We start from the raw sequence: 243,793 nt of genomic DNA on the forward strand, positions 1-243,793 counted from the left end.
AAAGAGGATCTAAAATTCCTCCTACCTAAGAAGCAGGAGGCATTCATTCATCAGCAGTGCTAAGCAAGGAACACATATATTTAGCTTTGGCTTTAGTTTTTGCAGGTATTAGTGGAATATGTTTTCATAAAAAGAAGATCTACTTCCTGAATTGCCAACATTTGTGGGAGAGTGTGCAAGAGGATATAGAAACCAAAACAGGACAGCAGGAGAATAATAGTCCAGGTGCAGTTTTTTTTCTCTTTATTTAAAATATTATTGAAAACACCAGTATTTTTACAAGTTAAACCCTGAACAAGAGAGTCAAGAATGCAGAGTTAGAAGACAGGCATAGCTATGCTCAAGTGAAGACTATGAACGAAGTATAGCCTTCAAGAGACCGGAAGTTCTTTCTAGACCAAAAAGAGGGCCCAAGAAAAGGTGCACATGGATACAGATTTGGTATGTGACAAAAGATGCACTGCAGGCCAAGGAGGGCATAGTCAGTAAATGGTGCTCAGAGGACCAGGTAACTGGAAGGAAAAAGAAATCAAATCTCAACCTCACAAAAAATATAAAAGTTTGTTTAGATAAAGTAAATGCTTAAATATAAAAGGCGAAACTTTAAAGCTTCTAGAAGAAAATATAAGAAAAAAAGCCCCTTGCTGTTTACTCCACATAAAAAAGGATATTTTTTCAAAAGAATACAAAAAAATACTACCTACTAAAATTTTAATAAATGTGCTTATGTTAAAATGAAGACTTTATATTCAATAAAAGGTATTCCCCCTCCCCACAAAAAAGAAAAGAAAATTAAGTATTTATAATACATATAACTGGCTAGTGATTCGCAAACCAAAATATATAAAGAAAATGTTCAAATAACTTAAACAAAGATAAAATAACTAACAAAAGAATGAGAAAAAGACATGAATAGGCATTTCACCAAAGAAAACCCCCAAATAATTAATAAATATATGAAAATATATTCAACTTAATAATCAGGGAAATGTAAATTAATACCAAAATGATTTATGTGTACTAAACCAGAAAAAAAAATTACTCTGACAATCCTGAACTTTGGCAAGTTTGTAGATGAACAGGAACTCATACACTGAGGTGGGAATGTAAAATGATATGACCCCTTTCGAAAACAACTTAACATTATCTTATAAAGAATATTCACGTATCGTGTATCTCATCAATTTAACTCCTTGATATACACTCTAGAGAAATTCCTGCAAATGTATCGAAAGACAAATACAAAAAAAAGGTCTTAGTATCATTACTCATCTTAGAAAAATATTGGAAGCAACACCAGCATCCATGAATAAGAGAATGGATGATAAATTGTGATATACTCACACAGCTGAATATTACACAGCAATGAAAAAGAATGAACTAGAGCCACATGCAATAATATAGATGGATCTTAGAAACATACTTTTGAATAGAAAAAGAAAGTCATAAAAACTACATATGCATTGTGATACCATTTTTACAAAGCTAAAACACAAGCAAAATTAAACAATATCTTGTTAAGAGATGCATATACGTGTGATAAAACAATTTAACAAATAGAAAGAAAGCAATAAACACAAACATCAAGATACTGCTTATCTTTTGGTTGGGGTTGGGGGAGTACAAGAGGATGGGATAGTGGAGAAGCCACTTATATGTATGTAACACGTAGTCTTTCATTTATCCAAAATTATGTAATAATATAAAATTAGACCCAACAGTCCTTATAGCCTAATCAGATACAGCAGTCTAGGGGCTCATATCAGGGGCCCTTGTTTGAAGGGATAAAGGTTCTTAGAACTTCTGAGGCATAATTTTCCTCACACAGAGCATCTCCTTTGGCAACCCATGATGGGCTTCCTAAACAATGGTCAAGGAAGGCACAAAGGCCAAGCAGCTGGTGAACCTGCATGCGTCTAGAGGCAGAATTCTCCTCTGCAGTGGTTAGTTAACTCAGCATAATCTGGGTTCTTTTCCAATTTGTGGGATGGCCTAACCTGTGTAATTTTACAGGATGATATCCTAATTTTCTCAATCGTTTTCTTATTGAATTTATGATAGTAATTTTGGTTATAAACTGGAATTTTTTAATTTAAATGTATTACATCCAAGTGTTTTACATATAACTAGCTCTATTTACAATATCAATGATTATGTTTTTCCAATTAGTTGAAGCATAATAATAAGAATTGCTATTTTTTTTCTGATTAGAAGTCACAGGCCAAATTAATTAGGAGGCCAAATAAATTCCAAATGTACCAAATTAATTAAATAGGACAAATCAGTGTTTCCTATCTTTGTTTCTCATTCATTTCTGGGAATTCATATGAACAGTTGCATAATAGCACATTTTTAGCACAGTTTATGTATATATTTTCTCTTTTTAAATTTTTTGTTATTTTTTTCTGAGCACACTCAACCAAGGACCGTTAAGAATTTTATTCTTGAAAATTTCCTTTGGGTCCTATTAAAAATCCCTGAATATGACCTCACAGTCTTCATTTTTACTTTCTCGGCCAGGCTGGTTTGCATATGCGCAACATCTCAGTCCTCAACAACGTTGTATTCTCTTCTGGCATATTGCACGTACCGTCGCTAAAAAGATTAGCTCAGGTGTCCAAGGTGCAGGAAAGTGTGTTGCATGTGGCCAAAAATTACAGTGAGTAGAGAGGCTTAACATGCCTACCCAGCTCAGGGCAAGAGAGCGGCACAGGCTCTGAACTAATGGCAAGATCATAAAATTTTCCACGTAACTGAACACTGGGCTCAGACCCTTTAGCGAGCAGACGTTCACCGGGAGACTTGAGGTCACCTCCCTGGCTGAAGGGAGAACAATGGAGAGACAGTTGGCCTGCGTCCTGCTTTGGGCCTTTGTGGGAGGATGAATAAGCAGAGCAGAAACTTGCAGAACAGGCAGTTCTATAAAGTGGTTCTAATTAGTTTGCTCAAGAAGGGGGCACAGCAACATAGGCAGTAGATGCGTTTTAGAACTCCGATCCTTTGAGATTCATCCCATTGGTCTATAAATTGATATTGATGAGGGACATCTGTCACATGCAAAATAATTTTTTAACCCTAGCCTTATAAGATTCATACTTACATTTTAACCACTGTTAACCTTGGTTATTTTAATGCAAAATTTAATGTGCTTATCATCATATTGCAATAAAGTATCCCTTTAAAGTACTCAGTATCACTGTGGAACAGAGTACTGAAATAGATTTGTAATAAAACCTAAACTCTTAGAAATACCCTAATTACACAAGGTCTTTCATTTTACAGAAGAACGATTCTCTTTTTGAAGCAGTATCATCGTATTGCAATGAAGAATCCCTTTAAACGAAAGTAATAATACCACAAAAAGAATTCTTTTTTGCTTATGTATGGCCATATGAAATTTCTGCAGTTATAGCTTAGGTTATTATTTCTGCAACTTAGCTGTTTATGTAAAACAGAGGCTTCTTGTTTAAGAGTTGGTATCTGTGTTTTTCTGCTGCTGCTTCCCTTTGGCGAATTGTCTTAGGAATGAAGTACTAGAAAGCCTAGTCCTGGTTGGCAAATGCTACACTGAAGCACAGAAAGAATGTCCAGCACTTGCCATCCTGGTAACTCCCCAGATAGCAGACATGAACCCAGATTGTAATGCGCATCATCTAGCTAATGGCTGCTGAGATACGACCAGGCACACCCTAATACACCCACACAGTCTAGAGCTGTCTTGGGTATTCCCAGTGAATGAGTTAGAACAGAGGTGGCATGATGGGGGAACAAGTGATACCTCAAAATGAGGAAAGCAACAAGGGCAGCCAAGCCAGGGTGAAAGGAGGCCTAAATCTAAGGGGAAAGTGTCGGGAAAAGCAGCCCAGGTGCCCTTTCTTCCAAACACTGTCAGCAGCTCTTGGAGATCAGAAACATGCTGGAAAGGTGGTATTTGAGCACCCTCTCTTTGATTTGATAAGCAGTGCACTTATCAAATCTCTATTTCAAATTATACTGCACCATCCCAGGAAGGCCCCATTGTTACCTCCTCTTGTATTCTCTTTTGCTAACACCTAGAATCCTAGCTTTCACCAGCACAGCACAGAAGACTCTCTGTGGCCAGATGGGGCCCTGAGTGGAGAGAACCGTCTCCTGGCTTTGGAATGGTTGTCAGCACTCATGCAATTTCCGTGGCTCTGTGATCCATCAGAGGCTGCATTCTCCTGGCCATAGGGGAAAAAATTATCTACTTTCACTTAACATTTTGAGCCATCTTTCTTAAATCGGAAAACTAAAAGTGCAATACTCTTCATGTGTGTATTATGTGTCGTGAACTACAAATGCTTAAATGTTGTTATATAATAAATTGCACGCTCTATTAATTTTCTATTGCTGCCAAAACAAATTCCCATAAACTTGTCAGTTTAAGAAAACCCACATTTGTGACCTTACAGTTCTGTAGGTCAGAAGTTCGACAGTGGTCTCATCAAGTGTTGGCAGGATTGCATTCCTATCTAGAATCTCTAGAGATACTCTGTTTCCTTGCTCATTCAGGTTGTTGGCAGAATTCAATTCTTTGTCATTGTCAGACTGACATCCTCATTTCATTGGTGGCTGTATACAGGCCACTTGAATTCCTTGACTCATGGCCCCCTTCTTCCATCTTCAAAGCAGGCAACTGTGAGCCAAGTTCCTCTCATGCTTCAAATCTCTCTGCGTCTTCTTCCCTTGTCCTATCTCTCACTGAGACTTCCATCTTCCTCTTCCACTTCAGAGTTCATGTCATCGCACTAGAATCACCCAGGTAATCCTGGATAATCTCCCCTTTTTAAGTTCAGCTAATTAGCAATCTTAATTCCACCTGCAAAATCCCTTGTTATGTTATGTGAGGTAACATATTCACAGGTCCTGGGGATTGGAGTGTAGACATCCTTGGGGAGGGGGCCATTATTTGGCCTACGACACACACAAAAATCTCTTTCAAAGCATTTGCTCACATAAAGCCTGATTTTTTATGAGTTGGCACATACAATAACCTCGATCTGTGCTAGGTACATTACGTTAAACTCTTCTCTTTGATTTCTTTTCCTGTAAAATATTGGTTACGACTCTTCGAAGCATCTAGGAAGGAGCTAAATTTCTGTAAGCCTTGTGTCAATCCCTGAAATTTCTCAGGGGATAAACAAAAAAACAAAAATAACTGTTTGACATTTGTAGCTTATTGCTTTCCTTCATTCATTTAATGAATTCATAAACCCTTCCAACAATCTTGAAAGGTTCTTCCAGAAGTCCCCTAGCTAACCATCCCTTCTGCCCCACCTCATCCACTTCTCCGCAGACATTACCTAACTCTTCTAGCAGATATGAATCTCTCTGTTTCTTTAACAGCAATGAGGCACCAAAGAGTCAGTCTATGATTTCTTGCTCATGCATATCAGACTTCGCTGTCAGGAAATCTTTCTTTGTATTTAACCTAAGGAGTCCTTGACATAATTTAAAGCTTTTTAACTTCTTCTTTTAGAAAGTAGTGGATTCTTACCTTAAAGTGCTAATAAAGTTTTATAAGTTCTTTTGATCTCTTCTCCCCAGAAAGTCTTTTTTAAAACCCAGAAGTTTCAATAACATCAAAAGAACATCCATAGGAAATCGCTGTTATTAAAATTCATTGACATTGATAATAATACCAACGTACATTTAATTGTCAATAATATCATGACAAATTATTAATGAACAGAATCTTTACGAGTAGAAATTCTTAGTTAAAATGTCAATATAAAAATGCAGTTAAGAAACATGAAACTATTTTTGTGCCTCTAGTAACAAAGAACAAATTTCGTGCAAGAAAATGTGAATTCTATTAAGTCCACCACTAAGTTAAGAAATGTGTCTCAATTAAAAAACAGATGCTAGCCTAAAATCAGGCTAGCTCTTATGAATTCTTTCTGTGTCTATGTTAATGACAAGGAAATTCTTCAATTTACAATAAGAAATACTTAGCTATGAAAATAAAGGGGTACTGGGAAGACAGGTCAAATTCCTTCTAGTCTAGAGAACCACAACATATGAAGAATCCAAACGTATGAATTCCCATAGCATTTTGTCTGAACTTCTTCGATGGAGCTTGTCGCTAACTGCATTATGTCTTGATTATTGTGAATGTGTCTTATCTTCTAAATTTTGGAATCACAGAGCCCTTGATTTAAATCCTGATTTTATCACTGCAGTTCATATCAAGCACTTATTATACAGAAGAATAAAAGAGTTCCTGCTCTCAGGTTAGTGTGGTACTCCAGTTCAGTGGGGATAAAGGCTTTGTTGGAAATATTCACAGGTGTCACATAAGCTCAGAGGCAGCTAATCCAGTCTAATAGTAAAGATTTATGGAGGAGGTAACTCTAATAGATTTCAGCAAGGCAAAGAAGGATGAGAGGGCAGGGCAGGTGTCCTTCTAATGGGAAACAACACAAGCAAAGGTAGGAAGATAGGAAAGTCCTTTTAGGGTGGTGTTGAGGAAGCTTACAATGTGAGGCAAGAGTAAAAGAAGGTAAGGATGCTGGAGACCCCAGTGTACTAGATACTACAGGGATCTTGCAATTTTTCCTAAAAACTGTGAGGCCTTGGGCAATGTTGTATGACCTCTGTTTCTGCATCTGTAAAATAGAGATAGTGCCTACTTAGATGCTCTTTAAAAAAATAAGTAACAACACATGCAAAGAGTTTAACAGATACTTGCCAGAAAGCAGGTATCCAAAAATGTTAGCTATCTCCCTGTCTTTTATTCATCTCATTTCTAAGGAGTTCAAGTACGTGGGCCTACTCTTGGAGGCCGTCTAGTCTTGGGTAAGAAGTTTCAGTGGTAATGACTCCAAGTTCATGCCTTCTTCACTGATGCCCCCACTGGTCCTCCATTCTTCTGAGTACTCTTGGTGTTCAGTTCTCACTACATAGCCATGACTTAAGAGAAGCAATTTTCCTTCAAGTGTTTCAGATCGTTATGCTAGGCTGAGCTACCATCTATGAGAAAGCATGGATAATTTACTCCTCAATAGATTCTATCACAGTTTCAGTTTTAAAGTCTTTCCTATTGGGAAATGTAGAGCAATCTTTTTTAAGTTCTGGGTTAGAATTCAAATAAGTGATATCATACTGTTCCATCCACTCCAGCAATGGGCATGTGTATTAGGATGTTTTCCCTAATTTAGTAGTTTACTAAGTTCCCAGAGCTCCACCTCTCCCCAGAAAACACATAAAGGAGGGCAACTTTGTATTCCCTCCCCACTACAGGACATTTGATATAGAACTGAAAGTCCATTTTCAGTCTCACAATTTCCTTCACCATTTCTCCCAGGGAGCCTAGGGTTGCTTGTGAAAATGGAATTTGATATGGTCTCCTTTCTTACACTAGACTTCCTTAGGTGGGTATGCCAAATATATCTACTGTTCTGTACATACTACTTGTTATGCCTCACACGTATAGTATGCATTCAGTAAATAATAACAGAAAAAGAGAGAAAAGGAGAAAGCAAGGAAGGAAGGGAAGGAGGGAGGAAGGAAAGAGAGAGGAGAGAGAAAGAAGGAAAGAAAGAAAGAGAAAAAGAAAGAAAGAAATTAGGCTTGATGTATGCCAAAGCAGTCAATAAACATGTTTAAATAAGAATAAATGATTAAATGCATACAAAGTTCATCCCATTTAAAAATGTAAATTATCTTGAGATTAAACCACTGGAAAAGGATAAGACCAGTATATAAGCATAAATTATTAAATTCCAAGTTACATGGTTGAGATGAGTAGTTCAAAAAATTAATAAAAGGGAGATAATGAAGTCCAAGAAAGTGTCCAAATAAGTTGAAACACAAGTTGAGTCTTAAAGGACAGGCAAGTAGGGATTTTTTTAATCACTCTATATATGATAGAGATAAGTGGGGGGGTGGGGAGAGGAAAGTTAGAACCTTTTTGTGAATGAAGGCCCACGAGCAAAACTATACAGAGAGCATATTCGAGGATCCCAAGACACCTGGCTCGAGTTCTCCATCTTTAACAGAAAACTCACCAATCTTGGTAGATATACTCCATTCCACTGTTCACAGCCGTGAATTCAAAGGCTTGGAAATTACATAGCTTTTTCCCCGCCACAAACCTGCCAACCGTGTTACCAATTACTTTCACCCAGGGCAATGACACAATAACTGTTCCACGGTTCACCTGAGATTGATAATATGCCTCAAAGATCTGGAGATAAAGACTTCAGACCCGTGATTTATAGATGTAAATTCGTGTGCATTTCTTCCAGTATCCCACAATAACGCGTGAGGCAGTGAGTCTTGTGCTGTGAACTGTGGGGAGATATATTGGACCATACATCAGGCTGTGCAGAGCAACAAGCCTTTGCTAAACATGAAATCATAATCCAATTTCTGCAATAAAAAGTGATTCAGTGATTCTCTAGCAGCATTGCACATTCAGAAAGCTAGATGCATGAAAGGAGATTATATATGGTAGAATTAACCAGTGAAAGATGGCTCATATGCACAGATTTATGGAGAATAATAGTGAGAACATTTTTTTGAAGTACCTTAGATTAAAACAGCAACACACGAAATCAAAAGACTAGACTGGAACAACAGGTATGAACATGAAGATACAGTTAATTAGGCCTGCAAAACCAATCATCTCTAACTCTACTGTCAGAAGAGAAAACATAGGAAAGACACACTATTTTAGAATGAACTATGTTGTCATCTATTATTTTAACTTATTGCTTTCTGATGTTGCTTTACTTCTCAAAGGTGCCAGTCTTTATAAATCCTTTATATTATTAATTGTAGTGTCAAAAATTACCTTATTGGTTCTATTTATTTTATATTCACTCTAGATCTTAGTAAAAAGAAATAAATATAAAGATTATTTGATTGTACTTCAAATCAATATAGCTATACTTTTCTACGTTTTATTGAAGAAGAATATACATACAGAAAAGTTCATATTTCATAGAGTGCTCATAGTCATACAAAGAACCTGGACAGAGATCACGAAATGGTCCAAAGTGTTCTTCAACAAATATATCTTAAGTATTCAGAAGATCAAAGGCTCCAGTCTGCTACATTATCTATGATAGTAAACACTACATGAGGCTCCCAAAGCTACTGAAATTGCATTGAGCCTTTAGAACATTTTATTTCTTAACCGCCTCCATTAAATTCATTGTTCTTTGAAGTTGCTACAACAAAACCAATGAAATCTCTCATTGTTGTTAAGTTAGAAAACTATCACAGAACTAGGTCCCCAATCGCATTAGTTATGCATTTCTGCATGACCATGTTACAATGAACTTTGCAGCTAAAAACAATACATATTTATTATTTCACAGCATCTGTAGGTCAGGAATCCAGACATGGTTTTTGGGTCCCCTGCAAAGCTGCAATCAAAGTGCCAGACAGGACTGGATTCTCATCTGGGGTCATCTGGGAAAGGATATACTTTCAAACTCCTAAAGTTATTGGCAGTGTTTAATTTCTTGCAGTCTCCCAGACTGAGGGCCTCCGTTTCTTGCTGGCTGTCAGCCGAAAGCTGTCTTTAGCTCCTTGCTGTGTGGTCCTATTCATATGGTATCTTACAACATGGCAACTTGTTTCTTCAAAGCCAGCGAAGGAGAAAGACTCTCAGCAAGATGGACATTACAATCTTATGTAACATAATCGTGCACATCCTGTCGTCTTTGGCATGCTCTGTTGATTAGAAGCAAGTCGTAGTGTTTTTAATTCAGAGAAATTTTTAAAACAGCCCACAATCTAATCCCCCAAATATGCTTTTTGACATAGTTGGGATAGACTAAGTCATGCTGTGGGAACAAACAGGTCCCAAATTATCAGCGGCTTAAGACAAAAATGTTTATTTTTCACTTATACCAAATGTAACTGAACACTACAGATCAGTTAGGAATCTAACCAGACAGTTAAAACCTGTTTGACAACCATAGAACAGAGAATACATCTGCCCAATTTTCAGAAATATAGATACGAAAAATAATCTTTCAAATAAAAATTATTTGTGAATAACGAAAAATAAATCTCATATAAATATTAAACATTATTTTTCAAATGAATCAATATACAAATGATTTTGAGTAACTTGCCTATTGCATAAAATTAGTCAAATAAACAGCAGCCTTTTAATAACTAAAACTAAGTCATAAAAATTTCCTTAGGGCCAGCCCCGTGGCTGAATGGTTAAGTTTGCGCACTTGCTTAGGTGGCCCAGAGCTTCGCTGGTTCGGATTCTGGGTGCAGACATGGCACCGCTCGTCAGGCCACGTTGAGGCAGCATCCCACATGCCACAACTAGAAGGATCCACAACTAAGATATACAAGTATGTACAGGGGGGATTTGGAGAGATAAAGCAGAAAAAAAAAACACTGGCAACAGTTGTTAGCTCAGGTGCCAATCTTTAAAAAAAAAAATTTCTTGAAGATCTTTAAGAAAGATAGACGTGGAATAAATAAATAAATTTTTAAGTGAAGAAAGATAGACAAGGTAAAGGAATGACAAATTCTTAAGAGGGTTTATATTCCTTCCTGCCTGTGTGCAATAGGGTGTGCTGGAGGGTCATACCAGGTTTCTTTTGATATGAGACATGCGATGACATAACTTCAAAATATAGTGCAATTAGAATGGGCTTCTAGTGACTGGCCTGTGGCTGAGTGGTTAAGTTTGTGCGCTCCACTTCAGCGGACCAGGGTTTCACCGGTTTGGATCCTGGGCGCTGACTTAGCACCACTCATCAGGCCATGCTGAGGTGGTGTTCCACATAGCACAACCAGAAGGACCTGCAACTAGAATATACAACTATGTACTGGGGGGCTTAGGGGAGAAAAAGAAGAAGAAGAAAAGAGAGGAGATTGGCAAAAGATGTTAGCTCAGGTGCCAATCTTAAAAAAAAAAGAATGAGCTTCTAGAAATAAATATTGCTTTCCTTACACAAAATGATGATGAGCGTTTCCATCTAACATGAAAGAATTATGCTGTCAAACAGTCATTTGTTTAAATAACTACATCTTCATTTTGTTAAGTGACTGCTCCTCTTTGGGCATACTATCAATAAAATTTCTGAGCATTGGATAAAATTACGTAATAAATAATTATGAAACTTGACAGAATGCCTAATCTAAATCTGTTCAGGCAATGACTGAAAATTGAACTTAATACAATTTATCAAGTCAGGTTAATTATATTAAAAACTTTAAACTACAAATGATGCTACAAATTTTAAACAAGGCCAAAATAATCCAAGCTATGGAACTGTAACTTAGAGGAATTACCCATGTAAAATTTAATATTTCTGAAACTATTTTAGGTTCTGAACTTATCTTTTAAAGACCTACTTTAAAACAGTATATAATCTATGATTGATGACCAAGTATTAGTGTTCCTGCTTTACTACTTATCATGGCACCATTTTTTTCTTGCCCAAAGTAATTGAGGTTTACAGCTTAATCCTCACCCCAACACCATGCGATGACTGAGGCTTAAAGAGTAGTTAGCTTTATACAAAGGGTGTAGGCTAGAGATTAAAACATGGGGAAAGCCATTGGATTGGATGAGATCTGAGGACTGAAGCGAGAGACCCAACTAGGAGGAGAAATTAGAGGTCATTTGAAGGAGGCTCATCCAGAAGAGGATGATGAGAAGTGTCCACAGTAGTGGCATAAATAAATGAGGAACTTGTAAAGATAAATAAGGTTTCTGTGACAGTGCGCGTGCTGTTTCTCAAAGCAGGAGAGAAACCTCATGTTCTTTTGATGAGGTTGCCCAGTGCTGCAGAGCCAATTCTCTGCTAAGCTACGTAAGGAGGAAACAGAGAGGGCAACCAGGACCATGAGCCCAGGCAAACCAAAGCACAAGAATTATGTCTCTACTCTGTGCCCTTGAAAGCAGCCCCTTCTAGACAAAAGTTTGGCTATGTCAGAAGAAAGTAAAAAGCTTTGGTGGCTCAAAAAGATGTGGGGTTAGGATTTTTTTTTTAAAAAATATGGGAGATCCTAGACCATGTTGGTGTGCTGAAGAGAGTAATTCAGAGGATGAATAACGGTAATGCAGAACTGAGACGGGACTCTCAAGGTAGCCAAGATGTTTGAGGAGATGAGCAGAGATTGAATCTAGAGAACATGAAGAAGGAATTGTCATCAAGGTTGAAATAGGAGAGAAGAAAAAGAAGAGTCTGGATGTTGGGTTTTGTAGACATTCATTCCTTTCTGCCAATGTGATAATCTCGTTGTCTGGACCCTGTCCTTCAAAAGATTAATGAGCTGACAATTCAAGTAGTGTTAATGGCTTATTCTGGACCATGGTGTTGCTGTGTAAGTCACCCAGTTTTCTGTCCATGGAGAGCTAAAGAAGCAGCATTGGGTCTCAGGGTGTAACCGGAATAAAACGATGCAACATCAGCTGCCACACTCTTAGGAACTGTGGCTGGAGGTTAGTGTGTTGACAGTACTCCCTCTCTGTTGTACGCATCACAATGCAAAGACCACCTCTGCACTGACCAGGGTCGGTGGTCCATCTACCAGTCCATGTGCTTGAAGGCTGCCAGAACAAAGTAAAGACTGTTTCTTTCCTCTTACACTAGTAATCTCCAATAAGAGAAAAGCGTCTTAATCCCTATTAGACCACGATCACCTTCATACAGGGCAGGGCTCATTTGTTCAGGTCAAGACGCAAGAATAAAAGCATTCTTTCTTTCGCTCAAAATTTTCTTCCTTCTCTTTCCTCCTACTTATACACAGAGGTGAATGGAAGGGAAATGACAAACTGTAATACTAAGAAAATGTGAAATTTCTTACTGAAGACTTTCATTTTTCAAGATATCCTGGAGTTACAGTATGGGCTCAGAGCTTTGTGGTGACAGAGTTGGAAATACCCAACAAGGACAGAGGATATAAAAGTATAAAATAGTACACCATAATTCCAGCTTTGTTATCCCTTTAGTGGAAAGAGGCCAAAAAATGTCGGGGTTGTATACTTGATCTTTAAAGAAAAAAAATCCATTTACTTTGCCAATGAATTGAAGCCCTCCATAACATGATGTTCAGGCAAATGATTTTGTAAGTGCTGTTTTGTAGTGCTTCATGTATGCTGTGGCCTGTTTTTATAGTGATTTATTGAATGTGATAAGTGAAAATAAGCCATAACACAGTTTGCCTTGCACAACCGTCTTACCAACAATTATAAATCATGTGTAACCACTTGGAACATAACACACTGTTTTCTGAGTAAAATACAACTGTACAGAACATTACCCTCTCTCATTACATAATATTTATAGAAAACCAACAGCACCTCGAGCATGAGATAAAGTCTGAGTCTTCCATTATTTTATATTTCAACACTCGAAAGGCAAAAACACAGATTGAAGTGCACAGTTCTTTGATATTGACGTCAGGCTCTCTAAAAGTTCAGTGACCTAAGGAATTAACAGTGAAGATTAATGGCCTTTTATAGTTCAAAATAGACTTTAGGCTCAAATAAAGAGTTAAATTTTCCACAGTGTCTGCCATGGATGGTTAGGAAGAGTATTTCTCTCATTTGACTTTGCTAATCAGAGAACCATGTTGACCGACCTACCATAAATTCACGCTGATTATTTTCGATTGGGTTCTCAAAGCTACTTGACAATCTTATTACTAATTTCTAGATGATAAATTAGTCCATTCCCTACAACCCAAATTCCAAATCTTCTTTCCTCTTCTCAAATTTTCTTGTCTAACTTTCCTACACACTCTGGATCTTCAGGTAGCCTTGCCTTCTTGTTTATAGAAGATGTTAATATTAAGACTATTAAGCTGAGGCTCTAAATTCACTTATTATCTATCTATCTATCTATCACTTTTTATCTATTTCATAGGTATTCTTTGCTTGTGTCTCAAAGGAAGAAGTGATCTGTTTTTCCAATGAATTCTTATGGCATTTTTTTCCACTGATATGGTCATTATTATGTCTTAAAGCCTTGCAATTATTGTATACATGGTCATATCTTCTTTTATATTATAGACTTCTTGTGTACAGAGGCCATACCTAATACAAATGAGTATCTCTCACATAGCCAAGCCTTTTACACAAACAATTCTCAATTAATATTTGCTAAATGAACGTATTTAGGATGATAGGACAACACCCTGGCTTCCATCACCTTGGTCTTTGTTTTAAAATAAAACCAATGTAAGGGTAGTCTATAGACTGTAATTTACTTTCAAATTTAGAAGCCAATAAAAGGAGAAAACAAAAGCTGCCTGTGTAGTAAAGGATCTCAAGAAGCAAATTTTAATACAAATGGATAAAGATTAATGGTTCTGATATCTATTAATTGGCATTTATTTTAATTACCGTAGTGTAAGTATAGCCAAATTTCCTAAGCCTGTGTGCCGAAGTACGCATTTGGAACACTGGTGTCATCATGCAGTTAAGGGGCGCTTTGTGAAAAGAGTTTTGTGATGAAGAGATTATGTTAAATAGTACGATCTCTTCTAAAAGACCCACATTGCATAGCAAGCTATCAAAGGATCTAAGGAGTCCTGCAGTAAAAAATTCTTATTTAACCCAGCATTCCTAGAGACCAAAGAATTCTACTTTGTAACACATCTACTAACATCTAACAGAACATTAGTATTTAATGAATCATAGTTTAAGGAATTCCACCTTAAAGGAACTTGGAGAGTGGTATGGCTTTATTTGGCTATCGAGTCTTCTAAAACAAACCCTCTGAGATCTGTTTCATGTCATTAATTCATTAATGTATTCAAAGACTTTATTAAGCACCATCTCTGCACCAGCCTCTCTAACAGACACTGTGAATAAATGTAAACAAAATGGGTATGGCGCCCTCACTCAGGAGTTTTAGCTTAATTAGGATACAATAATTCTTTCTAAGATCTGAAGAAATAGTGGAATTCACTAGGCAAAGAGAGCTGTGGGAGGCAGAACATTCCCCATTGAGAAAATAATGTGTCCAAAGGCCACTTGGTGGTAGGGACCATGGAAGTTCAATTCCAGTATGGTTGGAGGTAGAGAGCACGTAAGGGCATGGTGGGGACGGGGCTGGAGCAGTACGTAGGGACAAAACCATACAGGACATTATAGGCAAAGTGTAAATTTGTTCTTATCTGAAAACTAGTGGGAAGCCATTTAGTTATCACCAGCAGAATAGTGATATGTGTTTTAAAAATATTTCAGCTACAAGAAGGCACTTTGGATGGGTACAAGAGAGGATATGGACAGATCAGTTAGAAGGTTAATTTAGTAGTTCAGGCAAGAAATAATGATAGCTTGGCACTATGGACTGAATTATATTCTCCCAAAATTCATATGTTGACACCCTAACTCCACATGTGACTGTAGTGGAAACAGAGAGTTTAAGGAGGTGATTAAGGTTAAATGTGGTCATAAGAGTGGAGCCCTGATCCAACAGAACCAGTGTCCTTATGAAAGAGGAAGAGACACCAAATATCTCCCTCTTTCCACCGTGTGAAGACGCAGTGAGAAGGTGGCTGCCTGCAAGCTAGAAGAGAGCCCTAAGAAAATCAAACTCTGTCGGAACTTTGATTGAACTTTTCAGCCTCTAGAACTATGAGAACATAAGTTTCTGTTGTTTAAGCCATTTAGTCTGTGGCAGTTTGTTTTGGCAGCTCAAGCAAACTAAAACACTTGGACTATGGTGTTGGCCGTAGACATGAAAAAGAGTGTACTGATGAGAGAGATGTTTAGGAGGTAAATATCAGCACAACTGATGATATGGAAGTAAAAGAAGGAAGTGTCAAGGATGAACTTTTGGTTTCTTGCTTGTCGGTTTCCTCTTACACATTTTTTCTCCTGAAATATTCATAAATCTTGAATGCCTGCCTTTATTTCTTATTGTATTATGGCATACAATACCTGTTTGCTGTTTCTCCAAATTTCCATATTTTCTCAAACCTCTAGGCTTTTGTAACTTCTGCTTCTTTTGTTTTAAACATGTATTACTTCTCAAGTTTTATATGACTGAATAATTTTTCATCAACCATTCTTCAACACAGTGATCAAGTATCAGATCCCTTAATATATCCATCATGTATGTTCCTCTAAGTACGTATCCCTTGCCATTTCAACTGTCTGTTAATTCATCTCTTTTCTCTATGACAAAGGAAGGACATAACAATGTATTGGAGAGGATGATGATTAAGATGAATCCTAAAGGATGGATAAGTGATCATTTTTCTGAGAAAAATACCATTGGAATTTTTATAGAGATTGCATTGAATCTATAGATGGCTTTGAGTACTATGAACATTTTAACCATTTCTTCTTCTAATACATGAACATGGGATATCCTTCCACTTATTTGTGGCTTCTTCTATTTCTTTTATCAATGTCTTATAGTTTTCAGTGTATATAGATCTTTCACCTACTTAGTAAAACTTACTCCTAAGTACTTTATTCCTTTCCATGCTTTTATAAATGGAATTGTTTTATTTCTTTTTCATAGAGTTTATTGTTAGTGTATAGAAATGCAACTTATTTTTATATGTTGATTTTGTATCCTGAAACTTTACTGAATTTTTTTATTAGTTGTAACAGGTTTTTGACGTAGTTTTTAGGATTTTCTATATATAAGGTCATGTTATCTGCAGAGACACATTTACTTCTTTCTTTCTTGTTTGGATGAGTTTTATTTACTTTTCTTGCCTAATTTCTCTGTCTAGGACTTCCAGCACTATGTTGAATAAGAGTGATAAGAGTGAACACCTGTGTCTTATTCCCGATTTTAGAGGAAACGCTTTTAATCTATCACTATTGAGTATGATGTTGGCTGTGGGCTTGTCATATATGTCCTTTATTATGTTGAGGTACGTTCCTTCTATATCCAATTTGTTAAAAATTTTTATCATGAGAGGATGTTAAATCTTGTCAAATGCTTTTTCTGCATCTATTGATATGATCAGTTGATTTTTACCTTTCATTCTATTTTAATGTGGTGTATCACATTTATTGATTTGTGTATGTTGAACCGTCTTTGTATCCCAGGGATAAATTCCACTTGATCATGCTGTATGATCCTTTCAACGAATTGTTGAATTCAGTTTGCTAATATTTCTGTGGAGAATTTTTGCATCTATATTCATCATGGATATTGGTCTGTAGTTTTCTTGTCTTGTAGTGTCCTTATCTGGTTTTGGCATCAGGGTAATGCTGGCCTTGGAAAATAAGTTTGGGAGTGTTCACACTTCTTCAATTTTTTGGAAAGTTTGAGAAGGATTGGGGTTAATTCTTCTTTGAATGTTTGGTAGAATTCACCCATGAAACCATGTGCTCCTGGACTTTTCTTTGTTGGGAGGTTTTTGATTACTGATTCAATATGTTTGTTATTCATCTGTTCATATTTTCTCTTTCTTCATGTTTCAGTCTTTTTAGGTTGGTTGTTTCTAGGAATCTATCCATTTCTTCTAGATTGTCCAATTTGTTGGCATATAATTGTTCATGGTAGTTGCTTATGATCCTTTGTATTTGTGTGCTATCAGTTGTTATGCCTCCTTTTTCATTTCTAATTTTATTTATTTGAATCCTTTCTCTCTTTTTCTTGCTAAGTCTATCTAAGGGGTTGTCTATTTTGTTTATATTTTCAAAATCCCACTCTTAGACATGATCTTTCTACTGTCTTTTTAGTCTCTATTTCATTTATCTGCTCTGATCTTTGTTATTTCCTCCCATCTATTTACATTGGGCTTAGTCCTTTTTTTTTATAGTTCCTTGAGGTGTATAGTTAGGTTGTTTATTTGAGATCTTTATTTTTTCTTAATGTAGGCATTTATAACTACAAAATTCTCTCTTAGAACTGCTTTTGCCGCATCTCATAAGTTTTAGTATGTTGTATTTCCATTTTAGTTTATCTCAAGGTATTTTTTTATTTCACTTTTGTTTTCTTTTTTGACCCATTGATTATTTAGTAGCATGTTGTTTAATCTTCAAATATTTGTTAATTTTCCGGCTTTCTTCTTGTAATCAGTTTCTAGTTTCATGTCATTGTCGTTAAAAAAGATGCTTAATATGATTTCAATCTTCTTCATTTTATTGAGACTTGTTTTGTGGCCTAACAGATGATCTATCCTGGAGAATGTTTATGCATACTTGAGAAGAATGTGTATTCTGCTGCTGTTGGATGAAATGTTCTGAATATGTCTGTTAGGTCCATTTGGTGTACAGCATTGTTCAAATTCTATTTCCTTATTGATTTTTTGTCTGGATGATTTATCCATTGTTCAGAGTGGGGGATTAAAGTCCCCATCTATTATTATATTGCTTATTATTTTGACTTTTAGTTCTGTTAGTATTTACTTTATATATTTAGGTGCTCCTATGTTGGATGCAAAAATACTTATAATTGTTATGTCTTCTTGATGAATTGACCCCTTTATCAAGATATAATGATCTTATCTCTTGTGACCATTTTTAGCTAAAAGTCTATTTCGTCTGACGTTAATGTAGCTATACCTGTTTTCTTTTGGTTCCCACTTGCTTGGAATATCTTTTCCCATCCCTTCACTTTCAACCTATCTGTACACTTAGGGCTGCAGTGAGTCTCTTGTAGATAGCATATTGTTGGATCTTGTTTCTTATCCACTCAGCCTTCTATGTATGTCTTTTGATTGGAGAACTTAATCCATTTTGTTAAAGTAATTGTTGATAGATAAGGACTTACTATTGTCATTTTATTCATTGTTTTCTGATTTTTTGTAGTTTCTTTGTTCCTTTGTTCCTCTGTTGCTGTCTTCCTTTGAGTTTTGATGACTTTTTCTGGTGGTATGCTTTGATTCCTTTATCATAATCTTTAGTATCTCTACTACAGGTTTTTCTTTTGTGGTTACCACGAGACTTACATAAAATATCTTATAGTTATAACATCCTATTTAACCTAATAACAACTTAACTTTGATAGCATACAGAAACTCTATACTTGTACTTCTCCCTTCTTCACATTTTAAGTTATTGATGTTACAACTTAACAACTTTTTTTATTGTGTGTCCAATAGCAAATATAATTTTTAATATGTCTGTCTTTTAACTTTTAAACTAGAGTTGAAAGTGATTCACATATTACCACTACCATATTAGAGAATCTGATTTTGACTATGTATTTGCTTTCACAGGTGAGTTTTACATATTCGTATATTTTTATGAAGTTAATTAGCATCTTATCATTTTAGCTTGAAGAATAGCCTTTAGTATTTCTTGTAAGACTTGTCTGGTGGTGCTGAACTCTCTCTGCTTTTGCTTGTTTGGGAGTCTTTGTCTCTCCTTCATTTCTGAAGGATAGCTTTGCTGGGTATAGTATTCTTGGGTGACAGTTTTTTTCTTTCAATATTTTGAATGTATCATCCCACTCTCTCTGACTGGATAATTTCATATGATCTGTTTTTAAGTTCACTGATTCTTTCTTCTGCTTGGTCAAGTCTGCTGGTGAAGTTCCCTATGGAGTTCTTCAATTCAGCAGTATTCTTCATTTCTAGGATTTCCGTTTAGTGTCTTTTGATGGATTCTATTTCTTTGTTGAACTTCTCATTTTGTTCATGCATTATTTTCCCAATTTCATTTAGTTGTCTGTCTTTATATCTTGTAGTTCACTGAACTACTTTAAGAGGATTATTCTGAATTCTTTGTCAGAGAGTTTATAGATTTCCATTTCTTTAGCGTCAATTATTGGAGCTTATTAGTTTCCTTTGGTGGTGTCATATTTATCTGGTTCTTTACAATGCTTATATCCTTGTGCTTGTATCTGTTCATTTGAGGAAGCAGTCTCCTCTTCCAGATTTTACAAGTTTGCCTTGGCAGGGAAGACCTTCACCAGTCAGCTCCACTTGGGGTTCTAAATAGGTTAGCTGGTAGTGTCTGTGGGCAGGCAGGGCTTGCTGTTGGGGTCTCTAGTTGAGCAAGGCCATTGATAATGCCCTGAGGTGTGGTGGGGTGTGATTCTTCTGGCTGGGCTCTGCATTCATGCAAGGCAGCTGGCTGGGCTCCCTGGTCTGGTGGGGCTGCCAGATACACTTCATGGTCAGGCAGGGCTGCTAGCTGGGCTTTGCAATCACTTCCTGTTGGGTGGGGTTGCAGGCTGTGTTCCATGGTAGGCAATGCCACTAGCTGGACTCTGCAACTAGATAGGGCTGCTGGCTAGGCTCCACAATCACTCCTGGTTGGGTGAGGCCTCAAGCTGTGCTCCCTGACTGGATGGTGCTGCTGGCTAGATTCCGCATTCAGGCAGGGCCATAACCAAGGCTTTGCAATAGTTTGGAGCCACAGGCTGTGCTCTGCATTCAAACAGAACCACAGGCTGTGCAATGAAATTGGGTGGGTCCAAAGGCTGGGTATTATAATCATCAAGCAGGCCACTGGCTATACTTCACTATACTGTTGTTCAAGGTTACTGGCTAGGTTCTCTGGTCAGGGTAGGGCCTCCAGCTATACCCCACCTTTGGGTGGAGTTGGAGACTGCTCCATGGTCAGACAAGGTTCTTGTCCAGGCTTCCTGTTCAGGTTGGGGCCACAGACTATGCCCTTAAATTTAGTGGGGTCACTGGCTGGTCTTTCTGCCTGAGCAAGGCCACAGGCTTTGCTTAGAATTTGGGCAGGTCTGTAGGCTAGACTCCATGGCCAGGCAGTATGGTAGGCAGTACTCCAAGGCTTCCTGGGGTCACTGTTCAGGCTCCCTGATCAAGTGTGGCTGGAGGCTATGCTCAATAGTTGGGCAGGGCTGCTGGCTTGGCTGGATGAGTTCTGCAGCTGCCTGGGTTCTCTGGCCTGGATTCCATGTTGGGTGGGACTGGAAGCTATGCTCTGCAGTTGGGTGGGGCTTCAAACTTGCTAACACTCTTTTCAACTGGACCTTTAAATTTGCATTCAATGGTCTTTTCCTTCACTAACACCAAAATTGTTCGTTGTATGAGCCAATATTAAAACAGGAACTACAGAGAAGCAGTAATTTATTTTTAAGCAAAAATAAATCTCTTCAAACTATAAAATAAGAAACTCTTTGATAAAATCTTTAGGAGATACAGAAAATTAAAAGGTAGAAAGTGAAAATTACTTAGAATCCTACGTCCTGGAGATAATTTCACTTCCACATTAGAATACATCTCTCTACAATTTCAGCTATGTTGACATATACACGCATACTTTAGTTTTTCTACAAAAATTAGGACATGATAAACATAATGTTATATACAGATTTTTTTAATTTCACAATGTTATTAACATTTTGTCATTTCAATAAAATTAGATATTATCATGTTTAATGACTGCATGGCAGTAGCCATAATTGTTTTAGCCAATCTCCTTTTACTAGTCATTTAGGCTATTTTCAGTGTTCTTCTTTTATAAATAATGCTGCATTATAAATATTTGTAAAACATATTCCTCACACATAACAAAGACTTCAATAAATATTTGTGGAGTTTTATATTTAAATAAAAGATTTCAATATAAACTGAGAATACATTATCCTATCTCATTCTGTTTTCTTTTTGATAAAACTATCTTAAGAATCTGATTCACTTGAAGATGGAGCTCAGTGACAATTCCCTATAATGGACTGACAGTAAAAATAGACAGCTGCTTAGAGTTTGTCTGCCACCTTGTTAATGTTAAATTAACATTAACAAACAGTAGCCTCTTTAGCCATATTTACTATTTGTAGTAAAGTTCATTTAAGTGGTAAAGGACTGCTAACACTAAAAACTCTCATATTAATTAGGACACTGAGGTCTATACTGCGTAATCATACTAAGATTAACCGGAGTAATATTACTCAGTTTGCATGTGCATGAGTATAGACATTGGTACACTCTGCTGGTAGAAGTACAAATTAGAACAACTTTTGTAAAGTCAAAGTTGTCGATTTTATTGGACACTTCTACACCACTTGAAATGCCTCTTGACCCCACTTCTCACTCCTGGCGCTGGTACCTGCTTTGTTCATGTATAACCAACAGCCCTTCACCCCTGGCCTTACTGTCTTTCTTTTGCTTCGGGACGTGGGGCTTCTGTGATGTGCTGGTGAGGGTTTTCAATAGAACGTTCTCAGAACAGCCTGCAAATGAGAGGGAGTTAACACCTCAGGGGCTACCCTGACAGGTGGAGAACGGAAGCAATGGTCAGAAAGTGCTGAGAATCATTTCCTATGGCTCCTCAGAAGGTACCAGGAACCTAGCACCAGGGCCTGAAGTGTTGGTGTTTCAATGATATGGTCTTGTTTTAGGTTCCCTTCCTCCCTGCGTTCCTAGTTCCTGAGATCGTATTTCCAAATTAACCTTCTGAACCTAATCCTTTGTCTCACGCTAAATATTCAAGCGAACCTACGCTAAAAAACAGTTACATACAAAAATTTAAGAGTGTATATCTTTTACTCTTGCAATTCTACTTTTGGGATTTCTCCAATGGTGAGAGAGGAGGAATAAGGCAGACACAAAAGATCCATATTCAACTATAAAACACACTCCTTAAATTTCCAGTTTTTAGCCTCTATGCTTATATCAAGGATTGTCTTTTGGGTCAGTATAGTTCTTTCTTTTAGAAAGCCCTTAGTTTGTTGATATCATTAGCAAATCTATAACCAAGTTTTGACATTGCTATTAAACAGATGTCTAAATACCATTAAGATATTACTGGAATGCCTTTGTCTGTGATGCTTATAATAATAGCCATAAGTTTCAATAAATTTGTATTCTGTCTTGCTTTCTTTATGCACATGTATTAGTTTCACTATAAAAAATGTAGAATAAACCCTTTCAATTTATGATTAATTTGAGGTTCAGTGGAAACTTCCCAGATCCCATGAACAGAATATAGGTAAAGGTGGTAATTTTGTCATTGTTTTATAATTCCTCATAAATTAAAATAGATCAGTGTAACAAATATTTTCACAAACAAGAGTTTATACATATTAATCTTTATCTTTAGAAAATCAAATAAGATATTACTTGGAATTATTTTATTTTATACAAGAAACGACGGTAAAGGGAGTTGATACTTAATTATTCTTTAGGGTACTGTAACAAGAGTGCCAAGAATCCTTTTAAAGCTTAAAAATCTGAAATAATAACACTCATATTAGCAAAGTGTTTCTGCAGACATCTGCAATATAAAGAAACAGAATGGAGAGGTCTAGAATCAAAGATTTTTAAGGTAATTTACTTGAGATAACCAATTTTAAAAGTTTCCCTAAAGTCAGCTATCCAGAGAGTTGAGCAAATTTTTGGTAAAATGTGGATAATAAAATTTATCTATAAACTTCAGTGAAATTCAAATTTTAGTGACTCTGTTACATGTATTCTTTGTCCCTATTCATTTTCCTAATTATGAGTGAGGTTGAATATTTTAAATAATTTTTTTGGATATTGTTATCTTATTTTGCCAACTGTCTTTAATATCCACTGCATGTTTTCCCATTGCATCATTTTCTTTTTGATTTATAAGTTAATTTTATGCTAAGAAAGTTACATAGTGTCAAAATATAATTCTAAAAAGCTCAGTTTTTTCAATAGTGGGATAATTAAATCTTTGAGACATGTTCATTTTATATTTTTACATGTCATCTTCTTAACTTTTTGAAAATTACACACTTTTTTACTGTCAAATTAGTGACAAATAATTTTTCTAATTTTTCAGTTGTCTTTTGACTTTTTAAGGATTTTTTTTGCATTGTATAATTTAAAAATATGTAATTTGTCAATTATTTCTTATCTTTATGAACTTGAGATTTTATGACTTGCTTAGAAATCATTCCACTTCCTGGAAAAATTATTAAAAAATAAAACTCTAGCATTTTACAGTGCGTGTTATGGTCTTTCGTTTTAAATATTTACATCTTTATTCTATCTAAAATTATATCACATATGTAGAATTGTGTGTAATCTACGTATATTTTCCCTACTACCTTGCAAATTTTTATATTAATTTTACTGTTAAGCAAGTCACCTGTACATCTCTGGCATGAAATAGCAATTTTGTTATATTCTAAATTTTCCTGTGTCTTTAAGCTATTTCTGTTCCACTTCTCTGTCTGTTTATGACTCAGTAACACACTACTTTAGTATCTCAAGCTTTATTTTCAGCTTTATTCTCTGGTAGGGCTAACTCCATTCTACTCCTTAACTCAGCTTTTCAAAAAGTTTCCTCCCTATTCTTTCATGTGTAACCACTCCAGTTGACCATTAATATAATCAAATCAAGTTAAAAAAAAATCTCTTGTTTTTATTGGGATGACGTACTTTATAGATTAATTTAGGAAGAATTTACATCTTTACAGCAGTATAAATTATTATCCAAATATCAGGTGTGTCTTTTAATTTGTTCGAATATTTTAAGACCCTTCCCCTTATCAGGAGCAAGAGAAAACTATCTATTTTAATAGTCTTTTGAGGATTCTTATTTTAGATTTTAATTATCCTTTACACTATTTTTGTTGCTCCTGGTTTCTATTGAATTAGAAGCTTTTACTTTTGGAAAAGCACATATAGAAGTAAACTTCTCAAACATGAAGAAAAAACCTAGCAAACTTCATTCAAAATGGTTAAAGGGTAAAACCATTAAAACCAGAAAGAACTGAAGATGCTTACCATCACTGTTTTTGTTCAACATCTTTTGGATATTCTAGCAAATTTAACAGGTCAATAAAAACTATTCTTATATACATAGTGTCCAAGAATAGATAAACCTAATTCTGTTTCATAACAACATGTGAAGTTTCTGTTAGCTGTCTAACCGATGGCCATTCCCACCTTTCTTTTTTGCTAATAAAACCACAGTTTTGCTTGGTATCATCCCATTTGCTTGTTACTCATGGTTATGTCTTTATGGTATAAGTCAATCGTGGTCCCATTTGCCTGCTCAGCTACTGATTTTGATATAGGCATGTGACACAATTATCACCAATTAGATATTAGAAGAAATGTGCTGGCAATATTTGGGGAAAGCGTTTTTCTCAAGCTTAGAAAGGGATACAGACAGATAGTCTCCCCTCGTGTGGCCTCTGTATATGACTTTGATAGTAATATTACTGCGACACATGAGACTGTGCAGCCATTTCATAACAATGAGTGGAGCTAGCTGAGAGGAAGCTGACACAATGACAGAAAGGTAGAAAGAACACAAATCCTTGTCTTGCTGAACTAAACAACTTTAGACCCTCTCTGTCTATGAGATCCTTTTTGTGTGAGAAAATTAATTTTATTTCTGCCTTGAAGGCATTGAAGTGAGATTTTGTTTTTGTTACTTGCAGAATATGTTGATATTATACTTAGAAAAGTCCAATAGCTTCTAGCAAAAATAATACAACAAAAATCAAAACTACTAAACTGAATAAGAAAATGTTGGAAAATGTCTGATATAAGGAATATTTGTAGAAAACATTAGCTTTACGCTAAAGGAACAATATCCAGATGAAAGCAAAAAAGTTTTTTAAGTTCATTCACAAAAACAAAATAAAAGCTTAAGAGTACATTTAACAATTGTCATAAAGATACATATTAGGAAAATTATAAATCTTATTAAGGGATTTAAAACAAGAAAGTATATTTTATTTTATTTTATTTTTCTTGGCTGTGAAGGTAATTATTTTACTTTAAATAATACATAAATTTAAGATATATCTAATTAAAATTCCAAAAGTTTTTTTAATTGAATAAAATTACCTTAAAGTTAAAATCTTTACATGTTCCTGGTATGGGAGAAAAAAAAAACAAATATATCAATGGAAATACACACACACACACACACACGAATGTAATCTATGATAAAGTTATTATTTCAATTCAGTTAGCGAAAGATGATTTACGTAATAAATGATACTACTACTATTGGCTCTCCATCTGGAAAAAATAAAGGTCCTGTCATATACCATTTATAAAATAAATTCCAATATATTAAAATTTAAACATAAGAAGTTTTTAAAAGTAAATTAAAAAAGAAAGAAAAGAAAATTTAGGAGATAGACATATGCAACCTAGACATCAGGGAGACTTCCAACCAAGATGAGACAGAGAGAAGCTATACAGACAGACACGGGGGACAGACTTACTGACCGCACAAAATTAAAAACTTCTGCATGACAGTGGATAGAAACAACAGCAACAGACCAATGATAGACTGCAAAATATTTGGGGGATGCTTATTACAAATAAAGAGTTTAATTCTATAATAAAAAGTCTTTTATGAAATGAAAACAAAAAGAAGCCCATAGAAAAATGGGTAAAATATGCTAATAGAAAATGTCCATTAGAACTAATAAAAAGGATTAAAAATATATGCTTATCTCATAAGTAACCAGGGGAATAACAATTAAATAATAGCAATCCATAACTAATAGACTAAAATTTAAGTGATAATAAATTGGTGCAAGCACTTGGAAAATGATTTTCCGTTAGCTACTTGGTTGATTATTAGCTACATAACTTTTATAACTGTTGACACAGACATAGAGGGAGTGGACATCCTCTTGCAGGTTTCATCTACACAGGTCTCACTTGGTGAGAGCCCTCAAGAAACTTCCCTCAGGAGTAACTGGAGAAGTAGAATCTAAGAGAAAGAATCATAGGGAAATGCTGGAAAAAAAACAAAAAACAAAAACACCATACAGTAGCAGCAGAGATAAAGACCTTTAACAAGGTCATCAGCAGCCTCAAGAGCCAAGGAAAGAATCAGTCAATACGAGATAGGTCAATAGAAATTACCCAAAGTGAAACTCAAAGAGAGAAAAGAGCGCAAAAAACTGAACAAACCCCCATAAGCTGTGGGGCAATAGGAAACAGTATAATATACACATAATTGGAATCCAAGGAGAAGGTAGAGAGAATGGGGCAGAAGAAATATTTAAACGGACAAGAATTTTCCAAAATTAATGACGGACACTGAACCATAGTTCCAGGAAGTTCAGAAAACACAAAGCAGGATAAGTACCAAAAAATACTGCTGAAAAGAAATCCTTAAAACACTCGTGTTTTCTGATCCAGCTGCTGGGAATCTTTACTCTTAAAAATGAAAGACAACTCATATTGAAATATAGTTACAAGGCTGTTCGCTGTGGCACTGTAGGTACTCGGCAGTGGGTTAGGAGAAAGGGGGTGCTTGGAACAAATTGAGTGCCCAGCAATTGAAAACTGGTTGAATAAACAGTGATTGAGCCATGCCGTGAAATTATCTGCAGTCATTAAAATGCATGAGCTGATGAAAATAAGACATCCCATTTCAACCATTTGGTCTTTATTTTTGTGACCTAATATGGTCAATTTTCTGCTTTTGAAATATCCAGGTATATATAAATATACAGATGCATATATATATATTTTATTATTCATAATTATTTCCTCTTCTACATATTTATATTGTCTATTTGATCTTCGTGGGTTCATGTGACAACGTTTCATATAACTGCCGCATTTCTGTGGATTTTTTGCCCTGTATGTCATCCAGTCTATAATTAATGAAATTTGAGGCTATGTTATCACCTGGATGGATGCATATTCAACCAAAATCTTCATAATTTTCTTTATCTGTCATCATGACAAAGAGCACTTGTGAGATTTTGATCTTTGTTTTTACTTTGTGATAAATATCTTTATTGCTTATTTATTTCATTTGCGTTTGCTTAGTATATTTTTGCATATCTCGTTACTTTCGATCTTTTCTTAATTATTTTGTCAGATGTGCTTCTTTTATATGGTAATAGATATTGGTTTTGATCTAGAGAATTTTTCGTTTAAAAGGTATGTTTATCCTATTTTTAAATTTAATATAACAAATAGCTTTACCTTAATTCTGTTATCTTACTTCATATAATATAGTCTATGTTAAATGCTCTATTCTTCTTTTTCTCAGTTTTTATTTTCTTAGAGATATGCGTGTGTCCTCCACTTGATAATTCTTTTTTTTTAAGATTTTTTTTTTTCCTTTTTACCTCCAAAGCCCCCTGGTACATAGTTGTATATTCTCCATTGCGGGTCCTTCTAGTTGGCGTGTGGGACGCTGCCTCAGCGTGATTTGATGAGCAGTGCCATGTCCGCACCCAAGATTCAAACCAACGAAACACTGGGCCGCCTGCAGCGGAGTGTGAGAACTTAACCACTCGGCCATGGGGCCAGCCCCTCCACTTGATAATTCTTAATGCTTTTTATTGTAATAAAAAAACACACAACACAGAATGTATCACCTTAACCATTGTTAAATGTAAAGTAGTGTTAACTACATGCACATTGTTGTGCAACAGATCTCTAGAATTTTTTTGTCTTGCAAAACGGAAACACTACATCCACTGAACAACAATTCCACTTTTTTCCCTTCCCCTAAATCCCTGGCAACCACCATTTTACTTTCTGTTTCTAAGACTTTGACTATTTTAGATGCTTCATATAAGTGGGGGTATAAATATTCATCTAGTATTTACCTTTTTGTGATTGGCTTATTTCACTTAGCCTAATATCCTCAAAGTTTATCCATGTTACTACAAATGGCAGAATTTCCTTCCTTCTTAAGGCTGAATAGTATTCCACTGTACATACCACATTTTCTTTACCCATTCATCTGTAAATGGACATTTAAGTTGTTTCTGCATCCTGGCTATTGTGAATAAAGCCACAATGAACATGGTGGTGCTAATATTTCTTTGAGATCTTGATTTAAAATTTTTTGATCTATACCAAGAAGTAGAATTGCTGGATCATATGGTAGTTCTATTTCTAATTTTTTGAGGAACCTGCATACTGTTTTCCATTGTGGCTGTACCATTCTATATTCCCACCAGTGGTGCACAAGGGTTCCAATTTCTCCACATCCTCACCAACACTTGTTGTTGTCTGTTTTTTATTGTGGCCATCCTAATGGGTATGAGGTGATATCTAACTATGGTTTTGACTTTCATTTCCCTGATTATTGGTGATCCTGAATCTTATACAATATGATTTTCCCTAAAACTATTTTGTTTTTATGGGTGTTATTAGGTTTTTGCTACTATATTTACTCAATTTTTCCCCAGATCTATAGTCATATGTAGAATTTTTCTCTAGCTCACATTATGAAGGCTTTGGCTATACAAACATATAAAACACTCTAAACATGCAAAAGTAAATCTATTGTTAATATATTTTGCATATAGTATAGTTAATGATCAATGTTAGAATTGGCAGAAAATTCAAATTTAATACTCATTCACATACTACACAGCTGCAATTTTCCATTTATTTTTCTAAAAGTAAATCTGATGTTAAAGAAGTTTGAGTATATGACTCTAATTAAGCTTATTTGTTTATTTTCCAAAATTATGTTACATCGTCAATCAGTAGCTCTTCCGGACCAGTTAGAAACACCAAGTCTTCATTCCTAAGTAACATCACGTTGTAAGAAAATTTAGGGAGATGATTGGAGGAGGAATTAATGAAAGAAAGAAGAAGGAAGAGGAAATAAATAGGTGTTTACTAGAAGGAATTAGGATTCCTGTCCTGTGATTTTAAATAGAAATAGAGAACAATGGAACTCTTAATTGACTACGAATTACTTGGCAAAACACTGAGATAGCATGTAATAAGACTTCACATGTTAACCTAAGCAAGGTTATTCATTAAAAGAAAAGAGAATTAGGGGTAGAACCAAGGGTTTGACCTAGAAATTGTCTATTCCCTCAGATATGTTGGGTACAACTCATCTTACTTCTCTTTCATGAACTTTCTTTGTCCTTTGAACTCATAGCATGCACACATCTGTTTTTGTAAAGTCCCACCCTGCTGTGTGATATCTCACACCGTAGATCAGTACTGGACATTTGGTGTGCATTCAGAATGCTGTCACCCCTATCTTCTCAGCTTCTCTGCAGCAGGGCCTTTCTTGGTATCCTGCAACACGGCGAGTGGAATGATTTCCCTCCTGCTGTGACTATCTCTGTGCCCTCATCCCACGCAGACATTTACTAATGGACACACCAGATTGTTCAGGCCCTTGTGTGTGTTGTTCCACCTCTGATTGCTAATTAAACAAGAGCTGGCTTTTAACAAGCCTTCCCTCCTCTACCTTCCCTAATCTCTTTCTTCTCAGACATTAAAATTTTTCTTGGAAGATAAACCATTTATTCGTGTGACAGGCTTATAAAAAAAAATCTGTCATCTCTACTTTGCTTCTACACTGAGCTCCCAATTTCCAATCTTGTGATATGTAATTGCAAGGAAAAATAAGCAGACATGAAATCTATTGTCTCATTTGTCTTCTGCAGCTGCAAAGATCCCCACTGTGTATCTTCTCTGGGACCTGAGTACATTAAAAAGTCTAGAAAACATTTTTCATACTTCTTCCTTTGGTGAGTTGTTTTAGAAATGCAAATCTCTCCCCTTGTTTTACATTTTGGCTTATAGGTACTACGTATGTTTAAACTTTTAGATCCTATTTTCTTTTCTCATATATATTCTTATCCCTAACTCATATAAACACAACACTTTAGCAAATATATATTAAACAGCTGATCAGATTACTGATTAGCAAGAAGCTTTGTGAAATAGGAAGGGAAAAGGAGCTAAGAAATGTGGGGTCAGTTCAAAAAAATCCCAGCAAAAGATCTTTTAGTTTGGACTTATGTAGAGCCTACTTAAGCATTATTAGGATATTTTCATCCAGAAGACTGTGGTGGAAATTTTAACCTTTAAATTTACGCAAACTAATAATATATGTGCATGCTCACTGCCATGTGTATGCGTTGCATAAAGTGTCTATAAGTATACATAAATAAATGTGTACTGTGAAGGGGAGCAAGATTGAATCACGTAAAGCTGGCAAAGTTTACAGACCATTGCAAGTTAGGCGATTAAAGCAATGTAAAATAAAATTTTGAATCAAATTAGCACTTTTCAAAAAAATTCATATATTTACAAATATACTGTAAACTAGAAGTGAAAAACGGCTGACCTGCAGGAAAAATCCATTGCACAAATTTATTTCAGTTGTCCCAACACTGTCGGTCAGCATAGTTTCTTAAATTAAAAAAAAAAATTTGTTAACATTTAAATATATGTTCTCATAAAATCTAGATCTCTGGCCTCTTGGAAAATCAGGTTTCTGGCAACACTGGCCCTGAGTTCCCAAAGGCAGTGATCAGCTGGAGCTATGCTGCAGCTTATCCTCGTGGTTTAGGGCATTTCGGTCTTCCTGTTGCTCCTGCTGGACTGAGAGCCAGTGTTAGAGGCCTAATGTTTTCATAGATGAGAATTTTTTAAAAAATGAAAGATTTCTGGTATACATAGTCTGCCAAAAATAGGAAAATGAAAGATCAGCAGAGAGGGCTATGTGTTTCAAAATAAAGGGGAGTGAGGGAGAGGAAGAGCATACAATGGAAGCAAAGACTGTTTCTACATGTTTAATATCAAGCAATAAAAGAAGGTTTTGTAAAAAGAGTGGTCTTGTCTGCTCTACTCACTTATTCACGCCGTTTAAAATTGTAAACTTTGTTTTAAAACCATATCTGATCTGATTTCCCTATCAAATCAGAAAAAATAAACAGAGAATATCCCAGCACTGCCAAATTCAAATTCCACTTGTTGGCTATTCCTTACCCAACCCTATTTCTATTTCCCCACTTAGGTTAAAAATATCACCCAACATTTACCTCCATGGCAGAGGTTTTCAATCCTGGCTGCGTACTTGAATCACCGGGGCACTTTAAAAATACACTGCCAGGCCTCCACTCCGAGAGGTTCTTATTTACTATGTATAGAATGTGGATCTTGCATCAGTGTTGTTTAAAAACCTCCCTGCATGATTCTAACGGGCATCCATGGGTGGAACCACTGCTCTGAGGATGTTGCTGCCTGTTAGATACTGGAGAATATGTACCCTCTGCCCTCTCTCAGGGCAGATGTCATGAATGGATCTAGTCACTTAACCTGCTTAGGTCTAAGATATTTCTTCATAAAATGCTATAGGAAGTGTCAGAGGGTGAGTCATTCTGGAAACCAACTTAAGGCAAGGATTCCAGTGAAAGAATCTATAACGTGCTTCCAGGAGCAATCAGAAAGGCCATGAGGAGAGCAAGACAGAGACAGGAGACAAACCAGGCACAGGTGAGTTTTCAGAAAAATTTCCAGACAGCTTGACACCATGAGGAGCTCTGGGGTGTAAATGACGCCTCAAAGTTGATCACACATGAGGCAGAGAAGCTGGGCTTTTGTTCTCTTGCACAGAATTGACTACATGGGGGTTGGAGGGTGGGGATGTCTTAAGAACTCCCAGTACTTCCAGCAACTTCTACAGGTGAGAAGGCTCCATTGCAATCCTTAAAGGTCATAGGTAAGAGGCAGTAGCAGGAAAGGGCCCAGAAGCTGGGGAACGAGTGCATAGGGCTACAATAAGGGGTCCCAGGGCCCCTCTGTGGGACACCATGCAGCGGTGGCCACTGCAGCCCACCCACGCACTCCCACAGAAGGGAAAGTGCGGGATGGTGGGGGTTGGGGAGATGATGGCGGTGTTGAACTAGAAGATCTCCAAGAACTTTTCTAAGTTAAAAAAAAAAAAGAATATAGCTATAAAATGCTATCTGAAACAAGCCCTTTGGATCTTTATTTTCTAACTATTAAAAATATTTAAAGATTTTACTCTCTTTCTGCTTCAATAATCTTTGGGCTCCCATTTTGGTAACTGCTTGACAGTTTGACAAGGAAACTAATTAACAACTAAAACTTAATTCTTTAAAGGAGGGTTAAGGAAATACCTTAGAGCTTTAATAAATGAAAGAAAACATTCTTCACCATGGCACTTGTTCAGTCTCACTATATTTCTAGTCAAATTTGGAGTCATATAACATGACCAAAGATTTATATAGATGAGCATATATGTAGAAGAGATATTATACTTTTATACTTGCTAAGTGTGTATCTAAATCATTATATGAGAGTAGTAAAAATAATGAATGCACTAAGCAAGAGGTGTCTATTTACAATTTAGTCTCTGTCATCGGTTTTAATCAGAAATCCCATAAAGAGCTACGTAAGACTTATGTTCAGATGATTTAGGCTTACAGCTATTACATTTTCTCACTTGCAGAGAATTAAGAGAACAGAGTTTAAAAACAGCTTTTCAGGTAATTTAAATAGTTTTGCTATGGAAAACTCTAACAAATGAAGCGCAGCATTTTCACCCAAAATGAAAAATGATCACTAAGTAATTTACCCTAAAAAGTCCAACAGTAACCTTAGGGATAATATTTTCAAGCATATTAAATTTGACTAGCTGAGAGAATAATGTCTTGGAAGAGCACCAATGTTACAGAAATTCATGGTACAAGCTCAGCATTCAGCCACAGAAAGTAAAGCTAGGAATTCTGACCAAGTTTTCTGACCACAGTTTCTGCAACTTTACTTACTCCTTTTAAAAATATGTCAGAGTTGCTTTCTGCTGTTGTCAGCAAATTGCCAAAATGTCTATATTAAATAAATAGGACAGGACTAGAACATAGCCAAAATTTAAATTCCTTGACAGCCTTTTCTTTAAATTAGTAATTAAAGGAAACAAATTAACGTGTTTTAAGAAGATTGAATGTGTGTGTATGTTAGGGGAGGGATTAGTAATTTTAAGTGTCTATTTGCTTATTTTATATCATATACTTCATATTAATGACCTCATTTAATACTCACATCAGCCCTCTGAGATATATTAAGCACATTTATAGGGTAGGAAAGGCAGAATTAAACAGGTAAAATTGTTTGCCCTGGGTGACACCTGTTTAACTCTGAAGTTGAGATTGAAATCGCCGTCTGCCTTCAAAGTTTGCGCTCTCTTCCACTGCACCAAGCAAGGAAAAGAAGGCATGTGATTCAAAAATATATGAATACCACAAAACTTGCTGCCTTTTCCGAGATCAAAACCTACCTTTACAAATTCTGGTGTAGATTTAGGTGACTGAGTCAATCTCGATGGTCCTTCTTATCTTTTGACAAGTTTTACTTCTTACATTGCAAAGAGGAAAGCCATTTTTTGGATTTTCTCTGAAGAGCCTTCAGAAAATGCATGAGAAAATGGAAAAAAAAGTTGCCCACTGACCTTGTCCTCCAACCCTGTTCCGAGAGCAAGAACCGAGAGGATTCACGCCAGCTTCTGACAGCTGAATTTCTTCATGCCTCGATGATGAATGCCGAAAACAACACACACTTTCTTTGTTACTTGTATTTTCTTTCGAAAGCAAACATAAAAAGGAATAGAAAAACATTGTTTCCTTGATATTTTTCTGAAATTTGGCGGCACTGACAAAAGCATTTGTTTCCTATAAAAACAGACACTTGCAATCTCAGGTGTTCAGTGTTTGGAAATGACAACTGAAGCTAAGGGCAGAATTGCTAATCAGGATTCCAAGAGCAAAGACCATCAGTAGAGAGAGATTTTTGACATGGAAGACAGAGTTGACTTTATTTCATGTTACGTAGTTGTTCTTTCTTCCAAAGTTGACATCTCATTTATGTTTTTGATGAGGAAATTCGGTTTCTTTCATCTTGCTCTAGAAGCACATTTTCTTCATCTGATCTCACTGAGAGGTCAGCGGGGTTCTGGGTGGAGCACAGTGATATTTGTTACGAGCAACTTCCAGAATCCAGGACTCCTCCTAGTTTTGGAGACAAAAGAGTAACAAAACAGTGAGTAACCCTGCCCACAGAGAGCTTACAGCCTAAAGGAGAGACAGGTGATAAGCAAAATAAATAAGTAAAATATATGATATGTTAGATAGCAGTAAGGACTATGCAAAGAGAAAAAAACAGAAGGAATTATGAAGGGTTGGAGGCTTAAATTTTAGAAAAGGTGATCAGGGAAGGCTTCACTGAGAAAGTGACTTTTTAGTAAAGAAAGTGGGAATATGAGTATTAGGGAAAAGGAATCTCAGATCACTAAACAGCAAGCGCAAGTAGAAACTTGCAAAGCAGCCGAATAGATGGGCGATAGGTTATATTTATTAGTAGTCCCACTTGAAGGAACTGAAGTTGTACTAGTGAAAAGATAATAAGTTGTATATTTTACTAAACTCCAAATACGAATATCTTAGGCAAGTTTCTTGAGTTGAAAATAGCTTAAATTTTTAACCAAGCTTAAATTAAAAAAAAAAGAAAAAATATTTTAGAAGGCCACTTAATATACTAGAGTATGTTAAGAAACCAAGAGAAATAGGGCCATGACAAACGCCAAAATAGAAGCGAAAACAAACAAACCAAGGAGTGAATGGAATCTTCATTACAGAAGGCAAATCATCATTCAGACCAATTGTCACCTGAGCAAACTCTTTTCTATCTAATTGCTTTCACCTAAAGCGTATTGAGCAGCCTCTCCCATGGCTGTGTCTGGCTTCCTTCTCCATCTCCGCTTCTCTGAGCTGTGGCCTCCTGGCTCTTGGTGTAATGGAACAAGGATTGCATTTAGAATCAGAACACCTTCATCTGAGTCCCACGTCCCCTTCTCCCTAGTGCCTCTTGGGCAAGTCGCTTCACTATCTTAGACCTGTTTATTCAACAGCCACCATATCTCCTTTCAACTATAATATTTTATGATTTTTACTAAATGTATGGGAGCTAATTGATTGTGTTCTACTTAGAATTAACCCTTAAATATGAGACCACTCGAGAAGGAAGTTTAGAGAGAATGAAAGGAGGCCTGAAAATATTATCTTAGTGAAAACCTATGTTTAGAGGGTAGAAGAAAGACGCATCAGGAGGGTGGAGGACAACCAGAAGAGTCAAAAATAATCACAGAAGGTAATAAAAGTTTACAAAAAAGAACTGGGGATCAGCAGTGTCATCTGAATAGATAAGAAGGTCAATCACTCAGAAATAGCCATTAAAATTAGTGACAAGATTACTCGATGACCAATGAGAAAAAACAGCTTTGGAGAGAGAAAGAAGGAATGAGGCCCGGGTGCTGGAGGTGGAGGATCCCAAAGGCAACACGTTTTAAAGTGAATGGGTGATGACTGCAGAAATGAATACCCATTACTTTTTTGAAAATTTGGTTTAATTTCTTTAAATTGCAATACTGATCATAATCCGTTTGCAAACTCTTTTTCTTTCAAACATGGGTGCAATCTAGTGGCCACAGGTATATTTCATGGACAATGCCACACACAATTAATAAATCCAGACAATGACATTCCGTGTTGTTACCTAGGATCCCTAAGATTTTCTTCCATGAAATTTTGACTGTGGAAAAATTCCTAAAAGAAGCAGATACTTTTTTTGCTGAAATTTTCTGTACCTTTGAAAAGCAATCCAGAAGATTAGTTTAAATGGCGTCTTCCCCGGAATCAGTTCCAGGTGGGCACTGTTACGACTTGATGCTATAGCTTTGTGATCCATTTGTCGCAGTTTCCTCATATCTTTAGATAAGAGCCATTGTAAGCTAATAACCTCTGTTTTTACTGCTTAAAAATATAACAGTGAATGCTGTACTCATTTTGGTGGTCACTTCATTATACCATCAGGATACAGGCACTCTGTTATTACCCCCCAGAATATCATTATTTTTAAATATTAGGAATTGAAAGATAACAAGTTCTTTATTTCCCCTGAAATTCCACAGCTCCAAATAATTAGAAGCTTCAGAGCTTCAGAGTTTGCAGTTATTTATTTGAAAGAGAAAAGAAAATGACTTTTTAATAATTGGATATCTGAGCTAATGGCAAGTGGATGTAATATTCAAGGTCTGCTAATGCAAAGTCATAGATAATTTTCCCCTACTTTTTTTTCCAAACTAAAGGCACCTACTGATTCACTCAAGCAGGGAATGGTTGTAGGATTCCATTTTTTTCTCCTGAAATGGATTATAATTTATAACAACATCATTAAGTTCTCTGTTTGGATCTTATCATTTTTCCCACTTATATATAAAGATGTAGATTTGGACTTTGTAAAAAAAAGAAAAGGCTCTATAGGTTTTTATTTATTTTAAATACCAGGTTTGGAAATAAATTTTTAGCCAACTATTATCGTTTAAATAAAAAGTATGAAATCTAATCTTTTCTTTGTCATTTCCTGATCCTGTCTGCTGTCTCTATGGCATCCTTAAGCTGGATGGAGTCATAACGTTTTTAGAGCTACAAGGGAATTTAACCATCCAGTTGAGCATTCTTACAATTTTTTATTTGGCTTGAGAAATAGATATAAGTTAGGAATACTGTTCCTTAAGAAAATGCATATGTACACATAAAAATAACATTAGCATATAATTTCAGGGTTCTCTGAATCCCAGAGGAAGAACCCTTGACCTGATCCAACCTTGTAATTTTATACATAAATAAATAATGTCACTAGAAGGGTACTTTTTTCTGACAACCAATTGATGTGCAACATAGTGGAAATTCAAAGCTACGTGTGCAGATAACCTAGTCAATACTCATCCTACAATGCCACTTTGACTTTCTGTGAGCACGTTCCATACAAAAGTAATCATGACTATCCAGTACTTTGCAGCTGTACCGAGGTGCACACAGGAGACTGGGGTAGGTGCACAAGGATGTTAATGGAGAGCAGCTTCTGGAACCCAGCAGGTCTGACATCCCAACTGTGTGAACTGACTGGAGAATACCAGATACAGAGTCCTTTGCTCACGAGTACTATCTTTAAAACATACCTTATGGGGCTTTTGGAGAATTACCGACGATACTACATGAAATGAGCTTATCAGTGTGCTTGGAACACAGTATTAAATAAATAATAAGTTAGTTAGTAGAGTAGCAGCAGAAGTGTTACTATTACTAGGTTATACTGAAGCTAAATTGACAGAGCCCCTGCCTTCAAGGGTCACTGAGTTGATTAGATTAGATGTAAACTGGACAACACAAGCCGTTAACCAGCACTTTGAAGTGTGTCTCAGTTTCCTCATATATTTAGATAAGAACTGTTATAAGCTAATAACCTATGTTTTTACTATTTAAAAAAATAAAAAAGAATTAGAGTCTATCATTTTAAACAAACACAGTCTATAGCAAAATTTTATAATTTGAACACTGGCTGTTGTGGCTACCCTGCTTTAAAAGCAGGTGGCCTCCCATCCAAAATTTGTTTCATGTTGAGACTGATGACATCACACACACCAAGAGGGTGAAAAGCTTTGTTAGTTCCATAAGTGAAGCTTTTCTGGGGAGAGCAACGCAGGCTCCCAGGTCTGAAGAGGCTCCAGAGAACAAGGAAAGGAAAAGGGCTGGGACTGTCATTGCGGTTAGGGGGAGTCGCCGGGATGAAGGTTCCCGTGTGTGGGCAGGAGCTTCCCTGGTTGGAATCACTAGTGCCAAATGAGGGAGCACCTGGGCTTTCTTGTTGGCTTGTCCAGAGCTGGGGCAAAGAGGAAGAGACAAGGTGGGCTTAAAGGTGTCAGCAGTCAGACATTTAAAAATGGAGTCAGTCTGTATAACGCTGTGTATGGTGAGGCACCACCACACTGGAATTAACCACCATCAGCGCTCAGCCCTTCTCCCTAGGTTTTTCTAACTCTAGTAAGAGAAAACATGAAACTCATCTTCGGGTGCCGGAAGCCTCCTTTGGGACAGCCCCACTGTCCGGGGCCACATAAGCCTACAATTCTACCAAAATGTAGGTTTCTTACAGCACAGTCTTGCCTATTTATACCAGGCTTTGCTCTTGCCCATTCTTTAGCTACAGTTCTGCAAGAAGAAGCAACCGGCCATTCACAACATTCTTCTCATATAATCAGGGACAAAAAGAAATAGTGAAAAATGGTGGCTGTGCTTGGTGTATTTCTTCATGACTATCTTTTCCTAATCAGTACAAGACTTTGCTCACATCCCAAAGATTGAATGTATTTAACTTCTTTCCCAAATTATATAGATTCATCTAGGTTTGTTTCTCCTTTTAAAAGTACCAAATATGTTTTTCTCCTGAACATTTTTAAAATGGTATGCATAGCTGCACACTACACAGACAGCAATTGTGGATAACAGTGATAGACAATAGTTTCTTCGCACTATCAGTGTCAAATGACCATATGGTACACAGCTAAATGCTTAGGGGCTCAGAGGAGAGACAAATATGCTTGAGATGGACCGAACAGCGCAGAGCTGAGAGAAGAGGGAATTCAATGGGTAAATAAGATTTAGAGAAATTAAATGGAACAAGGAGCAGGAAATTTCAGATAGGGAATTAAGCATAATACTTAGCACACATGGGTAAGTGTTAATGTAAGAGCTTCAGTTTGAAAGCAATGTATGTATGTGTGCCTGTATTTTAAGTGTACTAGCACATGAATCCAGAATAAAATAACAGAAGAAAAGTAACTGACTTTTCCTTACATACTCAAGGAACATATATATTTCTTACGTTATAAAGAAATCCTTTTTTGAAAAAGTCACTCGGAATCAGCTGAAATTGCCATGCCTGCTCTGAAACAAGATTTATGGAATACAAAACTACAGGAGAAATAAGAATAGTTACAGAAATTTCATAAGGGCTTTTGGAACTAAAGAAAGGTGATTGAAAGTATAGTATGGGTGGAGGACAAAGGCTATCTGAGGCTCCCTCTAAACAGTAAAATCTATGAGGAACATGTCTGTTTGAACTTAACCCCATGTTGCTGGTGCTTAAGCTGGTATCTGAAACATAGTAGGTGGTCAATAAATGTTTTTTGAATCAATTAATAAATTTATTTTCTTTGGAATGAGTGCAAAATTCTTGACACTAGATACTCTTCAGCTAATAAAATCTTGCGCAGAGTATGGTTAGATTATAATTCAAATCAAATTCTTTTTACAATGGACCATATATCTGCCACCTGCCAGTCACCTTAATCAGAAGTCAAGCTACTATCATTAGAAGCCTATCTTGAGCCTGAAAATAGTAAATTAATATTATGATAAAGGCATTATTCTGAGAAAATTCACTGTGTGAACATGGGAACTATTGGGGTTGGTTTCATACCTAGAAGGGCAGATGTTCTGTGTCTATCAACATTCAGACAGGGTTGCTATCAAGCCAACTGAGGACGGAAGGTCTCTTCAACATGCTAAGGGGAACATATTATTACCAAAGGAACTGATTTCCCTTGCTTTAAAATTATTCTTCCACAGAGTTTATTATTCCCTATATAGTATATAAATTATGTATGTTCATTTAAAAAATTGTACTAAACTCCTCAAAAATATAATGAAAATGGAAACTCATAATGCCTTAAGCTATATACAGTTGCTATATGTACCATACATGAATGCATAGCAAAGATAAACATATATATATATTTCTCCACATATGTAGTGATTATCTCAGAATTAAGGGATTTTACTTATATGTATATGTGTGTATATGTGTGTGTATGCGTGTATAAAATTATCAAAGCCAAGAATGAAAGTGATTCTGCCAAGCCCATGTATGCAGTCTTTCCACCCAACCCCTCCCCAACAAAACTTACCAGCTTCGGCTGGTACAGTGTGTGATTTTCACATATTATTCTCTGGGTCCGAGGGCACTCATCAATCACATTCCTTCTTATCAAGGGAGTTAACAAATTTGGGAAATCTACATGGGAGCTGTACAGAAACTAAAATGTAGTACTAGCTTATTTTTCAAAGTACAAGTTTTTTGCTAAAACTAACTTTGAGGATACAGCTTGATCCAAAAACCAAAATGGAACTTTAATTCATGTATTCAACAAATACTTGTAAAAGCATGCAGGAACTATTCTAAGCACTGGGGACAGAGAAGTTAACTACATTCTTATGGAGCTTACATTCCAGTTGGGAAAAGACAGACAATGAAGGAGTAATAAGGTCATGGCATATCCAGGAGTGGGTATAAAGAGTGCTAGTAGGGGGATTGCCATTTTCAATAGGGCGGCCTGGAAAGGCCGCACTAACAAGGGGACATCTGAGCAATGACCTGAAGGGCTCCAGCCTATCTGAGGCAAGAGCATTCTAGGGAGAAGCAGCAGCAAATGCAAAGGCCCTAAGCCGACAGCGTGTCAGGTGTCCGGCTTCTGTCTTCCTGAACTGGATTGCTTCACCGCAGCTAGAGAACCAGAGCCTCCTCTAGGGGGCGCGGAGCCCCATCACAGTTCCTGCTCCTCCCACGCAAGCCCTCAGCCTTGCTTCATTCTAGAGACTTCTCAGAGGGACAGGAGCAGAAGAGGGGGATGTTTTACCTCTAATCTACGTAGCAGAGAAAAGCTGCTTCAGGATCTGAGGCTATGCTGGAAGAACGCCCTGTTCTCCAGTCTGATCTAGCACGGATGACATGTCTCTTCCCATGGGAAAGAGACAAAAATGGGAGAAGACATAGGAATCAGGGGCCGCCCTGTGGCCGAGTGGTTAAGTTCGCCGGCTCCGCTGCAGCAGCCCAGGGTTTCGCCAGTTCGGATCCTAGGCGCAGACATGGCATCGCTCATCAGGCCATGCTGGGGCGGTGTCACACATGCCACAGCTGGAAGGACCCACAGCTAAAAATATACAACTATATACCAGGGTGATTTGGGGAGAAAAAGCAAAAAAAAAAGAAGATTGGCAACAGTTGTTAGTTCAGGTGCCAATCTAAAAAGCAAAAAAAAACTCATTTAAAAAAGAAAAAAAAGAATCAAAACTGCCCCCCAAACTTGTGAAGTGAATGTGACTTCATTGACCTCATTCTGTGTGTGGCATATGAATTTAATGTGTCTTCCTTCTATTTTAATATTATTTTATATTATGTAACTTCAGATATCTTAAAGGAATTGACATCATTGTTCAAAATCAGCATGAGTAAAATTTTCTCTGCATTAAGAGAATTACTCCTATTATCATCTCCATGACTATTATTCAACATTTGGGTTGCTCAATCATACTGCATAAACAGCTGAATAATTTTCTAGACAGAAAATGAAATCTTGGCAAAAATCTATGAGAGAGTCCTGTTCTAATGTCAACAGTCACCCCCATCCTTTTTATGGGGAGAAATTATTTTTCACTTCCTTGAGTTCAACAGTAGAGTGAGGGAAAGGGGTGCAGAGCACTGACTCAGACTCGCTGACTGTGGAAAGAGTTGATAAGTTGGGCCCTTAAACCAAGCCTGGAAGGAGCCAGTTTTGCTGGTTGTACTTTCTTCTCCATTAAGAATCTGAGCAAGCCAAAGAGAAACAGACATAGATGGGATGAATAGACAATCACGTGTATGTCCACTTTGATAATTCTGAGGAAAGAGTAATTAGCATTCCAAAATACCAACTGTGCAATCAACACATATCTCCAAGGAAACTCACAATTTAGCATTTTGAAATGTTTGAACCATTGCGAAGTCAATTTCCTGTACTAATCACCAGTTTTCACACAGATAACTTCAGTATAATTCTGAACATCAAAGATAGTAGATAGGAAATTGAACTTCTCATTAAACTAATGTAGTTAATTGAATCTAGTTCTGGAAGAACATTTACTCTTATAAAAAGCACTTGAGGCTACATCATTTTATGTGCTGTTTCAGCTCTAGTTCTTAAGATGAAATTTTTTTCAATAAAGAAAAGAATTCAAGTAATGTTGAAACATTCTGTAGACAGCAAATTGTCAAATTAGAAATGAGCCTTGTTCATCTTCTTTTATGGAAATTGAATGATGTTATCGTCTAAAAATTATATTGAAAGTATGTTTTCAGAAGTCTTTGGAAAATGGCTGCCTACGCATAATCTATGACTCCCTTTCTCTCCCTATTCTGTTCAGAGACAACTCAACTTGTATGTTGAGTGAAACCTATTCCTGGAAAATAATAGGACTTTCAAACACATCTGAAGCTTCCATTCTAGAGAAAATAGGGCAGTCAATGCCAGCAGAAGTCAACATCAGAAGGCCTCTCCTTACTCCCCACAGGAGGACTCAGATCCAGAGGCCTGAGAGGAAGTCTTCCTTCCTGATGCATCTGAGCAAAGACTTCTGATTTCACAACTATTGGAGTATTCCAGCTTAGAATACTGAGTGGATTCCTTTGACACATATAGATGAACCACCCCAGCAGGCTTGCAATATGTGTATATGTACTCTGTTGGATTGTTTCTTGATCAGACAGGCAAGTGCTCGTGGCAATAGTAAAGCAGAGATTATGAGAAAATTAAAACATAAACTGTATTTGATGATATATTTTAAAGTATCATGTGAAAATCACAACCCAGTTGGATTTTCTTAAGCTTATTATTTTTTATTGTGGATTACATATAGTGTAGGGGAGAACAGGGAACACACCATTTTCTCATCAGTGAGTAGGGCCTCTAAAGTACTTTGTCCTACCCTAGAAAGTTAGTTGTGACAGAATTCCAATAATCAGGATATAGTGAACAACATTCTAGTAGAAATTGACTGTTAGAATCAACTACTCTGAGAGAATGCAGCTGGGAGACGGCAGTCTTTCTCCAGTTTATACTAGAAAGGAACATGGAGCAAAAGCCTAAATATCTAGCCTTAGTTGAGTCAGCAGAGTTGCTTGTCTAACAGCAAAGAAACACATTCTATATCTCTAACCATTTCAAATCAGGTTCCCTGGAGAAACTGAAACAATGACTAGAGTAGGCTTGAGGTAACTCTCATCCAAAGATGTGAGCAGACAGAGAAAGATTGTAGGTCAGAAGAGCACACTAATTTTGAGGAGTTAGACCAAGCCAAGTTCAGAGCAGTGGTTCCCACTGAGGACATACATAGTTCAAGAAATAGAAGACAATCTTAAATGAACTGTAATGTAAATTCTTAAGGTTTTACAACATAGCACAATGGAACAATCAGAGAACTACAAAATAAACAGAGTTTTAGGAAATAGAAAACATGGTTTCAAAATTTTAAATTTCAATAATGAAACTCAAAATTCCTGTAAACCAAATTGTGTCTTTGGAAGATCAAAGGAAGACATACAGTAGAAATAATAGAAGGCACAAATGAAAAGATAAGAGACAGGGAACTGCTCCAGGGCTTCCTAAAAAGAGAGAAGGATAGCTGGGCAAGAAGAAATAATCAAATAGATAATGGAAGAAAACTTTCTTGAATAATAGAAAGATTTAAATTTTCAGATAGAAAGACTTACTGAGTTTAAAACAGTAATTTAGAAAGAGATAGCTAGGCAATTATCTGAACGACAGAGACAAACAGAAAATTCTCTCTAGCCTACAGCTGGAGAACTACACACCGCTTGATACATCCTCAAATGGTGGGGAGAGTGTGAGAGGGCAGCCATCTACAAGGCAGGAAGAGAGCTTTTCACCAGAAACAGACCGTGCTGGTATTCTGATCTCAGACTTCCACCCTCCATGACTGTGAAAAAATAAATCTCTATTGTTTAAGCCACCCAGGCTATGGTATGTTGTTATAGTAGCTCAAGTTGACAAAGATAAATTTTGGTGCTGGAGGTGTTGCTGTAACAAATACATAAGAATGTGGAAGTGCCTGTGCAACTGGGGAATGGGGAATGGGTAGAGGCTGGAAGAGTTCTGAGGGGCATACTAGAAATATGGACATTAAGGGTGATCCTGATGAGGTCTCAGATGGAAATAAGGAATATGCTATTCGAAACTGGAGGAAAGGTGATCCTTGTTACAATGTGGCAAAAAACTCGGCTAAACTGTGCTCTAGTGTTTGTGGAAGGTAGAATTTGCAAGTGATGAAATTGGATATTTAGCTGAGGACATTTCTAAACAAAGTGTTGAAGGAGTGGCTTGGTTTCTTCTGCTTACAGTGAAATGTGAAAGGAGAGAGATGAAATGAAGAAGGAATTGTTACACGAAAAGAAACCAGAACTTGAAGACGTAGCAAAATCTCAGCCTATTCACACTGCAGAACACAAGAGAACTTGTTCTGAAGAGGACACCAAGGGTGCAGCTGAACAGCCATTTGGTAGTAAAGATCATCGTTTAACTCATGAACTTAATCAGCCATTTTAACAGGTCAGGAATAGAGATGGGATTATAGCAGTGGAGACATTGCCAGTTTGAACTAAATGGGACAGAGAAGGTGAGACAGAATGTAAAAAGCTGTCAGACTTCTTGGATTTCACAGGACAAGATCATAAAGCTATTCAGCTGTGAACCTGTGCTATCCTTCAAGAAAAGGGAAGAAAGACCCAAAGGTGATCCAGAGATTATCAGGCCTACCATTCTCACCACAGGCCACAGGGGCTACCTCTACCTCCGTGTCAAGGGGCAGGACCACTGCCCAGCAGAGCCTCAAGCAGATGAAGCCAGGTACCTGAGGGTTATTGTAAATATTCAATAAGAACATGATTACCCTTTGACCTTGTTCCCAACACAGACACAAATGAAAAGAAGTTAATCTTGTTAATTTGCTATTTTCTTGTTTAACCTGAGGGGTAACTCAAGGGTCACAAGAATTTCTGAGCTTGTTTTGCAGAAGAAAAAGAATGCTTTCAAGGAAGTTACAATTACCAGATAACCACAAGTCTGATTGTTCAAGGGCTTACCTGGAGTGAAAGAAACCTGGATTTCCCCTTTGTTTCTATGAAACTCCTTCTCCTAAGACCCTTAGCTCTATAAAGACCCCCTGCTTTCTTCTTTTGTTAAGGCAGATTTGAGAGAACCTGTCCTCCCGCCTTCTCATTTTGGCCAATTCAATGAGCCTTTCCTTACCTCCAAGAACCCTGTGCCTCTCAGCAATTGGCTCACTATGCACAGGCACAGGAACTTGAAATTAAGACATTCGGTACCACAGACAAAATAACAAGCAGTGATAAGTCCCCTGAGACTGTCCCCAAGTCTTCTAAGTAGCCCCTCCACCCCTTCTTGCTTTGCCTCTAGTTGGTGAGCTTCTTGGATCTGTTTTTATGCTTTAGTGTGAGCACGGGTGTTTTGTATGTTTTTTATGAAGCTTCTTATCAAGTCTCTTGGAACATGCTTAACAGTTGCTGAAATAGTAGACTCCTTCTATAAGTAGTTCACAACCCTTCTGGTACTTTGGTAGGCTGCTGGATAGAGTAAGGCAGATGGTATTCCTTGTTGGCATCGTTGTATTCATTGCCCTGAGATATCTCCTTCTTGGATTACCCACCACTGTGTTCTTATTTCCCATTTCTATTCATTTTTAACATATGTTAAAACAATCTCAAGGACTCTGCTTTCTATCTGTGTTGCAGAGACTGAATGTCCACTAGAAATTAGTTTTGTATAGCATCAAGTGTAGGCTTCATCTTAGACCCTATGTTGGGGAGGTATACTGAGTTAAAAGGAAAATATTACATAAAAGTCTTCATCCATTTGAATATTTCCACAGAATGAAGTAAAACTCAACAGAAAAGACAACAGCCTGCAATTAGGTAAGGCGCCCTCAGGTAAGAAGGAATATAAAACGAGGAGTGTGGCCATAATCATGGAGCTACCACATATTAGAGACCTGCTCAGCCTCCTGGATTGGAGTCCTGTTGGTGTTGAGGGATATTAACAACCTGATCTTCTCTGACAGTGGAGATGAATTTTGGTGTACTTACTCTACTACAGTAATTTTGTCTTGGCTGTCAATGACTGCTTTGGGGTAAGACCTAAGGTTATCGGCTACCTCTAAATTTACAGCAGTGTCCTAGGGGCCACCCATTGGCTATACAAGCACAACTCCCACCTGACCCTGTTGCACTGCAGGGTTATACCTTTGTGATGCTGCTGCTCTCTCCGTGGCACTCACCAAGTCATTTTATCCTCCACTCTCTCATCCTTCTCCACTCCATCAGCAGGGACTTCCAGTTGACTGTGGGTGAGGCCTAGGTCAGAGACACACCAATTGTTGTAGAGCAATCTGAGATGGCTGTGGTATGGATCAATCCCTCCTCTCTCAGGGGCTGTCCAGGAGTTCAGCCCTTAGGGTCTACATAGCTGGAGGCTATATTAGTTTTACTGACTATTCTTAAAAGGGCACTGAACAAACATTGTTATAATGGGGAAAAAGATTGATAAGTTGAAAAGTGATTAGAATGGATTTCAACAACATGAAGAAACAAAATCCAGGATATATGATTTCAAGGTCAAATGCTGTAATGGGAAGGGTAATGGATTGGTATTGATGGTAATAAGTTGTGCTTTGGAAAAGTTCTGTGGAGTATGTGAAAAGAGAAAATTATTTCCAGGTGAACATGCTATATTGTTGGGTGACCAGCCAAGCCTTTAGCTGTGTGTATTTATAAAGTGGGAGTTCAGCCCTCTGCTCAGGAATATCCAGCAGTCATGGTTGAGACAAACTTGGCCAAAAGAAAAGGTATTCACAATTTACTTTAAAAAGTTTTATTTTTCCATCTCGGTCAATGACGTTAAAATTTTCAAGGGGAAAAAATCAATAGCTACCAGAATATGAAAATGAGGGTGGAATAACAAATTTGATATGTGAAATAATGGAAACCTTTAAGGGTTTTCCTACTCAAGTGAAAATAAAGCTGCATATTAATAAAATGTTGATCAGCTGGGGGAACAGAAAGAATTAGTAATGAATACCAAAATTGGTAAAATGGATATTTTACTATAAGAATATGAATATAAAAAGCTGCTCCATTTTGCATATAATTAGGGAAATGCAGATACAACTACGATAAGATATTTTATAACTATAAAGTTAGTATAAAATATTTTAAAATTTTATTCAGTGTTAATGAGGGTGTGGAAAGACAAACTCATCCCTGTACACTATGGATGGGAAATTAAATTAATTCAATTCTTGGAATAAAATTTGACAATAGGTATAAAAACTTAAAATTACGTATCTTTTGACTTAGTTTCACTTTCATAAATTTAACCTAAATACAAAGTTTTAGTTTACCCAATTTTAAATATGCATTGTCTGTAGGTGTGAAAAATTGGAACAATTTAAATATCTTTGGGAAAATTTGATATTGTACTGATGTCAATTTTATCCCAACTTATTTGTAAATTCAGTGACATAATAATCAGCACTAATATTTCTTTCCATAAAACTTGACAAAATACTTTTAAACTTCATATGTAACAAAAAATATGCAAGAAAAGTTCATGGGATTTTGAAAAAAGAATAAGAAGGGACATTATGCAGTACAAAAAAAATAAAATAAATATGGAGTTAAAATTGTGTGTTGTTAGCATGATAATAGATGGAAAGATTAGTAGGAAAAAATGGAGGGTCCAGCACAACCTATATTTATGTGGAGATATCATTTTTTTTAAAAAATTTCAAACCAGTGAGAAAAGCATGAGGTATTCAATTATTGTTAGACCATTGGTTATCAATTTGTAACAAAATAAGTAAAGTTACTACATTTCATTGATTCTAAGACACTTTTTTTCATATTTTATCATTTCTGAAATTAGTCTGTATCTTACAGTTAGTGGAGGGTCAGTTATAGTTAAATTGGAAGCATTTTTTCTTTTTTAGAGGCATGTAAACTAAAATAATAACTTTATAATACATAAAGTCTTAAATTTAATAATATATGGTAGATCTCTACTTAACACAAGAACATTAATTCCAGAAAGTGTAAAGAGCTAAATGTTTACACACACTTTCAAGTAGTTTTTATTTATAATCAAGGAGTCTGGCTCCAAGCCAAAATCCTAGTGCGCTCTTTCAGGCCTCACCATAGGTAATGACAAAAGTTTTCCCGGGCCGGCCTTCGGGCTGCACTAATCCCTGGTTCGAACCCGGTGCCCAGTGATTGTGTTGCTGTCTCTGAGGGGAGTTGAGGTCAGGGACTCAAGGCCTCAGCCCCTCAGCCCCTTGACCACTCCGCCAGATCACCCGCTTGGCCGTGCTCACACACACATCTGCATTCCCAGCCCGAGTGCCTCCATTCAGAGGCCTCCTGAGTGGGGGCTGGTATGCGGGAAGGTGTCCACACTGAGACTTCCTAGTGGGGGGTTAGTGTCCTTGAGGACAACTTTCTCAGCTATGACTCAGGACTGTCCACTCCTGGCCCTTCCCCCTCTCCCTCCCGCAGGACTCGGGTCCATAAAATGGCAGGAGTCTTCAGTTCAGGGCTTCCTCTTCCTCTTCCTCTACCTGCAGGTCAGGCACAGGCACCTGGTGCCATTCCATGGGGGAAAATAGAACATGGAGCCTGTACTTTTCTCTTAGTAAGTGAAGAAAGCCTTAATTGCTACTTTCAGTTTGCCTCATTGTCTTAATTGACCACCTGGACACCTGGTGCCTCTTGACAATAATCACATTATCAAGAAAATCGTAAACAAAAACCGCCTCCCCCCTAAAAAAAAAACGCTCACAGGCTTGATTACATACCAACTAAAATTGTATGTCAAGAATCCCTAAAAAGTTAAAATACAAATGACAGACAAGGAGACACTACTCACCACAGCATGTGTAACATGCTGTAACATAGAGGGAGTAGCCAGAATATGTAAAGTGTTTCTACAAATTAATAAGGAAAAGAAATATTCACATAAAAAATAAAAACAGGGGCTGGCCTGGTAGCATAGTGGTTAAGTTTGCCCACTCTCCTTCAGCAGCACAGAGTTCGCAGGTTCAGATCCGAGGCGTAGCCAAGCACCACTCATCAAGCCATGCTGTGGTGGCATCCCACATAAAATAGAGGAAGATTGGCACAGATGTTAGCTCAGCGACAATATTCCTCAAGCAAGAAAAAGAGGAAGATTGGCAACAGATGCTAGCTCAGGGCCAATCTCTTTCACAAAAAAATAAAGAAAATAAAAACAGACAACAAAACTAATACACACACATATGCTACCTAGAAGAGAACTAGAGATATAAACAAACATATTTATACTTATCAAAATGGTAAAATATGACCTAAAATATTGAAAATATTAACTGTTGATTAGACTATGGGGAAACAACTTTCCTCATATACTGTTGGTAGAGCATATACTGGTATAAATATTTTCTAGTCCTTCTGGGTTTCCATTCTACAGAAATATTTGTACAATTGCACCAAAATACAGTGGTATTCTATCCAGTATTACCTATAATACTGACAAACTAGAAATAACCTATATATTAGGCATATTTTAACTAAATTCTGAACATCTATAATATGATATGCTATGCATCGTAAAAATTATGAGGTTTAGATTTCTGAGTTAGAATGGAGGAATGAAATCAGGTTTCTCTCTGTTAATTCTAATGAAATGTGCATAAATAGGAACAAAAGAGAAAAAACATTTATAAACATTCAAAGATAGTTTTATCCTGTATTAAACAATTGCTAAGAGAACTGAAAACAAACAAGAGCATCAGAGTGAAGAAAACAGAAAAGATGAAATAAAATGCAATGAAAAGAAAGAATTGAAATATTAATATTGGCCAAGGTAGAAATTGTAGAAGGTAACAATTGAAGCAAAAGCACTATATGAGACAAATAACTTCATTAATGATAAACGGTAAAATTCACAAAAATTGTTACATTATACATCTGATTAAATGGGTCTCAATGTATAAACCAAATACTTTAGGAAAAGCAACGTGGATTAGACAAAGGATTAATGATAACAGGAGATTTTAACTTACCTTTCTCAGCCTCTAAAGAATCTAATAGATTTTTAAAGACGAGCAAGCAGAAAATCTAAATAATATAACAAAGTGGATCAAAAAGACGTATTAATCTCCATATTCTGAAAACAAAGAACATGTCTTTCTTTCAAGGACCTTATGTAATATTTTAAAATCTGACTTTATATTACTCTACAAAGGAAATTTCGATATATTATGAAAAGATAAAATCATGAGATAAAATCATCTGATCACAAGTTAATACAAATAGGAAATCATAAAAGGAAAATATAAGGGACCGACCCCATGGCCGAGTGGTTAAGTTTGCACACTCCACTTGGGTGGCCCAGGGTTTCACTGGTTCAGATCCTTGACACAGACCTGGCACCATTTGTCAGGCCATGCTGAGGCAGCATCCCACATGCCACAACTAGAAGGACCCGCAACTGAAATATACAACTACGTACTGGGGGGATTTGGGGAAAGAAGGCAGAAAAGAAAAAAAAAAAAGAAGATTGGCAACAGTTGTTAGCTCAGGTGCCAATCTTTAAAAAAAAAAAAAAGGAACGTACCAAAAATATCTACTACTTGGACATGATTTTTTTATTTTGGTTCAAAAATAAAATAACTGAAATAGCCAACTATCTGGAAAGTAGAAAATATGAAAAAAATAATAATGTATAGAGGAGAAATCTATGGATTTAAATTCTGATTTTAGTAGAAAAGAAAGTTGCTGCATGAATTAATTATTCAACACAAAAAAATTTGAAAAATTAAAAGAAACAGAAAGAATGAATAAAAATAAAAACAGAAAACAATGAATTTGGGGAACAAAGAAAAATTAATAAATCAATTCCAGAGGTATGTCTGAAAAAACAACAAGCAAGCAGTAAAATAATTAAGCCCACATCTAATCTGAGAAAAAAAGAGCATAGATGCAAAAACACAAAAAGACATAAATACGGGGGAATTCTTGCAGATGGAGAAGAAATTGAAATCATAACATAGTTTGCTCAAATAAATGCAATTAAATTTGACAACCTGGAAAAAATAGGTGCTTTTCTAGGAAAATAATAATTTCTAAAATTGACCGCAAAAGGAATGAATGTACAAAACATTGTCTAACATTTCTGGAATGAGAAAAATTGCAGAGCTGCTCTGCAGAAATGATAGAGACCAGACAGTTCACAAGTCAGTCGATCGCAGTTTCAAGGAATAACAACCCTGATTATCTAAAATGTTCCAGAGCATGCGAGAAAGTGGAGCTTCCAAATGCTGTGAATTCAATACGTCACAGATCACAAAACTGGAAAAAACAGCAAAGAAAGAAAAAGTTAAACCAATCACATTTAATAACATTGATACAAAACACTGGCCTACAGATTTAACCAGGATATTAGAAAGATAATATGGACTTGAATTCATTCTAGAAACAAAAAGCTGTTCCAATATTACAAGCTCTCTTCAACTAGTTCACTACATCAATAGTGCGGCAGGTTTTGTAGACTGTCGCTCTCAATAGCCATGTGGGCGCCCTTGGTGTGTGCTTTCCTCGTACTTCAGAGGCTGGCAGTCCCAAACCTGCACTTGAATCCGGGAAGCTGGGTGTGATTTAGGTTCTGCCAATCAGACACACAAATAGACTGAGGGTTGAATTTGGAACAGAGTTAAGTGGGAAAGGAGACAGGGGTTGAGGACCCACTTTGTGATACGCATCAAGGTAGAGCTTGGTGGACCCGTGGGCACCAGCTTCCTGAGCCAATCTCAGTTGAATGGCAATGGCAGCTGCTTTCCAGCCAAGGGTGGCGAGTGTGATACTGAGGTCTGGGAGCTGTACTTGGAAGCCTAACCTAAAGCCAGTTATCCAGCTCTTTAAAAGATTTCGAAAGCCATGCAATATCAGGTGTGAAATCCTTTTGCTTAAACTAGCTATAAACTACTTACAGTGATATCTGTTGCCTACAACTGATAAAAATATCTCAAAGGAAAAAGAACATATGGCCGGCCCCCTTGATGTCAAAAACACGGATAAAATGCAATTATCTTGATTCCTGTTTGAGTTTCTCGATGAAATTGTGATACAGGTGGATACTTCCCCAATGAAATAAAATATATGTCTTTAAAACAGGTTGATACTACACTTACTGGATGAACACTGAAAGCATTCTCATTAAAGTACAACACAAGATTGCATCATCTTCATCAGTATATTTAAAAATATTTTTCTGGAAGTACCAGCCAATACAACTAGAGAAGTGAAACGAAAAAGAAGTGTAAAAATTGAACAGAAGAAAAAATTTTTTATTATTTTGATAACTAGAAAATCCAAGAGAATCAACTAGAAAAATAGAAAAGACAGGTTATCTAGTTATTAAATTAATATAAAGTCAAGGTTTTCTGGTTACAAATAACTGCACAGAAAAAATGAGGAGAAACTGCATTTACAAGCCACCAAAACAAAAGAAAATTGGAAATAAATTTAAGTAGGAATATGCCAATCCCATAAGAAGATAACTTTAAAACTCCAAGAGACATAGAAAACTTCAATATTTAATACATATGAACTCTCAATATTTTAAAGACATCTAAGCTGTTAATCTACTCATTTGTTTATGATTCCCATAAAAATAATGACAGAATATTCAATATCCATTTTTTGAAACTAGATTAACCAATTAAAAACTTTACAATGAAAATAAACGTTTAAGAAAAGTCACAAAAATTCTGAAACCTTTGAAATGGGGTAATTTATGACAATTATTACCAACTATTAAAACACATTTGGTAGCTACAGTCAGTAACAGAATATGCTATAGTTTCACGATTAGATGGAGAGTTTTCAGTCCTAAATAAGTGTCCTAAATAAGTGTCAATATTTAGTATATGATAATCAATCAGGGAGAAAAGGCGTTTTAAAAAATAATTTCAGATAGATTCCAAGTTTAAACAAACACAAAACTCATAAAAGTACTACAATAAAAAATGGGAGAACTTTAATCCAACCCTGCTTTAAGGAACTCCTTTTTAAAGTAAGATACAACACACAAAAGCCAACAAGAAAACCATTGATAATTTCAACTAAATAAAAATTTTGCATGGTAATTATTATAAACTAAGTACAGAGTAAAATAGCAAAATGGAAAAATATACAATTACAGCACATTAGTCAAAGTACAAATTTACATTTTTTATGAAAGTTTTATTAAGGTATAACTCACATACCTTACTTATGTGTATGTGTACACATACCACTTAAGGTGTACAATTCAATGTGTACATTCATTTCCTAACGTGTTAAATTCAATGGTTTTTAGTATATTCACATAGTTGTAGAACCATAACAACAATCAATTTTAGAATATTTTCATCACCCCGAATGAAACCGTGTATTAGCAGTCACTCCCCATGTCATCCTCATTCAGCTCCCTCAGCCCGAGGCAACCTTCCTTCTGGGTCTAGATTTGGCTATTCTGGGCATTCTATAAAATGATATATTTGGTGTTTTGTGATGGGCTTCCTGCACTTAGCATAATGTTTTCAAGGCTCAGCCATGTTGTAGCATAGTGTATATCAAAACTTCATTTCTTTTTATTGATGAACTTCTTTTCATCGAGGATAATATTTCAGTGTATCAACATACCACAGCTTGTTTATCCATTTATCGGTTGATAAACATTTGAGTTGTTTCCACTTTTTGGTTATTATGAATAATGCTGCTGAGAACATTTCTGTACAAGTTTTTGTGTTGACATATGTTTTCATTTGTCTTGGATATATATCTAAAAATGGAATTGCTGGGTCATATGGTAATTCTATTTTTAAACTTGTAAAGAACTGCCAGACAGTTTTCCAAAGTGGCTGCACAATTTTACATTCCCACCAGAGGTGTAGGAGGGTTCCAATCTCCCCACATTCTTACAAACAATTGCTGTTATCTGTGTGCTGTGTATACAGTTATGATTTGCATTTCTCTGATGGCTAATGATGTTGAGACTGTTTTCATGTGCTTATTGACCATTTGTATATCTTCTTTGGAGACATATCTATTCAGATTGTTTGCCCATTTTTGAATTGTATTGTCTTTTTGTATTGAGTTGTAAGAGTTCTTTATATATTCTGGGCACTAGCCCCTTAACAGAATATGATTTGCAAGTATTTTCTCACATTCCGTGGGTTGTCTTTTCCCTTTCTTGATAGTGTCCTTTGACGCTTGTCTTCTAGACTCCCCTTTTCCAGCGTGGAGCCTCCACTCTCTTAAACACCTGGGCTGAGGGCAATCAGACTCGCAGTATTCTCAGCCTCCCACACCCAGAGTAGGGCCTCCACTCTACGCATGAGGAGGGAATGAAGGAAAGGAGCCCCCAACCTCTTGACCACATTTTTTTTCAGAATTTTGCGTCTCCAACTTGGAGTTGGAGGGACAGAGAAATGCTGGTGGCCTGCCTCTCCATGAGATACTGTATCCCTTGATTGGGAGCTGAGGACACCTGGAGCCTCATCTTTTTGGCCATACTCACCCAGAGCAGGTAGGGAGGAAGGAGTGGGTCATAGCACAGGCGCACAGACGCTCACTCTTACCAGGATTTCGTAGATTTTTTTTACAGATAAGTGGCTTTTCTTTTGCTGTATGTGCTTAGGACAATTTCTAGAGATTTCAACTGGTTGCTTTTAATAATTTTTACTAATTATAGTTATTTCCTTGGGGACAGATCTGCAGGGTTCCTAATGTGACCATTTAGGAAGTGGGGCTATACTAATTTACTTTTAAAAAGGATTCTAGAAATTTAAAAAAATAAGGTAACCATTTGCTTTAATTTGGCCATTCTCTCTGTTGCATCTGAATCACAGAATGTTACATTTAGAAGGAACTTTTTCAATTATCTGTTACAATCTTCTCCATTTACAAGTAAGAAGTGGTGCTCTAACAGATAAAAGACTTTGCTAAGGTTCACATAGCTGCTCAGTGCCAGAGCCAGCACAGGATCTGCTGCTGCTTGATTTATGTTTTAACATCGGCTTGGGAAAGAAGTCTTTATGGTCCCAGTCCTCTAAGCCCAGGCAGGAGGGAACGGCATTCCCATAGCCTTCTTCGCATGTGTGCCATGCCTACATGTATTTTCTTTACATGGAGTGTCAAGTGCTATGAAGACGAGAGAGCACGGGAGTGTCCAGGAGGAGAATAAGAATGAGTGGGAGAGAGTTTGGGCTATTGTTGCTAGCATCTGCATCCACAGCATTTCTGACATTTTCTGAATGGTTATTTTGGACAGACAAGGTGGTAAGCCCTTCCTGCCGAGGATGTGAAGGAAATGATCTTAGACACAGACTTTAGTCATCTGAAATACCTCCGACCACTTTTTCTCCAATCCAAATGAACTTAGTGGTTTCAGCATGTTTGGTACTGAAGCTCTTTGTGATCCACAAAAGAATCTTAGGTTTGTCTGATGGTATAAGGGTGGTTATAAAAGTACAAACAGCATTGGTATGCTGGGGCTTTAAATGGACCTATAACTGAACGTTAATTGTTAAAGGTACTACTGTCACTCACAGAAGTTAAATCACTCGATGAAGATAAATATGCATTTTTAAAAATCACCAAATTTCCAACAACTTCATCAGCCCAGTCTTAATGGTCTCATATCTACCCCCTCTCCTTGCTAACCCTGGGCTAAAAGAGCACAAGCATGTGCCTGCAGATGAAAAAAGCCACAGAACCCTCCCACCCTTCAAATCGCTGCCGCCCTCAGCCAGGCAAAATGCCCAGTTGGCTGACTTTGAGGTCAGTTTGCAAGACATATTTACATCAAAATATCTCCTCGAGGCTAGCAATTTTAATACATTATTTTTCAGCTTTGAATTGCTGCTGTTTTTTTATTGTATGCTTCATGAAGCTTTTGAAAAGATATAATCAAAAAACCACTAAAACATAATATAAAAAAGAGAGAATGGGATAAGATAAAATAGAGACAGAATACTTTTAAAGGAAATGTATTATTTGAAAGAAAGAAGACACGGAAAATTGAAAATAAAAAAAGGTAAAAAGATAAGGAAGGAGAAAACAAGTTAAGAGCAAAATGGGACACAGGAGTGAAAAAAACTGGAAAGAATGGAAAAGCAAACAAAATGATGGGAAAGATTTAAACCTGTTAACCATACAGTTTTAATTGCTTCATTTCATACTTCCCTATGCTAATATTTCTATTCCTGCTAATCATCATTGTCAGTGTTATTTTTGTCTGATTCTTTTTGGCTCGAACATAAAGTCTTGCAGGATGTGAGCAACAAATTATGCCTTTTGGATAACTTTGTGTTATCATTCCAAACTTCAAAATAACATCCATTGCAGATTCACCATCAATCAAGCAAAACTTTTGTAGGTAAATAAATGATGTAATGACGGCCAGCCCCGTGACCGAGTCATTAAGTTCGCACGCTCTGCTTTGGCAGATGGGGTTCGCCGGTTCAGATCCTGGGCATGGACCTTTCACCATTCATCAGGCCATGCTGAGGTGGCATCCCACATCGCAGAGCCAGAAAGACCTACAACTAGAATATACAACTATGTACTGGGCGGCTTTTGAGAGGAAAAAAAAAGAGGAAGATTGGCCACAGATGTTAGCTCAGGGCCAATCTTCCTCACAAAGAAAATTAATTAATTAAAAAAAATAAATGATGTAATGAATTTAGTATTAGCCTAGATGTTAAACACATTGGAAACAATTTTCTTGAAAAAATATTCAGGTTAGAGTAATTGTGTCTTTCTCCCTGTACTAATTTTGAATTACATCAAGGCATGGGTTTGCTATTGAATCAAAGGAATATCTTTGGAAGGTAAAGTGCAGATATTAATGAAATCTGGAGATAGACTGAGAGACTCACCTGTAAACAAAATTCAAGAGATTTGGGGCATGATTTTTCTGAGATTTCTTTTCACATTTAAGAAAATTCTCCTGCATCATTGTAAAAGTAACGATGTCATCACTGTGTCTTCCAGATTAAGAGGTCTCTGGATACATGAAGAGCCACTGAACTATCCCCAAAGTGTCTCCTGGCGACAGGCCAGCCGAGCTTGGTTATCTGGTTTTCCTGCCTATGACAGATTAACAGACACAAATTAGAAAACAGGGAACAACAGCTCAAAACAGACACACCTGCTCAGGGATAAGTGACAGCTGACAATAATCAAGTGAGGGAAGACTCTCTCAGAACCTGAAAATGGTCTCAAAATTTCAAAATATATATAGAGAGAGAACTCTGGGAGCAGTGAAACATAGTTAATACCTTATAGATAGCTAGCTGATAGAGAACAGAGAAGTGATGAAAGAAAGAAAGAGAGAGAGAGAAAGAAGGAAGGGAGGGAGGGAGGAAGGAAGGGTGGAAGGAAGGAAGAGGGGAAAGAAAGAAGGAGAGAAAGAAGGAAGGAAAGGCGGGCCCTCCGGACATGGCTCTGCCACGGAAGCTGAGGACATTGATGTTCATAAAGTCCATCCATGGAGTGATGGGCTTATCAACTCTAACCCTTTGCTGCTTCAACTCTTAAACTATTACCTGCAGCTTCAGCACCTTCCAAATTCTAAACTGGACGGTTTGGTTTAGTTAGTGCTAAATTTCCATAATAGGGATCTGAGAAGCCGCCTAACTTTCTAGTTCCGTTCTCACCTTTTGCTGTGGGTTTAGTTTTATGCTGCACGTTAGTGGATGGCCTGGCCTGTGTTCCAGGCTCCAGGTCCTCTGAGATCCTGCCTATTCTCCAGTTTACCTGGGTGCTTGATCCCTCTCTGTGTCTGCTGCCACCGTCTCATCTACCTAGATTTCAAACTCCTGCTTCCTGTCAGGTCAGCTGGATGTGGCTTCTCTGTCATCCGCAGGCTGCTCACGGTGGCTGTTCACTGATCCGCACTGACCCCTCGCCCAAGCTTCTCCCACTGCTTGCTGACAGCAACACTCACTCCACTGCCAGGGGTCTGTCTGACCTCAGGCCTCTAGCTGTCCCATCCTGCTCCCACCCAAGCCTGGATTGTAACCCACTGAGACATTGGGAAGAGCTCAGGTTCTGTTCATTTCCTCAGTTTTCGAAGGCAAAGATTATAGAAAGCATTGTCATAAGCTGTCATTAACATATATTAAAGAAAAGCTAAGGATCTTCAGTGAATACATTTCCAGATGTGTGGAAAAAACACTCATGGAGAAAACTTAATTTTTCAACAACAGTAAGTACAAGTAAATGTACTTATTTGCTCATTATTCCATTTGGCACAAATACATTCAAGATAAGCACTTAAAGTGCCATCGTAAGATAAGTACAGGGCTAGGTGTGGGGCCACTAAAGCCGCGTCTCTCTTCAGGGGCTCCAGCCTGTGTGGAGGGGGGAGGAGGAGTTGTTTCTGCCTGTGGAAATGGAAAGACTATTACCAGAACCCACAAGTCTCAGTGTCCACATTCTCTCTTGCATCTACCCAACATCTATGTGAAAGACAGAGGTTTATCCCTCTAAATCACACTGTCTAGATCCTTTCCCACATTGAGCACTTTCTCTTTTCAGCATGGGTGGCAGGACAGCCTTCACAGGAGAAGCCTGGCGAACATTCAGGTCATCCTGCCACTCCGGGCTACACCCTTAGGCTGTGCCCAGCTTGAAAGGATTTGGCAAAACCTACCTGGGAACTGCACCCCAGTGGCTGCCCACATGGTCTGTGCCCCGCACAGCAGTCTACTTCAGCTTGCCAGCACCTTTGTATTATTAGAGCACTTTGCCTTGTCAAGAAAGCCGCAGCGGACAAAAGCCAGCGATCCTGTTCCTTTTTGCACAACTCGCCATTCTAACGTGCAAAATAGCACACTTCAGTCCTCAGTGAAGAAAAGTAATTCCAACACGTTTTATGATGAAGTCTTCTATTGAGAGGAAAATTCATTACAGAGCCGCCAGTAGGCAGAATATCAGGAAATTTCCCCCTATTTGGAAGGAGGTGCATCAAAGAAAAGTTTGTGAGTTTGTTTTGGGCTTTTTGTCTATATCAGTCATCTTTATTTTATTGCTCTATTCGCCTGATTGGAGGGTCACCAATAAATCTCTGTTTTGTTCAGAGGTAGCAATAGACTGAGAAAATTGAGGAGCGAGGTCTGTATCATATGATCAAGGCAACCCATTCATCACAAACAGCCTGACAGAGAAAATAAAGGGAACTATTTTGTGCTGGTATTCATGGCACAAACAGAGATAAAATCAGGGTCAACGCCAGCTGTTCTTATATTGTCCTCAGAGAGAAAAACCAAGTGAATTAAATAACCTAAACTGATTACATTAGATGCGGTGATACAGGCAAATATTATTGATGTCCTATAAATAAGTTTCACACTTTTGTAAACACTTCTCTTTGAGCTGCTTCTCAAGGACATTAAGTTTCTATATCTTCTTTTTTTACCCACTTTGTTATGTCCTATGACATAGTAATAAGATGCTTAACCCCCAGACAGAGGCAGAACGTGAAGCAACACCAACCTGCTGAGTCCTTCACTGATGAGACATACAGTTGTCAGTCAATTGACTGATTAATCGACGAGTTGATAGAGTCGGTGCAGACTTGATGCCAAGCACCATGACACAACAGCAATTGTGCCTCCAGCTGCACAGAATTTTGCCTCCATTAGAAGGAGAATTTCCGTGCTCACTTCTGTTTGTCTATGGTAGTGACGTGGATTTTTAATTCTGCCCAAGTTGTGTTCTGTCTTACGAAGACTTTTATTCTGTCTTCTCAAAATGAACATTTATCTCATATTTTTCAATCACTTTTGGTACCTGAAAAATGTATGAAATATATTGTTTTTTTCTCAAGTGCAGCATTAACTATACTTCACATATTTTGACATACAATGTTTTCCTTGTCATTCAGTTCTAAAAATTTAGTAATTCACCTACTGAGTTGCTCTTTAACAGATAGTTATTTCATGATTTTTTAAAAGTATATATATATATGATGCATGAATATATATACATATGTCATATATATCAATGTCTTATATATTAGGCATATATTGATTGGCCAAGCATGAGGAGTAGTATTCCAAGATACTTTTAAAATAAGAAATATATTAAATTTTAGAAACTTTAAGCAGAATTTTTCTATTGTTTGCATTGTGAATGTTCCACATTCATGTTGTCAATTTCAGTGAAATGAGTCAATGCACACAAAATTGCCTTGCCAGCTCCCAAGCTTTGTGGATTAAAAAGCCTGTGTCTTTTTAATGTTGGTTTTCATAGGAAAGAAAATAGAGAGGAATTGAGTTACACTTGGTTAGTCATTACTGATATCATTCAATTATTACAGCACATTCCAGGCAGTCAGATTTGTAGCAGCTTAATACCAATAGACATGCTAAAGGGTCTTTCTGGAAGGAGGAGAAGCCCTGTGAGTTGTGTTACATCTGAAAGGTGCGCATACTTAACCTCCAGGAGGATGTGGAGGGACGTTGGAAGCCAGGTATCCACAGCACAGCCGTCCCATCAGCACGGGATTACTTACCGCTGAGTTTTCACTCAAGACAGAAATAAACGTTGACCTAATTTGAGTCTCTGTTTATTTGAGTCCCTATATTATAGCAGCCTAGCCTTCTCTTTAATACAACTTCAAATCCACTGTCTGTATATTTATTTAAATATGTTTATTCCAAAAGAAAAAATGTTGTCCTATACATGATTTTTAAAATACTTGCAGCTTATTGTGCCACAGACATCCTTCTATTTCCATCTGTTTACGCTAAACAACACTGCAGCGAATATTGTTGCACAGTGTGTACCTTTGCAAGAGTTTTGAGTTTTTCAGTTTATACTAAAGATGCAATTGCAAGATATATACACGCATCACTTCACTAAGAAACTGCCAAATTGCTCTTCAGAATCTCTCCACGAGATTTCATTGCACCAGCAGTGAACGAAAGTCCCTCTTGCCAAAACCCTTGCTGGTGCTTGATATGATCCAACTTTATACATTTTTTGTCAATCTGGTTGATAGAAATTGATATCCACCGTTGTTTTGTATTCATCTTGTTCTTGTTTCTTTGGGTTTAGTCTGTTGCTTTTATTCTGTCTTCTCGAAATGAACATTTATCTCATATTTTTCAATCACTTTTGGTACCTGAAAAATGTATGAAATATATTGTTTTTTTCTCAAGTGCAGCATTAACTATACTTCACATATTTTGACATACAATGTTTTCCTTGTCATTCAGTTCTAAAAATTTAGTAATTCACCTACTGAGGTCCTCTTTAACAGATAGTTATTTCATGATTTTTTAAAAGTATGTTTCTAGTCACATGTGATTTTTTTGTAGCTAGCCATTTCTTAGTCATTTTTAGTCTTCCTGCATTTCTGGTTAGAGAGTCTAGTCTATATGATGTTAATCTTTTGAAAATTATTGGGGCTTTATGGCGGACTAACATATTGTCAATGTTTGTAAATATTCTATGTATTTTTTGAAGTAAACATGAATTCTGTACTTGTTGCATATAAAGATACATTTGTATGTACCTATAAGACATAAAAACACGCTTACTGATCTTGCTATTGAATTTTTCTCTACCTTTACATATACTTTATTTGCTTGAAATGTCAACTTCTGAGCAAGTCCTCTAAAAATTTTCAACTCTTATTTGTAACATATCCCCCCACCCCCAATATTGGGACAAACAACACGTTCCAGAATCTAGAAGTTAAACTTATACTCAAGGCTATGTTTTCCCTGTTCAAGTAATGTTTTCCTCAATATTCTTTTTTTTTTAAAGATTGGCACCTGGGCTAACAATTGTTGCCAATCCTTTTTTTTTTTCTTTTTTTTTTCTGCTTTATCTCCCCAAACTCCCCCTGTACACAGTTGTATATCTTAGTTGCACGTCCTTCCAGTTGTGGGATGTGGGATGCCGCCTCAACGTGGCCCGTGGAGCGGTGCCATGTCCACGCCTAGGATCCGAACCCTGGGCCGCTGCAGCAGGGCGCGAGAACTTAACCACTGGGCCATGAAGCCGGCCCCTTCCTCAATCTTCTTAAATATTGTGAATGATGTATACCTAAGACTCCATGTAACTGTCCCTTTGGGGAGATGGGAATTCAGCTGTTCTATTACTACCACTATTTCTTAATAAAAGAATTTTTAAATGCATCATTTAATTAAGAAATACTCTCTGGAAATACCCAATGACTATGAAATAACATAAAACTTTTAGATTGGAAAACATTATTTATGTGTTTTAATAAGAAAGAGTTGAAAAAGGAAAACTAATTAGATGATACGTTAAATTATGTCTTCCTATTAATTTCTTCTTTGTATTTTCTGATCAATTCCCTAAATTCTGGTTACCTCATGGTAAAAAACCTTAATTAAAATTCCAAGTGCAAAAGAAGGACAGGATTTGGCTGACATATGTAAATGCAAATAAAAAATATTCTGTCAGGAAAGTGAGACTTCACTGAAGGTGACATACTTGTGGGAAGGAAGATATGCTGAGCAAGCACCTTGGCTGAACAAGCAAAATTGGGGCATTGTCATAAGCTGCAGGCATCTTAGAAAAAATACATTGAAAATACAAGTGGGAACAATTCGGGTAATTAGACCCCAAAATGGCGTCAATCTTTAGGACTGCAAAGGCAGAGGAAAACACATTGTCAATCAATAAGAATTGGTGGTAATGCAAAAACAACCACAAATGCATGCATAAGGAGAGGCCCACCTTGCTTTAACTTTTGGGTAAATGGCATTATAAATGTCTGCTTTTAAGTTAAGTATATACTGGTGTAGATTTATACATCTTCGAGTGCTCCTTTATGTGTGTATACACAAGCGAAACAGATATGTTAACACAATATAAACGATCTTAAAAATAAAGTGGTGTTCTGCAGCATTTAGATTTTGTGAAGATATTCTTAAGGAATATCTCTTCTCTGTAATGGACTTGAGATGGAGAATCAGACAAAGAGATTGTACAGTGCAGGACATCCTCCAAAAGAAAAAATATCGTCCTCATTAGTAGTTTTTTCCCCTTAGCTAATGAAGTCTTGTTACAGCTAAAACAAAGAGAAAAATGAAATTGTTATTGTTTTGCAAAGTAACATGGAATCTACTAAAGGCAAAAAAACAATGAGTGATAGAGGGAAGACTCAACAAGAGGTGATCCTCCAGCCAGCTTCCCTAACGGGCACCTCGTTTAGAGGCTAAGCATCTCTCAGTTCCTCTCTATTTCAGAAAATGATCGAGCCACAGACATAATTACACACCCTTAACCTTGTCAAGCACAGACCACTTGAGACTATCAAGTCTTTCACTGTCCTTCCCATTGACCTTTCCTGCTTACCCTCCTTGTAGTTCCTTCCTCAGACACAGGTGGATTTGAACAGCATTTTATATAAACGGCAGATTCCCAAGGCGGGCTCACCTAGGGCCCAGCACGTGGTTTAATAATAGTCGCTGGACTAGCCCAAGAAGTAAATTACTTCTCCAAAAGCTAGAGGTGCGGTAAGATTTCCCTAATGAAATTGTCATGTCCCCACTCTCTCAAATGCAAGATTATCTAAGCCATCTATTCTATCAATTCACTTATTCAAAAAATATGTATGGAACTCTTACTGTATTTCAGGCACTATGATAAGTTCGGGGAATAGAGCAGTGAAAAAAAAAAGCAAAAATTCCAGCCTTGATGGAACTTATATTCTAGTGGTAGACAGAAATAAATGAGAAAAATAAGAAAAAATACATAGTACATTAAATAGTGATAATTGTTGAAGAAAAATATAAGCCAAAGGATGGGAATAGGGAATGAAGTGGCAGTAGAAATTTATTAAGTAGTAATACTTGGGATGTAAAATATACTTGGTGAAATAAAAAACACAAAAATTGAATAGGATAAGTAACAGAATGGATACAGCTAAAGAATGAGCTAGTGAGTTAGAAGATTGGTTTAAGAAATTTTCCCAGGGCAGGCCTGGTGGTGTAGTGATTGGGTTCACATGCTCCACTTTGGAGGCCGAGGGCTCGTGGATTCGGATCCCTGGTACAGACCTACACACTGCACACTGGGCCATGCTGCAGAGGCGACTTACATATAAAATAGAGGAAGATTGGCACACATGTTAGCTCAGGGCCAATCTTCCTCACCAAAAAAAAAAGAGAAATTTTCCCATAGAATGGTGGAAAAGGACTAAAAAATGAAAATGTGATAGTTAAGTAATAGTTGAGAGAGAGGACAGATATAGATGCCCTTATACCTGAGTAATAAAAGTCCTAGATGGAGGAAAAATTAAAAAGAAATATTTGAAAAAATAAGGGAGATAAACTTTCTTTAAACTGAAAGGGTCATAATCCAACAACTTCCCACAACTCCACTGCTACTGCCTTGATCCAGGCCATCCCCTCTGGCCTGGGTAACTAGCCCCATAATAGCCACAGGATAACCGTAGTGGCGCCATAGTAGCTTCCACTGTTGCCCTCCTATAGCCTGGTCTAGTATATACTGGCTTACAAATTGCATGACATTCAAATCTGTGGCTCCCAGTAATCTTAATTATTTATCTTTTGTTAAAACTTTGGAATATTCTGGTGGACCATTATAATATTTAGGTATCATACTAAATTAAAGTGCTTTTGATCTCATTGACTGGTTCTTATCCATCAACGAGAAAGCAAGTCACAAGAAAAACTGCAGTTTTTTCCTGATTCCGTGGACAGCATTTAATTTGCAGCATCTTGAGAAAAGTTTGATTTACATTGTGACTTGAGAAAATATTTGATTACTTTTGGAGATTTTGAGAATACCTTCATTGATTAGCGTGGTCACACTATAAGAATCCCATGGACTCTTATTGCTTACATGATTATCTCCAAAGAACAAGAAACCCAAAGTGATAAAATATTCTCTAAATTCTAGGCTAAAAATGCACCTTTGTTGCTACTCAAATCATATTGAATGTAGCATGAAACAGATTACATTCAATAATATTTAATCTGTAAAAAATTGAAGTGTTTAGAGAAATCTTTCTAGTGTCTTCTCCCTTGTATGTCAGAAATTCTTTCCAATCCTTATGTCAACCGGGGCTTTAGACTGTCAGTTGCTCAGAAGTCTTGATGGAAGGGCTGCTGTGGTAAATAAAATTTAAGAGTTTCAGGATCAGAAACAGAAAGGATAAAAAGCCAGAAGTGTTCACCTTAAGAATTTTAATGAAGAAAATCCAATATAGGCTTGTATTTTCCTGAGGAAAGTCTTTAGAGCAAATGTTTTATTTTACATCTTTTAGAATTTTTCTCTGCTTCTGATTTAATTTGTTCCCCTGATGACTTCAGGATAATCAGCACAACGATATAGTCATTTCTGGTGAATATACAACCCAGACTTAGGATAAGATCCAGGAGCTCTAATAGGTGGTCCTTACAGGAAGTCAATTACGGAAAAGTTTGTGGTCAGAGTCTAGTTTCAATGAGCACAAGGGTTTGTTTCAGGCTGAAAACAAAGATGGACTTTTATGCACAGAAAATTCTTGAGAGGAGACTGCATTTTCAGTTGGATGTTTGTAAAAAGTGACCCCTTAAGAAAGAAAAAGTAAAGACTTGTGATGCATTTTTCTCTAGCAGGATGACATTTTGGCACAACTTCAGAATGTGATGAGAGTTCCATTCACTGAAGGCATAAGCACCAAAACATCGTTTTAAATGCTGCTATGAGGGCCTAGTGCTGGGTTCTTTACACAGTGCATTAAACAATACAGGATTTGCTTTTCATTAGGAGACGTCCCATCACACCAAGTATTATAATCGGCATATTGTTTTCTTTGCGGTTGAATTCCTTAGAGGTCTGATGTATCAGAAAAGTTAGATATATCACTGGTTGTATTACATCTATAGAACACATCTTCCTATATGAAAAGCCTGACATAAGTAGATTTTGATTCTATTGTCAGTGATTAAGAAGCTCCTTGTATTTACTTCTGTTTTTATTTTCTGTTTTGTAAAACATCTCTGTCTCTCTTTTTCACTAAAAAAGAGGAGTAGAAAGTGCATTTGATCCACGTTCCCCTTACTAAAAAAAATGTATGCGTCAGGTATTCAGAATTAGTTTAATAATAAACATTGATGCATGGCACACTGTCATCACTGGGCCATGCGTGGCCACATTTAAAATTTTATTTTTAATAATATAGTTAACATTCAAGAAGCTACTACCAAACTGGAGATCTATAAGACTGATAATAACTTACATTTATTGTGATGTTCCTCCCCTTGAGTAAACTCAAGTATACTAAGGGTTTTTATCATAAATTCATGCTAAATTTTATCAAATTCCCTGGATCAAGTTTCTATTAGTTTTTCTTTCTATTGAGATAATCAATGATGACATTTATATATTAAATGCTATACATTATTATGTATTATTATTTATAAGTTAAATGTTTATATATTAAATATTAACCTTTCCTTACATTCCAGGACTAAATCCTACTAGTTATGTGTGATCTGATATATGTATATATGGTATTTGATATATATGTTTATATTTATATTAGTATATATATGACTATAGATGAAAAAATCCTAAATCAAATATACTACTTGATTTAGGGTTTTTTCATCTATGGTTCACTCATGAGAAGAACCTATAATTTTCTTTGTTAAGCGTTATGTTAAGATTTTACAGGTTTGAGATATATTCTCTCTTTTTCCATTGTTTAGAAGAGTTTCTACTAGATTGCAATGATCTGTTTTATGAAAATTTGGTAGATCCCATCTGTCAATCATTTGAGACTATTATTTTATTATGGGATGATTTTAACAATGGTTTCAAGTGTGAGTCCTCATTTTCCTATTTTTTTTGGACTCAGTTTTGGTAAATCACATTTTTCAGGAATTTGTCCAAGGTAACTAAATTTTAAAGTTAATCATTATAAATTCATTGATATCCTTTTATTAAATCTTTAATATGTTTTACTTCTAGTAATATCTCCTCCATCTTATTCAAAATATTATTCATATATGTCTTCTTTTTTTTTCCGTTATTAACCTTGTTAGAGTTTGTGTTTCGTTTATCTTTTGAGCAACCAACTTTTGGCTTTTCGAGCCTTGTTTTGTTTTCTATTTCATTGATAGCTACTCTTGTCTGTATTACTTTTTCTATCTACTCTGGTTTCACTTTTTTTCTCTTAGACTCAATATTTATGCTTAGTTTGTTAATTATTGGCATTTGTTACTTTGCAGTGTAATTATTTGAGGCGTTTAATTTTCCTTGAAATATAGTTTTTGCTGCAACCTCAAATTTTGACATGCAGTCTTATGGCTATGCAGTTTTCATGATATCTTCTTTGAAGAAAGTTACTTAGAAAATGTGCTCTTTCCATTTGCAAATATGTGGACATTTTTATTGGAATTTTTATTAACTTCTAACTTAATTGTGTTGTGGTCAAATAATGTTGTCTACGTGGTACCTATTCCACGATCCTGACATACCTATTTTTCATTTAGAGAGCTGTGTTTTAGTCTTGTACCCTGATTGGCAGATTTGACAATTTCTCCTCCTAAGTCTATTAATTTTGATTTTATAAATTCTGAAATTTTATTAGGTATAGTAAGCTTCTAGTCATTATAATTCCTTAATAAATTGGACTTTTCACTTTCATGAAGCAATCCCATGTATAATATGAATTTTTTCCTTAAAGTTGAATTTGTCTGAACATGAAATAGCTGTATCAGCTTTGCTTTATATAGTATTCGCCTGCTATCTCTTTTTGTCCTTTTACTTTTAATTTTTCTGTGTCCTTAAGTGTCACTTGATTCGCTTGTAATTCAACTATAGCTGGAGTCTTAAAAGTCATCTAATAATCTCTGTTTTGTAACTGCCGAGTTTAGTCCATTTACATTGATTGTGATTTCAGATACTTTTGTACTTGTTTCTACCTTATTTACTTTTTATTTCCATTTGTCTCTCTTCCACAAAATTTCTTTTCTTTTTTTTTCTTTGTTACTGTTGCATTTATATCTACCTCTACATCTAGGAAAACAAGAACCTTAGAATCTTCTTGCCATGCTCTTAGATCCCTTGAACTCCCCTCCACTTAAATAATGTTTATATCATCCAGAATTTTAATTCTGGGTATTTGAAATTCTTTCCATCTCTTCCTTCTTTCCTTCCTTCCTTCTTTCCTTCCTCCCTCCCTCCCTTCCTTCTTTCCTTCCTTCCTTCCTTCCTTCCTCTTCTTCATAGTTATTTTCTCTGTTTGCCTTAGATAGTAATAGATTTTCCAAGTTGTTTTTATCACTATTACTACTTTTCCCTAGGTATTGCAGCCTTTCTTGGACTTTTCTCTCTTCTTACTGGTCCACTTCCTCAGAAACTATTTCAACGTGGTTTGCAAGCAGAAAATTTTCAGGAGATTTAAATGTCTGAAAATATTGTTATTGTACCTTCACATTTGACTGACAATTTGTAGGATGCAAAATTCTGACTTCAAAGTTCTCTTAATTTAATAGCTAAAATATTTCTGCATTGTAGTCTCCCGCCCCATCTGGCTGTTGAGGGATCTGATGTTCATCTAGTTGTTGTTCTTTAGTAGTTGTCTTACTCTTTAACTCTGGAAGTTTTTAGAATCTCTTTTTTGTTTGAGATTTGTCTTAGTCTGCCCAGGCTGCTATAACAAAATACTATGGACTGGGTGGCTTATAAACAACAGAAACTTAGTCCTCACAGTGCTGAAGGCTGGGAAGTCCAAGAACTGAAGGTGCCAACATGGTCACTTTCTCGTGAAGGCCCTCTTCCTAGTTCATAGCTGGCACATTTTTGCTGTGTCCTTTCATGGTGGAAGGGGCTAGGGAGTTCTCTGGAACCTCTTTTCTAAGGCACTAATCCCATTCCTGAGGGCTTTACCCTCTTGATTTAGCACCTCCCAGAGGCCCTACCCACTAATACCATTACCTTTGGGTGTTAGGATTTCAATATATGAATTTTGAGGAGACACAAACTTTAAGACCATAGGAATGTTTTAAAATTTTCCTGAAATAGCTCCGTGTGTTTTTTTTTCTCATGCCATCTATTTGGCAATCTATTCAACAAATATATATTAAACATTTACTCTATCTAGTCATTGTTCTTGTCATTTAGAATATAGCTATAAACACAACAGCCCCACATATTTTGCACTTGTTGAGCTTATAACTTGATTGAGGGGAAAGTGGATGAAGAGCAATGATCTAAAATAAACATAATAAATAAGTATAGTATATAGTTTGTTACACAGTATGAATGTTTGAGTGGTTTGAGGTTGTTGGAAGGACCAGTTTAAAATTTAAATACAGTGATTGGGGTAGGCTTCAGTGAATAGGTTACATTTGAACAGGATTTGAAGGAGGTGAGAGAATGAGCTTTGGGAGGAGCAAGCAGTGAAAAGACATGAGGTCAGAGCATTCTGGATGGATGTAAGAACAGGACCAGTGTGGCTGGGGCTGAGTGAGGAAGGGGAAAAATGGTAGGGGATGCGGCCAGAAAATACTGGGAAGGCCAGGAAATCTAGAGGATTGTAGTCATTGTAAGAATTTTTTTTTTAATGAACTAAATCCATACTTTATTCGGGTGGCCTTGCTTTTTACCTAATGTCCCTTGTCTGTTCTGGGATCCCATCCAGGATACCACATTGCATTTGCTCATCATTTCTGCTTAGGCTGCTCTGGGCTGTGACAGTTCCTCAGACTTTCCTTATTGTTGATAACTTTGCCCATTTTGAGGAGTCCAGGTCAGGTATTTTATAAAATGTTCCTCAGCTGGAATTTTTCTGTTGTTTACCTCATGATTAGATTTGGGTATATGTTTTTGGGAGGAAGACAGCAGAGGTAAAACTCCACATTTATCACATCACATTAAGGGTACATTCTATCCACGTGACTTATCACTGATGGTGTTAATCTGGATCACCTGGCTGAAGTACTGCTTATCAGGTTTCTCTGCTGTACAATTACTCTTTTTCCCTTCCCTTTCCTACTGTACTCTTTGCTAGGAAGATATACAACAGCTGTTCATGAAAGCCTTTATTTTTCTGGGTACATTGCTGGACTATTTTATAATGTAAGTATAAAGATGATTTGAATTAGAAAAATTTTCTACTATCTTGCCTTTTTAATAAAATGCCACAATTTTCAAAGAACTAAAACACACGTTGCCTAATGTCATGTGTAAAATCACTTTGTTAAGGCAGTAGTTGAAGATTCTCAAGAGTACGTAAATTCAATGGCTGGCTTAAGGTCACGCTGCAATTCTAGGAGAGCTTCAAGAAGGTCATAGTCACAGATTGGCACCATGTTGATGGTATACACACTGCCTTGTTCTAAAGTTTTTGGAGAATAGAGAGAAAATAAAATTACAACAACTGGCATTAACAAGGCTTGCAACCATCTGTGGAGAATTTATTTAAGAAAAATGATTGAATCTTGGTGTGAGATTTGTGCCATTTTATTTTGCCCGATTTCTAGTCACTCTTCTCCGTCTCCAGTTCTGTGATAGCCTTTAAAATCAATAGCCCACAATCACAGTGAAAATCATCATCCTGGAAGGTAATTACAGGCTCCAAAGAGCAGTTGGAGCTCTTTCAAAGCCTCATTCTCTGAAAACTGTCATTATTTGACCTGTCTGGCAGTTCCCTCGAAATCTCCGCTTACAAGTCTTGTCTTTACTTGACTTCATTCAGGGCTCACCTAGTGTGAACAGCCTTTTCCCCCCCCAGGGGCGTTTGTTGAAAACAATCAGTGGCAATTGTTTAACTTCACAGCTTACTGAAGTGGCAATGAGACTTGAGGCAAACAATAAGCTAACCAAAAAACTTAAAAGGAAAACCTGGGGAGCAAGATTTCCATAGTGAGAATTTGAAATATTTTTCATATATTTCATATTTTTTCAGAATCTAAAAGTCCACATCTATGTATAGGATTCTGCACTTGCTCAGGAAAGCCCTGGGAAGTCCCTAAGCTCTCTTACCTTTGGTAGATCTTGATAACCTGTAGGAAGTTAAGGTTAAGTTAGAGGGGTAAACTGCCTAGCTGAGGTGTTGAAGGCATGTCCCATTACATGCACAGAGGCCCTTAGTGAAGACTGGGAGAGTTATTAGTTCCACACATTTAAGGAAATCTGTCTAATAAATAGCCAACCACTAACTAACCAAAGAGAGACTTTCAGCGGCCACACACATGAAGAGTACAGACTTTACAAAATTAGTTTAGGAAAGTGACTAAACAATCAACAACAAATCGTGAGAAGGGGGAAAGGAATGGATTTCTAGATTTGTCACATTATATTTAAAATGCCCAGTTTTCAACAAAAAAAAAATTACAAGACATTCAAAGAAACAAAAAAGTATGATCCATGCACAGGGGAAAAAGTTAGTCAATAGAAACTGTCCCTGAGGACAGTCTTAAGCATTTCCTCTACATTGAGTAAGCACCATATCAGATAGTGTTATTACTTGAGCTTCAAGCCTAAAATATGATTAAAGAAACACATGAGGCAAAACTGTATTTTGTTTACTTCTGTTTTTACCCATTCCATGGTTCTTTCCTTCCATTATCATTGTCTTTGTATTTGGAGAGATTCTTTTAGCCAATTCTTTCTGTGTTTCTTTCTTTTTTTTTTTTTTTTTTTTTTTTTGCAGGTGAAGATTCGCCCTAAGTTAACATCTGTTGCCAGTCTTCCTCCCTTTTTCTTCCTTTTCCTCCCTGTAAAGCCCCATTGCATAGTTGTGTATAGTTGTAAGTTCTTCTGGCTCTTCTATGTGAACCATGGCCACAGCATGGCTACTGACAGATAAGTGGTATGGTTCTGTGCCCAGAAACTGAACCTGGGCTGCTGAAGTGGAGTGCACCAAACTTTAACCACAAGGCAATCAGGGCTGGCTCTCTTTTAGCCATTCTTGAAGGCTAGGTTTGCTAGCACCAAATTACCTTAGTTTTCCTTCATTGGCGTACATCTTTATTTCCCCTTCTCACTTGAAGGACTGTTTTACCAGATATAGGATTCAAGGTTGACAGTTCTTATCTTTCAGCATTTGAAAAATCTTCTTTTTCCTTATGGCCTCCATAGTTTCAGATGAGAAGTCTGCTATTGTATAGGTAATATGTCATTTCTCTCTGGCTATTTTTAAGATTTTTTTATTTGTCTTCAGTTTTAAGAAGTTTAATTATATCATTTCTTGGTGTGGATTTCTTCTTCTTCTAATTGAAGTTTTTTCAGGTTCTTGAATCTATAGGTTTATGTCTTTCACCAAATTTGGAGGTTTTCAACCATTATTTCTTTGAATACCTTCTAGTTCCACATCCTTTCCCCTCTCCTTCTGAGATCTCAGTGATACAAATATCATAGCTTTTGTTATTATCTCAGAGATTCCTGGGGCTCTCTTCATTTTTTCATTCAGTCTTTTATCTTTATTACTCAGATTGAGTAAATTCTACTGATCTGTGTTCAAGGTTGCTGATTCTATCCTATCTCATTATCATTCCACTATTGGATCCAGCTAATAGGATTTTTATTTTGGTTACTATATTTTTAATTCTATAATGTCATTTTGGTTTTTTCTATAACATTGATTTCTTTGCTGAAATTTTCTGTTTATTCATTTGTGTCCAGAGTATATGTAATTGACAATTGAAGCATTTTTATGACGAATGCTCTTTAAAATCCTTGCCAGATAATTCTAACATCTCATTCCTCTCAGCATTATTATCAGTTGATTGTGTTTTTCTCATTCAAATGATCGTTTTCTTGGTTACAGGCCTGATGAGTGATTTTTTTTAATTATATCCTAGACATTTTGGGTATTTTGTTAGCAGACTTTTGATTCTATTTAAATCTACCCTTTTAGGCTAATGTGTAGATTCTGGTCTATTTTTGTGGACTTTAGTTACAATGGCAGTTTCGTTTTCTGAACCCTCATTATGTTATTCTGGCCTGCTTTCTTCTTCTGGTACTGTTGGGGATCCCACTTAGTCCTTACTGTTACCATTTGCAGGTGGAGAAGGCACATCCGTGGACCACCTGTTGTTTCTGGCCAACCTTCTGGAGAAGAGTACAGAAGCTTCTGAGTTTAGGTCTCCTTATGTTAGTAGATGAAAGCAAGGAGACACAGAGCTTGACTGTTGTCACCACCACTGGCACCAGATTAGAACACTCACTGATGCTCCAGTTGTAGACTAGGAGTAGAATGGCCTGGGTCTTTACTGCTCTGCTTCCAGAGGATCAAACTGTCTGCCAGACTAGTTTGTGGAGCTATGTGTGACACTGTCCCCCTAGGTCTCTATTGGCCTTCCCCTCTCTTAGTCCTTTGGCCAGGAAAAGCAGGCTTTTCTTGTTTGCTTGTTTGTTGTGTTTCTTGGTTGGTGTTTGATCTGTTCTTTTTGGTGGCTCCAGGTTGCGCCCTCTTCAGCACCCAGTCCAATGGTACATGAGCGATAACAGGAAAACTCAGAGAGGCACCACATTGTCATTCTTCAAGTCCCAAGTTCCTAAACAGTGCATGCTCTTCTTTCAAGCTTTCAGAAGCCTTTTCTCATTGTCTATTGAATGATCTCCAGGTATTTAGTTGTATTTATAGGGGAGAAACAGGGAGAAATGACTCTATGACATATGGAAGCCAATATTTTAATTATACAGAATGCACTCCTGGACAAGTTAGAATTGCCATTCAAAGTATAACCTTGCCAGAGACTGATGAAGTGACTAGTCGAAGATTACAGACCAAATCACTCGTATCCTGAATTAAGAACATCTGCTCTAGGTTCTTCTACCATATTGCTTAGCAACCACACATATCCATTTTGAAATCTTTGAATAGATTTCATTTGATTATTAAAATGCCATCACTAATTATATCTGGTAGATTGCTGGGATATCTCTCACTAACAGAAGTTCATCTCTTTTGTGGCCTCTTTTGTACTCTGTAATAGCGACAGAGGGCATCGAAGAAGTGAAAATGAATGTGAATAGGTGCAAATGTATGTGTATTTCTAATATTTGATACTTTCATCCAAAATAAAATAAAATAAAGGGAAGATGTATTAATATGGATTGAGTTGCCTCCATCTTAGAAAACATAAGCAGAACATAAGGATCTATCTTTTAAGATAAGTTTAAAGATGTATGTGTTTTACAATTTAAAAAGTGGTGGGCTCTTGCTAAATTTTTTTACATAAAACTTAGAAGAAAATGGGATTTGAAGTTATTAATGCCAGGAAAGGAGGTGTAGGACCATCGAGAATGACACAGGTCCCCGCTCAGGCAATGTTTAACCACCCACTTCAAAATTTTATTATGAGAAGTGAAATAAGCCAGATGGAGAAAGACAAACACTGCATGATTTCACTCATATGCGGAAGATAAACAAACATGTGCATAAAGAGAACAAATTAATGGTTACCAGAGGGGAAGGGCTTGGGGAGTGGGCAAAAAGGGTAAAGGAGGACACGTACGGTGATGGATAAAATTAGACTATTGGTGGTGGGCGTGATGCAATCTAGACAGGAACTGATAATTATACAATACTATAAGCCATTATGACCTCAATAAAATAATTGGAAAAAAAACTTTTTGAATCTCAATCTAGGCATCATTATGTGGAGGTACCGGCATGGAATTAAGGAATGTTTATTTTCATGCCTCAAGAATGACTTCATTTCAAATGTATACCGCTGCTTGTGAATTAAAATTAGCTAATGTTAGAAGTTAATGCAGAAAACAAAATTATCTTTAGATTTCACTAACGTTATTATTTTTAAATTATTTTTTGAAACTCTGTTTTGAAGAGACCATCTTGAACAGTGATATTACCAGATACTTTATGTGTGACTATTGCACTTATAAAGCAAAAGGGCACATAAGTAAGGGATTTAATCAAACATATATTTAAATTTTTTAAATGGCCATTCTAAGTTATTTTAGTTTTTAGTAATCATTTAGCTAGATTTCCAGAAATTAAGCCAAGACTTAAAGTAAAATGGCTTGACTAAATTATTCCTTCAGCTTTTGAAATCTACTCTGAAATAGTATTAAGTAGCTTTAAAGGTTGAGGTAATGAGGCATTAAACAACCTAAATTCACGTAAAATAAAATTGAATGTTTTGAAATGTTAGATATTTCAAACTAGAGATATAAAGAATGAAATATACTCAATGAATTTCTTTCTTTTTTCTTTTTTTAATTTAACAGTTTTCTTGATATATAATTGATGTAGAATAAACTCTATATATTTAACTTGCCCAATTTGACAAATTTGCACATGTATATACATCTGTAAGATGCCTCCCACAATCAAGATAATGAACATATTCGTCAACCCCAAAGTTTCCTCATGCATTTTGTAATTCCCCATTCCCCGTAGCTGCCCCCACCCCTACAAACTCACCTCCACAAGCAACCAGTGATCTGTTTTATGTCCTTAGAGTTTGGTGATATTCTCTAGGATTTTATGTAAATAGAATCATACGGCACTTACTCTGCCTAGATTCTTTCAACTGAACTGTTTTGGTTGCCTTCGTGTTGCAGCATGTCTCAGTAGCTTACCGCTTTCTTACTGTTGAGTAGTGTCCGATTATATGACTATAACACAGTTACATATCCAATCAGCAGCTGATGGACATATGGGTTGTTTCCAGTTTGGGATTATTATTAATAAAGCTACTAAGACATTCTATTACAGGTCTTTATAGGATCACAGACTTTCACGTCTCTTGGGTAAATATTTAGAAGCAGAACAATTAGGTCATATGGTTAGTGTATGTTTAACTTATAAGAAACTGCCGAACTGTTTTCCTAAAGTTGTACCAGTCTGAGAGGGCCCCAGTTCCTCCACATTCTCACCAACATTTAACAGAGTCAAGCTTTTCCGTTTTAGTCATTATAATAGGTGAATAGTGGTTCACCTGTTATGGTGGTTTACCTCATTGTAGTTTTATTTTGCCTTTCCCTAATAACTAAAAATTTTGGGACTCTTTTCTTATCCTTATTGGCATTTGTATATCTTCTTTGGTGAATTTTGCATTTAAATCTTTTGCTCATTTTTAAAATCGATTTTTATTTTGTTACTGAGTTTTGAGAGTTCTTTACATATTCCAAATACAATATATCTTTTATCAGATGTGTGCTTTGTAAACGTTCTCCCAGTATCTAATTTGTTTTTTCATTCTCTAACAGTTTCTTTCAAAGGGCAGAAATTTTTAAGTTTGGTAAAGTACAATTTATCCATTTGTTCTTTTATAGGTCAGAATTTAGTGTTATATCTAAAAAAAATCTATGCCTCATCCAAGGTCATAAAGGTTTCCTTTCACTTTTTCTTCCAGAAGTTTTGTAATTTTAAGACTTACATTTAGGCTTACCATCCATTTTGAGTTAAATATTGTATATGACAAGTGGAATGAATTGAACTTAATTTTTTTATATGGATATCAAAGTTCTTCCAGCATCATTTTTTGAAAAGATCATTTTCTTCTGAATTGCCTTTGCAGCTTTCATGTAGATCAGTTGCCAAATATAAGGGTTTATTTCTGTTCCTTTATCTACTTGTCTATATTGACACCACACTCTCTTGATTACTGTACTTTTTTCAATTTTGAAAATAGATAGGGTTAGTTTTCCAACTTTATTCTTATTTTTCAAAATTTTTTTGGCTATTCTAGGTCCTTTGCATTTCTCAGTGATTTTAGAATCAATTTGTCAATTTCTACCAAAAAAAAAAAGACTATTGGGATTGAGTTGAATTTAAACAAATTTAGAGAGAATTGACATTGTAATACCATTGAGTCTTACATCTGTAGATGTGGTGTGTCTCTCTACTGTTTAGATCTTTAATTTCTCTCAGGAGTGCTTTCAATCTTAAGTGTTTATGTCTTTCATATCTTTTGTCAGATTTATCTCTAAGTGTCATAATATGATGCTATTGTAAATGGTATTATTTTAATTTCAAATTGTTCATTGATTGATAGTATATAGAAATGCAACTGCTTTTTTTTATATTGATCTTGTATTCTGCAACCTTGTTAAAGCCACTTTTCGATTCCAGCAACTTTTTTATAGATTCCATCAGATTTTTCTACATAGACAAGCATGTCATTTACAAATACATTTTACTTTTTTCCTTTCCAATTTGGATGCCATTTGTTTATTTTTCTTTGCTTATTGCATTTGCAAGAATATTCTAGTTCAATATTGAACAGAAGCAGTGAGAATGAATATCCAATTTGTTTCTGATGTTAAGGAGAAAGTGTTTAGTTGCTCCCCAATAAATATGATGTTAACTTAGGTTTTTCATAGATGCCCCTTATCAGGTTAGGCAAATGCCTGTCTATTCTTAGATTGCTGAGAGTTTATATCAAAAATGTACATTGGATTAAGATAACCATGTGGTTTTTTTTCAGTTTGCTGATATGATGAGTTTTGTCCCTATTATGCAAAATTGGTTAACATTCAAAAACAATTAATGAAGTTTACCATCTTGGCAAACTGAAAAAAAAAATGATTATCTTAATCCAAAATCTATTTTCTACATTGCTGGATCCAATTTGCTAAAATTTAGTTTAGATTTTCTTTTGGTGAGGAAGATTGGCCCTGAGCTAACATCTGTTGCCAATCTTCCTCTTTTACTTGAGGAACAATGTTGCTGAGCTGACATCTGTACCAGTCTTCCTCTATTTTGTATGTGGGATGCCGCCACAGCATGGCTTGATGAGCAGTGTGTATGTTTGTGCCCAGGATCTGAACCTGCAAACCCTGGGCACCAAAGTGGAGTGCATGAACTCAACCACTACGCCACCAGGCCGGCCCCTTAGAATTTTCACATCTACATTAAGAGGGATATTCATCTGTATTCTTCTTTTATTGTAATTTCTTTTTCTTATTGTGGTTTCACAGTAATTCTGGTTTTATAGAATAAATAGGGAAACAATGCATACCTTACAATTTTCTTGAAGGATTTGAGCAGAATTGTTATTAATTCCGCCTTAAAGGTTTGCCAAAATTCAGTAAGGAAGCCATCTGGGCCTGACATTTTCTTTCTGAAGAGCTTTTAAATTACAAATTCAATTTCTTTAGCTGATACAGAGTTATCCACTCTACACATTTCTTTTTAGGAGAGCTTTGGAAGCCAGTGTCTTTCAAGGAACTTGTTCATTTCATCTGAGTTGCCAAACTTATTCATAAAAGTTGTTCAAAATCTTTCCTTACCTTTTTAAAGCTACAGAATCTGTAGTGATGATGTCACCTCTCTCATTCCTGATATTGGTAATTCGTGTTGTCTCTCTTTTATTCCTGATCTGTCTAGAAGGAATTTATCAATTTGATTGATTTTCTCAAAAAACCAAATTTTGATTTCATTGTTTTCATTCTTGTTTCTTATTTAGTGAATTTCTGCTCTGATTCTTACTATATCTTTTTTTCTACTTACTTTGGGGTTTTTTTCGGGGGGAGGGGGGAAGATTAGCCCTGAGCTAACATCTGCTGCCAATCCTCCTCTTTTTGCTGAGGAAGACTGGCCCTGAGCTAATATCCGTGCCCATCTCCCTCTACTTTATATGTGGGATGTCCACCACAGCATGGCTTGACAAGTGGTGCAGTGTCTGCACCCAGATCCCACCTGGCAAACCCAAGGCTGCCAAAGCAGAATGTGTGAACTTAACCACTGCGCCACCAGGCCAGCCTTTACTTTGGATTTAATCTGCTCTTTTTTCCAGTTTTTTAGAATGGAATCTGAGATTATTGATTTGAGACCCTTTCCTTTTCTAATATAGGTGTTTAGTGCTATTAATTTCCCCATAAGCATTGCTTTAGGACATTCTTTGCTTTGTTATGTTTGCATTTTCATACATTTTAATTTTTCTTTTGATTTCTTTTTTGATCTAAGGGTTATTTATAAGAATGTAGTTAAATTTTGAAATATTTGGGGATATTTCAGAGATGTTTAGATTATATTTGTTTCTAATTTAATTCCATTATGGTCAGAAACACTGAGGGGAAGGGGTTGAGGGAAATGAGGAGCAACCACTAACGAGCATGAGCTTCTTTTCAGACTGTCGAAAGTGCTCTAAAACTGACTGTGATGACGATTGCACAGCTAGCTCTGTGAATGCACTAAAACCCACTGAATTTGCACTGTAAACAGATCAACAGAATTAGGTCTCAATAAACCTTTTTGAAAAAATGCAGCTGTATATTACATAAGCTCAAATTAATTAATGAATGCCTAAAGCAAAAGAAATCGTTCAGCATCTTTAAACAAATATATTTTTGAAAAAATAAAATATCGTGGAAATCAGATTATTGAAATTATTATTATTGAAACAAAACTCAGCACCTGATCAACAAGGTTAAATCAGTTACAGTAAAATGAATTAGCTAATAAGATTGACTGAAAGGTCCAGGCTTTGGTCAATATTATACCGTTAATAATTTCTTCAGGTTATCTTAACCAAGTATAAATCTTAGAATTGCCTCCTTTTAAATACGTGTTGATGGAATTTAAATCTGTAGAAGTGTTGACTTGTTTATTGCCCATGTTTCCCCCCACATTAACAAGCTCCATGAGCAGAGCGATGCTGCTCCCCTGGGACTCCAGGGCGGGGAAAGGGCCTGGCGGGGAGTCGGCAGTCAGTGAAGAGCTGCTGAATGCACGTCCTGATGGCTGACTCGGAGCAGAGACCTCAGAGAAAACTGAAGAAAACTCCTTTCAAGTCACACATAAAACACAGTAGAGCCAGGATGATAACTCAGTTTCTGAGTGTACTTTCCATCACATTTCACAAAGCAAAGCATGGTTAAGTGGAAAACTCAGGATATGAAGTAAAGTTACCTAGGCTTCGGTCCCATTTCCAGCACAGTGAGCTCCATTTAAATAACCACGGGCAAATTACCTTGGAAATTAAATTTCCTCACTTGAAGCACAGGGATAATGACAGTCATTCATGGGACAGTTGTTAGAATAAAATGAAACTATGAAAATAGACTGGAGCTCTAAAGCACTATGAGAAATTATACACTGTCATTATTTCCCCCCTCCGCTTTTACTTTTTGTCTAAAAAGTAATTATTAGCCCACTGAAAAAGTCCGAATTAAGATAGAATTAAGATTACGGTGTTTGAGGGTACACTCCAGCATTTTTGACTACCTTAGAAAGCTATACCTTCCTTGAATTTAAATCCTTATTGACCTTATTATTTTGTGAATTACCTCTGCAGTCCAAAAATCTGAGATGATTATTGGCTTTTATTTTTGTCCAGATATTGAGTTCATGTTCTTCTACAAAATCAGTTTATTAGAACAAGATTTTATAAAATAATATCTATCAGAAGAAATGAAGTTTGACAGCTGCAAACATTTTTATAACTACAAAATTTAGATATACAATGAGCAAATTACTAGAAAAAAATAAATGGGTAAATATCTATTTTTCATCCATATTCTATATGGACCTGGTTGAAGTTTTTCATTTTCCTAAGATCATTTTGAATTAACATATGCAGTTCTTGGGGCCAGCCTGGTGGCGCAGCGGTTAAGTTCACACATTCCGATTTGGCAGCTTGGGGTTCACCAATTCAGATCCCAGAGGCAGACCTACTCATCGCTTGTCAAGCCATGCTATGGCGGGCATCCCACATATAAAGTAGAGGAAGATGGGCACAGATGTTAGCTCAGGGCCAGTCTTCCTCAGCAAAAAGAGGAGGATTGGCAGCAGATGTTAGCTCGGGGCTAATCTTCCTCAAAAAAATAAATTAATTAAAAAGTGAAAAGAAAAACATATGCAGTTCTTTCATTATTTAAATAGCTAATTTAGGAACAAGTACAGGAAAGTTCCAGTACTTTCTATAAATCACCAGAAGTGAAACCAGCAAAAGATTCACTTCAAAGAGTATTTCGGTGTGTCTAGTCCTATGCTGATACAATCTAATTTTCTTTCCAGATAAAAAGAGAAACATAGGGGGGCCGGCTCCATGGCCGAGTGGTTAAATTCATGCGCTTCGCTCTGGCGGCCCAGGGTTCAGATCCTGGGCGCAGACATGGCACCGCTCGTTAGGCCACGTTGAGGTGGCATCCCACATCCCACAACTAGAAGGACCTGCAACTAAGATGTACAACTTTGTACAGGGGTGGGGGGGGGGGGGTTGGGGAGATAAAGCAGAAAAAAAAAAAAAGAAGATTGGCAACGGTTGTTAGCTCAGGTGCCAATCTTTAAAAAAAAAAAAGAGAAACATAAATTTGAGTGCTTACTTTTTAAATGTCAAAGAAACTGTGTGCGTCAGTAAGTGATACATCAAATGACAAGCCTTAGCTGAATTCATTTTGAACCTACTGATAGTTACGCTGCAAAGCATTTTCAAAGCGCTTGCACTTTTCAAAGTTTATGCTTCTCCTTTGGAGGCCTATATTTCAACTTTAATTTATTCCTTACTAGAATGGACCTTGATATTAGTTACAATGTCAGTAATTCACTTGAAAATACTTCAGCACAGACAGTGTAACGTTAGGTGGGGGGTATGCGGTTAAGCTACGACTGGAGCAGCTAGCATTCTCATCAGACATGTACAGTCTACTGAGCAACAGATGGCATTCCTAATCCAGAACACACAGTCCAAAAATACACAGAGCACCAAAATAGTGATAGTAACAGATTGGAACCCAGAGAATAAAATAAGGACCGTGAATCCAGACGCACACAAGTAAATGAAGGGATGACTGGATCAATGGGGAGAAGAGAATGCTCTTTCAGTAGAAAAGATAAAAGAGTAGAAGAGCACAATTTGCCAAACATTTTGGTAACATTGTTTCATTCAAAAATTAGCAATAGATGCTGAAACTAACGACTGAAATTTTAATGAAAAACATAGTATTTATATGGCCTCAAGTTATCTTTTCACAAGACACATACTAACTACAAGAGGAAAAACGGTAAGTTTACAGTGGAGAGACCTGACATGCGCTGCCGGATGAACCTCCTGGATGATGCCCAACAAGGAAATAATGTCCCTCCTGTTACAGTAATTATACAAAAATCCCAAAGAAAGATGCAGCGCCCCAAGCCTGCCCCGTCTCCGTCCTGCTTTCCTGGAGCCTGCATGTGATGGGTCCTGATGCAGCTGGCCTCTGGACCTAGCTCAGGAACTGAACGGAGTATTTATGGTTCCTGCTTAAGTCGCAGAGACACCCAGGATTAATCTGTCCACTCTGCCTCTGTGCAGGATTTATAGAATTTGACTTTCTCCCTGTACATGAGACAAAATTTTCTTTTTAAATTTGTTTTCTACTCTTTTTCAAAAGATAATTAGTTAAATTTGAATGGAATAAAATAACTCTCTAGCCTATGAAAATTAAAATGATGTGCTTTGTAGCATTACAAACCACACGACTGAAAATGATCAAGACGCTTTGTCACAGAAAGGCCAAATGAAAGGTCTATGAATCTGAATAATTTATCTTATAAAGCAAAATATCAGTATTGCAAGAAGATAATTCAAATTCCTTTTCCTCTTTCTCAAATGTTCTTTAATTCCTAATTTTTTATTATTTACCTTCTGACACAAAGGAAGGAGACAATGCATAAAAGTTTTAAAAAAAAGGACTTGCTGTTTTCTTACTGGGTAAACTTAAGCCAATTCTTACCACCTCACTTTCTCCATCTGTAAAATAGGTGTAAAAATATAAACCTTAAAGTTGCGAAAATTAAAAGACCTGACACAGTGTACTCCATAGCTGATTATATTGAAGAGGTCTGTTTTCCCCTTCACTTAAGCTCTTCATTTCATTCTTTCTTCTTTTTGTCCAATCGTCTGCTTCCTGTTCTACCCCTTTAATTCATCCCATTTCTTGACTGATTATTTTCATCTCAGTTCATAAACATACTAAACTTCACCAGTTCTTAAAAAAAAAAAACTTCTCTCCTTTACCCTGTGTTTTCCTCCAACTGTTATCCCTTATCTCTACTTATCCCACAGCCATGCTATTCTTCTTCTTTTTTTTTGGGGGGGGGGGGAGGCTTTAATTTGCAGTAACATTGGTTTATAGCGTTATATAGATTTCAAGGGTACATCATTATAATTTGACTTCTGTATCCATTATATTGTGTTCACCACCGAAAGTCTGGTTGCCATGCATCACCATACAAATGCCCCCCTTTATCCATTTCACCTTCCCCTCTGGTAATCACCAATCTGTTCTCTGTATCAATGTGTTTGTTTGTTCTTTTGTTTTTTACTTTTTTTTACCTTCCACATGAGTGAAATCATACAGTATTTGTCTTTCTCCATCTGACGTACTTCACTTAGCACAGTACCCTCAATGTCCATCCCTGTTGCTGCAAATGGCAAGATTTTATCATTTTTTATGGCTGAGTAGTATTCCATTATATGTATCTATATATACCACATCTTCTTTATTCATTCATCTGTCGATGGGCACTTAGGTTGCCTCCATGTCTTGGCTATTGTGAATAATCCTCCAATTAATATCGGGGGGGGCGGATATATCTTTTTGGATTAGTGCTTTTGTATTCTTTGGATAAATACCAAGAAGTGGAATAGCACAATCATATGGTATTTCTATTCTTACTTTTTTGAGGAATCTCCATACTGTTTTCCATAGTGGATGCACCAATTTACATTTCACCAGCAGGGTACCAGTGTTCCCTTTTCTCTACATCCTCTCCAACACTTGTTATTTGTGTAAGACTTGAAACCATAAAACTCCTAGAAGATAACACAGGCAGTATGCTCTTTGACATCAGCCTTAGCACTATCTTTTTGAATATGTCTTCTCAGGCAAAGGAAACAAAAGGGGAAAAAAAACAACTAGAACTGCATCAAACTGAAAAGCTTCTGCATAGCAAAAGAAACCATCACCAACACAAAAAGGCAACCTACCAATTGGAAGAAGATATTTGCAAATCATACATCCCATAAGGTATTAATATCTAAAATATACACGGAACTCATACAACTCAAGAACAGAAAGACAAACAGCCTGCTTAAAAATGGGCAGAGGATCTAAACAGACATTTTTCCAAAGATGACATACAGATGGCCAACAGGCACGTGAAAAGATGCTCTACGTCACTAACCACCAGGGAAATGCAAATCAAAACTGCAATCAGATATCACCTCATGTCCATCAGAATTGTTATTCTTTTTTAAAGGAAGCTTTTATTTGTTTATTTATTTATTGGTGAGAAAGATTGGCCCTGAGCTAACATCTGTTGCCAATCTTCCTCTCTTTTTTTCTTCTTTTCTCCCCAAAGCCCCAGTACGTAGTTGTGTATCCTAGTTGTAGGTCATTCTAGTTCTTCTATGTGGGATCCCTCCACAGCGTGGCTCGATGAGTGGTGTGTAGGTCCACACCCAGAATCCGAACTGGCAAACTCTGGGCTGCCGAAGCAGAGCCCGCAAACTTAATCACTCAGCCACAGGGTCAGCCCTCAGCGTTGCTATTATTCAAAGGACAAAAACTAACAAGTGTTGGAGAAAACACGGAGAAAAAGGAACCCTCGTACATGTTATTCTTGAAGATGTCATCTAGGTTTGCAAGCTGTACATACCCACTTAACCTCAACTCACCAACACATTGACGCCAGGATTTCTTGCCCACTATCTGCTAGAATTTTTCCTTATCAAAGCTGCTTAATGATTTAATTGCCAAATCAGATAACTGGTTATCTTCTCCATGCATCCTGACCATGCTGCAACATTCAGAACTCTTTATTATCCGTTCCCTAATGCCTCGCTTTCCCTTAGAATTTTGTGACACTGTGTTCTTTTGGCTTTTTCTCATGACTTTCTGAGGGACTCTATTTTGTATTCTTTACAGGCTCATTTTTCTTTAGTTACCTCTTAAAAGTATATTTTCCCAAATTTGAGACCTCAAAATCTTATTAATTGATATACTAAATTTAATATCAACCACACTCAAGGTTTTATGAACTCTTCATGCAGAATACACCCAAGCGCATGTGTCAGCTTTGGCCCCTCTACTGTGTTCCAAGTCTATATTTCCAATTGCCTAGAATGCTAGCTCCACAGTGATACCCTGTTAGAACCTCAAGCACAGTAAATCAAAACCGGAACTCATGCCCCACTCAAAACTGTCCCTTCTTTAATGTTTCCCTTCAGAGTTCGTGGTACTGCCACATTTCCAGTCACCTTGATTTAGTGTTAAAGAAATATTTTCTTTCTTTAGCTACCACAGTCAGTCAACACATCCCACTAGTTTTAACATAAAACATTGTGAGATTTGTCCCCTTCATTCCACTCATTTTCCATTCTCTCACTTATTACACACTTATTGGTCTAAAACCAGAGTTTTTTCTAAAGCAGATTGTAACCCCTGCCCCATTCATCCTTCCTAACACCTCCATTTTTAGCACCTAAAACATAGATCTGACCTACATCACTCTCATCCTTTAAAAAGAGCTGGTTCACATTACCTAAAATAGTGTAATCTTTTTCATCGATTGATTTTGGGTGACTGACCTAAGCGCAACCTAGCTGCAAAGGTCATCATTGCCTCTGTCTCCACCCAGCACCATAATCTCTAGGTGTGCACAGCTCCGCTTTCCTGCTACTGTCTCTGCACATATGTGCATGATCTTTTCATGATCACATCCACCTGTCACATCAAAGCCGATTTTTAATACCCAGATTAAACGTCTTCCAAATCCAAATTTCAACCGAACTTTTCCTTTCTTGTTCTACAACGAGTGCTTTGTAAATGCGTTATAGAATTAGCCCAGTTTACCTTTATTGCAATTGTATAGGCATTGGTACTCCCATATAAGATTGTCACTTTCTGAGGTCATATGTTTTAGTACAAATGCTCGGGCTATCATCTACAGATTGGTTGTATCAAAATCACTTGGATTGCTTGTTGAAAATCAGATCTGAGTGCCCCCAGTTGACTGACTGTCTCTATATCTCTATGAATAGACAATTTGCTTTTTAATAAGTTGGTATCATATACATGAAAATATGAGCACTATTGATGAATTGAAACAGAATTGACATTGAAATCAGATACACTCGTGAAATTATGGCTCAACATCTTTTGGTTGTGTGACCTCTCAGGACTTGAATTTTCTTATCCATGAAATGAGTACAAAATAGTAATGCCAACTGTATGAGTCTGGTTGGAAAAAAAATACAATAAAATATGCCTCAAATATCATAGACGTTCAATAATATATAATTTTCTTTCCCTAACTCCATTACTCCGCACACTCACAAATGTCATATTGATTATGTATATATATGAGATATTATCTACCACAATACCTCACAAGTCACAAGGGATGGAAAATGTTTACTTTCAGAGAAAGCAATGAAGAGAGAAAATTTGTTTCTAGAAAGATTGCATTAGTATTTATGATATTGTAATTAAGGCAAATTTTATCAGATTATTAAAAGATTATTTGTACTTATGAAATCTATCAGTGATTACCAGAAATAATAATGAGTAACTATCAAAAGGCATGGAAGACTACTCTCACTTTAAAAAATAGAGGATTGGGCTTTTAGATTAGGGTAATGGCAAAGAAACTGTACATTGTGGCTTTAGCAAGGCATTGATCAAAAATATATCAATTACCTTTGGATGTAATTGAGAAATATAGTCCAATGATTGTTCTGCTAGGTGTATTGATAGCTGGCCTAAACAACTATGTTCTAAAGAACTATGTGTTGCATGAAGAGCCAGCCATTGGGCATTTTTAAAAAAAGAAATGTATTCTGAATCATGGCACCTGGGGGATAAGGAGATTGAAATCCAGTTCACATTCTACTCACCAAGCCATGTGCCTAGGGTGGTGCTACACCCATCTGCAGGAGGCACATCCACAGAAGGGCGTTTCTGCTCTCAGAGCTCATCTGCCCAGAGCAGGAGCCATTTTTTAATATGCTCAAAAAATTTGTAAGGGGACCTTATAGATTAGGCTCAAGTTGTTCCCTACAAGCAAAAATATGGACATGTGGGGGACAGAGTTTCACATCCCAGGAGCAGTAGGATTCTCTACATTCCAGAGTGGTACCAACCTTAGCCAGATCCATGGTTTCTTAAAGCCCAGTAGAGCATGGGAAGGGCAAGGAAGTAGCTGGAAAACTGGCAAGGTATAGTGCTTGGGACAGAGGATGACTCAGCAGCTACCTACAGAGACCAATGACTAAAGACCAGATGGGAATGAGGATGCCTCAGCAGCTGCCATCTGGATAGAGGAGACACTAACAGATGCCCTCCCCTCCTGTGACCTGGCACTCTGTAAGCTCCCTGGAACTTAATGGGAGTCCAGGCCAAGGGGTGGGTAACCCTGAGCTGACTAAGATTGAATTTCTGTCAACTGGCAAAATAGGAGAAGAAAATAAAAATTAATTTGCGTAATATAAAAAGTAAAACATTACATGGACTGAGATTCACACCTTCTATCCACATGTAGATTGAAGTTAAATGTTAGTTAACTATTTGAAGGTTAGGGTGGATTAGACCATATTTACATAATTATTGTACTTACCAGAATTAGAAGGGAAGAAAAGACAAATCAGAGGAAACATCATATAGTCGGTTGATTTAGTTTAGTATTATCAGCTGCTATTTTGGAATATGCAGACATTTCCAAAAAGTGCCCTTATCAATATTACTTCTTGTGCTTTCTCTCTTGCCTCTCCCCAGAGATTCTCTTGGTTTTTATGCACCTGTAGAATATACTGTTAAAAGCGTCCATGCAAGAGCTCAACTGTTTTATATCACTAGTTTTACTGCATATAAATGGAAAATTAAGTGAAATGTAGATGCTGCAATGTCTAAAGATAATTAGACTTGTAATTATAAACTTAACTTTCAAGATCACACTTTCTACTGTTACCAAGATTATATAACTAAATCTTCAGTGTTCAGTTAGGAATGTCATTCCCTTTAGGACCTGATGTATGCCATCAATTAAATTCTAAATCATCCAAAGAAAGATGCAGTGCCCCAAGCCTGCTTAGTCTCTGTCCTGCTTTCCAGGAGACTGCGTGTGATGGGTCCTATTGTGCTGGCCTCCAGACCTAGCTCAGGAACTGAATGGAGTATTTATGGCTTCTGCTTCAATCGCAGAGGCACCCAGAATTAATCTGTCTGCTCATCGCTTCTGTGCTAGAATTATATAATTTTACTCTGTCCTTGTACATGAGACAAAATTTTCTCTTTTTTACTTGTTTTCACTCTTTTTAAAAACATAATTATTTAAATTTGAGTGGAATAAAATAGCTCTCTAGCATATGGAAATTAAAATGACATGCTTAGTAGCATTAGAAACCACATGAATGAAAATGATCAATACTCTGTCACAGAAAGGCAAAAATGAAAGTTCTGTGAATCTGAATAATTTACTTTATAAAGCAAAATATCAATATTTCTAGAAGACACTTTATCTTTTAAAAATGGCAAATACTTTTTTTGTTGATTATAGAAATATTTGAAAATCCAGAAAATAAGATAAACTGAGAAAATTAAAATTACTGATAATCCATTTGTGAGAGATAAACCCCACTATTTTGATGAGTTGCATTCCATTCCCTTTCGGGGGAAAAAAGTCCACAAAAAATAGTATATTTTGAAAAAACAGATACATAGTTTTGGAATTCTTTTCTTAATAATGTATTCTGAACACCTTTGAATGTAATGAAAAATTTATCCACGGCACCATTTTTAAAGGCTGCCCACGATTCTGTTGTAAAACTTTAACACAAATTGATCAGCCCATCTCTTATTGTTAGACTTAGTCGTTAAAAAAGCTTTAACTCTGATAAATCAGGCTTTGATAAATAATTGATGTAATGGAATATTTATGAACATCCACAATTAAGTCTTAAGATAAACTCCTAGAGTTTAATAGCAGACCACAGAATATCTACTTTTCTTGGCTTTTTGTGGTCATGGCCAATTCATCCACAAGACAGCCTCTACCAGGAGTAGTGCCCCCTGCAATATTTCTGAGTGCTCATGTTCCCGAAACTTCACCAACACAGAGCATTTCCCTCGTTTTACTCTCACCAGTTTAAGGTATGTGTCATATCCATTTTACTTCCCATTTATTTACTCATCGGTGAGTTTTAACCCTTTTAAAGTGTTTATTAGTCACTTGCATATATTCAGTTACAATTTTTTAAAATTCTGGTCCGTTATACATTTTCAATAGGATGTTTATCTTTTTCTTCTTCATGTTGAAGAGCTCTCTTTAGCTATTAAAGAATTAATATTTTGTGTAAAATATATTGCCAATGTTAGTTTTGCCAGTTCACTATTACCCTTTTAAACTCTTTAGTCAAGTATAGTATGGGACAAAACAGTGCATAGATTGATGCGTTTTCACAAACTGAACACATTTGTGTGCTCAGCAGCCCCATATGGAAACAGAGCACCACGGCGCCAGCAGAGCTTTCTGCTTCTCTCGTCCTTATTCTCCCCACAAAGCTGATTAATATTCTATCAGCATAGATTAGTTGATTTGTTTCTTTTAGCCTCATATAATTGGAACTATACTGTATGTGCTCTTTAGTGCCTGGCTTCTTTCAGTCAACATGATATTTCGGAAACATATCCATAGTGCTGCATTCATTCCATTGAATTCCACTGTATTCCATGTGTGGCACTAATCCTGTTGGTGACAGGCATTTGGGTAGTTTTCAGTTTGGGGCTGTTAAGCATAGTGCTACATATTAAGTATATGATGGTCAAAATTAAAAATAAATAGAAGAGTTGGAATATAAAGTTAAAAGAAAGAAATAGAAAATTGAGAAGAAGAAATCATTTTAAAATTAATTTAAAAAAGCAAAATTTCCCCAGTCGAAGAAGAAACCAGCCTTCAGATTGAAAGGAACTGCCATACAGGACAAAGACCCATAATTGGACAGAGCAATAGGGAACTTAAGCACCTCAAGAATAAAATCATCCAGAAAGAGGGAAAGCACACATTTTGTTCAAAGCAATGAGAATTGCGTTGGCGTCTCACAGTCCATCTGACTTGCTACAGGTAGGACGAAATGAAGCAATGCATTTAAAAATGTAGACGAAGGGACATTCATCCGGAATTCTATATCCATCCTCATCATTATTAGATGTGCAGGTAAAATAAAGACATCATCAGACATGCAAAGCATTAGACTATTTATCTCCCACATATCTGTTCTGAGTAATTTATTTAAGGATTTTACTCTAGGAAAAAAAATGAGAGTGTAAACCTTTATAAAGAGGAAACAAAGGATCTAACCAAGGAGAGCAACGAAGGGAAATCCCAGCATTACAAGTGCTCAGCAGGTCTAAGGGGCAACGGGATATGACTCCAGGAAAGTAACAAGCAATACAAGCTAATCGGAGTCCAAATATAAAGAAACTATTCAAATTAGAAAAGGAATTCAATGACCTTCAAATAAAGGCATGCAATACATTCCAAGCAATGCATACATCAAAGCGGGAGGAGGACTCCCAGATTTTCTACCTTTAGAACCAACTTTTAGGAAAAGCTATAAAGACTTAATTATGGTTATATAAGATAGCAATTGTTATCCTCTTTGACCAAATACATGTAAAAGCACAGCTGACAGCTGTTGGGAGGTGGAAATTGAGAAAGCAAAAGACATTGGCTGAATTATAAATGGAAGATTGAATATATAATCTGTATAGCAATATGACCTCGCTACCACACAGCAGTGCAAATATAATGTAGTTGTTTGGGTTTTTTTCTAAAGTTGATCTAATCTTTCTAACAAAGCTCCTGTTAAATCCATTATTTCCAGTTTAAACCATTGCTTTTGAATAACTCAGTTTACTCTAAGTAAATACTTTGTCCTTAAGATTTCTTCCCACCCCTGTAGTTTCCTCCCCTCTAACCCCAGCTTGATGTCGACTCTCAGTAGGAGCAGGTCCATGAGCTCCTGTACTGCACTCAGTGGGGGGCCTCTGGCCTCCTCAGGGTTGTTCCGTACGTGCCTGGGTGCCCTGCTGGCTCCCTCTGCTAGCATCTGCAATGAAGAATTGCACTGTGTTCTCTTGGCTCTGCTGGACCTGATGAACCTCCCTTTTAACTTAACCCCACTTTGACTCTATCTGGCTGCCCATCGCTCCAGATCTCAGTAAGGTCCCCCTCTGGCCCTTGGCTCACTACATACCTCTCAACATCTCAAACCTCTCCCCCGCGGCGCCCATGGCAAGCCAGCTTGCTTTCATCTGAGCTACTTCCCTGTCCCCACAGGACATGAGGAACTTGTGAATGGATTCTATACCACAAAGTCATAACTTACACCCTTGGTCTGCATTACCTCACCGAGCCTGCCATGTGTACCCTGCTGTGTTCTGTAAGAATAATTTCTGCAGACCTCACTGTCTCTGGCTTTCTGTCAACCACACAGTACTCCAGCCTCCATCCGCAGCAGCGGGGAGCTAGGGGAAAGTGTGTGAACAGGTGTTTCCACTGCTTCTCTCCCTCTTCTCTTTCCTACAATCCACTGACTGCAAAGGGCTTTCATTCCCTCCCTTCTTGTCTGGCAAGGTCTCCCTCCACATGATATTCTCCTTATTCCACCTGACTGCCCCTCTTCTTTGACCTATGGTGATGGAACTGCTATGGGAGAAAAAAGAAAGAATAAACAAGATATTAGTGTAATGGTTTCAAAATAGCTGACTACCTACTTAAGTTTAACCAACTGAGATACTAAAAAGAGAGGTATATATAACTATATTTGGGAAGAAAGTAGCATGTGCTAGAAGAATTGAAACAAAAATGCTCAAAAGTATTGCTCTGGGGAAGAGAATTAGGGGTTAGGAGGGGAAGGGCATGGGACGATTGCTTTTTATTATAAATCCTTGTGTACTATTTAACATACTATTTTGCAATCCAAGTTTTGTTTCTTTACACCAATTATGCCAAGAATCCATCAGGAATAGTTTCCGGCAGCTCAGCCTCCTCGCCATTGATTCTCAAAGTGAGTTTCTTTGGGTGGAGCAGGCTGGCACTTCAGTTGAACCCAGAGACCCACTTCTTTGTCTTCTTTCTATGATCATTTTCCTTCACATATTTTGGGAATGTATCTCAATTCTTAGTGTACTTAATATGCTCAATACACGTATTAATTTTCCCGTCAAGAATCTTGCCCTACCTAGAGGGTATTATGCAAATCAAAATAAATAAGAGGGAGACAGGCAAATATGGTATGATCTCACTCATAAATAGAAGATAAAACCAACAAACAAACACATAGAGACAGAGAGTGGATTGGTGGTTACCAGAGGGGAAAGGGGGAGGGCGGAGGGCGAAAGGGGTGATTAGGCTCACGTGTGAGGTGATGGATTGTGATTAGTCTTTGGGTGGTGAATGTGATGTAATCTACACAGAAATCGAGATATAATGATGTATACCCAAAATTTGTACAATGTTATAAACCAATGTTACCGCAATTAAAAAAAAAAAAGAATCTTGCCCTTAATTTGTGTAACATATAAATCCTTCCAGTTTTACAAGGTAATATTTGTGGAGCAAATGTTGCAGAACTTTAAGAATGTTATTTAGTCTCTCTGATTTTGGTGTCTCTATCTGTAAAATGGGGATAACGTGCTGCAATGAGAGGCCTTGGAGATACAAAGACGTACCAAAGCTAAATTATTGTACCCAAATTTCTTGAGTGTTTGACTATTTCATATTCTTGAAAAAAATAAAATAAAATTTATCAGAATATGTATAAGGTATCCTTTCATCAATTTTTCCTGGTAAATAAGGAAAAAAATTAAATCACATTCAAGTATTTCTTATTTCAGAATACTTCTATTGTATTTTCACTGTTGACTTTTTCCATTTGTTTTATTTTCTCATTCAGAAATATAAGGGGTTTTTTTCTTTTCTCTTCTCTTTCTCTCTCTCTCGCTCCTTTTTTTTTTTTTTTTTTTGCTGAAGAAGATATGCCCTGAGCTAACATCTGCTGCCAATCTTCTTCTTTTTGTATGTGAGTCGCCACCACAGCATGGTCACTGACAGACGAGTGGTATAGGTCCATGCCCGAGAACAGAACCCAGGCCGCTGAAGTAGAGCATGCCAAGCTTAACCTCTAGGCCAACACGGCTGGCCCCAAAATGCAATTTTTTCTTATATTATATCACTAAATTCAGTCCTCTCTATCCATAATAATCTCTCTTATCATTTTCCTTCTATCAGATTCCATTTCTTTTTTTTTAGAGATTTTATTTTTCCTTTTTCCCCAAAGCCCCCTGGTACATAGTTGTGTATTTTTGGTTGTGGGTCCTTCTAGTTGTGCTATGTGGGATGCCGCCTCAGAGTAGCCTGATGAGTGGTGCCATGTCTGTGCCCAGGATCCAAACTGGTGAAACCCTGGGCCGCCGAAGCAGAGCGCGGGAACTTAACCACTCAGCCACGGGCTAGCCCCTCAGATTCTATTTCATTTCAGATCTATCAAGTTTATTTATTACATCTCTGCTTTAATTTTATGTGACATTTATTCTGTTCTTTAGTGTTTTGTGCAGATTTCAATTCTGCTATTAAATTTTTAGTTTCCTACTAAAAATTATAATATTTTCTCATCTCCCCTAGCTTCCTTTTCTATTTCCATCTTTTATATTAAACGAATAGTTCCTTGCTTTTTTCATAAAGTCTGATTCATTGAATATTTTTACCAGCTCAATGCAAAAAGTTTTTCAAATGTATTTCGATTTTCCTCTAGTAAATCTTTTTCAAGTATACATTTTTTCCACATCTTCTACATTGCATTTCTTTCAAAGTTGAAGAGTGTTTCCATAGACATCAGTTTGCTGGGGTATTTTTTCCTCTGTTGACTCATCCTAGAAAAGAGTGTGATTTATCCAGGCCAGATGTTGGCCATAAACAGGACAGAGGGTTCTTAGAACCGTTCACTGACCACCTGGTTGCTATTAGATCCCAGGCAAGAAGCTTCAACTAGAGGCTGGTTGATAAAATTTCACTTCCCCGGTTGAGAGAGCGTGGGGCCTTTGAAGGGCAGCAGTCTCTCCGGGCACATTTCTGTTTTCAGTGAAGCTATAGCTCTAACTCTAGTTTCCAGCTTCTTTGCTGTCCAGCCTTGTCTGTCAAGTAAGAGGTGTGCCTCCACCGGCCCCCCTTTCTGGTTATGACACCAGCGAGGACAAAGAGGGGCTGATCACCCTGCTGGGTTTTACAGTGGAACCATGACCTCCGTCACAGCTTCTTTTAAATGCAGTGGCAAAAACATATGTCTATCCTTGGTTCTATGACCTCGCCTTTTCCTTCTATTTGAGGAGATTTTTCTTCAACCACAGAGAAATAAATTACATTGCCATTAAAAAGTTTAGATAACATTATAAAATTTTAAAGAAGATGAAATTTATGATTTTTCTCCACATATTTTGTATAATCCGTATTTACCCTCTTGTTTAAATTTAAGTAATCTATGGGGAAAAACTAGATTTCCTAGAAATTTTATTACCACAATTTGAATGTTTGAGTACCAACAGAGAGTTCATGTATGAGAGACCCATGACAATTTGCCTTTGGCTCCTGAGGCACACAGTTCACTCAATAACCTTGGCCTTTCCTGGATCTGTTTGCCCCGATCCTGTCCTCGCTTGCCTCTGTAGCATGGGGAGAATGTGGCTGTAGGGATGGGCAGACCGAGTCCTGCCAGCTGCACTTCCAGGCTCCTTGTCTGCTGGCTGCCGGCTGGTTCCGACACAGATTGGTAAATGTGAGTCATTGGAAAGTGGAGGAAAGGGAGAGGCAGCCAGCGTATTCCTTCCTCTGGGCCACACGGGGCATTCCCAATACATTTTCACTCGCTCTCCAACTCCCAGCTCCAACTGATAGGTTCATTATGACCCCATCTTATCACAGGTGACCCTGTGCTCTGGGCTTTAAAAAACTGTCTCAATTCTTTGTCCCTCCAGCCTAGAGATGGTGGCTTCCTGTGGTTGTTAACTTCTGAGTTGCCTTGCCAACCTGACGACTTCTGAACTCTTTTATTTTCAATGTAACCAATTACCTACATTAAATTCCTTCTGTTTCAAATACACTGTATTTTCCAATTAATACCCTGACTGATACCCAAGATATTACATTAATACATATAGCTATCTCAAATTTATATACATTATAATTTGATCCACTTTAGTGCTATGTTCTCAGTGGGCCTTTAATTCTCTTGAAGGTGGGATTATAATATGAAAATAAATGCATATTTAACTTCCTTTCTCAGATTCTTTCTCAAAACAAAAAAAAGTTGTTTTACCTATACAGAAATTTAAATTTTAAAGAGGTATCTAACAGCAGTTACAAGGCCAAATAATGCTTTTGTAACTTTTGCTTTTTATGGAGTCGTTTTCATATAAAGTACAATTTTCTTTCTATCTCCTTGTATTCAACTGTGTATTAAAACTAAATGACTAAGGGGCTGGTCCCGTGGCCGAGTGGTTAAGTTCGCGCGCTCCGCTGCAGGCGGCCCAGTGTTTCGATGGTTTGAATCCTGGGCGCGGACGTGGCACTGCTCATCAAACCACGCTGAGGCAGCGTCCCACATGCCACAACTAAAAGGACCCACAACAAAGAATATACAACTATGTACCATGGGGCCTTAGCGAGAAAAAGGAAAAAAATAAAATCTTAAAAAAAAAAAAAAACTAAATGACTAAGCATCCATAACTGATTTAATTATAGAATCTTAGGTGCCAATTATATGCCAAGTAACTAACAGTTAGGTTCTAATATTTGAAATCATTTTTAAATATGAAATCGTATAATGATATTTATTTCCTGAGCAGCAAAATATTTGCATATGATATAATATGCAAAAATTCCATTTTTTAATAAAACTGAAATATCCCCAATTGAAAAAGTGCCAGATTTTATCTCTATGTTAAGCAAGGGTATCAATTCCTGTTTTGTAGTTGGATAATGATTAGTTATATACCTTAAGCTTTGTATTTTACAAAAATCATGTGCTCTAGTTAAACAGAAATAGCAATTCATAGTCAATAAAACCCAGTAAGAAATTTCCCTGAGAGTCACTTAAAAACTGCAGCAAAGCCAATGGGTCTCGCCTTGTAACTACAGAATGGCCCATTTACACAGCTTCTGCTAATGCAGTAAGACTTTCAATGGGCCAAAGTCTTCTGAGTTTTTGCCAACAGACTTGGAAATTTCCTGTAATTACTACATCTGGGTATTTTTCTGGAATGATGTATGTGAAAAGGATTAGAAAAGTTTATGGGTAAATTGATATGATAATTGCTACAGCTTTGTTACAATTTATCATTTTATTACAGTTTATGAGTTCAGCTGCTGACGGCTTTGGTTATTTTCTTGGTACTGGGCTGGAAATATTTCCGTGATATGCCTTCTGCTCCTACCAACACACACGCTCCTCCAGGGAAATCATCCACTCTGTACCCTCGTGTCTTTTTCTTTAGCTGGAGCTCTGTAGACGGAACAAATAGAAACCCTGACACAGGGAGAAAATAAGGTACATACTTTGCTTGATCCACGTTTTTACTTGTACAGAAGCATAGAGTTTGTGTAGATAATTAACACCAGGAGATTCCCAACAGTTTTATTTACTCACTGCCCTATTGCATTTCTTGGTACACTATTCTGTGATATCAACCTTATCCTCCTTGTAATCCACCTAAGCACTCTTCAGAAAGTAGTCAACTCCAAGTTAGCCCAATTTCACTCCCATGCTGAGCGTTAAATGTGCTTCCTTATATAGTAAAACAGGTAATTATAAAACATTTTAACAGAAAAATCGCAAAGAAGTAACTAGAAGTAACAAGCAAACCACTGTGATCACAGTTTCTACAAAGCAGGAGATGGGAGTAGCATGTGAGTACGGATGGAAACGTGAGGGTCAGTGTTAAGGACTCTAAAAGCATGAAAGAGCGAAGGCAGAAGGAGTAGTGGGTACAGGGCAGATCCCCTGGACCGATTACTAAGTTACTACCTTTCAGCTCCAAGCCCACCTTTCTCCTCTGTGTTTGGATTTTGAAGCTGAGATTGCAACCCACATTTCTGCTTTGCCAGCTGGATATATGTTAGACTCCACCAATAGGAGGCGCTAGAGGAAAGTGGGAGCCTGGAGGAGGGAGAAAGGACTTATGTCTCCCTCATTTCTTCCTGTGGACCTCCTGGCTTCCTCTTGCTTCTGTATCATCCTAGTAATTCCTTTTTATGCTAAAATGGGCAGTTCTTTCCCATAGAAAGTAGTGAATCTAAGTTTCAGTTTTTTCCAAACTTGCAGAACAAGCTTCATCACGCTCCACTTCTCAGAGGCACTAGCGCCAGCTGGCTGGTGTTCCCTCTTCCAAGGCGTGGTTCCTAGCCCCCTGGGGCCCTCCTTTAAGTTTCTAAGTTTTAGTAATTCCAATCTCTTCCGTAAGGGTGGTAGCTGTTTCTTGCAGTTGCAACCTCCGTCAGAGCTCATAGTTCTCATTTTACCCTTTCAATTATTTAGCTAATCACTTTATGCCTCATTAACAGTTCATGCGAAATTTTCTCTGTTTAAATATGTAATGTCATTTCTGTTTCCCCACTGGACCTGGCTAATCCTGCTCTCAAAGAGGCAACTGGGTTATGAATTGTTCTTTAGACATTTGTAAAACCCACCCTACCAAGATGAGAAGGTGAAAAGAAGGAGCCAGCATGCTGGCAGTGGAAAAAGCAGGGAAGATAACAGTTGCCATAGTAAAACACGAGGAATGTTTTTTTCTGAAAAATGCATTGTAATTAGGAAGCAGGTCAGTGAAGGTCAAAGAATTAAAATGAATATAAACTTGAGGGGAGTTGATAGCGCGGTAGTTCTGGCTTCTACTGCATCAGCGCTCACCTCACCTCCTATCTCACCTGTGCTCCAACCCTACTGACTATGAATTTCAGAAAGATATGCAGATACCACGAGTATAGGACTTCATGAGATATTTAGCATTAATAATGGGGCATAGTGAAACTATTAATTATGTATCTCTTTATTAGGTTTATTTCTATAACTCAGCTAATATTCTTTTTATGGAGGATGAGTAAGACTGCCTTTTCCGTTAATATGTTAATATCAACGGAAATTCTGGGAGTATAAACCACATGAAGTTAGCCTTCACCAAATTAGTCATCATGAAATATAATTAATAAGTGTGGCTGATTCAGAATCTAACGATGGAGATTTATGCATTGGTCCATTTTTTATGTCCAGTAGAACACATATAGAATAAAGAGCTTAATGAAGAAATCAAAGAACTGAAAGAAAATGTAGGTGAGCATATGTATTATTGGGAATGGAAAGGACTTTTGAGACAAAATGATTAGGTCAGAGAACAGTAAATGGAAATTTTATAGATTTAACCCCATTAAAATCTGAAACATCAGTACCTCAAAAATGACCACACATGAAAAGTAAAACACAAACTAAAAATATTAATGACACAAACCTTAGTATATTTCATAAATAAGCAATCACAAATCACTGTAAAACGATGAATGCACTAATAGAAAAAAAGGAAATGGTGGTTAATAGGTAATCTATAAAAAGAAATACAACTGGCCAGGAAATATATCTAATAAAAAATGCGTTAAATGAGATAATACTTTCCATGTATCAAACTAACAAAGAGTTTAAGGAAATGGGCACCTCACGCGCTACGGTAGAGTTGAGGGAGAGGATGTTGTTTCATCAAACAACTTGACAAGAGATGTTTTTTTAGCTTTAAAGTATTCATATCTTTTAACCTAGTAATTCTTTTCCTACAAATTAGTCCAACAGAAATGATCAGAAAATGGGCAAAAATCTATCTACTCTATAAAATATTCATCTCTGCATTGTTTACAGTTCCAAAACAACTCAAATATCTGTATCAGAGGATTAACTAATTATATTGTTATAATATTATGAAAGATTAGAATATTAAAATGTAATATTTATTGACATTGGAAAAAAGTCAATATTTTATTTGTTAAAAAAAAACGAACATAATGCCCTATGATGCTATTATTCGACTGCCTGTACTCTGTCAACATTCATATTTCTACTGAAAGAAAATATGCCAAAATGATCAAGGGTATTTCTGAGTGGTGGGAAGATTGGTGATTTTGAAAATTTGTGCTTTTCTATGTTTTCCAGGGTTCTATTTTTGGCCGATTTTTTCCATTCTCCTTGCCTTCCCAAAGCTGTCCAAACATGGTACTAAAATTATTATGTCCCTCAGTTTTCTCAGTTCCTTCCCAGATTGAGTATTTTTGCTGCTGTTAATCATTTGCTTTTTAGGTTTTCACAAAGTTAGGGAGGAGAAGTGAATAAAGGAAACTATAAATTAAAATATTTCACAAAATTAAACAGAACATCTTTCATTTTTATGTAGCATTAGGGAGTGTCTACAAATTACCTCACCCCTGATAATTTTCTATTTCCTCTCTCTGAATTAAACACTAATTCTAAACTCTAGTTCTTTTTTCTATTAAAATAATTAAGGGAATAATGTGTATTATTTGGAGAAGAATTGTCCCCTCATTACATAAAGTTATGTATGTCATATTAACAGTTTCCCAAATATACAGGTGTTTACTTTGAGAATGGAATTATTCCTTTATCATTTTCTTTAGGATAGAATTTTTAAAACATTGGAATTAAAAGTACCCAAGCATTTTTTTGAAACTGGATGAAGAAAATTCTTAAAGATATTTCTCTCTAACCTCAGCAGCCTGCTTTAAAGGAAAAAAAGTAATAAATATTTGAACGTCCTATGTGATAGCCAACTTGAAATATGGACATTGTAGTCAATAATATAAGACAAGCATTTTTAGCCACAGCATTTCCTAAGCATGTTAAACAGAGTCAGGCAGTTTCTCATAAGAATCTACAATATCAGGACGTTATTTAACCAGAATGGAAAAACACTCCTCTCATTCCACACTGTTGAAACAGAGTTACCACTGTTTAAAATGAAAAAAAAAAAAAATTATTGAAGATGAATGGAAAGCCTTATCAAGTTAGTTTCATGCTTTTTCACCATAAATTCCTTTTAGTCCTTTGGGATTTATATATAAGGCATGCTAGTAAATTATATTAGAAAATGGTTACACCATTGAACAGTTACTGAGGGCCTCATTAAACTTAATAGAGGGTAGTTGAAAGATTTGCTGGTGTAAATGCCACTTTCTAAACTATAAGGGAAGGATGATTTGGTCGGTTATGTTTGAGGTGGTTTTAATCTAACAGAAGAATTAATACAAGAAATAACTAGTAACTTTTAAAGGGTCACAATAAAAATGTATACGCAAAGCTTTCTTTTATTTGATGGTGGGATTGGAAAGAGTAATTAGAGAATGACAATATAATAACAAGAAATAAAAATATTGACAACTACTTTTCATTGCATAAAAATAGTGAAACATGCATGCTCAAAAATAAAGTGTCCTTGAAAATGGACCTTTGTAATTGCCAATTCACTTATTGTATTTTCTTTTCAGTAAAAAGTACATTTGTGGAGGGAAAAAATGGAGCTAACAATTTTTAAACAAAAGCTCATTGTATTGATAAATTCAATTTCACACTTACTCTTATAAAATCAAATATTTTATATCAAATTAAATTGCAGTTTATATCTGTACAGGCACATCTTTTCTGTCATTCTTTTGCTATCATACAGTATTGGCATACCATATTTACCCTATATGACATATGTATAGATATCATGTGGATTTTACCTGGTCTATCAAGCAAAATCAAGTTTTTCCAGAATGAAGCACGACTTTTCTTCCAATTCCCATGCTTTTCTTCATAGGGGAATAATTAACAACCTTTACAAGTGAAGAAATTTACAGTCCTTAGATGCTATTAACTTGAAATCCTCCAGGAGGGTGACTGTGTAATGGAGCCTAGAGCTTCACAGAAGCACACACGGCCATTCCTAGTACATGGTTAATGAACCATTTGCTTTAGCATTTTCTAAAATTACTCTAAAACCAGTTCTTTTTCTACAGTGTGAAAAACACTAAGCTAGGACTTAGAAACTTTGTTGTGATTTCTTTTGCTCTGAGTTTCTGGTCAAGACCTTGGAGAATATACCTTTCTAGAATATTCTCAGTGTGACAGCTCCAGTGTGGGAAGGATGGACGAACTGAGCTTTCAGAGCCTGAACACAATGACTCCACTCCCTTTAATGCTGGGCCCAACAAGCAACGAGGTTCTACACAGAGGGAGAGATTATGCTCCTCCACAAACATTACTTCCATATTTTTATCTTGAATATGAAATAACTGGTCTTGGAAACTTCTTCATTGTCTCTGTTTACGGAATGAGGCAGAAAATGGAAACCTCTTTAACAAAAAAGCCTCCTTAAGACTGTTCTTTAAAGAGTGCTATTAACTTAATTTTTCCTCACTCTTGCAGCAGAATTGCTGCCCTATTAGTCAGAGAAGACCCTGTCAGGTCATCTCCCTGCTTAAGAATAAATGCTTTCAGTGTGACTGAACCTACACTCTACATTAAGAATTATATATAATTTACTATCTCTGTTTATATATAAAGTAACTGTAAAGAATATACAAAATTCAATTCTGATATCAGGATGTCGCCTCTCCTGACTTAGGACCCAAGGCATTTTTAAGTTTTGACTGTTCTGAACTGATCTGTTTCTTTTTCTGCACGTCTGACAACACTGCTTCCCCATTCAGCTAGTGCTGAAAAACATGTTTCTTGTTCTAAATTCCTTAATCAGACAATTTAATGAGTCCGTTGTGTCTATGGTCTGACTGTGGTTGATATTTTTACACTATTTCAGCATTCAACAGCCAAAGATCTTGAGAAACGAGTGTTAAAATACTTGCTATAAAAAAGAATCCATCCCCAACAGTAATGGAAGCTGAAAATAGATGAAATATTAGATTAAAAAAATGAACACAGCTATATTTATTCCGCTACAGTAAGTAATGTTTACGGTCCCCACCCATCACCTGGAACAGCATCCAAAAGTTTTACAGAAGTGAATTACTTCATGTCCAACACCACTGGTTTACATTGTACTCTGACCTACTATAAATTTCAAGAAAGCGTCTTTGTAACTATAAAATACATTTGCTATTTCTATTTATCTCTACCCCACCTCAACCCTTCTACTTTTTTAGGAGCATGGACCATAATAATAACCAGTGGCTCTTTTATTTACTGGCTTTTCACATATTTAAAGACAATAGGTGATGGATGTGAAAGCATTGGACAAGTACAGAGAGGCAGATAAAACTCTGAATTATAATGTTAGAGTGGTCCAGAGGTCCAGAGAAGGAATTTTAGAGGATTGGTGGGAACGTGTTGAAAAAAAGAAAGAGTCAGTGACTAGTAGCTGAGAGGGACCTTAGAGAAGACTAATTTCAATATTAAATTTATTTGTGGCATTATCAAGTAATTTATATATATATTTTGAATTTTTATTTTTAAAAGAAAGAGTCAGTGACTAGTAGCTGAGAGGGACCTTAGAGAAGACTAATTTCAATATTAAATTTATTTGTGGCATTATTCAAATAATTTATATATTTATTTTGTCTACCTGACCTGAAAAAGACCCACGTTAAAAATCTCCTGCTTTATTTGCTTGTCACTTCTCCCCCTCCCTTACTTTTTTGTACTTCTGATAGTTTTTGCTTTACATATTTTGGAACTATTACTTGAAACATAAATGTTTGTAATCTCTATATTTTAACTGTAGATTGGATATTTTCAAATATATACAATGCTCTTTGACATTTTAAGTTACTTTTTGCCCTGAATTCTTATATTATCTGTTACTAGTATTGCTGTCCCTGATTTCTTTGTGCTTTCAATGACTGGGCATATTAGCAATATTCATTTTAACCTTCTTTTTAGTTCAACATTTCATTAAGTGTGTCTCCTAAACAGTTTGTTGTCGAATTATTTTGTACTTTATTTCTTTTAATAAGATCTTGAACCGAATCGTATTTATTGCAAAAATTTTGAGGGTGGTTATCTATGATTTTATTTTACGTTTCCTTGGCTTTTGTGCATGTGTGTGTAAGGAAGATTGACTCTGAGCTAACATCTGTTGCCAATCTTCCTCTATTTTATGTGGGATGCTGCCACAACATAGCTTGATGAGTGGTACTAGGTCCGCGCTCAGGATCCAAACCTGTGATCCCCAGGCTGCTGGAGCAGAGAGCACAAACTTAACCACTACGCAACTAGGCCAGCCCCTGCTTGGCACTTTTTATGTTTCTTTAATTTTTGTTTTTATCTTCATGTATTGAGCATGGTTTCTTAACTCATGCTTTTTCTCTAATGATTCAGATGTGCTATATCTTGTTTTTAACTCTATTAATTATTTTCATGTCTTTTTAAATGTGAATACGCATTTCTCTAACATTAACAATAAAGAAGCAGTGACTACCGACTCCCTCATTTTAAGATAAAAACTTTATTCTACCCCTAGTTGTATAGGGGTGCATAGGGGAGGCCTCATACTTCTTTTTGTTGTGGTTTTTGTTGGAATAATCCAGGAACTTGGTTCCAGATTCTATTATTACTTTACACTGTTTACCTTTACTTGTATGAACTATTTGGTGGCTGCATTATTTTGCAATAATATTATCAACCTTCAGACAATAACTTTGTTTTACTGGTCTCATTATCTCATTGTCGGTTTCTTTTATCACGCTACACCTTCCCCAATCTTGAGCTCTTTTTTAAAATTTATTTCTCAGTAGGCATAATTTTTCAAGGTTTTCCTTTTCTTTCTCTCGTTTCCAGAGAGACTATGAGAGTGATGTTCTTTCTCATTTCATGCATTCCTAAGAATGTCTTTCAATTGCCCGCATGCATGAATGATAGATAACCTTCAAATAATATCTTTCCCTCAAAACTTTGGAGAGATTTTTTTCCAAGGAATAGCATTCCAGACTGATACTAATTAATTCTTTCTTGTACAGGCGATCTTTTTACTGTCTGAGTGATACAAGATTTTCCTCTGCATTTTTTACTGTCTGTCTCTCCAGCCTGCCTATACACATGTCTCCCACATATCTTCTGCCCTACTGCCTCTCTTTGGCCGCCATGTTATTCCATACACCAGAAATGTATTCTCCCCATTGAATCATGACTAGTTTTCAAAACATAGTTTATTGTTTCCAATAAGCCTTCTCCTACTGCTTTAGCCTGTATTAAAGTTTACTTGAGTCTGATTCTTCTTTATGCTGATTGTTACTTGTGTGACTTTGAGCACATTGCTTAACCTCTCTGTGCTGCTGTTTCCTCATATGTAAAATGGGTATAATATATGCATTTTGGGATTGTTTGAAAGATTAGTTGAGATAATGGAAGCAAGGTGTCTTATTTACTAAAGTGAACTCTGTGATCATCTTCTTATAAGGGAAAATTATATGATAATCATTATTGCTAACACTATCCATTGTAATAATAATGTCTGGCTATTAAATGGAAATAGAATTAAGCAACTGTAACAAAGACTTGTTGATTTAATAAAATTTAACCTAGTAACATTACCAAAGTAATATTAATGTAGGAGTTTGGCTAGGTTGAAGTAATAGCTAAAATACTTAGTGCTATGTGGTATAACGGTGTTTTGTTTTGTTTTATTCCAATAAGAGTCTAACCATTGTGCCAAATAATATGCAATGACAACACTCGGGAACAAGTGTGAACACATATGAATGATGTAAACAGTATGATATTTGAGCCTAAGAAGGGAGGTCATAGCTGCAAGGATGCCTCATCTTCCTGCTCATGCATCACCAGCAGAGAGGGACGCTTCGTGTTTCCACACTAGAACACAACGTGTCTACACTGCTTCTCTCCTGGCAAAATGCCACCAGACAAATCTGTTTGCTATTTCAAAACGATATGGATATCTTCCCAGAATTGATTTCAGAGAAGAGAATTGAGCATATCCTCAGGTTTTAAAAGATCATTTTCTCCAGTTGGTCATGACCAGATTTTAAGGATACTGTTATAAAAGTCTGTGGGGGAGAAAATTTTCTCTGAGAAATCTCAGTTTAAAATTACTTCATCTAAAAGAAATCCCACTGCCATATGTTTGTTTGGCCTAGATTTCATTCAATAAGGCTTTCCTCCTTGTACATTCTTCAGAAAGAAACAAAATTAAGAGCAGTGTGGGTGCCAGCCTTTAAATGCCTATGTCCTGTGTCAATTTTTAATCAGATCTTGTCAGTAACATTTAACGGACTCTTGCTTTATTACTTTAAAACTATAGAGAGAGCAACGTGATTAGAATTTAAAAGCGCAAGGGATTCTTAGTTCTTGCTTTTCTTTCTGTAAAAATATTGCCTTCTTCCTTCCTTGCAGAAATTCAAAGTTCCTTTCATGCTCACAATCCAAGTTTGCTTATTTAAAATGCATATGGTGTCTTCTCCCTTCTTGCTTTAATGTTACCTTTGATGATGTGTTTACTTCCTATAGCCTTGGGAGGATTAAGCATTGCTGTGAAAGACAAGATATTTAATAAAGTAATATGTGTGACACCATAGTTCTTGACCCATAGTGTACATTCAACACTGAATGAATATGGAAGAGAGGGGCGGGGCTATATAATACTAAAGCGTTGGGTGAATGAATCGATGCTAAATTGACACTTCTACTTGAAACTAAATGGTGATGGACAAATTTGTGTGTGCGTGATTTAAAACAACTATTGTTTTATTATTTCTCATGGTGTCTGTGGGCTGGAATTTGGAAGGGGTTCAGCTAGGTGGTTGTGGCTCAGGGTGTCTCTTGGGGTTGCAGTAAGTTGGTGTGTAGAGCTAAACTCTGGAGCTAGAAAAATGGGAGCCCCACGCAGCTGGGGGCTGCCCATCTTCTTGCAGTCTTGTGGCATCCATGTGGTTTCTCCTTTTGGGCACATTTAGGCTTCCTCACAGCTGAGGAATAGATAAATAGTTAACAGCTGAGTTTTCAGAGATAAATTAACATTACTATAACTAATATAATTGCTTAAAACATAATTACTGTAAAATATGTTTATTAAAGAACTTTGAAAATTGGTACAGCATTGGCATTGAAAATAATGTTTATGAAATCCAATTGCTGTTACTGCTGGGCTGAAGTTTACAAATAAAGCATCGTATTTGTTTGGATGTAAGTTTTAGAATGAGAGGCTGTATGACTTATCATGGCCATAACGATTATGTAATAAAACTAAATCCTATCATTTCTCCTGAGCCAAATAGTTAGTCACTGACAGAGTCAGAACTAGAACTTGGGTCTTTTGCCTTCTGATCCGGTGCCCTCCTCCACAACCCTGGTCGAGCCTACCAGTGAGAGGTCCTCTCAGTGTCTCCAGGGCAACTAAGCTCCCTGCATGGTCCTGTGGCATGTTCTAGCCTCACTCCCCTGATGCTGAAGTTCAAGTGTGTGAGGTATCAAGTCAAAGATACCAATCAACACAGAAAGCTGTTCAACAAGAAGTGAATTGAAATTGTAGTAATGAATCATATTTTAGATCTACATATTTCAATGTGATAGGCAAAGCTGTAAATTATTAAGTATCAGACTACATGCTGGACTATTTCAAGTGTTTTGCATCAATGCACTCCTTTGCTGCTCACAACAAACCATAGAGTAGATACTCTTATGACCCCATTTTACAGATGTGAAAACTGGAACAGATGATATGATTAATTTGTCCAAGGTCACATAGCTATAAAGCAGTAGAATTAGGGTATGAATGCAAGAAAGTCTGCACAGGAGTATGTACACATTCTTAACTACTCTTGCAAATTCCCAATACTTAATCCATATTGGTGAATCAATGTGTCAAATAGATATTGGAGTTGGGGACATCATTGTGTGACATAATCCTTAATTTTTCCTTTCTCTCTGAAGCACACTTATGCTGCCTGGTCCCCGTGAAGGGCCAGGACTTTTCTTGGACTCTTCCATTCTCCTTACACAACCCCAGGCCATAAATACTGAGAACTTTCACCAAAGAATTATCAACTAGAAAGTTTTGGCTGACAATGATAATCCACCATCTTGATATAACATCCGATCAGCTGTCAAGAGTCAGGGTCCTTCTGGTTTTAAGATTCCCTTTTATTATTAATAAGATCAGAAGCAGCTTCCCTGGGATGTTCTTTTACATGCTCATAAAGGCCTGCACGCTTTTTAAATTTTCTACTTCATTTCTCATCAGGATAGTTTGCCCTTATAAAATTGAAATGTTCATAATTAGAAGCTGCCATACCTCGATACACTGAGATATCCCACAGGCATTCTGAAGTTGCATAAATGACTCTGGCACATGGTTTGTGGAGTACTGTAAGGACGTCTCCTGAATATTTCTATAAAACTCTCCTGGATTCTTTGGTGTGCAGGGGATTCAACCTAACAGAGTCGTGTTCCATGTACACTATTCAATGCCGACGTTTAAACACAGAGTGAAATAATCTGGCATTTTGTTAACTAAGAGAACCCAAAACATAATGTGTACTTTTACTCTTCAGAACCCAGGTACCAAAAGCTGGCCTTTCAACTGGGTTAATTATTATCTCTAAACCCACCGAAAAGACAAATGCAGAGGCATGATTTATTTAACGACCCATTCATATGCTATACTAATGCCAAAATACCAATGATTTTCTTCGGGATTGTCTCTTTAGTCTCTGTTCTAAACACTCTTAGTTGAAAAGCATCTTCCTGTGTTCTTTAACAAGGATTGAGCAGAAAGCCAGTTATTACCTGCTATCCTCGATGGAATTCTGTCTAATTGCATTTTGAAATTAACTACTAATGAAATGTGCAAATATACGGAGAGCCCTGGAAACAGAAGAAAAATTAAAAGTGGGAGGATTTCTCTAAAGGAATGAAGAAAATACGAAAAGTAAGTGCACGCCAGAGGATTATATAAATAAAATATCACATAGTACAATATGAAACAAGTGGTTTATGACCAAATTGAATAATATTCAATGGAATTTAGACCATTGCAAAATAGGAAATGCTTTTTTTACAGAGGATTTTTTCTTACTCTTTCACTGTTCCTTCATTTATAAAGCAATAAAAAAATCATCACAAGCACTGCTTAATGATTAAGATGACCTGGGGAGCTGCTGAGCTCCTGTGGGACAACAGACAATTGCAAAGGAAGAGCCCGGAGAGAGTCACAAGGAAGGGAACAAATCAGATGTGTGAAAGTGATTAAAACACGACGATTTGCGGCAAACCACAATACTCAAAAGTCAAGTGTTGAAAACTTAGATGATCTCTGAGGGACATTCCTGACCATTTCTCTAAAATCTTTAAGTTTAAAGAAATTATTTGAGTATTGTGGTTTGCTGCAAATCGTCGTGTTTTAATCACTTTCACACATCTGATTTCATAAGGAAGTTATCAGAATCTCCATTTGGTCTATTGAACTCTTTTATGATGTCAATTCTAAGATGCTTTTTTACATTTAAAAATTCCCCCTTCTGGGGCCAGCCCCGTGGCTGAGTGGTTAAGTTCACCCGCTCCGTTTTGGTGGCCCAGAGTTTCACCGATTCGGGTCCTGGGCACAGACATGGCACCACTCATCAGGCCACACTGAGGCGGTATCCCACATAGCACAACCAGAGACACTCACAACTAGAATATACAACTGTGTACTGGGGAGCTTTGGGGAGAATGAAAAAGAAAAAAAAAAGATTGGCAACAGTTGTTAGCTCAGGGCCAATCTTAAAAAAAAAAGAAAACTCCCCCTTCTGTTATTTAATTGATTATGCTTTCTGTTCTGTATGCTTTACAATAGAATCCTGACAAATTATCATTCTTTTCAGATTTTTAGAAAAAATTTTGAATAGTAACATTAGTGAAAAAACCCTACAACTAGTTTTAAATGATTCTTTTTTTTTTTTTTTTTAAAGATTGGCACCTAGGCTAACAACTGTTGCCAATCTTCCTTTTTTTTTTCCCCTGCTTTATTTCCCAACCCCCCCCCAGTACATAGTTGTATATCTTAGTTGCAGGTCCTTCTAGTTGTGGGATGTGGGACACCGCCTCAACGTGGCCTGACGAGTGGTGTCATGTCCGCGCCCAGGATCCAAACCCTGGGCCGCCACAGCGGAACGCACGATTAACCACTTGGCTAGGGAGCTGGTCCCCCTAAAATAATTCTTACACACAGATTTGTTTTTCATTAATATTTCTGGAAAAATAAGGTGATGCATGTCAATAAGCAAAGACTGGCTTTTGAGAACAATGAATTTTTTAAAATTTTTATAACACTTTCCCCTAAACAAAATCAATGCTATGTGGGACGCCGCCTTGACAAAACACCATGTCTAGAACATTCATTCACTCAACACTCATTAAATGTTATTGGGTACCAACTACGTGCAAGGAACTCTTCTAGGTACTGGATGAACAAGACAGAGCCCCTGCTCTAGAGGAAATTACACTCTAGTGAGGGGACGCTGAAAAAAAATACAACAAATAAATATAGAATATATTAGTGGTGATAAGTGGTAAGAGAAAACTAAAAGAGAGAAGACAAGGAGTGCTTGTGGTGTGAGAGGCAGAGGAGTCGTCTCTGAAAGGTGACATTTGAGCAGGCCCCTGAGTAAAAGGAGTAGGCTATGTGTATCTGGAAAGTAAGCTATGGAGGGAGCTATAGATACCTGGAAGCAGAACATTCCAGGGAATGGGGGTAGCACGGGATCTGAGCAGAAACGTGCTTGGTGTGTTTACAGAAGGCAAGTGTAGTTAAGCAGTGTGAAGGAGGATGCATTAGTATGCTAGGGTTGTCATAACAAAGTACCCCCGAGTGGGTGGCTCTAACAACAGAAATTTATTTTCTCACAGCTCTGCAGGCTGTAAGTCCTAGATCAGGGTGTCAGCAGGGTTGGTTTCTTCTGAGGGCCTCTCTCCTTGGCTTGTAGATGGCTACTTTCTCACTGTGTCCTCACATGGTCTTTCCTCTGTGTGTGTCTGTGTCGTGACCTCCTCTTCTTGTACAGACACCAGTCATACTGGATTAACACCCGCCCTAGTGACCTCATTTAATTTAATTACCTATACAAAGGCCCTGTCTCCAAATGTGGTCACGTTCTGAGGTCCCGGGGATGAGGACTTGGACATGCAGATTTGAGGGAGACAAAATTCAGCCCACAACGGAGGGGGAGAGAAGAGCTGCTTTTGTCTGTTTGTGGTTTTGTTGTGGGTGTGTGTGTGTGTTGGTTTTGCTTTTGTTTTGCTTTCAAGTGATTATAGTGAGTCCAAGAGGCAAAGGAAGGAGAAGTGGGAGGGCAACTTTGGACAAGTCTTTCACGGAGTCTTGCTGCAAAGTGGACCAAAAAAATGGGACAGTAACCTAAAGGCACATGGCAAGAAGGGGAGACCTTTTGTCTGCTCTGATTGAGAAAGAGAAGTGATAACTGTAGGGAAAAAAGTCTTTCGTACACAAGACAGCTGTGGGATTCACGAAGTGTTTAGACTTAAATAGGAAGATGAACAAGTGATTCCTTCTCTGTTCCTGCGTTCTTGGGCTTCTCCATCTGTTTAAATGCATCTCTATCTTCTATTGTCTCATATTTTAAAATGTTAAAAGAAGCAATAATTTAAAAAAAGTAAACCAAAAAATGCAAAGAAGAAGGGAAGACAGGAAGGGAGAGAATTTGGTTGTTTACTGATTTATGAAGTAGAACTTTTGTCTTACAGTTGCCCTAATGAGTCTTAGGAAAGGAACTGTATTTGGAAACTACCTGTTGGTGGGAGTAGAGCTGGGATTCTGAAGACCAGAACCAGCCAGAACAAAGGATTTAGAGAAAAGGAGTAACTACTGTTAGAAAACAAAGGGAGAGGGTCCTTGCAGATTAGAGAAGAGCAGAAACTGGCCACATGAAGGTGGGAGGATAAGAACCTTCAGTGGCGAGGGAGCCAGAAGGCAACTTTTGATGAACAGAGAAGACGTAATACAAGATTTAAATTGTTTTTTTCACTTCTTCTGGCCAAGATAGATTAACAGGGACCAGACTTACTCTCCTACCAAAAACAGTGAAAGAACTGGACAAAATAGAAGAAACAAAGATTTTTCAGGGAGTGCGGGACAGTGATCCATGAAAAAGAAGAAGCAAATGAAGTCAGCCCTCATGATTACCCTGGTTATTGACTGTAGAGGACTTTGAGGTGGCAGCCCAGGGAACAGGAGTCCAAGCAGTCCCCAAAGACATCGGTAGGAAGAGACAGAGTTGGAAGTCCAGAAAGGCCAGACCAGCATTTGCAAGGCAGAGCACTGGAGAGGAGAAAGCGCCAATGAACTCCCTGAAGAGCACGTGCTCATGAGCAAACCACACGCAGCCGGGGAAAGAACCACCAAAACCAACAATCACTAGAGCTCGCACAGGGCCTGGAATGGTTTCTATTCTCACTAGTCAGATGGGAAAAGCCTCCTAATTCATAGGGCAGCAGATAGAGCACCTAAATGGTACAGCAAAATTATCTCTAGACTAAAGATGGCTCTTGGTCCCACTCTATAAAACAAACGAGCAAGAAAGCAAGCCTCAAAAAGATCAAACTGTTTCCACCTAACTTCGCTCCATCCTAGATCAAAGCTCAGAACAGCCAAGGGAAAATTCTCAGTGTCTGCCATCCAATCAAAAATCACCAGCCATGCAGAAAACTGGGAAACCACAACCCTTAATGAAGAGAAAAACATTTTGTCAATAGATTCACACTCAAAAATAACAGACATGATAGATAGGTGATCATAGATTAGCACATTAACTGAGTTATTATAACTTTTGTGGATTACAAGTGAAAAAGAGTAAAGATAAAGCATGTTAACTAGAGACAACAGAGAGATTAAAAAAGATCCAAATCAAATTTGTAGAGAAGAGAAAGACATCATCTGAGAGAAAAATATGTTGCATGGGATTAGTATGGGATTAAACACAGATTAGAAACTACAGAAGAAATGATTACTCAACTTTAAGACAAAGCAGTAGAAACTATTCCAAATGAAGCACAGAGAGAAAAAAAGACTGAAACAACAAGAAAAGAGCAGTGATCTGTGGGGCCACTCTAAGTAGCCTAATGTACATGTAATTCAAGTCCCCAAAGGAAGGGGAAGGGTGGAGATGATAGGGACCAAAACACACTAAGCAGTAATGGCTGAATATTTTTGAAATTAAATGAAAGTACACACCACAGATCTTAAGAAGCCCAATAAATCTCAAGCACAAGATGTGAAGAAAACCATACCAAACTACATCAAAATCAAATTGCTTAAAAGCAGATATAAAAAGAAAGCACCCAGAAGGAATAAAAGACATATCATTTACAGAGGAACAAATAACCAAAGATTTCATCTCAGAACAAAGAAAGGGAAAAACACAGGAGAGCTCTATCTTTAAACTGTTGAAAGATAAAAAATTTCAACCAAAATTCTATACTTGGTAAAAATTATTTCCAAAAAAGGTGAAAAAAAGACTTTTCTAGATATACGGAAGCTTAATAGACCTGCACGTTATTTTATAATAAATAATATGCTATATATAATAAATATATAATGTAATAATAAATATATATAATAAATAATATACTATACAATATATTATTTTATAATTTAATAATATTTACTATTTTATATTTTGTATATATATATATACACACACACAAAATCCTTCAGGCAGAAGAAAGATGATAATAGATGAAAGTCTGGGTGCTGAGGATTGTAGAGCAGCAGAAATGGTAAAAATGTGGGAAAATATAAAGGACAAATTTATTTTTATTGACTTTTAAAAAATAATTAAAGTTTTAAAGAAAAATAATAACAATGTATTTAGGGGTTTACAACCATCTGTAGAAGTAAAATACACTTACAGTACTACAAAAAAGCCAGCTGTGACCTCTGGTCTTCTGCATAATCTGGTTTACCTTCTGAATCTTTGTTGTGCTCGTCTGTCATATTTATGCCATTCTTTTGTCAATTATATAAAAAGGAAAAAATGTGTTCATACAAGATCATTTCCATAGATATTTAACTTTATTGAAAATCTAGGAGTGAGTGAGTGGGTTTTGAGATGTGGTCCCACAGGGTAGTCACAAACAGCAAAACAGCTTTTGTTTCTTTTTCTTTTACAGTTTTATTGACTTATAGTTGACATAAAAAACTGTACATATGTAAAGTGTACAGTTTTATGAGTTTTGACATGAGTATACTCCCATGAAACCATCTCCACAATCGAGACAAGGAGCACATTCAGAGAACAGATCAGGCTGTGCAGGAGTCCGGAAGGCAGCCCTTGCAAGTGATCTGTAAATGTGCAGAAAACAGGAGAATTAGGAGTCTGTAACAAATTTTCCAAGATATTAAGGAAAATGTGGCCTCCAACTGACGAACAGATTATTTGAAATAGACTTCAGTTGTTTCCTATGTTTTTCTTTTCAATAAGAAAGAGAATTTTCTTCCAGTTGTCAAATATTGTGAAGGGTCTGAGAATTTATCCTGCTTGTAAGCTAACAAGTCAGCCTGCTGGAATTTCAAGGACATTGGCAGAAGACTTGAGCCTTTGGGGTCAGCAACAAAGACTCAATTACTCAAGACGCTGTAAGCATCACAAGCAACAGCATATTTCATAGCAGTCCCTTGAGTCCCAGTTTCCAGAGGGTGACATGAAGGCTGAATACCACCTGCACACACTGTGGGTTGCAACTCAGGAGAGAAACCCTGAGCTTAGGGAGCTCAAATCTTTTATCATGAGCAGGAAGCGAGCCTGCCCTCTGCTCCAGAGGGAGACACTATCTCTGTCTTCCAAGGCTATTACAATACAAACATCCTTATAGAGTCTACAACAACAGGTAGTTAGTGCCTCTGCTCACAAGATGTTCAGAAATGTGAAACAACCATATCATCCCCCAAGAATATCCACCCCTCACTTCTACATCCTCTTGACTTCTGGTGAAATTTTTCATGAGTACACCATTGCATCAGCCACTCCGATTAATCTGACCCAGAGATGCTGGTACCAAATCCACTAATTTGTTCCACATAATATATAATTAGAGCTTCTATCACAGGAGGAGAACAATCAAGGGCCTTAACCAAGCCCTTGGGGTCCTAAAGGCCAAAGAGCTTAGTAAATTCTTAAATTCCATAAATTCTTGGAGTCTATCTTAGAAAGTGTATGAGTCAGCTAGGGCTGCCAAAACAAAATACAACAGACCAGATGACTTACAAAACAGAAATTGATTTTCTCACAGTTCTGGAGGCTAGAAGTCCAAGATCAAGGTGTTGGCAGATTTTGTTTCTTCTGAAGTCTCTCTCCTTGGTTGGCACCTTCTCACTGTATCCTTATGGCCTTTCATCTGAGCCTGCACATCCTTGGTGTCTCTCTCTCTCTTCTTATAAGGACCACTCATATTGGATAAGGGCCTCACCTTAATGGCTTCATTTTAACTTAGTCACTTCTTTAAATATCTCATCTCCAAATACAGTCACATTCTAAGGTACTGGGGCTTAGGGGTTCAACCTACGAATGGAGTGGGACAAGGGGGGCCACAATTCAGCTCATAACAGAAAATAAGGTGGCTTTCTCTTTAACTTTCTGTATTGACCTTTCCACTTGTCCTGAGGCATTAATCCAGGTACAGCAGGATGTATTAGTGATTCTAGCCAATACAGGCCCACAAGGGTAATTCCATCATCTATAGCAATTCTGGCCAGTGAGGTGAGGCTAACCTGAACGACTTCCAAGGCTTCAGCTGAAGTCAGGCACAGATTTCTTAGCACTTTTTCTTTTCTTTTTTTCCCAGCTTAATTGAGGTATAATTCACATATAACATTGTGTAAATTTAAGGTGTACAACTTGTTGAATTGATACTTAAATATTTCAAAATGATTACCAGCATAGCCTTAGCTAACACGTCCAGCATGTCAAATAATTACTATTTCTTTCCTGTAATGAGAACTTTTAAGATTTACTCTCTTAGTAACTTTCAATACATTATTGTTAACTATGATCGCCATGCTGTACATTAGATCTCCAGAACTTATTCATCTTGTAACTGGAAGTTTGTACCTTTTGACTCTATCTCCCAGTTTCCCACCCCCTCCAGCCCCTGGAAACCACCATTCTACTCTCTGTTTCTGAAGACAAGAAATAACAAGTGTTGGCAAGGTTGTGGACGCAAAGGAACCCCTGTGCACTGTTGGTGGGAATGCAAATTGTTGCAGCCATTATGGAAAATAGTATGGAGGTTCCTCAGATAATTAAAAATAGAACTAACATATGATTCAGCAACCCTACTTCTGGATATATATCCAAAGGGAATGATTTTGAAGAGATAGCTGCACTCCCTTGTTCATTATAGTGTTATTCACAAAAGCCAAGATGTGTAACAATGTGTCTGTCAACAGATGAATGGATAAAGAAAATATGGTATATATATGGTATATCTATCTATCTATCTATCTATCTATCTATCTATCTATATATATAATGGAATATTACTCATTTATGAGAAAGAAGGAAATGCTGCCACTGGCAACAAGATGGATGGACTTTGAGGGCATAAGTCAGATGAGACAGATACTGTCTGACCTCACTTACATGTGAATCTCAGTTCTTTTTCTAACTGGATGACTCACATCACAGGGATAACTGCCAACATGATACGTGTAAAGTAATGAGTCAGTTAACCCTCCAGGAAGCTCCCCAGAGAAAGCGACAGAACTCTCTTTGGAGAGAACCCCACAGTCGTCTGAGGACTACCTGATGTACTGATGGCGTTTCCTTAAATGCTGGAAGGTCTCAGATCACAACCTCAAAGGTATAAGTAGCTGTGCTTTCAGGAGGGAGGCAAATTAATACCTGACTTCCACACAAGAAGTTCAGCCCCAGAGACACACGTGGTGCCCCTGGAAAGAAAGTGTTTACGACTCTTGGGCCCTACATCAGTTTGGGGAGCACAGGTTGACAGTGCCTCTAATGTGACCTCATAACCAGTATGCGGGCCTTAGGGTTCCCAATTTAGTTCCAACAACTGAATCCAGTCCTTTTTTTTTTTGGAGGAGTTGTGTGAAAGCACTCAGTCCAATCTGTGATTTTGCCCTTCACCACCAGCTGGGTGGAATTTGTGTGCCCCACAGAATGACTGAGCAACTGCTACAGGACTGGGGCTGGAACAGCTATCTGGAGGCCCTCGTAGGTGTTTTGCATGGAAGGTTCGGGAACTGGGACCATCCTCTGCTATTTCCGATAAGTTTCTTAGTAAGATTAAGGGGACTGGATTAAGAGGAATCAGACTGTAGTCAGAGTTGTCTGGCAGAGGACAGCTGACCCAGTGGTAAGTTAAACATTATTACAACCATTTAGGGGAAGCTCGTTAGGTCATTTCTCCTTTGTGATAAAGGCTCCGGGACTGATTCTAAAAGAGAGGAGATCATCAGTGTCCTGCCCTCTCCTGGACCATCGAGGGATGGAGGAATTCCATTTCCAGGCGCCAAGGTTATTGTCCTTCCACTGTCACAAAATCGATGCATCCCATTCCAGTAGCTATAACTTTACCTTTTTCCAGTCGTTCCCTAATCATGCCTAGACCCTTCATCTACAAGAATCAGGCCACGAGGGACAAGAGCGTGCCTATAGAACTCACAGTGACCCCATGCCCCTTCCTTTGGCCCTGATGAGCCTCTGGAGAAGAACACAGCCAGCAGAAATAATCAACCAAGTATCATTCTTTTTACGACCGAGGACCGTGTCAGTCCCACAGAAGAAGGCAGACGGGTCACCCAGCATTAAGTGTGAATACTCCAGCCCCCTTTCGGCCAAGCTATACCTGGAAATCGTACCAATCAAGTCAACCTGGGGCTGCAATTAAGGGAAAGAAAGAAGCATCACGTCCAGGAAAGGTCAGGTTGGAATCCCAAATTTTCAAAATTGTTTATAGAACCCTCCTCCGTTCATCCTGGTCATTCTCCACTCTGTTAGTTTGCTAAGGCTGCCGTATGAATGATCACAAACCTAGTGGTTTAAAACAGCAGAAATGTACTCTCTCATGGTTATGGAGGCTAAAAGTCTGAAGTTAAGATGTCAGCAGGGCCATGCTCCCTCTGAAGGATCTAGGGGAAAATCCTTCCTTGCCTCTTCCAGCTTCTGTTGGCTCCTGGCATTCCCTGGCTTGTGGCAGCATAGCTCCACTCTCTGCTGCCACCTTCGCATGGCTGTCTTCCCTGTGTGTCTCTCTGTGTCCGAATATCCCTCTCCTTTCTCTTATAAAGACACCAGTCATTGACTGTAGGGCCTACTCTAAATTCAGAATTATTTCATCTCAAGATCTGTAATTATATCTGTAAAGACTCTTTTTTCTAAGGTCACATTTTGAGGTTCCAGATAGATGTGAATTTTTAAGGGACACAATTCAACCCAATGTGCCTAGGAAGTGTGCAAGAGAAGATAACCCTTTCTAGGAATAGCCACATTCAGGACCCAAACTGCCTCACAGATACATGGACCAGGAGGAGGTAAGAGGTAAAATCAGAATACATTTTGAGCCAATTTTTGAAGAGGTCAGTTAAATTATACCACTTTAACTTAACCATTGGTGAGCCAGGCTCAGGCGTTTAGAGGAAACTGTGAATTGAGGGCCCCATTGAGCCAGTGACTTTGCTTCAAGAGTCTGAGTAGGCGTAAGCTTTCTCCTAAAGGGATAGTTGTCACTTTTTAATATAAAGCTGAGATGTCCCTGGAGCCAGGCCAGCTGCGGTCTTGGCCATTGCATTTCCACTTGACAAGAGAGGTGTATTGGTCCCTTCCCACCCTGTCAGTCAGAGGCTAGTTTATGCCTGCCAAAGTGAGACATCAGACCAGAGAGTCATGAGGCCTCCCTGGATCCGGCATTCAGTTTCTGTAAGACCACAGTAGCAAGCTAATAGCTGCTTTTTGAGAGATGGTGACCTGGTAGCCATGTCTTGGAGGTGAAAAATACAAAACCCCAAGGGATGCCTCTGGATGAAGGCTGTTTCCCATTGCTAGAGGCAAAATCAGCACAATAATCAGTCACAGACGCTAGTAGCCGAAAGGGATCACTTGGTCGTGGGGGCCCAAAGGTATTAACGTTTCTCTATGAGCAGCTCTCACTGCCTGGGGCCCTCCTCTCTGGCACCTGGGGAACAGGGATCTATGAGCACATAGCACATTAATCACTGCCATACATTCAGATAGGAATCTACAGCAACAGAACACTGACTTGGCCCCATAGAACAAGACCCACAAAGTCACGTTACCTTCCTGTCACTACTGTGGAACTTGCCCAGACCCCATCAGCTGGATTTGGATGCCCCTGCTGACGTGGGACAGGATAGGATGGAGGTTTGATTGTCTGTCTCCACAAATCTATAAAAGTTGGAGTTCCTCCTGTTTGTGAAGCTCCCCAGCAGACTCAGACAGCTGCATATTGCCTTTGAAACCCTTTAGGGACAGGGAGACCTTGGATCATCGTTCTCCCTAAGTAGCTGAGATCAGGTAAAGGAGAAGGCCAGGGGATGGGAGACGTGGAGGGAGAAAGTGGCTCCGCGCAAGCAAGCAAGGCATATTTGTATTCACTCTCACGCAGGGCAGCGGCTGCTCACAGATCCATCAAACAGGCTTCTAGTGTTTGCATTCCACTCAAAGCCCCGTATCAGGAAGCAGGGTCGTCGTTACTGGTACCAGCTATTCAGATTTGAGGACCCTTGACTAAGCAGCCACAGCCACTTTGCTTTCTGGCTGGGGCCACTGGTTTGTGCCCTGTGGCTGACTTGGGCTTGACTCAAACGGTGTCAACTCTTGTCAAGGACTCCATCCAAACCAGGGCTTTTGCTGCCACATTGTCGTGATAACATCTCTCGAGTTTTCATTCATTTTAACATAAGGGATAAGGGAAGTTTGTAGGGCTGCAGATCTGACCACAAGAATCTACCTAGATTCTTTTGGATCAGGTACTCACTTCCCAGTGGTTCACTTTCATCAGCTTTATAAGCCCAATTCAAGGAAGTAAGAGCCCAATTACTACTCGACACCTCATTTATGATTTCCCGTGGGAGTTGACCTAGCTCATAGAAATCTTACCAAGAACACTAAAACTCCCTTATAACAGCCACAACCTACTGCAAAAAAATTCTGAGAACTTATGCTACTGGCTCTGAATAGATCTAAATTTGGCAGGATACACGGTGTCACAACACAGCCCAGCTCTTGCCATTCTTCCTTGACAAGCATTGCATGCCTGCTCCTCATCTCCCAGGTGAACCAATGAAAGTTATAATGATTTGCCAGGTTTTTGACAAGAGAGGTCATGAATTTCCCTCCTGTTGCACTCAGTGTAGGTACACGTCAGCTAACTTCTCTGAAAGCGTCTGTATTTGTCAGGGTTCTCCTGAGAACTAGAACCAACAAGTGTGTGTGTGTGTGTGTGTATACACGTATATCACTTCTCTCTCTTTCAGAGAGAGACTTATTTTAAGGAATTGGCTCATGGGATTGTGGGGATAGCAAATCTGAAATCTGCAGGGCAGGTCGGCAGGCTAGAGACCCAGGGAAGAGATGATGTTGTAGTCTTGAGTTCAAAGGCATCTGTAGGCAGAATTCCTTGTTCCCTGGGGGACCTCAGTCTTTTCTCTTAAGGCCTTCAACTGATTGGATGAGGCCCACCCACATTATAGAGGGCAATCTGCTTTACTCAAAATTTACTGATTTAAATGTTAATCACATCTAAAAAATACCTTTGCAGCAACATCTGGACTGGTAGCTGATCAGACAACTGGGCACCACGGCCTAGCTAAGTTGACACATAAAATTAAGCATCACAGGGGCAGAACCTTCTGTCTACCCATGAAGAAGCTTTGAACTGGTTGTTACAGTAGGGCAGAACTGAGACTGTCCACCAGATTGATGTGGAAGTCTTCCCACTCAGAGGAGAGTTAACAAGCACAAAGACACGATTTGGTCTGCAATGAACTTCCCCAATTCCTCCTTATAATCAACCAATAAAGTAGAGGATCATACCACACCACTTGGCCAAGACATTTGCTAGAGATTCCTATGGATTTCTCTCAAATCTCATTAATCGGCCCACGTGGCCCTCATCCTTCTTCCAGAAAGCCACGTCTCTATAAGCACCCCATCTTCACCATCCAAACTGTCAAAAACTCTGAAAGCCATGAGACTTTATCTTACGTGCAAGTTGACAAGTTAGCTTGCTACAGTTTGAGGGGAGAAAAAAGGACTTTACTGCTCATGGCAGCGTCTTAGTCCATTCAGGCTGCTATATGACAAATACCACAGGCTGAGAGGCTTATAAATGACATCAATTTGTTTCTTACAGTTCTGGATTTTGGGAAGGTCAAGATCAAGGCAGATTTAGTGACTGGTGAGGACTCACTTCCTGTTTCATGGCTGTCTTCTCTCTGTATCCTCACATGGCAGGAGGATCGAGGGAGCTCTCTGGGGTCTCTTTACAAGGGCACTAATCCCATTCGTGAGGGCTCCTCTCTCATGACCTGATCACCTCCCAAAGGTCCCACCTCCAAATGTCATCACACTGATGATTAGATTTCAACACATGAATTTTAGAGGGACGCAAACATCCAGTCTGTAGCACGCAAGTAGGCAGCATAGTAACATATTTGTGCAGCTTCCTCGAGCCCCAGTTCCCACAAGGTAATGAGTGTAGGCGCAGGCGACAACTGCATATGCAGTGGCTTGCATTGTAGGAGCGAAACCTTTAGTTCAGAGAACCTGAATCTTTTATAATGAGCAGTAAACACATCTCCCTTTTTCTCAAGAGAGAGACACTATCTCTGTCTTCTAAGACTCACAAGACATGCGAAAAATGCAAGAGACCCACAGAGAATGGTCTTCAGCACCAATGAACAACCTGGACTTTATTTCTTCCCAAAGGTGGGCTATTTTTTCATGACTTTTTCTTCTTGAAGTAAATGTATTTGTAAGCCATCTTGGGAAAGAGTGCCTGTCATGGGCAAACATGATAGATTTTCTTTCAATGAGTCTACAGTGTGTTAAGGATATAGTATATCGGGTCAAATTGGAAACTGACTTTTTTACTACATGATGAGTATGAAGAACCAGTGAGTGAGCTCAAGCACAGGGGTGAAATGGAATGTGTGAGGCAGATGAACAAGCAAACAATAGACAATGAAACTTTGTGAGGGAGTGAAGATTCAGACTCAAATGTGTCAGAACGTACAGAATTTAAGCCATGACACATAAAGTGGGGAATGAACTCTACCAAACATCTGAGGAAAAATAACATGTATTTGTCATAAGTCATTTGAAAGAAAGATCAATTGTTTCTCTTTCTAAAAATGGAGCTTATTTTCTATAACTAAATGACACTTGACCTCTGAATTTGGTTGTAATAGGACAGTTTATGAAATACTTCAGCAGTTCAGTCCTGGCTTGAGTTTCATATTATTATTTTAAAATCTAATACATCTGCTGAAACAATAACTAAAAATGAGATACCAAAATATTCCCTCTTGTTCCACTAAAGTTTCTTTTTTAAACATATACATATACACTCACACTTTAATATGCACATTCTTGGTACAATTTACAACACTGAGAAAGAACATTAATTAAAATTAATTTATATTTTATTAATGTAAAATAGCAATGAAATATAAATAAATATTAATGACACATTGGAAGAGGATCTTTTTTTTTTGCCTTTGATCCTTCCTTCCACCTTCTAAAGCAGACAGAGTAAATACCATTTTTTTGAGAAAATGAAACTGAGATCCAGAGTTGCTAACCAGGTCTAATTTCTCTACCAGTTAATCCAATGTTCCAGTCACTATATTAAGATCCTGGAAAATCAATTTATAATCTCACCAGTTTCAGAGGATAAGTTACTGAACATTGATATATACATCAAATGATTATATCACTGATCATATACAGATACATGGTTATTGCATTAGCCCCGCGACAGCTGGGTCAAATGTACAAGGACCGTGAAAAACCTGTCTCACATTAGTGCTTTATGGACCATGAAAATGCAAACACAAGTATATTTTTAGGGATGAATACCTCACAGCAATTTCACCAGCCCACATAGAAAACATTTTTTGGTAAACATTTACTTTTACATTACAAAAACTAGTAAACATCTTTGCCGTAAATTATGAAGTAGAATTTTCTCAAGAACTTCAAAATGAATGTTTTCTATATATTTTTATTTTATAAAACACACAAACATTAACTCTGTCTGTGATCTGATTTTTTTTAATTCCATGCTTAAAAACATTTACTTTTACTCGTTATTTCACTACTTATGTTTCTCAAGACTATTTTGTGTCAACTCCGCTTTTTTGAGTAAAAATCTAAAGAAATAATTACAAACGTTAAGCTGAATTTACCTTTATTTTTTAGATTCAGTACCCTGTTGCCTTAGAGAGGTCATTACATCTCCTAAATTCATTACTGATGCTTATGCCACCTTCATTTCTTTAAAGCATAGTTTTGGACGTGTTACTGCCCTGCTTTTAAACTTTGAATGGTCCAAAGTCATACACACACACACACACTTTTTGTTTTTGTTTTGTTTTGTCGTTTAATTTGGTATAACGCCTTTGCTCTCTCACGTGGTTCATTAAGAATCACTTCAGCAAGGATGGATGATAATGTTTTAGGTCAAAGGATTGCTGCCCTATGTGACCGATCAGCCTTCATGGTGGGCCTCTTGCCTCAATGTAAAGGTTTGCTTAAAGCCTTTTAACCAGAAAACTCTGCTGATCCCACTCCTTGACATCAGTTTTATTCCGAGTGGGACAATACTTCACAGAATCTGGCACAGCACCTCCCCACCCATTATTAATAAAGGAGAAGGAGGAATAGAGAAAGTAGAAAGGAGACAAGGAGAATGAAAGGGATGCCTGGCACATCGTTCATAGACCTTAAAGGCATTGAACCAAGGCAATAGAAAAAGTCTTCTTAAAAGCTCAAAGCTGCTGGAAGACCCAAGGAGGGAAGTCTCCTTCAACTTTTGGTGGACGAACCTCTCCTTGTTTTGTCAGCCAGCTAACCTTATACCTCTTAACATTTTAAAATCTGTCCATGACTTCAGGAGTACGCATCACCGTCCGGAAAAAAGATCACCACTGCTGCCCATTGCCCTCCGGAGCCCACCTCCTCAAGTGGGGTGTGGAGCCATAGCTAATCCATGAGTGAAAACATAATGATCACACTACCGAAAAGAGCAATCTGATCTATAAAAAGTTCCAGGCAGGGCTGCAAAGATGCAGTTGCATTGACTTTGAAGAAGGCAGTTACTGTATTTTCCATCAAGTGCCATTAGAAGATGCTAAAATTGAGCGAGCATTTCTGCAGTACATCATGAATGTAATAGGTCCTATAAATTTAGCAGAGCATAAGCAATATCGGCTAGACGAAAGACCAAATGTTACCCCATTTAACTACATAAAAATATATATGCCATATTTAATCTGTTAACAATTACCATAAAAATTATTCCAACAAAAAAACATCTATTTTTTGTGGTACTGTAGCTTTGCTTTGTTTTGTTTCTTTTATGGTATTACCACCCAGTCAATTTTAGCTAAGTTACTCTTTTATTTCACAACATACTACATAATTGTTCAAAGGTTTTTCTTAAAATTAATAGTATATAGTAGATGTCTGGAGGGGCACTGAGTTGACCATTCATTTTAATAACAAAAGAAACTCCTTGAAATATAGTTTTAAATTATAAAATACGTGCTGTCCTTAGAATGTACAATATATTTTGAATGTTAAAGTGTTTCTATTGCTAAAGAATAAATCATTCTACTGACTTTATAATACCATGGATATTTACATACTTAAAATAATAGTTATTGCTTTCTCCAAATGCAGTTTCCACAGAAACAGTACACTTTACTTATTAGACAAAGAAGGACCAAAATTCACTCTACTACACTAAGTCCTTTTAACCTCTGATTTCACTGAATTCACATTTATGTTAAATGCATTTCAACATTTAATACATTTTGTTTCGAGATCATAAAATAATTTCATATTTTCTTGACAATATATTTAGAATATTTACAACATCTTTAACATGTATACACATTTTTCATACATATTTTCACAAATACACATAGAGGAAGTAGGTTAGATAGGGACAGACATAGGTAATAATGATATGCTTTCCAAGTCTCTTAGCTGCTTTCTAAGAATACGACACATTTAGAAATGCATTAACGTAAAAACGCAGTGGTTTTGTTTTGCATATTTGAAGAGCTGAGGTTTTAAGTAATAAAGATATTTTTAGGTGATAGGCAATCTAAAGTTAGAGTACTTGAGTGTACCAATTCTCAATGAATGACATCGAATTCATCAGTGCTAAAGTGATGAATGTGGAAATGACTGATAAATATTTGTGACCTGGAAAAAAATGAAGGTAGGGAAGACATGGAAGCAGCATACTTCATGATATTTTTTTAAATGGCGCTTTGAGTTCCTTTTTTTTTTATGCTATGACACATCAAGTGTTTACTTGATCACCTGGAAAGGGTTAAGTCAGAGTGAAATCAACCTAACTGTTAAAATCTGTAATATACATTGTTTATGAATATTCAGATGCATTTATCTCCATTCAATCATCGGTCCTTAGTCCAAGCAAAGCTCAGATTATCAATTTTTCACAGATGGAACCACCCTTCCTTTTTGGCATTCTGTACCTGAATGAATAAGCATCCTGCACTGGAAACAGAGCAGTAAAATAAACAGAAATAGTGATGTAATTTACCTTCTGTCCTAAACACCAATACTTATTAGGAAATGGTTCGGTAGCCAAAAGAAATCTTTGTTTATTTTTAATTTGGTCTTGGTATGAAGTTAAGTAAGAAAAGTGGGTGTATTTGATCAAAAGAATACAAAGCCAAGTTTTTAAGTGTGACAATGTGTAGCTTATCAGTTCCCCTAGGTTAGGAAAAATGGCAAACTATTTAAATTTACAGAAGAATTGGTTCAGGCAAGGCATTAGAATAAATGTCTTGATTATGAGAGTCGTTGAATAGCAAATTCAGGAATAAAGGAAATCATGGAAATGTTACTACCCTAAAGAGAGGAGCCAAAGGTACAAACGTGCATTAAGCGAAGTCTTTCTGTGCACCACACGTGTACTTCCTATCCTTGACCCTCATTTTTCTATCCCAACCACTTGCATTTCCCCACGGCTTCCCCATGAGACTCCACCAAGCAACATACACTGATGGAATCCACATCCCTAATCCATGGGGTGCTATTCTCCAATCAAATTTAACATCTGGTGAACCGTTCCCTAAGCTTACTCTCCAATTAGAGTGGGTTAATCAGAAAAATACACTAATGATTGCTGATTGCTTCAAACATATTTTGAACTGTTGGACTATGGAAAGAAAAAAAGACAATCTTCTTTCCTTTGGTAAGTGTTCAAGTCTCCCTTTAGAGACTTTGATTCTCATAAAAATCCTGTTGTCTGATTTGAATTATCCCTAAACTGCAAAAGACTCAGTTTTGAATGAGATGTTGCTTGTATGCTGGTTGGACTTCTAAAACAGCAAACAGTATTAATAGTAAGATGTTTTGTACCAACTCACTAAATAGCAGCCTAAATTCATCATTCTTTACGAATGTCCAGGGACTATAATAGGATCTGAGATTTGATAAAACACACATGTTTTAAAATAGGAAGAAATTAGCAAAATACTTGGCCAGATTTTGTTATTTTGCTTTATTGGGTGATGCTATAAAAAAAATTATGGTTTTCATTGTGGAATTAGAAAATGTCCAAAATGATCCAATTTTCATAAGATCCGACAATTTGAAGTCATAAGTCAGGCCAAAGAGATTATTTCCTATAAGCACTTTCATAGAAAAAAATTGAAAAATCATATTAGAAAAGACAGGGAGATTTCTATAACAGAAACATAAAACTTTACTTATTGTCTCATTTTATCTTCAAAGGAATAAAAGCAGATTGAATGAAAAGTGGATTGAATAAAAAGTAAAATAAAATATATTGAATAAAAGTAGACTGGCACGTGCATGTTAGAGCTTCAAGCAAACCCCATTTATAGGAACTCTAGTCCCTGCCCTGAAATAAAAATCTCAGCAAAGAGTCCACACAAGCACAAGTGTTGGCTTCCACATGTTTCCAAATTACTAATAAGTTATGCCACTACCTGACATCTGCTTAAATAATTCATGCACAAACAAAGAGGGAATAATCAAAGTCCAAAATTCATTTAGTCAGCATTTTTAAAAAACACATGGGAGAAAAACCAAAATTGATCTCTGATCTTGACCTTAGCATCTGCCTATCTCTTCTCTCCCCTCTCTGGATGTGTATTCCCTCCCCTTCAGAATTTGTCACTTACCTCATCAACCCTTCTCTACCTGTAAATCTACCACAAGAGCATCTGGCTCCCAGACAAACCAGAACAGTGCTCCAGTCCTGAGCGTCAGCCTGTTGGGGATGTCTAGCTCACAGAGCTGCTGGATTTCGGGATTTGGTTGGACACTGTCCACTCCAGATTGCCTCTCTTTGAGAGTTGGTGGTTCCAACGGTTAAAGTTTCCACCTCCTTTTGTGGGCTTAAGCACCCGTGCTTCTCAATCATTTCCCTAAGCTCTGTCACTTTTGATAGAGACTTTTTACCACAGCTGGAGTTTCAATCTCGTGGTGCCCTGAAAGGCTGAACAGAATAGTTCCTACCATGTGTGGCCAAGGATACCAGAGTCTGAGCAGGAAGAGAGAGGATCCAGCATCTGTGGTGACCTACTACTTTCTGGGAACAGTCCTGGGCTCTCTATCTGGCTTTCACCCAAAGCAACACGGTGAGTTATGATTCTTATTCCTTTTCAGTTTAAGAAATCAGGACTCAAAACAATAAAGTTTGCCTACTTTATGCTGTTAAACTGTCCATTGGAAAACAGAGGTTCTAGTTTTGCCTCTGCCACTGGGTGACTTTGGTCAACTCATTTAACTTCCTTAGTCCTCAACAGCCACATCTGTAAAGCACTGTCATCATATTGGGCTGATATATTGGAGACCTCATTAACTCTCAAATTTTCTGAAACTGTATAGAAAAAATTTAATTCTGTGCTCAAGATTGTGAAAGCTTGATGATGAGTAATGGGAGTTCATTATACTGTTCTCTCCTTTTTTATATAATTAAAATTGCCAAAATAAAAAGTTTTTTAAATGGAGTTGCTCTTCACTAAAACACATAAATTAACAGTAATTTGGAAATTATCTTCATCTTCATATTTATTTTTCAAATGAAATAGATATGTAAAAACAGCTACTGATGGTATTTGAGTTTTTCCATCTGTTCCACATTTTGTAAACCAAAATCCTTCCATAATAAAACCAAGCAAGAATATTCTTCTTCATTAAAAACAGCCGCAAATTTTCTTTGTCTTCAATGTTGCAGTTTGCCCTGAGGGGATGCGCAAGCCTTTAATTCCTGCAGGAGCCCGTTCTGGCGTAACTAAACTCTGTTTTATTTACAATTCTGCCAGATCTTGCCCAAATTCCTTTCTTTAAGGGGTGCACTTACTGGACAAGAGTTCTGTGTTCCAACACACACTTTCACCCCGAGTATGGGTGAGTAGAGTTTGAGTCACTGAGAGCTGGAAAATCCACTCTGCAAACCACACCATTTCTGTTAGGGTAAGCAATGTTCACCAAAAATGCTTAAGCAAGTCAACTGAATGACGAGCAACAATTTCCCACATTACCAGGCACAGGACAATGCAATGGTCTTTTTTGAAAGATCAGCATAAGAACAGTAACAATTATCCCACTTAAATATTATTCATTCAAATAAGGAATGCTGGGATGCTTAAAATATCAAGAACTAGCAAAACTCAACCAGATGTTTTATCATGGGTGATTTCATTCGTTTTTTGTAGTCCAAAGTCCCTGAACCAACAAAGGAAGAAATAAATGTTTTTAAGTTTTAAAATGTTTCCTTTAAATTTCATTTAGTTGTTACTCTTAAATTATCATATACAAATTCAGAAAAGAATGAGTCTTGCCAATCTTAGGACTATCTTTCTTCTGGAATGTCAATTCCCCTGCACTATTCAGAATTTGATGTGTGGGAAACAACATTTGATTGGTGAGGGGCTTTCTTTGAAGTGAAAAAGCAAAGAAATACTTCTTTATATGTCTTAAAATATTTTGTAATCTCAAATCAATTTATTATTTACAGCTTATTTCTGATTCAGAAATAATTGTACATTAGACTTCAGATATACGATTTTGGTATTTCAAAATCTATTAGCTCAAAACCTCACCCAGGAGCTGGCCTGGTAGCATAGTGGTGAAGTTTGGTGCACTCAACTTCGATGGCCAAGGTTTGCAGGTTTGGATCCCAGGTGCAGACCCACAGTCCTCATCAAGCCATGCTGTGGTGGCGACCCACATACAAAGAAACAGAGGAAGATGAATACAGACGTCAGCTCAGGAACACTCTTCTTCAAGCAAAAAGAGGAAGATTGGCAACAGGTGTTACCTCAGGGCCAATCATCCTCACCAAAGAAAAAAACCCACCCAGAAACACAAGATAGAACAGACAGAACAGGAATGACACTTCCATTCCACAGCCACTTGGTTGGCACCAGCTCCCTCCAACATGTAAATGTAAAACACACATCTTTGGACATAAAAACAAAAATTAGTCAGAAGTACTCTAGTGTAGAAGCAAACAAATGGTTTTAAGAACAGCTGTTGCTGCTGCAAGGAGGGTAAATATTTGATTACATGACACAGAAAACAATAACAAACAAATATAGTTTAAGAAATGGCTGGGATGGGCATAAGGTGCTTCCAAGTGGCATCCCCAAATATACTCATCCCATGAAAGGAGAGAACAGAAATAATCTCTTGTCAATACTTAAGAGAAAAGACACAGATAAGAGCAGTTTTTAATGGAGAAGAGTTTCAGTCGAATGGTGTTTACCCACACAATAAGATATTAGAAATTAGAGCATTATTTTATTTGTTTATTTTTGCATCTTTAGACCTGGATGCTGCAAAAAGAAGCTATGTTGTAGGAAGGGATTCAGCTCTAAACAAAGAGTTAGAAGGATGGAAGGGGTGGCCCCAACTACAGAAATTCAAAATGGGATAGAAACCCAACTGAGCTCCCAGTGATGTGTGAGAATAGAGGCAGTAAATTGGAGACCAAGATCCGTAGTTAAAAAAAACTTGTAAGATGCTGTGAGCTTTATAATTTTTGTTCATTTCCCTCTCTCTATTAGCAGCAATGTACTTAAATCGTGAAACGCCTGTATTCTGGCTATTTTCATTAATCAATCTCCCCACCCATCAAGCACTCCATCCTTATTTATTCTGCTTGTTCCCCAGAGGCTGATCTCTATGGCATCCCCCCATAGCTGCCACCCCCTCTAGCTCCTGGTGGGCCTGGCCCATAGGAGGCACTCCCACATTTGGGAGGATGGAGAAGCAAGAGTTCGGGGCATTTATGAATTCTCCCAAGTCCCTCACTGCTGGATGCTGGGAGTTAGTTCCGTCTCCACCGAAGGTCACAGCTTCTGTCATGTGGTACTCTCCACACAGCTACTCTCTCTGCTTTCAGCTTCCCTTCCTCTCACTCCTTCTCTCTCCACCCTCCTCAAAATACAGCAATCCAAAAGTGATACCACATGCCTGGGTGAATTGAAAATCTTAACTCCATAACAAAAGATTTTCAAAATGCGGGGGAAGTTGATTTATACCACATGTCTATTTAAATAGCCTGTTGGGTTAGTGCACAAGCTTGATAGGTCTTGGAGTGAGTGTGACCAATGACTGAGCATTATCACAAACTTAATCTGCAGTTCCAGGTGAGGAAAAATTACTCCAGTCCCCAGCAGCTAGAATAGAGCTATTGATTTAACCCATTTTTTAAAAATCTAACAAAGACGATCAGAAGCAGTTAGCTTCACAGAGACAAAAGCGTATCTTCACTACTTTGCCTCAGGCCCTCTGTCATCAAATCCCTTTATAGTCTTTATATGCCACAGAACATTAGGCTGGCTCATTCATTATACTGACAATGTTATACTAAATGCATCTGGTGATCAGGAATTAAGAACCCTAGATGCCTTAGTAAGACCCATGCATGTCAAGAGGATGGAAACTAAACCCAAGAAGTTTCAAGGTCTGCCACACTGGTGAAGTTTCTAAAAGTCCAGAGTCTAGGAAATGTCAAGATATTGCTTAGATAAAGTGAAAAGATTTTCGATACTTTCTATTATCTACCGCAAAGAAAGAGGCACAACATTTGGTGGGTCTTTTTTGGATTTGGGGGCAAATATACCAGATTTGAGTTGTCAGTTCAGAGTGGGTTCCACATCAAGAAATGGCTTGCAGCAGGTCCAGTTAACTTTCCCTCACAGGGTTGTTTCAAGAATTCAATGTAATAATCTGTGAAAATCACCTAGTATAATACAAGGCACATAGTAACTCCTCATTAAGATTGCTTGAGAGGAAGCCCCCTAAAGAACGGCATTCGGGATGGGGAGAGAGCTGAGGACAGGGAAAGAAGTCATGGTGGTTCACAAGCATAGATTTTTCATGATTCAACTTCCCCAACGCCTTCACTTTACTGTATTCTAAGTAAGCTTATCTATAAGTTGCATTTTTAAGAATTCTTTCAAATGCCAGATGTTTAGTTTTGAATTCAAAAACATGAGTTAGCACAGCCAAGAAATTAATTGCCTATCACCCCCGCATACAAAAATCGAACTCTTCTAGCACAAATATTTTCATTTAATGTACAAGCTTCCAACCAAGTCCCTTTCTCCTACAGTTTTCAACCCTGATGGTTTATTCCACTCCTCTTGTTTTTATGTATTAGTTAATGGAGTAAAGCTTAAATGAAGTACAGAATATATTTTTGTCAAATTGTTATCATCACTTATTTTATAAAAGGAACATGATTATGAGAAAAGATTAGACTATTTAAGAATTGTAGTTCACAGTATTTTTAATAGTAAAACAAGTCCCACTCTTTTTTTTATTTCTTGGTAGAGTCAACTGTCCTGTAAGCGGACAATCACATCAATATTGATGTTGTCCACCCCTGCCATCCCCTATGCAATTCTTTACAGCTTCATACCAAAGACAGTGTGTGAAGAAACACTACTTTGGGGTCTGTAAATATTGTGCTTATGCCAATACTACCATTGGGAATACCTGGGACCCCGGGCAAGTCATTCACCTTACTTCCCATCTGTAAGTGTGAGGGTGGGAGAGACTCACCCACAGTGACTCATCCCTTTCTAGAACCTGCATCATGTATAAGACCTTTCTCTCACGTGTACCACAGGAGGTGTGTACCATGCCTACATGCAGGCCACAGAACATTGACTTCATTTATGTTCACCAAAGAAGATGTGAGACAATTTCAAATCTGAGAAGAAATAGGTAAGTAACACTGCCCTTCAAAGGCACTGAATGACTTATTAAGAACATTCTTTTCATTTTAGCAACAGTGGTCACAAGCTAACAGACTCTTAAGTGAAAAGCAAACGTCTTGGTCCATTCAGACTGCTGCAACAGAAGCACTGTAGACCGGGTGGCTTATAAACAATAGAAGCTTATTTCTCACCGTTCCCGAGACTGACAGTCTGAGATCAGGGAGCCGGCCCTGTCAGGTCCCAGCGAGGGCCCTCTTCCAGGTTGCAGACTGCCAACCTTTCCTTGTATCCTCACAAGACAGAGAGCAGAAAGAGGAGGCCAGCTCTCTAGTGATTCCTATAAGGGCACTAATCCCATTCATGAGGGCTCTACCCTCAGGACCTCGTCTAATCCTAATTACCTCCCAAACGCCCCACCTCCTAAGGCCATCACATGAGGAGGGAGGGGAGGGTTTCAACATATGCGTTTTGGGGAGACACGAACAGCCCATAATAGCAAATACCACTTCCCAAGAGACCATCTTGAAAATAATTTTGGTATCACCCATTGGATGTTTGCATACAACCTGGAGCTCATCTTTTACCTCTGGCCAGAGCACAAACACACACCAGCTTACACAAGTAATGGTGATAAAGCAGGAGACCTTTGTAATGAAGTCCAGCAAAAGAAGATACAAGTATTCTCTAAAAAATGTGCTTCTAACAATGGTTGTTTTGAATTCGCTGCTATTAATGTTCCTACACAGGGTAGGTATTCACCTTTATGTAAAACTGGAAGTGTTAGAAATCCCAGAAAACTCCTCTAGCAGTATAAAAGCATCTCTGTTCCATGTATAAAATGATTTGTCCCTGGTGAGCTGAGCTAATGACACTGTCCATAGCACAGAGGTGGTAAACGGACAAAGAGACACCTCCATGGGTACAAAATCTCAAGGGGAAAAGAAGAGACAGTTTCTCACTTCAATTGCTGCTTATCTATAACCAAGAAAATGTAACTTCACCTGAGAATAGAACTTGGATTTATTGCACGTCTATGTCCATCTAAAACCCTTATTCGGGGAACGGCTCAGACATAAGTGTTATTACACAAAGTTCTACCATGACAAATAATGTTAATGAGTGACTGACAAGATGCGATGCATTCAAGGTCAAAGTACCAAAAAGAATTTGCTAGTTTTGGGATTTGCATTTATTTTTCGAGGAAAGGAGGACTAAATAGTGGCCTTTCTGCGATAGGATGAGAGTTGGTCCCTTCCTCCTGCTCTCCTCTTTTCCACGCAAGCAAAATTTGAATCCTCAAGGAGATGCTTCAGAGTTCTAAGCTCTAAGCAAAAAGTTAGCTTTCAAAAATTCTTGCTTATGTGACTGTAGGGACTTCTCTGAGGAGGAGAAAGTTCCAGGAATTACCAAGTGAGAATAAAATCAAGGTTCACAGAGCAGCATAAATGAAGGATTTCTCATTGAAGTGAAAAGGAGCTAAACTATCTTTTACCTAATTAAAAAATACTAGATAAATGGATTCTGTTTTTTTAAGACATGATCATGTACAGCTAAGCATGGTTTTCCAGTTCCTCCTAAGCATCACCCTAAAGGTGTTTTTTCAGTTTCTCTCTTGAGTGATTTATAAACACATATATTTTAAAGTGATTTTAATAAAACTAGAAACACAAATTTCTGGCTAGATATAGAGAGCTGTCTAACAATTATTGCTGACTAAAATTGAAACAGCTTCTTTAATGAGGTACCCTCATGTGATTCATATTGAGTATATTTGACCAGTGTTCAGAATGGTCCAGTGGCTGGGAGATTAGACATAAGTAACCTTTAATGTACATTCCATTCATAGCCGCACTTCACAGTAGACAAACAGTAGAAACAACCCAAGTGTTCACCAAGTGATTAATGGACAAACAAATATGGTATAGCCATACAGTGGAATATTATTCAGCCATAAAAAGGAATGAAATATTGACACCTGCTACAATGTGGATGAACCTTGAAAACATGTTAAGTGAGAGAAGCCAGACACAAAAGGTCACATATTGTAGAATTCCATCTATATAAAATATCCAGAATAGGTAAATCCACAGAGGCAGAAAGCAAACTGGTGATTCCAGGGTCTGGGGAGAACAGGAATGGGGCCTGACTGATTAATAGATGTGGGGTTTCCTTTTGGGGTGATGCCAATGTTTAGGAACTAGATAGAGGTGGTGGTTGCACAACATTGTAATTGTACTAAATGTGGCTGAATTGTATGTCCTAAAATTATTAATTTTATGTTATGTTAATTTCACCTCAATTTTTTAAATGAAAAAGTTACAATTATTAGGACAGTTTGGTATTACAGGAGCAGAAATAAACAGCCCAATGACACAGAATAGAAAACCTAAAAAAATTCATATTCATATATGAAAAAAGTGTACATGAAAAATATTTCATTTCTATGATTCTATGATACACTTGTAAATTAAATTAAAATTCTGAATTAAATTTAGAATTACTGTTGTCATGTTCTCTGTAACAGAAGAAATTAAGTAAATTATATATAAAGTTACTCTGTTGATTTGAAACAGAGCAACTCACATCCCCAAGGTTTTGTCAAAGTGCTAGTGACATAAGCGTGAGAATACAGTTCAGCATGCCTTTCAAATGAGAATTACAAATTATATAATTGCTTAAACGTATTGAGGGTCATAAGGGTGAGTTGATGGCCAGTTGTCAATTACCTATGACAGAGGAGTTATAGCAAATGACTTGATGAGTTGATAAGCTAAAAATCATTCACTTTTTGCTTTCAAAATTGTTATGACTACTTTCAAGATCTTTAACTCTGTTCTAAAATGTGTTTCCCTTGCTTTATTGTGGGATGACTCAGATGCTAGCTTGGAAGCAGGAGAAAAACAACTTAGAGAAGCAAACTTACCATGAAAGATCAAAGAGATACCTGTAATTATTTCATTTGTGCAGGCCATCCCCTTGCCATGTCACCTTCTACGCACATGCCTCTAAGCCTTGCACTGAACTTAAATGTTTAAATTGATAGACCAGTGGTACCTAAGACTCTTTTCACCTTTGTCTGCTTCAGAGTAAAGTTTAATTCTTCAATTTTATTCATACAATAAATAATTATAATTGCTAACTAGGACACAGGCATTATTCCATGTGACAGGGACATAGCAATGAAGAAAACAGATTAACATCCTTGTGCTCACGCGTTTACCTTACAGGGGGATGCACGCTGATCTCACCAGCCACCTCTGTTCATCCGAATGTGCCCACTGGGAACTCTGCCCCCTGCCGGGTGGCGGAGCTTCAGTGCCAGGGAAACTTTATGACACAACGGAATGGGCTCCTCCTTCATAGTCAGGACCTGAGTTGGAGTCCCAGCCCCATAACTATAACTTGTGGGACCTGAGGAGATTATCTATCCTGTGTGAGTCTCCATTCCTACAACAGGGATTAACAAGACTAAATTCACAAGACTACCAAAGGGATTCAATTAGATGATACAAATGAAAAGAGAGTTTACAAAATTTAAAATTATATATATAATTATATATGAATTATATATAAAATTGTATTTTTATATATATAAAACTTATAGTTTTATATACATACCTCTATTACAGAATTGTTACATTGTATTTGGGACCATTTTACATTTCCATGCCTCTCAAGGCATCAGGTAAATGGAAGGTATTCATTAAGGTTTGAATGAATGAATAAATGATTCACAAACAACATCAAAAACTATGTGAATTATATCTTCAAAATACCAGCATTACCTTTGTTCTCTACATAGTGTCACAGTTGCCTACCATTATGTTTTCAAAAAGGGGCTTTTTAGCCATCAGGAATAGTTGTATCTACTTTTAAACAAAAACAACTACACAATTAAAAAATATGTAAGGCTGCCATTTATGTAGCACCAAAAAATATCAAATACTTAAAATAAATGTACAAAATATGTACAACACTTCCACGTAGAAAATTATAAACCTTAACGGACAGAAATTTTAAAAGAACTACATAAATAAAAGAAAATACTGTGATTATGCATTGGAAGAGACAATATTATAAAGAAGTTAATTTTACCCAAATTGATTTATAATGTCAATACAATCACAATCAGAATCTCAGCAGGGTTTTTTTGGTTTTGGTTTTTGTGGAGCTAGACAAACTGATCCTAAAACTGAAATGGAAACACAAAACATCAGGAACAGCCAAAGCTCAAACAACCTGCCGAAGACCTTAACAGACACCTCGCCAAAGAAGATCTACAGATGACAAATAAGCATATGAAAAGATGCTCCACATTCCATGTCATCATGGAAATGCGAATTAAAACAGCAAGGAGATACTGCCACACACCTGTTAAAATGGCCAAACTCCAGAACACTGACAACAACAAACGCTGACAAGATGTGGAGCAACAGGAACTCTCATTCATTGCTGATGGGTATGCAAAATGGTACAGCCACTTTGGAAGACAGTTTGGAGGTTTATTTCAAAACTAAATGTATTCTTACCATACCATCCAGAGGTCGCTCTCCTTGGTATTTACCCAAAGGAGTCAAAAACTTATGTCATACAAAAACCTGCACACGAAGATTAATAGAAGCTTTATTCATAATTGCCAAAACTCGGAAGCAACCAAGATGTCCTCCAGTAGGTGAATGGATGAATAAACTGTGGTACATCCAGACAATGCAATATTACTCAGCAGAAAAGAAATGAGCGATCAAGCCATGAAAAGACCTGGAGGGAACATTAATGCATGTTACTCAGTGAAAGAAGCCAATCAGAGAAGGTTGCATACTGTATGATTCCAACTATATGACATTCTGGAAAAAGCAAAACTATGGAGACAATAAAAAGATCAGTGGTTGCCAGGGGAGGAAGGGAAGGAAGAGATAAATAGGCAGAGCACAGAGGATTGTTAATGCAATGAAAATACTCTGTATGATATTATAATGATGAATACATGTCATTGTACATTTGTTCAAACCCATACAATGTACAACACCAAGAATGAGCCCTAAGGTAAAGTAAGGACTTTGGGTGATTATGACGAATCACTGTAAGTTCATCTTTGGTAAAAAGTTGAGCACTCTGGTGAGTGGTGTTGATAATGGGGGAACCAGGCATGTGTAGGAGCAGGGGATTTATGAGAAATCTCAGTATTTTCCTCTCAATTTTGTTGTAAACCTAAAACCTCTCTAAAAAAATTGTTTTTTTAAAAAAAGAAAAGCCAAAGCACTCTTAAAGGAAAATAAGGTGGGATTTGTTTTACTGAAATCAAGACATTAAAAAGCTACAATAATTAATGCAGTGTTGTATTAGCACAAGGATAGGAAAATAGACAAATGTAACAGAGCAGAGAGACCATAAACATACCCACTTGATTTACGTCAAAGTAGCCCTGCAACACAATAGGGAAAGGATGGCTTTGCCATAAACAGTGCTGGCTTAATTGGACACCCATATGGGAAAAATTGAATCTTGACCTCTACTTCGTACCACACACACAAAAAATCCCAGATAGAGTGTAGAGTTAAATGTGAAAAGGAAAGTAATGCACCTTGATAATACAAGATCGCATATTTAAACCTTGAGTTAGGTAAAGATTTCTTAAACAAGAAGCAAAAAGTCCTAACAATAAGGGAAGAAATGATAAACCACTTTAATATGTAGAAATGTGTTCATCAAAAGATGGCATTAAGAAAGTTATATGCTACACATATAACTAAGAAGGGGCCCTTACTCAGAATAAATAAAATACACATTCAAATGTCAATAAGGAAAAAACACACAACCCAAAGGAAAAATAGGCAAGAGACTTACATCCAAATGACCGACAAATCTATGAAAAAGTGGAACAGTACTAGTCATCAGGAAAATTAAAACACAATGAGATACTACTGCATACCCATTAGAATGGGTAAAAACAAAAGGACTTTCAGTACCAAAAGATGGCAAGGACGTGGAACAACTGGAATTCTCATACTCTTTTGGTTAATGTTTAAATTGATACAAAGAATTTGGAAATCTACTTAGCAGTATCCTCTAAAACTGAACATATACATTTCCTATAAGATGTGAGTTCCATTACTTGGATACTCCCAACAGAAATGCTCGCACATGTATCTAAAGAGGCATGTAGAAGAATTTTTAGCATTATTCATAACAGCCAAAAACTGGAAACAATCCCAATTTCCATCCACAGTGAAATGGACAGATAAATTGTGATATCTCTGTCAGGTGTAACAAAAACAGCAATGACAAAGAATGAAATATTGCTACTCATAACAACATGAATAAATCTTAGAGGCATAATATTGTAAGAAAGAAGCCAGGCATAAAAATATACATATCTTATGATTCGTTTATATGAATTTTCAATCAGACCACACTATAGCAGAGAAGGGAAAGAGCAGAAATTGGGAGTGCATGAGGGGATGGTCCTTCTGTAGTGCTGGGAATTTTCTATCTCTTGATCTGGAAAGTAGATAATTGTTGATCTCCTCATTCATATTTTGTGTACTTTTTGATGAATGGATTACATCTTAAGTTAAAAATTCAAAAACATGATAATTTTTTTTATTAAAAAGTTTGACAGACATAAAATACCATAGGGACAGGTATGAGTTAAGTTCAGGTATGCATAAAAGGTAGGTTTGTTAAGCATTTAGATAAAATTCAGTCTGTGGAGGAATATATTTCTGGTTTAGCAGAGAAAAACAAAACTATGTCTGACTAATCTAAGCTATTTAAACTTCCAAAAACCACTGAAAATTTTCCACATCAAAGACTGAAAAAAAAATTCTACCAACATAACTAGGGGTTGGGGAACATTTGTCATGGGTAAGAAACTGGGTCAGAACAGGGGGTAAAATAAAGGGGAAGAACAAATTGTACTCTCTGGATGAGCTAACATAAGAACCTGTGCAATTCGGCATTTTTATAAATAATCCTAATGGGATAAACAAGAGACTCTTTGTGTTTACTTTCACTAAACTTTGTTTATCAAAGTCTGCCATCTTCCCTCATCTTTTCCTCAGAAATCTTTCTCTATTGGTCTTTTTGTTCATTTACTTCTTTGTTTATTTGTTTCCTAAATATTTATGGGGAATTATTGTATAGGATTAGGATGTACAGACACTGTGCTGGGCACTAAATTCTCAGTGGTAAACAAGTCAGCAGATGCCCACACTGATTTTGTGTCCTACTAGAAGATACAGACATATTCAAGAAAACAAATAAGTAAACAAGATAATTTCAGATGGTGAAAACTGCTATGAAGGAAATTAAAATGGTATGGGACACCATTAAAATGGTGAGAGATAGAGTGTAACTTATTCTGGGGTGGGAGCTATCACAGAAATAGGACTTAGGAAAGGCCTATCTGAAGAGGGGAAATTTCAACAAAGATCTTAAGGATAAAATGTATTCATGCATTTAATTCAGTAAATGCATATTGAACACCTACTCTGTGACAGGAACCATTCTAGGTTCTGGGAAATCAATGAATGAGAAAGACAAAGATGCAAGCTTCATGGCATTGACACTGAAGCCTATAAAAGGACTTTCATTGATTCAACAATGACTGCAAATAATTTGACCGGGAAAAACCTTGATTGGCTTATTAAACTTAAGAGGCTGGAGTGTCAATAACAAAGTGAGCTACTGGGAGAGTGGCCTGCAGTGGATTTGAAGAGGTCGGCAGGGACCAGAGTAGATGTGACTGTTTAGGTCGTGGAAAGAAGTCTGCTTTGTATTCCTAGCATAATTAGACGCCATTGTATGGGTTTTAAGCAGAGGTACGGCATGATTAGATTTCATTTAAAATCATACTTGCTGCTTTGTGGGAAATGTTTTGAAGGGAACAACAGTGGCCTAAAGAAACAAGTTAGTAAACTATACTCCAGGAAAGAAAGGATAGTGATCTGAACTGATAGGAAAGTGGAGATGGAGAGAAGTTGACAGATTTGGAGAATAAATTGGGGATACAATCAACAGAGTTCACTGAGGGGTTGGTACAGTAGGGAAAAGAAAGAAAGAACAAATTACTCTTTTCCTTCCAGGAGAAGCAACTAGATAAATTTTGATGCCATTTGCTAAGGTGGCAAAAAGGAGAGGAGTTTAAGCAGGAAAATCATGAGTTTCTGCTTTTTAATAGGTCGTGTTTGAGAGGTATATGAAACGTCCAATTGTGGTTTCAGATAAGGAGTCTGAAATACAAGTCAAGAACTCAAGGATAAACATAAACATTTGAGAGTCATCAGAATAAATATTGAATTTTTACCTATGCCAGTTGATGAGATCACCCAGCAAAAGCATGTTGAAGAAGCAGAGATCTAGAACCCAGAATTAAGGAACCTGGAAATGTGAAGGCCTGTAGAGGAGGAGTAGCCAGCAGAGGAAACGAAGAAGATATTGCCATTAAGTTAAAGAAAATCAGCAGGATCGTGAAGCAGGAGTTAAAGAAGAAATTAAGGGAAACAAAAATTGTCTACTGTCTCGCATAATGACGAGAAATTGAGCAAGATGTAGACAGTAGAATGTTAATACTGACCCAGCTAAAAAATTTTCAGAGAAATGCTGGGCACAGAGTGGTGGGCATAGAAATCCAATTACAGTGAGTTGAAGTGAAAATGGAAAGGGAAGAAATGAAACAGCACAATGATCAACTAAGAGTGAGAGACAAGAAGTTACAGGTGGTTTAGAGAAGAGACAGCATGGAAGTTTCATTGTGAAAGTGGAAACGATCCCATTAGACGAAATGGCAGGATCGATGAGTAGTATCGAGCAGAAGTTTGAGATTTTAGATCACAGAGTCATGTGATCTTTCTCTAGCAGACTTTCCCAACTGAAGTTCAGTCATAAAGGCAAGTGGCAGCATTTTGCAAGGTGATTAAAATGGAAGAACGGAGGGACAAAGGACTGAAGGATATTTGCAACAAAGTAACTATAATGATGGACAGAGAAGGTAGGCTGAACACGCACAAAAATGAACTGTGGAGTTGCCTGCTGAAAAGATGTGAGTAGGGGTTGGAGCCTTGATGTATTTGAAGTATTGTGGCAATAGAGATACTTGAATAAATGTTGCAAAAAAAATAGACAGTGGTTATGGGAGAATGGAGTATTTAAAACCAAGATTTCAGAAGTGGTATATTTTCTGGGGCTGAAAAGACAGGGAGAAAGTGGTTGACCAAGAGAAATGAAAAGAAATTTGAGGATGAAAAGACCAAAGATCCAAAAAGACATCATTTTGGATGATTTATTTATGTGGATTCTGAAGTCACAAAGAAATACAGTGGATTTAGGAATCTATATTCTTCAATAAAGGGCCTTAATAAGAAACAAAATGGTGGAAGCAGTAAAGGTATTCTGTTTGCATATGGAACGTGGGTACATGTCACAGTGTGTGACTCAACTACTACTGAGTGCTTATCAACACTTTTTCTCAATAAACTACTACCTTCATGATATTACAAGTGAGCTCATAACTGAGAAAAGAATCTGCCAGCCAAAATATGTATAAAAGTGGTAGGCCCCATGGATGAGCCTTCAAAAATGATAAACTAAAAATTTAGACTTTGTCTAAATTATCATAGTTGGATTTAAAATTATTATTGTTGATTTATTCACCAAAAAAAACTGCTACAGTTCTAATATGTATTAAGTACCTAGAAGATCTTAAAATATTTGTTTATACCGATTTGTATTTCCAATAGATTATACTCATCCAAAAATAAAAATTCAAATGTTTCTTCTGCTCTTTAACACACAAAAATTATTTTCATACTCAGGTATATAAGCAACAGTGGCTGATTTTAAAATAACAAATATGCAGAGGTAGAGAAAAAAATGAATTTAAGGGCTTGTCAAAATTTATTTTAAAAATACACAGCAAACACAATAAAAAATTATCACAATTTCAGTAGTACTAGAATATTCTATGAAAGATATCTGTTCCTTGGTTTAAATGATGTAATCTTGAGATTAAACACGTGTTTTAATAAACATTAAAAACCTAGTAGACCATGGGAAAAAAACCTAGAAGAGTCATGAAGAAACTAACAGTAATCAAAACAAGCAGGTTCCAGCGTATGCCTTATTCAATTAAAGTTCAGATAAACCAGCACGCACATGCTGCAAATTTAAGATGTCCCTAGGCATTAGTAACTTGTGTAACTAAACCTTCTGTAGCTGAGTTTTGTTAAGAACTCTAGCATTACCACAGTTTGTATTCAACATACCTTTGAATGAATCTTCTCAATTCTTGCTCTTTTCTCTCTTAGGTAAGTGAGCCAAGAAATTAGCCAAGTAACTGGCTAAAAAATAACTTAAAATGGTATTCATACTTGGTGTTTAAAGGATAAGATCAACACTGAAAGTGACCTGTACATTGGGACCTAAAGCTTTAGATATGTTTAACCTCATTGAAAGAATTTTCATTTTAATTGATTTTCTAAGGGTTAATCATTACCTAATCTGTATCTACATCCTAAATTAAAATGGATATGATAGAAAATAGATGATACATAGACAAATAACATATATTATGGGTTATCTCTAATATATAATTGATAATACACATATATATGCATGTATAATATATAGACACACATACAGAAATCTTAACCAACAGAAATTTTAGTGGCATTCTTAAAGTATCATAATACTATTGCTTATTTATTTAGTGGTTCCCCCAATTTTCAACTTAGACTAAACTTGCATTTTGAATTAGGATTCAGACTTCTTCCTGCTTGCCTAGAAAGAATAAACATATCCATACTCACGAGAATAGAGAAATTTGTATTAAGACAGGAGGAAGTAAAACTTGCTATACTTACAGAGGGAGCAAAGGGTGGCAAACCTTCCCAGTCTGGCCAGTATGAATGACGCCTTGCAAGAACACAGTAAACAAATACATATGATGGACTGGATTTTCATTTCCATCCATTCCATGCTTATAATGTCATAATACTTGAAAGAAAAGAAAAATCTGAACCACCACTGTGTATTTAAGTTTCCATAATGGTGAATAAGACTTTAATAAAATATGCAGATTTTATTTGATAATTAAGTGGATTCCATCCAGAACTAACATAACAAAGACAAACTGTGAATGACGCTGTGAGTTACTGTCAGAGAGGTTTCTCTTTGTTCTTGCAAAAATAATACCGATACAATAAATTGTCTAAGCTACAGCTGGTCTACTGGGAAGTTAAAGGCAAAGTCGGGAGAGTGCTCCCTTCAGCATCCTCTAAATTCATTCAGCAGCTCTCTCAGGAAATAGGACTAATAAGAAAAACTATAGTGAGTTCTCAACCATGTTAGTTGTTGTATTAGTGTGCCAGGGCTGCCATAACAAAATACCACAGTCTGGGTGATTTAAGCAGCAGAAATCTATTTCTCACAGTTCTGGAGGCTGGAAGTCCAAGATCAAGGTGCTGGCAGGCGTGGTTTCTTCTGAGGCCCCTCTCCTTGTTTGCAGATGGCCATCTTCTCTCAGTGTCCTCACGTGGCCTTTCCTCTCTGCTGGAGCATTCTTGAGATCTCCCCATTGTGTCCAAATTTCCCTTTTACAAGACTAGTCAGAGAGAATTAGGGCCCACCCTACTGCCCTCATTTTAACCTAATCCCTTCCTTTAAAAGCCCCATTGCCAAATACAGTCACATTCTAAGGTACCGGGGATTGGCACTTCAAAATACAAATTTTGAGGGGCACACAATTCAATCCATAACAGTTACTACCGGTCTTATTATCATGACTGCTTTATTAGTCTGTTTAAGAACACTATTTTACTTAATCTTGATAGCTATACTGAAAGGTCAGTATTTTCACCTCCATTTAACGAAGGGTTCTGAGAGCTTACTTAAGCCTTCTTAAACAAGAAAGTGGAGAAACTAGAATGCCTTCTTTGAAATTGTTTCTTCTGGACAGTAAGTACCAAGAAAAGTTCCAGTGTGGACTGACTTTCCCAGTCGTCACTCTTTCCAGTCTACAGCTGGAAAATTCGAACTCAAAGGCAAAGGGAATGCTCCCTTTAGTCAGGCAGAGCATCCACACACAAATAAACAACCAGAAATTGGTGGTCTAGCAAAATTCCACAATTCTTAGTTTCAAATTCTTTCCCCTCTGCTCAGAAGAACTCAAAGTTTCAATCCTGGGTAACTGGTGAGCATTTGTTCTTCATCACAGGACTTCTTGCATCAGGACTTGGGCTTTCATGTTTGGGAAGGAAAAGCTACCATGTTGAAAAATGGCCAAGAGTATCATTAAGTACATGAGACTGAAACACTGATACTTGCTTGGAAGTGAAGTGTGGTTTCCATGGCAACAGCTTTGGGAAGAACAGCAGCTACAGATTTTTTTAACTGTGCTTTTTTTTGTTTAACATGAACCAGATATTCAAATATATCATAAGCTATTCAATTAAGCTCAACAAATACACTTTGGGACCCTACTCTGTGGCCTCTATATTTGGGAATGTCTTTATTTTACTTAGACTAAGCTCTTTTCAGGAGTTCCAGCACTTTCTCAAGTCCATAGGGATCTCTCTGCAGGCCTCTACGTCACGTTATTCTATCAGACCACACAGATGTCTTTTTTTCTTGCTTCTCTTTACGCTCTTTATTTCATTCCCTTCTCTCTTCTCTAAGGAATTAAAGAAAAAAAAACAACTTTCTTACATTTGCTCAGGCAAAACTCTATTGAGTTATTTTATTCCTATTTAGAAGCATTTAGATGTAGCCAAAAGCTGTTAAAGAAATACATCAAAAGCCGTGACTAAAATCGTGTATTTCATCCTCTAATGTATTTGTGTTTTTTTGAAAGGAGTAAAGACATGATGTAAGAATCTATAATGATGTAAGCTGGTTAGATATGTTTGCTTGTTTTGTCACATGATGTTTTTGCAAATTCAAGAACTATTAAATGATTTTATTGTTCTCTTGCTCCTAAACGCCATATAATAGAATAAGATTTTGAATTGATCCCTCTTACTGGTATACATGGATGATATCTATGGTATATTTTCTATATTTTTCCAAATGGATGACATTTTAGCAGATAATATCATTTCCTTTTAAAACAATATAACAACAACCAAAAAAACTAATTACAGAAAAACAAATTTCATTTCAAAATGAAAATCAATTCCACTACATAAGAACAAGTTAGGACATTTATGCCCAGTTTACCCATTCTATACTTCTACCACTGTATAAACTGTATCTTGTTCTTTGAGTATAAAAAGAGGGCAATGTTGGAGCCCAAGGTGACTTTCCGAATCTGCCTTGTACCATGTCACTCGTGGTCCCCGCGGCCTCTTCACATAGCCTTCCTGTGAACTATTTTGTTTTCACACTTCCACCCAAGTGACAACTTTAAGGCAGTTCTCAGGCTCCCATGTGGCACCATGCCTTCCAACATGATTGATTTTTAAACAGCTTATTTGCCAGTTGAAAAGGATCAGTAAATGAGATTAGATCTGGCATATAAAATTTATATATATGTTGGGTTTTATTATGTCTATAAGTTTTCTTCATACTACAAAATAGTTTGCAAGGGAACCAACTAATTCATAATGAAATGTTATTAGCAACTCTGCGAAATGGTGGATGTTCTTTTTCTACTTCTATGTTGAATTCAACGCTGGCATTAAACTCAATAATGTATGCAAAGACGTAAACTTTGAGGAGGTTATTTTTAATACAAAAACCCATATGCTGACCTTTTAAATTTTTCCAGTTGGTTAGAACATAGGAAGTCAGCAGTAAATTCTTAAATATTGCACAATCAATCTATTGGTAACATGTTTTCATGATTTCTGCCAGCTGGCGCTAACATAAGAACTTTACTCACAAAAACTTTTAAGCGAAAGTTTAGTAAACTTATTTAAAAAAAAAAAGAGGTCATTACAATTTGAAGGAAGAATTAATCCATAAATCTTACTAAGTAGAAGTCACCACACATATTCTGAGGATAAAACGAGGCCTAAAAAGGAAAGCTGTGACTTCAAGAAGGTTGCAAGATACTTTAGGGGAAGGGCATAAATGTAAAATATACAAACTCAAAAAACTAATCACTAAATCCCATTATTTTGAGAAATGTGGTATTTGATGGATCAACAAACATTCTCTCATACTCTTTTGTAATGTGTCTTAAGATATGTTTTTTCTAAGAGGTTATCCTACATATGTAAAATAACATCACTCCTAGGCCAATTGTTTTTCCATAAATCTTTAAAAGCACTGAATCTTGGCCTTGCCAGATTTTCAAGACTTATAAAAAAAATTGGCTCAAAAATTTTAAAGAGAATTATAAATTGAAATTATTATTAACTGATAATAAAATGTATACAAAATAGTACATTATATCAACTATTCGACTGCATTGAAACTCAGTTTATTTAATTATATATAAATAATGTTTAATGTGGGATGTGGAAGCATCTTAATGTAGTTGACATAACAGAAACTTGACCTCTAAAAGTTCCTAGATTCCCTGAAGCTTTTAATTGGTCATGCCCCAACTAATGACAAATTAGTTGTCAAACTAATGACATTGCCAAACATTTTGAGTAAACAACATTCAAACAAGAAATCAATCTTTAATTCTATTGAGTACGTATACAATTAAATAGCATGACCTTCAAAGGAAATAGAAGGTCTCTACTGAATTAAAGTAGAAAGAATACAAAAAAAAAAATTTTAATTTATAATAATCCTAATGATCTGGACCAGGTGGTAAAATTTCAGTAAATGCAACATCCAAATCAATGTAGCAGTAATATTCTAGTTGTTCCACTTTTATTCATTACCTCCACTTCCACGCCACTAGTAACTCTATTGGTTGACCAGTTCTCTCTCTGAAATGGGACCATCATTCTTACCTCCAAGTCTCAGTTCATGTTTTCCTTACAGGGAAAGTCTTTGCCTTTCTCTCTCAGATCCAAAGCCACCCAATTTTTCGACCTTTGCATTGAGACAAGAACTCCTATGCTAACTAATAAAAATGAATGTCATATGATTGTCATGAAAGATAGATGTATTTCTTTGATTTCTTTTCAAGTTTAAGAAGAATTTCAACTGCCTTGGTATTTTCAACAATTTCTTCATATCATAGCAAGGGAAGCAAAAGGGGAGATCTGTGCCATCCCCTCAGACACGGGGGTCCAGAACTGCCTGTGCTCACCTGAGATCCATAATTATGTGCTCTGCATTGCCTGCTCTCAAACCCTAAATCTAGGAGGGCTGCTCAACAGTAACCTAGCGCTGGACCACATGCCACACTCTCTGGTGCTGGTCAGCCTTCCTGGGTTCTCATCTCTGCTGCCCAGGCTCTCTGCTTTGGATCTTGACCTAGGGTTCAGGGACTTTCTCCTTGAGTTCTGAATTGGTCCTCTCTCCAATCTCATCCTATTTGGCAACTTGGCTCTCACTCTCTCCACAGTCTGACCTCACTACGTCTTCATGCCCACCCACATCAGTGCCTCCCCCATCACTCAGAACTGCTCGTCCACTTCCTCATGCACCATTTTCCTTTTTTATTATATTATTTTCCTCAGCTTCTGAAATCTTCTCTAGTCCTACTTGGCAAAGCTTGTTTTCCTGGTTGAAGGTCTTCATCATATATTATAACATTTATTATCAATCTTAAAATAATGGTTATCCTCTGAGTCACCATTTTTTGACAGGTGTTTTACATATGATTTCCTCTACTCTTGCAGCCCTCCCAAAAGCAGGTATCATTTCCCCCTATTTAATGATGAGCAAAATGAGACTCAGCAAACTTGGACCCTGGTTTCTCTGCCTTCAGGTCTGCCCTCTGGCCATTACAATGGTAGCTCCCATACTAGAAAGCTTTGAAAAATAGGATTCTTGGGACATATCCTAGAACTTCTGATTCCAGCAGTTGCAGAGGCCACCCCAAGAGATTCCAACAATAAGACAGATTTGGGAGCCAATCTACTGCACATACTGCCATTACCCTACTGTCACCTCTATCATTAGGCATCCCACCCCTGAATTGAAACTAGGATCACTTTTGAAACTGGCAGAACTGGCAGTGTGTTCTTACAGATTCATGAGGTGTAATTTTGCTCAGGCAAATTCCATGTTCTAGTCTGCTTACATGAAGAATATGTTACACACTCTAGATTGAATGCCACCCGCATTCTCTCTTCTCTTTCGACCCAGACCTCCAATTTGAATAGCAGTTGCTTCACGTCAGGAGCCTTAGAATGGGAATTTTTCTTTGTAGGTCCCATAGCATTACACAAGAACCAAGATTATAACCATGAGGTCATAATCATGTGGACATCTTTAAGTTTCCGTTATCTGTTGGTAAGAAATAATAATAATGTGACAGCATGGTCTTCTATAGTTATTAGCACAAAAAAGAAGTATATGCAATTGTATTGCTCATATACAAAGATCAAACTTTAACCTAAGTATTCTAAAATAAATCTTTCTACTAGAAAATAACCATGAATACTTTTCATGATTTGAGGATATACTTTAATGTATTATACATTCCAACTAAAAACAAGAGGCAAAAAATCATTAACTCTTTCTTCTGAGGCCTTCTAGGCGTTTTGCAGCTTGAAGTCAAGAACTAATTTTTAAAAATGCAAATTGAGATACATAGGGTAGTTGCAATTGTTTTTGTTGTTTGTATCCTTTACACCAAATGTATAGACGAAACACTCAGAGGTTTTGGAGAAGTAGCCAGTAAATTTTCAGACTGATGGATTAATAAAAATAAGAAAAAAAAGCATCTAGAAAGCTATTTTACCAAACATAGTAGTGACCGTAATTTTTTCCACATTTTTACAAGGGATGGAAATGAGGTATGGCAATATCCAGCAACCCTCTGAATCAATTAAGGGTTTACTGGAAGATACAGGGAGAACACTTAGGATGTGTGACTAAAAATTGTTCACTGGACACAGCAGTGCCCCATGATGCTGACATTCATGTTCCTACAATGCTTTTCCATTGTCACAGAATCTTCTTAGATGTCAACACTATCAATTGTGGTCTTCCTATAAGTCAATAAAATAATTTAAAAACTGATGTTTAAAAGTCCAAAGTAAAGAAGACCAAAGGAGGTATATTGTTTCGGTCTGGTTGTTTTATCTGTGGTAGAGCAAAAAGTAAATGGGCCTGGGCCATGGTTGGTCAAGACTTCACATAAAAATTCTAAGGTGAATATAGTTGATTTTGGAGTAAGTCCAAAGAAGGAAGAGGGGTCTACTTCTGAGATGGCAACCCAAGAAGGCATTATGCCAGGAAAGAGTTTAAAAAGCCAGGAAATGAATCAGAATGGTTGTGAATGGAGGGAGTCAAACATATCACTAAATCAGGAGGACCGGGCAGACGGGAAACCAGAAAAATGTACCCAGCTTTGGAAAATGCCCATTGCAAATGAGATTGAGGCCAAATGAGCTGATGTTTTACTGGCTTATTTATCCGCCCCATTGTTCTTTTTACCCATAAAATGCTGGGCCAGGTTAATTTCTATAAAGCAAGACATACCTACTCTATGGTGTTCCTTTAATAGAAAAACCATGTTTTCAAAATTCTGACCAGTTGTCTGGTATTGTGGCTTTTGTGAACTCTACAAAAATAGGCTAAGAAGGAGATCTCAAGATTTAATACAAATGGCCTCTTAAAAAGATGGAAGGAAGGAAGGACCTAAGGATGAAAATTTGGCATGTAAGCTAGTGTTGAACTTCTGACAATTATTCATTCACGTCTCCAACTCATGTATTTTCACTCTTGGCAAAGCAGGATGGTGCTAAGAGCTGGGGACTCTGAGCATATTACCGCACAGCCGCAGCCTTGGGATTTAGTAACGTCAATTTAAAAGGAACAAGAAGTTCTCTAGTTCTCTACTCATAATCACATTGCTCAGAGCAAGCTGTTGGATGTAAATCTCGGAGATAAAAGACAGACCAATTAATCTATTTATACCTTGGAGAGCTAAGCAAAATGAGAATGTTTCTAATTTGTTTTGTTTTGATAATCTCCATGGGCTTTATGCCTTGTCAAAACACTGCCCTCTTTGTATAACAATCTGGTAGACAGTTTTATAAGTCTTACATTTATAGTTTGACGTTTGGACAAGGCATTTCTAAGAGGTATTTCAGGATTCTTATCAATTATTTCATAGATCATAAAATCAGTATTTGGTGACTTGCTTAAAGTTTCTCTGCAAATCAGTAGTTAGAGTCAAACCCTCACCTGACTTAAACAATACTGTTTTCCTACACCATAAAAATTTTCTAGTTATAAAAAGTACATTTACTTTTTATCTGTCGTGTTTTCTCTACTGCAGGCTCTAGCATTGGTGGTGCTGGGGGAATCGGGACAGACGATGTCCAAGCTCTGCTTCAGAAACCTTAGGAAAGGAGTCTGTAGGTGGAAAAACATTCCATTGAGATATTCATGAAACCCAAACTAAATTATAAGTTCCGGCGTTGGGGGGTTTATTATTGTTTCTTTTTATTTAACAGGTAGTCATCAATAAAGTAATACCTCTAAACCTTTGAAAGCCAAAAATGTGTTTATTTCTCTAACAAAAAGGTGGGGAGACCTGGAAAGTGAGTTTTTTTCTGTCTGTTTGTGTATGTTTAAGGTGTGTTTCATTTCCTAATTCTTCAGTTTTCCTTTATAGTTTAATTTCGCTGCTTATTAGAATACTGTTATATAAAGCACTGAGAATATATATATATATATATACTTTAAATCCTCACAATAACCCTATGAGATAATGAATCATTGTCCTTTTTTTATGGATTAAGAAACTAAAGCTCAAAACATGCAAATAACTTGCCATGAATATTATTGCCTTATATTTCAATAGTCACTCATATTCATTGCTCAAACAAGTAAACTATTTCTGGAAGAGTTTTCACATAATATAAAATAACAACAAGGGGAAATTTTCTCCCAATTATTGATTTTTTAAGTTAAAATATAATTCCTGATTTAACATATTCTGATTCCTTGAGGTTGAACAACAAGATGCAATGTGCATATGAGTTTAGGATCAAACCTAAGCTAAGCATTTTCATTAGAAATTGACAGATTCAAATAGAAGTCATTTTTTGAGAATTTTTCACCTTATTTTATTTGCATAGATTTTTGTATCAAGTAAAAAAGATACAGCTGTCCATCTTCTTCTTTCCTCTTTTCTCTCTAAACATTGATTTTTCCCTTTTCCAAATGTATTTTTTAAATTATATTCATTGATTTTACTTTTGTATCAAATCCAAAAAGTATTGAATTGCTACCTGTGAATACGTGTGTAACAGCAACTTCGTGTTGTTAGAGCGATCATTCTTCATGACTATTACACAACCAGATATGGTCTAGGCAAGTCTTTCACTTGTCAGTTTTAAAATAACCCAGCCCAACCGAGGATGTTAACAAGAGCACACCCATCCACCCAGGTGTGGCGGGTAGAGCGTGATCTTTTCCTGAGACAGAGTTTAGAGCCCAATCTTTCACATGCTTCTGTATTTTTTTGGCAGTCTTTTCTATTTGCTTTTTCCACAGGGAACAGCAGAATTGCAAGTGTCTCATAACTTTCAAGGTAGATCTTCTCATTGTTTGCAAAAAATATTGTGATTTTAAAAAACTACTTCCAACAGTTTTAGAATATTCCCTCAGAGCCCAGCGTGAATCATAGGGAATCATTTTGTGGCCAAAGGCTGACTCTAATAATCTAACTAGGTTAGTAGGTCATTGAAATTCTTTCCCCTTACTTTAAGCTAATCTTTCCGGGGGGTGGGGAGGATGCCATAACCAAATATCAACAGAATCAGTTTTTCTATAGTTTCTAAGGGGTAGCTAGAGCAAAGTAAGAGTGGCAAGTCTGTGAATTACCTTTTGGAGCTTAAAAAGAAGCCAATGCTTTGCCCATCTTCCTCCAGCTATGCTAGCAATGGTAGTGGACAGATGCTCTTTTTCTGCCCAGGTCCTCCTAACTTACTCTCTTCACTGGACCAATGTACAACGTAGATAAACATACAGCCTCTGTCTTTATTTTCTCATGGTAATGGTGAAGAATCCTCAATTTTCCCCCTGTTGCCCCGACGTCCTTCTGTATTTGTTAGCTCTAAGACTTGTGGGCACTTGGTTTTTCTATCCACACAATTCCATTACGAACATTTGACCCTGTTTGTTCATTTCAATTATTATTCACCTCCCATTTTAAAAATTCTCTATGAAGTTGAAATTCTTATGCTCCTTTCATTTTCAACTAAAAGATAGATAGATTTATTTTTTGAACAAGAGAGGAAAATGTAGCAAAATGTGGTAGAAATTACTCCGGACCAGAGGGTAAGGGGCCTGAGACTAAAACGAAACTCATTTATTCAGACGTTGCCCACAGTAAGTGTTTCTAGATCTCAATTTCTGTACCTGATACTGAAATAATAGGTGCACAAAATATTCATTGTCCCTATTCCCATGACAGAATCTGGTGAGGAAGGCAAGAAGTAATCGGATAGTCACACAAATCAAATGTAATTACAATATGTGATAAATGCGTCAGGATGTAAGAGAACTTGACCGCACCAAGAGGTCAAAGAGGGCTTCCTGCGGGAAGTGATATCTGACCCAGATATGAAATCCGGGGTGGGCGAGGGAGCAGGGAAGACTGGTCTAGGCAGAGGAAAGAGTTTAAGGGAAGGCCCCGAGGAAACAGAGTACTTTAAATAAGGAACTCTAGGCCTGTAAGGGAAAGAATGACTGTGCCTTATCTGTGGGGAATGAGTTAGAATGATGCAAGAACAGAATCTGGAAGAGACCAATACAGGAATCCAGAATGTAGATTATGGTTTTTCGGACAAGAGGACCAGAGAGGTGTTTAGGAGGAAGAGAGAAAAGTAAATGAATTCAAAATATACTTTATTGGAGAGTAAAATCAGTAGAATTTCATGATAGACTGGATGTAGTGGATGACAGCGTCAGCAGGGTCTGTGGCTTTGGGGCCTGCATGTTACCACCAACTGAAATGGAACATGTTTGCAAGGAAAGATCACAAGTTTGGTTTTAGACTATGTTTGGGATATCTTTGAACCACAGCTTTGACACTGAGGTTTGTAGGGCTGTCTATAAAATGAGAGAGATCATCTCTAAGATTCCGTTTCAACAGTACACTTTGATTTCATTCTGTCTCCCAACCTTACCTATAGGAGAAAGTGGGAAATTGAATGTCCTTGATCCAGTAAGTTTCCTGATGATAACCAGAAAATTTCAGAATTGGGAAAGAAGAAACTTTACCCTAATCTTGACTAAGTGTATTTTCAAAGAGTATTTTAGAGGAAAAGATCTTTGGGGTTCACACTGTCAACTATAGTTTATTGTTTTGGGGTCTAAACTGAAAACGGCATTAAATTCCCTATCCAATTTCTTCGCCAGTGGTTCTCAAAGATCTTAACAGGTCTCTTTTCCATTGGGGTGGGGAGCGGGTAGTGATAACAAAGAATTGGTAATAACACAATACCACTAAAAATAGAAAGGCAGTAAATACATAAAAATAAAAGCTCCATAAAAGTAAATTTTAAGGTCAAGTCTACAAATGTACTAAATAGTACATACATTTCAGCAAGTGTAAATCATAATTAGCTCAAGGCAGCATCACCTTTGCAGTGATAACACAGAGTCCTTCCTGAAAATGGCAGGAATCCCAACAATTGACCTGGGCATGTTGGAATTAGGGATTCAGCTACTGTGGTAGGCAGCCTCTAAGATGCCCCCAATGATCCCCACCTCCTGCCATTTCCACCATTGAATGAAAGATGGTCTTTCTGGATGGCACGCCATACCTAACTCCATATCTAACTCAAAGCCAAGAGCCCATCAGAAAAATCTTACTCATTTATACCATATGCATAGCACATCATTCACTTTTCAGTTGTTCTCCAAAAGATTCAACTATCAGTAGGAAGAAGCAGTACAAACTTCAGCTACAACCCAAAACACTTAATTTCCTACCCAATAAACATTATATACCCTAAATATACCTCCATGTCTTCTTATGAGAGCATCATTCACCGCCCCCCCCCCCACAACAGGAACTATATCTCCCCACCTGAACTTTGAAAAGTCTTGGGAGGATAGAAATAACATGTTAACACGGTAATCACAATTTGAAGCTCCTGTGATATGCCAATTGTTTCACATAATCCTCACAACAACTTTATAAAAGACATTAGCCCATTCATAAAGAACCTGGGACACTTAGACAAGTTAAGCACATTATTCAAGGTCTTATCTAGCAATTGATAGAGCAGGGCCTATATGCATGTCTGTCTATCTGATTCTGAACTGCCGCATTCCCATGGCCCATTCCCACCTCTAAGATGTATTGAAGAAGCAGCACCCAACCTCCCAAGGAGTCTATATTCAGGTCCTTTTAGATGTCACCAGCTGTCATAAATCCATGTTTCCTTACCAGACCAGTAGCAGATTTCCTTGCACCTTTCAGGGTTGGGGATGTTTCCTATTGTTTTGGAATTCTCCAAAAAGTTTGGATTGTCTTTTTAAAGGATGAACCCCTTCAAAGGATGTCTTCCCCGTGGTACAGAATGGCTTTTCTCTGTACCATCTGTCAATTTCTTCTCTCTTTCTCTTCTTCTGTTGCCAAATATGTATTCCTTTCATATTATTGAAGTCTTCACGTTCTGTTCTTTTTTGGTTTTACTTCCTCCATTAACTCCATCAACTCTTCCATCTCTGGACATGAAGAGTGTGTGGAGAAGTGCTCCTTAAGCCTTTTCCCTCTCTCAAGCATGCTGTGCGGTCTGTTTATGATGTTGGTGTTCACCTTTGGCAGGAAGAGGAACTCATCCGCCAGCTACTCAAACAGCCTTCCAGCTTCTGTCCTCTTAGTTAGGGATGGCACTCCTTATGAAAATCTTGTCTCTTGGAGCACAGCTCTTAACAACTTGCTTGGCTAACTCTGCAATAAGAGATGGATACATACATTGTCTTCTATTTAAGTTGATTTGAGCAGGGCTTAATTCTGAGTTTCCACAGGGGGATGGAGGGGTAGGGATGGCAGGGTTATTTTTCCGTTTGGGCTCCATATTCCTAAAGAGGAAAGAACCTCTGCTCAGTCAGCTAAACTTCACATTAATGCAGAAACCCAACGCTTTCTGGAAAGGTAACACAGACCTCTCAGGTGAGAAAGCCCTCAAGCAAGGAAACCGGCCTGTGAGCCAATGCGCCATTGCATTCTGCTGTCATATTGTCAGTTGTGAAAGAAGACTTGGCCAAATAGCCAAAACTCCATTACCCTCTATTTGAGTGTTTGCCAAAACATACTTGGAAATGGAAGAGTAAATTAATGAATATTAGAGTTAAGTTATCTCAGAGCACCTGTGAGAGACAGCAGCAATTTTTTCAGCCAGACATTTGATGGAATTTAGCAGCATCAAGAGCTTCTCAACCAATCTCTTATTTCCAAGGGTGGAAGGGGAGGAGATCACTGAGGCGTTTTTAGAAGCTATGAGACGGTATCAAGTATCCCAGGACTTTCATATTCACTGAAGATAATTAGACACAATGTAGGAAGGACCCTTGTTCCATGCAACATCAATTTCCAAGGCCCCCCTCCTTCAGCTAATATTTATTAGGTACTTGCTATGGAACAGGCACTGTGCTAAACCCTGGGCCTGGACTAGTGAACAAAATCTGACCTAGTCCCTACTCCAGTTGGGGGGTGACATCAATCAAATACTCACACTATCTTTATAAGCTAAAATAGACATTCTGGACCAAAGGAATATGGGGTAGATGGAGGGCAGGACTGGTACACGACCAGATCTGTATTTTTTTTTAACATAATTGCCGACAGTAGAAAATCAATTGGAGGAAAGCCAAGTAATTACTCAGTAGTAAAATATTTTGATGTCACTTTGCAAGGGAACCAACTTTTTTTTTTTAAAAGATTGGCACCTGGGCTAACAACTGTTGCCAATCTTTTTTTTTTTTTCTGCTTTATCTCCCCAAGCCCCTCCTGTACACAGTTGTATATCCTAGTCGCAGGTCCTTCTAGTTGTGGGATGTGGGACGCCGCCTCAACATGGCCTGACGGGCAGTGCCATTTCTGCGCCCAGGATCCGAACCCTGGGCCGCCGCAGTGAAGGGCACGAACTTAACCACTTGGCCACGGAGCCGGCCCTGGGAACCAACTTTTTATATTAGGTTAATAAAAATATACCTAGAAGAAACCTCATCTTATGTGCACTTGTCAGGAAATTTGAAAAAGAAGGATTACATTCTATGTGGGAAAACATGTAAGCTGGGCAATGTTTAGGCAAAGTTAGTCTATGTTCATGGTACTTTTGATGTTTTGTGTCTTCTTTTCATGCATGTTTTAACTTGTGTAAGGTCTGAGTGGGTGGCAGGCAAATATACTTGGTTAATACTTGCTCTAATCATTTGCTTTATAAAGCTTCAGAATATGGTTACTGGGGGACTAGATTCAACTAGCTGTTATTTCTGAATCAAAAGATTAGGTCAACAACATGGATCCTTAAAAGAAATCACAACACAAAATATACTTAGTCATAATAGATTCTTCTAGTCTTTTGCAGAAAATAACAACTGACAAGAAATTCAGCTAATAGACATGACACAGAAATGTTAAAATTATAATAGCATGGAAAAATGATACCTTTTTATTTTTTCTGAGAAAGATTCATCCTGAGCTAACATCTGTTGCCAATCTTCTTCTTTTTGCTTGAGGAAGATTCACCCTGAGCTAAAATCTGTGCCAATCTTCCCCTATTTTGTATATGAGTCGCTGCCACAACATGGCTGCTGACAAGTGGTGTAGGCATGTGTCCAGGAACCAAATCTGGGCCGCCAAAGTGGAGCACACAAAAGTGGCCCCCAAATGATACCTTTTTATTGAAAGTGATTTAAATAAAATACATTGCAAAATGTATACTGAGACAACTCTCCCATTTCTATTTTTCCATCTTTATGTAATATATATTTGCATATGTATTATCTCTAAAAATTCCATTATTCCTCCATTATTCCTCTACAATCTTTTCCTGATCAACTTCAGATTATTTGAAACACCACTATTTGTTTATCACTCCCTCTACAGTCTAAAATTACGAAGGTTTTTAACATTATAAAGTATTTACTTCCTTCCTTTGCATTGTGACTTTTTCTACTTCACAAGGTATGAACTAGAAATTCTCTCATTATAAATGTCATCAAAGTTTACAGCAGTTGAGAAAGAATGCTTAACCAAAATCAGAATTATTTTCTACCCATCAATTTATGAATTTAAAAAGCTCCAGTCACACTAGCTGTACACAGAGAACTACTGGTTATTTTACATTAAATTCAAATACATGTAAATTAATTGGATTGTTCCACAGAGAGATAGTATATGATTAATGTATGATACTACATGGATACGATTTTTTGCTAAAACTATTAACATATCATCATAAAGGAAGTACAGATTCCTTAAATTAATTCATACCAAAAGAAATTTATGAATGTTACAAAACTAGTTCCCATGTGGTATTAAGCTGAAAGAAAGAAAATAAAATGCATTTATTTCTAAAAGTTTTTAAGGTGGATATTTTATAAACTACAGTCAGACTTATTTCTCTGAATTCTCAGTATGCTAATAAAAACATCTGCAGAGAATCTAGTTTTTTATTAATTGTGGCAAGTGAACACAAGATAGCCACGAGGGAAAACTTGTCCTATAAAATCGTATTTTTATGAGCCAATCTTTGATATCAAAAGGAAATTATATTACAGTAATGTTTAAAGTGATGAAGTAACTTTCTCATGGGGTTATTTTAACATGAAAATCTGACAAATAACATTTTAAAAATGAAATGAAATATGAAATTTTAGATATGACAATGCATTTTAAAAAAATCTTATTAGCAAAACTAGTGTTCCCCATTCTGGACAAGAAAAATTGCAAGATATCTGCGTTTGTTTTAGTATTGCCGAAAGATGGTGTAATCGCCTCAGTTGACCCAGTGACTTCAAATCAAATGCTTCCGAAGAGGCTGGGGTTGGGGGCTAAGCAGAGAAGAGAAGGAAGGGTGCTCCTCAAGACTTCCATCATAGTATAAGAGCAATTCATTGCCAATTCCACTTATTTTCTGAAAATTAAATTCCTTCTGAATAACTGAGTGTAAGAATTGACCTCATTAATAACGTACATATTATCGAATGCTATGGTTTTCAATTTTTTCCAAATTAAAATCTTCTGGCATTTAATTTACAAACAAGAAGGAAGAAACTTTAAAAAATAGTAATCAAGAGCATGTCGTGATCAAAAAAGAAAGCATTAAAGCAGAGGCAAGAGGCCGGCATTCTCACTGCCTCTTTAGTCACTGATTCCCTATGTGACCCTGAAAAGTCCACTAACACCAAAGGGTCAGGATCAATGCAGGCTCTTCTTAAAGGAGAAGTGAGGATGGAAACACCAACAAGGACTAATTCCAGGGACCAAAGTGAGAAAATGGGGAGTTGGATGGCTTCTCGGAAAGGAGATGCAAAACTAGAGGGAAGAAGTCTCCTGGGAATATAAGTTATGAGCATAATGTATACGGTGGAAAGTTAATTCTGATCCTTTTTCATAAAATAAAAATGACTTTTTGAAACAAATCCCTTCAGTACTACGCATACAGAATTTCGGCATATTTTTGGCACATGTCAGTAAATATTTGTGGAAAAGAAGTGAATTCAATGGAGTTTTTTCATTAGGATATCTTAGGATTAATACTCTCCAATGCTATCCACTTTTAAGGAATTATTTGATGCCGGATATTTTTGAGTCACAAACATAATACCATCCTCATAATATCTTGCTTTAAGACAGCACCAATTGCCAGATAGCCTTTTTGCCCCAGAGAACATTAGTTGACCATGGAGAATGAGATGATGCCGTGAGAGTATCATGCACAGTACCTGGCAGGATGTGATATGCTCACTGTAACTAACACTCATTGAATGGCTGACTGGTGCTGGGCCCCGTCTTTGTGTTGTGCATGCATTAACATATTTAATTCTTGCATCAGCCTTATGAGTGGGTAGTATCTTTACCTCCATCTTATAGCTAAGGAAACTGAGACAGAGGGAAGTTAAGTAATTAGTTACGTAGCTAATATATTGGAACAGAAATTTGAGCCTAGTTAGTCTAGCTCCGAAGCCACCTCTCTAAAACCAACAATTTTTTGAGCACTTTCTTATTTCAGGAATCTTGCTAATTTTCCAACAGGAGTCAAGTTCTCTAATTCTCATAGTTTCTCCCTGAGGTACTACTGCAATCTGCATTTTAAAGCAGGTGTTCAAACTGTGCTAGTTTTGTGTCCCTCTTTTTTCTCTTTTTCTCCCCCCTTCCTATTTCTGCCCTCTCTGCTCCTGCTTGTGCAGTGCCTGGAAGAGGGGTTGAGCCCCGGGGCACCCAGCCTTTTTCTGCACACTCTTACGTGAGCTGCCTGGTGCCTCCTTTCTTCTGCTTCATCTAGTCTGCTGTTGAACTCCTTTAGCGCATTTTTAGGTTCAGTTATTGTATTCTTCAGCTCTTTGACTTCTGTTTGGCACTTTCTTATATTTTCTGTCTCGTTGCTGAAGTTCTCACTGTGTTCATCCATTCTTCTCCCAAGTTCAGTGAGCATCTTTTTGACCATCACTTTGAACTCTTTATCAGGTAAACTACTTATCTCTGTTTCATTAAGGTTTTTCCTGAGGCCTTGTTCTTTTGTTTGGAGCATATTCCTTTGTTTTCTCATTTTGCTTGACTCTCTGTGTTTGTTTCCATGTGTTCCACCTCTCCCACTCTTGAAGGAGTGGCCTCGTGCAGGAGATGAACCTTATCAACCCTGCCCTAACCCCTGATTGTCTCTTGAACCTTTGTGATTGTCCAAGCAAATAATGTGTGAGCAATTTACACTAACCAAAACTATGAGAAAGTGATCCAAAAATCAGAATGCCATTTTATTATTTTGAACTGGATATATCTTTTCCGTAGCCAGACAGGTTGCATTTGCTAGTGAACATGACTGCTTTCTGTTTCCTCTTGATGTGACTACTGCTAATTCAAGTTTAAGCAGTAAGAAGCAAATCAAGGCAGACAGATGTAATGATTCTCAGGAGACGTTTCATCCAGGCCTCGATAGAAGCTGAGAGTATGAAGGCTACAGTATGAAATGAAAAACCTAGGCCTGTCATGTTTTCTCTATTAAATTTGGCTGTACCCTTCTGGCAGGAGATCACCACACATAGGCGACAATTATACCACAGCCTATTTTACACTGATTACATTTTAGCCTTCCTTTACTCCCTCTAAAAGCTATGGGAGAGAACCTTCAAAATCATTAAAAGGATAACTAAACAGTGAGGAAGACCCAGCTGAGATTGAATAGCATGAAATTAAGCAGTACTTAGCAGCATAGAAGCCAAAGTAAAGAAAATAAATAGAACTATTTACCTAAAGTTGGGGAGTAGTTGCACCCACACTGCGTTAGGACCCCCATTTTACACTCTCATAGAACATCAACTTCATAGCACTCATCACAGTTGGACTAATCACCCATTATCCATTCTCCCAGAAAACCACATCTCAATGAAAGCATGGACCTTGCTTGTCTTATGCCCTGCTGAGTCTGGCCAATGACTGACCAATTGACCAATAGTGGACCCTAGGTAGGGGATAGTTGAGTGAATATCAAGGCAGAAGGAAGGAAAGAACAAAATGTAAAGACATAGCATATCTTTGAAACTAGTTGAGAGGATGTGATGTGAGTGAGGGAATAAACAATAGAGGGGCCTGCCCACGCAAGTTAACAAAGGAAATGATCATCCACAGAGAGCATGATAACAAATAAAGACATGTTTGGTAGGAATGAAAGTAGAAGAAGGGCATGAGCCAACATTTCCCATTTTAAAGAATTAGGAGGCCCCAGATGAAACTGAGCCTAAAGTGTAGGTAAATAGGAGATTGGGCAATTAAAGTGGTTGATCAATCAAAAGCCAGAGCAGTACAGTAGACCTGGGCAAGACAGGGAGCTGATCTCTGGCCCTCCTCCAGTCCTGCTCCTTCCCAAAGGGGAGGGAGACCACCCAGAGTCTACACAGCCCCTTTTAGATCATATCTGGAATATCTGGGCCCCAAAATTCCATGCAAAGATCCCTTCTGCAGGCCTGTCCTTCTGAGGGAGGAACACATAGCTATAGTATGCTCCCTGGATCAAGGGGAGAGCAAGACAGAGCTGTTTTAGAGGGGTGTGGACAGTTTGGTCTTGTGGTGTAGAGTGTCTACACACTTGTATCCAAGGGCCTTGTGGTGCAGGAATAGAGACAAAGAGAAAGGAGCGAACGTGGGCCGGGAACCAAACTACCAACAAATGACATGGAACTCTGACAAGCTCAGGAATTCTAATCTTGAATCCGGCTTCTAGATCATTGAATCATTGATCATTTGAAGGTAAATATACCTTCTGGCTCTCAAATTATATCTTTGTCTCCCATGTATGTTCCTTTGCTCTCCTTATAATAAAAGAGAATGCAGGATTTCTAGGGCAGAAACAAGTGGACACCAGTTAAATTGATGAAGTCAGAGATTTCAAATCAAAGCCAACTAGAGGAATTCATTGTAGATAGGAGGATAAGAATCTATTTTAGTTAACAATTTATTAGCTTGACTTGTTACTATTAAATATTTAAATGTATGGCAGGTAGGTTTCCATTTTTAATCTTGACACGAGCCCTGCAATGTAGGGGCGGGTCTAGCCAGGATGTTTACCTCATGCTAGAAAGCTATGATTCTGAAATGATCTTTCACTACAGGTTGATCTTGGCTGGTTGTAGACTTCTTAGTATCCATAACTCTTATTTTTATGAGGAAAGTTAACAGACTATTCCACAAATACTGGCTTAGGTTTAGAGTTCCACCCACTCTTTTCAGATGGACACTGAGTCATTCATTGCTCAGGAGTCTCCAGAGGAAAGGGGTTTTCTGAAGTCAGGGAAATGAAGAAAACCAGGGAGAGATGAAGAACCTGCAGATAAAGGGTGCCTGATGGTTTCAAAACACTTTCATGAATCTTATCTCAATGTGGTTCTTAGAACTACCCTGTACAAGTAGATAAGGAAGGTGTTATTTTCCTTCTTGACAGTTGAGAAAACTGAAACTGAGAGAGCTTGCACCATGATGGAGAGCAGAACTAGAACCTGAACCTAGTCTTCAAATATTCTTTTATTTTTCAAGCAAGGAAAGAAGCGACATATTTGTAAAATTCGAGGGTTTTTTTTTTTTAACAAGATATAGAAACCTACAGTGAATGTAATTTTACCATGACAAGATGGTGTAGTACTCTTTGAAAAGACATAAATTCCTCTAGTTGGCTTCTGTTTGAAATCTCTCTGACTTCATCAATTTAGCTGGTGTCCAACTGGCTTATGCCCTAGAAATCCTGCACTTTCTTTTATTGAGGAGAAGGAAAAGGAATGTAAAAGGGAAACAAAGGATATCATTTTAGGACTATAATTAAGCTCTTAATTTTTACTTGAGGTCACTGAGGCTCAGAAAAGTTAAGTGAATTGCCCTAAATCACAAAGAGATAGACGAAAGAGCTTGACCATGAAACCTCATCTGATTCAGAACTCTGAGGCTGCCCTTCTCTCGGTGTCCTGTGAAATTGTCTTCAGTCCCTCCAGTTCATTTTATTCTTTCTTCTTTAATTTCTTGTCACTCTATTCTTTTTAACACAATCTCTGCCCAGTTATTCAAACTTTCGTTTGAAACTGTATATAAGATATACAAATATATCTTATATATAGTTAAAATATATATATATATATATTATATATAGTTATAGTTCTGGTGTACAAAATATTTCCCATTTTTATTTTCCCTATCTCTTGTCCTCAGTTCCCTTGACACGGCAACAGGCAGCTCCAGCTGTAATCTGGAGAGTTAACCCCTCAGACTGGACAGCTACCTCTTGATTCTCCTTATGGAGCCTGACTGAGCCTGCAGGAGGCCTTCCTGAAGAGGACAGCAGACCGTCCCAGGGCTGCCTCTTTCATACCTACTCTACATCTGGTTCCCAGGAGACACTCAAGCATCCTTTGCTCTGACAAACTCAGGGAGAGCGGGCCAGGCCCTGTAAGCCCCTCTCATCCTCTGCTTCACTGGCAGCCTGTTCTGAGGCTTTCTCAAGTAGCAGCTAGACACCAGACCTCTGAATCTCAGGGGGTCAGCACCGCCTGCCTTGGGCCCTTGTAGGCAGGTTTAGATGTTCTCAGGGCACAGGAACAACTTCAGAAAAATGTCTCTTCACACACAGTCTCTGGCCTCCACACACTCTGACCATTTTATTACCTCTGTGTGGGTAAGAATGTTAAGAGTTGTCGAACTGGTTTTTAAGAATCTCCTTTGAAAACTGGCACCTTGTTCTGGCACACCTCTCTGGAAAATGACAGCTCTGAATCTTGGTACCTCAGTTAGAACTTCTGATTTCATAGTGAGTTCAAAGTATTTCATAATCAGTCATTTGCCACTGAAATTTCTATATCATTTAAAGACCAAAAGTAAAATATTTTCCCACAAATGTGATATACAGTCAATTAAATTTTCTGTTGAGCTTTCTTTAATTTGTTTTTTTTATTAAGCACTCCAATTTCAACTAGACGTGTTTTTCTTTCGGTGCGCGCTACAAGGTTTGGATTAATTATTTTTTAGTGTGATTATATAATTATCCAAATGTTATGTTCATCAGTCTTAATGCTTACTTTTTTTTGAAAAGTTTCTTTTTATATATTGTTTTTCTATAGCGTCAGATCAACTTTTGGCCTCTCTTGTTCTACTATGTGATAATGTTGGGGCCTTCATATTACTCTTCTTATAAAGATTACTGTATGCTGAGTTCTGAATTATCATCAGATTGAGGTTTTGGTTGGAATGACATTAAACTATAAATTAACTTAGAAATAATTATAATAGGAATAGCAAATTCAAACAAACATTAATAGTGCTTTTAATGGACCAAGCACTCTTTTACGTGCTTTCAAATATTAGCTCATTTAATTTTCTAAAGAACTGTGGTCAGTTTAATTATTGGCCCCATTTCTTCACCTCTTCCTCCATCAACAGCTTTCTTATGACCACATGCTGGGAAGAGTGTATTTCCCACTCCTTGACTCTGGACTTGGTGATAAGATTTGCTTTGGCCAACAGGATTTAAGCAGATAAACTGAGTCTTGATATGAGCTTGCTTGGTTGGGCTTGCTCTCTTGAACTTCAGCCACTGCCCTGAGGAGAACGTGTGTCTATCCCACTGATCCTAGGAGGAGATGGGGAACACTTGGAGCAGAGTTGGCCCAGGAGATGCTCAGATCCGTAAGAATAAAGTATTATTGCTTTAAGCCATTGAGTTCTGGGGTGACTTGTTAGACAGCATTGTTTGGCAATAGCTAAGTAATATGCCACACTATGAAGTAGGTACTATTATTATCCATATTTTACAAATGAGAAAATGAAACAAAGAGAGATTAAGAAACTTATTAGCTAGCAAGTGGGCAGCATGACTCCAGAGTGCATACTTTTAATTATTTTTACAATACTGAGTCCTTATAGGATAAGGTGTTCCTTATCTCCCCACCCTCTTCACTCTTGACTCTGCTGACCTCCCCCACTTCCTGGTGTGCTGGTTCTCTGGTCCTTGGCCATTTGATATAGCCAAATTTGATATAGCCATCATATCAAATTCTCTTATGATGGTCTTCTCTTGCTTCCCTTCCCTTTGTTCAACCACCTGGTGTAACTTAATCTTGGTTTTTTCACACATATAATGGTAATAATAGCACCTACCTGTGTAGGTTGTGAAGAGCACTGAGATAGCTCATGGAAAACCACTTAGCATAATGCCGGCACCATGCCATTATTGAGTAATATTCGATAAATGTTGCTGTGTTTGCAGTTACATTTTTCTCCCTACTTCTTACTCTCCTTGTGGGCCCCATTTAATCTTCCCTATCCTTAAATAGATCTGGCCTGGTCTCCTTTCTCACTCCTAATTCTCCACCTTTCCCAGGGAAATTTTACCCACCCTATCTAGATTCGGCTGAAATTTTCTGTCCTGTCCTGTTCCCTGAGGTCCAGACCCATGTATCCCCCTATCTCCTGTACTCCCCCTTTGGGATGCTGCACAGACCCCAAGTTCAACAACACCAAAGTAATTTTTTCATCTACTCCTCAAATCTGCTAGTCCTTTCATGGCTCCTACCATCATAAACGGCATGACCATTCAGGCAATTTCCCCAAAGCAGAAACTAGGTATAATAATTTATTCCTACTTCATCCTTATCCTCCAATCACCAACTTCTGTTAATATCTTATAAACTCTTATGAGTTTTATTCTTACAATTCATATTATTCTTATATTCTTTAATTCATATGACTCTTATAAACTCATTATTGGGAATATGCCACTTCCTGAGTGCTAGATCAGGAAACTCTTATTCACTAGCCTTGACTCTGGATTTCACATCTGTCTAGCATCAATGACACCAGATATCAGAACACTTCAATCTCAGGAGGTCAGCACCTTATACCTTTGCCCCACGCCGCAGGAAGAAACCAGGAATCTTGCCCAAAGATCTCACTATGGAGAAGCTGAATTCAGAACTTAGCTTTTCCTCCTGGTGTTTCCTTTGAGGGTACCTGTGTCCAGCAATGCCTGCACAGACTGTTGCCCCCAGCATTCACCCACTTCTGCTTTAATACCTCTGCCTTCTTTTCTCAATCCTAGTGGCTTGGCCATATCCCAACTTTAATTCTTCCTGCCATCTTACAGAAACTGGCTGCTCAGCCCTCAGTTGTTCTGACTCTAGACTTAGCCACCTATTTTTCAGCTGTGTTTCCCATATTATATTTGATAGATGGTACCAACTGCATCCATTAAGCAATCCCATTGAAACTTTTTGATGCTTTAGATCCTAAATCAGTGGTTTTCAAAACTGTATTCACACCAGAATCACCTGGAGAGCTTTTCTCTCTGGATATTTTGATTTGGGTCTTGGGTGCAGCTGGGAATTTCCTTTTTTTATAAGAAGATTCCTAAAGTAATCAATGAGCAGCCAGGTTTAGGAATTGATATCTTAAACAGAAAGTAGAATTTTACTTACAATTTAAGCAATAAGAACAGATTTCAAAACTGTGGAAATTACCAGATTTCCCCATTGTAAAAATTTTGTTTAAAAATCTACTTTCACATAAAGATATTTGTTGTTGAATGAAAGAAAGATCTCTTCTTTGACAGTTCAGGTTTTCTGAGTTTCTAATGTCAAAAGAATTGTTACTTTTGGGTGGGTACATTTATACACGGTTGAAATTTAGGGTGTCTCACGTTACTCACCTTTTCTTTATAAATATTACAGCTTGTTTTAACAGAGACTTCCCCAAAAAGGGAAGTGATCTTTACTTAGCAATTACTAAACCAGCTCCTTCAGCATCCTACTTTGTCTGATTCAGAGAGCTCTTCTTTCTTATGAACGGCCCAAAGCACCCTCTGTCCCAGAGTCTAATAAAGAGTTAATAATGGGGGCCAGCCCGGTGGCACATCGGTTAAGTGAGCACATTCCAGGGTTCGCCAGTTCGGATCCCGGGTGCCGACACAGCACCTCTTGGCACGCCATTCTGTGGTAGGCATCCCACATATAAAGTAGAGGAAGATGGGCACGGATGTTAGCTCAGGGCCAGTCTTCCTCAGCGAAAAGAGGAGGATTGGCAGCAGTTAGCTCAGGGCTAGTCTTCCCCCCCCCCCAAAAAAAAGGAGTTAATAATGTTTAATAAGGAGTTTATTAAATGGGATCCACATCAACATGACTCTATTAGGACAAATGCATGTTTTAGACTACTTGTGCATGAATTTAAACTTGGTGACATTCCTTCATCTTTAAGTACTTAATGCACTTATAAACCCAAACAAGCAGCACTTGAGTTTTCAATCTTTTTAATAGTCTGTAAATCCCTGTTGACTGTTTTCACAACTTTTTTAAATCTACATCTAAAAGTTAGCTGTATCTTTTAAACATCTCAGTACAAGTTTAGTTGAAAACAAATACCTACAGAAGAAAGGAGGACGGTGTGGCAGGCATGCTGTCTTACTAGGCAAGAAAGTGTGTTTAGGTTTATGCAGTTGTAAGCTGGGGCAATTCTGTCCACGCCTCCTGGGGAGGGCAGGAATATCTTTGTGGTGAAGATTAATATGGATGTTTCAAAGAAACACTGTGCACCTAGCCATTCTACTGCTCGCCTGTGATTTTCTTAGCTTCTCTGTTTACTGATAGGCTCCTCATATGCACTCTCTCAGCCCACCCTCCACCCCTGACTGTCCACCACCCTTGGTCTACCCCCTGAAGAGCCTCAGGCCACACTATGGCACCTTATTCTGATGTCCCTTCTCCGGTGGTGACCATCCTGTCAATTACCCTACTCCTTCCTTTCTTTTTCTACTATCCAGTCAAAGAAGGTCCTATCTTGGGTCTCTGATTCCTTTATCACTTATTTTCCTTTTAGTTGATTAATTACTTCTTTCCTAACTTTTAACAAATGCCTCTTTCCCATCACATGACATACTCATAGCGTCGTTCTTTAAGGAATATAGGTGCGGTAGAAATTTTACGCATTGTGGCAGTGGTGTGATTCTAGTCTTTACTCCCTCAAACCTCTCCCTGAAAATGTCCTGGGATATCTTTTCCTTTATTTTTCATCATGTCCTGCTCTAACCAAAAAACTTCGATAGACTCATTGCTCTCAGGGTAAAATTACAACTCTTCAAACTTTGATGAACTGAAGCAACTCATTTTGAGCCTCTATCTCTGTAAATCCATCCCGGGAATGACCTTAGTAAGATTTACTGAAGTATTTTATCATGTGATGTCCTGCTTGAAGGACCTCATGGCTGCTAATGCCCCCACAATCAAACTGATACCCTTCATCTCTTTTCGAAGCCTTTTAATATCTGGTGTCACTTGAACTTGTTAACATGATTTCCCATACTTTTCCAGTCCAAACATGTCTCAGTCAGCTGGTCTTCTCTTTTCTTCTACCTGAAATGCCCTTCCTTTACCTTCTTCTTTCCTTTCCAAACTTTCTTCATCCTTTAAGGAATAGCTTCATTCCCACCTCCTGATTAAGCCTCACCTGAGTAATCAGTCCACATTAATTTCATCTCTAAGTAATTCTACTTGTCTTGTTTTTTAAGCTGAATCAAATAGTACCTTTAATGTTTACATAATCATTCTATATCTAGAGGAGTGTGTTTGTAACGTGATCACATGCAAGCCAAAATAAACCTAAAATGTGATTCCTTAAGGAAAGCTGATGCCTAAACTCCAAAATGCTGTCTTGAGCAAGTCAGGAAAGAACTACTAATTTATAGAAGATCTTTAACTTGGGATTTCATGAGAATACGAAAACTGTTGTGTAGAGTGTATGAAACCCAATCCTATGGGAAATGAGTTTATGTACTTATAATACCAGTAAATGTACAACAAAGCATGGCATTCAGCAGCCTCTGATTTCACTCTCAAGATCTTCCTTACACATGTGGGAATAACTCTTATTACCTAATTCCCACTGTGGGTAGGGCCCTCAGCTGGTGGATTTTCCCCTCTGAGTCACAGCTCATTTGGTCTAGCATGGCATGACCATTCTTGTTTCTTGGCTCTCCTGACTAACTGTCAATAGTTCTTAGTCTTCCTTAGTGTTAGTCCTGTTTACTCCAGAAATGGCTTCTTACGGGCTGGAGTTCTGCCCTTCTCTCCTGAGTGTGGAGAGTCTTCATGCCTCATGTGGGGTTCAGAATTCTCTAACTCTGGCAGCTCTGTTCTGTGTGCTATGGGGCCGGAAAAGATCTTAAAACCCACTCGTGGGAAGAATATCTTTTGAAAAACATGAGTTTTAAAGTCAGAGGGATTTCTAAGTCTAAATTTTCTGCAAAAGGGGGATAACAAATAAAATAACATCTCCCTCATTTTAAAGGTCCCTTTCCTGTACCATCTCACCCCCTAACGACACCCAGTCTAGTCAGGATTCTTTAAGATTTCTTTGAATTTTGTTCTTTTTTTCAGAACACTTGTCTGAATACTTATTCAGAATACTACAGAATAGTAGGTGACTGCTGGAGTTTTGGGGTACTCAGCTGCTCGGAACATTTCTCCCCCGCGACAGTGTAAGTTCCACCAGAGCAGAGGCTGCACTGGTTCAGCTCACCATCACGTTCCCATCAGCATCCAGCACTGGCCCAGCTCCTCAAATATTTGTTGAAGGGACAAACGCCTCATACGGTGCTGGAGAAGGAAGGGAGATAAAGTATATAAAGCACTATAGAGATACTATATAGCATATATGTGTGCACGTGTATACGTGTGTGTATGTATCACTTTATGGAGTATAATGGTTAACACATGGTAAATATTCCGTAAATGTTGAATGATTATTATTTTTTATTCTTACTTGAAATCTCAACTGAAAATGGCCATCGTTCTTGCACAGCAAGATGGACACTTCTTGTGCTATGTCATTGGCTATCCCCAACTAAAGTCCCTGGACCCATCTGAAGGTTTGTTTGCATCTTTTCCAGTCAAGCCCCTGGTTAGGCCTACGAAGCCCGGAGCCTTACTTCACAGTGCTTTTCAATCTCCCAATACTGAGGTCACCCGTTACGTATTTGATGATTTAACTCACAGAATCACCAAGAGCACATTTCCAAACAGGTCTTCTAAAACCGACCCTCTCCCTACCGACTAACCAGAATGGCCTCGGGGAAGAGAATAAACTAGTAGGAGGCTACACTTGCTAGTGAAATTAACCACATGGAGCACATTGCAAGTTTCAAAGCAGCTAAGTTTCCATTTTACAAATGTTTTGCCTAGAAACTCAACAGGAGCTCTAACAACAGGAAGGAATTAAAATAAATGACTAAATGAAGCCTAGGTTTATGCTTAGGCAATGGGGAGAATCTGACATTTTATGCCCCAGCCCATAGTAGGTGTTCAATACGTAACTGTTCACATGGATGTAAAGATTAGATTGGTGGCTACCAGAGGGGGAAGGCGGGGGGGGGCGACAGGAGAAATAGGGCACATGTATGGTCACAGATGGTAATTAGTCTTCGGGTGGTGAACATGATGTAGTCTACACAGAAATTGAAACATAATGACGTACACCTGAAATTTATATAATACTACAAATCAATGTTACCTCAATAAAAAAATAAACTTTAAAGATATATAAATAATAAATAAATAACTGTTGAATGAATTTTGGGGGGAGAAAAAATATCTCAATGGCTCTTGGCATTGATTACTCCTCTATCGATGTTATAAATGCCTTTCCTGCCTTTGGGCAGGGCTTTAAAAGCCTATGATTCTGGTAAAAGCAGGCATATCTTCAAGATCAGGACAAGCTTTTACAATGGTTTTACTCCACATAGTTAAAAAAAAAAAAAAACGTGATGAAGTTCCTGGAATTCCCGGAATTACTGGATGGGAAACGGTGGCTTCCTTACTGCAGGAGCGCAGACTGGCCTCGCGGTTCTGGAGGGTGAACTGTCTCCCCTCTTCTTCCCCACCTTCTTGGCTGGAGACACCCTGTGGGTAAGTTTAGGGAGAGGTAATAGGAGGGAGCAATCTCAATCTCTTCTCGTAGGGAGAAGCTAATAAGGAAGTCAGGCCGGAAAGGCCAGCAATAGGGAAAGGAAATTCAACTTAAAAACTTGTGGTCGCGACTGTTTAAAAAAAAAAAAAAAGAGGCGGGGATAGAAGGAGTAGGAAAAATGGGGGAGAGGCAGGGGGAAAAGGGACTAGTAAAGGAAAACCAGAAGAGGAAGAAAGGAAGAGTGTGCTACGCAGGCTGCTGCTTCTCCTGTTCTTCCCCTCTCACTCCCTCCAAAGCCAGGAAAAGTTTGCAAGCGCAACATTCGGGACGGGAGAGCGAGCTCTTCATTCACAGACCCAGGAAGAGAAGCGCCCACCTCACCCTTCCCCATTCGCGCCGCCTTGGGTTTCCCTCTCTCCGGATGATGGAGGGCAGCCGGCGCGACCCAGGGAGGCGGTAGCCCTGGCGGATCCCCCGGATCCCCCGCAGCTCGCTCGCTCTCCCGCAAAGCCACCCCTCCCTCCTCCATCCTCCTCCCGGAAAGGAAAAAAGGAAAGGTCGAACCTCTAAACCGACCCCCCCCCCCCTTCCTGGGGGAGCTAACGCAGAAAGTACAGTTCTGTGATTCACTGGAGAGAAAAGAGGGAGGAGGCAGCAAAGAACTCCGAGTGCCAAAACTAAGTAAGTTAGCTGACAAAACGCACGCAGCTTGCAGCGCCTCCGCCGGGTGCACCAACTCTGCGGAGACCAAGCGGGCTCGGTGTGGAGCGGCCACGGGGGCAGGGACCCCGCTGCGGTCCCCACGCGCTCCAGCGGCCCGGAGAAGAAATCGCTGCCCGCAGTTCCTGCAAAGGAGGGGAGGTAGCGCCGGAGGGAGGTCAGGAAACGGCCTTCTCTCTCACTTCGCCGCCTGGTGAGTGTCGGGAAGATTGACAAACGCCTTGGAGAGGACCGGGAGAAAGAGAGAGCCCTGTGAAAGTGCAGACGGTGATCGGGCAGCCGGTCCGCTCCGGGCAGCGCCTCATCTGCCCGGGTAAGAGCGAGGCGCGGCGGCTCAACTTCCCAGTGTTTTCCAGGTGAGGGGACCGCTGGACGGGCTGATGACCCACCGCCATCCGTGCGCGCGCCCTCGGGGGAGCCCCGCTCCCCAACGTTGAGAGCGCCCTGGAAAATCCCCCGCCCAAGGGGATTCTCCATTCCTTAGTTGAATTTTTTCTCCCAAGAACTTTTGGGTGGAGGTATTAACTTTTTTTGTGGAAGCTGCTCTGGGGAGCGAGGAGGAGGAGGAGAAAGTGAAATCTGATGGAGAAGAGCGACTCCTTGCTTTCCCGACGGCCCATCCCTTAAGCCATCACTTCTAGAAGATTCAAGTTGTGGGACGTGCTGATCCTGAGAGGAGCGCAGGGCTTCTTTCCGGGTGGAGACCCTCCGCCGCCTGCTCGGTCCACCCCTCCCGCGTGCATGTGTGCGCCGGCGGCGGCGCGGGGTGCGTGGTTCTGCGTGTCGAGTGTCAGCTGGGACCCGAGTGAATGGCCCCCAGGGAATGCGCGGGGCACCCGCCTCCGCCGCCTCTGCAGGCCTGGGTCTGGCCGGGAAAGATGCTAGCCATGGGGGCGCTGGCAGGCTTCTGGGTCCTCAGCCTCCTCACCTATGGTTACCTGTCCTGGGGCCAGGGCTTGGAGGACGAGGAGGAAGCGGCCTTCCGAGCTCAAGCTGGAGAAAGGCCGGAGCCCAGCACAGCCGCCACCTCCCAGCCCCATCTCATTTTCATCCTAGCCGATGATCAGGGATTTAGAGATGTGGGTTACCACGGATCGGAGATAAAGACTCCCACTCTTGACAAACTTGCTGCTGAAGGAGTTAAACTGGAGAACTACTATGTCCAGCCTATTTGCACACCGTCCAGGAGTCAGTTTATTACTGGAAAGTAAGTGTTACTGCTTCATATATTTATTCCTTGGAGAGATCTTAAGCACTTAATTAAGATCCAGCTCCTAATTTAAGGGAGTAGCCGAAAATACGGGGAATGAATGAATGAATGAATGAAATGTGGTATTGAGTTATGGTGGGTGTTAAAATGGATGCCCTATTAATGATCTGGAAAGTCTCCTCACTAGTCTAGAGCGGCTTTGCTTCCTCTCAGAGCCTGCTGTGAAGTCCCTTCTGAGTTTTTAAATGAAATCAGTGCTTGTAAACTCATCTACCAACCAAAGATGTCCGGAAGTGGTCTCCTTTTCCAAATCGATTTTGGCTCTGGAGCATGCTCACATTTTGTTTTAGGTGTCACAATCGAATTCACAGTCACTATCACCAAAAAGAAAGGCCAAAAATTTTTTGCAACTCTTGGTTTGTTCTTAAATCTAGAAGTAAATAATCAAAGCCCTAGGTCATGGCAGAGAAGAGAGGTCAAGGAGACAGCTATAAGGCCATGTAGAATCTGACCAGGGTACACCTGACCCGGAGTCTCTGATAGGTTATTTTCTTTTACTGGATCGCTAACCAAGGCCATATGTAATTGCCAAGGCAGTCCTTCAAATACAAGGAAATTCAATGGTAAATGCTCAATAGGAGTCAAACTTCGTTTGAAGTTTTCTGCTTCTCCTCATATGTCTGAGAATTTTCTGAGTAACTCTAAGAGAAATCAGACTATTTGGATGCTATAGTGTTTTTAATATTATTGTCGCTTTGACAAACAGCTAAATCTTCTACTTAAAGTGTTGGCTCATTTTCATATTTTTCCTCTATCCTATCGGGACATAGGTTACTGTAACTGATTTGGGTGTCTGAATTCAGCCTGTGAAACGAGATACACTAGTAGATCCGGGGGTCAGGCTACCCCTGGACAGAGGTAGAAGAGAAGCCTTAACGGTGTCAGTGTGTCTTGTGATCTCGGTGTTAGGGAACCCTCGCTTCGGTGAAGTTGTCCTTGGAAGTGGATCCTATAACAGTAGCCAGTATCCATTGGAAAAATAAAGACTATTTTGTCAGAATCTCTGTCTTGCAGACACTTTTGCTTACAGCATGATTTCCACTGCTTAGCAAACTGTTAGAATTTAGCATCACTGCCAGAAAAGAAAAAAAAAAAGCCCATCCTTTCCTTTCTTGATAGAAAGGGAGAAAAGAGTCTTGTTGTAGTTCAGAGTCATTTTAAAGGTTAATTGTGGCATCAGAAAGTCAAGGGCATTTGATATTTATAAAGGAACAGATTGTTGGCTGGAAAATATCAAGTCCATCTGGTGGCCTGGAAGTCAAGTTCTTCATGTCTAATCCCAACCTCTCTTATATTTGTCTTATGAAATAAATGTCATGAAGGCTCTGAACCTCTTCCACTAATTTATAGAAGACAGATTTACTCAGATAGCCAACAGTAGTTGAAAAAATGTGTAACTGAATTATACGAATTTATCTTTCACAATAAAGCATATGTTTAAGGCTTTTCGCCAAACAAGACCATTTAGTTCCTAAACGTTAACAAAACTGATAAAATATCTGGGTTTTATCTTTTAATCTTTATGTCTACTTAATGACATGAAACAGAAACGAATACTTCCTAATTTTTCTCTGTTGTCAAAAGTTGATTCTCCTGTGCTTTCAAGGAATCAAACATCTCAGGGGATTTATTCTCCTATTGCAACTTTCTACTCAATGCAACAAGTTGTGTAACTGTTTTATGGACAAAAAGTTCAAATAGCTACTGTGATTTGATTTAATTTCTATTTGAATTAAACAGTTGAAGCCATTTTCACTTGCAGTTCTCCTTTCAGACAAATTGCTAGAACTTTCCTTTAAATGAACACAGATATAAGAAAGAAAGTGGTTATGGAAGCCTAGTTGTGGGTCTAATGGTAATAATGCAGAGCCCAGAGAATGTGGTCATTTGTCCTCTCCATGAGCACATGTCTATGCTTTCTGGATCCTCAAGTTAAAAAAAATTAAAAAGAAGCAGTAAAAACCTAAATGGAATTATTTTAAGGGGAAAAAGAGGTTATGTGAAATATGAGAGGATTCAAATGTCTGCACATTTATAAAAAAAAGAGTTTAAATAATTGAGACTGAAGCTACTTTTGATAGTATTAACAAAACAACCTTCCCTTTATATTTTGCTGGAGTCAAAATATAAAAATCTATTCCCCGTACTGCACAAATGTATAACAAATTCCGGATTTCTTTAATAATTTACATCATACCCATCTGGCAATATTGAACATCAGTCAGCCCATCAACAAACATTCATTGTGTGCAACGAGAAACAAGTAAGAAGTAAGCCCTAATCTCTGGACAGTGGTTATCAAATTTGAGAGTGCAAAAAGAATCACCCAAAAATACTGGTTAATGCAGATTTCCAGGCCCAACCAGCGTTCCCCTTCAGTAGGTCTGGGTTTGAGCCCAGAAATCAATAGTGATTTACCAAGCATGTCAGGTTATTCTAACGTTGACACTATTAATATAAATTGAGAGTATTACACTACACGCTAGCATCTATGGAGCAGTTACTATGTTCCAGGATAATGCGTTTTTATGTCATTAAATCTTGACGACAACTCTATGACATAGTTGCTATTGTCACCCCGTTTTATACAGATGTGACCACAGATTCCAAGAGAGGTAGTGATTCGGGAGTTCTGTGCGCTGGACTTTGAGAAACGGTACCGTAGGTGTCAAAGTTGGCCTGGTGGTAGAAAGGGCGAGAGAAAGTGACAGCCTGCGTTTGATTTATTTCATGATTTATTTCAAAGTCATTTTCTCACCTTTTTTTTTTTTTACAATTTTGCAGTAAAGACATGGAAAAATGACACCATCTCTTTAAAGAGGATACAGTGAAGGCTTCAGAAAGAATTATAAGTTTTGCAAAATTTACACATGCGTTTTATGTAGACTTTAGTGAAGGAAAGATTGGCAATCTGAACGGAATTTATACCTTTGGCAATAATTTTGTGTTTTTACTATTTTGTTTTTTATTTTTTCCACTTGGAATGCCATGATGATCATTTTTAACAAATGCAAAGGTAACTCAAATCATGTGCATTTGTTATAGGATATTTCATAAATTCATTTTGTTTTAAAACAGCCCCTACCTCTCACCTAGGGTAATCACTCTCCAAACTTCCAACACCTTAGATTAATTTTTGCCTGTTTCTGAACTTTATATAAATGGAATTATAGAGAAGGTACTTTTTCATGTCTGGCTTCTTTCTCTGAATATTATGTTTGTAAAATTTATCCATGTTGTCGCCTGTAGATACAATTCATTTATTCTCTTTACTGAATAGTGTTCTTTTGCATAAATACACTACAATCTTTTCAGCCATTCTACTGCTGATGGACATTGGGTTGTGTCCAGTGTTGGGTGATTACGAATAGTGCTGCTGTAAAAATACTTGGGTATGTTTTTTTGGTGAACATGTGTATACATTTCTCTGGGATATCTATCAGAAAGTGAGATCGCTGGGTTATAGCTGCGTGTGTTCCGTTTTGGTAGATGCTGCCCGGCAGTCTCCCCAGGCGGTTCTAACAGTTTCCGCCCTCAGCAGTACGCATTCTTAACGATGTATGGAGGGTTCTTTGCATCACATCTTTGCCAACATTTGGCATTGTCTTTCTCATTTTAGGAATTCTGGTTGTTAGGCACTGGTATACCATTATGGTTCAAATTTGCATCTCCCTAGGGACATAAAATTGATCCTCTTTTCATATTTTGTGGACTGTTTGGGTATCCCCTTTTAAGAAGTATCTATTCAAGTCTTTTGCCTATTTTCCCGTTAGGGGATTGCCTTTCCGTATTGATTTGTGGTAGTTATTTATATATTCTATTCCTTGGTCAAATATTTGCATTGCAAATGTCTTCTCTCACTCTGTGGCTTGCTTTTTCACTCTCTTAATAGTGTTTTTTGATGAACAGACAGTTCTAATCTTATTATAGTCTTGTTTATAATCTTTTTCTTTTTATGTCCTATTCAAAATATCTTCGACTAAATCTTATCAATGGTCTTTTTTTCCCTAAAAGTTTTATTGTTTTATTTTTATATTTAGATCTACAATTCATCTGGAATTAATTTCTAGTATGGTGTGTCAGAGTTCAAAATTTTTTTCCATGTATATTTCCATTTGACCCACACTGTTTATTAAAAAGCCCATACTTTCTCCACTTCACTGCAATGCCACATTTTTCATAAATCAGATAAATGTACATGTTTGGGTCTGTTTCTGGACTCTGTTCTGTTCCATTAGTCTCTTTGTCTGTTCTTGTGCCAATACTACATTCTCTTAACTCCTATAGCTTCATAATAAATATTACTGTTTGAAATGTGAGTCCTTATAGTTGTTCTTCAAAATTGCCTTAGCTGTTCTTTACCAGTTCATTCATTTTAATATGAAAGAAGGGAAGTATGGATCTATAGACGCAAATTGGTTGAAAGACTTGGTTTTGGGGAATACGAGATAGTTCTCTTCTGAATTATCCTATTTTCTACGTTAAATAACAAATGAGGTCATTAGCTGAAACTGAGGATCTGGAGACAGAGATAGGAAATATTCTTCTAGGAGAGTGAGAAAGTGAATTAAGTAGGAAAATGCTGTAAAAGTCCTGGGCAGCAATAAGAGCCCACTTGAGATTTGTGGTCATAAATTTAAACAGAGACCAGTCATCATTTGTTTGTTTTTCTCGCTCCACGTTCAGGTGCTTGTGTGCAGAAGAAGCGCCATTGAAGAGGTGGATTTAACTAGCTTTGGGGCTTTTCCAAATGAATAGAGCAGGATTGTGGACTCTCAACTTGGCAAGGAAAAGGGGAAGACTGTAAGGGATTTATGTTCTCCAAAAGAGTGCCAGAGTCAGTGGATCGACTGTGCGGCTGGGGTTGAAGTGAGGACACTGCAGGAAATCTGAAAAGATAGATAATGGTAATTGGAGAAGTGTATGCTTGGGATCAAAATTTTGTAAGTAGTGCAGTTTTGGGCAATTATAGAGGAGGGAATGCTAAGGGGAGATGGAGGAAAGGTCTTTGGAAGTGAGGAAGGCAGGTGTTGGATGGGCAGGGTACTGGATGGATCGCTTCGGTGGATATTGAAATCATTAAGAACAATGAGAGGAGGGGTGGTAAAGAGGACAGTGAACCAGGTGCTAGAATCGTCTGTGATTTAGGGGTGAGGGAAGGGCCTGGAATGGGGTGAAGGACTCTAACAGGAAAGATGGTGAGTCTATAGTTTGTTGCCTTTCAAAAGTTGAGCTTTTAAAAGGAGACAGGAGCAAAAATTGTCTAGAAGTGCCAGTGAGGAACTAGGAGGACACCCATCCCTCTTCAGACTCGGTGACAATTGGGGTGCGGGTAAAAGACCAGTCCAGCAACAAGCCAGCAACGAGCTAGAGCAAGAAGGTGGAGGGAGGGTCCAGGAAGGGGATGAGGTCAGAGAGGATTTTGCTAATGACAGACTTGCAGTAACAAGATTCCTTGGAAAGAGTTATGGAGTTAGGAGGGGAGAAGGATTGAATCAGAGTAGAGGATGTACAGAGATACGTAGCGATGAGAATCTGAGGGAAAGCAGAGACATTGGAAAGTTTGGAGTCATGGTGAAGGTTCAAATAAGTGGTGTTGAAAAGCATGGTGGAATTTTTTTCCAGATGATCTCTTAGGAAGTGGTAAGTGTTCGGTCTTAATTACAGCCTTTTTCTGGGGATTGATTGAGCTGGCCTCCTGACTGGCCGTCACCAACTACTGCAGCCACACTGTACAGTCAGGCGCGCAGCCAGGAGCTTGGGGGCCTGGTGTGGTCCAGGAAGATGGGATCCGTGTAGGCCTCCTCTGTGGACTGCAGGGGGCGGTAGAGACAGGGGAACGTGTCTCCCAGGAGTTTACAGAGTCTTGCATTAGATGTGAAATCACCAATCAACAATTATCCTGGTGTTGAAACCCTGAAAAAGTCATTGAATTCTTTCAGGCGCTCTCACAGGAGAAAGATTCAAGGCCGCTAAGGGGAGCAGAGTCTGATTGTTCCATTTCATAGGCACGTGGGCAGACACACACACGTTTTCTCTGGACCAAGATTGTAAATGTCAAGGGTCAGCCCTGCTCCCCCTTCCATCCACTTCTTTTACCCAAGGCCTAGTCTTAAGTAGAGTTATAGAACACTGGGTGTTCTCAACACACCAGAGAGTACTCAATAAATATCTGTTACTAAGAGTTCACTTCTACATTCATAAATATTTAGTTAATACACAAACATTTAGAAACATTTAAATGTTTATGGTTGGAAGTTTAAAAGAAATAGGAGTTTTTTTCCCAGCCTTGCTTTGGCTTTGGCAAACGAATATAAAATGTGGAGAGAGTGGCTTTCAAACCTCACGTATCCATTTCCAAAAGAATGACTCCTTCTTTTCCTACAAAATGCTGTTTGTGCACTCTGCACATTTTGCTTTTATGTGCTTGACAAGTTTGTTATTGATGTTATAAGTTGCATGCTTTTCCCCCAGGATGCTCAGGAGACAGTGTTCACTCTTCACTGAGGTCGGCGGTGAGCCAACTTCAGAGACACTTTGTTTAGTAAATTCTTAGGTCTTTTGAAGGAAAAAAAAGAAAAGAATGACTCCATAGACCAGACCACTGGACAAACAGCTGCCTCATATTTGACCAGATGGACTTTCCTGACAGTGGGATCATGGTCAAGTAAGCTATTGGCATACCCTCATGATCAAAGTCCCTAACTTTAAATGAATCTTTTTAAAAAGACACCTTTTGAAGTGAATCCCTACTCAGGTAATTCGGTCGAGTTTCCTGAATAGTTGTTCTGAGAGGTGGAAATTTATCCAGGTGCAGAGGGTTGAGAAAATTTTGTTTCATCCAAATGACCTCTCCTGGAGATCAAAGATGGGAGGACGGAAAGACTTGGAGCCCCTGCTTCTAATATGAGCTCAGTATGAAAGCATCTTTTATTTCAAAGTTTGGTTTCATTCGGATTTTTTCCTATAGAAATATTCCAGAATCGATTTCGATGTCATCTTTTTCTGCATTTAACTTTGACGTAATTAGAGTTTGTGGTAATGTTCTTTCATCATTCTAGATATGAAATATTCCCAGAAGTGTTACTTCATTGAGACCTTCCTTTCCCTGTGTGGTCTATTGCAAAAAAGACTTTTTGCCTGTAATCTTTGCTCCCTCTCTCTTCTAATTCACCCAGCACATTCGCTTTACTCCAACCTGACTCTCATTACATCACCACCCTCAGCAAACACCCCCGGGGTCCCCCGCCAACTACCCCAGAATGGGAAAATAAATGAATTTTTACCGAGGACCTTCTTGTGCCAGTTGCTTCTCAAACATCCTGTCATTTGATCCTCACATCCACCCTGAAGGTAAAATATGTTTATTATTTTGAAAAATATTTATGAAATATTTAACAAATGTCCTCATTTTATGGAAGACATATGAAAGCTTTAGAGTAACTATATCCATTGGTCAGAGTCACACAGCTTCTAAGCAGTGGGGTCTTATATTTGAACCTAAACTTGCATGGCTTCAACAAAACCCTGACTGTTTTCATCACCCACTTCTGCCCGCTACGAAAATTGTAAGCACCTTCTCCAGTCTTTAAAAAAGTTTTTAGCCTTGTCTTCCTGTCTGTCTTCAAATGCTCTGCTCCAGAGAAAAGATGCTTCGCTGTTTCTCATGCACATCTTGTGCTTGACTTTCTCCCTCCCTTTGCGCATGCTGTTCCCACTCTTTGGAATTCAAACCCTGTCCCTCTTTGCCCAAATGCCAACCTCTAATTAAGATTTAGCTAAAATACCATCTTCCCAATACAGCTTTCCATGACTCCTCAGCCAGAAATATTTATCCCAATGATGACTTACATAATTCTTTCTATTACTGTCTTGTTAGACCTCATTTTCCACCGTGTGCACAGCTGTTAGTGAACCTCTTACCTCTCCTGCTGGTCCCCCTGACAGCGAGACTGTGATTTATTATCTCCATAAATCTCACAGCACCCCATCCAGTGCTTTGTACTAATAGGCACTAAATAGATGTGTGAAGAATGAAAGAATGAATAGATGAATAAACGATTGTTTATTTCCCTCTGGAAGGCAATGTGTATAGAATTTATTGTGAAGAAATCTGAATTACAATGCTGATTCAACAAATGCCTGACTGTGACTTTGAATAAGTAGTTTAGTCTTTCTGAGACTCCATGTTTTCATCTGTAGAACAGGAATAAGGATATCATTTGTCTTACCAATCTCAAAGGTTATTCTGCTGATCGATTGAGGTAACATACGTGAAAACAGTTTGAGGGACCACCGGCCCTATGGTATAGTGGTGAAGTCCAGGGCACTCTGCTTCAGTGGCCTGGGTTTGCAGGTTTGGATCCCAGGCACAGACCTACACCACTCATCAGCCATGCTGTGGCAGCAACCCACATACTAAGTGGAGGAAGACTGGCACAGATGTTAGCTCAGGGCTAATCTTCTTCAACCTACAAAAGAGGAAGATTGGCAACAGATGTTAGCTCAGAGTGAATCTTCCTCACCAAAAAAATAAAATAAAATAAAACAATTTGAAAACTTTTGAGTATTATATAATTTTTAAGTAAAAATTCTTTTCAATTTAGAGCTACATCTTCATCATTTTAATCCTGTATGAATTTTAAAATAACTATTTGTTCTTTTTAAAAGCTTTCTGTGAGTATAGTCATATCTCTTTTCCAGTTTCAATCTTTTAGTACAAAGACTTAAAATTAAACCCCATATGTTTTAATTTTAATATATTTTTTCCACCACGATTTTTCACATGATATTTTTAGTTCTGAGATTTCCAGGAAGGTTTTTTTTTTTCAGTTTCTGCACTTGGAGATTGTGTGTGTTGTTGGTTGTCATGCTTGGCAGAATCTGATGGAAGCCTGCTAAGCCTATGACAAGCGAAAGCTAATGTATATTTAAACAGTGGCATGAAGAGTGTAACACTAAATGACGAGAACTGAAAATAGGGTAATGGGAAGCCAAGTGATTAATTACTTCAGATTCCTTCAATCCACAATAATTTTAAAACATGTTCTTGAATATCAGTCATGTATTAAGATACAGCTTTGAATGCCAGCTCAGCCCAGGGAACACCACTCCGTAGGTATGCAATCAATTATTTGGAATTGAGACATTATTTTAGGCTTCTGTGGGATTGGAGTGCTCTGTGATCACTGTTTCAGCAACCTCCTAAGTGGTTATATTCCCTGCAGCATCTGAATCCACACTCCTCCCCAGGCCCTGGGGGAAATCTCTGCAGCACAGTTGAAATCATGCCACTCCCCTGCTTCACATCTTTGAAAAGCTGCCGCCACCTGTAGACTCAAGCCCAATCCCTAAGCAATCCGTATAAGGCCTTCAAAATCTGGCCTCTGATCTATTCTGGTGGAGTCTCCCAACACTTTATACCCTCTTTAGATTATCACTGCCAGGGTACTTGTACCTTCCCACAAGAGCTAGGCCCCCTAAACTCCCTGTTTCCTTCAAAGCAGGATTCCTTTTGCTAGAATGTTCTTCATTCTCCTCTAGGAAAAAGCCAGTGCACCCTCTCAGACCCTCTCTCACCCTCATCTCCTCTCCCGTCCTCCTCTGATCATTTATACACCTTTACTCATTTTCTTGGGTACAATAAGACGTAGGGGCCAATGTAGAGTGATAGAATTCTTAGGATTTAAAGGCATGTTGCACGTCATTTTTTCCAACCCCTTCATTTTGTGAGAATGAATGGAGCTCTTCTCTCCACTGACCAAACAGAATCTATAATAGCATGTCTCCATCATATCACCGACACCAGTCTACCAGCCACCTGGGCCTGGTGGGAGGCAAGCCAGAAGATGATCACGAAGTTGTTGTCGCCTTACTGATGCATACATTGATATGCTTTTCTCAGGACTTGGCTGTTCTCAGGCTTGATGGAGAGGGTGGGGGAACCAGACCTGGATGAGAAAGAGGCCAGGGAATCTGACAGGACCCTGTGAGAGTACTGGATTGTTCCATGCACAATGTCCAAACAGTCTTGATAAGCATGGTTTGGCAACATTCATTGTCCAAGAGGATCCAACCAGCAGGTAGACACAGAAGCAGGAACCTGAGTGGCAACCAATGCTTGATTAAATTAGATTCATGACTACAAATCCAAAATTGGCACTCAAAATGCCCAGCGATCCTTTTACCTTCCTCTAGGGTGTGTCCCATTCTTCAGAGCTACTATTTCAAAATTTCTCATCTCAAACTGCCAGTATCCTCTCATCAGCTCAATACCTTACTTCAAAATTCCAGTGAGAGAAAAGAAGCATTAATGAGCTCTCTTTCGTATTAGCAACATAAAAGTTACCAATCCACGGGCATTGATCACCTTCTTCTCTGCCTTCCTTGGTCCAGGGGGCGTTGAAGCACACACACCTGTCACTGACTCATGCTCCCCAGGGCTACTTCTGCCCTCCTCAAGGACTTGATTCCTATACTTTTACCCTTTCTCTCCTTCATATTTAATTGTTCTAGCTCTATGAAATCATTTCTATCAGCATGTAAGTGAATTTAAGTTCCTTCTATCTAAAAACAAACAAAAACAAAGCAAAAACTTACTTGACTCAATTTCTCTGCTCTCCTACCTAGAAAAAATTCATGAGTCATCTATACTTGCTAACTCATTCCAATAATTAATTTATACTATATTAATCTAGACTATAATTATCTATACTATAATTTTGATAGTATAATCTTATACTACAATATTAATTATATTAATGTATGTCATAATGTATATTCTAATATCAATATATACTATAAATTATATATAATTTTAAGATGTTTAATAAATCTATAATTTATTAACAATTTATAAAAATATTGTGCCATAAGCTTGAATCTGAAGAACTCAACAATTTTTAAATTGTTTTATCAGACTTTAAAAAATGATCTTTAGAATGAGTATCATGAGGTTAAAGACTGTGTTATATCCTTTGAACATGTCAGATTCTTGCACAAGATAAGGCCATAATAAATATACATGAACTGAGTACTTCAGACTCATCAAATTAAAGTTTAGTTTAGTTTAGAAATTTTTTAACTCACTTGAAAATGTAAGCGCAAATACTTGAAATCAGTTTTTTACTTTGATCCTAGTTTGTTTGTCTTAGCAATGCTATAAAATCTAATGTAATCATACCTCTTTCTAGCTCAAGGATTTAGTTGAAGATAAAATCTTGGTAGTAGAGATGTAACATTTATTTGGCACTTAACAAGTGTTAAGGAATATATTTTATATATATATATATATGATTCTCTAATATATATTCTCTAATCTATCTATGTAGGTATATATCTTTTTCTCTCTATATATATATATATATTCTCTAAGCCCCATAACTCAGGGGTAATTATTATTATCCACATTTTACATGTGAAAGAAATCAAGCTCGCAGAAGTAAAGTATTTTGACAAAGACTTAGTAAGTAATGAGGCTAGAATTCCAATCCCAACACTATGGTTTTTCCACAACATTATTCAGATGGTTGACAAGATGGGTTATCTTTAGAGCAGAAATAAATGAATATCTTATTCAAAGTAAATAAGAGAAATATCTTCATTCAAAGTAAAGCAACAACAGGCTGAATAGATACTTATTCTAAAAGCCAGACACTCGTTTCAAACTGGCTTTCCCATACAATCTGGGGAAACTGGAATATGCTCTTGTTCCTCATTTGCTTTATATGTAAATTACAGATAACATTATTAACTTACCTTTCAGAATTTGTAAGAACACTTAAATTATTAACCCCCTGGAGAATTTGTTAAAACATTCGTTCCTCTGGGCCCGTCCCCAGGAATTCTGTTTCGGAAGGTCTAGGATGGGCCCTGAGATTCCACGTTACTAACAAACCACCTGGTGCTCATGTGATGATGAAGTCACTGGTGGTCTGGGAACCACACTGAGTAACACTGCAATACAGTTTTTCGTTTTTTTGAGGACGATTAACCCTAAGCTAAGATCTGCTGCCAATACTCCTCTTTTTGCTGAGGAAGACTGGCCCTGAGCTAACATCTGTGCCCATCTTCCTCTACTTTATATGTGGGACACCTGCCACAGCATGGCTTGACAAGCAGTGCACTGTCTGCACCCGGGATCCGAACCTGCGAATCCCGGGCCGCCGAAGCAGAATGTACGAAATTAACCGCTGTGCCACCGGGCCAGCCCTCTGCAATACAGTTTTTATTGTTTTAATGCTCCATGACTGTTTATTACCATCTTTATCTCTCTTAGTTTTCACCATTTATTCAACATCTACCATATACGTATGACTGTTTAATTTGAGTACTCTCCATGTAGTAAGCACAGTTTTTCCTCCTACTCTAGAATTGAAAGCTTGTTTCAGGTCACATAGATCTGACTCTTGAAGGAGACATCTTCTCTATTAACATGCTCTGCTCTCCTATAAAGTGAATGATAAAAAGCTTCTTATTTTGAGCAAAGCAATTGGCTCAAGAGCAAGAGCAAAATCAACTGAATTTCTGAGAACTAAATCATGAAATCGAAGATGCTAGGAAATAAAGACATTTTGGCAAATTGCTCTTTTCTTTTAGAACCTTTCTAACGCAATGCCAACTTGAAGAAAATGGATGTTTATTTCGGGGTCTTGTTTAAATCAGTAAACTATGAATTTGATTTAATTTGCATCAATTTCAGGACACGTACATGTATATGCTAATTTTCTGAAGGCTTATAGCTAGTCTGAATTAGCTGGGGAACTCACTGTCATCATTTACCTTTAAAAGAAACTTGGGTCATTTGGGTCAACAGTCTTGAGATTTGCTAAAATAATTCGATGATTTGGTTCTAACGATGGAACACTTCTGATCTCTTTTCTTTTCCTTTGTGGCTCTGAATGATCCCAGATGACAAAATAACAAAACAGAAAACACAACTAATTTAAAATAGAGTTTTATTGAGACAAATGTTAATATTATGTCATTTAATGCTCACCACAAATCTGTGAGGCAAGTGAGTGTTATTATTTCTCAGTTTTATAAAGGAAACTTCCAAGGTAAATGTACATCCTTACAAGTTCCACAGGGCAGAAAACTATGCATTAACTAGTTTGTCAGACTCATGTGTAAACCTTCATAAAGCTTCCCATTACCAGTTAATGAGATAATGACCCCGGATTTAATTTGGCTTCTTGTTTTCCTTTCCCTGAAATTCATTCATTATTCATTCATTCATTCGTTTGGTACTGAGCACCTACTCTTTGCCAGGTACTGCCCCAGGCACTGGGAAACATACTGGTGGACACAACCTACAAAAATCCCTGTTTTCATGACATTTATATTCTAATGCAAGGAGACACAAATAAGTGAAATATATAATATGCTAGAGGGCGATATGCTCTATAAAGGAAAATATAGCAGGAAAGGGGACAGGAGTCGCAGGGTTAGGAGGATGATATTATGGAGGTCAGGGAAGGCCCCAGTGAGTAAGCAGATGAAGGAGGGACCTTGTATATCACTGCTGCAGGAATGCAGGACAGTAAATGCCTAGACCCTGTGACAGGAGCATCCCTGGTGTGTTCAGGTACCATCAAGAGGCCAGTCCAGCTAGGCTGGATCAGAGAGAGGGCAGGGGAGAGTAAGAGGAGGTGGGGCCAGAGTGGTTAAGAGAGCCAGATCCTGTAGTGCAATATGGGCCGAGGCAAGACGCTGACTTTCACTCTGAGTGAACTGGGAGCCATTGGAAGGTGTGTGAAGCAGAGAGGCGACGTGACCTCACACGGGTTTTAACAGAATCACTTCTGTGGTTGTGGTAAGGGTAGATCCTAGAGGTAAGGTTTGCAGCAGGAAGACCTCACAAAGAGACCACCCCTCTAACTTGTGTGAGAGATGATGGGTATGGAGAAGGGTGATAGGAAGAGGTGGCTTCTAAGTATATTCCGCAGGTAGAGCAGACAAAAGTTTTGGATGGACTGCAAATGGGTTGGGAAGAAAAGGAGGAATCAAGGACAACTTCAAGGTCATTCACTTTGCTATTAGCAAAAAAAAAATGTGCTCACTCAAGCAGATAAGTTACTGCTGATCACAAATTACAGGAACCTCTTCAGCAATTATATTCACACTTCAAAGCCCACCAATAAATAATAGCCTTTGTTTCTCTCTCCTCCTTTGCCTAACTCCCTGAGGTTGTATAGTTTGATGGGTTGCAGTAATACTATATGTTTTTTTCATTTACAACATGGTTCAGGGAAAAGAACATGGTAGGCAGGTAGGAAGAGCTGCATTTGAGTTCAGGTTCATCCAATTACTAATGTTGCAAAAGCAAGACCAAGCGGCACAGGCGAATGTGGAGGAGGGGCCTGTGTCAGGGCGAGGACAGCCCTTGTCTGGTCCAAGGCTGTCCCAGGATGACGTTAACTGGGTGAATTCTCCATTCCCATCACTTTACCACCTTAGCTTGCAGGCAAACCCTGCACGTTATTAGCACAACCAGAGTTGCTCAGATGGTTGGTGAAAAAAGGCAACCAGCAAGAAGAGCCAATGTATGAACTCAACATTCCTCTCTCTTTCCATCACATTGAAAATGCCGCTACTCAGAGTGAATATCCACTGCACACACACAAACACACATGCGCATGCGTTTCTCCCTTCTCTTGGATGAGTATCAAGGCCAGAGAGTCTGGGCAGTCCTTGGTGGCTGGCTCTGCACCTATATTTTTAGAGTTATGCTTTTTAAGGATTTACTTCTGGTAAGATTTTTTTTTAGTTTGAGGTACACTCATTTTGTTTCTCAGTTTAAAATAGCTAAAAATAGAACATCTGCTTTCATTTTTAAAAAATGGCCATTTTAAAAAACTTTTCCACATGGGTGATCTCTTCTTTTTGTTCTCCCAATCAGTGAAGCGCTCTCTAGACGGTTTATGAACCACACCGGGTAAGTCATAGTACTGCTGGCTTCTGCTGTGGTTTCTGGGCCAAGGAGCTAACAGCTGTGCAGACGCAGAGAAAAGCTCGCTTTCAGCACGTTCATCTCCCTCCCCCCTGCTACGGAGATCAAAGGTCCCCCCTCCCTCTGATGTAACTGTGAGCCCAGAGTTTCCGTTTCTTGGATTTTGAGGACACAAAATCTCTTACTGGTGCCAAAGAAATGTTTTAATTAGTCATTTCTTAAAGATGCTGAATCTCAAGAATCTTTTACAATTTCAAATCTCTCCTCTAAATCCCTTAGTTTTGCAACTCTGTGGAACTTTGGTCAAGCCGTGTTGTCTTGTCATGTGAGTGTGACTTCACTTCCCAAGGGCTGGAGGGCTTCCCCAGCTCTCCCCCAGCAGATTTAGTTTCACCTCCCCTGGCTATCTACGCAGGAACCACAGTCGTCTCTTTCTCCGTCACTTATTTTTGACCTCGTGGAGCTGGCCACTTCACACTTTTGTCTACCATGGGGAAACTGATTTATTTCCTTGTTGGACTTGAAACTTGTTCTGTGATTTACAAACATTTTTTTTTGCTCTGGAACTTTTTATTCAAAAGAATTCTTTGATGGAAAAGCCCAGTCTATAAGACAGATGAAGGCAGGACTGGGGGCAGAGCCTCAACCTCTCCCTTCCAAGGCAGGCTGAGGGCGCTCTGCCCGATCTCCAGCGCTCCTGCATCGTTGTTTGAGATAGTCAGGCCTAGCCAATCTACTCTGAGAGTAACCGTCCAATATATCCAAGAAGATAAGCTACTGACTTAATGCTACAAATGAGTACCTTGTTGATAATGCAGTCATTCTCAAGAATATAGGATATAGATATCAAGCTACAAAATGTAAAAATAATGACACAGCAGCAGCAACAGCAAAAAGCCACCAATCTCTTAAACACATCTTTTATAAGAAAATGCTTTGATTACAACATTTTTTAATAAATTATGATGTTTATTTTGATGCTTTTAAAGAATCGATTATAGCTTTTAAAGATGAGGCAGTTCAGTAATTATCTTGAGGTGTTGTAATGCCACAGTGGAAGGGGCATGAAAGACTTCAGCATCCAAGTAAGGTGCATGGAGGTACGTGGAAAATAACGATCGAACAACAAGGTCTGCACAGTGGAGATGACTTCTCAGGTAATACTAAACTCAAGATTTTCCCTTGTCATCAAATACCATTTCAGTAGCCCGACAGAAAGAAAAGAGTACAACGAAGCTATTATTCAGTGAGGAAGTTGAAGGTAAGCGTGCTACAGCACAGTTATCCGGAACTAACACTTAAAATGTGTTCTCCTTCTGTGTGTGTCCTATAAAATGCCCACTATAACTCCACTGCCTCATTAGTATTTCTCTAACTCTGCAGCAGGGAATTAGTAGGACATGGTCCAATGAGAAATGAGAAGCTGGAGAGACATAATAACAGTAAGAATGGAAAAGAGAACAAAAATTCAAGAGACAGTCAGTCATAGAAGGGACATTACTTAATGCCCGAATGAGCATAGCTTGAAATGAAGAAAGGGGAAACTAGAAGACGTTCAGAAAAGTTCTGTTTGGGTGACTGGTAGGTCACAGCAACATTAACCAAAATGCAAGGTGGGGCATATTCTGACCTTAAACTGTGCTTTTTGGCTTCATCTTTGCATTCCATCTTTCAAAAACCAAATACCGCTTAATAATATGCAGCCATGTAAACACATTCTGGTGAAACAGTTAATCCCATGTTGACTGCAGTTGCCAAATGGCTTAAAAAAATCATGCTAAATAAAGATAAAGTGAAACAGCGAGCTTCTGTAAAACGTTTAAGTGCTACACAGGATCTTTGTACCTATATAAATAAAAAGATAGCAAACGGAGGTTCCTCTAATAAATGTTGAAATTCAGGAAAGGTAAGACATAAAAACAAATGAAGTGCCATCTGTCTCTTACCATGGCCTCTCCGAAAAGCTAGAAGTTCTGTCTCCCTTGAGACTGTGCAATTGCTCACAGCTTCCCCTCTGTCCTCACCTTCTAACAGCCAAGCGTCTCAGGGAGCTTTATTACTATAACCCGTGTTTGGCCAGAATGATTCAATATTAAGGAATTGATTCACTGGGTCAGAGCTAGTGTGTCCATTTGAAACACTCAACAGAAGGTTTGTTAAAGGAAATGTCTTGCATATTTAGAGGTAAAGCTGTTAATGGGACAGGACACTGCACTGAGGGTAAACAGAAATTGTTTCCCCCACAGTGTGCTGTTGGCGTATGAGGTTTATGTTCTGTGTGAGCCACTCAGAAACAGCAATCTGAGGCAGATTACATAACATTTGCCTGAAAAAAAATGTTCTTTTCAGACAGTTCTAGTTAGTATTAAAATTTTTATAGTGCTTTTAAGTCACTATTTTAAGAAGGAAGACATTGTTTTTATCACCCGCTTCCAAAACACAAATGGCTTGGGAAGAGGTTATTTTAAGGGCTGGTGGAGTAGAAATGGAGAGAGTGGGTATAACCTGTGTGAGAGGGTCTGGCCTTGAAGCAAAGGCAAGAGAGAAATATTGTGGTATTTAAAAAGTAGCAGGTTCAAAGAGAGGGTATTTTTAAAATAGAGAAACGCGTGCTTAAGATGTGGGTGAGGGCACAGCAGAAAATATAGTGGAAATTAGTGGAAAGTGAATGAGTTAACAAAGAGGAGAGGTAAATTTGAACCACAATCGCCCTCTTCTCAGTCTATTTGAAATCTTATTTATCCTTGAAGATCCAGATCAACGTCTCATGGTTCTCCAAATCCTCTATGCCCTAAGCTCCGTTATCTGTACATTTGTATATCTGTAACAGCTAAAGACAAAACATCAGGTTAATATCCGTAGAGAAAAATATAGCAAATCTATGATGTGAGGGCCTGATATTTATCAAAGCTAACGGTTTAGAGACCTTCTTTAATTATCTGAGTTATCTGGTTTGGAGAACGTAGTACAAACAGAAAAATAATGAATGGATTCCATAATTTCTCCACACATGGGGAAACATTAGACCATATTCTCTCTTAAGTCATAACATCGATAACACTGTTCATGCTACTGGTTATGCACATACTGTTTTACTTAACACTAATTTGGCTTCTATAACTCTCTGCCCAGTTAGACTGGATTTTCACAGCACAATGCTTTCTGCCCAGGAACATTCAAGAAGGTGGCTGCTTTTTCTTCTCCTTTTTCACCAGGCCGCCTCACTCAGTTCCAGTTGCCTCAGGAGAACTGCTGTTCAGCTCTCCTTTCCGTGGCAGTTTGGAGGGAGAGTAAAAGGAAACAGAGGCTCCAGGCAGTGGCAACAGCTGGAAGGCATCTCTAATTAGATTCCAGGCGGACTTGGGCTGCATTTATAACTTTCCATATGCTGGCTTACGGTTCCTTTTAAAAAGGCTCCCAAAACACCATGCAAATTTCAAAAGATTTGCTTACTTGTATATGTCATTCAACATGAAGTTGTTTTTCTTGTGCCCCTTAGCATGGAACATGGAACTGTAATCGCGGAGTCCTAACTTAGAGGATGTTCTCAAGAGAGGATGTCTTAGAAGGTCTGTGTGTTTGACTGATTTATCATTTATTCATAAAAGTTTTAAGACTGCCATTATGTCATAAAATTAAAAGATATATTTAAGTCTTGTAGATGAAATTCTATCTGACTTTTAAGTTTTTTCTCACATATGCGATTTGTAGTCTTTTTTTACAAGTTAATGTTACTTTTTTCTTAAGAAGCATAAAAGAAGCAAACCATTGTGTTCAATATAGAAGCTAATCAGTGGCCATGAACTGTGAAAACATATGTTGTGCATTTGTGATTATGGTTTTGTGCTCAACAGTAGAGACAGGGCTTGGAGTTGTTGCTTCTACGTTCCCTCCTGGAAAGATTGATTTCAAGTTTTCCTACTCAATGGAACTAAAAATCACATTTGTTGCAGAAGAACTTAAAAGGCCCATTGCCATTCTCAAACACAGGGTCAGTCTACTTAATTTTACAATTTGCCTTCTGATAAGATGTATTTCTTATTAGCTTTGCAGTCATAATGGATTTATTTTTGTATTCACTTTTCTCAGGAGAGCTCCCTGAAATTAACTTTTTAAAATAAGATTTTTAGAGGGCTGGCCCAGTAGCGTAGTGGTTAAGTTGTCTCGTTCTGCTTCAGTGGCCCGGAGTTCACTGGTTCAGACCCTGTGCACGGACCTACACACCACTCAACAAGCCGTGCTGTGGTGCTGACCCACATACAAAATAGGGGAAGATTGGCACAGATGTTAGCTCAGGGCCAGCCTTCCTCACCAAAAAAACAAAGATGTTTAAAGATGCTAATAAAGATATGTAAACAAAATGGTGATAATACCTCTTGGAAAGCTGAATGAAAAAGAACTGTCACCATCTCAAGGCATCAGACATCACGTTGAAGCCTTTATTGCTATTAACTTACTCTGTAATGAATCCCCCTCAAAGCTCTTCCCCACCAAACCTAGCCTTGCCTAAAAACCTTTCATAATCATGAGCTGCCAACAGTTATTAAAAACATTAATTATTCTAAAGTAAAATGCAGTCTTTAATTTATGATAAGATACATAATTATGTAGTTTCATCTTGCCCTTACAATTGCAACAGCCTGTGAAATGGTCCACTGCCACCATTCTCTTCCTTCCACCGTTTTTCTCCACTCAGCCCCTGGGATTGTCTTTCTGAATTGCGTATCGGATGGTGCTCTTCACAATGTGGAGCCCGAATCTTGGCACAAAAGACTCCTCACAAACCAGCTGCTCGCTATCTTTCCAGACCCCTTTCTCACCACTCTTCCAAGGACCCTGTCATCTGCTTCTGCTGAGCATGTCACCACTTCATGAACTTCTCTCTTTCTCTTACTTCTATGCCTTTTCACAGGATATTCGTTTTGAAATGCCTTTTATCCCTTTCTCATCCTGTGTATATGTGATTCATCCTACAAAACTCAAATCAAATTTTACTTCTTATGCTTATTCCTGCAGATGAGTTTCTCCTTTTTATTCACATATTTTATTTACACTAGTGGTGCCATGGCACTTATCACCATGTTCTCCATTGTGATCTGAGCTCTTCAGAGACACAGGCCTTGTCTCATAGACTTAACCTTGCCCTGTATCTGGCATTACATGGCATTCAATAAGCTGTCAATAAATATTCATTAAGTTAATGTGTGTCCCACTGATTTCTAGTATATTTGTAATATTTCTAAATATTTTTTATTTTAATGTCTTAGTTCCCTTTCTCCTATAATTTCTGTTAAATGATGAATAATTAATTCTTTATGTTCTAAGAGAACAGTATATTAACTATACCCATGTGAAGGGGAGGCTCCTTTATTATTATGAATAATTCGGATCCTAATTTTTTTTATTCTGAGTGTAGGTTTTCATACAGTACGTTTTACCTCACTTTCTTTCAACATCACTATCCTCCCCAATATTATCCTCATATTTTTAGAAGAAATTAAATACAATATTTTAAGTGGTTTTTTCCCAGCTTGGGCATATAGCTCAATGAATATTCAATTCCAGTGCTGCTTTGAAAAATTACTATGTTTCAGTACAAGTCTGTTTTGTTAACTTGTCCCATCTACTACTCATCCAGTCTTGTTTAAGAGATGGGGTTCAATGAACTTTTGGCTATAGTTTAAATTACATCTTATTCCAGGTAATTAGAGAGAAGCCTAAGTCAAGTCAGCTGGAAATGCAAAGACAAAGAGAAGAGAAAGGGAAAAAGAGAAATTGTCATCAGACTGTAAGCCAAGTAGCTACTGTTTGGGTATTGTTGGCAAAGAAGCATAAATATATGCTGTGCATTTTCCAGATATTTTATATCCACTTGGGTTTTATCATTAAAAAATAATAATAAATTAATATATCCTCTGGAAAAAGTAATCTTATTTCTCCACCATAAATTTCAAATCAAATCTTTTAAATTTATAAAATTGCTTTGTCCTTACTGAATAATTAATTTTTACTAATTATAAATCATAAGCTCTTTTTGCCATATTTCCTTAAATATATTAAATATATTCCTTAAATATATTTCTGATTAAAATCAGGATGCAATGGCCAGAGGCTGAGTTATGTAATTAGTCTTTTCATAATTAAGATGACGTATCATTATGCTAGAACAATTAGGGAATAGGTTTTATTCCTTCTGTAGCAGTTTGGACTTAGTCCATTTGTTTATATTAAGTTACAGTTAAATGATAGCTAGACAAACCCCAAAAGGTAATTTTCCTTAAAAAAAAATCTAGAGAAGAAAATTCCAAAGTGTTTTCTGATGTTAAAAAAGTCATAGTTATTTTCAACCACAAAAGCAGGAAAGTTCCCTTTATAACCAATTTGAAATTCTAGCTAGACTTCTTCTGTCCTTCTTATACTCAGTGGGATTAGAATACTTACCATAATCTATCATTTTCATAATTTATAAATACCTTATTTCATTCCTTAGCCTTTCTTTCCTTGAGCTTTTGTTTTTGTGGAGTGCTTGCTGTTCCATCATGATTGGATTACACATGTAAGGAGAGCTCCACGTGATGAAAATGCTAGCGAAGCACGTAGTTTTTATCAACTATAAATGGTTTATTTACATATATTTATATTATAGTTTATATATAATAAATGCATTTTTGTAATGCAAAAAAGAACATTTTGTGACAATAGCTAATCTCTTGACTTGAAAAAATAACAAGATAGGGGCCATCCCGGTGGCATAGTGGTTAAGTTCACATGCTCCGCTTCAGCAGCCTGGGGTTTGCAGGTTCGGAACCTGGGCGCTGACCTATACACCACTCATCAAGCCATGCTATGGTGGCTTCCCACGTACAAAGTAGAGGAAAATTGGCACAGATGTTAGCTCAGCAACAATCTTCCTCAAGCAAAAAGAGGAAGATTGGCAACAGATGTTAGTTCAGGGCCAATCTTCCTCACCCCCCAAAAAATAATAAAACATTAAAAAAATAAACAAGATACATAGAATAGATAAAATAGGGTAGCCTAATCCAACCAACATTGCATTCTTCCTAATAGAAGTGAATTTACATGAAATTTTTTCACATAAATAAAAAACAGATCAATGAAAATCAACAGGTTGCATGTATATCTACTAGGTGATATATCATTCAAGTTCCTAATATTTGGGCTTTTGTAACCTATAAAAATGATACTTTTGTATCCAGTACTTTAATAAAAAGATGATACAGTGTCAAGAAGTGGTAAATACTGTGAAGAAAAATAAAGCAATGTAAGGAAAAAGAGAATGAGAGGAATTGCCCTATTTCTATAGGGTCCTCAGGGAAGTGTCTGTGGAGAGGCAACATTTGTGACCTGAATGAAATGAAGAACAAGCTAAGCCACGATTGGTCCAGGCTGAGGGAGCAGCAGTTGCAGAGGGCCCGGGATTAGAGCTGGCTTGGCGTGTTTGAGAACTGGCGGGTGAGCTGGTGTAGGGCAGTTGAGCAGAACTGGTTAGCGGGCTGGTGTGGAGTGGAGGAGCAGAGCATGGTAGGAAATGGGGACAGACACAAAGTCAGGGGCCAGACTATATACGGTCTCGCACTCATGGTAAGGACTTTGAAACTTAACCCAAGGGTAATGGGACACCACTGAAAAGTTTTGAGCAGAGATGTGACATGATCTGATTTATATTTCAAAATGATTTTTCTAGCTCTCAGTACCTCAGTTGAACTGTATGAGGCAGAGGATTACAACCTCTCAGAATAAAGGATACTGTGTCTCCTGGGGTAGAGTAGAATCTGCTTTCTCTACTTATAGCCACTTGCATGTTGGGTTAGGTCAAAGGGAGCTGGTCCACAGAGGCACATGTTGACCTGCAAACAAGCTTCTATTGCAAACAATGGGCTCATGCACCTGCACAAATGTAGTCTGACTCCCTGTTTCCAAGGCAGGTTTCCCCACTCCCACCCCAAACCTAGCCCAAGTGTTCATAAGCAGGGAACATCACCACATCTCACTGCAGTGCCCAGGAGCCTCCACAGCTTATTCCTCTAACGCTGGCCAACTGGCGAGTGTGGGGCCTTGTCCCTGATCCCCAGCCCACTGGTGGAAGAGTTTAGGGGAGTTAGGGCAGCGTCTTACATAGGCAGCTCCTAGGTCACGTACAATCCCTTCCCTCAGACACTTGTCCACAACCATCAAAGGAGCAATTAGGACTGAAGAGTCCATTTATTTTGGCCTCAGGACAAGATCAAAATCTATAAAAAAGAGACTTGTTGATTGTATTCTTTGTTTCTGATAAAATTACAAAATTGTCACTTGCAATGTTCAAAAAATAGCACTATTTTAGCTATTTTGACCTTATAAACTATTCCCTATTCAATAAATATTTTCCTATTTTGCCCCAAGAAAGAGTGAACATACTTCCTTTAAAAATTTGAGCAATTATAGGGGCCGGCCTGGTGACACAGCGGTTAAGGGCACGTTCTGCTTCACCAGCCTGGGGTTCACTGGTTCGGATCCTGGGTGCAGACATGGCACCACTTGGCAAGCCATGCTGTGGTAGGTGTCCCACATATAAAGTGGAGGAAGATGGGCGTGGATGTTAGCTCAGGGCCAGGCTTCCTCAGCAATTTGAGCAATTGCCTTCCGCGTTTCTTGAATTTTTCCTGTAGGAATATTTCAGGCCCGCATATAATAAGTATGAGCTCAAACATCTTAATATGAAAACATGTTAACTATCCTAGAGATGACATTGTCTAAGGAAATACATGGTTATCTGTTTTTCCCTCATCTAAATGAATATATATCTTTTATCTTTAGTTCAGAAACAATCATAATTGGGTCAGCATTTTAATCAAAGATAATCAAAATTCTTGTGCTTTAAACTTAATTTTCTTAACACCTGTGGTTTAAATCAGTGCTCCTCATTCTGAGGGATTCCGTCATTCACGATGTGCTGGCCCATTTGGGTGGAGTGCATATCTGTAACTACGAGGATCCCTGGGTATGGTTGTAGGTATTATCTATGGCTGTCTCCCTAAACTGCAAGTTTCAATACATAGAAAAAAGTATTTCTCATCAAGTAAAATCAAGTGGAACCAAATAAAAGTGTTTAAATAGATTTCAGTAACATTTCCAAATTCTCAGTTCAAAAGGGTCAGTTTCCATACTACGAATGGCTCAGAGATATTATCTTCATAAAATATTAGACCATAGCTTCTATTGCTGGAAGATACTAAAAGGGAACATTTTCTAAAAATTACATTAAAAAGTCTAGTCACAACATTATTATTCTTACAATGTAGAATTGGTTAAAAACATTTTGAAGAGAGGCGGCACAACATTGTAGGAATAACACTAGATTTGGAATCAAAAACCTCATTTTGGAATTGAAAGTTATGGTTTAAAATGTTGTCTTTTGCAATGTGAACGTAAGTAATTCATTTTACCTCCCTGAGCCTCGGTTTCCTAACCTGCAGACGAGGATTGTAACAGTTGTGAAGGTTAAGCAAAGCCGTGTGTAGACTGGAAGCCGCTCTGCAGATGTTACTCATTAGTATTTTCACGTTATTTGTTGAGTTGTACCCGTGTGAATCTGGTGCTTGGAAATACCACCAGACCACATCCGAGTAGTTGCTGTTACAATAAAAACTCTGGCACAGGCCGTGCTGTATGGCCTAAACCTGGGCTTCTGAGCATGTCTGTTGATTTTTTTCCCCCAAATTTCCTGTTAAATTATATAATCATTTAGATTACCGTGAAGAGTAGATGGTTAATTGGTTGAGTTATTGTGTAAATAATAACCAGTCTGCGCCCTTATTTTGATAGATTTTAATGAGAATTTGGAGCAGGGGAGGTAAGAGGAGTACATTTGCCATAACTGCTCCAGGACTTTCTCAGACTAGGTGTCTGCAATGCTGTCGGGTCTGGCAGAACTCTGAGAAGTGGCTTCAGTGTGCTCCTGACAAGGAGTGTCTGTTTTTCAGCTCCTGTTCCACCCTCCCATTGTCTCCTGCCTGTGTTAAGAGTACCTTGATCTCCCTTTCCTCAGATTCCTCCAATAATTAATTTCATCCATCTGGTGTAGACTCAGAAACAGATGCTGTGTGCTCACATATGCTAAAGAAAAGAGTCGAGAAGTTGGGAGGGGGGATAAAAAAGAACATAGCTGTTTGTAGGGGGAGAGAAGGGGACCAAAATAACACAAGACTGGTAAATGCACAGAGCATAGCAAAGAGGAAGCATGGCTGCATTAGAACAAATTGGAAATCAGTTCTAAGAGGTTCCGGACATCTGGCTCCTGGGGTACAGGTGTTGAATGTCCATGGACATTTTAGAAAGAGCACAAACTTAAAAGGCATGGCTCTATTTTCAGCAAGTGGACCATTGGTGGATTGCTGCCCAGTGTGAGCTGGCTTCATCTGCCTCTCTGCTATGAGATAAATTCCCACCTATTGGTAATACCCATACATCAAAAATGCCCATAATAACCACGGAAATCTTTGTCCTTGGGACAGCATGTGCAGTGAGAGTTAAAGGAGATAGATGAGAACTTCTAAAGTACAATCTGTGTCTAACTTTAAATGAAATAAAGGAAGATATTTTAGTTTTTTGAAACACAGAGCTTCCTAGGTTTTTTGTTTGAGACAGAATTTGAAATAAACATTTCACTTATTTTCTTTTACAAATATTTAAAATCTGTATACCTCATAAGGGATGAAAATATAAGCAAATAATATGTGTCATAGATTTATATCCCATAAGCCCAAAATTTTGTTGTATTTCATACTCCTTGCAGATTATATTTTTTAAGAACAGACAGAGCTACTGTGGAAACATTATATATTAATTTCAAGGAAAAATCTGTCTTGATTGTAAGGGATATTTTTTATACGCTGGGAAGAAGGGAGACAGAGGAGGGAGATGGTTGTTAATAGATTTCCATACATTCAAATATCTAATGGATATATTCAGATACCTAATGAGATGTCAGTGACTCTAGGAAACCAGAGAATGTCCCTTCAGAAAACCTAAAATAGGTTTTGGTGGTAATACAGTATTTTAATTGCTTCTCTGCTGAGAAAGTCATTAGAAACCTAGGGCCGTAAAGCTATAAAGAACCATGCTTGTTTACTTAGTCCTATAACTTGCTCTAGAATGCTTCCAATATATTTAGAAATATTGCCTTTTCGAATTTCATATTTCTTGAAACAATTTTCTCAAACTTATGTCATGCATCTCTGACATCAGTGACCTTGCCATCACTTTTGCTACCTTTTGAATCTCTTTTTTCCCCAGAACACTTTATTTCCATCCAAGTTATTTAACATTCAGCACTTTCAAAATCCTTTTTTTATGCTACCCTTGATCATTTTTTTAGTTTTATAGATACTAAAATTGAAAATATTTGTTTACCCCTTTAAATATTTCCTCCCTTAATTAAGCAGCATGCATTTTTGCTGGGTGGATCAGGTACCAGATTTATGTGGCCAATATTCGGCGCTAAAAGGTGCAGGTCCTACTTGAAGTTCAAATTATCATTTTCATTGCACTAGATTTGTATTAAAGCCATAGATCTAAAAAAGAAAGCGATTTATCAAGTTTGCAAAGTATACATTTGCCTCAAGAGTTTAAAGAAAATAGAATGTATTAATAGAATACATTTTGTTTTCATCCTCCTTAAAAAGCAGAATGAACTTCAAACTGTGAAGGATTGATGAAATATGATTACTAGCAAATAGAAGCCCAGGATCAATGAGAAGATGTGTCAACTCTCCACAAGTTCTAAGAGAGAAGGCCAGGTCTTGGAAGCAGATGGTCACAAGCTTTGACAAGCTCTCCTCCCAGAATTGTAATTCTTGAATCAGGATCCTGTGCAGTCTTTCAATAGAGAGAGTACTTGCTTTGGAGCTCAAGAGACCCCTATCTAGACCCCAGTTCTGCCATTTAAATTTCTTAAACCCCAGTTTCCTTTTTATGAAATAAGGATGACATTACTTTCCAAGGGTTGTTCCAAGAATGGGAGATGTTGGTTTATTGCTCCCTATGTAGTAGACACTCAATAAATTGTAGTTATTATTGCTGAATCCATGCTCTTTTGATCTTTGCTTTGGATACAGACTTTAACCAGACCCCAAGACTCATGCTATCAAGACTGTTTTCTGATATTGACATCCAACTTCCTAAAAATGTCATTGCTGGGTCCGCCAACTGAGTGCTGACTGGCTGACCCATCTTGATTGTGTCCCAGTTCTATCCCAGCTCTTATGTGAACCGTATCTAAACTGGAATTTTTGGATACGCCTAAGTGGTTTGCCTCTCCTACAGCGGGGGGGCCTTCTCTGCCTGTAGGTCTCTTGGTCCTTCTAAGCAGCTGTCAGTCTGCCCATACCTATTTCTCAGCCCTCTGTTGCCCTCTAGTGACTGCCTTCAGCACTCTCACTTCCAGGGCTTTATCCTTGTACTGAAGCGCTTGGTTCCCTGGGTGAAGATTGTAAGAACAGTTAGCTGAACTGAGAATCCACAGAGGATTAAGTTGCATGCCATATTTTCAACATTAATATGTGAGTGAAAAAATTGAACAGCAGCCAATGAAGACTCCTGGAAAGCAAAAATGTCAGGACATTGAGGACGTGCAGTATGTCAGTGTCAAAAAGAGAAAAGTCTAGATTATAGAAATGGGACCAATTAATTGATTATGGTGCCCTGATAAAAAAATGCTATGTGACTAGGCAATTGATTGTTATTGAGTAAGTTCGTAAAGGATCATTAGAATCTACCTTAGGTTCATTGAGAAGAAATCACGCCCCATAATATCCTTTAACTTTCTTCTGGCATGCCAACATCAGGGGAAGTTATAGGTGTGCTATATCTCAGTTTCAACAAAGCCTATGGAGAAGACAATCCTTTTAAATTAAAAAAAAAATTAGATTGAACGGTAAGTGAAAAGTTGAACGAGCCATTCAAAGTGAACTGAGTAATAAATCAAAGTGAACCTGAGGGCAGGTCTCCAGTCGCAGTTTATAAGCCTTTGCTCTGAGTTCGTGCTGTCCCCTCTAAATATTTAACACATGATCCAGATGAAGACATATATTTACCAAAATTAACAGGGGCGGAAGAGCTAGCATATTGGATGACAAAATCAAGCATCTTCTAGGTCTTTAAATGGCAGGAAGAATGAGAGAAAATGTCAAGAAATGGAAAATGTGTAGATTCACAAATCAAAGTGTTCTCCCACAAGATGCAGGAAACCCGGCTAAAGAAAAGCATATATGAAAAACAATAACTTAGGGTTTCAGCTGCCTGCAGGCTCACCACGTGCCAACCGTGTGATGAGCTACCAGATAAGCTAATGTGAGTCCTAATAAAGTGCAGATGTCAGGTCAAGGAAGGTAATAGTCTCTCTGACTGCTCAGTCCATATCTGGTGTGTTGTTTAATTCAAAGTGCCAGATTTCTAAGAGGGACACCGACTGACTGAAGTACGTGCCAAGGAGGAGATCTGGCAACCACAGAGCGTGAGGATTGGCTGAAATCGTGGAGACAACTCGGAAATATGGTAACTCTCTTCACGTATTTGAAGAATTGTAGTGTAGAAGAGGTGCTACATTTATTAAGATTCCAGACAAGCAGAGCCTGGATTCATCCAAGGAAGAACCTGGTATTAGCAAACTCTTCAAGAAATAAAATGAGCTGTCTGATGGGAAATTGAACTTCCCACCACTGGACGCATTCTGGAACAATCTGTAAGACTAAGAAACAAGTCTGGCTCTACAGCTTTACTGTTTGGGGTTTCTAATGCCTTTCTCATAAATCTTTAGCTTTTATGACTCTGGTTCCTTTCCCTCTTTTACATTTGTTTCTTCAAACTTAGAAACTTTCATTTATTTTCTTTTACTCCCCAATCCCTCCTCCCAAACTTGCTCAAAGTTGGACCAGGAAGTGCCATAAACAGAATGACAGGATACCGTGGCCAAAACAGTGTGCCAGTGCTTCACTTGTCTGCAGATTTCTTTAAGTACAGGATGCCGTCTCAGAGCAGATTCCAGAGAAAATAATTCCCATTCCTGTGCCTAGTCATGGTATAATCAGAAAAGCACAGCCTCTTAATATGCACGCCTTGAATATCGGTGGCTATAAAAATAAAGAGAACACAGCCACTTCAGCATCAGCTGAAGGAGCTGATGTGCAAAATTTTGATATTCGTATTACAGAACCAAACAGAATTTATCTAACTCCAGAACTTGCAGGCCTTTTGAAGCAAAATGAGTTCTCTCTTTTTCTCTTGTTCCCTGCATCCCTTCCTCCCTCTTTTTCTCTCTCTCTCTTTCAAGATTTATCTCACAGCTGTTGCATAACGTTTCTCGGCAGAATGATTCAGGGGCTGGTTCCTGTGTTTCTCTGGAGCTGTTTCCTTATTACAAAGCATACCGATGCCAGGTCGGGGCTCATCTGGCTGGTGTGTCTACATCTGCTGTGCTAGGAATAGCCTTCCCTTCACCAGCTGGCAGTCAGGCAGCCCTGAGGGGGCAGGGAGGCAGGTTTGGGGGAGCATAAATGGAATGGAGAGGGGGTAGAGCAGAAAGGTCCTTTCTTCTCTGTGATGGATTTCCTTCAGGGTGGCTCCGGGCCGCTGAAATGGCTTCAGAGGGAGGGAAAGGGAGAAGCTGTTCTTTGAGGAGCTGATTTCTCCTTTCAGCCAGCCCAGGATTCCTGCTTCTGTGCAAATGCTTTTCAGTACATTTTATAGAACTTCTTATTTCCTGAGAAACCGTATAGTTTGCATCTGTGTAGCATGCGTTTCTGTGGCCCCCTCTAGTTTTGGCATTTAGTGTCTGACTCCATTCCCAATTAACGTAGGGAAACCGTAGGAAAGAAAATACCCCACACTTTTTTTTTCATCTAAAGAACCTTAAAAAATCTTAAAAATCAAGTGGAGGAGAGGCCATGAGCCATGAAAATAATGATCGACTTCTGCTTCGCAGAGGTGTTGGGGTGCGTGAGGAGCTAACACGATACATGTGGAGTAGATACTCTGCAGATTTCAAAGCGCATTACTACTGATGAGACCATCAGCTTCATCTCTTCATTGCTTCATATTTAAAACAATGCTAATATATCTAACCCATGGGGTAATTAGGAGGATTAAATAGGAAGAAGGAGTAAACCCCTTCGCACGGGGACTGGCGTGGAGCGAATCCTCAGGGACACTCGGCTCTTCACATCATTCTGTCTGATTTTAAGTTGGACGTTGAAGAGGCCATCAGGAAATGCCTGTGGAATGAAGGTGGGCCCGTTGAACATCAGTCTTAGTTCAGTGCATGCAGATCTTGACTTTGTTCAGAAATGGCAGGTTCTAGTGTGGGCTTCCTCAGCTTTAGTCCATGTGCCTTGTTTTTTCTCTTTTGATGAAAAGTCAAGCATAAAGGAAAAAGATGGTTTCTGGTGTTCACTGTGTCTTCAGTAGCCAGAAAAAAGTGCCATCAATGAGGTAGCACATTTCCTTTAGGTGGACTTTAAGAAACTCTTCAAGCATCTGTTGCAATGGAGACAGACAGAAAATTCTGAGAGCGAAGCCAAATATCATCCAAGAAGTCTGGAAAAGGATGTGGAACAGCTACATCCAACGCGTCCATGGACGTGCACATCCAACGCGTCCATGGACGTGCACAGGGCTGCACTCCTCCTTGTGCCCCTGAAGTAAGACAATTGTCATATTTCCCAGTATATACTTTGGAATTTGGTTCTAAAATATGATTGCCTAGACCCAGATAGATAAAATCAGGGAAGCACAGTAAAATTCAAGGCTATAAGGATACCATTAACAATATGCTTGGAAAAAATCCTAGAATACAGCATTCTTGCAACTATTATCAGAGCATTATAAAGTATAAGCGTTTGGTTTTAAAATAAAACTGCCAAGATATTATAAAATATGACATTTCATATTGCTTTAGGGTTCCAGAGAATGCTCAAATCTTTGTTAATTGTAAAGAAGTTTCTGAAGAAAAGAATAATAATTTTAAAGTTTTTCCTTGTTCAAATTTCTTGGTGATTATAAACCATCTGGGTTTACTGATCTATAGTTATGAAAGAACATAAATTTCAACAAGTAGTTTCCCTGCTTAGGCGCATATAGATAAGATATTGAACAAAGCCATAAATCACTCACAGCATATTGCTTCCGTAGGGGAGGAAGAATTCTCCTCTACTCTCTTTGGGTCTTTGGCCGGGCCTAGGAATTAAACTGACACAAAACAGATTAACAGGAGAAAAGAATACAAATTTTACTGAATTTTTACATGGACATGGGGGCCTTCACAAGAGAATGAAAACCAAAGAAGTAAGCAGAGCAGGAAGCTTTTAGACAAAGAAACAATATGTTTGTGAAGGATTGATGAGACAAAGGGGTTTAGGCTAGGGGTAGTAAATGGTGAAGAAGCAACAGCATTTGTTCTTACAGCCTTTTCCGCCCTGAATTCCCCTTCTCTGATGACAGAGATGTCTCCCTTCCTCCTGATCCCGGGAGGGCACCTTTCACACTGAAGCGTCATCTCCTGCTTTCAGGGAAAAAGGATGAAGTCAGAGGGCCCTTCCTGCATCTGCCAGTCTCTCAGACCCCTTCAGCTTAAGATATTTAGTACTCTAAGAGGCCATATTTTGGGGTAGCGCATCCTGAGCCCCATCGCTTCATAATATAATGAACAAAATACTATATTTTAACATATTTTCATTGATAAAAAGTTTTAAAAAATAAAGTTTAAAGACTTACTTTCCAAATGCTATAATTAAATGCTCTATATCCAGATAAATTTGGGGATATGTTTTACCATATTACACTTATCCAAAGAAAATATAAGGTTTCTCAAGTTAAGTGATCAAAAGGAAAAGGCAAAATTTATTAAGTAACTTACAAAATACAGTCCATATAACTTCTTTATTTAATTGTTAAGCCAGTTTATTCTCTGCCAAATAAAGAAAAAACTGTTTTTCACTCTTAAATCACAAAGTACCTAACATCACAATTTGAAGATTTTGAATATATATGAACATTTTGAATATATATGTCAATATTGCATAAAATATCTTATTAACAAAAAAGTCAAATGTTTTCCACCTAGTTCATGAAATTGATGAGAAGTAAATTCATCAATTTTTTTAAGTGAATCATCCGATGTTGGATACTACTCCATTTTGCTGATGCCTTACCTCTTATGCATAAAAATTTGCTTATATTAACTTTTAAATTACATAAATAACTTTAACTGTTATTACAATAGCCTTAAAACTTGTATAAATGAAAAACAGTAAATATGTTTAGCAAGAAAAAGTAGGAACCCAGAAACCACTGTATAGGAAAACAAAACAGCTGTAATTCAAATCACCAAAATAATGCTAATACTGCATTTGTTTCCACATGGCTACCCACTGAGCTCAACTGTAATAATGTGTGTGAAAATAAATTGCATAATTTATGCAAATACAAAATAGAGATGCATCATTATTGCTACTGTTAAGGTCAAGGAGAAATGTAAATTTGTGTAAATTAAAATAGAACTTGGCGAGTTTGGCATATTAAATATATAAATCATATTTGCTGACTTGTTTTTGTGCCCATGCATGTATGTGTGTACTGTGTATGTATAATACCACCTTTCTTGATTTCTTTTTAACTCTAAAATGTTCAAAGGAGACCATGTGCAAAATTTGGGATGCTGATCCACTGTAAAACATGACCTGTTTAAATAATCTTCAATATCTCAACATTCTTTTCTTTCTGGTACAATTTTTTATACTCCTAAAGATGCCACTTGATATGCAAAGGAGTCTTCTCCGTGTGAAACTTCTACATGTGTCTGCACTGTTGTATTTACACATAGTGATGTGCAAGTCATTAAAAGATGGTGGTTACATTTAGGATTTCTTTTCACTTTAATTTTGGAGAGCAAGCCCAGTCCCTATTGTTTCCAGTTCTAGGAAATTATAGAGGAGGTGTAAAGAAAGTGGTGAAAAAGACAGTAAGAGGAGTTGAAGGAGTAAATTCTGGCTCATGTTTAGTTCCTTTCTCCCAACCAGGGGAACATAGAAGTGATTTACACCTCCTTTATTTTAAGCTACTCATCCCAATAACCACAAGGCACATTATATTTATACCAACAGGCAAAAGTGACTCTTAGGGAGGAAAAATTTAAAGAGTAGAAAGAAGGTATTTTGTGAGAAATTTCTTTCCTAAATTACTCTGCCTGCAACCGTGAACAGATTGACATTTTTAAGCCCTCAGGATACTCTGCCAACAGCCAAGATAGTTGGTTCAAATTAGAAAAGAAGCTGTGTGGAAGTTACTTGGGAGAATTATTTTTCTTTTCATTAGGAAGAGAGTAAGCAGAAACCAAAGAACAAGCAAACTGCAAGTATACAGGGCACTTCTAAACAATGGTGCTTGTATCTATTTTTGTGAGTGTCAGATACATAAAAGTAAACTGCATTCAGGATTTTAATATGAAAATGGAGCAACGGGATTTATGATAACAATGAAACTAGTTTTCTCATAGTTGTTCATGATGCCTTTTTTGAGAGAATGACGAAAAAACAAATTTCCCCTAGAATCTGAGTGTCTTGGGAACATACCATATATACTCAATCACAAATAATGATATCACCGATATCTCTACTGGTCAATTGTAATCTTAACTATTCATAGTTTACTTATTTCTGTCCTCTCCTTTTTCATTGTCAGAAATGGGCATCTTAAGAGAGACCACCATAGAACTAATCACAGCAAATAAGTTTCTATTGGGACTTCAAAAATGTCCCTTGATTTTTAGTGCACTATTGTTGCACGTGTTTAAAGATCAGCTGAGGAATATTAACAATTTTAAGAGTTTATTTGAGCAAAAATGGATTCATACTGGGCAACATCCAATCTAGCAGATAGACAGGAGCTCTGAGAAGCTGCACAAAATGAAAGACTTTCACAGGCAGAAGGGAGCAGGAGCAAGGAAGTAACGATACTAGGCAAAGAGCGGGTTGATCATTGCAAGGTTACTTTTCTTTAGAGGATGGCAGGGGTCTATCAGGCAGATTACCTAACTAGTGTTGGTTAGCTGACTCCTGATTGACTGGTTAAAGATTCCATTTTTGGGAGAGCCGAAACTGTAATTAAGGTGTGTCTTGGTTTGGTGACATGGAGCTTAGCATAAAAGACACCATTTGGGGCTTGTTCTCTTGTTTTTAGCATAGGTAATTTCAAAAAATAAAAATATTACTGTCATTCAAATATGAAATAAACATGTCAAAGATTTTAGTAAACTCATTAATTAAGGAGAGAACCGTTAAGATGTAAATATTAGTTCAAATGAGAACTTGAGGAATAATATATGTGCAATCAAGAATACGGAAATGAATTTGTTAATAAGTGCAAAGCTGGTTAATATTCATAGGGCAATAAAATATAATGTTTGGTGTCCTCTTTTCTATAGGACAGAAAACAGTTGTATCTCTACAGGACAAAATTCATTTGCACTACTGTGGACAAGAATCATTAGTATTAATTTTCTACCCTATATAGTTAGTCAATAGTTAGACTCACACCCGTATAGAATTGATAATCCCCAGAGGATCTGATAGAGCACTGACCTCCCAGTGTCACCCCTGAAAGGACACTCAGAAATCTCATTTGCCCATTTCCAGGCCTTGGACAATATTTCCTTGATAACGTCTATAATTTCATTGAACATGGTGGTCTTAACTATTTTTCTTTTAGCTAATGGATCCCTTTTGGTGACTAGATGACTCTAAAATTGTGAGACTATTTTTCTTGAGGAAATCAAAGAGATTGATGTAGTAGTCTCAAACTTTTAAGACAGAGCTATTGATTTCTTTGTACATTTCTCTCCTACTTTTCCCATTGTCCACACAGTTGCTTAATCCCAAATCCTAGAAATCATCTTGGTTCCTGTTTATCCATCTGCTCCATCCCAAACACACAGACCCCCACAGATTTATACATGTACATACTCATACACACATACCCCCTGTCCAGCCCTGTCAGTCTACAAGCAAATCATTTCCTCAGTATCTCTTCTCCAAATCTCGTGGTTCCAAGCCTTAGGCCAAGTCACAAACATCACTTGCCTGGACTAGTGCAGCAAAATTCATATTGTTTCCTCTTTTGCCACCAAAATTGCATTTTCCCCAATTCAGCCAGGGAGATTTTGAAAAACTTAAATCAGATTATATCACTCCCCTGCTTAATATTTTCCAATGGCTTACCATTTCGGTCAGAATAAAATCCAAATTCCATAGCATAGCCAACACAGCCCAACGTATCCTAGTCCATACCTACCTCCCTGGCCTTGTTTCCCACCATCTTCCCTAATTCCTGTGCTCTGGCCACACTGCCTTTCTCTCCATTCCTGGACCTATCTCTCTGATTCCTAGCTCAGGGCCCTTGCATTTACTGTTCCTTTTGCTTGAATGTCTTTCCCCTGGATATGTTGACTGGCTTCATCTCATCATTCAGGTATCATCTCAAAAGCTACACCTTCAAAGAAACCTTCCCTTTTCCCCCTATTTCGTGTACCTTTCTCTAGTTACTCTACCATCCGCTTGTTTTAGTTTTTTCCATAGCAGTCATCACTGCAGAGAATTTTCTTATTTGCTAATAGGTTTACTTGTGTATTATCTGACCCCTCTGTGGGGAGTGAGTAGCCCTAGCTCATGTATACTCCAGTGCCTGGCCCAAAGTAATGCTTAATTAATATTTGTTAAACGGAAACATAGGTAACCCCAGTAAAATATGTTGGCGATATTTATAGAGGAATTTCTGCTCAGTTTAGGAATCCGGACTGCTACACGTAATGTGATGGAGCATCACGGAATGGCGCTCAGGACAATAATGGATCTAGCCCTCCAAGTCACTGTAGAGCATAAAAGTGGCAGAGATTCCTGCAGAGGGCTTCAGTGAATGCTTTAGGACTAGGAGGCACAGGTCACGTCCTCAGATGTGGGCTACGGTGTGAAGCATGGATTCAGGATCGTAGGAGATGCAGGAGAAGAACACGAGCAGGGAGAGTTGAAATTGGAGCCTGTAGCACATGCTGACTCCTCTCTGTCAACTTTTAAATAGTTTCTGAGCATCTCTGAGCTCCCAGCAATGAACTTTGGTGAAAAGGATGCTAGTGACCTCCAGATAAGCCCTGACACTGCTCAGGATTGAGGACGTGTTGGAATCCACCAAAGAGATTCAAAGTCTACCTTTGTGAATGAATAGCTTGTGATTCTTAGCAGAAAGATGTTTTGCACTCCTGGTTGTTATTGACTATCTAGGTAAATTTCTGACTCATTAGGCAAGATATTTTCTTCACATGTATCTATTAGCTGCACCAAAGGGTTAATCATTCTAGGCCATGATGGAACATATGTCTTGGGTGCTATTTAAATAAACATGTGGTAAATTGTCTTTGTATTTTTATGACTCTTCCATTTTAAGGAAAAGCTCTGGAATTCTAGCAGCACTGTCCATTGTGTATTTGCCAACTTAAAGTGAAGATCTGAAAAGATCTGTCATATCCACTGCTTGCCAAAATCTAAGAACATCGCTTAGTCATTGTTGATTGTGTTCTACTTTGTGCTTGAGGGAAACAGGAAAACTCCATGGCAGGGGTGGCATTTGAAATGGGCCTTTAAATATGGAAATGGCTGCAGAATAAGGATTCATTTTGAATAAAGTCACAGGAGTATGTTGTGTGGGGTTTATTTGGAACAGTGAGGAAACTGGCTCTTGAGGAAATGAGCTCTTTTGTTGCTTGGGTGTCTGAAAAATCGCAGCCACCATTTCAAGGGCCTCGTATTCTGAGATGTCTATACTTGTGTACTTTCTAGGTAACTGGTTTTTTGGCAGCAGGATTCTGTCACTGGGCTTTATTTATAAAATATGGACCTGGAAACTGCTTGATAAATTAATTTGAGCCCAAAGACATGGGAGGTGAGAAGAAGGAGTGAAAACATGAATTCAGAGGATATTAACCTAGTTTGACCAGGTCTTCAAGTCCTCCATGATCTGATCCTTCTTTGCCTTCGTTGCTCACTACTTATCCCTTATGTTCCAGATAAACTTGACTGTTCTTGTGCTCTTCCAATTCAAGACATTTACTTAAGATTCCTTGTAACCAGTATCCGGTCTTCTTCCTTCAGTGTCTCAAGAGTTTAATCCTATTTCAAGGAAGTCAGGTCCTTGACACTTTCTCTAACCTGCTCCCACCATTATCCCTACAACCCCACTTTCTGGAAATATGACTTATCGTTTCCTCACCTCTCTAAACCTCTAATTTCTAGTCTGTAATAATAATAGAACCCACCTCAGACTTGTGCTGAGGTGATAATGAATGAAAAGGTTTTGAGCATTCTTGTTTTGAAGTGGTGCACTCTTAACTTGACAAGATCGACTTAGCATTCTGTCTTCTTTACAGTAATTTGTATACACGATTTATTGCTTCATCTAGATTATAATTTAATTGAAAGTGGAAATGGTACATTATTTTTGTTACCAGCAGAGAGTTCAGTGTGATACTTTGCACATTAGGCATTTAATTCATGTTTTTAATTTTAATTAAGTGACATTTTATAAATTTTAATAGCACATTTGTCTTGAATTATGATTATTTGGGGACTTCTTGGCAACACACCAATACCAGATACTCTATTTTGTTGCAAGTTTTCTGCGGGCATACAGGCCATGCCTTCCCATCTTTTAAACTCTTAGTGAGTTTTCTTCCCTATGATAGCAACCAAATATTTGCTGAACTAAAACATAAACACAAAGGAAGCAACTGTGGTAGTCTTTAAAATTCTCTGAGTTGCCAGAGAGCTAACTTTGGCTTGCTTTTTATGTAATTGAGAAGGGTTTGTTTTGTTTTACTGATTTCCATGACTTAGGAACTCTGACTAGTACATCTTATTTTCAGGGTATGAAGTTTGTTCTCATGTTGCTATGTACATCATATTTACATCTAGAAAGAAGTCATTCATTCCTTCTAGAAATATCTGTGAGCCCTACAGTGTTCCTGGCCCTGTGAGGAGCACAGAAGTTGAGAGGTAGAACCAAGTGGAAAGATCTGATTGCTCTCTGTTGGTGAACCTTCGGAGGCTCCTCAGCTGCAAGGTGTCTCCTTTTCCCTGTGACCCGGCGGTGTACTTCAGGGAGAGCATTGTAGAAACTGGAAGAGAACAAGGAAATCGGTTATGTAAAGCACTCCTTAGAACCTTACTCCATGACTAATCTGCTTTAAACATAAATACCCAAATTCAAGTATGCGTGCCACCTGTCAGAATATTTGGACTTAATGTGAATTTTTTTTCTCTTATTTTTAATTTATAACCCATTTTGAATTTACTCTTTAATGTAACTCTTTCATAGAGCCAATTCTAGGCCAATTTTTAAAGTGAGTGAAGTCCATCTTTGGTAACTCCACCCTTCTCTGAGTCCTCTGTCTTTATCCACATTTTCCAGGCATTCAGGGTTTTCCTGTTGCTTTAGTCCAAGGGGATCTAATTCTCACTAAGGTTTCAGTGTCCTTTAGATGCAGTAATCTTCCTATGTTCATAGACTTCAGTGCAATATACCTAAAGGTGGGGATGTGAACATATGAACAGGCAATATTAAAGATACATTAATATGGAAAAACAAAAGACCCCTGAATAGCCAAAGGATTCCTGAGGAAAAAAAACAAAGCTGGAGGTATCACACTCCCTGATTTCAAAATATACTACAAAGCCATAGTAACCAAAACAGCATGGTACTGGTACAAAAACAGTCACACAGATCAATGGAACAGAATTGAGAGCCCATAAATAAACCCACACATTTATGGACAGCTAATATTGAACAAGGGAGCCAAGAGCATACAATGGAGAAAGGAGAGTCTCTTCAATAAATGGTGTTGGGAAAACTGAACAGCCGCACGCAAAAGAATGAAAGTAGACCATTACCTTACACCATGCACAAAAATCAACTCAAAATGGATTAAAGACTTGAATGTAAGACCCGAAACCATGAAACTTCTAGAAAAAACCATAGGCAGTACACTCTTTGACATCGGTCTGAGCAGCATATTTTCAAGTACCATGTCTGACCGGGCAAGGGAAACAAAAGAAAAAATGAACAAATGGGACTAAATCAAACTGAAAAGCTTCTGCACAGCAAAGGAAACCATCAACAAAAAGAAAAGACAACCTAACAATTGGCAGAAGATCTTTTCAAACCATGTATCAGATAAGGGGTTAATATCCAAAACATACAGAGAACTCATATATCTCAACGACAAAAAAACCAACCACCCAATTAAAAACTGGGCAAAAGATGGGGCTGGCCCCGTGGCCGAGTGGTTAAGTTCGCACACTCCTCTGCAGGCAGCCCAGTGTTTCGTTGGTTTGAATCCTGGGCGTGGACATGGCACTGCTCACCAAACCACCCTGAGGCAGCGTCCCACATGCCACAACTAGAAGGACCCACGAGGAAGAATATACAACTATGTACCGGGGGGCTTTGGGGAGAAAAAGGAAAAAAATAAAATCTTTAAAAAGAAAATGGGCAAAAGATCTGAACAGAGATTTCTCCAAAGAAGATATATGGATGGTCAACAGGCACATGAAAAGATGCTCAACATCATTAGCTATCAGGGAAATGCAAATCAAAACTACAATGAGGTATCACCTCACTCCCATCAGAATGGCTATAATTAACAAGACAAGAAACAATAAGTGTTGGAGAGGATGTGGAGAGAAGGGAACCCTCTTACACTGCTGGTGGGAGTGCAAACTGATGCAACCACTATGGAAAGCAGTATGGAGTATTCTCAGAAAATTAAGAATAGATCTACCATATGATCGAGCTATCCCACTGTTGGGGATTTATCCAAAGAACTTGAAAACACAAAGGCATAAAGATATATACACCCCTATGTTCACTGCAGCATTATTCACAATAGCCAAGACTTGGAAACAACCTAGGTGCCCAGCAAAGGACGAATGGATAAAGAAGATGTGGAATATATACACAATGGAATACTACTCAGTCATAAGAAATGATGAAATCCAGCCATTTGTGACAACATGGATGGTCCTTGAGGGTATTATGCTGAGTGAAATTAATCAGAGGGAGAAAGTCAAATACCATATGATCTCACTCATAAGTAGAAGATAAAAACAACAACAAACAGACACATAGCAACAGAGACTGCATTGGTGATTACCATTAGGGGAAGTGGGGGGAGGGCAAAAGGGGTGATTAGGCTCAAATGTGAGGGGATGGACTATGATTAGATTTTGGGTGGTGAACATGATGTAATCTACACAGAATTCAAAGTATATTACGATGTACATCTGAAAGTTGTATAATGTTATAATCCAATGTTACTGCAATTTAAAAAATAATTAATTTAAAAAAATTTTTTAAAAAGACATTAATATTTCATTTGAAATAACCAAATACTGCATTCTTAGAGGTTTTTTTTTTTAATTTTGCTTCACTATTATTCTACTTTTATGAGCTGCAAAATAAAAATGGTTTGGTATTCGAGCTATAATAAAATATCTTCATCTCTATGATTAATGGCAGTGCCCCTCTAATTACTTTTAGATTAAAGAAAGCCTACAGTGAATCTGATTCAGATTCTAAAAGAATGTGTGCTAGTGTTTTTTAAAATTTTAATAACTATTTTGTGATCAGATTATTTCAGTGCAGTATAAAAAATTGAAACCAGATTTTTTTTTTACATTTTTTTTGTTTTTCTGCTTTATCTCCCCCAAACCCCCCTGGTACATAGTTGTATATCTTAGTTGCAGGCCCTTCTAGTTGTGGGTTGTGGGACGCCACCTCAATGCGGCGTGACGAACGGTGCCATGTCCGCGCCCAGGATCCAAACCCTGGGCCGCTGCAGTGGAGCGCACGAACTTAACCACTTGGCCACGGAGCCGGCCCCGAAACCAAATTATTTTTTAAAAATTAGCCCATGGTTTCTAATTCTGGCTATTAAAAATTTGTCTTCTTTATGTGGTAACATTCTCTAATCAATTCTTTATGTTTAATGAAAATAATATTTTTCTGTGTTTATGAGTTATAGTGGGGAAGATCATATTATTGTCTTCATTTTATGAACAAGGGTTAAAAACACTATAATTTTATATCTTGTTTGTCTGATTTTCAGTGTATAAATCCCAAATAGCATCCTGCCCAGTGCCACATAAACTGTGAATATTCAACAAGTATCAGCTCTTAGTGGTGAGTCCATTTTTCAAGGCAACTTTCCTCAAATATGATAGTTAATGTTATTCCCTTCTCCACTCTACCATGCCTCTACATAAAGCGCTCATGCTCTACTATTTCAGCCCGATGCTGTGCATCAGGCACTGTGCAATGCACCAACAATACAGTGATGAAGATGTCAGAAGAGGCCCTCACCTGCGTGAAATTTACATTCTAGTTCTAGTAGGCAGCAAATGGGGGACAAGTACCAACCAGTGAGTAAGATAATTTCAGGTTATGCTAAACAGGAAATAAACAGATTAATTCACTAGAGAATACTATTTAACAGTCAACCTTCACTCATGCATGTATTATCCAACTTACTTATTTGTTAAGTAGCTATTATATACACCAGAAATTACGAACTCAAGTGCCTGTGTGAAGTGTGTAAAGCAGCTACCTAATGGAAGTTATAGATGTGTTTCTCAAATGCTCTTCAAATTTTTTTTATTGGCCAAACCAGATTCCCCTTTGGAATACATCTGGCCCGCTGCTGTCTACCTCTACCTGCAAATATCCTATTTATTATGGTAGCAGGTCCATCCTCTTTCTTTTGAATGCCAATTTGATCCCTAGACATACAAGTACACAAAATTCACTCATTTATTCATTTTCCCATTCACTCAATAACTTTTAAAGTGACATCTTTATTTCAATCTGCTTCTATGAAGGAAGCAGCAAGGCACCACTCAGACTCTACCCTCCAGTAAGTTGTAAACCATGTGACATATCTTTCTGTCTACCCAGCCAGAATGTTTCCTGCTCTTCAGAGCACCCAGAGAATTTTCTGTCTTGCATATATTTCTATATATGTCTTGTCCTCCTTACTTGGCTCTTTATTTCTTATACATCTTGGCATTCTTCATGACATCAAAAGTTGTGCCTTACCCACAGAAGTTGCTCAGTACATGTTAATTACATGAGCGAGGAAAGGTCAGACTAAGTCAGAGCTGTTGCCCATATGATCACGATGTTTTCTGTAGGTTAGGGCATCATATTTTTGCATTTATTTACATTGAGAATTATGGTGAGGATATAGTAGCACCTTCCCTAATGATCTGCTCTTATTTGACATTTAATTCCCTCAGTTTGTATCCTGAATTAATTACTTAAGCTTAGAAAGAAAATTTAAAATATGTTTTAAGTTTTCAGAGAGATTAACTTTCAGAAGGAAAGTAATATGAAATCCAGATACTATTAATTGACATTTTAGGGAAATTTGAGAATCATGGTCTACACTTAGGATAAATGGGAAAGTAGAGGAATCATTGAGCAAGTAGTCAAAATAAGGACATAGAGGATTCCTGTGTCAGATTTGCTCTGGAAAACTGGCTTTCTTTGCTCTTACTGTCTTGGACCAGTTCACATTCCAGTACAGTAGAAGATAAACACCAAGGTTCGAATACACAATTTTATATTGTTTATTGTTTTGAATAATTTACGTCTTTCAAGGAGGGAGGTAAATAAAAAGTTTGATTTGGGTCTTGTTAAGTATGAGGCACATATTAGACATTAAAGTGGAGTTGTCAGGGAAGCAATTAGATACAAGAAACTGGTTTTCAGAAGAGAGATTGTATCTGAAGATATACATGAAAGACATTAAATGCCATGAGACTGTATGGGATCCAAAGATGAACCCCAGACACTCCAGAGTTAAGAGTTCTAGTGGATGAGAGAGAGTCAAAAGGATACTAAAAAGAAGCAGCCAGTGAAGTAGGAGGAAAAGCAAGAGAGTGTTCTAGAAGCCAAGTGAAGAAAGCATGTAAAGGAGAATCAGATGATCAACTTTGTCAAAAGCTACCCAAGGATCAAGTGAGAGGAAGACCGAATATTGACCATTGGGTTTAACAACATGGAGGTCAACAGTGATCTTTGAGTGGAGTAGTGGGAAGAAAAACCTGTTAGAATATTTTCAAGAGAGAATGGGAGAAAACTAGATGAAGACAAGTATCAGTAAATATATCAAGGAGTTTCAATATAAAAGTGAAGTGAAAAAACAGGGCAGTACCTGGAAAAGGAAGTAGGATCAGAGAAAGCATTTTGTAAAATGGAATGAACAGCAGCAACAGCATATGTAAGCCAATGGCAATGGTTCAACAGAGAGGCAAAATTTGCTGATGCTGAAAACAGAGAGGCAGAATTGCTGGACATATGTTCCTGAATAAGCAAGAGAGGGTGAGATCTAGTGTGCAAGGCAAGGATTGGCCTTAGCCATGAACACAGGAAGGAAGGCAGAACATATGAGCACAGAGACAAGGAGAGGGTAGATTGGGGTGGGTACCCTGTGGAAGTTAGAATAGAACCTGAGTGATTCTGAGTGAAGTAAGAAGTAACTGTACAAGCTGAGAGACAGGAGTTGTTAGAGATCTGAAGAGAAGAGTATGGGGTATGAAATATTTATCTAGGAAAATGAGAGAGGTGATGAACAAGGAAAATAAAGTAGGATTGGTGGCCAGTGCTAAGGGCCCACTTGAAGTTAGAGAGTGTGACTTTAAAGTGAGATCAGCACACATCATTTTAGATTTTTCTCTGGGAATGGCTTAGGCAGAGAGTTGAATTTAGGCATAATTAGGTTTTTACCAAAAGAGTGTGATAAAGTTAAAGGGAAGGAAAGAGAGTTGCACACATATGCATGGAGGTAATTACAATGAAGGCACTTGGAATTTAAACTAGGCAATGGATTTAGGGATAATGCAAAGTAGTAGAATCAATGGATTACTAGTCTCAGTGGGCACAGGTTTTGTTTTTTAATTAGGATACTAGAAGGCATGAGCAGGAAAAAAAATCGGAGTCAGTGGTTAGAGAATGCAGTACTTGAGATTGTGATTAGAATGGGGTTTCCATAAACGGTGATGATAAGATCTTCTACGGCAGGATCCCAGGAGTTGGTAGCTGGGGAGACAAAATCACGCGAGGAGAGGATGTCAAGGAACCAAGAGTCCAAGGCATTGGAGAATTATTCATGTGGACATTGATGTAGAATTGAGGAGTGTTTTACAGTAAACCAAGAGCCAAAAATCTTCAAACACTGAAGCAGAAGAATGATATGACGGGGGGCTGGAAAAAGGAGGTGCAACAGATTCTACAGTCTGATCCACGGGATTCAAAGGTCCGGTTTATGGAGGGGAGAAAGAGAGAATTGTTTGGAAGTGGTAATGAAATGCAAGTAGGACATTTACCCCTCTTCCAGGCCCAGCGCTGTGAGAGGTGTGGAAGAGAGAAGAGCCATCACTTGACAGGGCTACGGGGGACCGAGTGTCTTCAGAAGACAGCCAATTCTCAGTGGCAACAAGAAGATAAAGGTCACTTTCAGAAGAGCTTGAAGATACAAGGAACTTTGCTTATGACTGCTCCAAAGGACAGTGTGTTGGGGAAAAGCCAGAAATGGGAGCAGAAAGAGGCATATACAGAGTCTTAGGGGAATTACAGACTAAGACATGAGGAGACCCGGGTTTCATCTGGTGTGACTTAAACAGGAGTAAAGGACAAATGGGATTGGGCTGAGCCAGAGAGCAGTGGGGAACTGTCAGTGTTGTAGGGGAGGGTCTTGCTGTTGGCCTGCAGAGCGGAGAATATACTATTGGAAAACAAGTGTGTCTAACAAATGAGATAGAGTCTTGATGTTTATGAGTGGAAAGGTAGAGTGTGAATAAGAGTAGGGTTTTAACTTTTGCTAGAAAAGTCTGCCTTGGGTCATTCACAAATTGATAATATTCTGTAGAAATTTAGCCTAAGATGATTCTTAGCTTATAAAAGAAAAAGCTTGTTTAGGGAATGATTTTTATGAGTTTTGTCGGATCTAGGCTGATACAGTGGTTCCAGGAATTCAGATATGCATTGTCATTGACTTCTTGGGAAAATCTGGAGTTTCACATAGTACGATTTATAGATAACTTCCTTTTCCCCATTTTTCCCTTCAGTTCCCCAAAGTCTAAGCTTCGCTAATAATATTTAGCTTTATCGTGGTAATGACAGGGACTTAGTACTCTAGGTGAACTAATTTTCTGGTCCGTGCATCAGCTTTAATTATTTAAAAATACGCTTACATTCTTAAATCCCTTGCTTAAGAATGAAGATTAGATAATTGCCAGCTAAGTAATAGCACATTAAGTCTCTGAACTACATATTTTCTTTTTCTCTCATTTCTTGCATCCCTTCCTTTTCTTCTGACTTCTGGTGAGTTCTCCTCATTGCCACTTTTGAGGCTGTGATGGTCAGTTCCCATCCTGGTTTGTTGGCTAGTTATTAATTCTCATGATTCTTTCCTGGTTGAGATTAATAATTTCATTGCCCCTATGTTTGCATTTCAGTTTGTTTTGATTCAGATATTAAATTGCTTTTTAATTTCTCCTGGATCGTATTTCCTGCTTTTCAATTCAATTCTAATTTTTATCTGTTTATTTGTGCTTGCAATTATTACTTTATCTTGCAAATATTCTGAGCTCCTTGGCATGAGTCCTTAGGTGCATGTATAACTTCCTCATAAGAGAAGCATATTTAACCTCTCACCATTCCAAAATAGTCTAAAAATTATTTTTAATCATGACTAGGGAAAAATAGTTTCTTTGATACATTTACTTTAAACAAATTTCAGTAACATAATAAAATGAGGAATGGAGCAGGGGAAAGCACATCCATTCTTGCTTTAGGATGGCTGTCCTCTCTTCTAAGCAGGTGGAAGCAATGGCCACTCCCTTCATAGCTCAGTTGGCCTCTTTCATCTCTATCCTTGTTGGCTTTGGTTATCGCATTCATTCCTTTTTCCTTTTCTTTTCACTTACTCTAGGACTGTGGTAGGTCCAAGAGGAGATTAAGTTGTTAATGAAGAGGAAAAATTCATTCTTATTATTTTTCTTCCTGCTCAAAATGTTGAATTTGGGCCAAAGCAAAAGCAGCTAAGCCATTGACAGTCTTTTATTTTTATTCCTATTTATTTATACTTCTATTGGCTATAGTTAAGAGACTCAGAAACATATGTGGACTACATTGAAAAATCACATTAAAAAGCAGTACTTAATTGTTGGTATTTAATTGAGTGGTATTTAACTTTTAAGTTTCCATGATTCAGAGTGTGGTATTTGAGTTTTCAGCCACTGCATCAAAATAGATCTTTTTCTTAGAAATAGAGTCTTAGTAGCCAGCATCATAAGATAAGGACATATACCAGGTTACTTATTTATTAACCTAAATAACAAATTGTGATATGGTGTATAATGCTGGTGTGTTGGCATAACCGCCACATTCATTCTCTGCTTAAATAGAAGCCAAATTATAAGCAGAAACTGGTTAGTGAGCCTGAACTGGTGGGCATGCTTATGAGTCTAATGTTTCATGGTTTTCAAAATTTGTTTTCTTGATTTCAAACAACTTTGAATTAAAACATTAGCAGACGTTCCCAATGTATTTACATGTATTTATTTAATCATGTGTTAAATATGCAAGTAACATTTAATATGCATTATAAAAAATAATACCCCAAAAAAGAAATTTTATAAGAACAATAAAATGTATATTGTTTGTATGTATAGTGTTTCTATCTTTTCTTTCTGCCTTATGCATGCCCTGAGATGAGCACATCCAGTTTAGAGACCACTGCCCAAAACTTACATCTTTGCCATAGAGATAAACTTGTCACAGGAGCTGGACAGATAGAAGAGTCTGATAACCGAGGCGCCCAAATGACAGAGCAGTTTCAGAGGCACAGAAATAAGGACTGCCTGTCTGACTGCTTTTTCTGGATGACTTGCAGATCATTGGTCCTCATTCTGAGTTACACCTTCCTTTTTATATAGATGCTAACATCACTGGTAATTAACAGTGGGTGTTTCCACCGAGTATCTTTTATATATACCAAAATTCTTCCCTAACCTGGTTAATGTGTAGTTTAATTCTCACAAGGTACATCTTTTTCTTCCACTGAGTTTGTGAGGATGTTGCTGTTACACACCCCTTCACAGCAGCCTACACGGTTGCATTGTGTATAGTGAAGCTAGTCCTCATTCTATGGAACTTCCTCTGATTGAGCAGACATCGTCAAAAGTGAGGTGTATGAGGTTGGCTTCTGGTGTTCCAACCTTCCATTTCAGTACTTCCCTCGCTCATCCTGGGCTCCTTTGCCCTGCTGCGCAGTCCCCTCCTGGTATACCTCATTTCCTAGTCCTGCCTTTTGTGGACAGCTTCAGGGCTCTATACCTGTCTTTCCCACATTCAATTTTGGAAACTTTATGGTTCCCCATTCCTTACTAGACGAACTGTCTCCTTGCTGTAACTTGAAAGCTAGAGCATCTTGATACTATAGAGTTCTACTGGCAAAGTCACATCAGCAGACGCTCCAGTTAGCTAGTTTTATCTGTCCTTTTATTACACAAAACCCTACCCCACATCCTGAACCCTGGTTCCCTACCGTATTGAATTACTTAAAATTCCCCCATTGTGCCTATTCACATCATTTGGCCTCTGCATGAAAAGTTCTTTCCCACCCTTCTTCAGCTTTCTATTCTACACTCAGGTCTCAGCTTAAATATTTCCCCAGGGAATAGCTTCTTGAACTGAGAACATTTGAATCCCCATATCACACTGTCATCACCCCTATTTAAGCACTTAACACACTGACTTGAAATTATCTGGACATTTACCTTAACTTTTATTATTTGACAATAAACTCCTTGAGATAAGCCGCCATGTCTTGTTCACTGTTGTTGAAGCAGCACATTGTTGGGGAAAGCAAGGAGGGAAGGAAAGAGGGAAGGAGGAAGTTAGTCACAAAATTAAAGAAAACTAAAGACCTCTGGGTCTTCCATTTTTAAACAGACAAGTAAGTATTTGCTGGAAATCTTTCATAATATGAAGGATAGGGACATAAATTTGAAGTTTTATAGTTATAACATAAAAACAAATTATCTTTGTTCCAAGATATTCCTCTCAATGTTTCTGCCTAATTTACTTCTTATGGTGCTTTTAGAATTTTGTATCACTTTGATATATAGATTTCAAACATATACATTGCTCTGGGGATATATTTCATATTTTATTGATTATAAGATGCCATTAATAGTAGAAAACCCAATATATTAAATAAAACCATATTAAATATGTAAGTTAGTTATAAAGTACATCACAATTTTGAAATTAAGTTGTAAAAAACGTGCATTTTAGAATTGGTGACTGTGGTAATATTACTAACAGTAAAATCTAATAATATATAATAATATATTTCTAAGACACTCTTAAAGGCATCTTTCTTTATTCTAAGTAATAGTTTGTCTTAGTGAGGGTTCTCCAGAGAAACAGAACCAACAAGATGTGTGTGTGTGTGTGTGTGTGTGTGTGTAGAGAGAGAGAGAAAAAGACAGAGAGAGAGAGACAGAGATTTATTTCAAAGAGTTGGCTCACATGATTGTGGAGGTTGGCAAGTCCGAAATCTGCAGGATAAGCCAGCAGGCTGGAGACCCATGAAAGAGTTGATGCTGCAGTTCAAGTCCAAAGGCAGTGTACTGGGGAATTCCCTCTTCTTCAGAGAAGGTCAGTCTTTTTCTATTATGGCCTTCAAGTGACTGCAATATGCCCACCCACATTATGGAGGGTAATCTGCTTCATTACGTCTGCTGATTTAAATGTTAATCTAATCTAAAAAATATTTTCATAGAAACATCTAGTGACCAAGTGGTTAAGCTCACACGCTCCATTTGGGCTGTCCAGGGTTTCACCAGTTTGGATGCTGGGCGCAGACCAAGCACCACTCATCAAGCCATGCTGAGGCGGTGTCCCACATAGCACAGCCAGAAGGCCCTACAACTAGAATATACAACTAGGTACTGGGGGCTTTGGGGGAGAAGAAGAAGAAAAAAAGAAACGTCTAGAATGTTTGACCAAATATCTGGGTACCATGGCCTAGCCAAGTTGACATATAAAATTAGTCATCACATAGTTCACTCAACATTTTTGTATGCAGTGAGACAAATTGCAATTTTCCATGGAGTACAGTGGAAAGGAATTTGACTAGTACTAAAGCGAATTGCTATAATATAATCAAACAAAACTGACATGTTTGATAAATCATCAGATAGAGCATTCTAAATTAACGTTACATTGTTTCAGGGTATTTTAAAACTCTTTGACAATGTCTAATTATTATCAAACACTACTTTCTTGTTTTCCATAATATGTGAGTAAAAGTATGAAGACTGCTCTAAATATTATCATTTTCCCCCTAGTGAAAATATAACAATGATTAGTGGGAGTTGAATCTACCATTAGTCCATCAAATAACTACAGAACGTATCTAGTATATTTGAAAAAAAAAAAGCATAACGATAGAGCTGATGGTATGATATTATGTTACCCATGCCATAATTAATCATAGAACAATAGCTAATCATGAAAGAATAATTCGAATATTTGTTAATAATCCTCCTGTTTACATTTCAAATACGAAAATTTCTTCATTGATTGCAAACTCTTAGCAATTGAAACTATTTAAAATTGAGTAACAATATTTGATTTGGTCTGGTTTTTAATTTCACACCAAGGATTTCAGCTTAGTACTCTCCTGACATAACATCTTTGACTAAAGCATGAGGTTTTACGTAAGCAGAGGGCAGCCCTTGGCAAGAGAAGCAAACACAGAGACCTTTCCTGCATTTTAAGTGTTCTTGCCTGCAGTAGACATTATTTTCCTTTCCTCACAAACTGTATTGTTGATTTTGCTTTCACCTTTGGATGAGGAAGATGGGTCACAATGTAAAAATCATCTGCCCTATTCATGCTGTACGAGCACGATGGTTGTTATTTGGTTTATTCTGAGAACTATTTGAGAATTCACTGATATTTGCCTACTTGTTTGGACTCATTGCCCACCTGAAGTTTTCACTAAGGCACCACATTCCTGGTTGCTGTCCGCCAGGCTCTGTTTGTGGCTATTGTGAAAGATGAAATTTTGTGTTGCATTTGGATTAGAAACTACTGGGTGCAGCCTCTATTTTAGTAGTTTGCAAAACAGTGGCGAGTTTAATTAACATAAGGCTGTGAGATTATTCCTGGAATGATGGGGTAAAATCACTAAGCTGCTGGTTTCGTTCATAGACTAGATGAGCAAGCCTGTTTAATCAGCTTTGTGGTTAACCCAGCCTCTTGGTTAAAAGTTACATTCCTGGTAGATTAAACAAATTTTGTAGTTTCAGGTGAATAACTCTGAGTATCTCCAGCTCCTTCTCCATGAGCATTAAACAGAGGAACTGCCACTCAAGATATTAAGAAAAAAGAGTGCGTCTAAACCAAAAGAATCTTACCTAAATCCTTTGCACACACCTCCCCCCTCCCAGGCTCCTAAGAAGTAGTCAGGTTCTTTGTACTCCTCCTTTTGTTACTGGAATGAGTAATCAGCCCAGTTTCTGGAAGTTGCAGAGCACTTGTGTCAACAAGATTCTTTTCTCTCAAGGCTTGCCATCAAAAATTGTGGTTTCTTTTCACTTTAACCAAAGCTGACTTAAAATTTAAAGCTTATAATTTTTCTTTCTACACTCTGGTTTCCCAGTGGTTTCAGTTATGGAAATTTAAAAATGTGTGTCTGTGTATCTGTTTCAGAAAATTTTAAAGAACATTCTGCTCTCTTTGATGAATCTAATTCAACTCCATACAATGTCTACACAGTCCAGCCGTTTCATGTACTAAGCTCAGCTTTCATGCTCCAATATGTCATTATTGGTGCCATTGCTTTTTATCTAATACCTTCTAAGCTCGTCGGTAGCCCAGATTAAATTGTTCAAGAATGTGAATGTGGTTATCTTGGACCTTAGGGCTATTTAAAAATTTTTAAACTTCATTCTTATTCTAAAGTGTGATAATGTACATTACATACCTACCAGATTGACTTTCTCATAGTCGGCATTCAAAACAGGCAATGGTCATAACTCATGAGCCCTCATGGATTTCATTCGATCTGGACTTTCACGCTAAGTAGGCGCCACTCCTCAGTCAGCCTTCAAAAAGACACATAGGTCCCTGGATTCTCTGCAATTTCTCTCTTTAAACAAAGTTTTCATTTTAGGAGAATTCAGTCCATCTTTCGGCTTTTACTTGCTAATAAAAGTTGGTGATTCATAGAACATTAGAACCGAAAGTCCCTGAAGGCTCCCTAATTCCAGACTCCTTATTTTATATAAGAAGTTTTACAGTTTTTTGGAGGGTTTCCTGATGGTGGCTACCATGTTTCTTTGGATGTGTGACCAGTAGTTAGTCTAACCTGTTTCTGCAAATGTGTAAATAGTCCACAGTGTACAAGGATGTTGCAAAGTGATCCCGGATAATTTTTATGTTTGTGCTTTGTTTTATGAATGTGTACTTTAAACCAGCTCACCTATACCTAATAGCTACTGAATGCTTTTCTGAGAATATTTTGATATTTGAACATTCATTCAAACATCAGCATTCTGTAGAAGCCTTTTCATCCACACAGAAACTGCCCAGTTATGAGAGCTCGAGAATAATGATGATCTTTGGCAGAATGGTGGTATTAATTTTTCTAAATCTCAGAAGCCAGCTGTTGGCTTTATACAAAAGAATATGAAGCTACTTTCTCTTATTAAAATTCAAAAGGGTATAGAGCACTGTATTCAAACACAGTAGGAGGTGCTTCCTTTCTAGAGAACACATTTCTACTTCCTACTTGAAATCTTTAATAAAACTTTACCTTATTTTACTTTACAGAACATGATTCTTGTTCGTAGGAAACTTTTTCAACATCCAGATTATCTCTGTGGGAGGGAGCCACAGGACTCTCTCTTGCTCCTATCTTACTTAATAATGAGAACCAAACTTGTGTAATACTTCATTCTTTGTAAAGGGCCTTGATACATGTTATCTTACTTAACTTTCACAACAACCTGAAAAGAGGCAAGTGTCATGATTACAACCATCTTAAGTAAAAGTCAGATGTCATTTGGGGCAGAGCTTTAGTCAACCATGATCCCCAGCCCACCCCCATAATCAGGGCAGCCAAGGCCATTCCCATGATTTCTTTGCCTATCTCCGACTGCACTCTTACATTTGCCCAGCTGCCAGCTTCCTCCCTTGTCACACCGAGCCATGAATCTCTACCTTCTCCTTTCTCCACGAGATTCTTCAAGATTTCATACGATTCTCCTCAAGACGCTTTTCTGAGGCACTAGTAACTTTTCTAAAACTGTGGGGTCATGTTGCCTAGCAATAGTTTTCTGCCATCTCTCTGGCTCCGCACCTCACAAACTACCCCTTCCTGAAGCCCACAAGCATCATGCATGTCCCTCCACCTCATACTGATGGTGAAGTTAGGTTTAGGAAGGGTAAGTGATGGATCCAAATGATGGAGCATGACCTGAAAGCCATGGGTTCTGACTACAGATCCAGGGCTCCACTATTACTTCAACAATATCAGCAACACCATTTGTTTAGTAATCCTCATTTACATTATCTGTGTTAATCCCTTGAGTAACCCTGTGAGGCAAGTATTATTGTTCTCTTTTGCAGAAGCAGATGTGGATTCAGAGGGAATTGACTTACCTAAGGCAACGCTTATTTGTTGTCACTCAACTTCACCCTTTCCTTTGAGATTTCTTTTACTTAGGGTAGAATTGATTTCAGCTCCTACCCCACATCCTGTGGGAAGTCTCCCAGGGATTTCTGTTCATTACTAGCGGTTCACAGCCTCATGGGCACCTCTTCCTACAGCTGAGCCCTTGATCTCAGCGGAAGCTCATCTTCTGCTCTAGGACAATATACCTCTCAGCTTCAGTGAAACCCAGATTTGAAAAATAGTCCTTTTTTATTTATTTATTTTTGACTTTTTGTAAAAACCGAAGCCAATTATTCCAGAAGTTGAAGGAAACAATATAGAAAATTTTCACCACTGATAAGAATTTTGCCAGAATTGGCATACTATTTTGACTTTAAAAAATGATTTTTTTCATCTTGCCACAGAGTTAATGATGGATTCAGTATTGGAATGTTTGCTCCTAATCTCGTGTTCTTTTTGCTACAAACTACTTTTCATAAAATTATTTCTTATTTAGGTTTAGTAATGGTTGATAGATGTATTCAGAAAATTTTAACCATAGAATAATTTAGACATCAGTGGTCCCCAAACTTTTTGGCCTCAGGACCCTTTTGCACTCTTAAAAATCACTGAGGACCCCAAAGAGCTTTATATGAGTTAAAACCAATTGAAATTAAAACTGAGGATTTTAAAAAAGTATTTATTAATTGATTTTAAAATAACAAACCAATTAGATGTTAACATAAATAATATATTTTTATGAATATAACTATATTCTTCAAACAAATTTAAAAAATAGTGAGAAGAGTAGCACCATTTTTAATTTTGCTAATCTTTCTAACCTCTGGCTTAACAGAAGACAGTTGGATTCTCATTGTCATATTTGTTGCTGTTGAAGTATGTAAAGAAAATTCAGCTTCATGGTTGGAAAAGGGACATGTGTTTGAGCCTTGTTTTCAGATACATGTGGATATTCTTTGATGCCACACCAAAATTTGGCAAGTGGTCTTTTCTTAGAGATTCTTACTTATTACTGTTAGGACAACAACCAAAGGCTGGAAAATGTGTTAAGTCTGCCAAAACTTTAATCATCCCTTTGAACTCTGTAATTTTTTCTATTCTGTTTCTACGTGCCTGATACTGTCCGGCACTTCGCATATGTCAGCTCATTTGCTCCTCAAAATGACTCAGTGAGAAAGGTGCTGTTATTGCCCTCAATTTATGGAAGTGAGGAAACTGAGGCATAGAGATGCTCAGAAATGAGCTTGCCTTTTTAGTTCTCAGCTCCATTGTTTTATGGGATAGTAAAATAAACCTAATAACAAGGACAGGTAACAGAATTGCTAAGTTATTGATAAGCATGGGTCATACTGAACACTCCAATAACATACCGATAAATTACAGACCAAGCTATCTTGTCGATTAGTAGGTCAGAATCACTGGTTATTCCCTTAATATCGCTCCAATGATATTGTCATGAAGGATCTATTTTTGTTAACTTGTTTCTAATATAATTCTTTCTGAATATGACATCTAAGAACTACATTAGTATAGCTTCTGAATGTAATTTTTAGCTAATCATTACACTTTTGCATGCACTTTCCCTTATATTACTATAAAAATATCATTAAAATAATTTTGAGAATCTGTGTTTTGGGATCCTAGTAGAAAGACAGCTAAAACAACAGTTAACATAGCTTTTCAGGATTGCATGACAATTCAGGATGTTATAACACAAATCTTTAGAGGAGTTGGCTGGCAAAGCACAGCTCACCAAGACACGTGATTCCTCTTGATGGTACAGGAGAGGGGGCAGCAGGCACTAGGAGAAGCAGTATGGAAAAGAACAAGTTTTGCTGCCGTAAGTCTTGATGGTACTTTCTGGGAGCTTTCTCAGATACGGCTGTCAGCTGAGAAACGTATGATCAGTGAGAGGTATGCTTTCCCAGGGTCATACGTGCAGTATTCATGTGATATTTTGGAAACCTATCTGTTATGGTATGAGTAAAGAATAAGAAAAAAATTGGGTGGAATATCCCCCCTCTGGGAGATGAAATAAACATTAATTAATAATACTAAAGTGCTCCAAAGACAATTTTGGGGAACAAGTTTGTCTCTCCTGCTGAACTATATCAAGATGCATGTACTAAATTAATACTGGCAAGGATGACTCAGGCAACTAATAGATTGGCTGGTTTTTGTTTATAAGTCATTACAACTCAACATGCCGTAAATATTCCTGTAGATTCAACACCCATCCTTCTTTTTACAAACTATCTCCTTTCAGAATATTTCTTTTGTAAAACTAAAGCTAAGTAATTGGTAAACAACATGGGTCTCCCTAAAAAACAATGTAAATATTTCTTTGCATCCCTCATGGACATTTAAAGGAACTGACACAGGAGTCGAGTAAAAGGGGAAATAATGCAATTGCATGGGCTGACCTTCAGTCGACAATTGGAAATTCCCATCTGACTGCCAGGAAGAAACAGAACAGGCAGGAGACTGGTTCACAAGTCCGAGCTATGGTATCGTGCATTGTCTTGGTTTGGTTTTGGTCTCATCACGTGCACATAACAGTGCAGTGGGAAGAGGAGGACATGGAGTTGAAGAATGATGGAGAAGAAGGGCGTGAGAAGAGATGAGATGTAGTAATAATTAGTTATAACCAACATTTGTGTAAAAGTTTATAATTTACAATATGTTTTATATATTTTACTTCATATAATCCTGATTCAAAAAAAATCCTGTGGCATTGTTGTGTTGCTCTTACTAATATCTCTTTTAAAAATGAAGAGACAGGTTCAGGTTAAGTGGCTTGCTCAAGGCTTCACAGCCAGTAAGGAGCAGGATTTGAATCCATGCATTTTGATTCCTAGTATGGTGGGCTTTCCTCAATACCACCACATGGGCTGGACTGTTTCCACAGTAGATGCCAGAAGACTTCCTATGATGTCAAGCCAGTGGGCAGAATGTCCAGAGATAAAGTAACCTTCTACTAACCACCCCCACCACCAACCTGATTTCTAACAGATGTAAATTACACATTTTCCCACATGCCACCAGGCACTGGGTAGTTGCCCTCCAAAGGGATGTTAGACTGTGGATCCAACACTGACCACCAGGGACAAACCTTTTGCAGAAAATACGGTAGTCTCCTTGTATCCATGGTTTCGATTTTCGCAGTTTCAGTTACCCAGGGTCAACCACAGTCCAGAAAGACTAAATGGAAAATTCCAGAAATAAATAATTGATTAGTTTTGAATTGTCGTGTTCTGAGTAGCATGATGAAATCTGCCACCATCCTGCTCCATCCCACCCAGGACGTGAATCATCCCTTTGTCCAGCAGATCCATGCTGTATCTGATACCTGCCCGTCAGTCACTGAGTAGCATCTAGGTTATCAGACCAAGCGTCGAGGAGCTGTTATTTTACTTAATAATGGCCCCAAAGCACAAAAGTAGTGATGCTGGCAATTTGGATACGCCAAAGAGAAGCTTTAAAGTGCTTCCCTTAAGTGAAAGTTCTCAATTAGAAAAGAAAAAAAATTTTACGCTGAGGTTGCTAAAGTCTAGTAACTTTTTTTTTGGTCAGGAAGATTGACTTTGAGCTAACGTCTGTTGCCAATCTTCCCCTTTTTGCTTGAGGAAGATCGTCCCTGAGCTCACAGCCATGCCAGTCTTCCTCTATTTTGTACATGGGGCACTGCCACAGCGTGGCTGACCAGCAGTGTGTAGGTCCTCACCTAGGATCTGAACCCTCAAACCCTGGGCCACCAGAGCAGAGTGCATGAACTCAACTACTACACCACAGGGCTGGCCCCTACAGTAACTTTTATTACCTATATTGTTATAATTTTTCTATTTTATGATTAGGTATTGTTGCTAATCTCTTACTGTGCCTAATTTATAAACTTTATCATAGGTAAAAATGCATAGGAGAAAACACACTATATCTAAGGTTCGGTACTATTCGTGGTTTTAGGCATCCTCTGGGATTGGAACATTTTCTCTGCAGACAAAGGGGTACTACTGTACAGAAACTTGCCAGAACGAGTGTGAAATAGACACTGTGGTCCTTCTAGTTAGTGCCCTTTCCAGGCTATAGGCAGTGAGCCCTCTCCTGAAGAAAATGATCTGCCTGTGTAATGATTGCTTTCCACTTTACTAGTAATTTTGGGATAACTTTTCTGGAAAAAAATTATCTTTATCATAGAGAGAGAGCTGACCAACTGATTTCATATTCTGTGATGACAGAAAAGAGGAAACTACTTCACCTGCAGCCAGAGGGATCAAGGCGAACCATGATGCAGATGTGCTGGGGGCGGCAGAGTGGCGCGGCTTTCCGCCCGGGGGTGCGTTTCAAGGCATTAGATTTTTATCTGTCAGGGATCTTCAGGGCATATTTATTTTTATTTCCAGTTTTAAAAATTATTATTATTACCATTGTGAAATATTTTAAACATACTAAAATTTCTTCAGAATAATGCAACAAGTACTCTGGATATTTTTCTACACAAAGGAGAAAGTTGAATGAAAAGAATTATTTCATAAAATTAAGGCATCTGTAACACACTGCTGTACATGTGGATGAAACATGATCTATAATAATTATTAGGGCATGAGATACATTTTAATTTGCTAAATTTCTTTCATTTAAAGCTGCTTATAACTTCAACACTTCAGAATATAAGATATCAATTCCACATCCTTATCTGCCAGCACTAATTGCTTATTAATACTGCCATTTTAATAATAAATCCTAAGCTATTCAAAATAGTTCAATATCTGTATTCAGGATAGACCCAATAGTCATCATTGTTAGAATTAAGGAAAGTCACCAATAGAAGGTCAAAGTCGCAAATAGATTAGAAGTCCATGAATTTATCTTTTAGGAAAAGAATTGTTTAAAACATGTCAGTTGGTGCCTGTGTCCTATATCTAATGATGCCTGCATGAAAATGCATGGCTCTAACCTTGAGCATTTGGTCATACCAATTAATGCAGTTTTTACTCAGTCATTCTCTTTATCGTATTTGAGATTGCTTTATAACGTGGATTTTAAGACTTCCTTTGAAAATAATGCTAATAAACTGAAAGTGTAGTAAACCCAACTGTCCTGAGGAATAAACAAGTACATTCTTTTCTAAACTTTCCCTAAAACATAAAAATTATTCTGTATTTTTGATACTTACTATATCATATGTCCCACAGAGTTACTTTTCATAAGTTCCCACCATCCTTTCTGTTCACCCACAGTACAGTGCCTGGAACATTGCAGGTTTTTAATAAATGCCATTTTTATTAAATGGAATTTGCGGATTTTTCTGGAGACTGCCACCATTTTCTCTGCTAAGCCATCTTGAGTTTGTTTGTTTCCGCATGGCTTGCAGCTAAGACATTGATGACTCCCACATGAGTCTGACTTGAAATACTTTTGCTATGTGTGGCTAACTTCAGGTGCAAAGATACTCAGTTATTTGAAAGATAATCTCTAATCATGGCTAAGAGGAAGTAATTCTGATCAAGAATGCAAGAGTTCGGCCCACCTTGTTGTTGGGCCAGTTCCTAGAGGAGCCATCTGGGGAGCATAAATGTCAAGCTCTTCATAATTTTTCTTTCCTCGAAGTAAGAACTACAAAGAAAATGTTGGACTTCTTAAACATGGCAGTCCTATTTCTAGAGGAATAACTAAATTATGGATTGATGCATATAGAGCAAAGTGAAAGATGACATTTCCAAATAATTGAAGGGATTTTTTCCCTAAGGAATCTATATCTTAAATTGGGAATCCTAACTAATATCTTAGGATATTGGTTAAGGATATTTTCCCTAACACATACACATCTTGTCTCTAGGGCAAAGTTGGTAACATGAAATGTGGTCCAATATTTAAGCTACTCTCTAGTCTACACCTCTAAGTACATTTTCTGTTTAGAATAGAGGAGATAACTGCACACTGTTTTAAAAAATTGATGTAATAATACTCTGTGGTAGTAGTGAGAATAGCAAGAAAAATAGAAATTTTATTTTGACAGTATGTGTACACTTTGCTTTATGGAATACATGTGTCCTTCAAACACTCTCTGTAAATTAAATAATTTCAAATGTATCTCTGGAGTTCCCTCTTAAATTTACTCTGTAAATAATTTTACAGATAAGAAATCCGTTAATCATATAAGTGAATGTTCACTTAGATGTTTGGTAGTCTTTAATTTATGTATTGAACTTTATTTTTCTTTAATAATAGAGTGTAGAAAGTATGGGTCTTCAAAAGGAATAATTCTAAAAGAGAAAGAGAACACCAAAAAGAAGAGTCAGGAGAAGATCCTCTAGTTGGGGACTAAACTTACTTTTTGATGGAAACTACCAAGAATTCACACCCACTATAGATGAGGTTAAAAAGAAAGTTTCCAGAAAGAAACCACTTAGCATGTGATTTGCAGCCGTGTGTCTAATGAGACCAGGAAAACTGTAATGAGGTAGCAAAAGCTTTGATGTCATAAATGTTAACATATTGTGCATGAGCAAGGCAATTGCAAGGACAAAGAGCAACTCTGAGGACCAGGAAAGATTATTCGAAGGCAGGCATTTAAAAATTACTTGACAAGTTATCCTTTTGCTTGTGTGGTAAAAGGGGGCATTTTCTCTGGCTTTTAGGGGGTAATTACAGAATTCATTTAGCTCATCCCATCCCCTTTCTTCTGGTCTAAAGGTAGTCTCCTGAGTAGATGTCCCTACTAGAAAGAACATTCCTTGATGAGATGAACGAGCATTTCCATTCATTTAGCATTTAGATTTCTTTTTTCATTTTAAACTAATTAATCACCTTGGTAAAACTGGTTCCATATTAGTAAATTAGTCTGAGTAGAATAAGCTAGTTATTTTGAAAAGCAATCATCTAAATTTCATTTATATGTAAATTTGTAAAATGGAAATCGAAAGCTTCCTCTTCTCCCACAATTGTTATCTCCCTGGAAATAACCATGTCTAGCAGTTTGGTGTATATTTTTACATTTTTTTCTTTCTCTTTCTCTCTCAGTGAATACATACACACTTTAGTACATTCATTCATTCAAACAACATTTATTGATGTCTTGTTACGAGCCAAGTATGGTTTTAGGTGATGCAGATCCAGCAGCGAATAGTCCCTGCCCTCATGGAACTTACACATTTTTTATTATAAAAATGGAATAATACAGTCGATACTCTGCCATGGCCAGATGTCTCGCACTCAACAATGCATCGTAAGCACTTCTCCACATCAGCACTTGGAGCTCTGCCATATTCATTTTTTTCCTTTTCCATCTCCATGTCTTGAAATAGTCTATGCTCACCATCTAGATGTTTTCACTTTCCATTTATGTCTCAACTCACTAAAATCTGGGCTTCTTCCCCCACCATTCCACTAAAATATAATTTATCAGGTCATACATGCTTATTGCCAAAGCCAGTTGGTGCTATTCAGCTCTCACCTTCTTTGGCTTCTCTGCAGTACATGATGCAGTCGACTCTGTAGAACTCCCCTCCACTACTGTAGATCCCACGGTCGCTCAGACTCTCTCACTGGTGCTCCTTGCTTCTCTTCTAGATGAGGGTATTTCCTGGGCTCCATCTTTGCCCCTCAGTCTCCATTCCATCTTTAGATAGTGTCTGTGCTCCCATGAACTCACCTCCCACCTGTATGCTAATGAGCCTCAAATCTTTATGTGATTTCATCCTGTACATCCCCAGATGGATATTGTACAGGTGCTTCCAACGAAATGCAGAGCAGGACTCATCATCTTCCCATCCATTCCTGTTCCTCTTCCTGGATTTCTTAACTTAGAGCAAAAAACTTCCTTTCACCCAGCCACCCAGACCAGACTTTTTGGACTCATTTTTAACATTCCCCTCTCCCATGCTCCCCATGTATAGTCTGTAATCCTATCAAATGTCCCTCTTTGTAATCTCTGATCTTCTCCTTTTCTTATCCACTCTGTCTACCCATCGCAGTTTGGACCATCAACTTTTATCTCTTACTTAGATTAGGGCAAATTCCCCACCTATGTCTTGTTCCACTCCAATCCAGCCTTCACATTACAACCAGAGTGATTTTTCTAATAGAAAAGTTTTATTATGTTATTCTGTTTTCCATAGTATTTCTGTGGCTTCCTATGAGCTCTACATCAAGTACAAAACCCTGAGTACAGCCGTATGCTGTAACATAGCTCGCCATAATTTGGTACCTACTTGTCTCTATCGTCTCATCTCCCATCAAGATACGTCTGAATCTCCGTTCTCATATTCTGAACTGTTGATCCACAGGGTGCCAGACTCTCTCTCTCTCCTTTTGCATTTGAACATTCCACTCCTCTTCCTGAAACACTCTCTTTGCCTTCCCTTCAACTCTCCCCATGGATGGCTTCTCCTCCCTCAAGAATCATCTCAGATTTTACTCCCTTGTGACTGTGCTTTTGTCTGTGTTGTTCCAGGTGTTAAATATCTGACTTTTCCCCACATTCAGCTAGATACTCCTACGAATGCACTCAGATCTTACATGGCCCCCTCTGAGAGCGTTTCCTGACCCGCTATGAGTGTTCATAGAATGCTGTGGTTGTCTTTGTTGAGGTTTTTATTCCTGTCACGATAATCTTCTAGTTGTTGTCTGTCTCTCATGCTACACTGTGTTCTTTGAAAGCAGGAACCATCTTACTCAACTTGTGACCCCCTAAGCTAGCAGTGTCTGGCTCATGGCAGGTGAATGGGTGTTCAATAAGTAATTCATTCTAAACCATGCCCAGTTTTTCATGGTGAAAACTGAAACATCACGAAAACATGAGATGAAAAACTAAGCATAGGCTTTTTATGACACCTTCCCCCACTTCCAGCTTCCACCAGAAGATATAATTATGCGAAAGACAAAATTAAGGCCTATAAATAGAGTTACAGTCTTTGAGACAAAAGAGTCTTTTGGAAGGAAGTGATAAAGGAACACCTTTCAGAATATGGAAAATTAGTTATGTTTTTCTAACTTATAAATATCTGAGTGACATTTGATTTGTAAACTACAGTCTCTTCTACCTGTTTCTTTCCCTTCAAAATATCAGGTCCTACTCCACTATTGGCTGGTTTGGTACTCTCTAGCCTCCTGGACTTTAGAGTCTGCATGGAATATTAGGATTCATATTTTCTCCTATAAGTATTTTGTACTTATAAGGGCACATTAAATATGTAACTGGATTAAAACAATAATATTGTATTAGACATCTTAGATGAAGGAGAACAAAAATAACTGCTACTACCCTCCCCCAGTGATATAAATTAATATTTAAAAAGATTACAAAACTCTTTATGTATTCTAACACCAAGCCAAAAGGCCCACTTAGCTTTTTTCTTTTAAGTTGGCAGGAAAGTGAGAATAATGGCTATTGATTTTAACAGATTTGGCATTGACTCTCAACTTACAATTGTTCATATGGGATTTTCTTCACGTGGTAGCCAGATGGTGGCAAAAAAATCCACTAAATTTCAAAATTAGTTTTTTGGCCAACACGATGATAGCATTCAGAATATATGATGTAAAAAACCTATTTTTAAGCTTACTTTATATTATTCAAAGAAAGAAGTTAAATATTTATTGATGCATCATGGAAACTTCTTTATCAAATACCTGTACATATTATCCACTTGGTTTTGTAAAGCTGCTTGGAGGCGGCATGGAGTTCTCTATAGAGACGTTAAGATATAGTTCTTGACCCATGGATTCTTGTAGGTAGAAGGAACCTTAGAGGCCACCCAGTACTTCTTTTCCAATTCAGGTATATCTTTTATAGAATCCTTGGCAAGGGGGCATCCAGCCTATTTTGTTGGGTTTTGTTTCTTTTCTTTTCTTTTTACGAATTTTCTTTTTTTTGCATTGAGTTGAAATTTGCTTCCATGAAATGTTATCTGTTAGTCCTAATTGTATACTTTGGAATAAAACAGAGATCAGCTGGTCCATCCACTATTCACCAAATTATGAAAGCCACAAAGCTAAAAGTCATTCTTGAGTTTTCCCTTTGCCTCCCCAGCAACCCTCCCATCATTGACTTATTTAGTCCTATCCTCTCTAAATCCAAAGCATACATTCGATCCATCTACTGACTTCCATTTTTACTGCCACCAGATGGTGGTCCAAGCCACCATCATCTTTGACCCAGACTACTCTAACAGTCCTCTAAACAATCTCTGTGTTTCAATTCTCACCTCTCTGCAATCTCCTTTCTGTACCAGTGGTCTCCAAATTGTAGTCCATACACCCTAGAGCAACACGGGATGATTCATTAGGATGCAAGAAGAAATACCAGAAATTATATTTGTATTTACTTTTATCTCATCTTTTTAAATTTCTATTTTGTGTACATTTTATAATGTTTATAAATTGGTACAATAGTTCACGTTTGTAATTTATAAGTAAATAAATGTATATATGTTGGAGGAACATGCTTAAATATTGAATGCTATATTCCAGATACATTCTGATTATCAGAGTGGTATTATTACTTCTCAGAATTTGCACACTGTGTTTATATAATGTAGGATCTTATTAGCATTTTAGCTCTCATTTTTCTCTTTTGCTTTTTATTAAATTCATAATCTGATATATCCAACTTCCCAGATCCGTTTACATAGTCTGAACTAACTAACCTATAAACAATTTATTTTTTTAACTAAAATGTAACATCTTCCATTTATCCCAATTAGGTTTTATTACACATTTTTAAAATGTTTTGAAACAATCTCATACTTATAGAAAAAATTTAAGTACAACACAAATAACATTTTTCCTGAACCATTTGAGAGTTAATTGCCAACCTGAAGCCCTTTCATCCTGTATATTTCCTACAAACAAAGATTTTCTCTTACATTAGCTACAAAACGACTATAAAAATCAGGAAATTAACATTGTTATTCCCATGTAATCCTCAGACCTCATTTAAATTTTGCCAGTTCTCCAAGTATGTCCTTTATTGTACCCATTCTAATTCAGAATTGTGTGTTTCATTTACTTGTCATGTCTCCTTAGTCTCTTTCAAATCTGAAAAGTTCCTGGTTCCTTCTTTGATTTACTTACCCTTGACACTTTTGAAGATTTTAGGCCAGTTATTTTCTAGAATGCTTCTCAGTTAGGGTTTGCCTCATGTTTACTTAGGATTAGATTCAGATTATGCATCTTCGGCTGGAATAACACAGAAACAGTGCTGCATTCTTATTGCATCCTATCTGGTGGCATATGATGTTGACTTGTCCCAATTTCTGATAATGTTAACTTTCATCATTTGATTAATATGGTGCTTATCAGGTGTTTCCACTGTATAGTTACTCTTTGTTTTGTGGGGAGATAACTTTGAGACTATCAATATCCCATTCCATACCAAACTTTTATTTACGTATTTACTTATATTAGTATGGACTCGGGGTTTCCTGTGTCATTCAGTGGGTATAATTTGTTACTTTCACTATTTATTTTGATGCTCACGTTGCCCCAGATTTGGCCAGTGAGAGCCCCTTCTTCAGGCTTCTGCATCTTTTTGACATGTTCCCTTCAATCTTTGAGCCCTTTCTTAACTTTCCATCCATAATTCATCCTCTTTGTTTCAACAACATTTCAGGTCACTTTGATTACTTTGAATCTTGATTATGGCACTATTCCCCCTAGATAGTAAGCATTTCTTCTATTTATTTATTCAAGTCATAGATAATAATCATCAATGAGCTGAGGCCAAAAAAAGGGCCCAGTTGTGCTGTTCCAGAAATTACCTTGCAGATCAGATATCCTCAAACACTTAATCAGGATTTTGTAGTATATTTTGAAGAATTATTTGATTGGTCTTGAAGTTAGTTGCTGCTGCCAAGTCGAAGTCACTATCAAACCAAAGACTCTACAAAGCTCTTGCCTAGATTCCAACCAGCTCCTTCCTGCAATAAAAGAATTTGTCAGCATTTGGTGCTGTTGTCCATGACTGACAGCACTGTCTCTATCCCCATCTGATCCCAGGGTTGACAGAAGTCATACCTTCAAGACACTCCCATTGCTGGTAGGATCTTTACTTCACACTTAGTGATACCAAGCTTTGGGGAGAGAAAGGGAAAACAAAATAAAACAAAAACTTAGTTCCCGGCACACTTTATACACTCAATAATATTGCTTAACAGAGCAAATTAATAAATACTGAAGATTAATCCAAATGAATTAATCCAAATTTTAAATGAGTCTAGCTGTTCAGTTAGCTGTCAGTGTACTATGGAAAAGTCTCCAAAGCCAAAAGTCTGGATTCCGGTGTGGAACCTCAAGACTCATGGCTGTGCAACATGAGAGAGCTATGAAATTACTCTGAGCATCAGTGTCTGTTGTTGCTGTTGCTGTTAGATGGAACTAATAAACGAACCCCCCGGCCGGCTCCACAGAGTTGTGGAAGCCAGAGAAGATCACGTAAATGAAATCTTTCTATATGGTATTAACTAGATTAAAGTGTGAGATTGTCAATCTTATCACCAGTCAATAGTGCTATTATACAGTTGATTTTCCGTTATTTTATGAGAAAAGAATCATGGGCAAATTTTGCAAATGCCCATTGGTTTTCCAAGTTATTTACCTAATACTGATCCTTTTTTAAAAAGAAAGTGAAGCTAACTTTTCAGGACTTTTCTTTTCTTTTTGACTGTACCTAATTTGTTCTTTTTGAAATGCCCACAAATCATCTACTTAAAAAACTAACCTCAAGTTTTTGCGGGATCACAATAAGCCTCACTATGTGGTTTATAAATCCTTCCTCTCTTTAATTAGGAAGTTAGAATAGATTCACTTCCCAAGACTGATGGCGTCTTTCCTCTGCTCCTTGATTTTTCGAGAAGTAGTGATATTAACTCTTACAGAGAATAGGGAGCATCAGGCTTAGGCCCTGTCGTTCAAGAACTAGTTTCCCCACCTGGTGGGGCAGGCTGGAGGAGTGGGGACATCTCTGTATCTCTATTCTCCCATCCATAAAATGGACATAAAGAATCCCGCATCTCACTGTTGTAATGAGGATTGAATGCCATAGTGCATGTGAAAGAGGGCCTACAAATTATAAAACTTTATATAAATATGTTAGTAACGCATGATTCAGAACCCTGGGATAAGGATCGTAAAGGCTATCGTTTATTGAATGGACTGTGCTGACCAGATTCTGTGCTCTCTTTTGATGCTCCAGCAACCCAATATATATCATTATCCCTATTTTACAGGTGTGGAAACTGAGGATCAGAGGGGTTAAGTACTGTCCAAAGTCACACAGCTAATAAGCAGAGGAGCAAATTCAAACCCAGGGCTGTCTGACCCTAAAACCAATACCCTTAACCCACGCCCCAAATTCTACCCCAAACTCCCTCCCATTTGGCCCCAGAAGCTTGAAATCATTTAATTAGGTGCTGCCCTGAAAATCTCTCTTCTGTAGGAGCTGCTGCCAAAACTTTCTGCTGTTGGTTCTAAATTTTCCAAAATGAAAACCATTCTACTCTCCGGAGAAGACAGAAACCGCATAGTTGATTAAAGGCTCTGAACTGTCTGATTGATCTGCCAGCCTTACACCATCTTCTGAAAGCCGCAGACCTCTTCTTTTGTACTCTTTTTTGTGTGCACATTTCCTGTATTTCACACTTTTCAAAAGCCTCAGTTCCTTTGCCTTTAGTTCTAGGTGAGAAAATGCCCAATTTAATTAGAAAGACTCGAATTGGTTAGCGGTTCCATACACTGAATCGATACTCCAGCCAAGTACATTTTCTGCGTAAGATAATTATTTAGTTAATAACACATGCCCATAAATCCTTCCCTAAATTCTTACCCATGTAGATATCTCTTTGTTAAAATTTCCTCAATGTTTGTATTGATTAGTGTTACCGATTTCTCCTGTCCTTCTACAAAATTAGTGGTTTCACAAGTAAAGGTTTTGGATCCTGAACCGGATCAAAAATTATCGAGGGCAATAACACCTTCCGAATTTGGTGCTAAATAATGCTTATGAAATGCTTATTTCTTTGGGGGCTTATTATGTTTTAAATTACCACCACTGTGATAATTGTGAAACTCTGACAGCTAAATGATCAGCAGAGTAGACAGGGCCCATCTGGATGCTGCTTGGCATTAGTGACCAGATATCTCGACAGCTACTAAAAACCATCAACACGTTACTGCGATGGATGCCTCAAAAGAGCTCACAGTTGCATTATGCTATCATTTGAACATTTAAAAATAAATTGAACTATTCACCCAAGGCACCTATAACACATTGGCCTTTCGGGTTAAATCAATTTGAAAAAAGTTTTGTATTTGACCTCGATATTACTCTTTGTAATTTGATTCCAAGAATATTTTCACATTTACCCTAACACTCTCTGCAACTTTCAGTTTCTCAGATTTCTATATTTTCTATTAAAAAGTCTTTTCGAACTTATATAATAAGTATAGAATCAAGTGCTTTTAAAATGTCATGAACTAATAGGCACATTTTGACCCAACTGAAAATTCACACTCTTGTGTGATAATAACCATTCTCTGGAAAAAAGCCCTTGGGAAAAGAACAGTGAGAGAAATTAACATTGACTCAATTTTAGTGTATAGAAAGTGTTAGGGTACCATGTTTTCTTAGACTATATTGTAAGTGAATGTCAGTTTTTTAAAAAGGAAACGCTGTGGGAAACATATGAAAGGATTCATTTCCTGCTATTCTGGGGAAAATGTAATCCTTTCTCAGCAGCAGCTAAAACATTTACTCTAAAATGGTTTTTCAACCATAATGTATTTGAGTCAGAAACATTCTCTTTCTCTTTACAGAGATCTAACAGGTTGGAGACTAATTATAAAATATTTTTGACAAACAGATTTTTGTATAATTTCTGCGTGTATTTTAGTACTTCAGAATTAGCTTGACATAAATGATCTCAGGAAATGATTTAGGAGCTAATGCGAGGTCCCTAGACTAAAAACAATAAAAATAATAATGACACTTTGAAATTTATATATCCTTTCTCTTATGTTAGTTTCCTAAGTCATATAACTAATTTTAGTTATAATTAATTTTAATCTTTTAAGATTAAAGTTTACTCAAATTAATTCCGTTACAAGAACTTTAAAAACACTTTGAGATAAATGATGAAATCTTAGTTTCAAAAGTCCTGATTTAGAGTTAAATGTATTTCGAAGGTTGGATATGAAGCTAATTAGGGAAAGACTTTTGAGTCAATAGTAGAAATGCTAAATTGGTCATATTTTATTTGGGTAAAGTTTCTCTTCATAGAAACATTATTTAAGAATCATTGTTTCATGTAGAATATCTTTGTTATCCTGCACTGACAACATTTTTACTCTTTCATCAAGGTATCAGATACACACCGGACTTCAGCATTCTATCATAAGACCCACCCAACCCAACTGCTTACCTCTGGACAATGCAACTCTACCTCAGAAGCTGAAGGAGGTTGGATATTCAACACACATGGTTGGAAAATGGCACTTGGGTTTTTACAGGAAAGAATGCATGCCCACCAAGAGAGGATTTGATACCTTTTTTGGTTCCCTCTTGGGAAGTGGTGATTACTATACACACTACAAATGTGACAGTCCCGGGATGTGTGGCTATGACTTGTATGAAAATGACAATGCTGCCTGGGACTATGACAATGGCATTTACTCCACACAGATGTACACTCAGAGAGTACAGCAAATCTTAGCTTCCCATGACCCCAGAAAGCCTATATTTTTATATATTGCCTACCAAGCTGTTCACTCACCGCTGCAAGCCCCTAGCAGGTATTTTGAACACTACAGATCCATCGTCAACATAAACAGGCGGAGGTATGCTGCCATGCTTTCCTGCTTAGATGAAGCAATCAACAATGTGACCCTGGCTCTAAAGACATATGGTTTCTACAACAACAGCATTATCATCTACTCTTCAGATAATGGCGGTCAACCCACTGCAGGAGGAAGTAACTGGCCTCTCAGAGGCAGCAAAGGAACATACTGGGAAGGGGGGATCCGGGCTGTTGGCTTCGTGCATAGCCCACTTCTGAAAAACAAGGGAACGGTGTGTAAGGAGCTTGTGCACATCACTGACTGGTACCCTACTCTGATTTCACTGGCTGAAGGACAGATTGATGAGGACATTCAACTGGATGGCTATGATATCTGGGAGACCATAAGCGAAGGCCTTCGTTCTCCCCGGGTGGATATTTTGCACAACATTGACCCCATTTATACCAAGGCGAAAAATGGCTCTTTGGCGGCAGGCTATGGGATCTGGAACACTGCGATCCAGTCAGCCATCAGGGTGCAGCACTGGAAACTGCTTACAGGAAACCCTGGGTACAGTGACTGGGTTCCCCCTCAGTCTTTCAGCAACCTGGGGCCAAATCGGTGGCACAATGAACGGATTACCTTGTCCACTGGCAAAAGTGTATGGCTTTTCAACATCACAGCTGACCCATATGAGAGAGTGGATCTATCTAACCGATATCCTGGAATCGTGAAGAAGCTCCTGCGGAGGCTCTCACAGTACAACAAAACTGCAGTGCCCGTCAGGTACCCCCCCAAAGACCCCAGAAGTAACCCTCGGCTCAATGGAGGAGTTTGGGGACCATGGTATAAAGAGGAAAACAAGAAGAAGAAACCAAGCAAAAAGAAGGCTGAGAAAAAGCAGAAGAAAAGTAAGACAAAGAAGAAAAAGCAGAAAACAGGCTTCTTTCTAAATTGCCCTTCAGGTGTTACTCGAGGATAAGTACCAATTTTTGACTGTCTGGGTAAACTTATGTCAATTCGTTCACCTGTTTTCTAGGGAAACAAGCAAATTAGGCTCCATAATATCACTGCCATAAGCATCAGACTTTTCATGCTGTGCCACTCCAGAGACTTCTGCCACGTGGTTGCCACATGGAAAACCGTTCTTGGTGCCAAAGGTGCTACTCTTGTGAGCCACACTTGTGAGGAGAATGGAGATGCTTATTTCTCTTGCTCCTTTATAGAAGGTGGTCAGGAATGAGTTCAACTGCTGTGCCTCAGTCCGTTGACCAAGCACTAGGCTTTAAATCATTACAAGGGACAATAACCTGCAATCGATGAACATGCTAATTGGATGGGTATTTACAGGGTAGTGTGATTAAAAACTACCTTTGATAAAATATAAAGACTGCCTCACCTCGAAGGCCTTGAAAAATACATTTTCTTAGTGAATTTTTGTATCTCTATCATATGACACTTGAGTTTTTAAATTAACTCTATTTCATGTATCATTTCCTTTCCTGTGAAAATAAGCTGTTTTTCTCACGTGTGAGCAGCTTGCACCTCATTTGATCATGCATGAGAGAATGGCAGATAAGAATGTTCGAGCACCATGCCAAAACATGAATGTAACGATTTTCTAAACACTTTAATAGAAAGACATTTCAGCATAAAGTATGTAATTTATTTTTACAGAAAAAAATATTAATTATTTTGTTTTCATAAAAGTTATGCAAATGATTTTTAATTATTTTATTTTTATTTTCTACATACCATTAGAAGAATTTTATTTCATATCTTCAAGATTAACAAGCACTGTAATACTATGTTACTGTAATACTGTGTGAATTATAGACTATAAAACGAAAATCATTCAGAAAAAAGGGTAATCATTATTGTTTGACCATTATTTTGAATGTAATAAGATGAATATATTCCTTACAAATTACTTGGAAATTCAGTGTTTGTACAGAATTGAGAGACAACTTTATTGTTTCTATCATAAACACTTTATTTATGTATCTTAATTATTAAAATGACTTATTTTATGGCACTAGCAAATTTAGTGTGGCTTTTCTGATCTAACTTCTAGATAAAATTGTATTATTCATCTTAACAAACAAAACTCTTCACAAATAGGCAACTGAAGGTATGATTTGCTAACAACCATAGTAATATAACATGGAGTTTGCAAATAAGAGATGTTTCCACTTAGCTATTACATGGAGAAAGATGTTCTCTTGTTAATAAATAACATTTCTAATGATCCTACTCTTTAACAAAGTGGACATGGTGGGGAGATACAGAGAGAAGAAGATATGGATCCCACTTGGGGCAGTTAAAAGTCCAGTCTGGAACTCACACATGCAAACATGGTGAGGAGGATTAAAAGAGTGAGATTTGTAATGACAGGTGTCATGGGTCATCAAGGAGGATAGATGGATGTGGTTCGCGCCGCCCTGGCATTTTCTTTAAAGTGCCCTCTCCTAACTCAGAGGCCTCTAAGCTCATAGTTTACCCTTGAAAACTCACAGAGACCAGGAGCTGTGGCATGTGAAGTGACACCTGTGATAACAAAATGTGTGTGGCAGCATTCTGTTAGATACGTTTGTATCAGAATTCGCAGGACTGCCTCTCACAGTTTATAGAAATCTATACAAGAATCTATAGACCATACTGAAA

The 243,793-nt window shown here is 37.8% G+C and overlaps 1 protein-coding gene and 1 non-coding gene across 3 annotated transcripts; both read left to right on the forward strand.

Annotated features, from left to right (window-relative positions):
• Positions 1 to 126,857: 126,857 nt before the first annotated feature.
• LOC103549619 (uncharacterized) lies at positions 126,858 to 150,449 on the forward strand. Its single transcript, XR_011537275.1, has 3 exons — positions 126,858 to 127,287; positions 131,793 to 131,890; positions 150,239 to 150,449. It is a non-coding gene; the product is annotated as an uncharacterized protein (transcript).
• Positions 150,450 to 170,374: 19,925 nt separating this feature from the next.
• On the forward strand, positions 170,375 to 243,172 carry ARSJ (arylsulfatase family member J). Of its 2 annotated transcripts, none has more exons than XM_070609253.1 (2): positions 170,375 to 170,571; positions 240,713 to 243,172. In XM_070609253.1, the coding sequence occupies exons 1-2, from the start codon at positions 170,390 to 170,392 to the stop codon at positions 242,109 to 242,111; spliced, it is 1,581 nt and encodes a 526-aa protein (XP_070465354.1). In that variant the 5' UTR covers positions 170,375 to 170,389; the 3' UTR covers positions 242,112 to 243,172. The 2 variants fall into 2 exon arrangements, with proteins under 2 accessions (XP_070465354.1, XP_008516307.2); XM_008518085.2 differs by having other exon boundaries at positions 170,459 to 172,499.
• The last annotated feature ends 621 nt before the right edge of the window (positions 243,173 to 243,793 follow it).

This window comes from Equus przewalskii, chromosome 2 (assembly GCF_037783145.1).
Source record: "Equus przewalskii isolate Varuska chromosome 2, EquPr2, whole genome shotgun sequence".
In the NCBI taxonomy this organism is placed as follows: domain Eukaryota; kingdom Metazoa; phylum Chordata; class Mammalia; order Perissodactyla; family Equidae; genus Equus; species Equus przewalskii.

Coding starts and splice junctions, on each gene's coding strand:
- ARSJ (XM_008518085.2), top strand. CDS start 172,102: ATGGCCCCCAGGGAATGCGCGGGGCACCCGCCTCCGCCGCCTCTGCAG. Junction 172,500..240,712: donor AGTCAGTTTATTACTGGAAA/GTAAGTGTTACT, acceptor TCTTTCATCAAG/GTATCAGATACACACCGGAC.